This window comes from Balaenoptera ricei, chromosome 9 (assembly GCF_028023285.1).
Source record: "Balaenoptera ricei isolate mBalRic1 chromosome 9, mBalRic1.hap2, whole genome shotgun sequence".
Classification (NCBI taxonomy): domain Eukaryota; kingdom Metazoa; phylum Chordata; class Mammalia; order Artiodactyla; family Balaenopteridae; genus Balaenoptera; species Balaenoptera ricei.
The window spans coordinates 14218195-14461780 of record NC_082647.1 but is presented as its reverse complement, the minus strand read 5'-3'; the positions used below and the strand labels follow the sequence as shown (position 1 = coordinate 14461780).

Below are 243586 nucleotides of genomic sequence, written 5' to 3'. Positions count from 1 at the left end.
TTCCTGTGGGAATCAGGTTTCCGCCCGGTCCTCACGCCTACGGTGTCCTGAGGGTACCCCCCCCCCGACCCCCATAATCTGGACGCGTGGTTCCCTCTACCTGCCTCAACGCTCTCTCCGAACGGGTCTTCAACTAAACACGCTCCAGACTCTCCCCAGCCCGAAGCCTCGCCAGTTCACTGCTGCAGCTTCTTCTTGGATTCTGTGATGGGATGCCCTGCCATCGCCCCCAACTTAAGAAGACGGGAGCCTCCTCTTAGTCAGTGACACATAGATTGATCATAAAAGATATTCAGTGGATGGCAAGCAGCTTTTTAAAAAAAATGAAGTGTACTAGAATAGAAAAGACTAGACCCATTGCCCTTAGTAAGAGTAACTGTTTATTTCATAAACCTTTTTTTTCGGTTATATATACGGGACAACTGTGCTGGACCACGATACAAGTTGTATTTCCTGCTGTGGGTCATAGGTCAGAGTTTAAAATCTGTATTTGGGGAATATAAAATAATGAACAAACCCATTATTTTCCCACTACCTCTTATCCTTTCCAACCTCCATACCCTGTCACCCACCTCCCCCCCCAAAAAACCCCCAAAGACCAGCCCTTTCACACTCTTACCTAGTTTTGTTAGTAGCACATCATTCCCCCTTTGTCTCAGGATGACCTTTGACTCTGCCGGCTTCCTTGCCCCCATATTCAGTGCTACACTTTGCACTGCTTCTCTTAGCCTAATGTCACTCACATTTGCAGAAGCCTAGATTACCATTGCTAAAGGGGGTCTCAGAGATCATGTGGGCCAGCCATGCCCTTTTAGAATTGAAAAGATGAGGCCGAGGGAAATGAAGTATATTGCCCAGTGTTAACACAGTATTAAATCTTAGAGTTCAGTATGGAGATTCCTTAAAAAACTAAAAATAGAACTACCATATGATCCAGCAATCCCACTCCTGGGCATATATCTGGAGAAAACCGTAGTCCGAAAAGATATATGCACCCCAGTGTTCATTGCAGCGCTATTTACGATAGCCAAGACACAGAAGCAGCCTAAATGTCCATTGACAGAGGAATGGATAAAGAAGATGTGGTACATATATACAATGGAATATTACTCAGCCATAAAAAGGAATGAAATTGGGTCATTTGTAGAGATGTGGATGGACTTAGAGACTGTCATACAGAGTGAAGTAAGTAAGAAATAGGAAAAACAAGTATCGTATATTAATGCATATATGTGGAATCTGAAAAAATTGGTATAGACAATCTTATTTACAAAGCAGAAATAGAGACACAGACGTAGAGAACAAACATATGGATACCAAGGGGGAAGGGGTGGGGTGGGATGAATTGGGAGATTGGGATTGACATATATACACTATTGATACTATGTATAAAATAGAAAATGAATGAGAACCTACTGTATAGCACAGGGAACTCTACTCAATGCTCTACGGTGACCTAAATGGCAAGAAAATGAAAAAAGAGGAGATATATGTATACGTATAGCTGATTCACTTTGCTGTACAGTAGAAACTAACACAACGTTGTAAAGCAACTATACTCCAATAAAAATTTTTTTAAAAAAGGGAGAAAACAAAAATCAATCAATCAGTCAATCTTAGGGTTAAGCTCTTGGCTCCCACTCTGGTGTTCTTTGCTTCATACCATTCATTCATTCCCTTTCTTCTATCCCCCTGCCATCCTTTACTGGTCCTCAACCCAGTTCACCCTGAGCACTTCCACCTTCAAAACATACAGTTTGGACCATGCCATGCTCCTGCTAACAACCTTCAAGGAGTCAACCTGTGCACGTAGGGCTGAGTTTCCTAGCTCCTTGGCTCTGAGTCAAGGCAGGCAGGCTCCGACTTACCTATCTAAGCACATGAGTTCAGCAAGTCCCTGCCTCTCCAGCCAGACTGGTTTACTCGTGGTCCTCTCTCAACCTTGCCCAGCTGTGCCTTTGTGCCTTTGTCCAAGCTGCTGCTTTCCCACCGAGGATGCCTTCTCCATCTTCTCTCTTTAACCAGATTCCACCTGTGCCTGACTCATTTCCTCCACAAAATGGCCTGAGGTAGCATGAGATTAAGACAGACCTGGTTCCGATCCCAGCTCTTCCACTTAGTAGCTGTGTGAACTTGATCAAATTATTTAACCTCTCTGACCTTCAGTTTCTGCATCTTGATTATAATGAGAATAGTAATAATAATAATATTCTTCCCTTGTACCTATAAGTCTCTATCATGACCTTTACCATACAGGTATCATCCCTCGTCCCCTTTCCAGCACTATCTAATAGAATTTTATGCAGTGCTGGGAAGGTAACCATTTGTGACTCTGGAGTGCATTAAATGTGGCGGGTGTGACTGAGGAACTGAATTTTTCATTTTAATTGATTTTGATAGCCAACATATGGCTAGTGGCTACCATATTGGATAATGCATCTCTAAACTGTAAGCTCAATGGGGGCAGAGACCATCTTGGTTGACATTATATCTCCAGCAGTGAGCACACTGCCTGACACATGGTAGGTACTGCAAAAATATTTGTTCGATGAATAATAGCCACCATTTATAGCATGCTCCCTTGTGTCAAGCACAACACCAAGAACTTGGTGTAACTTATTTCGTACAGTCCTCCCTACAGCCCCTGGGGTGGGATTAGATTAGAGACAGAGTTTGTATAGAGGGCTGGCAGATGGTAGAGTTCCATAAAAGGTGGTTTTTATTAGCATGAAAACCTCCCTGTGACCCATCCAACTGATTTTTTATCTCTTCTTTCTCCTGCCTGTCACACACACTCTGTTGGACTCGGGATACTCCAGTCTAGATGGCTGAGTCTCCTTTTCGGTATTGGCACCCTGTCCCCACAACTGGGTTGGCTGCATCTTGGGGCAGGGTCCGTGGCATACTTGTTTGGATGTCCCTCGGCTCAGGTCTTGCACTGATTCATGTTTAGTCGTTGCCTCTAACTTCGTCCCCGCTGCTGTCTAGCCATGAGTGATTCTAGGCAGTCTCACTCTCTGCAATACCTCCTCTGTCCTCCCAAAATTCATATGTTGAAACCCTAACCGCCGGTACCTCAGAATGTGACTGTATTTGGAGATGGGGCTCTTTAAAGAGGTAATTAAGTTAAAAGGAGGTCATTCGGGTGGGCGTTAATCCAATATAGCTGGGGTCCTTATAAAAAGAGAATTAAGACAGAGACACCAGAGGAAAGACCACATGAAGACACAGGGAGAAGGAGGCCCTCTGCAAGCCAAGCAAAGAGGACTTAGAAGAAACCAACCCTGTCTACCCTTTGATCTCAGAGACTCCAGAACTGTGAGAAAATTAATTTTGGTTGTTAAAGCCACACAGTTTGTGGTACTTTAGTATGGCAGCCCAAGCAAACTAATATACCCCACTAGAAGGCAAATTAAAATGAAGAAAGAACACTTGTGTCAACTGAAAACATCTTGAGGGTGGCCTCCTTCCCACCGGAAGGGAACCGTCTTGGGTGTGGAAATGGAGTCCCATGAAAGAAGAAGAAGATGGAGCCAAATAGACAAGCCCCCCCACACCTGCTCTTCAGATCACCATGACCAAAGCTGACCCATGTGATGCACATCTTCAGTAGAAAACATTCAGCTGCGCTAGCATACTTGGCATCGTATAGATGGGAAATGTTATTTAAATGAATTCAGATACGTTTTCATGATTTGGCAGATTGAATCTGCTTGCCTGTCTCCCTTCTCTCCAGTGACAGCAGTCAGGTGAGAGGGGGATATAAACCCAACAGCGAAACTCCACTGAGGGAGAGCGGGAGAGCAGGAAGGGAGAGAATGTGAGGCGGAGCCCCAGGGGGCACCAGTATTTGAAAGATGGGCAGAGGGAAAAGAACAGGAGAGAGCAGGGAAGGAGGAGGACAACCTGGATGGATGGTCCCTTGACATCCTGGGGCAGAGACCATTGCAAAGGGAGGTGAGGTCAGCAGTGCTGCGTGCTAATCAGGGGTCACACAAGACGCGCGTGGGGAGCATCCAAAGGACTGAGCAACAAGCGTTACATTAGTGCCTTTAGTGAGGCTAATTATGGGGCATACGTAGGGTCCTTAAATTCAGCCTCCAAAGAATGCATAGTGTTTGATAGAGGGAGATGGGAGGAAGGGAGGAGGGTCAGGGAGGCACCAGAAGAGGGCACTAGAGAGCATTCCAGACCCAGAGCACAACCAAAGTCCCGGGGTGAGACGTGAGGTGGGCCCAGGAGCTAGCACATTTGGCTTAGAGATAGTATGCATTGTATTTTATTTGTTTAATAAACACATTAGCACCTAGGCAGTGTTCTAAGATGTTTACAAATATTAGCTCATTTAACAAATCCAGTATTTTACACTACATAGAACTCTAGGTTGCCGAAAGACCATTTAACTTCGGTATGCTCTGAGAAACATAATAAAGGCAAGAGAACCGGAAAGGATTTAGTAACCACCTACAGCAGTTACCTCTTCTGAATCTGCCTTTCTACAAAATGGCACGAGTAATATCTTTCTCAGGGATCAGTAGAGTAAACATGGGGGAGCTTGGACCTCATTTCAAGTTCATTTTGCTCACAGGACAAGTGACAAAGGGTCTTTTCTTCATTTATGCCTGCAGTTGTGAAAATGCACAGCATCACAATATCCTCAAGGCCACAAGATGGAGATATTTTTCTTTGTGGTGTATACATTCAGGTGTGCAAGTCTTATTCTCACTCTCAGGGTTCTCACCGTCTGATGCCCCTGCGGGTTGCACCTCATTCAGACTTGGTGTGTGTTGCCCTCATTTGCCTTCCTGGGCCTTATTTCTGGGTCGGAGGCTGTGGCTTTGTCTTTGAGGATGTGGCCAGCGGGAGGCAGTTCACTTTTCAGGATTCATCTTTCCAGATTTCACTTCTCTTTTGGCGTTCTGCTCTTTTGTGTGTTTTCCTCTCTCTCTTTGACAATGTATCTGTCTCATCTTCTTTTCCTCTGTATCTTTCTACCTCTTCCACACATTATTTCTTCTCTCTCTCCTTTCCCCTTTATTATGATTCTGTTTCTTAACAAGTCACAATGCAGGCCTATATTTGTTTTAGTTATTCTTAAGAAATTACTTCCTATTTCTGCTTTAAACCTTCGATCGTCTGAAATGATACATTTTGCATGGAACTGGTGTTTAATAACTACAGGACTCCTTAAACAAAAGCTTCAGGGGCAGGGCATTATACCACGGAGGATGTGAAAGCCTGGACACTGCATTCAAATCAGGAAAAACAGGAGCTATGGCTTTAAGGGCAAAGGGTAGAGTGAGGCTTGGCAGGGTGAAGGGAATCTGATTGTGGAAATGGCAGCCTTGGAGGAATTACACCAGCAAAATCAGGGGAATAGGGAAACCATTCATTTTCTGCTTCCGCTCCTAGAAGAAAAATGATCAGACACCTGAATGGGGATACGGGAAAGGCAAAGAGAGGCGGGAATGGCATTCAGCAGAAAAGAGTTATAGAAAAAAACCAAACAAAAACATACAAAAAACCCCAAACCACAATCAGCCTGTGAATGCAAAACAAGCTGTGATGTAGACACACAGAAGACAGGGTGATTTTGTTGGAGGTTTCAGGAATGGCAGATTAGGGTGGATATGCAGGAGAAAAAGAAGCAATCCAGCCCTGCAGGGAAATTTCTGTGATGAGGGAAGATGGGTAATAGCTTGGTTTGCCTGACATGCAGTCCAGGCTGAACTTGGATAAACTAGGCAGACATGGCACAGAGAGAAGCCTCTAGTACAAGAGTGGATGCAGAAAGGAGGGCAGACACAGGAAGAGCTCTTTTAAAAGCCCGAGGGTCCTGTTAAGCCAAGTTAAACCTAGCTCAGTGATTAATCAGCGGGATTGAGCATTTCTGTGCGGTGCACAGTTTGTATCATAAAGTCTCCTCCCCCGGCATGAAAGAGCCTGCGCCTATGTGGCAACCCCCAGAGGGAGATTGACTGGAATGGCAGAGGGCTGTCAGGGCTGACTCTGCTCTGATGTTGCCGTGAACTCTTCGATGCCAAATCCAGTGCCCTTTTCCAGCTCCTCCCCTGGTTGATCTCTAGACGAACATCAGTTAGATGCTGTTAATCCCTTCATTGTTCTTGAATCAATCCCCTCCCTTTTCATAACAATGCACTTCTAAAATTTCCCTTCAACTTTCCTGGTCATTCCTTCTCTCTCCCTTTCTTCCTTCCTTTCATTCTTCCTTCCTTCCTTCCTTTCTTTCTTCCTTCCTTCCTTCGTTTCTCTCTCTCTCTCTTTCTTTTCACCAAGAAATTCCGTTCATCAAATGTTCAGTGATTGCTTACTATGTGTTAGAGTCTATAGCACGAGCTGGGAGTAAAAAGGGAATAAGCCACAGAACCCCTTTTCAAGGAGCTCAAGTTCAAAACTACCAGGTAAAGTGTACAATACAGTATGGTGACTACAACAATTAAAAGATGCACATGGTCTAAAGCTGGCACAGAGGAACAAATGGCAAGGAGTGTGTTTATAGGACGGGGGGAGATGGGCGTCTGTGCCCAGCAGCAAGAATTCTGGCTTGGGGACAGTATGTAGAAAGGCATGTGTGTCCAGGATCTGTAAGAAGTCAGAATACTGCTAAACACAAAGAGCAGTGGTCAGGGAGGGATGCCAAGTCAAGGAATTTGGGTACATATTCTATTATGTGCCAAGTGTGGGGAGAAAATGAGTTCAATTTTGAACTGTTGAGTTTAAGGTTCCTATGAGATATTCATATAGGAATGCTCAGTTGCCAAGTGGGTGTAGGGGGCTGGGGGATAAAAAATTTTTGAGTCATCAGTATATCATGGGTGGCTAATCCCATGGGAGCAGGGAGATCACACAGGGAGAGGTTATATATACATGGTGGTGTTTCTCAAAGTGTGGTCCTTGGGGCACCTGCATCAAAACCACACAGGGGCTTTCTAAAGATGCAGATTCCTCAGGGGGAATCCCAAACCTGACTCAGGAATCTCTGGGGGTAGTGCCCGGGAATCTGCATTTTAAATTCACTCCCTAGAGAATACAGTTATAACAGGGAAGTTCAACAGCCACTGGTCTGGGGCAGCCACTGGTCTGGGGCAGCCACTGGTATGAGAAGCTAAGAATTTAAAGGATGGAACTCAGAAGGGGAAGACCTAATCCTTCACGAGGAGGCTGTGTGATTTTCTCTAGGATTAGCTGCTACCCCAGAGTCCTGACATCTTGGAGATGAACTGACTTGGAACCACTAATTTCTAAGCATCTTGTTAAGTGGGAGGAGTGAGGTCTTTATTAAGCCACCTTCAGCTGGGGGGTCCCGTAACTTACAGCTAACAGCATCTTAATTTGTATAAGGAAGAATTTAATTTTGTGATTTCCAGATAGTTTTTTAATCATAGACCATGTATAGATTTTGAAAAACTATTTCAGCAGCCTCAAAGTGTAGTTGTTTTTTTTTTTAAAAAAACAAAGTTTCTTTTGTCACAGAATTCTGGGGACTTTCACTGTATGTGTGAGATAAATTTGAATTTTTAAAGAATTTCTTTTGAAATATGGCAGTATCTTCAGCTCACGTTCTGTTTGCTGTGGGTGATACACTTAATCAACATTCAGAAACTGCTGATTTGCTTATCTTTTCTTGAGGAGACATATACTGCCTGGCTGATTTGAGCTAGTTTGTATGATTGAGTTGGATGTTTCAATAGAAGGCAGAACAACAACAAAAAGTAAGATTTCTTTTTAATATTCTTAAATTTCCTTGTGTTCTTTCAACACTGTTTTGCTGATTCTAACTCCTGAACGTTAAATCCTGTGTTAAATAACCACTGAGAGGGGAAGGTGGTGAGCAGCAGGGAGGGGTCAGAGTTCTTTCTTCAGGAAAATAGGCTGGTGAATAACAAGAATACATCACTGGGGCTTCCCTGGTGGCGCAGTGGTTGAGAATCTGCCTGCTAATGCAGGGGACACGGGTTCGAGCCCTGGTCTGGGAAGATCCCACATGCCGCAGAGCAACTAGGCCCGTGGGCCACAACTACTGAGCCTGCACGTCTGGAACCTGTGCTCCACAACAGGAGAGGCCGCGATAGTGAGAGGCCCGCGCACCGCGATGAAGAGTGGCCCCCACTTGCCGCAACTAGAGAAAGCCCTCGCACAGAAACGAAGACCCAACACAGCCAAATAAATAAATAAATAAATAAATAAATAAATAATAATTAAAGGTGCTAATAATTAAAAAAAAATAGATGAAACTTACAACCTTTAAAAAAAAAAAAAAAAAAGAATACATCACTGGGCACCTGAGTCTGAACTTTGGGCAAAGCCAGGGCCATGCCTGGAGAGCATGTGCTAGAAACGGGCTCAACAGGGCATTAGGTATGAGATCAACCCTGCCCACCTTGTCCCCCAACCCCCGCTGTCCTTCACTGCACCCCATTTCCCTTACCCAGTGTTCTTAAACTTTTTTGTTGCATGAACTCCCTGGAAGTCTGGTGGAGCCTAGGTACCCCTTCTTAGAGAAATGCTTTTAGATGTATTAAAAAAATACATAAGGTTACAAAAGAATCTAATTACATTGAGATACAGTTACTAAATATATGTTTCTTTATTGATACATTAAATAACAAGATCTAACTGAAGGCCCAATAGTTACAAAGTAGTGATGAATATGAACAATAGTTCAAGATACCCATAACAACTGTCAATATGATATAAAAATACCTGTGGCTTCCATTGGTAACAAAATCACAGGTACTGCAAGTACTCCTGTGCTTGGCTGCCTACAGTCAGATTTGAAGATTTAAGGTCCATGAAAATAAAGAAGTTATTTTTTTTCCCCATCTAAGTTCACAGATCCTCTGAATTCTATCCACGAACCCCTTGTGGGTATGGAACTCCAGGATAAGAATCCCTGCCCTTATCCTATTCTGCTATCTTTCTTCAGAGTATTTTTATTATTTTCTAACATGTATTATTTACTTATTTTTAAGTTCATTTTTTTACTGTCTGATTCTCCTTATTAAAATGTAAACTCCAGGAATTCCCTGGCGGTCCAGTGGTTAAGACTCAGCGCTTTCACTGCAGTGGCCCAGGTTCAATCCCTGGTTGGGGAACTAAGATCCCACAAGCGGCATGGAGCAGCCAAAAAAATAAGTAAGTAAATAAATTAAATAAAATGTAAGTTCCAAAAAGTCAGGAGTCTTTGTCTGTTTTGTTTGCTGATGTGTCCCAAAAATCTAGAACAGTATCTGGCACTTACTAGAGGCTCTGTAAATACTGGTGGCGTGAATGAGGCCAGAAGGTAACAGCTCTGAGTCCAGGCAGGTGGCAGGGAGTTCCCTTGTTTTCTCTCTTATTTCCCTTCCTCCTCTCCTCATTCTGTTTCCTATCCTCGTTCTTTACCTTTACAATCTCTCTCTCATTTCCTTTCTCTTTTATTAGCCTCTTTTCATTTCTCTCTCATTCAACAAGTATGTACAGCTGCCCTCTATATCCACGGGTTCTTCATCCTCGTATTCAAACAACCACGGTTAGCAACTTCTATTTCTAAGGGACTTGAGCCTCCCCAGATTTTGGTATCCGTGGGGGGCCCTGAAACCAATCCCCCGCGGAGACCGGAGACCGGAGACCCAGGGATGATCGTACCGACAATACAACTGTGACAAGGCAGACCCAGGCCTGGGGCTCCTAGAGCTCATCACCCTCTGGGCAGTGGCTAAGGACCTTTAGGCCAACCCATGTTCAGTGCCTGCCTTTACATCCTACTTGTGGTCTGACCTTGGGCAAATCTCTTAACCTTTCTGTGACTTAGTTTCTTTTACATCGTTTATTCATTCACTAGTCAATCATTAGAGGGCTCACCATATGCCTGGTGCTGTGATAGGTATTCGTGGTCTAGTGGGGAGAGAGGCAAGTAAACACACAACAGTATGGTGTGATTAATGCTCTGATGGACAAAGGGCAAGAGCTGTAGCAGGGTAACTCATGAGATCCTGAGGCCCATGAAATTCAGTCTTAGAGCCATAGTCAAGGACAGTCCATTGGCTCCAAGTACTTTCAATTTTTTTTTTTTTTTTGCATTTCTGGAACAGCACAAAGGTGGGTTCAAACTCATAGTGCATGACAAGAATAATTAAATCTCCTTTTATTTTACCCCCAGATTTTATTTTCTTCTCCCAGGCACTCTAGGATTTTGTTGTACAGATTGACAAACTTTTGCCTTCCTTTTGGGGTTGAAGGAAGAAGGCAGGGCAGAAATTCCATGGCTGGCAATTTCAGGGTTCTCTTTGGTAGATAATGAAAAAGAGAGGGCTGTGGATGCCCCCTTACTGCTAATTTTGCCCAGACATCCCAGGGAAGTGATTTGTAAGCCAAACGCTGAAGGATGAAGAGGGCAGGGGAGTGTCCTGACAGCATGGGGTCTGGAGATTGAGAGATCATGGCCCTTAACTGGGGGAATTCAGTCTGCCTGGAACATAAGGGATGAGTAGGAAGCTGGCAAGAGGAAGAGTGATGAGGAAGGTGGAATGGAGGGAGATCAGAGGGGCAGCGGAGCCAAGTCACACAATGCCTTATAAACCACATCAAAGCATTGGGATGTGTCCAGAGATCATGCGAAGTTAGGGAGTGACAAGATCAGAGTTTTTAAAGCACTTATTGGGTGCAAAGTGGGAATAGATCAGAGGCCATAAGATTAGGAGGCAGAGAATGAGGCAGACCTGGGCCATGGTGATGGCAACAGTTAGGAGAAATGACTGGTTTTAAGAGACATTCCAGAGCTGGAATCTATAGGCCTTAATGACTAGTCATATGGGGAGGAAGGGGGAGTGTTACGGGTTAAATTGTGTCCCCACCAAAAAAAAAAAAAAAAAAAAAAGACATATTGAAGTCCTAACCGTCAATACCTCAGAATGTGACCTTATTTGGAAATTGGGCCATTGTGGATGTAATTAGTTCAATTAAGATAAGGTCGTAGTGCAGTAGTGTGGGCTCTACTCCAATATAACTGGTGTCCTTATAAGAAGATGGCCGTGTGAAGGCAGAGACACAGGGAGAAGGCCATGTGAAGACAGCGAATTGGAGGGGTGCATCCATGAGCCAAGGAATGCCGAAGATTGCCAGAGAACCACCAGAAGCTAGGAAAAGGCAAGGAAGTATTCCCTTCCAGGTTTCAGAGGGAACACGGCCTGTAGACACCTTGATGTCAGACTTCTTGCTTCTAGAACTATGAGACAATACATTTCTGGTGTTTAAGCCACTGTGTCTGTGGTACTTTGTTACAGCAGCTAAAGGAAACTCGTACAGGAGGCAGTTAAGCCACACCAGAGCGGTGAACATGCAGGCTACTCTGAACTTTTATTATTACAACCATTACAGAGCAAGAGGAGCTGGAAAATATGAACATAAAGAAAAAAGAAAACCCCAAAATGCTTCAAATCAATTCAGAAATGCCTAAAGACCCACAGCTGCTGCTGGAACTCAGCCTCCTCACTCCCTGGGTTTGCCTGGTGGTTTAGATGAGGCGATGCGTGTAAAATTGTTTTGTACACATAAAGCGCTCTGGGTGTGTGAAAGCTCTGTCTTCACTCTAATTAAATAAAAACACAAGGTCATGTGTTGGAGTTGTCCACACAAATAGTTGCCACCCACAGGCCTGGTGACATAATTTGTGGAGCCCAGGGCAAGCTGAAAATGTGAGCCCCTGGTTCAGAAATTATTGAGAATTTCAGGACAGTGTCAGCAGAGCATCAAGCCAAGCACATGGTCCTGTGCACCTGCCCTTGGAAAAGGGGCAGCCAGACCTATGGTGGGGGGGGGTTAGAATGCTGAGCTGTGCCCAGAGCACCATAGGGTTGGACTGGGGGAAGAGGAGAAGCGGGGAGAAAAGGCTCAGGGTTGAGAATGGAGGGATGAACGTAGTGCACTGAGTGGAGAGTGCCCTGCCCAACAGGGGACAGAGGTTAGGCAAGAGTGAATACAACATACATGTAGACGGTTAGATTGGGCCTGCATTGGGGACAGCCTTTAGTGCCAAGCACAGATGTTCGACTCTATTTCTAGAAGCCATGGAGAAGCACTGAATATTTTCGAGCAGGAGTCCAAGTTGGTAGAGAGTGAAAAACGGAAAGGAAGGGTTGGGAAACAAAAGCTATAAGGTTTCGAGTCCAGGTCAATCCTACCTTGTAAACTATTATCAGAAGAAGACTTAACCCCTCTCCCCAGCTCTCTATGCATGACACCTGCCTATATGCTGAATGATGGTCCTGGGGGTGATGGTGTGTCATTCTGACCGGGTTTAGCACACCCACACCCCAGACATACAGACTCACCTTTTGGTCTGCTTTGTAATAATTTGAGAAATTACAGAAAATGCCTATACTTTTAGTATCTCTTTATTAATGAAATGGCCAACCCAGTGACTAGGATTTGATGATCTTTTTACTATGGTCTCAGCTCACTGTACCCTGTAAGAGTATTTTTTTCTAGAGTATTTTTAGGTCTGTATGTGTAGTTCTAGGTCAATTCCTCCTTCGACTGACACTGAGCTTTAACTGCTGCTTCGTAATCTGAACAGTATGGTTAGTTAGGCCCATGGGTGAAGTGCCAAGGCATCTGTTTATATGTTCCATCATTTCCTCCTCATCATCAAGTGTACATATCTCTCTACAATAACTTCCCCTTTATCCCACATACCTGTGACCACGTGGCAATCATTCTATCCCAAACAGCTGCATCAAGATCTTAGGCTTACTAAATAATTTGTCTTAGCTACAGAGTCAGTGGAGTTTTAATTTAAAATGCAAGTAGGGACAGGAAGATCCTTTGGGTTTCATGGTTGAATGAAGTATTCAAACGTCCCCTACTTCTGCTACTACTACTAACAGCATGCTGATGATTTTTGACAACTGGAACAATTCAAGTCCTGCTAATTTCCTTTCATCCTCCTTTCTTTTTCCTCCCCAACTGTTTTCTATTCATCTTTTATCCTACTTTTAAAGCAAGAAAAACTGAAATAATTATTTAGAAAACCTCCCCTCCTGTCAAGAGCAATTGACAAAAAGTGCTCCAAAAGAGAAATGATTCCTTAAACTTCTGGAGAAAAGAAATCAACTTTGCACTGTGATCAAATTAAACTAAGTTACATGGTAGTAAGGAACATTTTTAATGTCAGACCATTTTTCCCCTTGCTCCTGTGCATTCATTCTCATGGATAAGGTGGGAGGTTTAGGTCTCTATATGAAGTTTGTATGAGTTAGTGGATGTTAAGAGAATGGGTAACAATGATGGCGCTATTGATTGATACAGGTTCTGGATTTCATATCTGGTTATTCATTTTAAAAAACCCAAACAAACAACAAACCGAAACCCTAATACATACAGTGGAAGCCATGGCCTCGGTTACATCACACACCTGCTGTAACAGATCAAAGCTAACAATGGCCTAACACAATGGAAGCTGATTTCTCCTAACAGTCCAGAGTGGTTGTTCAGCAGGTGACCTTTCGTGCAGTGATGCAGGGACCGAGGCTTCCCCCACTGGTGTGTGGGACCTCAGAGCCCTTTGCTTCCAGCTGGCAGACAGGAGAGAATGGAGGGTCCCAACGGGAGGTTTTCGTGGGCCAGGCCTAGGGGTGGTGTCCCTGTCTTCCATCCTCACTCCAAGGGCTACAACTCAGTCACGTGGCTCTACCTAACAAGAGTGGGCTGGGAAACAGATCTTCTCCAAGAGAAGGAGAGCAAGTTACAGGAACACCATACAGTCCCTGAACCGCCAAGGGCCCAGTTCTGCACTGGGTCATGTTCAAAGAAACATAGGTTCAGCCTCAAGAAATCATCACAGTAAGAAAGGTAAATTTAAACCCTGGCTGCTGTCGCTCAAGAAAACTTCAAAGAAGGATTATGTTCTAAACGCACAAACTCTGTAAGTCTTCTTGCGTCTCGACCTTTGCATGTGTGTATCCCGTACACATGGCAGTCACCTCCCAAAGTCCTCTCCTCCCTACTCCAAGCTCCTGAATCTCTTTGCAACTTAGATCGCTCGGACTTTTCCCTCCCTTTCACCTTAACTGTGCCTCACTTACTCCTCTAGGCTTCGATTGCCCCATCTGTGAAATGAGAAACTTGAACCAGATGACCTTCATGTATTCAACACTCAGTGAATATTTATTAAGTGCCCACTGGGCTAGGCCAGCTCAGACATTCTCAGATGCTATGAAAAGGGCAAAATGCTTAAATCAGGGACTTTCTCTCAAAGTGGCAGAAGTCTTATGAGAATCCATACCCCACCGGGTTGTTTAACAGCCCCTTCATATAATGAGGAAATAGATTTTTCTGATAAAAATAAGGTCCTTATCTTTGTGTCATTAAGAAATGGTCAATGAAATTCACTGCAATTCATGAAAAACAGCTTCTAGAACTGGAACTACCATTTCTTTAAAAAAGGCATTCCCAATTTGGGGAATCCAGTTTATAGAAGCAAAAATATCAATATCTAACAATATAGGCACAGAAGTATTTAACAATTTATTATTTAATACTTTATTGTGATTGTAGTGGCCAAAGACTAGACTTGACTGAAGCAGGACACTGGGCATATCTCCCCAAACCAGAGGATATGATGCAGCTATTAAAAGATAACGTGTTTGAGTTATATTCATCAACATATCAAGTGAGAAGAGTAAGTTTCAGAGTAAGGTGCCTCATATAAGCCCACATGTATAGAAATAATTTGGAAATCCCTAACTGTGCTGTGTGTCTTAGTATGATCCTGGTGAAAGGTGTAGAAGGCTGCTAACCCCAGTCTTTCCACATCTAGTATGACAAGGGTCAGGAATGGAGATGTGAGATTACTAACTTTTTCTTTACTCATTTTTGGAGTGGGTTTTTTTTTTTTTTCCATACCTTGCAATGATTGCATACTTTGGAATTAAAACAATTTAAAGTATGATTTAAAGATGCTAAACAAAGATGCATTTTATAATGACATATGTAAATGGGTGGTAGTTCTCATGAAATTTAGAAAAAAGAAGTGAAGAGGAAGAGTGTGTCTGTGTGTCTCCACATTATAATATTCTTTTCCCTGGGAAGGCAGTTTCCAAAGCCAAGAAGGGCTGGTGTGTGTATCAGGCGATGCTATTCTCCACAGCAAGTGCAGCCCAAGACTCTGATTCCATGCTTAGCAAGCTATCTCTTCTTTAGAAATGTCATTTACCAGTTTTGTGTATATCAGAAGGTAAGTGCCCTGGACCTAAATATTTGGACTGTAGATCTCTCACTCTAATACACTCGTGCTGTGATTTGGGGGAAAAAACCAAGCTAGTCTGTGGTTTGGTTAGAAAGCATCAACTCATCAGATCCTGATGACTGTTTGGTAAACTGAAAAAATAGAGTTACCAAAACCACAAGGCTGAGACCTGGACCATGGCTCCACAAGATTCTGCAGAGATACAATCCCTATAAGGCCAAAGAGCCAACCAGCCTCACCCATGATCTGTTTGGTGGTTGGTTTCTGGCCTGTGTTATCACCCACTCTCGTCTTTATTCTCTCTGCAGTTCCCAGAGGTTGAAGACGCTCTCTTTTAGGTCAATTTACTAGAGAACTTAGCCCAGCATCTACATATAGTTTATTGACAAAACAAACAAATTAAAACAGTGATAGCCACGTAGGTGGTTATCCTTCAGGAACTCCATGAAACAAAGTTGGATGAATGGTTAGCTGGTCCTCTTCAGCCATCAGGGATGTGGGGCAGTGAGGGGGGTCAGGCACCTCACCTACTTACGCAGTCATAGGAGCCGAGTTTGCTCTGAGCCAGGGCTTTGGCTACTAGGTCAAGTCTGCTGCAAAGCATGAATGAGGGAAGAGAGAAAGGATTACTGTCACTCCTCTCCTCCAAAAGAGATGTCTTGGAAAATGCACTTTTTAATTTGTAAGCATCATTTGGTATTATTTGAGGCTCAGATGAGAGACCATAAATAAGAAATAAGGCAAAACAGTAAAGGAAAAGAGGACCGATGTGAATGTTTGATACGACGTTATCTGACTTACACCAAGAAGGGTCATGTGGGCTGTTTGCCTGCAGCCTGCCTAATTCATGGCTAACTATGGCAAGATGTTCAGATCAGATCACCAGTTTCTACACATGTAATCGAATGGTTATCTACCAGGTGGATGGCATAAGTTAAAACTTCTTGAGGAAGAAAAATATCATAAAACATTCCTGCAGGTACCCTATTAGTCATTGGTACATTTTGAAAGTATTTATTGAACACCTACTATGTGCCGGACACTGTTTTAGTGCGTGGCATACATCAGTGAACACCTCTGTCTCACAAGCTTGTAGTGCAAGACAAAACAGAAACCCAGAAGAAATGAACAAACAAATAATATCCAGGCGGTATGTGATACTGGCTGAATGAAAGATTCATATTATAAATTCTATTGACTTTTAAGGGATGGAAAGATCACAGTCTGCTGAAATAGTCAAGAAAAGCTTAAATTTTGAGCCAAACATTTAGGGATAGATTTGATTTAGAAAAGCAGAGAAGAAAAGGAAACATATTTCACATGAGATGGGACAGCATTAAGAGCGGGAACATTTAAAAGTGCTTTACAGTTTGCAGAGCATTTTCTCATCCATGCTGTAGAGGTGAAAATGAGCAAAATTTTTCAGAGTCAAGTGCTGAGATGAAGCTGACTTATCAGAAGGGAACCATCCCTCCTTTCCCCTCTACCCTTCCTTCCTGATCAGGGCTCATGGTTTCATATGGACTTGCTATCTAAAGCCCTTCTACAGGGGAATTTCTCCCCACAGATGTGGCAAAGGGAGCCAGGAAGCTGTATTCTTCCGGATATCTCGCGTGTGTGTTGTGTGCCAACTAACAGTTGGCATGGGACACTTTCTATTTAGGGTGAACACGACATTTTACAGCTTATAATCTCAAATTAAGTAACTCCTGGACTTTGAAGGACTTCTCTTTCTTAGCCAATCTTACTTCTCATCCCTTCCCAGTTCAAAGTAGATCTATTCTTCCTCCCTATTTCACAGCCCCATCTGGCTTTTCTACTTCTACTCTTGCTATATGTTGCTCGCTCCACCAAACCAGGTCCTACCATCACCCTTCAGTTTTTAGATCAAGCCCTACCAACTTCACTAGCTCCTCTCCATCTGTAAGTGCCAGTGGTGATTATTTGCACCCTCCTCATCTCTGCAATGCTTCTTACTATTGGGAGGAGGTGTAACGTATCCCTTTGAGAATCTGATGAACGCATATACACATATACACAAAAAATGTACCTAATTTCAAGAGACTCATGTTTCTCTGAAAACATCACTTTATAGAACACATTTGTTTGGTGCAAACCATATACTTCAATGCTTTCAAATATACTTTTATATTATTTTGTCTAACGTATGTCTTATTGGCATAATTAGACTAAACTTGAAAATAAAGCTATTTTAGAAATTATTGGTAACCCTCTTAGAACTAGGTAGAATATAGAGCACATGGGAGGTATATAATAATACAAAACAGAATGGATAAACAAACTGTGGTACATCCATACAGTGGAATATCATTCAGTGATTAAACCAAATGAGACATCAAGCCACAGAAAGACATGCAAGACCTTAAATGCACATTGCTAAATGAAAGAAGCCAGTCTGAAAAGGCCACATGCTATATAATTCCAACAATATGACATTCTCGAGTAGGCAAGCCTATGGAGACATTAAATAGATCAGTGGTTTCCAGGGATACAGGGGGAGGGAGGGATGAAAAAGTAGAGCACAGGGGATTTTTAGGGCAGTGAATCTATTCTCTCTGATACTATAATGGTGGATACATGTCACTACACATTTGTCAAAACCCACAGAATGTACAAACACAAAGGGTGAACCCTAGTATAAACTGTGGACTTTAGTTTATAATAATGTATCAATATTGGCTTGTCAATTGTACAACGTACTACACTAAGGTAAGATGTTAATAATAGAGGAAACTGGGGAGAGGGTAATAATGGGAACTCTCTGTATTTTCTGCTTATTTATCTGTAAAATTTCTAAACTTCTAAAACTGTCCTAAAAATAAAGTCTATTAATTTTTTTAAGAAAGAGTTTCAGATTTTGACTGTAGCCTCTAATGACTATTAGGATAAAGAATAGGCAACTCCTAATGCAATGCGTGTATTTTAGGTTTTCAAAGGTTGTATCTATTGATGTTAAACTCGGTTAAACTTGTTGCTTGACATCATGTCGACACAATATCCAGGACTTTTAAATGAACTAACCGAATTAGTAAGATATGTTCTCATGATATAGACTCAGCCCAATCCTAATGTCAATGAAAAATTCAACATTTAACACACAAATTTCAACGTGAAAAATACTATTAGCATATAACTAGTGAGTCTTAGACATAAGCAGAAAGAAACCCCACCAAGACATGGTAGTTATTTAAAAGAGTTCTTTTTTCTTGGTCTGTCTCTCTATTCCTAACAGAAGCTTTGAGGAAAAGCCATATCTATCTGGAACAAAATGAGTATTTGGAGCCACAGAACATCAGTTTAGTAAGTAAAGGGCCGAATTCAGTGTCTTGTTCTCAACTTTGAAGGAACATAGTTAGGGGTGACTGACCCGGGAAACTTCTCCCCCGAGGTTGTTTATGCCTGAATTGATTGTTCTGAGGTCAGCCAAGGAGGTTGGCCACAGTATTAGCCATTTACCCCACATTGATTCTTACATAATATCATCTTGTTTAGTTTTTAAAAAGCTCGAATTGATGGAATGAACCATTCCAAAGTCCTAGTATTCTGTCCATCTTAACAAATAAAGTTAAGCATGTAGTGATTCAGCTGGTTGGGTAGAAAGTAACCCATTATGAAAGTTTTTTCCCTCTCCTTGGCCATCCTTTTCTATTCCAAACAAATCTCCCAGCTCTTGACCTTCTTGTTTGCTGTTTGGCCTTGTGGGGAATGGAGGGAAAGAGAGAAGAGTTAAGGCAAGGGTCAGCAAATGAAGGCTCCCACATGGTCAGTGGGTCGCTCTGCAGTCCCCTGGGGCCACTCACAACAGAGGATACAGTGGACACAGTAGTCAAGCTTTCCAAGAAGGGCCACGCTGCCCTCCCAGTGACTCTTTTGACCTCAACCACGGCTCTGGCCGTGCGAAGCATTAATTTGATTCTGCTTATTATCTTCTTCAATAATTATAAAAATAATGTTTTCCAGATAAAACAAAGAGACTACTTGCTTCAACTCTTCTCAATCATTTGTGATGTGCATTCAAAGTGCGTAGCCTGGGGGTCGCCATTGTGTACACACAATAAATCTTAGTTTATCTGGAATCCAGGCAGTCATGAAGCTTGGATGATGAGGATTTTTTTTTTTTTTTTTTAACAGACAGAAGTCAGGGGGAGCAGTCATTGCTCAGACAATGCGATTCCAGCAAGTGCTGTTCTGAATCTCTGAGCTCTGTAGGGGAGAAGACAGATGAGCAGACAAATTGAGAAGACAAGTGAGCCAGAGGGAAAGGAAGAAGTTGCTGAAGCAGGAAGAGAAAAAAGGCATTAAAGGGGAGGAAGATAAGAAATGGAAGCTAGGGGCTTCCCTGGTGGCGCAGTGGTTGAGAGTCTGCCTGCCAGTGCAGGGGACACGGGTTCGAGCCCTGGTCTGGGAAGATCCCACATGCCGCGGAGCAACTGGGCCCGTGAGCCACAACTACTGAGCCTGCACGTCTGGAGCCTGTGCTCTGCAGCAAGAGAGGCCGCGACAGTGAGAGGCCCGCGCACCGCGATGAAGAGTGGCCCCCGCTTGCCACAACTAGAGAAAGCCCTCGCACAGAAACGAAGACCCAACACAGCCATAAATAAACAAAAAAAATTAAACTTAAAAAAAGAAATGGAAGCTAGCAGAGGGGGAGAAGTGAATTGTCAGCAGGGGAGGAAAACCAGGGAGAGACCAGGGAGACTGAGTGGGTGGAGCCAAGTTTTCCGTGTGCTGTGAACAGGGGCAGCCAGGTATATTGTTCTGCAAACCACATTATTAGCTGCCTACCATATGGCTTCTGAGATATGTGGGGAAAGCAAAGGCAGAAAATAAAATGTTAGTTGTTCTAACACTGAAAAAGAATCTGTAAATTTTGAGAGGTGTGAGAATAGGAACCCTCAAAGTGGGAGATCAGTGTCTTTGTACATTTCATATATCGGGGTTCAAAGAGGACATTTCCCAACACCATGGTAGTTCTCTTTCAAATAAAGTTGTTTCAAACCAACCATAATTAATGTTCCTAATGGTAACCCTGAAGCATGTCAAGAACCTAAAGGAAACTTCTGAATTTTCAAGGATTGGTTATGTTGAGTGCAGTTTGACTAGTGAATGCCAATTGAATGTTAAGTGTATGTTGCTATATTCTAGTTTTTGGAAGATTGTGAATCGCATGTGAAAGATAGAATCACCCTCAATTACCTAGCATGCAGCTCATTTGGCAACCAGTCTGGACCTTAGATCCTAGTTCCAATTCTGTAACTATGTCTATTGTCTAGTGGACATTTCTGTCTGAGAGCCCTGTCGTCATTCAAAAACATTATCAGGAACAGCCTTGGACTTCCCTGGTGGCGCAGTGGTTAAGAATCCTCCTGCCAATGCAGGGCACGCGGGTTCAATCCCTGGTCCAGGAAGATCCCACATGCCACGGAGCAACTAAGCCCGTGCGCCACAACTACTGAGCCTGCATGCCACGACTACTGAAGCCCGCATGCCTAGAGCCCGTGCTCCGCAGCAAAAGAAGCCACCGTAATGAGAAGCCTATGCACCGCAACGAAGAGTAGCCCCTGCTCACTGCATCTAGAGAAAGCCCTCACACAGCAATAAAGACCCAAAGCAGCCAAAAATAAATATAAAATAAATAAATGTATTAAAAAAAAAAAAAAAGAAGTAGCCTCATCTCTCCACCTGTCCTTTTCTGGAACACTGGCACCATTCATCTCTCATTGCACCTTTTGATTCTCTCTTCTTTATCTCCATGGGCTGCCAAATATTTCTTCAAAATCTCTCAGTGCCTCCTCACCATTCTCACTGCCCTGAATTAAGCCCAGGTCCTTATTTACTGGCCTCCCTCTCCACTCCTTTTATTCACAGCACACACGTCCTAGAACAACTTTCTCAACACTGCTTTCATCTGGATCCGATCTCAGAGCCCAGGAGGTTTCCCAGTTGCCCTGGCCGCAAGCCTAGCCTGTCCCACCAACTCATTATACGTCTTATCTGCTCATTTCTGGGCACCCTCCAACCGCATCTTCTCCAGCGGGGAGCGAGGTTTCATGCCAGAAACTTGTGGATCAGCCTGTACCTCCCTCTCCCTTAAACCATCCATCACCAAGCCCTGCAGATTTCCCCCCAGTGCGTTCACCCATCTCCCCCTTTGCATCTCCACAGTCACCACACCTGAGTTCAGGCAATCATAATCATTGATAGCTCCAACTATATACCAGGACTTGTTCTGGACATTCACCTGTATTTCCTTATTTAATCCTCACAATAACTCCATGAGGTGTATTTCATCATTATCCCCCTTTTATAGATGAGGAAACTGAGGCTCAGTGAAGTAAATTACCCAAGCAAGTAATTAGTAGAACTAGGATTCAAACCCAAAGAGTTTGGTTCAGGAATCCATGTGCTTAACTTCCATTTTATATTGCCTCACTTCTGTATATTTTCTTCATTTATGCCTGTTTCTTTTCTGTGTCTGTTGTTTCTGGTACATGGAGGGCAAAGAGAGACTGAAGAAAGAAGCAGATTGGTAGGTAGCAGGGTGAATAAACGAAGGAACTTACCCGCAAGGCTTGTCTTGGGCTCTGCAGGACCAGTATGTCTCCACACCAGCCCACCAGAAACTCAAGTTTATAGAGAAGCCTTAACGGGGCTCATTTACATATTCAGTCCAGATGGTTTCAACAACACCTTACTGTCTCAAGGCTGCATCCTTGAAAGAGCTCTTAGTGTGGGAACAGTGGACAAAACATTCCAAGGACAGAGGAGGTGGTAAGGAGCCTCCCATTGCCCTGGTCCAGCTTATGGGTCAACCTGTGGTCACATCCTCCAGCAGTGTTGGTTGAAATCACCAGGTCCACTTTCTCAGATGGATTTAGGGAGGGTCCCTGCCACATCTGGGAGGAGCCCAGCTGCCCAAGGCCTTCCCTTTTGGGGTGGCCAAGCCTCATTCCTGGGCCTGGGACACAAATGCTGCTGGTCATGGGGTAGAAGGATGAGTCCTTCTCCAGCGGCTTCTCCCTGACACCATAACTCAGCTCCAGCACCAGGAGGGTCTGTCCCCTGCCATCTGCTGACACACATCACTTTCTGGTGAGTCTAATTTTAGGTCTTCCTTCTCATTTTGGTTCCCCTTTGCCTTAATATGTAGAACAAATCCCTAGTTTTTTTTGACAATTACATAGAAGATTTTAGTGCTTCTCTGGCAGGAAGCAGGATTTCCTTCTTTTTATTTAAAAGAATCTGGGGGTCCTCTCAGTGGTTTCTGGGGGCTGGGGGTTGACTGCCTGTGCTCTGCTCCCCTCTTTCCAGGTCTCCCCCTCCTTCTTCCTTTTCTCCCTCTCTCCTGCTTTTTTATTTTTCATGTTAATCGAATCTTTATTTTTTATTTATTTATTTATTTTTTTGGCTGTGTTGGGTCTTCGTTGCTGCGCACAGGCTTTCTGTAGTTGCAGCGAGCAGAGGCTACTCTTCACTGTGGTGCGTGGGCTTCTCATCGCAGTGGTTTCTCTTGTTGCGGAGCACAGGCTCTAGGTGCGTGGGCTTCAGGAGTTGCGGCACGCGGGCTTCAGTAGCTGTGGCTCACGGGCTTAGTTGCTCCGTGGCATGTGGGATCTTCCCAGACCAGGGATTTAACCCGTGTCCCCTGCATTGGCAGGCAGATTCATAACTACTGTGCCGCCAGGGAAGTCCCTCTCCTACTTATTGAGACACTCTTCTCCTTTGCCTTCCATCATGCTTGGTTCTCAAAAGAGATTCTCTGGATGAGCCTCTCCCTACACTCCTTTTCCATCTGCACCTTGCTTCTCCCCTTTGCTGCATCCTCTGCCTGTTGATCTTTCCACCCTAGACACTCTCCTTGGTGAGCTCACACGCCCTAAAGGTTTCACTATTATCCCCACGTCGATGGTGTCCAGCCAAGGGCCCCAGCCCGGATGCCTCTGAAGCTTCCTTTAAACAGCCAGTTGTCTACTGGATATTCTCCCCCGGTTCTCATAGACCAGACATCGCAAACTCAGCATGTCGGAAGCTGCACTAGTCACCTTTTCTCACAGAATGTGCCTCCTGCACGGTAAGCGAGTCCATCTAGCGCAGCAGACTCTAGTTCGGCTGGGCTCCAGCCAGACAACACTCCCCACTTCTGCGAGGATGATCACCCCTCCTAAAGCCCTTTGACGCCTCCATCCCCAGCTCCTCAAGGTGGCCTGCAAGGTCACGGGGGATTTGGCTTCCTCGATCCCTGCTCCCTGCTGCGTTCTGTTCCCAGATCTCTGCACAGCTTGGAGGTCCCTGCCTTTATCTTCTGTGGCCTTGTCCTTGCCTGCTGGTAAATGGCCTTCTGGGGAGGAAATCATCCCTGATCTATAGCATTTGTGACTCTTCTGGTGTAAATAATACCACCACGGCCGATTTCAGACTAACATGACGTGGGACTTTCCTGGTGGTCCAGTGGTTAAGAATCCGTCTTCCAATGCAGGGGACAAGGGTTCGAGCCCTGGTCGGGGAACTAAGATCCCACATGCCGCAGGGCAACTAAGCCCTCGCGCCGCAACTAGAGAGAAGCCCACGTGCTGCAACGAAAAGATCCCACGTGCTGCAACGAAAAGTTCCCACATGCTGCAACTAAGACCCAATGCAGCCAAAAATAAATAAATCAGTAAATATTAAAAAAAAAAAAAAAAACTAACATGACGTGAAGTTGGGAAAAGTAGCAATCATTAGACAGTATTTCCACCATATATGTACAATAGCCCTAAAAAAACCTCAAGGCATAGATAATAGTAAAATGTAGGAAAATAATTAGGAAGTAATATATTTTTAGTATTTGTTACCTTTGCTTTTAATGTGATTTATTTAATTGTAAAAGAATATAATTTAAATGTTACTAATGATCACGTTTCATAACTAGCTTGCAAGATTGAACATTTAACGATTGGTCCTCGTGAGCTGGTTTGAACCAGCTCCAGGGCACCACTGACCCCTTTCCCAGAGATCCCTCCGCCTCACTGACATCTGGTCAAGGGTTATTAGGAGTCAGCTCTGCTCACGCTGGGAACGTGCCTCTTTTTTGTCTCCATCATTGTTCTTACCACACTGAGTCTATTTATACACCTGTCTCCCCTCCTAGTCCACGAGCGTCTCAAGGGCAGAGGCTGTGCCTTTGTAATCCCAGTACAGTGCCTGATACGTACTAGACACTCAGTAAACTATCATTTAAATAATTGATGATGCCTTTCCTATTGGTACCATCCTATACTCATCCATATCCCTTCCCACCTACTATGGGAAGGGCCTTTGGCTGCAGATGGAACAGTGTTCCACGTCTCAATGAAAACAATGCTTGTTGATTGGATTAGCTGACCGAGTAGATCAGAACATTTACTGGTAAGAATAGTTTACCCACACACATTAGAGGTAGGAAAGGGTGTGCTCTCCCAACAAGTCCCCAGACACGGGGTCCCCATGCCCTTGTCCATCACAGCTCATGTCTATAGGGTGCAAATTCATCACTTGTGGGAAAGTGGTCGTTCAAAGCACTTGTACACGTTTGATGTTCTGCAGACTTCAAAGCTCAGATTTAGTCTTTTTTTTTACTGAATGAAAATTAACATTCTAAATCATCATTCTGACAGAAAATCAGACCAGTCCACCAGGAAGACAGAATGAAACAGGGCCTGAGCATTTTTACATTAACAGGTAGTGTATTAGCCACGGGGATGGATCAATGGAAGAGGAATCTGTAAATGTCCCGATGGTATTGATGATATTTTTTCAGTTTTTCAACCGAATGCTTGTCATTTTAATGAGATAGACTCTAATTTCTCAGCATTTTTAGAGTCATGCATATTTTTTGTAGCCGATTAAACACATAGACTGTAATGTAGAGTGACACATCTGTAGAACGTAGCTCCAGCCTGAGAAGGGTTAGCAGTGCATTTTCTAGAATTGTGATTTTATACTTCACTAGAATGACTTGTCTATACAAAGGAATCTTTCTGTTTTCCAAGAAGATTCAACAGTTCCATTAAGCAGCAGCAAAAGCAGTAGTCACTTCTCCCTAACAGATTTCAATCTTAGCAAGATTTATATTCCACAAATAAATATTTAAAAGCAAATCAAAACAGAGTGAAAACCAACACTACCACACATACCCAAACTACACCAGTTAGTCTGGGTCCACTTCTAGGAATTAGGTGTTTCTGAAACCTATGTCGATTTCACTGTCTCCCTAAAGAAAAGTTTGGTGTCTTTATGATTCTATCTATACACACACACACATCAGTCTGAAAAGCAAAATCAAAAGACTGAGCTCACTCAGATTTAACTCTAATGCAAGTAAGTAGAATTTGAAAAAACAAGCTTTTCGACTGGATTCAGCCTAAAGAATATTGAGATTTCTTAATATCTCCTTTTACAGGTGAAACATTATTTCTTGCCTATGAGGGGCACAAATCTATATATACTCTGCACATACGTCACTCTTTGTCACCTTGGATAATGAGTCCCATCTGTGGTGGACGGATGTTTCCAAAGAGTCTAAGATTCACGAGCAAAAGGTATTTTGCAGGTGACAGTGGTGCCTGTTCTGAGTATATGTGTCAAAAGAGAGCTGTGCCCCACAGCTTGTCTGGCAGCCAAATGAGCCCCATCAGAGGAGGACAGAATGGCATGGGCAGGCTCTTTTCGCCAGTCTTTGAAAAGACCAGCATCTTAGGAGATTGAATCTCTCTGTTCTTGATGATTCTGGACTAGACATGATTCCCTGGCATGATTGAGGCTCTTGGAACTATGGAACTCACTTCCAGAAGAAAAATCTAGGCGTGGTCTATAGACTCGAGAACTAATTGTTAAAAGAAAAAAATAAGGGAAAGAAGAAAAAAGGAAAAGGACTTTTTCACTCTGACAAGAACCACAGGAATAGTTAGTCCTGAAGATGGAAACAGCAAATGACCTCTGGTGAGGGACATTTTCTGAGCATTTCAAGCAGGATTGACTGCTTTATAATACTTCAGATGGCATGGAAAGTTCTCTATCATGAATGAGAAATATCCCCTTTAAAATGAGCAAAGCCTTAAATTAGTCCACACAACAGTGTCTGACCAGGTGGAACATTTCAATCCTGCACTTCCTGGCCTGTACCCTTTAGAGCAATTGCATTTCGTAAATTACAGGAACGTGCCAAGAACAGGTGGTTGAGACATGGGAATGGTCATAAGTCTGGGGCTCAGTGGCTTCCAGCCCCCAAAGTCAAGGTTCTCAAGTGCTGGCCTTGACACAACTGGAATTCCTGCCATAGGATTGTCTTCTACAGGTGGAAATTCAGTGTCTTATGTGTATTTCTAATCACCATCCTTGAAAAGCCGCAGCGTATAGGAATGTTAAAAGAGCTCTCTTTTTCCATCACACCATAAAAGGCTAGATGGAAGCTCTTTCTGAAGCAAAGATAATTAGGTTGAAATGCTCTACACTTTGTGGCCCAGGCTGAATTCCTACTGAGCAAATATGCACGAGCACAGGGAGGTGATATGGACCCCACTCTGGCGGGGTGAGCTTCTCGGAAAGACTCAGAGGGAATAAACACCTTCCATGAAGTCATCCTCCCATCAGATGCTTGCAGCCCAAATCAAAATTTGTTCTAGAAGATTTTTTTTTCCATTTCAAAAGTAATACATATTCAAGCTAGATTTTTAAGAACTTCAGACAAAACATAAGGCAGAAAATTTCCTTTGTGTTCTCCATAAGTACATGCAAAAACATGTCTTTTTGCCCTGTGTTGCATTCTGTGGATTAGGTCTCAGTAAAGACAGCACTGTTCTTAGAGACAGGTTTCAAAATGAGTAGGAGGGTCACAAAAGGAGTGGAAGTAGAATATAACATTTCTCCACATTCCCACTCCCTTTCTGGGGGGAAAGGATGGAGATCCTCAATGCTCCTGCGTGAGTAACATGGCACCTGATCAGCTTGCCATGAAAAATGGACATTCTACTTTAGCCAAAGTGCTTTGAATGTCTGCAAAGAACGTGATGGGTCACTTGGTTAATCTTCTGAGGAGGTGCCATTTTGTTGGAGGACAAGGCATGGATTTTTCATACCCAGTCCTTCCAACATGTGGTATTCTGGACACCTTCCAGCATTGGGCCAATGATGTCTTTTTGGGATATGTTTGACCACCCACCTTGGAGGCATCTTATCGTTCCCCTCTTGTGTAAGTCATTCCACACCACCACAGGGCTGGTCGCCAAGAAAAAATGCTTCTGCTGAAGGGGCTGAGGAAAATTTACTGCCCACTGGACTGCTTAGAGCTTCTGGAAAAGTTTTCAAGATGGAGGAATAAGTCGGGGTTCCTTAGGTTTGTCCAAATGTTTAGCTATTTTACATCCTTCTTCTTTCGAATAATAACACCCATTACAGATTTATGAACTATGTCCCCAGACCCTGGATTGGGTCCCCAAATCCCACCATAATTGCTTTTCTCTAATTATGTAATTGAAGCCATCTTATCTGTGTCAGGAACCCTAGAACTCAAGCTCTGTGGATTTTCCAGATCTTCCTTATAACTGTGTTAAATGTTAGCAAATACTAGGTTCAATGATGACAGACATAGAACGTATATCTTTTTCTGCCAAAAGCAGGTGTAAATGGGAGTTATGACATTTGGGACCCAGTCTCGAAGGTAGCTGGGATGCATGAGGCGAGGGCAAAATGGGAGCCTCCAGGTCCTATGCTCTCTCTCTCTCTCTTCTCCAGGAGCAAAGTCTTCGCCCCCGGTCTGTTGGTGTGGTCCAGCTTTCATCTCTCTGTCCAGCCCCCTGTGGATAGTGTTTCTACTGGATTGTTCGTGTGGCTTGAATGCCTCCCTCCCCCCACGCCACCTCCCCTCCCTGTCTGTCCTGGATGAAGCACTGCAACGTCACGATGTGTCATCCCTTCACTACAGACAAATCATCTAAGAGGAAAGCAGCCTCTGAGTCCATCTCTTTCCGTAGCATTGTGAAGAGCAGGCTTCCTTCTGACCCTCAGCTCACTTCTCCATCCACTCAGGCCATGGCCTGGGCAATCGGTCTGTTCTCCGTGAAGGGGAAAGCCTGGAGCACAGGCTTCCAGCTCTCACATTCTCACTCAGGTTTGTTGGGAAGGTTGGATGGTGGGTTCACATCAGATTCAGGAAGCTGGACTCCAGCTGCTCTCAACATGATGTTGGAACCGTGTGATGAAAGGACTGTCGGGCCAGAGGGCGCGTGGCCCGATTTCTAGTCTTGTCTTTGCCAAAGTTCACTGAACCTGACCAAGCTGGAAAGTAACTGCTTGGTCAAGCGGGCACTCCCTGGCCCTGCCTAAACCCCAGGATGGTTGTCACTATCTGATAAAAGAACAGATGTGGGAGTCCTAGTATAGGTGGGGAAATTAGACGCAGGTTCTGAAGCTGTGTAACAAGAGAAAGGTGGCTTTGCCGGAACTGAGCTCCCCAGAATTGGGGGAATTCAAGCAGAGACCAACAGCTTCCAGGGATGCTATGACGGTGGAAGGTTAGACTAGGTGCCTAGAGTTTCCGTTCGGTTTTCCAAAGATTGTGATTTTCCAGACTTTTCCAAAGATGGTGATTCATGCCCAAAAGAGAGCTGACCTGGAGTCCTCACACAGACACTGCCTCCTGTGGTCTTGACTGGGGTCTGACGTCCTGGGTCACCGAGTGGCGAGCTCCCCAGGCACTTTCCTCATCCATCCTCCTCTCCCAGCCCCTGTTCCTGAGCCTCTCACCTCATGGGTGTTCCAGAGTGTTTCCTAATGGACGATGCCATGCTTGGCTCCTCTGACCTCAGCTTGGAGCCCAAGTCCTGTCTCAAATTCAAACTGGCTTGGCCAATTTACAAAACTTGTTGGGAGAAGGAGAGGTGTCTGCATGATACTGACAATTAGTGTGACTTGAATCGCAGTGTTGCCATCCAGGTGTTCTATGTAATGGGCTGTGAATTTTAGGCAGACATTAGGATTGTGGGTTTGAGATGAAAACCTGGCCTTGCTCTTCCACGGCTGTGAAAGTAGCAGAGGGAGCAGGACAGATGGGAGGACAGGACATGCATGAAAAAGAGACAGACAGATGGGAAGATGTTCAGCAAAGAAGCCCGTGGGCAGAGAGGTTCCCATGCAGCTCCCAGGCAATTCTCCTAGCTTCTAGGTAGCCTGACCAAGCAGGCAGAATAATTCGGTCACTTCCACGAAGAGGGTGCCTCTTTTGATGTGCATTCTGCTAATTCGTGGCTCATTCGACAAAGCAAAAGCAGAGACTAACACACCCCAAACTGGTTTTGTTGGTAAACATCATCCAACTGTTTTCTTATTAATTTACCTTGGCAATACCTCTCTATTATGTAATTATGTGGAATTTCAGACCCATATTTACTTCTATCCCACACACACCTTCTGTTCCTTCATCTTCCCACTACCATATTGAGAGAAAGGACACAGATCTTCTCTTAGCTCCCGCAGAGCCTCAAATAGTCCTACTGGGAGAGAAGACAGAGGCCGTCCAAAGAGTGGGGTGAAACCAGGGCTGTGGCAGGAGGAGGTCACGTAGGAGCAGGGAGGACGGGGAGGGGTAGCACCTGCTAAGCAGGTGAGCAGGCCTGCCGTGAGCAGGCATGACCCACCCACAGGAAATGCAGAATAGATATTTCTGGAATAAGAGCTAGAAAAAGCAAAGTGACAAGTGTTTATTGTGAAAGAACCTAGTTTGAAATAGTTCACGTTGATCCTTAGGGAGGATTGGGCAATTCTGGCCAGTTTAGTACACCTGTCAGGGAAAGAGGGAAAGCTGAGGCCTTTCCTGAGGGAAAAAGGAGGGCATTAGAGACAAAATGGGGGAAATTCATAAACGAAAACCAAAGAATTGCTAATACGCTGCCGCTCAAATACAGCAGCACTTCAGACCTGCGGTGTCCCCAGAGGTGCTGTCTGACTCTACTGTGTAGGTGGAGGGAAAACCCTCTGGGAGAGTTCTTTCAGCTGGATCGGATTCCAGTGGTTTGGGTAGGGCTCTGACTTTAGCATTAAAGAAAATCTCCCGCGGTGCTTTTAACGCAGAGCTAGGGGCCAAAAGCTCTGTTCTCAAAGAGCTGGTCCCAGACCAGCAGCTGCAGAGTCACCTGGGAATTTGATAGAAATGCAAATTCTCAGACCCCAGCCCAGCCCTACAGAATCAGAAACTGATGGGGGGAGGGGAGGCCCAGTCGTCTGTGTTTTAAAAGCCCTCCCACGTGTGTCTGACGTCCACTCAAGTATGAGAACCGCTGCACTAGAGACATAGGAAACTCGGGATGCTCCTTCCCTTAAAAACGGCTCTCCCTCCATCTTCCCCATTTCTCTCAGAAACACCACCCATGTCTCCTTCATCCAGGCTGGGAACCTTGGAGTGTGCCTCGCAGGGCGGCTGTGGAGTGGGGCGGGCGCGGAATAACTGAGTCCGGGGATGCTGGTCACCCGGGAGCTTGCTAGACAAGACAATTGTCCAGCAGGCGGAAGTAAAGTGTCCCGGGGAAGCCATGCCTTTTTCTAATTTGCACCAAGTCAAGCTTTAATCAAAGGTGGGGCTCTTGCCCAGGCTCTCTTCTCTCGCTCTCCTTCCCAATCCGTCGTCAAATCCTCCAGGTGTTCTACCTATGGAGTATCTCCTGAACCCACCCAGGTGTCCACCACCCCTGTTCTCCACTTGTCTCCTGCCTCAGCCCTACTCACCAGGTCACCGCAGCAATCTCCCAGTGGTCTCCCTTGCTTCAGGATCCCCCTAGGCGCCCCCGTCCATCCTTCTCAACACCATCTGGTACATGTCCCTCCCTCCCTCCCCATTCCACCACCCTTTCACTCACACACACACACACACACACACGTGTGCACGCACGCCTGCACATGCACGCACACATGTGCACGCCACAAGAATCTCTGCCAGTTACTCTGTTGCGTGCAGGGTAAAGTTCACACTCATCCCGGTACCCAGAGGCCTCCTCCCGCTGGCCCCTCCCTACTGCTCCAACCTTATCTCCTAGTCTTCTTCGTGAACCCTCTGCTCCAGCCAAACTGGTCTACTGGTAAAACCCTGATAAGATAAGCAAGTCAAATTAGAGCCAGTGAACCCGGAACAGGTACAGGCAGCCACAAGGGTGTCCGGCTGGCTGCAGAAACTTCAAATGCTTAGGAGTCCAAATGGATACTCTTGGGTCTTTGATAAATAGTCCCATACTTAGATCAAGTGGAGAATGGTACGAAGGACTCAAGGACTCAACGGTGCTTTCTCTGTTTCTCTTCCTTTCCTTTTTTATATCTTTATTATAAAGTCTAGCTTTAGAAATGATTTTGTGGGTTTTTTCCAATAAACTGATATATTTTATAGAAAATTAACCAAGTGCTTGGATTATGGGAACAAATCTCAGTTGATTTTCAGGTGTTCTTGCAGAAAGAGCATGACCACGTACCTTCATGACCCAAAGAACACTACTGCCATCTGGTGGTTGCTACCTGAAACACAGGCAGAAGTGCATTTATTCATTCAGCAAACATTCCGTGAATACCTGTTGAGTGACAGACAGGCTTTCTCCTGGCCGCTGAAAATACATTGTTGAATCAGAAAAGGCCTCTGTTCTCAAAACATTTACATCTAGAGGGTAGACATGCAATTAGTCAGGCAACCTCAGTGGAGAAAGCTTGGGGTGCTATAGCAGGACACGGAACTCATCATCATGGGTGGTCCTGGAGGACTTCCTTGAGGAGGTGACATCTAGCCTGGGTCCTGAAAATGCACAGGAAGGAGTCTGGCCTGTTATACGAGGGTGAGGATATAAGATGACACAGGGCTTGTCATGGGCTTGTCATAACTCAGGCGGGCGCAGGTACAAGGCGAGCTGGGACTTCAGTACACAGACCAGTGCAGACAGGGAGGGAGCTGGGACCAGCAGAAGTAGAGGCTTGACAAAATGTTCAAGGTACAAGGTTGCCTTCTTCAGACAGAGCAAATGTTTTTGATTCACATTGTCCATTGGCGTGTGGAGACTTGAGGCTTGATTCAAGCAGCCCTACAGTCTAAGAGGGTCTAGTTGGGTGGACTAGTCTTGTCTAGTTGGGTCTAGATGAGCATCACACGTGAGTGGATGGCACCAATTGTCTCATGGAACTGCAGGCAGGCTCTGGCAGTGAATTTAGAGCAGAACCCCAGCTAGCAGCTGGGGCTCGGGAGGTAGGCTCAGCCTCCTGGAAAGAGTTGGGAAAACTTGGTCAGATGTCAGCACTCCATCACTGTGGAGGCTAGACCCACTTTCTCCCTGATCCCTGAACTGAGTGCAGTCTGCTGTCAAGACCCTGCGGATGCTGGATTCTTCTTTCTGGGCATGTCATCTGTCTCCACCATGCCTGCCCCACCCCCTGTGGCTAAGAGGTGAAAAATGGCTGTTCCAGACACTAGCTCGCCTTAAGGCAGCTCCAAGCCTTGCCTTAAGGCAGTCAAGCCATCTGCTGACTCTCCACTTCACGAGCAGAAGGACGCCTGATTGTCCACATGTAGCGACACTCTGCCACGAGGAGTGCCTGGAGACATTCGATGACAATTTAGAAAGTGCGAATATCTGACAAGCTGAGATCATGGCTGACATATATTGACAGGCTGAGATGTGAAGGAAATGGGATGGGCCATGTCTGATTAGCAATATCAAGATAAGCCTGTAGTCGACAAGTCCGGATCCTGCCTTCCAATGACGCCCACAGCCAAGGTCTGGATGGTGGCACTGCCTCAACGTCCCCACTGTGTGACTGGGGACCTGGGCGATGTTGACATGTGGAGGTTAGACTATTATCTGATGAGCTCCATACTCATTTTAATAATGAAACCAGTTGAGATATACAGTTGGCGTAAATAGCATCACGTCACTCTCCTGCTTAAAGCCCTTCCTTCAATGGCTCCCCCTTCCTTTGGGAAGGAAGTAGTACATTTTGCACATAGCCCACCAGGTCTTAGGTGTTCTGACCCCCACCTCTCCTCCTCCACCACCCAGTCTCACATTTCCCTTGCCCAGTGCCTCCCAAGCACGCTGGTCTCCTCTGCATTTGTCAGGCACCCCCAGCACAGTGCCAGGCACCGAGCACAAACTCAGCAAATAAATGTTGATGAATGAACGAGAGGCAGGGAGGCTGATAAGAGACAGTTGCAATCTAGTGAGAGATCATAGTGCTGCGATTTGGGTGGATCTCTCTCTAGATACAAGCTCTCTGAGATCAGAAACCTAGCTTGTTTGCTGCCCCTCTGCCTAGAACAGTAGCTAACACCGAGTAGATGCCGGTATATTTACTGAGCGAGTGAAATGAAGTGGAATGAATGAAAGAATGAATGGATAAAGAGAGTAGTGGTGAGAAATGGGAGAGACTCAGTAGGCAGGACCAATAGGGTTTGGTGATTAATGAATGTGAAGGTGGTGGGGGGGCGCTGGGAGAGAAGGAAGAGGCAAGGATGAGCCCAAATTCCTGACTTGGGAGCTGAGGGGAAGGAGGCATGATTCACTAAGATGAGGAACACGGGACAAGGACGAGGTTAATGGAGGAAGGAGGCTGTGCTGGTGAGTCCAGTTTTAGACATTGCGAGTCTGTAGCATCTGTAGGACATCTGTGAGAAGAGGTCCAGTGGGCGGCTGGATATATTAGTCTGAAACTCAGGAATGAGAACGGGGCTGGAGAGAATAGATTGGAGAAGGATCAGCCTATGGGTGTTAATTAAAGCCAAGTCAGTGTATAAGATTGCAATGTGACAGGCAGTGTGGCTGTATAATGATATAGAAAATGTGGTCCCTGCTCTCATAACCAATATAAAATCAAAATTTGATGTAGACCTTTAAACTGTTTACAAACCCATCCATGTCTCCATAGCAACCTTGAAGAGAAGAGATAGTTCTGTCCTTATCTCGGGAGGGAGACACACACAGATGGCGGCCGTGCCCTAATGCAGGAGATGTTCTGGTTCCACGTGGGTCACACAAAGAACGGCACCTGGAAATTCTACGCTAGCTGGTCCAAACCTGTGTCTTCCCCCACGTCTCAGCCATAGGGCCACAGAGATGGACAGAGAAGTTTGAATCAGTCCTTTTCAAATTTCCTTTTCTCTAGTTCTGTCTCTCTACACCCACCACTCCACCAAAGCCATTCTGGGAGGGGTGGTCATGATCAAATTGCTGAATCCGAAGGTGCTTCGGTAAGCACCTCACCTGGTTTTTCTGTAACATTCATGCCTGTGGCCATTTCCTACTTCTTTCAACAGTCCCCCCGTGGCTTTGGTAGAAACAATCGCAGACCATGTGTACAAGTGCTTCCCATGTGTCAGGGCTCCACTAAGCATGCTCCACAGGTACCTCGTTTTCCTCACAACAGCCCTGGGAAGTAGGTACAGTTATCCCCACTTTACAAATGAGAAACAGGCTCCAAGAGGTCAAGTAGCCTCCCAAGAGCATCCAAGCTAGAGAGCTGAAGTGGTTGGATTTGAATCCAGGACTTTTGAAAACAAAAGCCTGTATCTTTAAGCACTAAAATAGGGTCACTCTGCTGGTTCTGCTGCCCTCTCCCAGATCATCCTTCCTCCACCTCTTTTCAGGCCCCTCTTTGCCCCTCCCCTGCAAGGCTGCTCTTGTTCGCGTTCTTTCTGTGACCCACTACGAAAATAAAACTCCTTCTCTAATTCAGGTTTCTCTCCTGACCTCTCCAGGGTCTGGAGTCCTCTGGAGCACCCTTAGCTGGGTGGCCACCAGGGCCCTCGGGCTCAGCTTGCTCACCGCTGAAGTCACAATAACTTCCCTCCACTCATTCCTTCCCCCAAGTCCTTATTGTGTTATATGGCACCACATGGGCTCCATCAAAGGAGCCAGAAATCAGGGAGTTATCTTCAGCAATCCTTTACCACCACACTCAATGACCAAATATTGTTGATTCTGCGCTCCCAGGAATCTCAAAACTCAGTCCTCTCTTCCCCATTTCCACATCGACTATTTCACTCATACCAGCCTCTCTTATCGAGATGACCAGTGCCTCTTCACTGGTCTCCCATCTCAGCTGTAACCCATCCAATCTGCCTTCTAAGGAGTATTCCTAAAAATCCAATCATGTTTTGCACTCAATTTTTGGTCCTACCCTGGCTTCCTAGGATAAAGTGTAAACTTCTCGGTGTGGCCCACACTGCCTTGCCTGACCCGGCCTCTGAGTGTCTGTCCCCTCCCCTCACCCCCAGCATCCGATGCCCTCAGGCAAGCCCTAGACGTGCGCCCTCTCCCAAGCGCATCTGTCCTCCTCACATCTGCGTGGTCGTCGGTCCAGTCTAAGCTCAGCTGTCACCTGTTCAAAGCCTTTACCAGTCTCCTTCCTCCTATTTTTGCCCCCTCTGTGCCCTGTCTGTATTTATGTCACAGTTCCTGTAACCCTGACAGCATGTAGGTGTTTACCTGTCTGCTCCCCTATCCTGGAAGCTGAGTTCCTTGGAGGCAACACCTGGAACGTGGGGCCTTATACGTTGGGATTCCACTCCTGGTGCCGAGTGCCTACTGACGGTCCAATGCGTGTGTGCTGGTTGATGGAATGAAGAGTGGAGGGGCCTCTGAATCAGACCCCTGTTCTCAGAAACTGGACAGGGAGCCCCTAAGATACTGGACGACGTTGAGGAGACGGGGCTGCACTGGGGCTAGCTGAGGTTTCCCACCTTCCAAAGGGGCCCCAGTACCTTCTCCATGGAGACGAAGCAGCCGGCAGGCCTGCGCCATCACTTTGTCTTCCTTAACTGCAGCAGCTCTGCACCCCAGGAGCAGAGACAAGCTATATCACAACTGTGGGCTGCTGAACTATGAATATTTAAACCAAGATGTGGCTTTAGATTTAGTGGATAAAACATTGGGTTTAAAGCCAGAAGATGAGGCTTTGAGTTCGTCGGCCTCTAGGATTTATGAAATGTATGATTTCCGACAGTCTTGTAACATCTCTGAACTCTTTTTTCCCACTTGGAACCCAGGACTGAAAAGTCCTGCTCACTTACTGCCCAGGGTTGCTATGAGGCTGAAACGAGGTTATAGGTCAACGTTCCTTGACCGTCTACGGTGCTGAGGAAACCCTGTTGTCCTTTCCCTCGGGAAATGAGGCCTCAAACCTCGTCAGAGACATGGGGCTTTGTGCAGGCCAGGTGGGAAGCTTCCGCAGAGGAAGAAAGCGTCCGCACAGGCAGTTTTTAAACACAAGGAACATGGAGGAAATACCACAGAATTTATGGAGTGAAAGCTTTAAAAAGAAACACAAGACTTAAGTCAAAACAGTTGACTCAGCTCTGGGGGAGGCATCTGCCTGGAAGTAGGAGAAAAAAGAGCTAGACTTGGAGTGGGTTGACACAGAAGGGTAAGCTCTGTGGAGTGTCCCATGGAGCGGGGAAAACCTCAGTACACAGCTCGGGGGAGGGAAGCTGACTGTCTCTGCAGAGGGTAGCACCTACTTGCATTTTTGAAATTCCACTTCTGAGAATGTTGCTTGGGCTATACTCAAGCAAGGCCACAGTGATATGCATAAGGATGTTCGCTGAAGCCTCATTTGTAGTTGGGAAAACTTGCCAACAGCTTGAATGCCAATCAACAGAGTATGGGCTACATGAATTACAACACATCCAACCAGGGGAATCCGGAGAAGCAAATGATGTATATCTCTGGGTATGAACGTGGAAAGATATTCGCCATATGGAGAATGAAAAGGCCAGTTGTAGATGGCATGGATATGATGATCTTGTTTTCATAAAAACTAAAAATACACCTGTGCTTGCATATGCATAGAAAAAGATAGGGGAGGGCATAGGCTAATTGCATGCTAAGACTTTATCTCTGGGAGTTGGGATTATAGGTTATTTTCTATACAGTTCTGTAGAGTTGGTTTTTTAAATAGATACATATTGAAAAGAAAATATCCCAAGAGGGCTTCCCTGGCGGAGCAGTGGTTGAGAATACGCCTGCCAATGCAGGGGACACGGGTTCAAGCCCTGGTCCGGGAAGATCCCACATGCCGCGGAGCAACTAAGCCCATGTGCCACAACTACTGAGCCTGTGCTCTAGAGCCCACGAGCCACAACTACTGAGCCCACGTGCCGCAGCTACTGAAGCCCACGTGTCTAGAGCCTGTGCTCCACAACAAGAGAAGCTCACTGCAACTAGAGAAAGCCCGTGCACAGCAACAAAGACCCAACGCAGCCAAAAATTTAAATAAATAAATAAATAAATTTATATTAAAAAAAAAAATCCAGAGAATAAAGGCCTAATATTTAATTAGGGTAAATATCATGGCAACAGCCTGCTCTCATCCTGGAAATATCCCAACCGGCATGTCCCCTGCATTGTGTCATAGATACCAAAATTGTAATACATCCTTAATCATGTTACTCCCCTGATAAAAAGCCTAAAACCTCTCATGTTTGACCCTTCCACTCCATCCCGGTTCACTTACTGTCCACAATTCACTGAGTATTATCTCTGCTCTGATGCGAGTGTAGAATGGGGGTGATTATCTCTCCACAGCATTTACAGCTTCCACAAATCACAAATCACACAAAAAGGGCTCCAACAATATTAGTTGAAGGAGTGAATGTGCAAAATCGATGTCACTAGGGGAGGTGGTCACCCCTCAGGACCTCTCTGAGCTGGTGGCCAGCATCAACGCCATCTCCGTGAAGCAGGCAGGGCCTGTGCTAGGCCCACAGGTCCACAGCGGGACGGGAGGAGTACATTCTAGATGCAGATCCTGAAAAGGAAGATGAGGGCCCTGGGCTCTATCACCAGGCAGCTGTGGGACTTTGTACCATCACTTTCCCTTTCTGGGTTTTCATTTCCTCCTCTGTAAATAAGAGGTCACCATAGGCTTGGTCAACACTCTTTCCAAGCACTTTCCTAAGAGCACAACATCCGGGCTGTTCATAAATGTCCCTTAAGAGGGATCCTGTGGTCGAATGCACTTGGGGAATGCTGTTCTCTGCACCCCCCTCTCGGAGAGTTCCCATGCACATCGGCAGGTTCAAGTTTCTGAGAGGTCTTGAGCAAATAAACTTATGTATCGATGCTCACACCAGCATTTCTTTCATTTCACCTTGGAACCTTAATTTCTTTTCCTGAGCATCCTTCTGATACAGACATTGGTCTAAGTAATATCTGAGGTTCTTCCAACTCTCTGAATCCGTGGCCATGATGAACCACGCCAGCTCTCGATCCTCCCACATCCCACACAGTGGTTCCTGTGGCTGAAAGCACCATATTTCTGATGGCCCTTGTGGAAGCACAACTTGGTTTTGTGAGGATACACAGATCTGTTAACATCTCAGTATGGTACTGATCACATGGGACAAAAGAGACATGGAATACGGAGAGAGGACAGGAAGTCCTAAAGGGCTGGGCTGGAGCATGGGGCACTGGTCCAGATGTGATGCAGCTGTTGGGGGACATCTAAGTAGAGGTGCAAAATAGGGAGTCAGGGCAAATGGCTAGAGAAAGGGGAAGGTGCTTGGAAGGTACTTGGTACTTGTGTGGTTCACTCTCTTATTTGTGGCTCATCTATGCCTCTGGATTTAACTACCATTTGCGTATTGGTGCCTTCCACGTTTGAATATAATCTTTTGATTAAGAGTATGGGCTTTAGAGTCATACATCCCATGCCTCAGTTTCTACTTCTCTAAAACAGGGTTAATAATAAGCGTTACTTCATAGAGTGGTTTATGAGGATTAAATGAGCTAACATATCTAGATGTTCTTAGAATAGTAACTGGCACATAGTAAGTACTTCATAAATGGTATTGTCATTATTCATTATTATTACTTACATTTCCAGCTGAGATTCCTCTATGACTTGACAGCTCCACTCTGATGTATCCCAGGCATCTCAAACTTAACAGAACCAGAACTCAACTTTTATGCACATAGCATTTTTTTCTATTTTTTTATTTGTGATTATAATTTGAGTGGTTTATGCTGCCATTGGCCTTTGGTATCATAGCCCTTGAAGTAGATGCATCGTAATTAATATCACTGTGTCCCTACTGTTGAACATTTTTCACTCTTCCCAATTTTTTTTTCTTCTTTTGATTTTTTTCTTTTTTTTTAATTGAAGTGTAGTTGATTTACAATGTTGTACCAATTTCTGCTGTACAACAAAGTGACTCAGCTATACACATACACACATTCTTTTTTTGTATTCTTTTCCATTATGATTTATCACAGGATATTGAATAGAGTTCCCTGTGCTATATATTAGGACCTTGTTGTTTATCTGTTCTAAATGTAATAGTTTGCATCTACCAACTTCAAACTCCCAGTCTATCCCTCTCCCTCCCCCCTCCCCCCTGGCAACCACAAGTCTGTTCTCTATGTCTGTGAGTCTGTTTCTGCAAAACCCAGCTTTTGATCTTCCCAACAATACCCCATCTTTTCCCAGCCTTCCTCGTCTCAGTGAATGGTGCTCCCTCAAGTCAGGAACCTGGGGGGTCAGACGTGCCGCCTCCTTCCCCTCCCTTCTGCAGCCAATCCACCAGGAAATTCTGCAGAGTCAATCCCCAGAATAGACTTCAAATTCCTCTACTTCTTTCCGCCTCCCATCCCTATTCTAGTGTGAGCAACCTCATCTCGAGATGAAAGAAATAGTCTTCCAAGTGCCCCCCTACTTTTCCTTCCATGAATTCTTCATGTGGAGCCAGAACAACTCTAACAAACAGAAATACGACCACACTGAACTTCCCTGGGGGCGCAGTGGTTAAGAATCCGTCTGCCAGTGCAGGGGACATGGGATCAAGCCCTGGTCCGGGAAGATCCCACATGCCGCGGAGCAACTAAGCCCATACGCCACAACTACTGAGCCTGAGCTCTAGAGCTCGCGAGCCTTAACTACTGAGCCCAAGTGCCACAACTACTGAGCCCAAGTGCCACAACTACTGAAGCCTGTGCGCCTAGAGCCCGTGCTCCACAACAAGAGAAGCCACTGCAATGAGAAGCCCATGCACTGCAACGAAGAGTAGCCCCCGCTCGCCGCGGCTAGAGAAAGCCCGCGTGCAGCAACGAAGACCCAACACAGCCACAAATAAATAAATAAATAAATTTATTAAAAAAAAAAGAAGAAATACGACCACACTAAACTGCTAAGTTGCACATCAAATGAAGCCCAGGCTTCTCACCGTGGCTCTGAGCCGTCTGGTCTCTGTCGATGTCTCCACCTCCCCCAGCTGCTCCCCCAGCAGGCCCCCTGGCCTCTCTCAAGTTCCCACAACACAGGGACTTCTTCCCCACCTTAGAGCCTTTATCTTGTCACCCTTTTTGGCCCGAAGGCTTTGCCCACGGCTCTTTACCAGATGGTCTCCTCCTCACCTGAGACTCTCAGCTTCAAGCTTTCCTCCTCAGACAGATTTCCTCCCACACTCTCTTAATGGGTTACCCCAGTTATCCCCAGTCACAGCCCCATGTTCACAACCTTCACAGCACCGTTCTCAACTTGCAATTACTTATTTCTTTGTCTACCTGTTTACTGTCTGTCTCTCCCCAGAAAAAATTCCCCAGAGTCCAGTACTTCTATTTTCCAAACACTGTAAACTCAGCACAGAGCCTGGCCCCCATACGTGGTGAATAAACAAATGAGTGTCATGGTGAGTGAATGATTTCCTCTCTGAAACACCCTTCCAGTTACTAAAGGTATCATACACTGACTAATAAGCAAAAAATAATTCTGTCTACCTTAGTCAGATAAGCTCAGAGCTAGAACAAAGGACCCATACATGAGCCAATGGATATGCTATTAGACATTTAAGAAATCCTCCAACTCACGATGAGAGGGCTGACCCGAGGCAAGATCTTCAGTCTGTCCCAACAGGCAGTCACCAGGGACCCCACTGAACCGACAGGTGTCAGTGGACCCCAGGAACGAATGAACTTAATGGGATGGATGTCCTCAGTGCAGCCAGCATTCTTCATCAGGCTGATGTCTGGCCTCAAATTTTTCTGGGACATTCAGTCTCCTCACCCATATCATCATTTAATTACAAATTAATTTTTTAAAAGAGGAGTCTTTCTTTAAGGACTACTTGTCACCGTAGAAATCTATGGTTGCAACCATTTTCTTTCCCAGCAAACAGGGAGCCAGTTCTGCTGCTGCTTCCCCGGGGAAGTTAATGTAAATGTTTATTGACTGTACAGTCATCAAGAAAATAAAGTTGCTGATTCATTGCCTTACACTGAAACCCTTTGTTTTTCCCTCCTCTTCCTTCCTCTTTATAAGGAGACACTTCTGAGAAAGAGCACATTTCAGGGACACACTTGATGTGATGTTTTCTTGGTTGCCTATGTCTTTCATCTGCAGATCGTGGTTCCTGTAACTGCAGGGGAACCAGCCCCACTCTTTCCTCTGGAGGACCATCCCTCTAGGGTCTCTGAGGAACAATGGAAGTCCTGGGGTTCCTCAGACTGGAAGCCAGTGGCCCCATGGTGATGGTGGCCCTGTCAGTGGTCCTCTTGGTTCTCCTGAAGTGGTAAGTGCAGCCAGCATGTTCCGATGACCGTGACATTGTCAGGAATAGCAGCCGTGGAGCGGTGCTGGAGCCGGGGTGGGGTATGTGGGAGTGTATTTTTCTTCCCCTCTAATCTAGAGGGAGTTGAGTATTAACACAGCTTCAGAATTGAAAGCAAACAGCTAGGTTAATCTTTTGCTCAAATGCAGGAGACGGAGGTGTCAGGAAAGACCGGTGATTCAGTGGCTGAGAACGCTACACATAATTAAGTTTGAAAGAAAATGGAAAAAGCAACAAATTGGAAAGGTTTGGGGAGAAGTATCTCCTTGCACCCCCATCCTATCTTCTCACCTCATTTTTCTAAGATCCTCTCCCCAGGTTGGATTTACAGCAGATTCAGCCTCTTGGGTTTGATGACATTAAAAACAAAAAAAGATATAGGAGCTGTCTGGCAACGTGGGCCACTTCGTAGAATGTCATTGACAGGGATTTCTGTAGGTTTAAGGGCAAAGTGGTGGAACTAATTTCCTCATTTTGTAATATTTGATGGAAGGGAATGGATTCCAACGAACGTAGTGTGTGCAGTGCCGCAAAGTCTGAGACCCTGGGAGAATCTCAAATTTAAACTGGGAGTAACCCCCCATGATTTAGTTAATTCAACAGGAGGTTTTCTGAAGTCTGGCTTGATAGAAGGCTGGATGGAAGGCCCCACAATATGTTCTGTTTGTGCATATTCACCCTGCCGGTAAAACTTATTAAAGTTACCCACTCCATCAAAAGCACCTGGATTTAGGCGGCGCTGGTTTTTGAGGGGAAAGTGGAAAAAATAATGGAGAACTTCAGTTTGAACAGAATTTCAATTTATGTTTCCGGTAGTAATAAAGCCTCCTCTAGATTAATAACTGGGAAAACACTTTGAAAAGCATCAAGCATTATGCAAATGTGAGGTATTATTCTTTTGGAATTTGCATAGCTGAAAATGGAATTCACGTTTGATGTTCTAGGATGATGAAATTACCTCTTGCAAATTGGCTCTGAAGCCCAGCTTCAGTCCCAGTGCTGTTTTGCTTTCTAACTGGTTTAATTATCTTTTGAACTTTCCTCAGTGTGGCTTATCTTGCCTTGAAACCAGCCACATGCAAACCCAGGAGCAAGCGGTACCCCCTCTCCCACCCCACTCGGTTCATCCACCTCAGTTTCTGCTCAGAGATGAGACGCACTTAGCACAGTGCCTGACACGTAGCGGGTGCTCAGTAGATGTCAGCCACTATCATTAACTATCATTTATATAACCTAAACGCAGAGGAAAATAAGTCTTCAGTGCTTCAGGTATATTTAAAATTTCTCATTAATATGCTTATTAATATTAATTTCTCATCGACAGCTGTGCTCTGATTGTGATTCTCAAAGTGTGTCCAACCTGAGGCCTCCAGGTGGTCTCGCAGCATCATTGTTTCTATTGCACACTTCGCTGCACTTCTGTTTCTGTCTTTATTGGGTCTTTTTAATTTCCGTAGTCTTGATTTCCAGCTCAGTGCCTGATATACAGTACGACCTCGATAAATGTCTGATGAATAGATGAGTGAATTGCATACATTAATGTTGCTCTGGTCACGGAAAGGGGCATGTGTCCTGACTGATAAGTTGGCTGTAACTGGGTGTTTCTAATCAGCGTAGATCAGAGTCACGGCCAATAACACCATACCATTCAGCAAGGCAGTTGTGCATTTGCAATCTGTTCTGGGGCCATGCTAATAACCTGGGTCAAAGACACAGAGATAAGACAGATGCATGAAGCAGAGACAGTGAATAGGAAGTGAGGGCCGACTTCTATTTGTTCTTGCAAAAATATTTATTGATTTCTTCATGTGTGCCAGGCATGGCGTGAGGCCCTGGTACAAGGTCAGAAAACAGGAGGTCTGGATCAGATGCCCAAGGCTGGGGAGACGTGGAGGTTCTGGGTGAGCTCAGTGTCTGTTGAGGATAACGCCGAAGAGAAGGAGGAAGCAGGAGGGAGCAGCCATGGCCGTGGCCATGGCTCTGGTGCTCCTGGGTCTATCCCTTGATCAGTTCAAGGTCACCATCCTTGGGCTCTCAACCCTCGTCTTCCAGGCAAGACTCCAGGTAGCCCCTGAGCAACAGACATCAGCTTGAATGCGGCAGGGCCTCCCTCCAGCTTCATTTTCTCGACAGGGTGCATGTGGGAGACAGAGGGGCGCTCCGGGAGAGCTGGGGGTGGAGAGACCCTCACAGCCATGTGGTCCCCGAGGAGATCTCGTGGAGGGTGCTGTCCTGAACGTTTAAACTCCTTAGTCTTTCCTTTAAGAGTTCCCCCTGCCATTGGACCAGGCAAGCGTGCAATGAGAGCCTTGACTCTTGGAAGATAACATGAGGAGGACCACTTCTTGCCTGCTCAACCAGCCTAGGAGTTCTTTCAAGGCAGGACTGAGGTCCTGTATCTCATTGCAGTTCTGGAAACTTCTGTCCATGACTCAGATGTTCTTCTAGCATCTGGTTTAATGCGGGTAAAGTGAAGAAGTACACATTCATCAGCCCAGCACCCGGGACGTAGGGTTTGGTCCCTGACTCTTTCAGCAGCTTCATCCACCAGGCTCTGACCCCAGCCTGTGGGCCTGGCAGTTCTGTGAACAGTCACGTTGCTGCAGGTGTCTGTGCCTCTGCCCTCGCTGGTCTCCATGCTTGGAATCCCCTTCCTCCTCTCTTTCCTTCAAGGAGCTCAGGGGCACCTCCTCAGGGAAGCTTCTCCTGTTTGCCCAAGACACTGAGAAGTCCCACTCACTGTTGATTTCCTCATCACTCTCATCTCCACCACCCCCCCCTTGCATGCAGTTGGTGCCTAATAAATGTTGGCTCGAATCTCCCCTGGCATTTTTCTTTCTTTTTTTTTTTTGGCCGCACCATGCAGCTTGCGGGATCTTAGTTCCCCGACCAGGGATTGAACTCGGGCCAATCCTGGGCAGTGAACCACTGGACTGCCAGGGAATTCCCATCCGCTGATATTTTCTTGCTGGTTCTTCTCTTAGGCGTCACAGCTCAATACAAATCTAATTCTTCTGCCCACGTGCATCACCCTTTTCCTGAAAGCCTATTGTGTCTTCAGTTTGGACCAACTTGGTGTCCACATTTCTAATTGTTACAAGTACACTGTTTTTGAATCTCCACTCACCTTGTACAGCAAGACCATGGCATGTACTTAATAAACACTTCTTAATTGTTAAGTGTTGTGTGAATTTAGAAAGAAGACAAAAGAGTCAATTTCATCTAAAAAGAGACTAATATAACATAGGCATAGTATATTTTGATAGTTTTCCCCAAACTGCATTTGACACAATTTTTTGATGACAGTCACTTAAATTGACAGTTATGAGGCTGAGCCGTGTGCACTGGGGTCTGAGGAGATCAGGGCTGTTCCACTGGGGCTGGAGATGAGCTGGAATGTAGAATACATTAGCTAGAAGTGCATGAAGCACATGCGAAGGTGATCTAAACCCGTGATAAAACATTTTTAAAACTCATTTTTTCTGTATAAAATTGTTGGAAATGCTGACTTCCGGAAGAGATTTGATGTACAAGAAATAAGTTGTGTGAGTTGAATAGTGGTAGAGGCAATCTTAAGTATAGTGTATTTAAACTTTCAAGCATACCTACAAACTGGCAGCTTTTGGTAAGATGAGGGTTTCTTTATTAAGAAAGAGTGTAAGGACTCCCTATATAATTATGTACAAATTCATCTGCCCCATCCATACAGACAGAAAGTAGATTAGTGGTTGTCAGGGGCTGGAGGAGGGGAGAAGGGAGAGCCTGCTGATAGGTATGGAGTTTCTTTTCGGGCTGATGAAAATGTTCTGAAAGTAGACGATGTTGATGGTTGCACAACACTGTGAATGTACTAAAACCACTGAATCACATACTTTAATAAAAGGATGAATTTTATGACATGTGAATTATATTGCAATAAAAAAATTCATGTACCCAGAAAAAAAAAAAAAAGAAAGAGAGAAAGAATATAAAGAAATAGCCCCGATATTAATAGTGGTTTTCTTCCAATGGTGGGATTATGGGTGGTATTTTTTCTTCCTTTAGTCTTTCTGTATCTTCCATATTCTTTTTGTAAATGAATATCAATTATTGAGCAAAAAAAGAGACATTTTACTAAAAAAGAGCAGGGAATTGCTCCTCTCTAGTGCTGAAGAGGAAAGCAGTTTTATGCTTTGGGCATGGAGGTCTTGAGACTGTAAGCTAACTATTTCTACATCAGAGTGGAATGTACAAGGGAGTTTGGAGTAATCAGGGAGCTTCTTGGCTGATGAAGCAGTGAGAAAAGTAAACCGTCGTTGTTGCATTAAGTAACTAAACAGTCAAAGCAGTTAAATATATAAATATGGTGGAAATTGAGAAGAGTTGTCTTGGGAAGGTGGAAGGGCTTTCAACGCCAAGCTGCATTTAAATCTCAGGAGCCCAAGACCCAGAGGTATAAATCAAATGGACATTAAAATAGGAATCAGGGTAAGTTAGTGTTCTGATCTAGTCTCATTCTAAGACCAGGTTAAATTAAATTGTGAATGGTGATTATTAAGACTTAAGACTACCAGAGCCTCCCATCAAGCCTCTTAGATAGCCTCAACCACCAGAGGACAGACAGCAGAAGCAAGAAAAACTACAATCCTGCAGCCTGTGGACCAAAAACCACAGTTACAGAAAGATAGAGAAGATGAAAAGGCAGAGGGCTATATATCAGATGAAGGAACAAGAAAAAACCCCAGAAAAACAACTAAATGAAGTGGAGATAGGCAACCTTCCAGAAAAAGAATTCAGAATAATGATAGTGAAGATGATCCAGGACCTCGGAATAAGAATGGAGGCAAAGATTGAGAAGATGCAAGAAATGATTAACAAAGACCTAGAAGAATTAAAGAACAAACAAACAGAGATGACCAATACAATAACTAAAATGAAAACTACACTAGAAGGAATCAATAGCAGACTAACTGAGGCAGAAGAACGGATAAGTGACCTGGAAGACAGAATGGTGGAATTCACTGCTGCGGAACAGACTAAAGAAAAAAGAATGAGAAGAAATGAAGAGAGCCTAAGAGACCTCTGGGACAACATTAAATGCAACAACGTTCGCATTATAGGAGTCCCAGAAGGAGAAGAGAGAGAGAAAGGACCAGAGAAAATATTTGAAGAGATTATAGTCGAAAACTTCCCTAACATGGCAAAGGAAATAGCCACCCAAGTCCAGGAAGCGCAGAGAGTCCCATACAGAATAAACCCAAGGAGAAACATGCCGAGACACATAGTAATCAAAGTGGCAAAAATTAAAGACAAAGAAAAATTATTGAAAGCAGCAAGGGAAAAACGACAAATAACATACAAGGGAACTCCCATAAGGTTAACAGCTGATTTCTCAGCAGAAACTCTACAAGCCAGAAGGGAGTGGCATGATATACTTAAAGTGATGAAAGGGAAGAACCTACAACCAAGATTACTCTACCCGGCAAGGATCTCATTTAGATTTGATGGAGAAATCAAAAGCTTTACAGACAAGCAAAAGCTAAGAGAATTCAGCACCACCAAACCAGCTCTACAACAAATGCTAAAGGAACTTCTCTAGGTGGGAAACACAAGAGAAGAAAAGGACCTACAAAGACTTAAGACTACAATGAAAAAGTCCATCCCTGTACTTGGAAGTTTCTTTCTCAGAGAGCTTGCTTTACATGTGGAAAAACTGGATTCTAATTCTAGACCTACATCTAATCACAGACCATATTTAAAAGAAACCACTGCTCTCTGGGATGCAAGATGGTTCAACATATACAAATCAATAAACACGATACACCACATTAACAGAATGAAGGATAAAAAAATCCTATAATTATCTCAATACATGCAGAAAAAGCATTTGACAAAATTCAACTTCCTTTCATGATAAACACTCTCAACAAACTAGGTATAGAAGGAATGTACCTCAACATGAAAAAGGCCATAGTATATGACAAACTCACAGCTAACACCATAATCAACAGTGAGAAGATGAAAGTTTCCTCTCTAAGATCAGTAACAAGCCAAGAATGCTCACTCTTGTCGCTTTTATTCAGCATAATGCCAGAAGTCCTAGCCAGAGCAATTAGACAAGAAAAGGAAATAATAGGCATCCAAATGGGAAAGGAAGAAGTAAAACTACCTCTGTTTGCAGAGCATATGATCTTATATATGCAAAATCCTAAAGACTCACAAAAATCTGTTAGAACTGATTAATGAATTCATTAAAGTTGCAGGATACAAAGTCAACATAAAAAAATCAGTTGTATTCCTACGTACTAACAACAAACTATCTGAAAAAGAAATCAATCCCATTTACAATAGCATCAAAGAGAATAAACTACTTAAGGATAAATTTAACTAAGGAGATAAAAGATCTACGCACTGAAAATTATATGACACTGATGAAAAAAACAGAAAAGGTTGCAAAATACATGGAAAGATATCCCGTGTTTATGCATGGGAAGAATTAATATTGTTAAAATGTTCACACTACCCAAAGTGATCTACAGAGTCAATGCAATCCCTATCAAAATTCCAATGGCATTTTCCACAGAAATAGAAAAAAATCCTAAAATTTGTATGGATCCACAAAAGACTCTGAATAGTCAAAGCAATCTTGAGAAAGAAGAACAAATTTGGAGGCATCACAATTCCTTTTTTTTTTTTTTTTTTTGGGCCGCGTAGCTTGTGGGATATTAGTTCCTGACCAGGGATCAAACCTGTGCCCCCCTGCAGTGGAAGCACAGAGTCCTAACCACTGGACAGCCAGGAAATTCCCCATCACAATTCCTGATTTCAAACTATATTACAAAGCTATAGTAGTCAAAACAGTACGGTTCTGGAATAAAAACAGACACATGGATCAATGGAACAGAATAAAACATCCAGACACAAATGGTCAATTAATTTTTGACAAAGGGTTCAAAATACACAATGGGGAAAGGATAGTCTCTTCAATAAATGATGTTGGGAAAACTAGATAATCATATGCAAAATAATGAAATTGGACCCTTATCTTATACCATAAACAAACAAACAGACTCAAATTGGATTAACAACTTAAATATAAGACCTGAAACTGTAAAACTCCTAGAAGAAAACATAGAGAAAAAGCCCCACAACATTGGTCTTGGCAATGAGGTTTTGGATTCGACACTAAAAGCACAGGCAACAAAAGCACAAATAAGTCAGTGGGACTGCATCAAACTAAAATTTTCTGCACAGCAAAGGAAACACTGAACAAAATGAAAGGCCACCCAGTACCTTCTAGATTTACTCCATGACTGCTTCATCTGTTGATGGTCTTGCTTGGGCTGGTCTGTGCTGAATGCAGCTGCTGCTGCTGCTGGTGGTGAAAAAGAAGTCAGATAAGACCCAATGGGTCCACTAGTGACCGCTCCCTCTCCTGCCTGGGCCCCCTACTCTTCCTCAGTGGCAGTTCCTATGGTGCTGATTGTCCCAGGAGCCTGGAAATACTCTCCAGAAGTGGCTTTTGGGGGCCTTTTAGCTTCGTGCATGATTCTTGCTTCTCGCCTTCCAGCCCCAATCCTTCAGCCTTTCTGGGTCTCCAGCCAGTCACAGGTGGCTTTGGAAAGCAGAAAGGTCTTGGTCTAGGTCTTGAAATGCAGGGAAGGATTAGCAGAGAAGAGGAGGGTGGACATTTTAGGTGGGCAAGTATCACAGGTGAAGGCAACATGGGGGTTTGTAACATTTGGTGGAACAGACCATTCAGAGTGTGACTAATAGATGCATTTTAGAAATACATTTTAAAGGCTGTGGATAATTTCCACTGTCCCAGAGCATGTAGAGAAGGATGAATGCTATTTGCCTTTTTTATTTTTTGTGCTTTTGTCTAGGATATGATGGGTACTTCAGTTTAATAATTCAGTGATGAGCTTGGAGATAAAATTGAGCCCGCTTATGAAAACTAGGTCTGTGTTTCCTTGAGGACCATTTTCACAGAATATTATTTTTTGTTTTCTCTCTTTTAAATAGCTATACACAATAGCCCCAGCCTTCTCACTTTATTGATTTTCCAGAACGAGAGTACGAGTTGTGATTATAAAGTAAGGTGACTGATTATTTTAGCATACACATCAGAACTTATACAGCCAAATGAATTTTATGACCTTCAAAGGCAGTTTCCTGATAGGCTATACCCTTACTGCAGATATGCCATATCAGAAAACACATTCTTAGCACTTTTCTTTGGGAACGGTCCTTAGTGTGTGAATGCGGTTTTTTGACCGCCCTCAAGGCAACAAATCATCGTCTTTGTTGAGAACGGATTGATTTTTTAAAAACAGCCCAAATTTTGGCAGCTAGGTGATTAAACAGGGTAATATTATTTTTAATCCAAAACAAAATATGATTATAAAACAATAAGACTTGTTGTTCTTTATTGAGAAGTTTATGAGGCATTTCTGGAAGCCGGGGGATTCTGTCAGGCCACACTCATTGGGCCTATGAGTTGCTCTTAGTTTAGTTTAGCTTTGTTTTAAAGAAAACAACAGCAATAATCTTAACCCTTATGGTTATACCTCTTCCTATCTTGTAAGGAATTCAGGCTTTTGGAATTGGTAGCATCGACTCTTTGGTCAGAGATGAAAGAAGAATCTCATTCATTCTATAAACAAAGCAGACCATCGGATTTACGTTGGTGCCTTACAGAGCTGCTTGAGTCAATGCTTGGTGCTACTCTCCTGGGAGGACAGTGGTTCTTCCAGAAATAAAGTCACTGAATGGACCCTCCCCTCCACCCCTGAATACCATGATAACAACCTACCAAATAGACTGTCATCTGCCACTGAGGGCAAGGGCCTTATCTTTGGGAACCTGAACAGCATGGCAAGGACTTGTTTCTGTTTGTAAAAATGACGTACGTCTCAACAAGGGGGTGGGACTTTGGGGAGAGCAGGGACAGGGGGCAGGTCTCACGCTGCTGTGGATTGGAGCTTCAAATATTAAGCGCCACTTTGTCCCTGGTTTGCCAGAAATCTGTGATGCTGCACAATGTCCTGGGGGTGGGGGAGGGGAGGAGGATCAGCTGAGTGGGGAGACCCCCGGACCCCCGCTGTCTCAGGTGTCTTTGGGCCCCCAGGCAGAGCCTGGCACTGGGCTACCCTGCGGGGCCATCCTAAACCTCTGGGTGGCCTTGTGAAGGTGTGTTTCTTAGGTTTCGCCTCAGCAGATGGAAATTCCTGAACATGGTCCCAGAAACAGATGGCTTTTTTTGCCCAAAGTTTTCTGGGAAAATGGTGTCAGAGAATGACAGCAAGGCCAACCTCTACCAAAAGTGGCTTCAACCAAAACCCCATTTCCCAAGCCCTGCCCAGAACACCCCGGAGAGAGCCAGCTCCGGGCACCAAACCCAGCAGCTGCCTCTGCCCTCTGAGCTGGAAGGTGCCCTGAAATCCTCCCCGAGCCTCCTTCCTCCGTCCCTTCTCTCCACACTCTACCTGCACATCACGGTCCCTGCTGCCCGAACGCCCTCCCCTCTCTGTTTAAATGAAATCCCACCCACCCCTCAAAACCTTGTCCAAACGTTGCTCTTCCTGAACGTCTCCTTAGCCAGGCCAGCCCTCAAGAGCCTGGCCTCCTTTGAACTCCAACAGTGCCTGCTGTCTCTTGGCACTCACTGTATTAGTCTATTGTTCATGCCTGTGTCCTATTTCCTAGCCTGATGATAAGGCCCTGAGGGCAGGGGCTGAATCTTAAGCCAGTGAGTGCCTTGTGCAAAGTAGCTGCTCAGTAAACGTTAATGATCACAATCATGGCGCTGCTGCCAAACGACTGCCGTCACGTGCGCGTGCAAGCCAGTCTCCCTCTGACTGGCACACTAGTGCCACCACGTTCTCAACATCTGGCAGAATGCTTTGCATGCGGGTCATTGAAAGAGTAAATAAATTCCTTCTTAGTTCATACCCTCATTGAATGCTGAAGGCTTTCTAGGCTATGTGCTGGTTCTACCTCACTGATGGGCTATGGATCACATGCCCATGAACTCAGATACATAAAGTAACTGTCACGTTAGAAATCAAAGAGCAAGGCTCTGATGCAAAAGGAAGGGATGGGATAGAAAGCAGGACACAGCCATTTAGAAGATGAGGTATGTGGGGAGCACAGAACACTTGGTGTGTCGGCGGGGTGTCCTGACCACAGTGTAGGGAAGGGGAGACATCCAGCCCCCAGCAGACACATCAAAGGACAAATACTTCCTTCTTCACTGTTTTATTAACCGCTAATCCCCACAGTTCAAAGCACCGCTATCTAAACTCTTCACCAACATCTACTGTTTATATTATTTACCCATAGGTCCTGTGTTCTATTGTCCAAACAATGATGTATATTTAAGTAATGAATGATTTATTTTCCCATTTTAATTATTCAAAGACAAGCCAATGGAAGCTCTGCCAATGAGAACAGTGATCAATGAGAGAGCCAGCATTAGTGTACCAAGTTATAATTCTACTGCGAAGCAAAGAAACTTGACATTTTAGTTAACCTGCACAATCTTATTGTCAATAAAGGCACAATTTACATTTAGGCTCTTTGCAATGTTGAAAATATCTCACGTACCCCCTTCCTATCTTCGCCAATCAATAGGCATCCAGGAAGCCCAGGCTGTAAGCATTGTAAAGCTTAGTCAGTTATACATTTAATGGTTTCAACCCTGTCTGTACACAGAGAGTGACCAAAATTGGTAACATCGTCTCATGATATAAGGGAGGATAGAAGGAGATAATTGGGAAGTTCTTAGGAGAAATATGGCACTGTGGAAATCAGCAAGACCTTTCCAGTTGAGGGCAGATACACTTTTTCCACTGGAGGACCTTGGGCAAGTCACTCCATCCTTGCCAGTTTCCTCACTGATAAGAGAGGGCTGACAGTCCCTGGCTCTCAGCGTACGGCATCTTTTCCACCCGGCCCCCCAGGCCAGCTCTCCCTCACCCCTCACAGTTAACCCAGTCTTGTTTCCTAAGTGGTGCCTGAATCCTTCTTTCCCCTCTTTCTGCTCTTCTACTCCTGTAGTTCGGGATTTCAAGAGCATCCCTTGGCTGGAAATAGACACCCAACTGGTTTCCCTACCTCGTGTCTTGTGCCCCTCAAATTTGTCCTCCAACTCTGCAGCCGGAAGAACACACCAGAATCTCATTGCTGCTTCAGAAAACCCTCCCGTGGCCCTCCCCGCCTGGGGAACTGGTCTCCCTGGCTGGCGCGGGAGGCCCTCTCTGACCTGGTCCCATCCACTTCCGCCTGGTCACCTCCTCACCCGGCATCTGGCTCTCCAGCGCTCACAGTTCCTTCCCCACGCCATGCTGTTCGCCCTCAATTTCCTTCCCTCTCCTGGGGTGCTCCTCGCCCCTTCATTCCGGTGAGAGCCACGCATCTCCTGTGGTCTTGGCCCTACCACACCCGGTACCGTCTCTCTCTCCCCCGTACCACTTCCCTGGCTCCCCCATTAGAAGGTGAGCAGGACTGGGTCTTACTCAGCTTTCCCCTAAGTGCCTAGCACTGTGCCTGTACATTTCTTCTGGGTAATAGGCATTCGATTATTTGTTGACCAAAGCTGAATTAAGGGGGACAGTGTATAGGATTTCGTGTGGCACACGCTTGGCATATGAAGACACAAATTCATGTTAGCTGTTCTTCGCTGCTATGAATATCCTCATAGAGAATTTCCATTTATTTCTGATGCATATCACTACAGCCAGCTGCCACCCCTACATGTTATAAAACAAAATTTCACTGAATGGAACTCTGGATCTCAATAAAAGATTTCATCTTTAGAATTCAGGCAAGGCTGGGCTGTGGGTTGAAGTTCATCTCTGCACGGTTTATGAGGGAAGGCTTGCTAAACAAAATCTCAGTGCAAAGGTGACTGTGGAACCCATTGAAGAAAATAAACTATTCCCAAGCACGTTAGCCGACGTTCATTCATCAACACGGCCTTTAAAAAACACACTAAAACCACTTCACTCTTGGCTGCCTTTCCCCACGTGGTTAATGGTCCAGCGCTTGGGCTTTGGAACCTGATTGCCTGGGTTCAAGTCCTGGCTAGCTTCGTGAACTTAAGGAAGTTTGTAAGGTCGCTGTGCCTCAGTTCCCCCAGTTTTAAGTAGTGATAATAACAGTACTCACCTCACAGCGTGCTGGAAGGATTAAATGAACGGACACAGAGCAGTGCTGGGCACAGTTAATGCTCAGTAAGTGTTAGCTATCGTCACCCCATTATTAACTGCAGGCTTGTACTCCACAATAATCGCATAGGTGCTAGGTAAGTAGATCGTGGTTTTTATTTTATTGTTTTAAAATACCATTTGGAATTCTCACATGATCTCCAGGACTGCATTGAAGGGAACAGTGAAGAGAGCCATATGTCAAACACGTGGCCTCATTTTGAATGATCTTGGGCTTATACCATTAGGTAGCTTTTGGTCTTGAACAAGTAAGATGGGGTTTAAAAAATACCTATTGGATTTAGCAACTAAGAAGTTTTAGGTGATGTTGGAGGTGGTAAGAATAGACGCCAGAATGCAGCAGGTTTAGAAGTGACTGGGAAAGAAGAGTATCCTTTGTTTCACTGGTTCACACTTGCCTTGCCCTTGGGTTTGAGAACTTGAAGTGTAAATGATACATAGCAAATCAGTAAATAAACCCTGGTAAGTTCTCACTCTATTCTCTCTCACAGACCAGACCTCTGGTTTCCTGCACACTCTTGTCCAAGCCCCTGCCTTCATTATCCCTTTATTATGCCACTGTAAACGTTTCTTGGCAGGTTCAGTTCTCTCCCATCTTAAAACATACAAGTGAGCCAGCCAACCAACAGCCACCTCTTCTTTGACTATGTGTTCCACCTCTGTCACCACTCCATCTCATCCTTCCCTTCCCAGTCAAGACCCCACGCTTGCTCGCTTTCTCACTTCCCATTTACCCTCAGCCCTACAATGGGGCTTCTGCTCCATTGCCCACCGAAACGACTCTCTCCAAGGCCACCAGTAAGTCCCTGGTTCCTAAACAGAATTCACATTTCCCAATCCTTCTCTTTCTTTAGTGCTTTGCAGTATTTGACTCTGATATGCTTAGTCTCTTACTGTTGGGTTTACGGCAGGACCCTCAGTTGTGTAGTGGTAGAGAAAAGGCTGAGCACCTCGAATATAGTCCAATGGCCTCATTTTACAGATAAGGAAATGAAGGTCTAGAGAAGAGAATTGCCCTGTATCAGTCAGCTATTGCTGAAATAACACTGTGTAATAAACCACCCCAAACTCACTGGCAAACGACAACATTTATTTTTCTCATGGTCTGTGTGTTGGCTGGGGTAGTTCTGTTCCAGGCTTGGGTGGGGTTCAGATCTGCTCCACATGGGTTTTTGACGGGGTGCAGGCTGAAGAGGATACTTCAGGAAAGTTCTGCTCATGATAGATCACAGGGATGCAAGAAATGCAACAGGAAATAAGTGATGTCTCTTGAGGGCTCAGCCTTAAAGTGGCTTGATGTCACTTTTGCCCATATTCCTTTGGTTAAAGCAAGTCGCATGCCCAAGCCTAACATTAATGAGTTGGGGAAGAAGACTCCACTGTAGTGGGAGGTACTTCAAAGTCATAGAACAAAGGCTGATGATGTAGAATTTTGATAAAGGGAGGGCATGAAGAGTTGGGAGGAATGATTCAATCTACCACATACTTGAAGATCGTACTTGTGGGTTGTGATCTCTGACAAAAGAGAAAGAGGCTATGAGTGACTAGACAAAACAAAAGAGGAAACAAAGATAAAAACAAAGAGCAAACAAAACAAAACAAACAAAACAAAAACATAAAGCTAATGGAAGTTTGGATTTTTATCATAAATGACAACAAGGATCTCTGAAAAAAGAACAGACATTGATGGGAAGTTTGCCAGCTGAGACACCAAGATGGTGAGTCACAGTGGGTCTTGGCTGTGAAGTGAGGAACTAGCACCAAGAGGGCTAAAGCAGGGTTGTGAGCTCAGTGTAGGGGCTCAGCTTGGACCTGGGCTGAGCCTGGGGATGAACCCAAGAATATCTAGCTGAATAAGCGGTAGAGATCAGGAACTGACCAATGATGGAGCTACAACATACCCTGAGAAGAGTAAATATTGATTCAGGGATGGGGTAGGGAAGAGAGCAGCTGCCACATAAAGGACCCAATTCTAGTCTGGAAAAGCAGGATTGAGGGAAAACATTTCTGAAGTCCAGAAAGACCAGAGGAAGTCTGAAAGCAGAGAGCCTAGTGTGTTCACCATACCCTGAAATACAACAAGCAGGGGATACCCTTATAGACTGTGAGCTGTATCATTTGAGACAAATTCATTGTTCTATACTTGGCAATACATTTATGTATGCTGTTATACCAAGACATGGCTATGGCTGAAAACATAAATTGCTCCAGAATTACTATAAATATTCGCATGGGCGCTGGGGCCCTACTGAGTTATTAAAGAAAAAATATGTTTTAGGATTGTTGCTTGCCCTTCCAGAAACTACCCCTTGGTGCTGGCTAGTGGCTGAAAGGAGAAAGAGTGAGTCCCAGCATCACAAGGCCTGTTAGACACAGTGAACTGAACTTGAGCTCTGAAAGATAAAAAGAGATTTTTATCTCACTTCCATGCCCCTCCCTGTCATACGCTTTTGTACATTCTCCTCTAGGAAGTTGCTGGTGAATGTCAGCAGTGACATGCTCTTGCAATCCAAAATCAGCCATAAGCTTTCATTTCCTTTTTTGCTATAAGAAGGATATGCTGACTGAAACAACTAAAATATAGATTAGTTAGCATACTAATAATAAATACCAAAAAATACACACCCCAATATACAAAAATCCCCACAAACAAACAAACAAACCCAAAGCCCAACATTCAAAGTGAGCCAAGGAAAAATGTATTTGAATTAGCATTTTCTTTCATTAGAGTCAGTTTCTTTCCATGTTGCCTCCTCTGACCACAGGGCAGACAGGAAGACCTGTCCCCATCCACATACCCAAGTGTTGGCCTTTCCCATGGCTGGTGACAGCTCTGATGGTCTTTGTACTGGGTTAAGTAGTGTCCTCCCACCCCCAAATTCATGGTCACTTGGTACCTCCGAATGTGGCCTTAATTGGAAATAGTGTGTTTTTAGGGGCAACCAAGTTAAGTTCATGCTGAATTAGAGTGGGTCCTAATCCAGGACTGATGTCCTTATAAGAGGGAATTTGGACACAGAGACACACAGAGTGAAGATGTTGTGAAGACACAGACACACAAGGAGAACAACATGTGAGGATGGAGGCCGAGATTGGAATGATGTATCTGCACAGGAACTCCAAGGATTGCTGGCAAACGCCAGAAGCTAGGAAGAGCAAGGGAGGGTCTTCCCTTGGAGCCTCAGAGTGACCTTGGCCTGGTCGACATCTTGATATCAGACTTCCGGCCTCCAGAATTGTGAGAGAGTAAATTTCTGTTGTTGTAAGCCCCCAGTTTGTGGTACTGTTACAGCAGTCCTAGAAGATGACTGCAGTCTCCTTCCCCTCATCAGCCTTGCTGAGCCAGAACAGACCAGTCGGAGGCCTGGCTAGAGGCTCAGGCTGTTCAGTCAGAGAGACCAGGCCTGGGCTGCGGGCTGGCCACTGACCAGTGTGTCAGACACTGGGGCTGATCTCTATATCTCAGTTTCCCCATCTGTATAATGGACATAACAAGGATGTTGGTGGAGATTAAAGGCCACCATGTTTATAAAGTGTTTGGTACAATGCCTGGCCCATAGCACATGCTTAATAAATGTTAGCTGCTATTATCAGCCATATGGTTTCCACCTCAGTTTGAAGTTTCCCTGATTTTACTTTTCCAGTAAAAGTCAAGTAGATATCTATTCCCTTGGGGATGTACCATGGCATCTGGCACAGAGTAGGCACTAAAAACAACTTTATGGAATGAAGAATGGAACAACTACATCTCTTCATAGGAGGAAACAGCTTATAGACTTCATAAGTTTTAGTAACCATCTGGAAAAACCCAAGGTGGAACTTTGGAAGAAGGATGTACTTTAATCAACTTTGTTCATGCTGGGGCATAGGTGATGTGGTAGCCAGCCTCCAAGATGGTCCCTAATGATCCTTGTCCCCTAGTATTCACACCTTTGCTTAGTCCCCTCCTGCACTGTTCCAGAGTCAGTCAGGTGACCAACAGAATACAGCAGAGGTGATGGTATATCACTTTTTTTTAAAATTAATTAATTAATTTATTTATTTATTTTTAGCTGTGTTGGGTCTTCGTTTCTGTACGAGGGCTTTCTCTAGTTGTGGCGAGCGGGGGCCACTCTTCATCGCGGTGCGCAGGCCTCTCACTATCGCGGCCTCTCTTTGTTGCGGAGCACAGGCTCCAGACGCGCAGGCTCAGTAGTTGTGGCTCACGGGCCTAGTTGCTCCACGGCATGTGGGATCCTCCCAGACCAGGGCTCGAACCCGTGTGCCCTGCATTGGCAGGCAGACTCTCAACCGCTGCACCACCAGGGAAGGCCTGGTATATCACTTTTAAGATTAGGTTATGAAAGTCTGAGGCTTCCATCTTGGGCCCTCTCTCCGCCTTGGGTTGCTTGTTTAGGGGGAAGCCAGCTGCCATGTTGAGCAGCCCTACGGAGGGCCCACATGGTGAAGCCTGCCAACAGCTACATAAGTGGGCATGAATGTGATTCTCTAAGCCCAGGAAAGCTTTAGATCACTGCAGCCTCAGTTGACAGCTTGACAGTATCCTCATGAGAAACCCTAACCCCCAAACCTCCCAGGAAACACCCTCCCAGATTCCTGACCCTTGAAAACCATGTGAGATGACAAATGTTTGCTGTTTAAAGCCACTTAGGCATTGGGGGTAATTTGTTACACAGCACTAGATAACCAATACAGGCGATGAGATAGGAATGGCCAGGATGAGCCAGGACTGGGACCAGGGACTGTAACGGGAGACATTATAAAACACAGGAGGCAGGCAAGAGGCCAAACATAGATGGGTCAGACATGCAGATGGTCAGGCAGGTTCTGTGGGTCTGCACATCTGGTCCAGAGCCCAGGGGGGTGAGAGCCACAACCAACCACATCACTGAGCAAAAGGCACTGAGATCTTGGTGACCTTAGACTGGAGTATCACCTTTTGACCTTGTTTTACACAATTTCCAGTTGGACCTTCAGTTGATCGCTGTAGCTATGAGGTCATCAAAGGCCAACGAGTGAATTTGCCAAGAATTAGGTCAACACAAAGGTATGGGGATTACAGTAACAAACAAAATGTGATGGGACTATAATTTTTGAAACACTCACAATATTCTTTTGTTATTTTGATTGCCTAAGTTCTTTAAGTCATCCGCCAAGCTGGGAGGCAAAATGGGATATCCTAGGCCTGTTCCAGGCTATTGGGCAGGTCACAGTGCAATAGAAAGTTGGAAATATTGGCTGGGTTTATGAAGATGTACGTCAAATCCAACTGGCAAATATTTTCTGAATGCTTACTAGGCTAGTTATAAAAGAACTTAGAGTCATTCGGTGCACCTAGTACAAGTACCTAATGCTCCTTATCCTACCCGTGACTACTCAGGGATATTGAAACTCAACAGGGGAAAAAACAGTTCCTTTATTCTTTGCACAGGCCAGGTCTCCCCTTTAAATTGACCTGTCCTTGTTTCAAGTCTTGGGACCCTGCTGACTCAGTGGCAAATCTGATCAGTTATTTGATCCCAAGGGATAATAGAGTCCCGTGAATGGCATCTGTCTTTTCACAGGGGCATCAGAGTCCTTACTCCACAGAAGTGAGCAAAGCTTCCCACACCCCCTGTCTTGTAGCCTGGTCGAGTTCTAGGCAATTTGCTGCTCTGCAAATGTAAAACGAGAGACACAGAGGCTACTAGCTAAGGGCACAGACTCAGAGCCAGACAGCCTGGGTTTGAATGTCAGCTCCTCTACTTACTAGCTGTGCAGCCTTGGGCGAATACCTTAATCTCTCTGAGCCTCAGTTTTCCCATCTGCAAAACGAAGATGATCATAATAGCACCTCCCACACAGAGTGTGGAGAGGAATAAATGAGTTAATGTGTGAAGCACTTAGAACAGCTCCTGGCCCCTGGGAAATAGTCTGTAACTGTTCGCTATTATTATGCAGGATATAGAGGCAAAAGTAGCCCCCTCTGCCCTCTCTGGGCTCAAATGTAATTGTCTTTTGGGGTTCACTCAAGGCAGATGTCTCTCTTTCACAACATCTAAAGGGTTCTTTAAGGACTTCATAAAAACAAAAGGATTAACTACAGATGACTAAGCCCACATGATGGACACAGAACCAGGTACAGTAAATAATGAGCTTAGGCAGGATTATATTCCTACAAACAATACACCAAGTTCTCCTGTTCTTTGTCTGCAATCCCCCTACCATGAGGGAGCCGGTGGCCAAGGAGAATGTCTCTGTGTGTCCAGGATAATCTTGGGTGGGCTCCTGGAGGAGGCATTCCTCAAGCAGAGGCTTGAATTCAGGACTTGCCAGGTAGAGAAAAAGGCTGGGTACACCAGGCAGAGAAGAGCGCGCTGGGAGCAGGGTGAGGTAAGCAGGCACCTGGGACGCAAGATTTAAGGAGGCACTCACTCTCAGGGTCGTGTAGGAGCAGGGTCAGCACCTGCACATCCCTGGGAGCGAGTGCCTCCTTAAATTTTGCATCCTAGATGCCTCTCTTGTGTCACCTTAATCCTGGCCCTGGAGAAGAGCACGGGTAAGAGCCTGGAAGGGTGAAACAAGTCGGTATAACTAGCAATGTCCAAGTCATGAAAGACTGCTTGAGGACAGAGATCACTTGGAGCGAGGCTGAGGAGTTGGGCTGGGGCCAGATTATCAAAGGTCTTATGCGCCAAATAAAGGAGTTTAGCGTTGGTCTAAAAGTGACAGGTAGCCAATGAAGAATTCTGAACCGGTCCACAACATGATCAGATGTGCATGTTAGCAAGATTCTTCTGGCACTAGCATGGATGGCAGATTGGTGGATGAGGGAAGAAACTGGAGATTGGGAGGCCAATTCAGGACTCTATTGAGTCCATGCCCAAGGGACAGACAATGATGGCCTGAAATAGGGCAGTGCCAGTCAGAAGTAAGGAGAACTCACTAGAGAAGTGGTTTGAAGGTAGAATTGACAGTACATGGTGATTGATTGCGGATGAGGTTTGATGGGAAGAGTCAAAAATGGCACAGTTTAGAAGCCATGGGGAGTTATTAGGTAAGATAAGAAGTACATGGAAGGCAGTTATCAGGGCTTCCCCAAGTCCAAGGGAAACCTCCCCACGGCCCATTTGTTTTCCATAGGATGCAGTCTCTGGGGGTCAGATGTGTCTTACCCTTTGTACGGTACCCACACTCTCTAAGTATCGCTGACCTGAGATGAGCCACTTCCAGACCCCATCCCCCCATCTACTCATTGGCTTTCCAAGAGGCCTTAAGGTTGTCCAAGTGCTTTTAAAGACTGTGCAGCTGGGCTCAGACCGACACACCACCAAGTCCAGCCTTCCATTCTGGACACGCAGGCCCCAGGGCTCTGACCTGCCTGCGTGATCTGGCCTGGGGCTCTGGGAGGCGGGGGAGGAGGACGCCAGGGGGTGAGGACCTGTCGGGAGGCTGGAGAAGCTTCAGCCGCCTGGGAAGAGCCTTACGAGAGACGACTGGGATCAGAAAGGCATCTGGAGGGCAGCTGGGCTCTGAGGTGCTGTCCAGAAGGGCTGAGGCAGCGACGCGGGGGAAGGAGGGCCGTGTTCGGGGACCAAGCCCGGAGCAGGGGGCGGTACTAGGGCTCACGCGGGGGCACACACCGGGATGAACTTCCTCGGAGCTGGGTACAGCCACGCACACTGACCTCGTGCTCCACTAAAGCCCTCAGATCCCTTCCCATGAACTTCAGGGAAGCTGTCCCGCCCTTCCTGCACTTGAGAGGTTTGGAAGATACCAGCTCTGCACACATTTCCCGACATTCTCATAAAAATAAAGGGAGTGAAAAAGCGAGTCAGAGCTCTTTAAAACCTTAATTAAAGACACCATCATTTCCTTATTTAACTGAGGGTTGCTACCTCATTTGGGATTATTAGCAAAGCGAGACAGCCTTTGTTGTGTTTGACAAAGTGATTAACTCAGACTCTAGGTGAGTTTTGGCTTTCTCAACATCTTTTGATGTGCTAAGATTCCCCGGTGAGAACAAACTTCATCAATTACTTAAACAAGCCATTACCCTGAGAGCGCGATTACCAGTGAGGCCCAGTCTACTAATTGGCAGAAGAAGAGATAGAAACGAACTCAGGCTCTGGCCTGGACCCTTACCTGTCAGGGAGGAGTGAGCGTCTTTTAAATTGTCTCGCGGCGATGTTCCTGCTGATCTGGGACGACCTGGTTATTTTTCCATCTCCGCAAAAATGCATCGTGGGTGACTTGAGTCTCTAGAACCCAGAAGCTGCCCGTGGTTCTCGGATGAGAACCTCATTCTCGTGGGCAGGGCTACAGGACTCGGCATTGGGGGAACACAGAAGCGTTCACAGAAGCAAAATTCTTGCTTGAAGAGAGTTGGTAAGAAATTCTTTGGCTTGCTTTTTCCCTCACAAGAGCCAAATCCTCCAGCTCCTGGGACGAGTGGGATGAGGCAGGGGCTTCTGTAGGGTGCTACGTCTGAGCTGACAGTCCCCTGACACAGAAGGAATTCAAGGCCTAAATAAAAGAGGCAGGTTTTCATTTTAAAATATATAAACATATAAAATTAAATTTATAAATTTAAATATATTATAATAAATTAAAATATATTTTATTTAAAAAATATTTACTATAAATATTTTTTTTCTCATTTAATTTTTATGGGAGTATAGTTGCTTTACAATGTTGTGTTAATTTCTACTGTACAGCAAAGTGAATCAGCTCTACGTATACATATATCCCCTCCTTTTTGGATTTCCTTCCCATTCAGGTCACCACAGAGCACTGAGTAGAGTTCCCTGTGCTATACTGTAGGTTCTCATTAGTTATCTATTTTATACGTAGTATCAATAGTGTATATATGTCAATCCCAATATAAATATATTTTTTAATGCACTAAGCCATGACTCTCTTTTTTTTCCTCTCCCCACCTAGAAGAGAGGTTTTGGGGAAGATTTTTTGCTGCATTTATATATGTCATTGGTTTTTCCGGTGGGGGGAAAGGGGAACTCAGTCTAGTTAAATTCAGTCGAATAACCAATACTTAAAAAAAAAAAACATCCAGAAGTGTTTCATAAATATCAGACACCTAACTATGAATTTATATTCATAAATATCAGACACCTAATCAGACACCTGGCCTTGTCACATAATTCAACTGCTCTATTTTTAAAACAGAAAGATGAGTCGCGTGGGTATTTGTATTGTGAAACTACTTTCTGTGCTATCTCCATCATTCTTCTCCTTTAATTCTCACTGGCACGAAAGGGCAAGGCGGCTTCCAGAACCCTTCCGTGACAAGTGGCAGAGAAATGGGGAACTAAGGCAGAGGCGGGGCTGAAGTCCCCTCCCTTTTTCTTTTTTAACATCTTTATTGAAGTATAGTTGCTTTCCAATGGTGTGTTAGTTTCTGCTGTATAACAAAGTGAATCAGCTATACGTATACACGTGTCCCCATATCCCCTCCCTCTTGCATCTCCTGCACCACTTGCTGCCTTCGGTCCTAGAAGGTGTCAGCTGGTCTTCTTGGGTCGGGCTGGGCTCCGGAAGGCACACCTTAGAAAGCAGAGCTCACTCAGTGTTAAGGCAGGTGCCCAGCGCTTCCTCCACAGGAACCCCCAGAGCTTGCTCTTCTCAGGGGCCTCCCGGGACACCACCCCCTCAAAGCAGCAGCCTCTTCCAGCACCTTCACCGGCTATGGGTGACACAGTTCTTCTTTACTGTGTCAGCTTTCACATCTCTATCCTCAGTTTAATGGACTTTTGGAAATTGGCTTGCTTTGGAAGGCCCTGTTTTTTGAAAACTAGCCTTGGGGGAAAATAATAAGCATGAGGACCATTTGCCATTTTTTTCCAGTTCAACAAATATGTACCATCCAATAGTTGGACAGAAGTGCTCTTAAGTGATCAAAACACATTTCAGCTGGCACATCCTCTGACACATGATGCTTCTTTGCTGCAAGGATCATAATGTAAATGCTTAATTGACTGCTTGGCATTAGCCATTGAATGTGTGTCAGGTCTACTAGGCTGTAAGTGCCATGTTCCTGAAGCTTCCCTGGCACCCAGCACATGCCTGGCTTGTAGGAGACATGCGTGTCCACCCAATGATTCTTGTAACGTGTCACTTGTAACATGTCAGTTACCCTTAGCCCTAACAGTGATGAAGGATGTCATTCCCAGGACTATTCCCCTTTGTGAGGGTAAACTGCTATCGTAGTTTGGAATAAATCCAATGTCAAATGCAGACCAGCTCTCTTAGGTTCTGAGAAATGAAATACAGGACAACAAGGTTCATTAGAACTAATTCTCCACGTGTACTCTGAAAAAGGACTGAGCTTCCTTCATCGTTCTCTGGCCGTGGTGTTAGACTACGAGCTGAGCCAGGGCAACCTAGACAGAGCACATTTTTAAATGTGGCCTATTTGGACCAGCCTCGAGAGCCCCATCTTCCTGGAAGTGCCCTTCTGGACCATCCGTGTGTGGCCAGTGAGATCATTCTAGGGATTTCCCGGGCTTTAAAATTTCCCATTGTAAAGTGTTTATTTTTACTGTTAGTTTTTCTTTATGGAAGTGGTAATGGTTTTCATTTATGGTCATGACATAAAATTTCCTCTTATTTAAGTTTATTTAAAGGAAAGTGGGAAGCAAGTGCTAGCCTAGGTGATTTGCAAATATGGCAAAAATTGTAAAGATGTTGTACAAATGACTGAATTTAGAAGATTAACCTCTTAACACCAATTGAGATTTATTGACTCAACTGACTGAAAAGTTGGGATAAAAATGGAAAAGTTAGTTAACTCTACGCACTATAATAACCAACAATGGGGTGACATTATTGTTTTTAAAGTGTAGGCTTTTCTGTAAAATACTTATCTGTCTGCTGTTTAGGCGGTAGGGCCCCCGAAGCCTGGTTCGGTGGTGCCTGAGGCAGAGGCTGAGTGCCTTGCGAGCTCTGGGCGGGCCTGCTCCCCACTCCTCAGCAGCTGGGTCATCAGTTCTCTCTAAACAGGAAGCCCTGATAACCTCATGGTCTCCACCCCAGACACTTCTTTTCAAGCACACTCCAAAATACAGTCAGCATCTATATACAGTACAAGCTGGTGTGGTAGCTGAATAATGGCCTCCAAACATCGTAATCTTCAGGACCTGTGAATGCCACTTTATATGGCAAAAGGGACTCTGAAGATGTGGTTAAGGGTCTTGAGATCGGGAGAGTAGCCTGAATTACCTGGGTGGACCCTAAGTGTAATCACAAGTGTCCTTAGAAGAGGGAGACAGTAGGAGTCAGAGTCAGAGGAGTTGATGTGATCCCTGGAAGCAGAGATTGGAGTGATGTGGCCATAAGCTAAGAATGCAAAAAATGGGTTCTCTCCTGGAGCCTCCAGAAAGACCCAGCCCTGCTGACACCTCAACTTCAGACTAGTGAAACTGATTTCGGACTTTTGGCCCCCAGAGCTGTAAGATAATACATTGTGTTATTTTAAACCACCAAGTGTGGGGTTATTTGTTAGAGCAACAATAGGAAACGAATGCAGTTGGGAAAGATTAATTTACTGAAACAATTCCTTAACTTTCTGATAGGATTCACCATATTGATCTTTTATGTAATGTACCACTAATACATTTAAAATAATTCTAATTACAAAGGATTCAATTCACAAGTTTCAAAATCTGTTAAAGGTTTTGAATAGGCATCCACATGGCTGAAATCTCAAACATGATATCATGAAGTATCACCAAGAAATACAGTGGAAAATCTTCTTCCTGTTATGGTCCCTAGATATCATTTTCCACTAAAAGGAAACAGAGTTTCTCGGGATAATGGCTGATTCAGGTCTGGGGCAAGAAACGTACAAGATGTACCTGGAACAACTTGTCATTTCAGAGAGTGGGGAAGCTGTTCTCCCAAAAAGTACTCGGGAGCAAACTTACACGAGCTCCCACTATCCAAAGTCTGATGAAAAAAATAACTATTGCAATGGATCAAAACACATCAAGTATATTTAAATTCATGAGTTCATAATGATACAAAAATAGCATGTGTACCCAATGTAAGAGGTTATGGAATCAACTCATTATTTTGAAAACTAACAATAAAAGGAAAGAATCAAGCATTGATCCTACTTTTCTTATGTGAACTGTCCTTAGCAGAGGAGGGTAAATTCAGAATTATTCTAGCTAATAAATGAAGAACTATCACCACTTTGCAGTCCCTGGTGAATGAATAGATTTAGGTGGTAATCCTCACAGCTGCTAAGTTCATAATAAAAGAGACAAGTAGATTGTGAACCTCCTGTGGAGAAGTCTTGCAGAAAAAGCCTCTGGATCAGTGGTTTTCAAACTTGGCTGAACATTGGAAACACCTGAGGATCTTTTTAAGATGCCAAAGCCCAAGTCACACCTTAGGCAGTTAAGTCACCACCTGGGGGTGGGGCGTGAGGGGGGCGTGGGGTGGATGGGACACAGGCATCAGAAGTTTTTGAAGCTCCTCCAGGTTCAGACAAATTCGGGAACCAATGGTTTAGATTCAGCTACTAGGACTGAAGAACAGGTTAATCTACACCATGGGAAGCAACCAGCAGAATTCAGACTGTGGGAAACCCTACGAGACACCACCATTGGTTTTGTTGTGTAAAAATGCATAGGGAAAAATGGGGGTGGGGTGGGATTGGAAGGAGAATTTAGAGACTTAAAAATACTTCAGAGGCGTCTGACCCAATTATGAACATGTGGCCCTTATTTAGATCCTCACTCAACAAACATACTGTAAAGAAAAGTTGTGAGACAATTGGGGAAATTTAAACACTGACTAGATATTTGACGTTACTAAGGAACTATTTTTATTTTGAATTGTGATAATGATACTGTGGTTATTTTTTGAAATAGTCCTTATATTTTAGTAAAGGGTATGGAAATATTTACAGTTGGAATGGTTTGATGTCATGGATTTGCTTCAAAAAAATCTGGGCATGAGGTGGTGGGGGAGTAAAGCTGAGACGAGATTGGTTACAAGTTGATAATTGTTAAAGAGATTGGTAGGTACCTGGGAATTCATTTTACTATTTTGCCTACTTTTGCATTTCCATACTAAAACATCAAACTAAACATCTCCTTCCTGCCCATTCCTCATCCCCACAGTTCCATCTGTACAATTGGTAACCTCTCCAATTAACTTCTTATTTTGACTTGTAGAGATATTTTTAATAAACATACAAGCTTATACAAATAATGTTATTTTTCTCTCCCCATTTTTTAAAAATAAATGGAAACATACTAAACTCAATTTTCTGCATCTTACTATTTTCATGTAATATTGTATCTTGATGGCTTTCCACCTTCGTTGCATAGTATACTATTGAATGGATGCATCATAATTTATTTAAACAGTCCCAAACAGAAGGGTATGTAGGTTGTTTCCAATCTTTTGCTGTTATAAACACGCTAAAATAAATACCCCTGTACATATTTATGTTCACGTATATGTGTAGAACAAATTCCCAGAAGCAAATTTGATGGATCAGTGGATAAATGCATATGCAAGATACTAGAAAATAACCCTCCGTATGGGCTTGTACCAGGATAGAAGTAGAAGAGATGGAGAGAAGTGGGTAGATATGGAGACGGAGCTAATTTGAAGATGGAGCTAAAAGTATTTGCTGATAGATCGTATGTAAAGTATGAAAAATAAAAGAGAAGAATTAAGCATGTCTAATATCAGTCAGCTTCAAGTAAGTTCTTCCTGGGTAATAACTGACTCCCTTCATGCCCTCAACAAATCTCAGTGATTTACATCAACAAATATTTATTTGTTAGTCATGCTAAATGTCTATCATGGACCACTTCCTTCTTTGCTCCTCCTCATCTTCATTGCAGAACCCAGGCTTTGGGAACAGCTCTCATCTGGGAGACTACTGGCCTCATGGCAGAGGGAAAAGGACAAATGGCTCATCATGTGTTGCTCTCAAAGCTTCTGCTTGGACATAGCACACATGGTGTCTTTTCAGGCTCAGTTGGCCAAAGAAAGTCACGTGATCAGCCTTATGTAAACAGGGTAGAGATGTATAATCCTCCAACTGGGAGGGATTGTCATATTTTAAATAATTACACACTCTACCATGTCTCAAAGGTTTCTGGCTTGAGCAATTGGTGGGTTGTGGTTGTAACAGTGATACAGAGATGAAAGAGGAGAAAGAGCTTTAGGGGGAAAATTGGGTTCAGATTTAGGTATGTTAAGTTTAAAATGCCTAATACACATCAAAAGGGTGCAGCCGAGGTGGTGTCTGGATAAAGACGAGCTCAGTGGAGAGAATGGAGCTAGAGATAGAAATGTGGAAGTGACTGACATATAGATGGTGTTGAAAGTGATGGGACTAATAGAAGGAAAGGAGCCAGAAAAGACTCTGAGAATCAGCCCCTGACTCTGAGGATCAGCCCCTGAGGAGTGATGTCATGAAACCAAGAAAAGAGAATGTTTCAGGAAGAAGGAAATGTTCATCTGTGTTGAATGCTGCTGAGAGGCTAGTAAAAAAGAAAAAAAACTGGCAAGAAATTACTGGATTGACAAGATCAAAACCATGGCTGACTTTGACAAGGGCAGTTCTGGTGAAGTGGTAGGTGCAGAAGCTTACCTGGGAAGACGAAGAGACTATGGCTATAGAAGGGAAGAGAACATGTCTAGATAATGCTTTTAAGGGATTTTACTGGGAAGAAAAAAGAAAACTAAGGCAGTGGCTGGAATCAAAGTAGTTTGCTTTTTTCCTTTAAGATGGAAGACACTAGAATATGTTTGTATGCTGATAGCGGTGATCCAGTAGAGAGGGAGAAATTGATGCAACAGAAAGAAGAAACAGTTGAGAATTCTGAGTAAAAGCAGAAGTGAAGCCATTGGCTTTAGAAAGACAAAGACTCTCTTTCTCTCTCATCATGGTCATCAGTTAATTAGTATCTGTTATTATTATACCTTTGGTTTCTAAGAAACCTGCCTTTGTTCTCAGTATATTCTCTGCCATGTTCTCATGTAGTGGTTTATCAACAACATCTTAGCTTAGAGGACAGGAAGAAACAGGTTAGTGGAGTTCACACAGCACATATTTGAAATGTGACAACTCTGACTCAATCACTTAGCAGCGCTGCCACCTTGGGCACACTAATTAATCTCCTTAAGTATTAATTTCCTAATCAGTAATATGAGAAGAATATTTATTTCTACCTCTATATAATTGTTGGCAGGCTCATACAAGACAGTGCATAAAAAAGTTCTTGGCACCGTCCCTCGTACATAAGAAAGATTAAAAATTATTATAAATAATAATAATAACCATATACCTCTCTTTGTCTATATAAATGTATTTTTCTTGTGCTGTGACAAAGTTGTTGTCAGACTACTAACTACAATGACTGTTTTTGTGGTTCTTACTGGGGAAAGAACTGCATATCAGTCAGATAATTATGTATTTGTTCAGTAGTCCTCCTTTTCTTCCCCAGAGGAGTGAAGATTATAAGAAGTCTCCTTTTCTGGGTCTTTGGGAACAAATTATAAATGACTGTTACTTAATTTCATGGATAGAGATGGACAGGATTCAAAAGCAATGGGAAAGTCTTTCAACTCCAAAATATCCGTCCCACTGAATTTTGTTTGTGTGCATCTTACAGCACATTTTATATTCAGAAGTGTCCTATTAGAATGCAACTATCAGACAATGAAAGTACTACATTTCAAAATGTGTGGGATGCAGCTAAAGAAGTAATAAGAGGGAGATTTATATCCTTAAAGGCATTTATTAAAAATAAAATAATATTGAAAATAAGTGAGCCAAAATGTTAAGAAGCTAAAGGAGGGACTTCCCTGGTGGCACAGTGGTTAAGAATCCACCTGCCAATGCAGGGGACATGGGTTCAAGCCCTGGTCCGGGAAGATCCTACATGCTGCGGAGCAACTAAGCCCGTGCGCCACAACTACTGAGCCTGCACTCTAGAGCCTGCGAGCTACAACTACTGAGCCCGTGTGCCACAACTACTGAAGCCCGCACACCTAGAGTCCATGCTCCACAACAAGAGAAACCACTGTAATGAGAAGCCCACACACCGCCATGAAGAGTAGCCCCCACTCACCACAACTAGAGAAAGCCCACGCCCAGCAAAAATAAATAAATAAATTTATTTTTTTTTAAAAAAGCTAAAAGAAAACACATACACACACACACACACACACACACACACACACACAACAAAGAGTAAACCCAAAGAAAATAGTAGGAAGATCATAATAAAAAATGAGCATAAAATAATGAACTAGACAATAGCAAAAGAGAGAAAACTAGAAACGATCAACAAAAGTAAAAACTTGGTGCTTTGAAAAGATTAAATAGACAAACCTATAGCAAGACTAATCAAGGAAAACTTTTCCAAGAAAACTAGGAATGGAAGAAATGTCCTTAACCTAATAAAGGATATCTGTTAAAAATCTACAGTAAAATCTTATACTTAATTTTAAAACATTAGATACATCCCCATAGAGTCAGAAATAAGAAAAAGATGTTCTCTCTTACTGTATCTTTTAAACATTGTACTAAAGGTCGCAGCCAATGTGATAAGAAAAGAAAATGAAAAGTGAGACAAAAGGATTAGGAAAAAGAAGAGAACAAACTGATATTATTTGCATAAAATAGAATTGTCAGCATAAGATATCAAAGAGAATCCACATGTAAACCAGAAGAAATAATAAGAAAGTTTAGCAGGATCATGATTACAAGATTGGCATAAAAAACAAATGGTGTTCCTACATATAAGCAATAAAAATAACCAATATATGTAAACAGCAAAAAGATACTCTCTGTGCATAAAATTACAAAATTTTACTAAGACAGAGAATGAATCAATGGAGAGATATAACATATACACAGATGAGAAGACTCAGTGTTGTAATAACATTGGTACTAATTTATAAATTTAATGCAATTCCAATAAAAATTCCAACAGGATTTTTCATCAAACTAATTCTAAAATTAATATGAGAAAGTAAGATATACTTTCTCTATACTATATACTCTCTACATAAAAAGGTGTAATAGAGTTATAATAGTGAGGCATTGGCATAAGTCAGACAAATGGATCAGAATAGACTCAAGCACCTATCTTACGGAGGTGTATGATGGAGGCAGCATTATAAATCAGTGGGCAGAGAGGGGTGGTGCAGCAAGCACACTGTCTCTTTGCCAACCCTTTATAGAGATGCGCTCAGCTGTGGGGCAGGATTATTTTTCCCAGGGTCCCAATGACTTATCTGTTCTGATAGGCCACCTCTTACTGTAGAACCTGGCTTAACACATCATCCTCTGATGGTTGATTTGGCTTCTCAAGTACCTGAAAAGGAGGTGCTCTGAGTAGATACATCAGTTTCTTGTTCCTGGAAAAGGACACCTACTCTTATAAATTAGTTAATGAACATTCTGGTTTGCAGGTTATATCTTAGGAGCTAACCTAACTGCTACTAACTGACACACGAATGAATGTACACCAAATGGTTTCCAGCCCTGAGAGCAAGGTCAAGAGAGGGCACTGAACATGAAGATGAGGATGTGAAAAGAAAAATGAGGTGCTAAAAGGGGAACTGAGAAGACCTCATATGGAAACTCTATTTCCAAGAACTCCTGTCTTGAGGCATGACTGAAGCAATTTCTATATAGTTTCTTTAATTGTTGTTGTAGGGGAAGAATGGGGCAAGGAAGAAGGAAACAGAACTTAAGTAAACTAACAAGGGGAGCTTGTTAGTAGCTAGTTATTTTCTAAACAAAGTCTGTTCAGAATTCATCTGCTAATCCTCCTCTCCCTGCCCAAATGTGTGCTTGGAGTCAACTCACAGTCACCTATTGATGACTGCTCATTTCCCAACTAGTTCTTTAACCAATTGGTGTAGCACAATTCTGCCTGCCACCTAGATAAACTGTGGTGGGAATAAACGGGAAAAAGAAAGAGTAATTTCAAAGTTGGGAAATATTTTTTAAGTTGGAGGACAAGGCATGGCAAAAAATGTTCTCTCTCTCTCTCGGAATGAAAAAAAAAATGCAGACATCGAGATATACTGATGTGTCTACAAAATTTGGAAAAACTTTATGAGAGTGTTTGGTGAAATGGATACACTGACACTGAGACTAACTGGGACAAACTCTCTGGAAAGCCATTTGGCATTGCATGCCAGTGTTTAAAACCAGTGACTCAGGGATTTCAGATCTGGATAAGCTTCATGTGTAAAGTGCCAGAAAAGCTTGACGCATAGAGATGTTCATTGTTGTGGCATAACTTAAATTAACTAAAAAATTGAAAACACCCTAAATATGTAACAATAAAAATAGTTTAGTAAATTATGATATGTCCACAAGAGGAATATACAGCCATAAAAATAATATTCATAAAGGATTCATAACATGGAGATTTTTTTCCTTATGGTAAATGGAAAAAGTGGAAATATAGAGAAACAGAAAAAAATTATAGAGAATAGGATCTCATATATATAAAAAATATACTCAGAAAAAAACTACAATTATAATAAAATGAGGGTAGGCTTTGTCCCTAATATTTCTAGATTTTTTTGCTCAATTTTCTGTCAAGCATTTCAAGATTCATTTTCTGGAAAGCTAGCAAACCTCATCTTCAGCTCCCATGTCTTAAAATCTTTTGAACAGGCAAAAATTTAAGCCCTTGTCTAATAAAGTTTCTGATGTGGTCACAACCTTTTATGGAATTGCTGGCAAAGCCTTTAATGGTCGTGCATGTCACCAAGCGTAGAGTAACCATGACAAAGGGCTTCTCTTCTTCAAAGTTGGAACAGGTGGGTTACCTCGCACCCCCAGGCTTTACCTCTTCCTGGAACACCGTGATTTTTATCCCAGGAAAATTGATATTTGCCAAAAGAATCTTTCACCATTTCAAAAATATCAATAGCCGCTGAAATTTCCAAAAACAGCTCACTAAGTAGAGATTCTTTTATATATATATATATATATATATATATATATATATATATATTTATTTATTTATTTATTTATTTATTTATTTATTTTTGGCCCCATCGGGTCTTCGTTGCTGCGTGGGCTTTCTCTAGTTGCGGTGAGCGGGGGCTACTCTTCATTGTGGTGCAGGGGCTTCTCATTGCGGTGGCTTCTCTTGTTGTGGAGCACGGGCTCTAGGTGCACATGGGCTTCAGTAGTTGTGGCACACGGGCTCAGTAGTTGTGGCTTGCAGGCTCTAGAGCACAGGTTCAGTAGTTGTGGCGCACGGGCTTAGTTGCTCTGAGGCATGTGGGATCTTCCCAGACCAGGGCTCGAACCCGTGTCCCCTGCATTGGCAGGCGGATTCTTAACCACTGCACCACCAGGGAAGTCCCAGTAGACATTCTCTGATAGGGATTGTGAAGACATAAGGAATGAGCCTAGGAGCTGGCCGTTCCCAGAAGAACACAAGAGAGAAGCCAACTCCTCTATGGCCGCTGCTTAAGATACACAATGAGGGACTCTTGGAGGACAAGCCATCGTTTAACTCTTTTCTACTTTGGCTCCAACCTCAATCAGCGCTCATCTCTTTAATAGACAATTTATCAAAATGTCCCCCAATTTATCATGAGTGGCTGCTTGGGCTAAGCGATGGGCTGACCACTCTTGTTGAATGCATCAAGAAAGGGCTTTGTCTTGGGGAAGACAAAGTACTGGGGAATTTCTTATGTTGAAAATGATCCCATGTGGTTCCATTTATTTTGAGAATGGACAATAGAAGGAGCACCACTGGTACGGCAGGATTTGTATCCTACAGGGATAATTGACTACTTTGGTTGTAGAAGTAAAACCAAAGGATTCTATCTGAAGCTACTACATATCCTTTCCGTTGTCGTTTTCCAACTTAAGTATCCTTAATGTAAACAATGACAGATGTTCATGTTCATAATTGTGGAATACACTTGCATTAGTTCCCATCAAAGAGAAGCTATTCTAAAAATCGCAACATGGTGGTTGCACGATGTCTGCATGTCACCTGATTTACTAGCATCCTGGCCACCACCACTTTTTTGATGGCTCAGGACTTAATGGCCCAATTTGACATAAAAAATAAAATTTTCACAATGACAATTTAAAAAAATAATAAATTTATTTTTGGCTGTGTTCGGTCTTCGTTGCTGCGCGCGGGCTTTCTCCAGTTGCGGCGAGCAGGGGCTGTTCTTCATTGTGGTGTGCGGGCTTCTCATTGAGGTGGCTTCTCTTGTTGTGGAGCATGGGCTCTAGGCACGCGGGCTTCAGTAGTTGTGGCACACGGGCTCAGTAGCTGTGGCTCGTGGGCTCTAGAGAATAGGCTCAGCAGTTGCAGCGCACGGGCTCAGCTGTTCCGCGGCATGTGGGATCCTCCCAGCCCAGGACTCAAACCCTTGTCCCCTGCATTGGCAGGCAGATTCTCAACCACTGCGCCACCAGGGAAGCCCCCCACAATGACAATTTTTAAGGTAACAGGAGACATTAAAAAAAATTTTTTTTTCATTGACTCTCTAAAACTCATTCATTCCTGGTGTACCAGTTTCCTAGAGGTGCCATAACAAAACAACACAAACTGGGCTGAAAACACCAGTTTGTTGTCTCACAGTTCTGGAAGCCAGAAGTCTGAAATCAAGGTTTTTGCAGGACCATGTTCCCTCTGAAATCTGTAGGGAACAATCCTTCCTTGTCTCTTCCTAGCTTCCAATGGTTTACTGACAATCTTTGGCGTTTCCTGGCTTGCAGCCATGTAACTCCAATCTCTGCCTTTGTCATCACATGGCATTCTCCCTGTGTCTCCATGTTTCACATGGCGTCCTCTTATGAGGACACCAGCCATAATGGATTAGGGGTCCACTCTACTTCAGTATGACCTCATCTTTAATTACATTTGCAGCCACCCTATCTCCAAATAAGATCATATTCTGAGATACTGGGGGTTAGGACTTCAACTTATTTTATGGGGGTGTGGCGGGGGGGTTGACACAATTCAACCCCTAACTCCTGAAGTCCATGGATTCTGGTTTAGGAGCCTGTTGAGACAGAGCGGAGCCTGGGACCAGAGAATATGAAACATGGATGCAGAGGAGGAAGTGGGAGCAAAGGAACCCACTTTGCAATTTTGCTCAGAAGTCTGGAGACAGTGATCTCTCCCTGCAGATTTTAGTGCAAGGCCTCTAGTTACTGATGGCAACATTTGGCCAATTCCTCGCTGAAGACGCTTAAGTTCTATACTTGACTCCAGGCTGCAAACTGAAGTTTATGGTTGTGTCCAGAACATTCTCTGCTGATGCCATATGCTTGGAAATGTCTGAATTTTGTGCAGAGACACACAGTGGTATTTTTGTAAGTGGAGTTACATAATTAGGGCATGGGCTTGCATGATAATTAGCATGTGTAATTAGGCACAGACTTCTTGTCCTTTAATTAGACAATCAAGACATCTAATTACAAAATTAAGAGGTAATTACGTGGCCCAAGATCGACATATTTCTTTCTACCCATTAGAGATTACATTTAGAAAATAATTCACAAAAACTGATGAAAAAATGAACTAGAAACCAGATTTGAGGATGTTGAAGGGAGTGTTAAGTGGACTGGTAAGTCTCCTCTGGTCTTTCCTCTTACGTGTGAAGGGGGTTATTTAAAACATCATAGTCTACTTGAATAACTTTTACACACTCTGCTGTCAACCTTTGGCATACACACTAATGAAGAGGAATGTTGGCATGACTAATCCACGTAATTCACACATGGCTCTTGAGTGTGGTTTGTAATTACACTTGAACGTGAACTTAAATGTGATGTCCTGGGGATTCATTCAAACCCAATAATGCAGCTATATGGTGGAAACCTTGGTCGGGAGAACTGGAGGAGAGCCCACCTTCCCTTTCTGCCCTGGCTTGGCTCTCCCTGTGGCCACTTTAAAGGTAGATGCTTTGCTCAGAATAACACAAATCAACAGTTAACCTGTTGTCCTTTCCCTGAATATTTGAGTATTCATTGAAATGTTCTTATTTTAAGTGCTCCTTATTGGACAGCAGGCAGCAAAGGGGAAGGTCCGAGTCTACAGCAAACATTCCATGTTTCTAATGATAAGTGAGTCTTAGAGCAGTGGGTTTTTTTAAGTTCCAGTACTCCTATGAAGTCTGGCTGTATGAATATTCTCTATATTTTTCCTTGCTCTTAAATTGAGATTTGGCTGATCTTTGCATGATGCTAAACACCCAGTTTGACTCATTAATTTTTCTGAACTAACTGAACTTTTGACCTAATTGGCTGGCTGATTAGGGATTACAGCCATATGTCCAGGTTTTTCTAAGCCAATTCTGACTTTCACTGTGTTATCCCTCTGTTCCCATAAACTGTTGAAATATCCTAGTAATTCCAATGTTTTGACAGCCACACTGCACTTCTCAGACTGCCGCTTTCTCCTGGAAAGTGGCACAGAAATCTGTCGGGCCACGTTTCCTGATTTTGGGTAAGGAAAATATGCTTCCCATATGGTTTCAGGCCATGAAAACAGACATAAAGAGTTTGTAAGTGGTTGGTGATGAGGTCTTGTCTCCATGGTGTGTCCCTTCCATCCCTATTTTTTATTTTTCTCTATTAGGCCATCGATTGTGATGAGGGAAAAATTATATCCAGGGATCACTTTTGACCAAGGAAAACCACATATTTGCACAGGGAACTGATTTTTGCCATTGTTACTTTTTTTGCTTTGCCTTGTAAGACAATTGTTCATGGTAGATTTAAAGGCCGAGGAGCTGAAGTGGGGAGAGGTGCAGTTTGGTTGGGTTTTTTTTGGGGGGGGGAGGTGCCCACGCTACACAGCTTGTGGGATCTTAATTCCCCAACCAGGGATCGAACCTGGACCCTAGGCAGTAAAATTGCAGAGTCCTAACCACTGGACTGCCAGGGAATTCCCAAGGTGCAGTTTTAAAAAAAATTTACTGGGACTTCCCTGGTGGTCCAGTGGGTAAGACTCCGCGCTCCCAATGCAGGGGGCCTGGGTTCGATCCCTGGTGGGGGAACTAGATCCCGCACACATGCCGCAACTAAGAGTTCGCATGCCGCAAGGAAGATCCCGCGCACCTCAACTAAGACTCGGCGCAGCCTAAATAAATTAATTAATTAATTAAATTTTTAAAAAATTTACTGATGGAAATTGTAGGTGGGGAAGGGGCATTTGGGCTACGTCATCTCTAAGCGGACTTCCAGCTAAGAGATCTGAGGATGACTTGATCTCAAGCCTGTTAATCAGGAGGAGTTTACTGAGCTCTATTCATGCCACTCCCTCACCTCTAGGCCTCCACCTCTTCAGTCCTTAGATGCTGTCAATTGGAAACTTCCTCCACCCTTACTTCTGGTGAACTCAATAATTCTGATTTCTAACAGGGCCAGAAGTGTGAATGCAAACTTGTGTCTTGGTTTTTAAAATGTGCTTTTCCCCTCAGGTACTCCACATCAGCATTTTCAAGACTAGAGAAGCTGGGCATCAGACATCCCAAGCCTTCTCCTTTTATTGGAAACTTGACATTTTTCCGCCAGGTAAGGGCTACCTTCCACTGTCTTTTGGCATACGATGCTCTGAGCCCAGTGCAGCTTTACCCACAAAGCATTGCTCTCGTCTAGGTCGCCCACACCCAGGGAGGTCTATGTGTGAAGGTGCCACGGGATGAGCCTTCCTCTGCTTGCATCAATTCTTATGTGATGAGAATGATCCCTCACTGATCACTCATCAATACATACTGAGTCCTGGCATCCATTCATTCATCCAAAAACCCAATTAATGAGTGTCTAAGGTGTGCCAGGCCCTGGAATGTGGAAGAAGTAGAAGTTGCCCATGCCCTAGTGCTAGCGTGGGTGGTAGAGATGGTAGCTGAGGTTGTCCTTCAGAGGAGAGGGAGTTTCATCAGGGCTAGAGTCATCCTGGAGGACTTCCTGGAGGAGGGAGTCTACAGGAGCGATAGACACAAAGACAAGGACACACACACCAGGTGGGGAGCAATGACGTGTATGATTGCACCATGTGAGAAATAGGGCACAGCTTGGGAAGCAGCCTGCACTAGAAAGAGGAGATTGGGGAGTGCCAGGGAACACCGCTGTGTGTGTGTGTGAGAGAGAGAGAGAGAGAGAGACAGGCTAGATCACTGACAGTCCAGAAAGGCAAGTGAAGAACTGTGCGTGTCCCATTACTGCTGCATAGAAGTGGGGAGGGGGACACCAAAGAGGAAGATTTCTCTGCAAGGGGGAAGATTTAGGTCAGGTCTGTAGAATCCAACTGCTGTTGAGGTCTGGATGTGAAGTGGTGAGGGCTTGGCCCCGGGTGGAGATGAGAGTGAAAGAGAAGAACAGCGGGGGCAAAATTAGTAACTCTTGTGGCGAATCAGGTGTGGAGGATTCAAGGGAGAATGGCTGGGAGTTGACAAAAATCAAAGGTCAGGAGGTTGGCTGGTTTAAGGAGGTGCCTTTGATTTTCCAAAGTAACATGGAAGTGGAAATGCCAGAGGGCATTTGGAGATAGGGGCCCAGGACTCTATCTTCGAAGGTTATTTTTTTCCTCACGTTGGGTTTTCTCAGAAGCCGGATGATTTATTCTGCTAACTCCTGGGGGTGCTGCCACCAGACCCAACATCAGGAGCCTACAGATCCTGCATGTGAAGAGCCACTAAGCCAAACAAAGGCAGGAAGGACGAAATTGGGGCCAATCCTGATAACATCCCCTTAAGATCTCTTTAGGATTTCCCCACACCTGCCCCCGGAAAGGCTGGCCCTTGGCGTTAGATAGAAAATAACATAGGCTATTTCTGTCCTTTTTCCTTCCCATCTCAGTTTCTCTTCTGTTCCTTTCTGTCCCTTTCTCAGTCCAACACCCCTTTCCACTCTTTAGTGCTGTTTCTCTCTTCCCAGCGTTTTTTTAAACACCTCCTTCTCTCCTATCTAGCTCAGGGGTGGGCAGGCCACAACTTTCAGCTCACCAACAGCGTCTCATCAAGGCTCCCCATGAGCTCCTTGGAGCAAGTGTGAAGACATTTCTAAGTACCAAAACAGAACAACAAACCAGATAGGAAATTGAAGCAAATAAATGTCACATATTTCTGGGGGGACATGATCAGTTGCCTTCAGTCGAGTAATTAACTTAGTCTCAACATTTTGAGGAAAGCTGTATCCCCGTCGATGTGACAAGAGCACTGTGCCCTGCCTCTGGATAATTTCCACATAGGCTCCTTTTCTGTTCGTCATCCTTGTAGCTGCAAACCCTGCCAAGTTCTTGCTAGAACATAGTTATTTCATCGACCGTTTCTACAGTCACATGAGCTTTCCTTGATAGACGGCAAGCTTAGACAGCGTAGCTAGATTTAATGAGCCTGGGACGGATTTCCATTAAGAGCATCCACCTGTTCTACCCCCCAACTCTCTACTCTCACCCACACGTTGTATATCTGCCTGACCACTCCATTCCCACAGCACAACTCTAGAGCGTTTTCCTCTCCTCTGCCTCCATCCCAACCCGAGAATATTTTCATGTTTACTTCTTTCCCACAACACGATGGATCCAGCCATCTCCAAGCCTTCACCCATACCATCCCCCTGTGTACATCTGCACACATACTCTGCCCCTGCAGCACAGTGGGTCTAGCATTTTCTGACCCTCTACCCCTACTCCACCCCATGTATATCTCCAGGAATCCTCCTTTCCCACCCCAAAGTGTGTCTAATATATAAAGTCGCTCTAAGGTTCTTATGCTTTGAATATGTTGATTTTAGTTAAAATTTAACTTGGATCATAATTCAGAATTTGTGATAATTTGGGTACACTCAGCAGACATTTACACATATAGTGGCTGTGAAAAGAGGTTTTGCCCCAAATAATAATAATATAAACCAAATTGCAGAGGAGAATGTGAACATGGTTGAGAAAGCAAACAATTTTCAAATATTTTAGCAGCAATTATACAAAAACAGGATAAGTACAGATGATCTCTTCTGTCCATTAAAGCAGAGCTGACTGAGACTTTCTCTTGGCGATATTGTTTTTTCACACAACTAGTTTATTCTATTACTCCAAAGTACTTGAAAACAATATAACTTCAATTATTTTTTATTGTTTATGTAATTGTGTTCTCACTATTCCAGACTTTCTTTCTGAATAAGTTTGAATATTTGAAATGTTGTTTCATCTGATTCTTACTACAGTGCTCTGTTTTCTGCAGGGTTTCTGGGAAAGCCAGATGGAGCTCAGAAAGCAATATGGACCTCTGAGTGGGTAAGAGGGAAACTCCATTCTTCTACCATATATTTTGATTTGTGTGTGTTGAATTGATATGGAAGGAATGACAAGAATGGGAATGTTGCATGTGTTTATAACTTTTGAGGATCCACAAAGCGAGTGCCCAGCAGTATAGACAGGGCTCCTAGAGAAGACCCCAGGGGTCCCCAGTGTGCACGGTGCTAGCCTGAAGAGCACCACTTCCCAGCCTCTAAACCCTGACCATCTGAGTCAGGCCCTGGGTGCCTTGACCATCTCTCACCACTGTGCCAAAGGTGTGCTGCAAAGGACACAATGGCCACACCTCAGTCTAATTTGCCTTGACAACCCATGGCAAGTCTTTCCCCATGAACTTATCTAAACCTTACTTGGACCTGTTTTGTTCAACCCCATGGGTAAAATATGCTGTCAGCTATATGGCCATATAATCTACTATCCGAGACGGTACACATTTGAAAGTTAAAGGGGGTGCTATTCCTAATTACCCCAGAACAACAGCAGAAACTAAGACTGACCAGGATATACTGGGTCACATGGTCACCCTAATTCTCAGCCACGTGAAGTAATATAAGCCTTCCCCATATTTTTCCTGTATTTTCCCTCTTTATGGTTCAGAGTATGCTTCTTTAAAAAAAAAAAATCGAGAATCTGACAAACAAACCCATGATCAGACCATTTACCCTATTCAAGACTTAACAGACTTGAATCATCTTGATTCTCAGCACACATCCTTCCACACTGGAGTCCTAGACATTTTAGTCTTTTCTCACGCAGCTTCCCTCAGCTACTGGATGGATGATTTTTGGTAGCTCTTTTGCAGATTTTCAGGTCTCTGATAACTTTTTTAGGTGCAGCAAAGTTCTGTGGTGTCCCTACTGTATATCCTAACGGGGTCCAGTGGTTTGTGAGCCCTTCTATCCATACGACATGATGCTTGTTCCCCCAGCGTTGATTTTCAAAAGGGATTCACTTGTATTCTTTGTGGAAATGCCAGGAGATCCACGGTTTTGGCCAAGTTCTCCTTAGTTTGCTATCACTCTTTAGTTTACTATGTAACACTGCAAAGGTAGTACCTGAAGATATTCTACTAGATGGTCTCTGATTAGCTTGTTACTCCTGGATAACAAACTACTCCAAAATGCAGTGATTTAAACACAATAAGTTATTATTGATCATGTGCCTAAGGGTTGGCTGGAATTGGCTGATCTAAGCTCGCCCGGCTGGGAAGCTCAGCTGGGCTTCCTGGTGCTTCTTTCTGCAGGTGCAGCTGGGGAAGTGGCTCATCTAGGCCAGGCCCAGCTGGGGCAGCTGCGCTCCGCACTTGTCTCATCCTCCTTGGAATGGCAGGCAAGCCAGGGCAGGCTCTTCTCACGGTGAAGGCAAAGGCTCAAGAGAGCAAGCCCCAAAATGCAAGAACATTTTAAGTTTCTGCTAACATTCTATTGGCCAAACCAAGTTGTATGGCCAAACTCAAAGGCAAGGCAGAAAGCGCACTCTGTGTGCAGTGAGGCCAAAGCAAGTTACTCGGCCAAACCTGACACTGATGGATCAGGGAGATGTATTCCTCTGAAGGAAGAGTGGGGAGATGGTGCATATTTTTAGTAATAGGGAACTCCACCTCACTCTCTAAGATTCCTTTTAGCTTGGTCTTTACTTACTTTTTTTCTTTTTTTTTTTTTTAGTTCATAGCTTCCTGCTTTAAGCATAGTAGGTACTCAAGAACTTATCTTTCCAACAGTCTCATTCTGCAGTTGACTTGACATTGACCTTGGAGACTGTCTCATACATTTCTGAGACATAGCACCGACTCAGAAGGATGGTGGCTTCCCCAGAATTAGAAAAAGGCCTTCCTGAGTTTGAGTTCTAGGAATTACCTCCCTGGAGTACTTCTGTACAGATTTTCAGAGTACAGCCCTTGGGTATTTTAAAATAATTTTTAAATGTCAGATGAAGAGTTTAAATGGCACTGTATTAACTGGTGGATTGTGTGGTGGTGGTGGTGGTGGTGGTGGTGTGTGTGTGTGTGTGTGTGTGTGAGTGAGAGAGAGAGAGAGAAACAACTGATTTCCTTGACAACAGGATGTCCAATCAACTTTCACCCCCAACTTTAACACAAGGTACCCTTTTTGTTTCAAGAAAACTTAAATCATAGAGATTTCAGGTGAGGTTGCAGAGAGAGAAAATGCAGTATCAACTCTGGTAAAAAGGGAAAAAAATGAAAGGTGATGGCATAATTTCTTCATACAAAGCTATCAACTTTTTCTGCTTTAGAAAAAATGATGAGCCTTAAAATGCTGACTTCTTTTTCAATGTGTCCACTGCTGGATTGGGAGGCACTGCAGTGGCGGGGTAAAGTCCTGTTTGAGCTCTGTAACCTGGGTGAGACTCAGTATGCTTACCTTTTCAGATGAAAGGGTTTAACTAGTCTATATTTAAGGTCCGTTCTAGCCCTAAAAATTATTTTGTTACTGCTTAAATTTGAACAAAATGGTTTCACTGATTGGGAATGGCAAGGATGGGTCATGATCAATGAAAGATCCTTCTTTCAGGAAATGATTTGGTTTGAATTGTCTTAACTTTTAGACTCCTTCTGTCATTAGGAAACATTATTGATCCCATGTTGGTCCCCTTAAAATTGAAATAGATTGATTGATCATTTGACAAGTGAAACCCCATGCAGTTAAGGCCATACAGAGATGCATGTGTCCTTGGATGACGGGGCAGTACTATATGTTGGGAGAAAATGTGGGCAGAGAGGGTCTTCTCTTTACTCTGTACCTGAAAACCAAACCTGATGATTATTTATGCTTATTATCTGTTGTCACCATAGCAACTCAGTCAGAGTTTGGGTCCCAAAACTGGAAACCTGCTTCTTCTCCTTGTCCCTTTCCTGCTTTGAGGAAGGTAGTGCTGGAGAAGCCTTCCGCTGAGAGAGGCTGACAGCACCAATGTTTATTACCATCACCACGACCACCACTGAGAATCCAGTGTCTTCACCAAGTGTCTAATTATGCCGCCTGCTTTGCTAGGCCCTGTGCAAATAAAACTATGCACATTGTCTCTGGCTCCTTTGAACTTGACTGTAAAGCCGGAGGGCTGGCATGCACACCTATACAACTTTTCTTCACAATCCATGATTAGAACGCCCTTGAACTGCACATTAGTTCAGTAGCCCCCTCCCTTACCCTCGAGGGGTATGTCCCAAGACCCCCAGTAGATGCCTGAAACCACAGATAGTATTGAACCCTATGTAAATCATGCTTTTCCTGTACATACATACCAATGATAAAGTTTAATTTATAAATTAAGCGCAGTAAAGATTAACAACAACAGTAATAGAACAATTATAACAATATATTGTAATAAAAGTTATGTGAATGTGGTCTCTCTCTCTCAGAATACCTTACTGTACAAGTTTAATGCCTTTTCCATCTTAACTAAGCACTTGTCAGGCACTGTGGCCATAACTTTTACGGTTTGTGGTGTGGCAGCAAAACTAGCAGAAATTTCTTTTTCCTTCTTCACAATTTCATGGACGGAAGATTCGTTCTTACTGTAGATCTTGGCAACCTCCGCGTATGATTTTTTTCTTTCCTTATTAAGTGGAGAACTTCCACCTTTTCACTGAAAGGAAGCACTTTATAGCTTCTCTTTGGCGTATCCAAATTGTCAGCATCATTACTCTTGTACTGTAGGGCTGTTATTAAGTAAAATAAGGGCTACTTGAACACAAGCACTGAGATACCATGACAGTCGATCTGAAAACTGATTTGGCTACTAAGTGACCAATGGGTGGGCAGGATATGCTGGACAAAGGGATGATTCACGTCCTGGGTGAGTTTTATGGCAGGAGATTTTATCACACTGCTGAGAACATTTTAACACTTAACCATTGAACACTTATGAAGTGTTTATTTCCGGAATTTTCCACTTAACATTTTTGGACCACAGTTGACCACAGGTAACTGAAACCAGGGAAAGCAAAACTGCAGGTAAGGGGGGACTAATGTACCCCTGGCAACATAATATGAAGAAAGAAAGGCTTTACTGCTTTAGATAACCTTCAATTAATGATTACTTGTTAACTCCTTCAGTCTGAGATTGAGCCCCAAACTGGATTTATATTCCTTCCCAAAGCCTAAAAGAAGAGTATCAACATAATCATCATACATTTGTGATTGAGTGTAAACAGGATAGAGATTATGTTCCCTCCAATTCGTGACTGACTTTGTAAGCCAGTGGGTGACAAGCATTTATTGTGCTGTTACTGTGAATTAACTTAGAAATACATACACAGCCGCCTAAGTTCAGCTCACGTGCAACTCCTAAAGGCTCCTATCCAAAGCCCCTTTTCCCCTTACCTCATCTCTGTTGTAAGTGGTAGCTCTGCAGTTATTCTTTTAGTTAGCCTCATCCCCATTTCTTTTTGCCCCCCCGCATCGCTTTCATCTTGATTTCTAGTAGACACTTAGTTCCGTCTTGTTGAATTTGACTTCCACACTTCCTGGTATCCATCACCCATGCCCCTCCATTTGATTCCTGTATCCACCCCTTCATCAAGCCAGATTTGTTGAATAATCTTATAAACTCCCATTAGAACATTAGGTTGTGAGTAGATAAACATACACATTGCACATCATTCATAAAGTACAAAGACACAGCAAAAAAGTAAAACGGACTCCCACCTCGAACCCTCAGCCAGTCCTCCTCAGAAGCAAACTGTTATCAATTTCTGAATACTCAGATGAATAATATATGATAGATGTAGTTCTTCACCTTGCTTTGCTCATTAATGATATTTGGGAAATTGTCCCGTTTCAACACACTCATTCTTATTAAATGCTGTTCTATTTTTTTAAAGATTCCACTGTATGGATGTATGCTCATTTTAAAAACAAGTTCTCAGTTGATGAACGCCTTTTGCTTTTATAAACAATGCAGCAGTGAATATTCTTGTGTATACATCATTACTATCTTGTGTAAGTATGTCTGTAGGATAAATTCCTCGAAATGGAATTATTAGGTCAAAGATTATCTACATTTTTATTTTGGTAAATATAGCTAAATTGCTCTCACTAGGGAGCAATTTACACTCCCATAAATAAGCAGATGAAGGCACCTGGTTCCCTCACACATTAAAAATGTGTGGTCACAGTTTTAAATCTTTACCATTTGATGGTAGTTTTAACTTGCATTTCTCTAATTATGAGCAAGTTTGAGCATCTTTTCATAGGTTTAAAATTTCTGAAAAATCCTTTGCCACTTTTCTACTGGGTTATTGATCTTTTCCCGATTTATTTGTAGAAGCTCTTTATTTATTAAAGAAAATAGCCCTTCACGAGGGGTCTGGGTCACTGGAAATCTTCTGCTTCTTCCTTTAGCTGCCAATGAGAGTATTCAGTTTGCGAAAATTCATGATCAGTACACTTTTCAATAATGTATATGATGCTTTTCTGTATGTAAGGGTATTATACTTTAATAAAATGGGTTTTTAAAAGACTTGCAATATTACCAAGCTGCTTCAGTCAATATACAGTAATAATTCACCATTAAAAAAAAGAAAATAGCCCTTTATGTTTAATATATGTTGCAAACATTCTCTCCTTTTTATCACGTCTTTGACTTTGTTTATTGTGTATCTCTTCCAATCAGAAAACATTTGTTTTTGTATTGTTGAATTTAATCTATTTTAATGGTGTCTACATTTTGTATCTTACCCAGTAAGGCTTTCTCCACTAAGGATATATATTTTTAAACTTCCATTTTTTTCTAGTGTTTTTTATTTCATTTGAAAATTTAGATATTTGATCCACCAGGAATTTATTTGAAGGTAAGGATGGAAGTAGGGATCCACCCTCATTGTTTCCAGATGGTGACGTTCCTTCTGTTAATGCATCCTTTCCCAATTGATTTAAAATGTCATTTTTATCATTTATTGGTTCCTATATGTATTCCTGACTTCTCTGCTCCATTCTTCTGCTCGATCATAGGCTAGTGCCACGCTGAATACTCCCGTTTGGTACGTATAGCACCTTCTTATACCTAGCAGCAATAGAGTATTCTAAGAACATCTTTGTGAGTATCAGAATCTAAAGCAGTCTATCTCCCAGGGGACCTTAGGTCTCTGCACCTTAAAAAAAAAAAAAAAGAATCAGGGCTTCCCTGGTGGCGCAGTGGTTAAGAATCCGCCTGCCAATGCGGGGAACACGGGTTCGAGCCCTGGTCCGGGAAGATCCCACATGTCGCGGAGCAGCTGGGCCCGTGTGCCACAACTACTGAGCCTGTGCTCTAGAGCCCGCATGCCACAACTAGTGAGCCCGCATGCCACAACTACTGAAGCCCGTGCGCCTAGAGCCCGTGCTCCGGCACAAGAGAAGCCACCGCAATGAGAAGCCCGTGCACTGCAGTGAAGAGTAGCCCCCACTCGCGCAAATAGAGAAAGCCCGCGCACAGCAACGAAGACCTAACACAGCCAAAAATAACATAAATAAATAAATTTATTTTAAAAAATCAATTTAGCAAATATAAAGAAGACTTTAGCATAAAGGACACGGCACTTAGACCCAAAGTTCACGCCCACAGGAGGTAGAGGTGTCTCATATGCCTCCAACTTGGAGGTTCTTAGCACCATGTTCTATTTAACTACCTAGCACGTATGAACTAATAACACCTTGTCACCAGGCAGTGAGGAAGCTGAGAACTTTGGGATACATGTGGAAAAACATGTGGCATCAGCAAAGATAACAATAGGGTCGTTCAGACACTTTTTTTTAAGCTCATTTAAGATTCCATTCCAGGAGGAAAGCGTGTGTTCCGGAACTGACTAAGGTGTGAAAACTTCTTCACCATCGTGCTTGTGTACTATTTAGATGAGGCTGAAGAGCTGCATAGAGATGGTTTACTTTAATGCAGTCAGATGGCTCTGTCATCAACATGTGGGAGGTTTGCTGGCCTATTTCCATAGATCCAGAACTCTGGGAACTAAAAGGATCCTAAGGACTCCGCCTGTTGCACCCTGTGTCACGTGATTGCTCTTTGCTTTAGAAGACACTGAGGCATCTGAATATGCTGGACTTGAAAATGAGGGAGAGGATGGGTGGGGTGGAAACTATTGCCGATTTGTTGAAAAAAATACAAGTATTCAGACTCACACTGGGCAGCTGATATGGGGAGGTTGTTCTCATTTTTAAACTGGACTGAGCTCCATAGAATCATAGATGTTGAAGAAAGGCAGAAATCTTAGGTTGAAGTGAAGCCACAGTTGCAAAATTGCCTCCCAGACAATGCGCAGGAGTCAAACTTTTAAGTTTCTGCTGCTAATAGGGAGTGCACGCCTCAGAATGAGACCCATTTACTAAGTGACCTAAAAATGTGACTCCGTTTTCAGAGGAAATGATGAAAATGAAAACACACCATGATCACTGAGAAAACACAGTACCCTTGAAACTGTGGAATTAGGTACAGAAATCTTAAATTATCCTCACATTTCTGGCCATAAGGATAGACTGGGGGCAATATTTGGGTCCCCTAGCTTGGTAAAAGCTGAGTCTTTTATGAAAGTGTTGGAAGCAAAGCTTAGAATCACTAGTTTCAAGTAATTTGAGTCTGAAACCAAAATGAATATGAGACCTGATGGTCCCTATGTCATAATTATTGAGAATCATTTCAGTGAGTTAAATATCAATAGTCTCACTGCTCAATATAGATCAATCACTAACACTCGGCCTTTTAGGATACATTTTTAAGTGAGTGTTTATTAAAGTGTTACTGTACTTTAGGGGGCACATTATTTTATAAGAGCAAATACCCTGACAAAATGGGTTGATTTTTTTTTTAGGAGACCGTTGAGAATAGGATGAAAGTTGTCTGCAGGAATATATTTGATAGTTATCACTGATCCAAATGCATAGCCCAACAGGTAGAATTATCGAAAGAACAATTGTCCTCAGACAACTAGGCGATTTAGACCAAAAAGAGAAAGAAGAATTCTATTAGAGCCCCACTTTTCTCCAATGAAACTTTAATAGACTCTTCACCCTATCTGCCCTTCTCATGGTCTCTTGTTATCCCAAATGGTGAATTACTACAAAGCTTCCTTCTTCCTTATGGTTTAAGACTTCTTCCTAGTCTTCATCCAAAGACCCTTCTGAAGAGTACCCATTTTTCTGGACTTCTGACCTCCTCTTTTATCCCTTAGTTCACACCACTTTCTTGCCCCCCATCTTCACTCTATGACAACCTGTAGGTGATGGTTGCTGCATATTTTAGTGACTTCTGCTGTCCAAGTTTTTGTGACCCACTCTCCTAAAGATCAAGAGCCTATATTTATTTATTTATTTATTTTTTTTTTTTTTTTAAGATTTTTAGTAATTTCATGTAATGTCTGAAACATTTATATTAACATATTTCCATACATATTTCCATACAAATACAAATATGATTTTTACAAATTTCATGTAATGTCTGAAACATTTATATTAACATATTTCCATACATATTTCCATACAAATACAAATATAAGATTTTTAGAAATTTCATGTAATGTCTGAAACATTTATATTAACATATTTCCATACAAAGGAGCCTATATTTAATTCCTCTTGTTTGGGTAGAAAAACGTCAAATAGAGCATGCCAACTTACAATAGAAAATTGGGGTTTAAACTTCAGCTCTGACTCTCTTTCTATCTACCACCTGTTAGCTTAATGGATTTGGGCCATTCGCTTCCCCTCTTGGAACCTCAGTTTTCTCAGATATAAAATGAGGGGATTTGAACTAGATCAGTGACTTTGTTTAATTATAAGCCTCAGTAAATAATATATTTTACATTATGATCCCGTACACACACACCTGAAATAAAAGTTTTACTAAATATCTTTTACTATATCAGATCCACTTTGATCTATTCTATTCTCCTACTCTGTTCTATTCTACTTTATTTCATGAAAAAACAAAACAAATACAAGCTGGTCACGACCCACAAAATTGGTTTCATAACCACTAGTGAGTCAAGATGAGCAATTTGAAAAGCAAAGGTCTGGATGATATCTGACGTCCTTTCCAGTTCAAAACTAGGTGACTCAACTCCAAAAGTCTACATTAGAAAAATTCTATAAGCCCCTGGTTTTGCTCCAGTGTGGTTTAAGATTCTGAGAAATTTCTGACAAAAGAGATTTTGTCAGCTGAAGTAGAATCTAAGATGAAACACTATTCCTCCAGGGATGGGGCCCTTGCACTATGTGGACCTGGGCAGAGACCTTGCTGCTCGATAGTCTTTCCTTCTTCTTCTTTAAAATCATAAGTTGAAGCATTACCAGAATCTTTCAAGCTAAAAACCTTACCAAAACATATTAGTTGACAATGTAAAACATCTCTCCATAAGATTTCTGCATTGATTGTAAATGTGTAAGTAAGTAATTATGTAGATGCCCTATCTTAGCTAGGTGTGCCCAGTGGATGGCTTACTTCCAAGAGGTGGGGCAGCAGGAGGGAATGGCTTAGAGACCGGAAGTCGCCCCATTCCCTGGGGTGTCTGGGCATGGAAACCCGACCAGGCTGTGTGTGCTGACAGAGCAGGTTCCCGCTGATGGGCAAAGCACAGCATTGAAAGGGGAAGAAATTGACAACTCCCCATTCTAGTAATCACTGGACGGTCCAGGAGAAAACTGCCCACAGAGAAGGTGTTGGCTGGATAGTAGTCAGGAGTCCAGTAAAGCAGGAATCAAGAAGGCCTGTCAGTGGACGTTAGGGCCCAACTAGGGGGTGTTCTGGGCCCTGAGAAGAGAGTCTGGCAAGAGCACAAGCAGGGCCTCAGTGGGAGGAGCCTGGGGAAAAAATCATGTGCAGATACGCAGTCCTAAGACTGAGAGCGTGATGTGAGGCCCAGGACTCAGACACCAGCCCCAACCCCTGTTACCAGCTGGGGACAAAAGGTCCACCCTGGCTGGGACAGAATGAGGCTGAGGATGCTGGAGATTGTTCCACCTCTGGGGGCAGCTGGACTGGGGGTGGGCGATGAGCGCCCAGCTGGGAAGTCAGCCACAGATCTTCAGTTTTGCATTCCTTGACCTGCGTTTCCAAAATCCACCAGTATATCAGGTTCAAAGTGGAAGGGGGCTCATGCTCTATCAGGGACAATCAAATTTGGTATCAACTACTTCTTTATCCCCCCAAATGACAGCCCTGCACAGACGTGTTCCCAAACAATAGAACATCTCAAATTACAATTGCATAAAAGCTGTTTCTAGTTAATATTTTCGAATAATGAATTTCATATTTAATTGTATTGTACCTGCAACAAATCCAAGTTGTTCAACCCAGAATGCAAAATAGAGTTATGTAACATAGTCATGAATCACTGTGGCATTTGCCAAGGCATTCTCCCATCTGGAAGTAGGTCCAGAGAACACATGGCATTACGCATATATCTTCTGTCAAGAACTCTTTTGTAGAGATAATCTCAAAAATTGCACACATTTACCCAATTCTTATGGCTCTTAACCCTAATTAACTGAGAATGCAAATAGTTTTCCCATTCTATTCAAAAAGACAAATGACGAACCATCTTTGATTTCGTAATTTAAAAAAAAATCTTTGCTAAATTCAAAGAAGCAACAAATTCCCAATTCCCATGCAGCTTAAAGTTCCTCTTTAATCACTATTTTGTGAGCAGAAAAACTTTTCCCAAACAAGTTCTCAGAACCCTTGAATGATTAAAAAACAGTTTTAAATTGTGTTCCTCACATAGGGCAAAAGGCGACAGCAATACACGTCTAAACTAAATTCACTTTAGATACACAGTGTAAACTTTCAAACAAAAAAAAGTCATACACCATCACACAAACATTTGAAATTCTACTAAAGTGTGAGTAATCAAAGTTTATCTTTAAAATGGAACATGTTCTCCGTTCTTTCTCAGGACCCTTAAATCTTTCAGAGTTTGGGTTGTTTACTATGCTTTCCAATTCTTCCTGGTCAGTCTTATGTGTAACATTTCTGCAGCTGTGCACATGCAGTAATTCCCAGCAAGGCACTGCCAAGTTTTATGATGCCTACATACCTGGGGCAGATCACAGAAACTTAACTACTCAAATAAGTTCCTTGATTATTTTTCGCATCTCAAGACCATGCGCCTAACAACTTCTCCCCCATCTCGCTCACAAGCTGCAAGAATTTTGCAACCCGCTATATCAACTTTTCCATTCTGGGTGAGGCTCTCAGTTTATTGGCCTGTTTTAAAAAGCTTGACTCTCTGACATGTTCCCCAGACTCCCCACATTAACCACTAAGGAGACTGTTAGCAGATGATTCTATTTTTGCCTCTGCTTAAAGCAGAACTTACTAACCTTTGCCCTGAGTGCACGGCTGGTGGATGGCCTGTCACCGCATGGTAGGTGGACGTGGGAAGTGTGGTCTGTCGTGTTACAACACCCACTGGCACCTACTGATACTACTCAGACTACGGGGGAAGTGGGCATCCAGGTATTAATCGAAACTACTGCCCTTCACAACTGGACCCCCAGGGGAAGGGAATCCAAGCCCTCCCTAGTTTGTCCCCCTCTATCTTCTCCATTGCTAATGTAGTACCTGGGGCATATGACCCACCGGAGAGGCAGTTCTTCAGTGGACTTTCCATTTGCCTTTGAAAGTTGTCTGTAACTCTTCAGGTTCTCCTCTCCATCTCACTGCCAGACCACAGGTTGTTTCTTATGATGGGCATGGCCCCGGGATCCTTCCGAAAGACTCCAGCCCAAAGATTCTTAACTGATTTCCCCCAAATCTTAGACTTCTCTGCTAGAGTTTGGGTTCTCCAGACCATCCCATGAGCAAGAAGCCTCAGTTCTTTGTCCTCCTTAGGCTGGGGGCCCCCTGTAATGCTGTATCTCCAACCCTGATTGGACGCTTAGAATCCTGAGTTCCTCCCTCCTCCAGTACATACTTGTTCATGAGTACCAGGCTTCAGGGCCTGAGCACTCACAACTGACGCCCACAGAATAAAGATTTCATCTCAGTACTTGGAATGGGGCTTCGCACTTCTACAACATGGTCAGCAAGAGGAACTCTATGACCCATGGCTGTGGGATGGATGGGTCCCCTGCTTCCCAGTCACCTCCAGATGTGGAGGATGGCATGAAGAACTTTTGGCTGGAGGACTTTGTTTTCTTGTGTTAGAGTACAAACAACATAACATTGATCATCCTAGCCCTTTTTCAACGTATAGTTCAGTGGCATGAAGTACATTCAGATTGTTGTGCAACCATGACCAACATTCAGCTCCAGAACTCTTTTCATCTTGAAAAATGGAAACTCTATACGCATTAAACAATAACTCCCCATTCCCCCCTTCCCCTAGCCCCGGGCAACCACCATTCTACTCTCTGTCTCTATGAATTTGACTAGTCTAGGTACCTCATATTAGTGGAGTCATACAGTATTGATCCATTTGTGACTGGCTTATTTCACTCGGCATAATGTCCTCAGGGCTCATCCATGGAGCATGAATCAGAATTTTCTTCCTCTCTAGAGTTGTGTAATATTCTATTGTACGTATATACCACATTTTGTTTGTCCATTCATCTGTCGATGGACACTTGGGTTGCTTCCACCTTTTGGCTATTGTGAACAATGCTGCTATGAACACCAGTGTACAAATCTCTCTTCAATACATCCCTTTACGTTTTTTTTTTTCTAGATCTGTTGAATATATCCAGAAGTGGAATTGCTGGATCATATGTTACTTCAATGTTTAATTTTTTGAGGAACTGCCATACTGTTTTCTGTAGCAACTGCATTTGGAGTTGCAATGCTTTATTGTTCCTTTTGACCGTGACTGGGTGGCCATTACTTCTTGCCTTCAAACCTCACAAGTGAACTCTAGAAGAAATATAAACTTCTCCCTGTGCTCCGGAACCTAACTGGTCAGTGTGAGTGACACATTTCTGATCAGAATGCACGGCCCCCGTGATCTTGCCCCAGCTTCCTGTTGACTACAAGCCAGTGAGCGCATTCTTTACCAGACTAGCCTGTTATCAACAGATGCTTGTACTGCACCATAAATTCAGTTCGTTTTAATAAATTCCCAGTAGTCCTTACCCAGAGCCCTTTCTCGCCTTATCTCACTCCTCTCTGCCAAACCCTTTACAATTTATGTGTTTGCTTTTCGATTCTGCTTTCAGCCCACTCCAAGTTTCCTCTTTCCCACCAGGTCACTGTGGCCTTTGTGTCTCATATAAATATAGCCTTCTCTGTCTGGGATTCTTTCTTGTTCACTGGGCCTACGCTTCTCTCCCTGGCACCAGCCCTTCAATCTCTGGGCTTCCTACCTAAAGTAATTTGTCAAGATCATGTCCTTGTCATTTGTGGCTTATGAGTTTTCCCTCTCTGTGTTTCTTTCACTCAGTCTTTTCGCTGTTTTCAAGGCCTGTGTTCCAGCTTTGTGGCCCTTTGCTGGAGGAGACACGCTGAATCCCCCCTGGTCCCCCCAGGACACAGCGTGCGCTCTCACTGAGAGGCTAGCTAATTCCATGCTATCCAGGTAAAGGAGAGCTGGCAGGTGGCCCGTGGACCCAGGCACACAGGCTTGGGAAAAAGTTTAGAAGTTTTGGCTGAGATGCTGAAAGGGAGACTATAGAGGCCGAAGATATGCTAGGAAAGTGTGAGGACACCCTCTAGACAACCTCTCTGCAGTGGCAGGAGAGGAGATGGACCTAAGGAACGGTGCTAAGGAAGTGGGTTATTGTGCAGATGCACAGAACAGAGAAGGGCAAGGCGAGGGATGAAGGGGGAGGATGGAATCTATAAAAGACGAACAAACAACCATTCTAACAGCCCAGGTGAGTGATGACAGTGATTTGGATCATCAGAAACATAAGGAAAAGAGAGGGAGACTTTTATAAAGGAGATGTGCTGTACAGCAGAACTGAACTACTCACTGATTATAAGGAATAAAGACTAGTCAACGTTAATCACTGAGGTTGGCTTTGAATTCTAGAGACAAAATGCTCAGTCCCACCATCATGAGGAGATGGAACATGGCAGAGGGAGAGACAGCTCCATCTCTGCCACCATAAGTTGTAGCTACGACTGCGACACTGGGTCCAAGTTGGCTTGGGAACAAAGCGCTCGAAGGATTACCTGGCCACACTGGGAAGGAGTGGGGAGCGGGTGAGTCCCAGCCCACGCTTGGAATCTGGAATCTTCCGCCTCTCATCCTTCAGTGGCATTTCCCACAGTGTGTTCTTTGGACCATTTCCATTGACAATAATAATTGTTACATGGAAATAAAGTGAGCAGTTCCCCTTGGCCAAATGCTGGAAACACTGGGCTAGTCAAAGGAACACAGGTCTCTATTGTAGGACTTCTCAGAACTGTTCACGTAATAATGTGCATGGAAAATCTCCAAGTGAGAAATTTAGCATGTAGTGTGTTTATTTGACCACAGACATTTTTTTTTTTTTTTTTTTTTTTGCTTGCTGGAATATCTCTTGGGACTAGAATATGGAGAACGGGCATTGAGAGAAAACACTGATCTAATAAGCAGTAGCATTTTACTCCTAAAGAATTCCACATAAAAAACAGGCATCGATAAGAAGAGTTTACTTCACCATTGTAAATTATCAGTGTTGCCACCAGTAATTATTAATCACCTCCCTTTCAAGGTTGTGTGGGTGTATATGTGTTTATTCTGTGGCGCTATGGAGAACTGGGGACACACTGCCACATGTCTTGCGTGTTTATTGATTTCCTTTTAGCCCCATACCTTTTCCTCTCCCCTTCCTATCCCCAGCAGACAACCATTCCATTGTTCCATTGTGCTTAATGTGTATTTCTTTGGTGCAAATTCTTGCAAACTGGGTAATACGGTCTCATGTATGTTTTCTTTAGCTTACACCAATGGTAGTGTCATATAGCTCGTTCTATCCTTTAGTTTTTTTCACTTAGTACTATGCTTTGAATCTCCATCACTATGCTGTGCTTCCAAGGAGTCTGTTGCCTCTGGCTACCGCCTATCACTCTGCAGCATGCCTCCACCCGGCTTACCCATCCAGTTTCCCAGAGGGGGACACCCAGTGGCACCCAGCAAACAATGCTGCAGTGGACATCCTTTTCTGGGCCCTTTCTGGACCTGTGCATGCTATATGTCCTGCTTTTATGACAGTAAGAGAGATATATCTTTGTTCCCTGGGGCCACTTACGTAGTAAATTATTACTCCATAGCAGTTTTCCAGTGCTCTGTCTGGGTCTTGTCCTTTCAATACCATTCCAACAGCCCTTCGAGTTTACCTGGGCTGACTGCATTAGCTTCAGTTTAAATAGAAACATCAGTGTCTTTAAGACGAGAATGACACGTGATCAGTAAGAGGCAAGCACAGGGCCATGTGGGTTCTCCTTGTTAATCCAAAGCCTTTTTCTGTCCCACTGTCCCTTATTGTTGTTCCCTGGACGCTCCCCGAACTCCTGCCTTTGGACTTCAGCCCTAACAACACGTCACGTACTGTCTACTGTCCTGCTGTCCTGCTAGAGCACAAACTCCATGAGGACAGGAACTGTCTCTTATTTGCTGGGATATTCCCAGGACCTAGAACAGAGCCTGACACACAAAAAGTGCTCAGGAACTATTTGCTGAATAACCAAAGGAATCTCCTCTGAGCACAAACCTTTCAGAACAAATTCATCCCCAAGAAAACCTCAAACAGGAAGGTCTTGTTATGTTGCTGATTTTGGTAATTTGTATTATTTCTCTGGGACATAGCGAAAGGACTTAGGGGAAGTCTCTTGTCCTAAAATCAAGGCTTTGGGTAGAAGGGTCTGTAATCTTTCCCCATCAGTGACCTACGCTCCATCAATCCAGGAGTTAGCCCATAAAAGTACAAAATTGACTTACTACCATGTCAGGCCATCTTGGATATACAGGGTAAGGTGAAGGGCAGGCTCTTATGACGCACTGGCTGGGCCACACTCACTCAGACCACCGGTTTCCCTCCCCAGGGGCCACCCTCTCCTCTAGCCTAACTCTTAGGGGTCTGCCTAGGGCGCCGGAAAGAGCACTGGATTGGGAGGCAGAGCTGGGTCTGGTCTGAGCTCAGCTCTTCCCAGCTGTGGGACTAGAACGAGTGACGTAACCACCATCTTCACCTTTAAAAATACCTGAGCGCCTGCCTACCTCCCAGGTCTCACGTGAGAGAACTAAAGGAACTATCAGCGTTCTCGGTGAGCACAGCCCGCCCAAGGAGCAGGGATCCTGGCCATGATGCCTCAGCCCACCAGGGCGGGCTCCGAAAGGGCCTCTTGCAGCCGCCTGCCATCCCGGGGAAGTGCTCCCAGCAGGAGTCCGTCCCTAGCCAGCTCCGGGGTGAACTTCCCCAGTTCCTGTACGTGGGTACTCAGAAAAATTGGGGAGGCATTTCTCTGGCCTTTCACGCCTCCTCCTGGCTACAGGGCTGCTCTAGGCAGATGGCCTGTGTCCAGGCACTGCCCACCCAGGCATCTCACCTCTTTGGATCTCTATTTTCCTAGCTATGAAATGGGGGCATTGGGCTAGAATGATCATCCTGAAGCTTCCTTCTATTTCTAAAATACTATGATCTGTGCTTTAATTATCCCCACTGCCTCTTGTTTCTCTCCAACTGAGTCTAGAATTCTTTGGCCATTAAATTCTCCTTTCCTGAGAGTTCCACATCTGGGCTTTCTAATTATACCTAGCCCAGGACAGCACATTCCTCTGATGGCCTGGGGTTCCTCGTCACAGTGTCTTTTCAGAAGTGATTCTAGCTTTTGCCAAGCCCCTAAGTTCATATTCTGAGTCCACATATCATTGGGGGAGGGGAGATTTTGCTACATACTCTCGCACAAATATATGTCCTGCACATATTCTATGTAACAGGACACACACACACACGCACACACACACACAGAGCTCTCTCTGATGCCTGAGAATCTACACGCCTGGGCGTAGCCGTGTGGGCACAAATATTCTGGGACAGCCAAATGACTATTTTAATGTTTCTTTGTCCCTGCGGTGCCATCTAACTATTTATTTAGTAGCTTGATGCTGTTTGCATCAACAACTTTGCCTTATAGGCAAAGTTCTTCATGTTTATGATTCTTATTGTGAAAAAAATTGCTTGCCTAACATCTGTTCTCAATTTGTTTTTTCTTTCTTTTTATTTATCTGTTCCCTATTGAATTACATTTGCGCCAAGAACAGTAACTTGAATTGGAATCTTCAGTGTCCTTCAGGATTTCTATACACTTCAATACATCTCTTAATTACTCTTTTTTTATTGTTATGAGATATACATATATATCCATGCTCATGCAGGCAGATTGGTTTGTAGCTTACCTCTGCCTGTCCCCCTCTGGGGAATAAGTTTTATTAACTGAATAAATTAAATGGGTGGGTATATCCAATAGAGTAGAGAGGTTTACCATTATAGGTTTGTCTCAGATAATTTTCCCCCTTGCTGCCCAATTCCCTCGTTTAGCCATAGCTCTGTTTGGGAGAAAGCTTGACTGGAGCTTGAGGTGGCCACAGTTCAGCAGGGCTAGAAGGGCCCTTCGTCTTAAGGATGAAGAAGCTCCTCCAGGCCTGCTCATGTGAACTCAGACCCAAGTCTTCATTAACCCCCTGTTCTCACTACTTAGAAACCCACCCAGGGACCAAGCAAGCATATCCCCAGCAGTAGCCTAGAAGGTCCTTAAAGAAGAGTGGTGAGACCTGTTTCCTACCCAATACCTCGGAAGTCCACCAGGTGTAGAGACTGTGACCCCAAGACTCAAGGGACTTGCCCCAAATCACCCAGTTCTAACTCCAAATGCAAAGCTCGTTCTACCATCAGGTCCCCACTCCTCCTGGGAGGGCTGTGCACTCCTCCCCTCTTTATGACCTTTCCCACACTCACGTCAGTCTGTGTCTATGTCTTCCAATGGCACAAAGACAGACGAGACGGTTCCCCCACATCTGGAAGAACTCGCTGCGGGCCTCACACCAGACATCGTCCACTCAACGGCTATTTCGGCCTCTGCTGTGCGTATAACACTGAGCTGATGGTGGCAGGAGATACCGCCCCTCCCTTTCCCAAAAGTATCACTCATGTCTCTTTTCCTGAAGAAATCTGGCATCTAATCTAGAAGAAAAACACAGACCTGGTCCAAGTTGCACAAGAATGCCAGGTAATGAGTGACTGGGTACGCCATGTCGAACAGACAACCTGAAGCCACAAATTGGGTAGAATCATGGGTCAGTGAAGGCAGAGAAGCCTTCCAGGAGGAGGAAGTAGTCGAGCACAGACTAGAATAACAGGGAGATGAAGAGGACGAGAGAAGAACAGTCTACCCAGTAAGAACAGTTGGAGAAGGACCTTGGGGTGGGAATGGTGGGAAGCGGGGAAGTTGACAGCTGGAGATGGAGACACAGATGGATTGACCGGTTGCCATTAGGTGACCCTGGAGGGAAGCTGGAGGCTCTCTGCTGACCACATTCTCTGCGGGAGCGGGATCTGAGCAGCACGACTCGGTCCACCACGTCATGGAGACTTTGATTCAAACGAGATCTTTGGCAGAGCCCTTGGGTTGCAATGGGGGCCCAGCTGCCAACGGTGACTCCATGCATAGGCAGACCTAAGACGGCCACCAAGGTAGGCGCCCAGGTGAAGAAGCCAGTGGGGCAGACGTGCAGGTGATGCCCCTGTCAGTTGGTAGAAGAGAAGGAGAAAAAGTGGGCCACACGTTTTAGAAGGGACAGAGACCAGTGACTTTGGGAATGCAAGATAAAGATGAGTAAAGAGAAACAAGGTTCAAGTCTGGCTTCAGATCAGCCAGTGGCAGGAATTGGGAAACCAGGAGGACAAGAAGTGATTTCTCAGAACTAGAAAGGCAGTCACAGAATCATCTTCCCATTTACTCATTGGTACGAGGCACTCTGCCAGCTTCTTGGGGATGAAAGGAAAAATAAGACAGGGCTTTGTCCTCAAAGAACTCACAGAGTAGTAAGGAGCCTGTTAAGAAATAAAACACTGAGATGCAAATCAGTAGAGGAATGGACAAGGTACTATGGGAACTGTGGGAAGCAAAGGGTCCGAGAAGAGTCCACAGAAGAAGGGACAGGTGACCCGACTGTCAGAAAGGTTTTCCAGACAAGATGGAGACCAGGACTTCAAATGGAACCATAGAGAAACAGTGCACGTGTGGGGAACCACAAATAACTGTTTCACAGCAACAGTGCATGGCTGTAGTTCCCAAATGGTGCGCTAAGGCCCCCAAAGGTGCCATAGAGAATTCACAGGGGCTTCCTGGGATATTTTCCATATTCACGGGGAACACAGCGACATCTGTTGGTCATGGTGAGAACTACTTTCAATGTATGCACATTCTTTTTTCAAATGTCTACTAAGTTGTTACAACATGAATACTTATTAAGTTGTTTGGGCCTAACTGCTTAAAAATGAGACTGTTGGGTACTTCTTTTGGCCTTGCGGGGGCATGAAAAGTTATTGAGTCACTAAGGGTACCATGAATTGAGAAGGTTTGGAAACCTTGGTGGAAGAGGAGTGGGACAGGGAGACAGGTCCTGCAGGGCTCCTTGTTGCAGTCAAGAAGTTGGACTTTTTGCTTCAAACAGTGGAAAGTCATTAGAGGTTTACTGGTAGTGGGACAGCACGGTCAGCTTCCGTTTCACAAAGGTAGACTTGGCCTCGATGTGGCTGTTGGTCTGGAAGCAGAGACCTCTATAGGGAGCTACTGCAGTAGTCCTAGTGAGAGAGATGGGGCCTGGGCCCAGGGGCGTTAGAGGTTGGGACTGGAATACAGCACGCTCCACTAACTCCTACTGCATGGCCAACACCATAGCAAATGTTACACATCAAAGTTATAAAAAGACCAGATCCCTGCGTTTAAAGCACACACAACCAAGTAAAAAGGCAGCCAAGAAAACAATTACAATTAGTAGAGAACTGCTAGGAGTTAACCCGGCAAGATAAAAAGAAGGAGGGCTGTTCCAGGGAGGCAGGGGAACAGCATGTGCAAAGGCCCCCATGGATGGGAGGGGTGATGGAGAGTTTCAGTAAATCAGGTTGATCATCAGTTCTGGCTTTTGGGTGGTGGAAAATAGGGAGGGATGAGGCCAAAAAGCAAGGCAGGGCCTGGGTTGTGAAGGATGTTGCAGTGATACAATGTGCTAAAGACTCCCAAAGGCCTTGATGGAGACAAACCACTGAAGGGTGTTAAGTAAGGAGTGATGCAATCAGACTCGCATTTTACAAAGCCCTCTGTAACTGAACCAGGGCCCACGTGTAGACAAGCAGCAGGTCAGGAAGACAAGCCAGAGTGATGGAGGCATAAATCTGAGAAAGCCCATCCAGGAAGTGAAGGACCAGAGACTCCACCAGTATCTGAGGGCAGGAAAAGGGAGCCGACTGGGCCCCGGGTACCGCAGAGAGGGAAAGGGCTGACTCAGTCCATCAGGCTCTGTAGGGCTCTGTGAGGTCAGGGTCAGCCCCCAGGCATGAGTGCCCCGAGGCTTCCCTGGGCAGGAAATGCACACCTTGATCCGAGTGACAGGTGGGAGTTGGAAGAAAGCAGCTCCCGACTCCAGGGACCTGTGACTGTCACTGGCTCCTCAAGAAAAGTGTCCCTGGCAGCTTGAATGGGCTGCGCCTCTTGGCTAACTCAAGACTGCCTTGGTCCAATGACAGATCAGATGGCTAATGAGAAAGGGCAGGATGCGCCACCGAGCCGAGCAGGGACAGATCCGCAGGACTGCGGGGGCCGTGCTCTCTCGGCAGCACTGAGTGCCGCCCAGCCAAGGGCCCGCTCCGCTGAAAGCTCCCAGCACTGGACGCCTGCTTAGCTCCCTCTGAATGTTTTGGAGGTTGGGAGTCTCCGACACTCACCACGTGATCTCCAGCAGTCAACGCCCACCCTTCCCCACTGAGCTGCCCACCACTTCCGTGTCTACAGTCCAAGCCAGAGGTCAGGCTTAAGGGCAGGACAGCAGTTACCCTATTAGCATCTTCTGCCTGCTGGGACAGAGCCCTGTCACCGAGGCAAGGGTTCATCAGTTGCTCGCTGTGTAGCAGCTGTCAGAGTTGCTAGAGACCCTCATCAATCCTTCAGCCCCTACCTGGAAACCAGAAGTCTCTGGAAGCACAATCAGATTGTTTCTGCTAAAACAAGGGAAAGGAGCGGCATGTCACCCGATCTCCCGGGGGCACTTCTCACCCAGCTCCTTCATTCCCTACAAAGCGGCATCAGTCGGGTGTAGCCCCCCACCCCGGGAACAGGGACCTTCACTCCTGACGGGGAGGTTATCATGACCTCATGACCGGCATTTGCCTAAAATTCTACTGTGGACAGTGCATTCTCATGTTTCTCATCTGACCCTCATAACAGCCTCTTTCATCAAGGCAATTGGCTCAGGAAGGTTGTGGTTCGCTCAAGGTGACACAGCTGTTAAATCACAGGGCAGGGCCTTGAACCCAAGTCCTGGAAGCTGCACCACGGCCAACACCCACCTCGACTCCTGAAAGACTCAGTGGGGCCGATCCAATGACAAAAGTCTTTTTTCTTTCCTTTTCTTATCACAAAAGCACTCATTGTAAACCACTGGAACATTAAAGAGATGCACAACGTGAAAAGCGGAAGTCCCCCACGATTTCCTGATCCAGATATACACACTGTTAGCTAATGTATCTTACTCCAGGGTTTTTCCATAGATATCGTTAACACGCCTGAGCCTAGCGCCTGACACAGAGTATGTGCTCAATAAACGCTTGTTGAATGAACTGTCAGATAGGCTATTATTTGTTTCCACAACTGTAGGGTACTGTTTCACAATGTGCTTTTCCATTCAGCTGTGTGACTTGGACACCCTTTCGTGCTGGTGCCTATAGGTGCCTCCCGATCAACAGCCTTTAGAGGTCAGCCACCCCTGATGGGGGCAGGCCTTCCGGAACAGGGCCAGGCACCCACCTCGATTCCCAGAAGGCAGCTGTGAACTAGTTTCTTCAAACTGACGGGCCAGTTTTAAAAAAAAGAGAACGGCTAATTAAACAAGTCAAACAAGTGTTGTTTTTGTCTGCACAATACTTCACTGATTTGCCTAAATCTTCTCTTGCACCAGGTGCTTCAGAGTTGAGTAAGAACATTCTTATGTACCTACATAAGTATAAATGCATAACTGGCTAAGAACCTTTTGCCCCCCAAAGTGACTATACATACATTTAAATTAGCGGGAAGCAAGAAGTTACCTTCATAATTGGGCTGGGGTTATTTAAACAAGAAGCTGCTCTGAATTTCCACCTTTAAAAGACACAGTCTGCGCAGCTGGAAGCCTGGTTGCCCGCACGCCCCCTCAGCGCTGGAGCTGCTCCGCCAAGGCTGGCCTGGGGCAGCGTGTCGCCAGGGCAGATGGGCGGCAAGGTCGCGGCCAGGGGCCCAAGCTTTGGCAGCCGTCAGACTGGGATCAGGTCCCTGTCTTGGGCAACTTCTTAATGTCTCTAATTCTCAGCTTCCTATTCTGATAAGTGGGTATGATAACTACCCCGTCCATTTTCTATGAGGATTAAATGAGATCCTACAGGCCAGTACACTTAAGGACAAGGCCTGGTAGGTAGTGAGCACTCAATAAACACTAACGATTGTGGTTTCCCCAAAGGTTCTGAGAAGGGTCCTCAAGCCATTCAAATACTTCACTGATACAGGATGTTCTTTCACGCCCTAGAGAGAGTAGACTTAAAATTCAAAGACCATAATTCAATTTCCTTTTTAATTCATAAGAATTAGAGGATTTAGAGATAGAGCAAACTGCGGAGATTGCCTAGGTTTACTCCCATATTTCAGAGGCGAGGAAGCTGAAACGCAGGGCATTTCCAGGGTCTGCCTACGATGGTTGTCTGAGTGAGTAGCAGAGCTGGATGGTCCTGGGTCCTGACTCCCAGGCCCCAGCCCATGTGCCTTTGCAGTATACCACCCCATCTCAGGAGGCAGTAAGACGCGGCCATACGTTCACACCAGTGTATGAAACTGAGATCAGACCCTCGTGGGGAAGTACGTTTTGTGAGGCAGAATGGCATAGGTATTCCAGAAGGTTGAGAAGGAAAAGGGGTACTGTATTAGTTAGGACTTCTGGATTACAAATGATAGAAACTCAACTCAAACGAACTTAAAAGCACAAGCTAACTTAAGCTTGGAGGATGCAAGGAAGACTACAGGAAGCGGACCTTGACCTGGAATTTGTACATCCTTGACATTCTCCATGTTTGTCTTAAATTCTTGCTTGTCCCTGTTAGAGCTTTCTGCAGGCAGCTCTCACCATGTGGTAAAAGATGGCCACCAACAGCTCTGGATTCATATATTCCCAGTTTAGCATCTCCAGGAGAAAAACAGAGCTTTCCTCATGCAGTTTCCATGTATATACATCCAGTGAAGGATTCTGACTGGCCCTGACTCAGTCATGTGTGTCCACCCTGTGGACCAGTCACTGTTGCCAAGGAGATGAGATACCATGATCGGCCATGCCTGGATGGTGAGTCCATCCCCGTGACCAGAGGGACAGGGTGCTATCGTCGACAGCTCCTTCAGCACTGCATGGGATGGGAGAGGGTGCTTCTTCAAGGAGGGCTGGGCAGACAAAAACAGTGGAGCCATCTAGGCACCCAAAAGGAAAAACAAACTTCATTTACAGGTTTCTCTGTTCAAGATCTTTCCAGGAGCTCCTCAAACTGCAGAAGAGTATTTGTGTAAATATAAATTCACAAGATTACACAATTTACATGTAAAATGGGGCCAGTTTTCTCACGAGGTTCATAAACCAGCTCTGAAGCAATTCTAAAGAAATTGTGACAAAATTGTTTTTAGCATTAGCAATATTACTAGAGAAAAGCACAAAGACTCCCCAGGTGCCTACTTGGAAGGACAACTTTCATTTGAATGTAGAAGTATTATTTTGTTTCTTTTTGAAAAACAAAAAAAATTATCTTGGTAATAACTAAATCAATACAAATATATTACCAAAGTATGTGTGCATCCCAATGTAAATGTTTCCTTTTAGCTCTAAGAATTTAAGGAAATGAGGATGGGTGTGAATTTTAGTTAAATATAAAGCAGGGTTTTTAACATGGGGTTTGGGGGTCCCCCAAGCTGGTTACTGTCAATCAATCAGAATCTCCTGCAGAACTTATTAAATTTAGAGGGGACTGGGTCCCACCCCAGAGATTCTGGTCAGGTAGGTCTGGCTAGGTCCAGACATCATTATTTTCTGAACGCTTGGCAGGTGGTTTTGATCAGTCGTTGAGGCTGAAAACAACTGCCCTAGGACAGTGTTTCTTGAAATGTGGGAGTAGTCATCTTGCATCAGAATCTGGAGAGCCTGTTAAAATGCAGATTCCTAGGCCCCTCCCAGGCCTACTATACCTGCTCCAGTGAGGAGCAGAGCTGTGACTCTATAGTTTAGTAAGCTCCCAAGTGACTTTTATACATTTTAAATTTGGGGGGCTTCCCTGGTGGTCCAGTGGTAAAGAATCTGCTTTATAATTCAGGGGACGCAGGTTCGATCCCTGGTCAGGGAACTAAGATCCCACATGCTTCAGGGCAACTAAGCCTGCGTGCCACAACTACTGAGCCCGCGCACCTCAATGAGAGAGCCCGCGTGCCACAAACTACAGAGCCCCCGCGCCCTGGAGCCTGTGCGCCACAACTAGAGAAGACCCACACGCCACAACTAGAGAGAAGCCCGTGCGCCGCAATGAAAGATACTGTGTGCCGCAACTAAGACCCGACGCAGCCAAAAATAAATTAAATAAATAAATAAATAATAAATCAATCTTAAAAAAATAACCATTTAAAATTTTTGAGATAATTATAGATTTACAGGAAGTTGCAAAGAATGTACAAAGAGATCCTGTGCACCATTTACCCAGTTTCCCCCAATGGTAACCTCTTGCATAACTATAGTACATTATCAAAACTAGGAAATTGACATTGGTACAAACCATAATACCTATTCAGATTTTATCAGATTTACATGCACTTGTGTATGTGTGTGTCTGTGTGTGTGTGTAGAGTTCTATGCAGTTTTATCACGTGTAGGTTTGTGTAACCACTACCACACAGCTAAGATACAAAACTGTTCCATCACCACAAGGCTCTCTAGTTTTACCTTTTATAGCCATACCACCCCATCACACACACACACACACACACACACACACACACACACACACACACATCCCTATCCTTTGGAACCTACTAATCTCTTCCCAATCTCTATAATTTTGTTATTTCAAAAATGTTATATAAATGAAATCATATAATATGCAACCTTTCTAGGTTGGCTTTTTTCACACACATAATTCCCTTGAGATCTATCCAAATCATTGCATGCTTCAATAGCTTGAGTTTTTTTTTTATTGCTACATAGTATTCCATTGTATGGATGTATCACAGTTTGTTTTACCATCACCAGCTGAAGAACATTTGAGCTGTTTTCAGTTTTTGTTTATTACTAATAAAGGTGTTATGAATATTCATGTGCATGTTTTATGAGAACATAAGTTTTCATTTCTCTAGGACAAATGCCCAAGAGTACGATTGCTGGGTCATATGGTAAATACATGTTTAGTTTTATAAGCAACTGCCAAACTATTTTCCAAAGTGACTGTAATGTTTTATGTTCATGTCAGCAATGTATGAATGATTCAGTTTCTCCACATGCTCATTAGCATTTAATGCTATTTTTTAAAAATTTTAGCCATTTTGAGAGATGTATAGTGAGATCTCATTGTGGTTTTAATTTGCATTTCTTTAATGGCCTAATGATGTTGAACATCTTTTCACGTGCTTACTTGGCATACCTGTATCCTTTTCAATGAAATGTTTGTTCATGTCTTTTGCCCATTTTTTAACTGGATTTTTTGATTTTTAACTGTTGAGTTTTGAAAGTTCTTCATATATTCTAGATGTGAGTCCTCTGTCAGATGTATGGTTTGCAAATATTTTATTCCAGTCTGTTGACTGTCTTTTCATCTTCTTAGCAGGTCTTTCAAAGAGCAATTTTTTATGACATCCAATTTATTGATTTATGTCTCTTATGGATTGTACTTTTGGTGTCAAGTCTAAAAACTGTTTGCCTAGTCCTAGATCCCAAAGATTTTCTCCTAATTTTTCTAAAAGTTTTGTTTTACATTTAAGCTCATGATCCATTTTGAGTTGATTTTTTATATAAGGTGTGAGGTTCATTTTTTGGCCAACATATTGGCCAAATTTTTAAAAAATTCTATCATGACTTATTCCAAAAAATGTTTTTGTATATCACTTTTTACAGCATAATTTTCTTAGTGGTTACATAAATGTACGTGCTTAATTTATCACTATCTACTGGTATCAATGCTTTACCACTCTGAGTAACGTGAGGAAAACTTATTTTCATTTTGATCCCTTTATCCTCTTTAGTTTTAAAATATAATTATCTTAAGTATTTTCTCTAAATATATTGAACACCATATCAGATGGTGTTATAATTTTTGCTTCAATCATCAAATTTAAGAAACATAATTGTTTACCCACTCCATTGTTCTTCTTTCCTTTCCTTTCTGAAGTTCCAAGATTTCTTCTGTTATCATTTTCCTTCTGTTTGGAGAACTTCCTTTAGCCATTCTTTTTGGTTTTGGGGGGGCGGTTTTTTGTTTGTTATTTTTGTTGTTGTTGTTTTCTTTTTGGCTGCATTGGGTCTTTGTTGCTGCGCGCGGGCTTTCTCTAGTTGTGGCGAGCGGGGGCTACTCTCCGATGCGGTGTGCGGGCTTCTCATTGCGGTGGCTTCTCTTGTTGCGGAGCATGGGCTCTAAGTGCGCAGGCTTCAGTAGTTGCGGCGCGTGGGCTCAATAGTTGCGGTGGGCAGGCTTAGTTGCTCTGCAGCATGTGGGATCTTCCCGGACCGGGGAGCAAACCTGTGTCCCCTGCATTGGCAGGCAGATTCTTAACCACTGCACCATCAGAGAAGTCCCCTTTAGCCACTCTCGAAGGGTAAGTCTGTTTGTGACAAATTATCTTAGTTTTCCTTCATCTGAAAATATTGTTATTTTCTCACCTTTCCTGAAGGATATTTTCACCAGATGTAGAACTTGTGGTGGACAGTTTTCTTCTTTCAGCATTTGAAAAATGTGTCACTTCCTTCTGGCCTCCATGGTTTCTGAGAAGAAATCTGCTCTCCTTTAATTGGTGTTCCCTATAAATAATATGTTATTTTTTCTCTGGCTGCTTTCAAGATTTTTTCTATTTTTTAGTTTTCAGAAGTTTAGTTATGATGTGTCTTGGCATGAATTTCTCTGGGTTCCTCCTACCTGGGGTTCACTCAGCTTCTTGAATCTGTAAGTTTTTGCCTTTTGCCAAATTGGAGACATTTTCAGCCATTGTTTCTTCAAACCCAGGTGACATTTTAAGTTTGAGAAGCATTGCTCTAGAGTGGGCTTCAAGAACACCTCAAATTTTATCTTAAAATGCTGTGAATGTCCATTTTTCTTAGGAGAATGTCCACAGCTTTCACTAGATTCTCAAAAAATTCCATGACACACCCCATAAAGTTTACAAAAGCATTGGTTTATGGTCTTACTGGGTTATTTTTGGTCTTCTTGGCTAAAACCAATTTTTAAAAACTAGTTAGTATTCTTTCTTCTACCACATCTGTTGAATTCCTGTGTCCCAAAGGTTTCTCTAACCGTTTTGGGAAATATGATCACTCAGATGAATATTTCTGAGTGCCTGACATGTGCCAGACAAATATTTTTTTTCCCCTAGTTAGTGAGAAGGGGAAGAGTTAAAACATTAAAGACACTTTTAGCTCATGAAAAGTTTTAAGTAACTAAGAAATCAAAGTAAACTTTGCTGCTTTCATGTCGTGTGACTTTGTTCCTTACTGCTCTGAGCTGGATATGCCAGCGATCACATTACATCCTGAAAATATAATTCCATATACAGTACTAAAAACATGGCATTATGCAGTGGGCCCACTTGTCATCACTCTAGTTTGCTTTATACAGTTGATAGCCAAGCACACATAGTTCCTCCAAGCAGTCTTGTCCCTGGACAATTGCACAACTGATTCGTCTGCCTGGTACACCCTCATTCCCCTTTGCCACCCACCTTCCTGGAGTAACTCTTGCTCATCTTTCAGAACTCACTTTAGGAAGCACCACATCCAGGAAGACTTCATTCTCTCTTCTCCAGGGCTTGAGTTGGGTGTGTTTCCAATGTCACCCATGCTTGCCAGATGTCACAGTGTATGGTGATTACCTAATTGTCACTGCCACCAGACTGTGAGACCCTTGGAGGCTGTGACTGGTTCTGCATGCTTTTGTGCCCCCAGCACTTTAATAAACATAACATGGCCTTAAGCGCAGCTTCCTGTGGAAATTCACCACCACCACTGACTGGCTAAGCCTTTCCTCCATTTCTTCATTAGTGTCATAAGTATCTCTTGAGCTCCTTCACATGTAGGTGTAGCAACCATATGTTCAACCCTTTCCCAGCAGGCTTAATCGTTCCTGAATTCTCACAGGTGTTTATTAATTCACTTTAGACTCTTTCCAACAACCAGTATACAAGTTACTGGTCTTCTCTTGCTAGAATGCCTATCTCCCTCGTTTTGGGAAACATGGACAACACTGACCTCTGCCATTTTCCTCCTTGGTCTTACTACTGGATCTTATGAATTCCTTATTATTGTGTTTAAATTTATAGATCTGTCTTTCCTATCAAGGTATGAGCTCCTTGGGGGTAAAGACTGCATCTTATCCACCCCAGAGTCTCCAGGGACTGGTACAAGGCAGGATTCCATAAATGTCTGTGGAATGAAGTTTGGTGTTAGATCATCACAGCTCTGCTCTTCCTCAAGCTTAGCACATGCATTTCCTCATATTCTCCACACCTTTACCTCCTATTTATCTTTTACCCTTCGTTCTAAGCCACTGTGAATTCTTTATGGAAAGGAGAAGAGGGCAGATAAATACACCACATTTTAAAGTAATTTTCTTATTCCTCCCAGGTACTATCTTGGTCGTCGGATGTTTATTGTTGTCTCTGACCCAGACATGATCAAGCAGGTGTTGGTTGAGAAGTTCAGTAACTTCACCAACAGAATGGTATGTAATTTTCTTTCTTCATATGGATGGATGGGGAATCATTCTAAGATGCAAGGACAGCACATCACATCTAACAGGGATGTGACTGGGCCTTTTGTAGGGTTTAGATCAGTTCAACTCAAAACTGTGCTCCCCAGTGAATTCGAGTTTTCAAAAGAGATATATAGTACTGCTACAAAAGAATGGCATTTACATTTAAGAAACACTTCAAGAAAGCTAAAGCTCAAGAGGAGTTGGGGCTAATAAAATTCTAAAACCGGGAGGGTTTTTAAAGCTGTGTTCAAAGCTAGAGGAATCCAGAGGGTCAAGTGACCTCAGTCAAGTGACCGAGGAAGACCGAGCAAGGTTAATAAATATCAGAGGGAATGCAAGATATCAAGCTTCCCGTGCTTACATCCTTCCCAGAGAGTATAAACATCTTAAGGCTAGAAAAAGAAGACAAGTAACATTACGAGGGAAATTCATCCCCAAGTAACAAGTCTCTAACCCACTAAAGGATGTACATACTCCATCTTTGTTTGAAAGCACATACCCTGCTTTTTATCTTTGATGAGAAATCACAAAGCATGGAAGAGGTGACAGAAAATGGCAAAGCTCAGTGCTGTCCATATTTTCCAAAAATGAGGAGATGAGAATTCTAGTAGAGATGATCAATAACTTTCATTTTGATTTTTGGAAAAAGTCTAAAGTGAGTTAATAAATAGTTGCTTGTGAGAATTCAGAGAATCACTATGCGCCAACCATTTTTTGTTTTTTTTTTTTGGCAAATTAAACTCATCTTCCATTCTTATTGGAGTAGTAAGCAACGTATGCACTCTTTTGTTGGTTATTTGACAAACTTCTGCACACTTGCCATATATACCAGGCACTGTCTAGGTAATGATTAGAAAGAGATAGAAAACTCAGTCTCGTCCTTAAGGAGCTTATAGTCTAGTGACAGAGGCAGAGAGGAAAGAAATCAGTACAATATGGTACGGTGAGCATGGAAAACACTGCACCATCCAGGATGGGAACCAGGAAAGGCTTATTAGACGTAAGGTGCCTGGGACTGAGTCTTAAAGAAATTAGTAGTAGCCCCCTAGCTTTCTGTACTGGTTGAGCTGTCCAGAGTGGTTTTTTTTTCTCATTCAATTTCACAGGAACTTATGAGACTGGTACAATTATCATCTGTATTTACTGACAAAGATACTAAGGCTCAGGTTAAGTGACAACCCTGGTCATATGACTAACAGGAGGAAGACTAATGGGATTTATGTGCCATCTCCCAACTCAAGTCCAGGGCTCTCTTTACTGTCACTATTGTAACACTGCCTAGGTGACATCTCTGGATTATCAGGGTTTCATTGAGTAAGTGTTACTCGCCCAAAACACACTTATCTTCCGGCCCCAGAGCACCATGCACACTTCCAGGCGCCACATGGCCACTAGAAGGCGATGATCTGGGAGGGGGTGATCTCCTGGCCTGCTAACTCCTCCATCACCTCAGAATGGCTGAAGGAAACGCAGAAGCTTAGCCACTTCTCTGCCTCTGTTTGCCTCTCTCCCCAAATACTCTGTTGTTACTCCCCCGTTCAAAGTCCCCTGAAGGTTTTTGTGGCCTTGGGATTTTAGAAACTGAGTCTGATGGTTAAAGGCAGTCATAGATTGCTGCTCCCCCAGACTCAGCAAGGAAGGTTGATTAGAGAAACAGAGGAAGCCAGTGAAACAGAGGAAGCCAGTGAGTCAAGGGCCCTGACCGCCGAGCCGCGTGCTGGCAGGCATGGAAATCACTCCAAGGGCTGCCACGGCTCTTGGCCACGGCTGAGCCTCTGAGCGGTGAGATGGGACATGTCAGCCATGTGTCTCCATTATTGTCACGTTCACATGACATCCAAGATGTAACCAAGGTGTAAGACCCCTCGAGCTGACCTGGAATAGGGCTGCTCTCTGACTGATGTCCTGGGGGCAGACACATACTCAAAATACACGTTCAAGCAGAGGGGACCAAGTCCAGCTGCCCAGTTTCAGTCCGTTTCTCCTCCAAACCATGTGTCTACCCTCCCTATTTTTCCCCATCCCCTGACTAAGATCTCTAGGCCCCAACCTCCAGAATGTGGTTCTAATTTCCTTCTTTCACTCAACACAGTGTCCTCAAGACAAAGTTCAAGTTTCTCAGGTGAGATTTAAGGGCCCCTACAATTTAGATCCATTACATGTGCTCCCACCTCAGCTCTCACTGCTCCCCAGTACAAGCAGTCACCCCAGCTGGAGCGGCCTCTCCATTCTCTCTGCAACCTCTCCGGAAAGCCCTGCCCCAGTGCCTTTGCTCATGCTGACACCTCCACTAGAATTGGAGACAGCACAGCAGCGGGTCTTATATTCACTAGCAATGTGAACTTGAGCAAATTACTTCTTTAAGCCTCTCCTTCTTCCTTTGCAAAACAGGGATATGCTCTGCCTTACTGGGCTGTTGTAAGGCTAAATGAGATTATGTGTATAAGTCCTGCTTTACACGCAGGCGAGACAAGTTTTCACCGTGCATTAGCTGCGATTAACAAGAAGATCCTCCACCTCTCCTACACCCATCCAAACCCTTGGTATTCTTCCAGGTTCTCCTCAAATTCTGCTCCCCCCATGAAGCTTTCCCTACCTCAACCCTCATTTACTTTTCCCCTTCTCTGAATGCTAACAGCATTGATCATCTGCATCACTCATTTTCACAATCGCTCCCATTGTGCCTTCTACTATTTACCATGAATCAATGCATGGCTTTCACCCTAACTTGATTAACTTTAAGCCTTGTCCTTCTTTTTTTATACTCCAGGGCCCAAACACATAACGACTACTCAGTATCCGATATATTCTTGTTCAAGCTGAATTGACTCTCCATCAACTTGACATTCTCCCCAGATGAACAAGGTAGTACCTGGAGATTCAATATGTACACCCTCTTGTAGGTCATTCACAGACATGTAAAAAGATCCATCAAAGATTAGATCTCTAGGAAACCCCAATGTTTATAATTTTCCATCTGAGAATGTAGCCACTTATCTTTAGCTTTGTTTATGGTCTTTAAGCCAATCCCATATTCATGATGAAACAACGCTTAGTGACTCAATCTTCAAAAAACCAACTCTAGAGTGGGATTTTCTCACAGGTTTTGAAAGTCAAATTAAATTGGGTTCTGTGGTTCCCTCTTACCCATATGCTTATTTATCTGCTCAAAGAACTCAAGGAGATTAGCGAGGCATGATTTTTTTCTTCCTGACACCATGCCACCTTCCCTCTAATAAGCCATGTTTACTTAAGTGTTCAGCGATTCAGCTTTATTATACATTCATTCAGTAAACATTAAACGCTTACTCCATGCAAGCTTCTACCAAATGGTCCCTTGTGATGCAGAAAATACCTCAGCATATTAGTTTGATACATGAAGTGAAAAGGAACTTAAATAACGCATGATTTCATTTTCCAGCTGTAAGAACCCATCTCTGCTCACAAATCCAGGCTTGACTTATGTGTGCCCCTGACAGCCTACGAAGAGCGGCCGGGATGGGGAAGCTGGGTTCAGCTCTGAAATTTGGTGTGACCTGTAGGCATCCCATGAGGACTGATAGAGTACATTGGCTGGAGTTGGGATGGCACCACAGGGAACTCCCTGACATAAGTCAGTATTGAGCAAATACTTGAATTCAAAAATTGGTGAATGATATATTTTTTTCCAATTCAAGAACACCGGGCTGAACAGACTCTACGGCTTGGACCCAGGGTGGCAGTTCCTATATCATGCTTTCCCATTCGCATTTTTGAGGCTCTCAGTTCCATGGAACGTGACTGCTCTCTCTTGCCCATTTTCCGAATGGACCCCTTGGGCCTCTATCACTGCCCTCAACACTTCCTCAAGTTGCTTCCAGTGGTGCAACCACAGTTTATCTTTAAACCCCCATCAGTCTCCTTAGCATGGATAGAACCTCAGTTGCCCCGGCACCTCTGGACGTGGCTATTTTTATGCAAGTATTTTTAATTAGCTCCTTCTCGCTATCGGGTACTCAATGAAGCCACGCGGGCAGCTCTTTATTTATTATCTGCGGAAACTGGAGCTGGGTCCGCTTGATTCAGCAGAAATGGTCCTAACCAGCAGTAGAACGCTATACTCCTGGCCTGTCCTTAAGGCCCAGAGTTGGGGAAGCCGTGGGAAGGGTGCTAAGAGGTAGGGACGCCTTTGGCCCATGTTGGGTTGGTCTAGTTGGATACGGGAATGGAGAGGGTGTGTTTGATCACTAAACCTGCTGCCAGGAGCTCTGAGACCTGGTCTGAGATGAGCACGGCGAGCAGGTCAGGCAGCAGGCATGCCCACTGCCAGGTTCCATCACATGTTTGTGGAGTGCAGTGGAAGGTGGTGGTGGTCACCCGTGTGTGGGGTGAGGTGCCAGCCCTCAGGGCCTCACAGGCAACATGGGGGTCAACTCTCCAGGCTCAGGTTCACACCATCGACTCACATCTAAAACCACGGGATAGATTTGGGGAGTGGTTTTATTCAGGACCCCCAGGGCCTGGCTCGCCAGGTACAGCCTCTCCAAGGCTACTTTCACCCTCTCACCACACGGATGTCGGAATCATAGGACGAGTTCCTGTGAAACCACGCCGCGCTCGGCACGTGGCAAAGATTGCTAAAGCTCTGAGGCAAATAGGGCACTGGAAACCTTATTACCCACTGTGTCCGCAGCAGTGCCCCATCCCGGGAGCAGGATCACGCGGCTGGTCACAGAGCTCGGGAACCAGGCAAACTCCACCCGGGGCTCCAGATGGACCGGACCACCCGCGCTGGGCCCCCAGGGACCTGCACGCTGCTACCCACAAGGGACAGAGGGGCCTCAGGAAGTTAGCCACGAATGTGCCTCGCCCACACCTGCAACAAGCCCCTCTCCACCAACAGCTTTTGAAAACTAGCTCATCTAGAGTTTCCCGTCCCCTTTCTCTTAAATAAAACATCAAGTAAAAGAAAACATTCTGGTTTTCAAATGTGTGCAGGGAGATTTAAGTTTAAGTGAGAATGGTTTGGCCCATGACTTAGGGAAGCTCTCGTCACTGCAGTCAAAACCTGACTACTTTTTTCAGCTTTGCATTTCTTTTTTTTAAAATAAATTTACTTATTTATTTATGTTTGGCCGCGTTGGGTTTTCGTTGCTGCGCGCGGGCATTCTCTAGTTGCGGCGAGCGGGGGCTACTCTTCGTTGCGGTGCGCGGGCTTCTCATTGCGGTGGTTTCTCTTGTTGCGGAACACGGGCTCCAGGCGCGTGGGCTTCAGTAGTTGTGGCTTGCGGGCTCTAGAGGACAGGTTCAGTAGTTGTGGCGCACAGGCTTAGCTGCTCCACGGCATGTGGGATCTTCCCGGACCAGGGCTCGAACCTGTGTCCCCTGCATTGTCAGGCGGATTCATAACCACTGCGCCACCAGGGAAGTCCCTCCTTTTTTTTTTAACATCTTTATCGGAGAAGGGTCAACTCACATGATGGGTCCACAGCTCCGAGAGACAGAAGTTCTTACTTAAAGACCAAAGAGACTGCAGAGAATCAGAAACCCAGGTTGGCAACCTCATTTGCCTGACCCCTGTCTATTTTGAGACAGGTCTCGTTGTTTTATGTGAAACATTGTGCTGTGCCCTGGAAATCCTGCAGCCTGAGCCGGGAGCTTCTCATCCGGGGATGGGCTGCCCACAGATCACTCAAACCTCCTGTTCAGAATTTCCAAGAAGTGGGGTACAGCCTCTAGTGATAGGGGCTCATCACTCAAGGCAGGTTATTTTTATTAGTTATTTAGACTACTGGGAAGTTCTCCTTTAGAGGAGCTGGAATTTTCCCCATAGCTCCCACTATTGAACCTAATTCTACAACCCAGGGTCAAAAAAAAGAGCCAAATCTTCTCTTCCATGTAATACGCATTCAATAGATATTTTTTAAGTACAGACTAAGGATCACAATCTGATCTTCCAAGCCTTCTCTTTCCAGCTACGCATTCTAAAATCTGTCAGACTGTCCCCTCACCATCCGACTGCTCTTCTGAAATGACCAATTTGCCACTTTCCCTCTTCCAGTATCATATCTAGAAATGAAAATAGATCGGTTACTCTAACCAATGCCTCTGAAATCTTCCATCAGAGAATGAAGAATTCTAATGGAAGTTGTAGGCTGAAGGGAGAGTATTGTCATGGCAAGCTGGTGAGGGAGACAATGCTGTCATATTGCACAAGGGCTGGATTTGTCCTCCAAGTGCAAGATAAAAACTATCATGGAGCCAATCCTTAGGTCTAAAGGACAGACACAAAATCCAGTCAACCTTGACTCTTATCTCCAATTTCTTCTGCTTCATCAGAACCCCATAAACCACCACCCAGCTTTCCTTGGAGTGAAATGCTTTACGACAGGTAGTGTGGCACAGGACTGGTGTTTGCCAGTATACAAATATACATAATGTACCATTTCCTCCTTTGATTCTGGAACCTAAACAAATGGGTTATGTTCTAAAAATTCCATGAAACCACAATTCTGTATAGTGACCATGGCACTCCTAAAGAATTTTATTCTAAATATAGAGAGGTATTCCTCTGCAGAAAAAATATCCCAGCAACTTGGTTCTAATACACAATTAAGTCCCCCCAGATACTTTGCAGTTATGTATTATAGCTTATTTTGAGTGTTCATATTTTATCAGAAAATTATCATTTTCCTCTGAACAGGAGTTTTTACAAGGCTTTTGAGTTATGGTGGCTGGCTTCATGTTTCAACTATAATTAAAACAGTGAAAAGAAATAGCAAAACCGTATATCACACGCAGTTCTGAAGAATGCTTTGTCCTCCCGTCTCCCTACTTCCCCTCACCCTGCAGCCCCGGGGCTCAGGGCTCTGAACAGCTGTGAGGGCCCCCAGTTTTGACCGTTTGGTGGGAGTAGCTGGTCTTAGGAAAGAAGAGAATGGCCTGGGAAGAAGGGATGAGGAGACCTCATTTTCTGTGTGCTTCCAGACTCAGCTGGACTATCTCCTCCTCAGAGAAGGCTTCCTGGCCATTTAATCCCCTATCATTTTCTCACCTCGCTGCCCTCTCTACCCTTTCATAACACTCACTTTCCCATGAAATGTAATGAAATGTAATGACAGCTATTTGTTAGTTTAGGAGGTAACTGTCTGCTTCCCCACTAGACTATCAAACTCATTGAGGGCCAATGCAATGTCTTCTTTATTCAGCACCATATAGCCAACATCTCGTATATATTAGACATTCAACAAACATTCTCTGAATGAGAAGAACGAATGAATGAATGAGTGAAAGAACACAGAAACATCATGACATGAAGGAGTTCTCTTGGAACAGCTCTGTTGGGGCATGCTTCTGGAGGACTCTCTTCTTCCCCTTTCCCTCTCCTTCCCCCACCCCCAGGCATATTCCAAAGACCCAGACGCGAGTCTGTCAACTCCTGGCCCAACCTAACGAATCCAGCCACACAAAACCCGTTGCCAAATAGTTCAGACATGAAACTCAATCCCAGGAAAGATGAGCCCACCTCCAAGAAGCCTGCTGTTGGGTCCTCCGGGAACCCTCACTCTGCGGGGGGTGGGGGTGGGGGCTGCAGAACACACAGAAGCCGCTGAGTTATTTACAGTGATGACCACAGAGTAACAAGATAGAATTGGGCCAGCGGCGCTCCCCCACCTGCTCCGGGTGGGTCCTCAGCCATGGATCTAGAGATCATTGTGCATGAGCCCTTTTATTCTTTACACCCTTGCAAGAGAAGTCTCTTCATTATTGGTCACGGGTGACTTGAACCAGGGTGTTTATCGAGGACTGTATTGCCACCGAGGTGGCTTGGGCTCCCTTGTGTCCTGACTCTCTGCTTATCGCTTTCCACCAGGCGTCAGGTTTGGAGCCCAAACCGGTAGCCAACAGTGTCCTGTTTTTACGTGACAAAAGATGGGAAGAGGTCAGAAGTGTCCTGACTTCTGCTTTCAGTCCTGAAAAGCTGAATGAGGTAAGACCTGGGAAATGCAATCTCTCTTCCATAGAGAGCAGGTTTCCTCTCTCCAGATTCTGATGGGAGCTGGGTCACTTTGCCGTCACCTGTCCGTTGCCCCACCCACTACGCCCTTCGAACCTCCCTATTATCCCCAAAGCACAGGAAACTGTACTGGAGTGTCTGCCCTTTCTCCAGCCTTCCGCAGCCCCGGTTGCCATGAATCTGTAGTGAGTCAGCAAGCGCTCAGGGAACTTCTGCTAAATCCCAAGGCTCTGCCCCGGGCCTTTTGGGGGCACCCAGGGGAAAACTGGAGGGGTTCTCCTCAGACTTTCATGTGTAACGGATCACCTGAGAACCTTGTTAAAATGCAGATTCTGATGCAGTAGGTCTGGGGCGGGGCCTGAGACTCTGCATCTCAAACAAGCTCCCAGGGGACGTGGATGCTTCTGAACAATGAACCACACTGTACATAGCAAGGAACTAGAGAACATCTTGAGATGAGGGTGAGCTTTGAATCAAGTCTGAAATAGGGGAGAGATGGCCATGGATTGCTGGGGGTACAAGGATGTCCTTGGGCAGAACCCTTGGGGGGGGCGGTGGTTATGCCCAAGTTAATCTCTGTGGCCAAGTCAGAGGGCAAAGTCTCATTTACAAGATGCTCTTAAACCCGGGGCTTTCTCCTTCCCCCACCCAGGGACCCACCCTTCCCTACCAGCTGTATAAATAAAACTTACTGTTTGTCCTGCTTCCTGACCAAGTTCTCTCACCCCGGAGCCTCACTGATGGCCCCTCAATTGCCGATCTGGCTTTGACGTCTGTTCTGAATTCCGCAACAGCAATAGCTCATGACCGAGCCCTTGAGCCCTTCTGATGTGACGTGGCTGAAGGGTTGCCTCAGTGTGAGTCCCAGGTACATGGGCAACTCCAGAGCAAGTGCCCTTCCAGAGCCAGCCACCAGGTCTAGCTGTTCCAGAATGCCTGGCCTTGGAGTGGCCTGTCTTCAGTTCAATACATGAGAGCTACTCTGAGCTTCAGCTCAAGATGCTCACCCGTATGGCCCTGCTGAATTCCTATAAGTCTTCTGAAGTCCCCCAGAAGACGAGAGGGTTCCAGACTTCATAATCAATCCCATCCAAATAAACTCAGAAACCAGAGATCCTGCCCATCCTCAGTGAGGTTTTTCTGTTGTTTTTTTTCCTCAATGCGGTTTTGATTTGTATTTCCATATGTAGCCTTTACATAGCCAGCTAACACTCACACGGCTCTTACCATGTGCCAGACACCACTGTAAGGCTTCCTGTTCGTATTAGCACACTTAATCTTCACCACATCTCCGTGAGGTAAATACTATTATCAATCCCATTTTACAGATGAGGAAACTGAGGCCCATAGAGATTATGCGCTTCATGTCACATAGCTGGTAAGTGTGGCAAAGCCAAGATTAGAACCCAGTTCCAGAATGCTCTTAACCTCTCTGCTTGACTGCTTCTCCTGTCTTGTTCTGAAGCTCCCTAGGACTGTCCCAGGGACTGTCTGGAGGGTGGAGGAAGGGAGATAAAGCAAATGGGACCTCTTTGGAAACCTAGGGGTATCAGAAGCAACACTCCTCCATTTGCTGCCTAAGTTTGGAACCAACTGAGGTATGGAAACAGGTTTCAGACAGAAACCTCCTTTCTCACTGGTAAAGCTGTTTGAGAAATGTAGCCTGCCTTCTGGTGGTGTGGGCTTGCTAATGCTTCACCCGGAGTGGGCAACTGCAGCCTCCCCCTGCAGGAGGGCGGCCAAGAGCGCACACTAACGTGGCCCCCCTGATCCCCCCAGGGCTGGACCACGCACGCTCAGTTCCTTCTTCGCACGCCTTGGCCTGATAAGGGAGGGCAGGACCCAGCCTTCCTCAGCCTCAGGTACACACTGGAGTCACCTGGGGAGCTTTGCAAACCATTGCTGTCTGGGTCCCACATCTAGATTAAATTGGTTTGGTTTGGAATGCAGCCTGGGTCTGAGGGGATTTTACAGCTCCCCAGGAGATTCTGATGTAAAGCCAGAGTTGGGAACCACCACTGGTAGAAATTACCCACAAGGAAACCTGAGGAGGGGGGTGTCCTGCTACAGCTGGAACCAGGAGCCCTGCTCCACAGTTAGCCCTGTTATATACCAAGGTTTCATGGGAGAATTTGTTTGAAGGACGGGCCTGCTTCTTTAAAAAGTTGTAAAGCATTATTTGGGTCACCTTTATTACACCTAGTCACTAAAATGTTGAGTTAACCAAAAGGGGAGGGAGCGGGGAGGAGAGGTAGGTAAACCATGGGTTGACATCAGGAGTTCAAACATGTTGCATCACATTTCCTCATTTGTGAGTAAACAATGCCTTGACAATGCTATAGATGCAGAAAGAATCTTATCATTTGTTAAAAAATAAATTGATGAAGGGTATCTGATTTTTTTTTTTTTAAGTAAGAAAGAAAGTTTTTTTGACAGTGAAGAGGAAAAAAAAAATCTTATTGGGGTCTAGATTTCTTTAACACTCTACAGGATACACTCCAGAAACTGATACAGCATCATTGCCCAAACAAATTCAGTGCTCCTGAAACCCAAAGCATTTTCTCCTTTTGGTTCAGAAATCAAATTCTTAGTGCCTGAATTAGCTGCAGAAAATAGAGTTCCTCCAAGTGGTTCATAGCACTGAGATACCTAGTAGTCATAAATAAGAGGGAGGGGGAAGGGAGGGGGAGATAAATTTTCATAGACAGATTCCCTGGGTTTTGCTTCAGATCTAGCTCATTGTTTAACATATTCTACAAGTGAACTTAAAGCTCCATTGGAAATCATCTTTCTACTCAATATAGTTCAATTTAGGTTCTTGGGTTTCAGTTGAAAGGATGCCATTCCGGGCGCAGAGTTGGTCACCCTCGTCCCCGCCTGTGGAGAGTTTAGACCTGGTGAACTTAAGGTGTCTGGGAGGCATCTGAGTAGATGCATCAGGCAGAAGTTGGCTGCAGATATGGAGCTCAGGAGAGAAGGGTAGGAAAGATGGTCATCAAAAACACAGACAGGGGCCACGGGGATGTAATATACAGCATAAGGAATATGCTCAATAAAACTGTAATAACTTTGGGGACAGATGGTTACTAGACTTATTGTGGTGATTGTTTCATAATGAATGCAAATGTCACACCAGTACATAGTACACCTGAAACTAAGGTAATAGTGTACATCAACTATATTTCAATCTAAAAAAAAGAAAATTTTTACAAAAGAGAGAAAACACAGACATGGGTGAGGTCACCCCAGGAGTGTATACAGCATGAGAAGAGGGCTGGGGAGAACCATATATAAGTGAGGGGCAGAGGAGAGACCTACAAAGATGACTTGGGAAGAACAGCTTGAAACTGAAGTCCAGGAGAATGTGGAAGGGAAACGCTTTTCAAGGAGGAAGGAGCAGCCAAAGGTGTTAAATGCTGGTTAAATAGAAAAGAACATGAGGACTAAAAAGTTCATGACAAAGATAATAATTTTCAAATGTTAAGCCAATGTCTGTGTGTTTCATGCTCCGTAAATCATGTCCTGGATTTTCTCTCCCCCACTGAATCATTGCTTCAGAAGGAGGTGGCAGCGGGCAACGTCCAGAACAGGAGGTCTTGGCTCAGTTTTGCACATGAGGCTTTCCTGAGCCCTACTGAGACAATGGTCTTGGAGTTGGGAGCTTTGTTGGGAGTGAAAAGTTTTCCTAATTCCGAAAGCAGCTCTCTTTGCATATGAAGAGCAGGGTTTGAGGCTTTGAGCAAGGAGCGCTACTCTACACCAAAGTGTAGATGGGATGGAGGATCTTCCTATCCTACAGAAGATGGGTGGAGGGAGAAAGATGGGAGGGCTGCTTGCCAGATGTCAGTGTCCTGACTGCCTCCTTCCCCAGCGTCCGTGACCCTCCAAGTTTCTGGATGCTTCCCTGGACTTTAACCTCACATTGGCCTTCGCTTTCTAGTCACTGGTTCTCAAACCCTGTGTTCTCAAACCCTAACTCTGCGCCAGAATGGCATCCTTTCAACTGAAATGGCATCCTTTCAACTGATTTGGGCTGTGCCCAAATCACCTAGTACACTTGTTTAACACACATAATTCCAGCCACCCCAGGACCCACAGAATGAGAATTTCTAGGGCAACTGAGAATCTGTATGCTTTACCAGTGCCCTAGCACGATTCTGGTTAGAGCCCTGTTGCAAAGCACTGGGGTGCGAGTCTTCCTCTTGGTCCCTCATCTGACCTTCTCAGACCCACAGACTCCCCCAGGCTTGTAAGAGCTGGGCCCCAGAACCCCACCCTCCTCCCCTGCTTTATTTTTCTCTGTGGCCCTATCACCAGCTAACATTCCATTTATTTTACTTAATTTTTCTTTATTGTTAACTGTATAGCATGACGCATATAATGGGCACTCAACAGTGATTTGCTGGATGGATGGATGGATGGACGGATGGATGGGGAATCACAGAACCAAGAAGCTTTCTACCTAAGGATATATGTTTTTTGTTGTTGTTGTTTTGTTTTTTAAATCAGTCATCAATTTTATACACACACAGTGTATACATGTCAATCCCAATCGCCCAATTCAGCACACCACCATCCCCACCCCACCGTGGTTTTCCCCCCTTGATGTCCGTACATTTGTTCTCTACATCTGTGTCTCAACTTCTGCCCTGCAAACCAGTTCATCTGTACCATTTTTCTAGGTTCCACATACATGCGTTAATATATGATATTTTTTTTCTTTCTGACTTGCTTCACTCTGTATGACAGTCTCTAGATCTATCCACGTCTCAACAAATGACTCAATTTCATTCCTTTTTATGGCTGAGTAATATTCCATTGTATATATGTACCACAACTTCTTTATCCATTCGTCTGTCGATGGGCATTTAGGTTGCTTCCATGACCTGGCTATTGTAAATAGTGCTGCAATGAACATTGGGGTGCATGTGTCTTTTTGAATTATGGTTTTCTCTGGGTATATGCCCAGTAGTGGGATTGCTGGATCATATGGTAATTCTAAGGATATATGTTACAACTGAGATAAAAGGGAAACAAAAGGGAAATAATTTCATCAAAGAAAAATTACGTAAGAGGATGTGACCATTTGTTGGCTTTCTCTTTAGAGGGTCTCAAGTCTATGCCTATGTAGAAATAGAGAAAGCAGGTCACAGAGACGCAAAGAGGAGAAGAAGGCTCTCCGAGGGCCTGGGGCAGAGGAGTCGGAAGAGAGAAGCTCGGGGAACCCATGCGAGCCCGCACTCCACTTGGACATGGGAACCTGACTCAGTTTTCCCACAAATAGCTCTGGAATGTCAATAACCTCCAGTCCTTTCTGAATTAGTAAGTTGCTTTTGGACTTTTATTATCAAACTTCAGAGTTTATTCTTGAAATACAGATGTGTTTTCCCTTGGAATTCTGAGGCTTTTTCCTTCAGCCCCTGGCAGCCTAAGTACTTTACTCCCTGTGTCTGTAGGTGTCATTAATATTCATAAAGTTCTGGATGGCACTGTCTTTATTTGTGTGGATATTAGGCTGTCTTGGCCAACAATGCCTGAAAGTTACTTTAAAATTAGTATTCTATCATGAATCCATGGTTTTATTTAAAATAAAATTGGTTTTTGGTTTATGTCTTACCAGGGATAATATAGAGAGATAGAGAACCAGTGCAAATTTGATTGACGCATCCCTGATCCCGGAAGAGACCGTCAAAACCATAGTCCAGTGACAGACGAGTTATTGGGATTTATATTAAAGGATGGCTGAGCATTGCTGGGAAAACAACTGATTTTTTTATTAGGGAAAATTCTGTCTGATTAGCCTATCAGAATTTTCACCCCATCTCCTAAGAGATTAATTTTTTTTAAAGGGGCAACCAGTAGACTTACTTGGATTTTTACAGACTCTTTTGCTAGATTCTTTACCGAAGACTATTAATAAGTAACGCTGGGATTGTGTAAAAATTTATTATGGGTCAGGAAGTAAATAGATTTAGTTTCAAGAAACAAAACTGGGGCTGAATTAATCCTTCTCTGAGGAAATACATAAATAATGGGATTCCCTGGGGACCCGGGTTAGCACTAATTTTATTTTTAAATTTTATAATTCATCTGAGAGAGGGAGAACACCATGAAATTTATGCATTTGTATATTTCTCTAAGTTCTTCTGGTTTGAAAAATATTAAATCAGTTGGAGTAAGTTTCTAAGACTCTTCTAAGATTGTGTAAGTCAGCACAAAAGTGGCAGATAACCTTCAGTGTAAGCAAGAATAAAATAATACATTTAGGAGAAAAGCATGTAAACCGTACTTATATGATGATGAACTTTAAGCTATGAATAACTACCAGGGAAAAGGATTTGAAATTGAGGATTGGAAAGGCCCCATGGTCATCTAATTCAGTAAAATATTATAAACTGGCTTCCTCTACACATAGGGATTCACTGTGTATATTAAAAGCTTGGGGGGAGGGCTTCCCTGGTGGCGCAGTGGTTGAGAATCTGCCTGCCAATGCAGGGGACACAGGTTCGAGCCCTGGTCTGGGAAGATCCCACATGCCGCGGAGCAACTGGGCCCGTGAGCCACAACTACTGAGCCTGAGCATCTGGAGCCTGTGCTCCGCAACAAGAGAGGCCGCAATAGTGAGAGGCCCGCGCACCGCGATGAAGAGTGGCTCCCACTCGCCGCAACTGGAGAAAGCCCTCACACAGAAACGAAGACCCAACACAGCCAAAAATAAACATAATAAATAAAAATTAAAAAAAAAAAAAACAGGAATAAATCATCCCACAGAAAGAGCCTAATATATATTAAAAAAAAAAAAAGCTTGGGGGGAAAACTGCAGTGAATAAATCTGTTTAATTTTGTTTATTCTGGGTTCAAATAAGTTTTCAATAAGTGAAAACATGGGGAGTTAATATCATAGTTGGCTACTGAGAGAAATGAGGCTATCGACCACTATGCCTTTGGAGGTAGATTTCATGGGGAACTCCATTACCAAGTACTTCTAGCAGAGACCAAGCTCCACATTGGATGGACCACGGATCCAACCCAATATGGCAGCTCAAATCTTCTCAGTCCTCAAAGCCCAATAAAAGTGATGGACATTTGCTCATTTGTCCAGATAACTAAGCTGATGGTGACCCACTGAGTGGATAGAAGAGACCTGGCAGCTCCAAACAGGAGAGCCTGAAGCTGGCTGTGTGTCTCACCCAAGAGTAAGAGCCAATCATATCTCTGCACATGGGGACTCAGCTAAAGAAAAGTCAGACTGGGCTTCCCTGGTGGCGCAGTGGTTAAGAACCCATCTGCCAATGCAGGGGACACGGGTTCGAGCCCTGATCTGGGAAGATCCCACATGCTGCGGAGCAGCTAAGCCCGTGCGCCACAACTACTGAGCCTGCGCTCTAGAGCCTGCAAGCCACCACCACTGAGTCCACGCGCCACAACTACTGAAGCCCAAGCGCCTAGAGCCTGTGCTCCAGAACAAGAGAAGCCACCGCAATGAGAAGCCCGCGCGCCGCAACTAGAGAAAGCCCGCACGCAGCATCGAAGACCCAACGCAGCCAGAAAAAAAAAATAAAAGAATAAGCTTCAGGATTTTTAATGACCTTTAAATCGCACATAATAAAATCTTGATTGACCAGACTATTTAAAAAAAAAAGAAAGAAAGAAAAGTCAGACAATCAGACCTACAGGGAAGGCTGGTATCCCTCCCAGTCACCGCTGATCCAGCTCAATGCCTAATTTTTCACTTTCATCCAGATGTTTCCTGTCAGGAAGACACAGTCAATAATGTACGAATCTTAAAGGCGGAGACAGATGTGGTTATTATTCCCTCTAGGCCTTTCCTGCCTTGGAGAAGACATATTGCTCAGGAATGACTACAATTTTTAAAAATTTAAGTTGATCTGGCCAGCTTATGAGTAAATGCCTAGCCATGACCATTTCGGAGCAAAAGTCTGTGCAGAATTACAGTCATCATCACAGTTTAGTTTGGCCTTTAAATTTTCACTGTAAACGCTTCAGACAATCACGCACGAGGGCTTCTGTAACAGAACATGGTCTTCCTGCAGTGTTGGAGCAAGCAGATTTCTCTGGGCTGCATCAGCCTCCGGAAGCCTATTTTTAATATTTGCTTTTATTTCTTAATCCTTCCAGACAATAAAAATGAAAGTCATTATAACCAAGTACGGCTGTGGTGATAAATACTTCAGAGTCCAAAAATACATTGTCCCTGCCTGACCAGTTGCCCAGTTTCCAGAATGTCTAGGTATTTATCTAGCAGCAAGAGACCATTATCCTGCAACACAGCTGTATTCCACTGACACCTAGTCTCCTAATTAAAATTGGTATAATGATGGCCTGTTTAAATTCTGGTTAAACATGTTCCTTTTCCATTTGCATTCAAAAGAAAACATAACTCCTCATCATGGGCACCCCATCCTGGGTTATAGTTTGGTTCCCCTTGGCCAGCACCATAATGTCACTCCGACTTGCCGCTGCTTAAATCTAAAAGAGCATCTAAACGTGCCTCCCAGCTCGCCTGTTGCTTGGCAACACCAGTGGCCACCACCTCGTCAGGGTGAGTTCTCATTGGTCACAACTCTTGACAGGAGCCACTGACTTATTAGAAATGACACTTGATTATTCACCTAGACGGCTAGAGCTGATACTTACCAGCAGGAGATTTTGCATAAAATAAGTCATGGATGTTTTTAATATCTGGGTGGCAGAAGGAGGCTGTAAGTTTCGTTAACCGGTATTAATTTTACATTTATTAGTCACCAGTGTAGAGCACTCTAACATATTACTTTTCTATTTTCTAATCCAACAATATGTTTAAATACCATCTCCCATCTCCATTAGCTGACCCTTATTTATTCAGAAAATCCCCCCTCTGATATGAGTTCCCAAACAGGATTATAAACAGGTCTAAGAATGCCAAACAGAATGAAACATTAAATTCATAAAATTCAACCAATATTTATCAGCTCCTGTGTTTAAGGGGTTTATAATGTAGAAGGTGCAGAAACTGCTACATTATTACCAGGACGGTGACAGAGCTCACATCTTCTCTTGAGCATCAGAAAACACTTTAGGGGGCAGGGCGGGAAGCAGCACTGGAACTGAGCCCTGAAGATCTTGCTGAGTTTTGACGGAGGGAGAAGGTGCGTTGCAGGTGGAATGAGCGGCAAGAACAAAGGCATCTAGACAGAAAGTACAGGGTGTGTTCGGGGACTGGAGGAGTACAAATTGGCTGGAACACGGAGTACGTGAAAGGGATTAGTGAGGAGAAGCTGGAAGAAGAGGTGGAGGCATGGAGTCGGCTGTTCTGTGCCAGGGGAAGGCTCGGTACAAACTTCACTGGAGAGTGAGGAGCTATTAAATCCTTGAAAGCGGGGGAGTAAGGAAGAGGGCTTCCACTTCAGCTGTTGAGCCTCCAAGATGCCAGATGTCCCCGGGACCCCGGGGCGGAGCAGGGAAACCGCAAGTGGTCCCTCTGGAGTCTCTGCTCTGCCGTGGCCCCCAGCCGGGTGGCTCCCAGGGGCCGTGTTTGATCTCAGAGTGGCAGCTTCTGCTCGGGCTCTTCTCTGAACCCCTCTTCGTGTACGGACAGGTGTGTCACCCAGCCTACACACCATCCATGTGTTGGGGGGGGGGGGGTGGAAGCCGGGGCGGGCATCTCAGTTGAGAAGTCTGAGTTGACACAGGAGAGACCCTCTCCTTCCCTCTCCCTGCTCAGGAAACGTGTCTCCCCCAGCACTCAGGCTGACTCCATTCTCCAAACTTCCAGGAGCTCCAGAGGCTTAACTGTGTGTGTTTGTTTGCTTTTCAAGTTCATGGCATCAGAGCTGCATTGAGCGAAGTTATAACCTAGAAGTTAATTAACTGAGGAGCAAAAGGAATGTGGATGCTGATTTTGGAGAAAAAAGCAACAAGCCAGGAGTCAGTGGATCTGGAGTCTCACTTTTATTAAATTATGTGAGCATAAATATAATCAGATTCTGCCTTTTAGATCTTTGTGTAATTCTGAAGTCAATGCGTCAAAGAGATGCCAGAAGGCCTTCTTAGGGATGGCATTGCTGGAGGCTTTACTGCCCCCAACTAGGAAGCTGCCTGCTCTTTCCATGGTCCCCAAGCAACTGTCTCAGCTGCTGCTTAGTGACCTCGGAATCCTAGAGTGTCCATGGAAAGGGACACCGCAGCCATTGTAAATAGCCCCTCAGTTGGGAGTGAGTGAGGACTCAAGTTCAGAGAGATTCAAATGACTTGTCCAAAGTAAGAGGTAGAACCAGCATGGGTCTCAGGTCTTTCATTCAGGGCCAGCTCCCAGCAAACTGCAGTGCACTCGTGCTACAATGGAAAGAGCACCTCACTCTATTAACGTTTCTTACATACCTTCTATGTCAAGGCCCTCAAGGAATATTCAGTCATCATGTTCTAGAGAATCAACTGAATGTGTTGCACTGTGCTCATTTCTAACAGAGCAAATACCAAAAACTTCAATAATACATGACAACATACAACAGTTGCCAGAAGAGGGTGACATTGAAAGTGTATTAGTTATCTCTTGCTGTGTGACAAATTACCCCAAAACTTAGCTTAAAACAACAACCCTTTATTAGCTCATTGCTTCTGTGGGTCAGGAATCTGTGCATGGCTTAGCTGGGTGCCTCTGCATCAAGGTCAAGTAGTCAAGCTGTTGGCCTGGGCAGTGATCTCATCTGAAGTCTTGACTGGGAGGAGATCTGTTTCTAAGCTTACTCACATGGTTATTGGCAGGATTCAGTTCTTAGTGGGCTTTGGAGGGTAGGATAAGAAGCTTGTTCTATGTCCTAACAGCAGGCAGCTTGTTCTACGTTCTAAGAAGCTTGTTCTATGCTCTAAGAGCAGGCAGCTTCCTAGTTGGGGGCAGTAAAGGCTCCCTAAGTCGGTGGGAATCTCCAAAGAATTTTAACAAAACATTGCTCAGATGACAAGTATTTTCAGAAGACCAATCTGGTGACTGAGTACAGGATGGATTAGAAAGTGAAAAGACAGGAGGCACTTTCAAAAATTGTTTTCTTGGTACACCTATGTGCCAGGCACTATACAAGGTACTAAGACTGTAAAGATGCTTAAGATATGGTCCTTGTTCTCAAGAAGCAGATGATAGCTATGTTCCAGGTTACAGGCAGCAAAGCCTGAATTAGAGTGGTCCCTAGGGAGAAAAAGATGAAGGGACAGATGCAAGAAAGGAAGTGATGTTAACATGGTAAGGCAAGAACAGGTGGATCCAACAGGACACTGTCTGTGTGGAATAAGAGAAGAGAGAATGATGCCAGGCACCCAAACCAGTCTGGGTTCATGGGACTCTTCCAGAGGACAGCCTCCAGGCTCGGAATACGCACTGCCTTCTAAAACTTTCACACATTTTGTTTCTAATCCTTGACACAACTCTTCAACAGAGGTATTATTATTCCCATTTTGCAGATGAATAAATAGACTTACTGAGGTTAAGCTATTTGCCCATCACACAACTAGAAAGTGCCAAGGAGAGGAAACCTAATTATTGGCTTCGAGTGTTTTCTCTCCCCAGGCCAAGTGTATTTAACAACTTCAGAGTCTTAGCCTCGAGAAGACCTCTCTACCTCCTGGAATTAACTCTACTGTCCTCTGTCTACACCTTGATTCACAATTCCTCAGACTCAGTCAGTAAAGATTCCATTTTTTTTTTTTTTAAACTAAGCAATTATACAGTAAACTCCAGGTGAGCAAGGACCTCTTTCCTTGGGGAATTTCCTTCCCAGGCTGAGGATGGTGCTTTTCCCCTGATGGTTACTGCTAGTTACCAAAAAGCTGACCATCTGTACACTCAGCATCATCTATAATAAAGGTAACCAACGTGAGAGGTGAGAGAAGCAAAGTGGGAAACTTCTTCCCCAGGCTTGGCTGCTGGACTATAGCCCTTCCCCCAAATCATTCTTTTTAATCATTAATTTAAAAATTAATAACACTAATATTTTTTCTGATTATGAATATAACATATGTGCATTATGAAAAAAATGTGGAAAAAAACAAAAATAGAACTCACTCATTATCCTACAAAGAAGATGAAACAGAACAACCAAATGAGAGTCTTTTGTTAAGATCTGTGTGATGATAGCCTTGTGCATTCATCTGTGCATGTGTGTTTGCACAAGCCACCTATGCCTGCTTGTCTGCAAATCTAGGGGAATAACTGTGGGGTTTGTGGATCGTATAAAGATGATTGCAAGCCCATCAAAGAGAGCTTTTGTTTGTATGCAACTCGTGTAAGAGTAAATATTCCATAACTGCTTGGGTATAACGCAAGGAAGAAAACCTGAAGTGATGGCTATTGTCCAACATACAGATCATGCTCCACTGTCTTACAATATTTTCTCTGCATTGCTTTTTAAAACATTTTTCATATTACATGCCCCATCTCATATCACATTAACCTAAATAAAGATGTCATTATCCATTCAGTTCAACAGACAGCAGGCAGAGTGTGGTAGAAATTATAATCAGGCCAGCCGACAACAAAGCATCCTAATCACAAGCCCACAGAAGAACTGACGGTGGGCAGCTGGTCCAGCCTCCATTTTGCACTGTCCAGGCATACGATTGGATTCAATATGGAGAGACCCCTCTTTATACACAGGGCATGCTTCTGAAGAGTTGCGTGTAAATTAAATTTTATGTTGCATCCCAGTTTTGTTGCATGAAAGAAGCTTCAAGCTTGATATCTAAAGAGACTTCCTTTCAAACAGTATTCTTCGTTTTACCATGTTACACTCCCTCTGAAATAAATCTAAAAGATATTTTGGTATATGAGATTGCATTAAAGTACAGTTCACTTGTACCGCTAATTTTATTAAAATAATGGAAGGAATGTAGTCAGTGAGCTAGTCATAGAAATGTGACTTAGATAGTACTGACTTCTCCAGCATTAAGTTAGTCAGAGATTTACTGAGAGTAAAAGCCTAGAGGCTATTAGAAGTGACCCATTTGCCCACACTTTTGTACTGATGGATTATTAAATTGATGGCTTGTGAGAATTTAGAAAAGAATGCAGCAGTCATAAGTGTCCACTCAGAATTACCAAGAGAGTAATTCAGGATACTCATCCTCATTTTTGCTTTTTTTTTTTGAGTGGACTTCAGGATAGGTAGATGAGGTAAATTATACTTCTGTTTTGGCAAATCACTTGACAAGTCCTCCGCCACTGAAATTGATAAGACGCTGCCTGGCGGGATATTTATTTAGGTTCATGCACAGCTGGCCAAAGAGCTGGAAACAGTGATACTGACCAATTCCGTGGCTGCCTAAAGTCTAGTGGAGGGCCACAGCTCTGTGTCCGATCCTATGTACATAGCGACAAACCAAAGGCTTAGAAGGCACACTGACCAAATTTCAAATGGAACTAAGAAGGAATAGCCAAGGACACAGGAGATGAGATTTGAATGTGTGAGCACACCCTTGGTCCACCCGCACTGAGTACAATCACCCCAGTGCTCTGAGCCTTTATGGCTTGATGAGCAGAAAGTTCTTTTTCCCCAGATTTCCTCTCCAGATACTCCCTCTAAGAGTCCCGGCAACAAAATACAAGGGGAGGGTCTCAGACGCTCTGCCATCCCTCCACTGGGTGTGTAGGTGTGTTCTGCTTTGCGCATCTGCTCCTTGACCTGCTGCCCAGCTGCCCACAGGTGCCACCCAGGTTACTGTCCCCGCCCCGGGCCATGGAGCCCTGAACTCAGACTAGCTCACTCACTCTCACTCAGCAGGGGCGCCCTTCTGCTTCTCAGGACCAACTCCCACAGCCAGCAGTGGGGTCCCTGGGGACACAGTACTTTCCTTACATCTCAGAGCACATGGGGCTGGCTTAGAGGGGGCCATAGGAGGGAGGGGTCCAATGAGACCGTGTGACCCTCCAGCCTCGGGCAGCAGCAGCCCAGGCTGGCCCCCCTGCTGGGCCTCTCCAATCACCTGACTGTCTCAGGGCAGGTAAGAGATGGCTCTGCTCAGAACAGATGGCAGGACAACTTTCTACAGCAATACGTGTTAGGTCAGTGTAAAGCCTTTCCAACGAATGGACCCTCAAGGGTCAAAAAATCAACTGCACGTGATGATGACTCATGGAAAAAAACCTTGTGGTTTTCGTTGACCTGAACGTCAATATTTGTCTGTGTTATGTGTCTTCTCAAAAAGTCAACATGTACCCCTGGCTTTGCGACTGACTTGCAGGGAAGGGATCCATTTACGATTTACGGCATTGCACCTGAAATGCTGTTTCCATTTTTACTATATACCAAGTGCTGTTCTAAGTACTGGGGATACAAAAATGAACAAACAGACAAAAATCTCTCCTGATCTCAGGAATTGATATTTTGGTGTCAAAAAAGTAAACTCTAAACATAAGTAACATGTCAAAGTATGTTTTCCATAAGAAATGCTCAGAACAATGTATCACAGCATGTTGATTTAGCTACAATGTTTGTCCATAATGTACACTGGTTAAAAGGATTCCTCAGCCATAAAAAGAAACGAAATTGAGTTATTTGTAGTGAGGTGGATGGACCTAGAGTCTGTTATATAGAGTGGAGTAAGTCAGAAAGAGAAAAACAAATACCATATGCTAACACATATATATGGAATCAAAAAAAACACAAAAAACTGGTTCTGATGAACCTAGGGGCAGGACAGGAATAAATATGCAGACTTAGAGAATGGACTTGAGGACATGGGGAGGGGGAAGGGTAAGCTGGGACAAAGTGAGAGAGTGGCATGGACTTATATATACTACCAAACGTAAAAATAGATAGCTAGTGGGAAGCAGCTGCATAGCACAGGGAGATCGGCTCGGTGTTTTGTGATCACCTAGTGGGGTGGGATAGGGAGGGTGGGAGGGAGACTTAAGAGGGAGGGGATATGGGGATATATGTATACATATAGCTGACTCACTTTGTTATACAGCAGAAACTAACACAACATTGTAAAGCAATTATACTCCAATAAAGATGTTTAAAATAAATAGATGTTAAAAAAAAAAAGATTCCCCTCATCGTTTCCGACTTGGCTTTTCAAACATACAGGAGAGAGTAAAAGGTCACGTGGGTGCCCATCAGGCTCCACCCACTCAAGCCGGACTTTTGGGGTCAATGTGGTGGGTAGCCAAAATGAGACCTAAATTTGTTGAAGGTGGATCACAGCTACATGAGTGTTCATAATACCATTCTTTCTTTCTGTGTGTATGTTAGGTGTTTTCCATAATAAAGATATTTTAGTATTAAAAAAAGAAATTCAGTAGTTGTCCTGCATGGGCACTGAAGGCCTCTTAAAGTCAAGGGTTCCCTATATTTGAAGGTTTAAACAGCTTAAGCAGAAGTGAATAGCCATCCATCCACATGCTGTAAAAATGACTTTTGTACTGAATAAAAAGTTGAAATGGATGACCTTAGGTTCCTTTCAATACTGAGATTCTATATTCTAGTGGAGGATCTAAAGTATAATTGGAACCAAGCAAACAGGGATTTGGGCTAATTCCAGAGTTAGTACATATGGATTGTGGTCTATTTACTCTCTAATGCTAACCAAATGTCATGAAACTGAGTACTGATTCTCATTTCTAAGCATTTAATGATCATTTTCATAATTATTTCACAGTATTTACTCTAAATCCTTCCTTCTTTTTGCTTTCAAAAAAAAAACAGATTGCTTAAGCTAAAATAGACGTTTACAGCGATCGTATTTTACAATATTTGTGAATTTTAGATCTTCCTCTTGAATCTTAGGTGCATGAAAGGTACATTCGAAACGATGACCATTTTTCCAGGAAGCACCACACATAACCTCTTCATCTGCAGCTAATTTAGGTGTGCTCCCTGCATGGTGTCCTAATTACACCTTTGTTATCTGCTATCAGATGACTCCTCTAATCAGCCAAGCCTGCAACCTGCTCCTGGCCCATTTAAAGCAGTATGCAGAATCCAGGGAAGCTTTCGACATCCAGAGGTAAGGGCGCTGCATAGCTACATTACAGATGAGAAATCACATGTTTGAATTGCTGCTTCTTGTAACTGTACGTAATTGCCAGACAATTACCTTGGGACCAGCAAACTATGGAAATGCTAGAAGCTCCTAAAAGTATGGGTGGACTAAGAAGAAGAAATGAAACCCACGGAAAATGTGAAGCAAAAGCAAACGAAGCCCAGGGGGCTGTGGCTTGTGGAGGGAACCCTGAGTGGGCAGTGTTTTGTGGGTGGACTTACCCTCCGACGTCTACAGACCCAGGAGTGGGCAAGATATGTCTGGGCAGAAAGGACAGGGTCCTGGGGGGCGGGGGGCGGGGAGGAGGAGTCCATGCATTTTTAATTTAAGAAAAACTGTGGCTCCCCTCAGGCTAGAAGCCATGACTTAGTGGTGGACCCTCAGTTTAAACGACTGACTGGCTTTTTGCCTAATTGTCCTGTGCTAAATTATGGTTTATACCAGATGAAGAGTCCCACAGCAGATTAGCCAGAAGCCAACTCGCTCTTATTATCATTGTTAATAAAATAATAACATAATCATCACCAGCATTTACATTCTACCGTATTGTTTACAAAATTCTCTCCTCTACATTCTCTCTGGTCCTGAGGTGCCGTGAGTTGGGTAAAGATAAGATGGGCCCAGCAGCCATAAAGGCAAAGTAAATAACTCTTGAAACCTTTACATCGTCAACAATTAGGGTCAGATGAAATCACATTCAGTAGTCGAATTATTGTTTTTGCTGTCAAAGGGAAATGTGTCATCAATTATAGAAATGTTTTCAGTAAAAGCAGTCAAAATAAAAGATGTCACCTGGAGGAGATGTCGTGTAGTCCTTAATGATGAGTGATTGGTTATAGAATTTATGAAGAAGAGGAACTAAGCGTGCGCCTACCTCAAGCCACAAAAATAGACCTTTTCATTATAAAAGGATATGAACACCCAGTTGTGAGACTTTTTAGAAGCAACCTGACTACTCCTGTGACATAACAAAAAAGAATTTTTCTAGCTTAAAATGGCCATTTGGGGGGCAGGTTTCCTAGAGCCTAAGGGGTTAATTTTTCTGAAGCTACTGCCAGACACTTTTCCTTGTGTTTGTTTCTAAAGTGCAATGTGTGTTTCCTATAATAATATACATATGTTCATGAAACTGGTACCAAAGTTTGCCTTGTATTTATTTGAGTCTAAAAGGGCCCTGGTTTTTTTGTTTATTGCTCTTATGAAAACTGTAAAATCATTAGGAGGAAGAGGGAGACAGAGCTAATAAAACTAAATAATCAGGTGGTTAATTTCATCAATCACAATTTGCTATACATCAATCAATCGTTAGACCCTGGCCTTGGATGGGCTCTGCAAAGCCTCTGTAAAGCTCATAGCCTTTGGGTCACGCGTTTTCCCTCCTTCATGGGGAGGAAAATGTAAAGTGTACTTCTTGGTTTTGACTGAGTCTGGTTTGAAGCTACCGGAAAGCTGAAAGTTGAATACCTGAGGCTCTCCTCCCCTCCCCCATCTTTGTCTAGATCGGCTGTTATGTGTTTATGTTTCCCGCTCAAATTCTGCGGTCATGCCCCCAGGATCTAATCCTGGGGGCTCCTCTCCCACTACCTCACTTCGGATCTGCCAGAAGCTCCCCTTTCAAACAGGCAGACGATAGAGTCGTGCCCCTCCAGGAGTGCGTGTGATGGGGAGGCCAGTGGCTGAGTCCTTTCCAAACACAAACTGTTCTCTCTCCTGTAGGTGCTACTGCTGCTACACCACAGATACGGTTGCCAGCGTCGCCTTTGGCACCCAGGTGAACTCCTGGAAGGCTCCCGGACACCCCTTTGTGAAGCACTGCCGGCGCTTCTTTGAATCCTCAATCCCCAGACCTATCCTGGTTTTAATCTGTAAGTACAGCTCCTGCGGAGGGCGGGTAAATTGGGCAAGTTGGGCTGACCCCGTGACACCCCGGTGGCCCCAGGCAGCTTCGGGGCTCAGCCCCTGCCACCTGGAAAGGGTACTCAGGGTGTCTCTGAGAGTCGCCCTGTGGAGTTTGCCCTGCAAGAGCCCCTGTTTTCCTGGAGCCGCCCAGGCTCCTCTGTACCAGTCTGGCGCCACTTATTACCAGCACAGGTGGCCCTGGCCTGGCTCATCACTGCCTTAGTGAGCACGGCCGCCGTGCACGGGGCTGAGTGCTTCGCCTGCATCGCCTCTGTTAGTGCTGGTTTTCACCCCATCAGGAAGGCATTCTCCTCCCCACTTTACAGATGAGAAAACTGAGGCTTAGAAAGGCAGAGCCGGGCTTCCCTGGTGGCGCAGTGGTTGAGAATCTGCCTGCTAATGCAGGGGACACGGGTTCGAGCCCTGGTCTGGGAAGATCCCACATGCCGCGGAGCAACTAGGCCTGTGAGCCACAACTACTGAGCCTGCGCGTCAGGAGCCTGTGCTCCGCAACAAGAGAGGCCACGATAGTGAGAGGCCCGCGCACTGCGATGAGGAGTGGCCCCCGCTTGCCGCAACTAGAGAAAGCCCTCGCACAGAAACGAAGACCCAACATAGCAATCAATCAATCAATCAATAAATCTTTAAAAAGAAAAAGAAAGGCAGAGCCAAGACTGGAACCCAAACCTTTCATTTTCTAGGGCATGTTTCTCACCCCCAGCAAATTCCTCCTTAGAACACTTCTCTGCTTGAAGCCAACGCATAGTGAATTAGAAATCACATGTGACGGGCGACAGCAGATTACCGAATGCCATGGAGACCAGTCCATTCATCTTATTTCTGTTTTAGAAGTGAGTTTTTACCCTCTGGCCAATTCCGGTATCTTCTTGCTTTTATGGAAGCAATGAAGTGTTGTTATTATGGTTATTGATTATTGCCATAATTCCTAACCATTCTGCTGGGCTGGTAAATTCTATTCATTCCTTGGTTAGTTTCATTGCCATTTCTGAGTCAATTTCTGTGGAAGCCCCTGTCACCTCCATCGGCTCTGCACTGACGTTGTAGGAGTCGTCGCCCTGGGGGTCAAAGCAGCCTCGTCCTTCGCCCCTCACCCTCTGCACTCCAGGGAAATGCCCTTGCCATCAACCATGGAGCGCCCTGCAGGGCAGGTGGGTCCGCTGTCCCACGGCTGCTGCCCCGCCGAGCCCTCCCTCCCCGCTGTGTCATTTTGGTTCAGGCTCCCGCTGTTGAAAAGGGGCAGAGCATCCTGAGACCTGCGTGGATCCTTTAGGACCCTCTCCCCCGGGCTCCCACACATGCCTGTGCACAGTAGGCCCACCGTGAATGCTGAGGAGCTGAACTGAGCTGAGCTCCCCAGAGACGGGCTTGGCCCACGGCCAGGCTACCATCCAGGAGGGGACAAGTGTCCCTGACCCAGGGAGCCTCGTCATGGAGGCTTGTCATGCCCAGGGCATGGTGGCAAGGGCACAGGGTGCTCATGGCACGGTAAGGGACGTGCCCACAGGGGACGAGGCCAGCATTCTTGTCAGCAGCTGCAGTGGCAGCTCTTAGAAACAATTCAGGTGGCAGCTCTGGGGAAAATGATCCAGAGGAAAAAAAAAAATGCAAATGACCAGAAAGTTAAGAAAGTAGATCAGCTTCTACCACTTGCTAAGACTTGAAACATGGCCTACAAGCTGTTCTTTCCTGATGAAATACAAAGACCTTGGACCCTCATCTCTAGGACCTGGGAAATTAACTTATAAGCATGAGACTTGAGGGGCAGATGGAAGTGGGGATTCAACGGTACAGACGTTTATCAAGTGCTTACTATGTGCAAGGAAGGGTGAGGAGTCCCGAGGTAGAATAAGATAGGACCCTGCTCTGAGCAGCGGCTGTTCAGAGGGGAAGACAGGCCTTCAAAAGACTAATTCAAGGCCAGGGTTTGCTTCCCGGCAACAGGCATCTAATAGCCCTGGTTTATTCTCACCCCCTTTTCAATGCCACTTTTGTTTTTCTCTTTCAAGTATCATTTCCATCCATAATGGTCCCACTGGCCCGGATTTTGCCCAATAAGAACCGAGATGAACTGAATGGCTTTTTTAACAAACTCATTAGGAATGTGATTGCCTTGCGGGACCAGCAAGCAGCAGAAGAGGTAACGTATTTTAATAGGACGCAGCATTGAAATGGAATAGAAGCTAAGTTGGCATCGCTGTCTGTTTTCTCTCCCTCCCGTCCCAACCCCACACACCCACGCCATGCTGTCCTTCAGTGGCCTACCACTTAGAGCTTGCCGGGGCAGCCGAGGCGGGGCGGTGAGGAGGGGTAAATAAGGAGAGAAAGGTGAAAGCAAGCAGGAAGGGCGGTGGGGAGAAGCCCAGAGCGATTTGTCCACACTCTGACCCAGGGGAGTAGAATCAAAGCCGTCCTCCCCCAAGCTCACGGGCCCCCCTATTTCAAGCATCCCTCCCAGCACAGGTTACGGGCAGCCTCAGAGAATTTTCTAGGTAAATTTGCCCACGTGCTTTTCATCAGTGTATTCTTTATATTGAAAAACAGCAAGATGGAGCTTTACAGCACAAACAGCACGGTCATTAGAGGGGAGTTCAGGCAGCTGTCACCAGCCCCACATTCCCTTTCTGCGTGGAGGGCATTGCTGCAAAATGCGTGGTTGAGGGCCTTCGCTGAGACCTAGAAATTTCTTTCCTCCTTGAAGACTTGCCCTATGCTTGGCTCACAGTAGGAATCGAGTAAATATTTGTTGACTGAACTTGGCTGAGAACAGAAATAGGAATTTTCAGTGTTAAGGAAAATAATTTCAATATTGCATATGCTCATGCATGTATAATGCTATTCTTTATGGGCCTTACTGCAGTCAAGGAAATTGCTTAAAAGGAAAAAACAAGGCTGAAATGTCTCTTCCTGAACTGACTTGTGTCAGATGTAGCTTTAGCGTGTTTTCTCAAAGACTGGGCAGCTCAGGGGGGATCACCAAGCGGGGGACGGAGGTCCAGTGTTGCAGCACTGGCCGAGCATGAGATCAGGGGTCAGTCAGTGGCCGGATGCATGCAGCAGCCTCAGGCACAGCCTCGTCCTGCCCGGCTTCACTCTCTGGATATTGTGCAGCAAAGGCGTCCTAGGCCAGGAGGTGAGGGACGCTCACAGGTGCAGACAAGCTCACAGCCCTTTGGCCCAAACCACTGAGAACTCAACCTGCCGCCCTTAGAGGTGTGAGAAGAATCAGCTCCCTGGTGTCCCTGGCCCAGCTCTGCCGTCTGAAAGCACAGACCGTTCTCATCCAGGTTCATGCCTCTCCAGGGTGAGGATGGAGCCTGGGGAAGGAGTGGCGAGGCAAGTCCCATTTTCAAACCTTAGTATTGCGGTGAAGGTCCTCCCTCACGCATGTGGGGTTTGTCACACACCCCGCCCCCAGCCTGAAACCCACTGGTTGTAGAATCAGGCTGAAAATTCTAACACTGTTGCACCAAATAGCTTACTAAGAGGTGAGGGGTTATTAAAGATCCAATTACTGGGATTGCCTCAAGCTTTTCCTTTTATAAACTCGAGAGCTATTTGTTTCAAACAATGAGTTGATCTGAGAAAAACCTCCCAACCACAAATCCAGGACTGCCCGTGTCAAGACAGAGCTATATGGTTACTAAGAAAACTTGCTTTAAACCCATCTAAACTCTGTAGACATTCCATCAAGCAGATGTGTGTTTGCTCAGTGGAAAATGCAGCACAGATGTTAAAAGGTAAATATTTTTCTAAGCTCTGGCCGATGGGTGGATTAGACACCTACATCTATCAGGGTGCATATTTTTCTTGGATATAACCATAAACCAGCACTGTTGCAGCCCTAAATGGGCAGTGTTCAAATAGCCTCCGTGATGCAGTGCAAATAAAAGAAACCCATCTACACTAATGCTCCTCTCCAGCGCACAGGCCCCAGAGAGCAGCCCTTTCCTCTGGCCTCTGGAGCTGGAGGTTAAGACAGATTTCTATAAGGCTCCATAGCCCTGAAGCAGCCTGGCTGAGCTGGGATGAGAGGAAAGGTTGCCAGCTGCAGCTCTGCCACGGGGAAAATCCAACAGTGTGGATGTGCCTGTGCCCTCCCTCCCATCACTGCCCCCACATGACTCCAGCAAAGCCACAAGCAAGCCTCGGGGACCACAGCTGTACCGTACCCGAGGAGTTTCAAACGTGCCAGCCAAGAGAGAGCCCGGGGATGCTCTGGGGTCCCCAGCTAGCAGCCAGGAGCCGAGAGAGCAGAGGACGCTCGCCTCCCACGCGTGCCGTCGTGTCCTGCCCTGGGACCAGGGGTAGAGTCCCAGATGTTGACCAGGCAACAGGAAGGCAGCTGGTGGAAAGCCAGCCCTTGGGGATGCCATTTGGGAAGCAGAATGAGTAGGGCTAGGGTGGAAAGGGCCATTCTCTCAGCCATTCCCACCCGAGCAGGCTGGCAGGACGCTGAGGCCTTGCCTCCTAAGTCTCAAGGTTCTTGCCACCCACAGGCTTAGCTGGGAGCCCTGCTGGAAGCTCAGCAGACACCTTCCAAGGTCACAAAGCTGGGAAGCAGTAGAGCTGCAAATGTCTCATGTCTCCAAGGTTCCTGCTCCAAGTAGCATGCAGTTGCGAGCAAATCCAACACAGCCTTCCTCAAAATGCACTTAGGGCGTTGCAAGTTTATGTGTGGAGTTATTTATTGCATACCTAACATGTGCTCGGCACAGTACAGGCGTGGTGTGCGAGTGGGGTGGTGCAGGATCCTGCCCTGGAGACGCAAGCAACCCCACGTGACATAACAACCACCTTAACAGATGCTAATGTGTGTGACATAGATTATTAACACAATAGGAATTCAGAAGCCAACGGGTTGAGAAAACGATACAACAAGTAAAGTACTCTGAAATTATCATTTTTTCTGTTGGTGGTTCTAATGTTCTCCCTTATGCTGTTGAGTCCCATAAACTTCAGAAAAGAGTAACATATTGGTTGTCACTCATCACATCAAAGAGCTGTTCAAAGATGGGATGTGCCAGGTACACACTTTGTCAACCCTAAAGCAATACGTAAACACTTCCATTGTTACAATTAGCGGTAGTGAAAATATAAAGAATATGCAGATTGCTGATAAGGAAGGTAGGGGAAAATGGTAAGAAACCTCTAACCACTTAAATGGGGTAGGAGATGACTGAGGATAAAAAGGACCCACAGGAGGAGGCTAGGTTAAAAGATGCAAAACACAGACTGGAGACTTTGAAGACAGGCTTCACCAAAGCTAGTTCCCTCCCCCGCCCCCAGGTCCTGTTAACTCCCTGCTGTGAGAAAAACATGGCGCAGAAGTAAGCCCTGGATGGTGGGGAAGGGAACAGTGGAGCACGTGCTTTGATTTAAATCCAGATGATGCTTCAGTTGCTTTTTTGCTGGAAAAACCAACTCAGCCAACAATACAAACACGGATAAAGTAAAAAAAAATAAAAGCCCCCATGGTTTTCCCAGCTCCTTCAGCTCACTGTGAACTGTGGGGTACGGATGTTGCTAAACATTTCCTATGCATGGACAAACATAATGAAAGATATTGTCCAGGTGCTGTTCTAACAGAAGTGAGATCCCACTATGCGTACTGTTCTGCGACTTGCTCTTCTTACTAACCGAGGTGGCTTAACATCTTCCTGACTCGGCCCAGATAGAGCAGAGCCTCGTCCTCTGCAATGGCAGCGTCACAGCCTGCCGCTGGCTGCGCTAGTCTCTGAACCAGTGCCGCGGTGAGGGATGGGCAGGGGGGCTCCAGGTTCTCTGCAGCTCAGACAACCCTGCAATGAACATCCTCGCTCCTATCGAGCTCTTTAAAAGCTGCATGTGGACTTCCCTGGCGGTCCAGTGGTTAAGATTCCGTGCTTCCACTGCAGGGGGTGTGGGTTCGATCCCTGGTTGGGGAACTAAGATCCCACATGCTGCGCAGCCAAAAAAAAAAAAGAAAAGAAAAGAAGTGCAAATATAGTGTCCTACACATGAAACCTATATAATGTTATAAACCAATGTTACCTCCATAAAAATAATAAATTTTAAAGAAATATCTAATAAATAAATAAATAAAAGCCGCGTGTGCACATCTTCTTTGGTGCTCCGAGAAGCCTCTCTTATGTGACTCCAAGGCCAAAATATGCACTTTCTTCTTTTGTTCCTTAGAGGCAGAGAGATTTCCTCCAAATGGTCCTGGATGTCCGACATTCCACCACCTCCGTGGGCGTGGAGAACTTTGACATGGTCAGACAAGTCTTCTCTGCCACTGAATGCACAGTGAACCCTTCCCAGCAACACCAGCCCAGACTCCTGTCCAAGCCTTTGACTGTGGATGAGGTCGTGGGCCAGGCCTTCATCTTCCTCATCGCTGGCTACGAGATCATCACCAACACTCTCTCGTTCGCCACCTACCTCCTGGCCACCAACCCTGACTGCCAAAAGAAGCTTCTGAGAGAGGTGGACCATTTCAGCGAGAAACATGTGAGTACAGTTGTCTATGTGATTGTACGCTCATAGAAGTGACACTTATTTTTGATAACCGTCTTGCTAAAATCACATTCTAAGTTTATAAGGGTGCCATGGCCCACCTTCTCCATCTCTCTGGGTTAACAAGTAAAATGGAGCGCTCAGAACAACAGGGAAAAAGAAAAAAAGAAAAGAAAAATTGTCCCATGCCTTCATGGTCTGGGGTGGTCCATGAAACCAAGCCTGGCTCAGAGAAGCTGCAGAGTCCCAGGCAGTCAGGGTCAAAGGTCAGGGATGGGGAAGGAGGCCTGGTTTCCCAGTGCTCTGTCGATGGAGTCTCCATGCTCAGGGAGGTGGATGTGAGCCAGAAAATGGAGCCAAGTGGAAGGCAGAAGCAGGCCTAAGGATGGGCCAAGTCAAAGCCGGAATGGAGATGGGGTGAGTGCGGAGGAATAGGTCTGTGAATGGAGTGATGTGAAACGGGGCCGAGTCCAGATTCTGGATATTCCTTCTAGATGGGGCTGCTCTTTGCTGGGCTGGAAGCAAGCTTCCAAAGGTGCTGAGCTCGGCTACTTCTTTTTCTGGGTGCTTATGTGTGTACTGCTTTGACTTATGAGTTGTTAAAGAAAGTCATTTTAAAACTCTGTGCTTTAAAAGGAAGACCACCGGGGCTTCCCTGGTGGCGCAGTGCTTGGGAGTCCGCCTGCTAATGCAGGGGACACGGGTTCGAGCCCTGGTCTGGGAGGATCCCACATGCCGCGGAGCAACTAAGCCCGTGCGCCACAACTACTGAGCCCATGCGCCTAGAGCCCGTGGTCCACAACAAGAGAGGCCACCGCAGTGAGAAGCCCGCGCACCGCAATGAAGAGTAGCCCCCGCTCGCCACAACTAGAGAAGGCCGGTGCACAGCAATGAAGACCCAACGCAACCAAAAATAAAAAAATAATAAATTTAAAAGGAAGACCACCATAATAGAAATCTTTCTAGTACATTCTGATGTAATGACGATTACATTCACAATGTTGGGAGGAGGCCTGTTCCGTTATTGGAACCGTCAGAAATTTTTTTCATATACTGAGCTGAAAACTGCTTCCCAGGAAATTCCACTTCTTTATCCCACTGGGGAAAGTAGATGTAAGGTGAGCCTTTCTTTTGAAAACTGCACTACCTATGTTACTAATTGCCTCAACTTCTGGCTCACCACGAGTTTATGGTCCACTTAAAGTTCTGTGACGTTATGACATCCGCCAAGCCAGGTGTCCCCAGTCCACTGCTTGGACCATTGATTTTCAGAGCGTAGGTGCAAGAGTTTAGATTTATCCTTATTATTGCTCAAGTCAGCCAAAATAATTTTGAATCTTGATTCTTCCACCTGTCATATTAGCAATTCCTCCAGCTCTGTGTCATCTGAGACTTGCTAAGCATGTCTCCTATTTCATCCAAGTCATTGATTAAAAAATGTTGAGCAGGACAGGTCTTCCCTCCAGGTTGACATTGATCTATTAATCAATATTCTTTGGGTATGGAGTCTCAACAAGCCATGAATCCATTAACCCTACTACCTACTTCCACCACCCATCTCATCCTATTTCATAGGTAGTTGTGGGTTTTTTTCAGTTGAGGAGGTAAAAGAGGAAGGACCAAAGATGATTGGGGTACATTACTGCAACAGGAATAAGGGGAGCTGAAGGTATATTACGATGCAGTTAGGGCAGGAAAAAAAACCCCAACCCCAAATGATTTAAATACACACATACAAAGGAGGGAGGTACTTATTAATACAGATCATTGAGCAGCTTAGGGGTAGATGTGGCTTCAAGCAAATCTTTATCGAGGCTCAAAGATAGGCTCAGGTCCTAGTCTCTCCCCACTTCTTGGTTGTGCTTCCTTCATACTGGTCCCATTCTCAGGTGTGCCCTCCTCTTGAAGCCCCAAGCAGCCTGCTAAGAACGCTTGGGACTACAGGTTTCCTTGCTCATAACCAATGGAGAAGAGAGCCTGTGACCCCAAATTCTCAGCAAGAGTCATCAGGTTCACTCTGGTCAGAATGCTTAAGTCACTGCCCATTCCTGAACGGACTATTGTGGCCAGGGGAATGGGGGCGTGGATGGGCTTCTGTCAATCAATCCCACCTCCAGAGTCAACTGTACCCAAGTCAGATGTCTGCAGAACTTGGGAGAGCGACCTCCCAGAGGAAGCTCCGACAGCTATCCCAGGAAGGCGGTCAAGGCAGGAGAGGGAATTTAGCCCCCTGGTCTCATATAAGCCAGAAGGCAGGTCAAACTGAAGACTTTTAAAGCATCTAGAGAGTGGTCAGCCATGTAGTGGACATGGTAGTGGGTTGGAGAGGAGACAACAGCTCTGAGAGGTAGAAGTCATGGTCTTCACCTTCAGGGAATTTAATTGCCAAATAAAACAATAAGTTATGTCTATGACAACAATCCCTCCTTCCAAATGAAATTCTCCAGGGCAACAGAAGGCAGCACTTAATCAAGTCTAGAATGTGTGGTGTCATTCACGGAGCTTGGGGCTCCAGGAGTCTGTCCCACCAGCTACACTGTAATTCCATCTGCTTACGTTCACCTACACAGGGAGGGTTTCCATAGGCCTTCGTTCAGAGGCCCTCATGCACACAACCCCTTACCTCTGACATGGTCTAAACTGACCTTGACCTCAAGGAGGGGTGATACGATCTCACTAAAGCCTGGCCTCCTTCAAATCCCCCCCAGCCTAGGATGGGGGCTTCTTTCCCCAGAGAACGAGCTCCCATGGGGCTGTGCAGAATGCTGCCAGGCACTGAGACCCCATGAGCAAATAAACAGATTTCAGGAGGTAAAGTTCTTCAAACTTTAGTGTGCATAAAATCATCTGGGAAGATTGTTAAGATGCAGAGTCCTGGGCCCTTCCCGCAGAGATTCTCATTCCATAAGTCTGGGCCAGGGCCCAGGAACCTGTATTTTAAATACACATCCCAGGTGATTTCTGACGCAGGTGGTCCCTGATTCCACCTTGAGAATACAGCCTTGGACTCTCCGGGTCCAAAGTCCTGCCCCAGCCATGAAAGCCCCTGGGTCATTTTCTTTCTCTAGGTAACAGGTGAGACTGTCTCTGAGAAATGGGAATATATAGAGATGGTCTTTTTAAAAAATAAATTTGGTAGTCACAATAGTGTTAAAAGTTGTATAGCCTTGCACGTGGTACACACACAATAAATATTTTCAGGTTCTCTTTTTTCTTTTCTTTTTTTTACTGTAATCAGAGTTCTGTTAATATGGGCCATCTGTCAGAACATGGAAATGCAGATTAGATGTTCACACATTAGATATTTTCCTGAAAATATTCCTGAAAATTTGCATGTAAAGTATGACTTGTGATAATTTTCCTGCTGGTTTCCATTCAACAAATATTTTCTGAGTGCCAGTTAATACCAGAGTCAGGCTCCAGACCCTACACCCAAGGATGTTCTGACCTAGTTCTTCCATGATATCCCTGTAGAGCCCCGCACATCTCATTAGATGGTCTTCCCTTGTATTTGTCAATGAGGTCACTGGATTTGAGCTCTAGAGTTTCTCTTCCCCGAGCCATACCCTTTTTTTTAGCAATGCCCTAAGAGAATCCAACAAAAGCTATGCTTTCTCCCCAAGAAAAAGTATGTATATGTGCACTGTATCAGGACTCTTTCTGCTGACAGTAATAGAAAACTCAACCGAGGCTGGCTCAGAGAGTTTATTGACCCACATAACTGAAAACTCCAGAGTAAGGCTGCCTTCAGGTATGGCTTGAGGCAGGGGTTCAAACTCCGTCACTGAGACCCAGGTTGCTGTCTCTCCCCCTCTCTCAGCTCCAGTCATGCTGGGCACACTCCGTTCTTAGACAGGATCTCCCCTAGTGGTCTCAAGACAGCTGTGTAACCAGTTATGTTGAACAGCCTGAACTAAGTGAACATGGAATCCTGAACATGGAATCCTTTTGTGTTTTTTCCAATTATTTCTTTTAAATATGCTCAGACAAATTTCATCCCCTTTCCTTGATGATACTTTGGATGGACAGATCGCAAAGGTTTCTGTTCCTTTGGCATTAAATAGTTCAGCAGTCTGGTCCAGGTTAAAACTTCAGTCTCAGATCCAGTTCAATGCCCTTCCATCCCCTTAGCTCAGGCTGACCTATGGCCTGCGGAAGCTGTCTGGGGGAGGGGGTGTGGTCTGTTCTTTCACCCACCTTCCTCTCCTTCCCCGGTGTCTCCTGTACCCCCATCTCCTCCCAGGGGTGGGGCTTCTAACAGATCCCTAAATCCTGCCTAAAGGGGGCTTCTCTTAGCCCCTCCCCTGCGGTATGAAGGTATGTGGCCTCTGTTCTGAAGCGGACGGATGCAGGCGTTATTCAGAGGGCTGACTCCTGCGACCACCCCATCCCCACAGTTCCCTGATGGGGGAGGGGCTTCTGCCTCACAGCTTCTGGGCGCTGGGGTCTCCTGGTGGCAGCCAACCCTCTTAAGCAGGGTACTGGCAAGATGGCTGGAGCTGACCAATGTTGCCTTGCAGTATCTGAGTGGCACACAGGAGTCACACATCTTGGCCACACCAACAGGGGCTACTCCCGCTGCTGTCCCCTCTCTGTGCCCTGACATCTCTCTCCAGTTACTTTTCCTTTGCTCAAATAGGTAGAGGGGGCAAATGAACAATTGTGCTGCATCAGCAGGCGGCCGCCACGCTCAGGGGGCCGCCTCGTCTGTCTAGGAACGGTTCTTTTGGAGCCCCCACCCCGACCTCCTTGACTCAGGACAGGAGAACTCTGCTCCAGGCTGAAGACCCCTTGCTCTGATACGTCTTCCTTAAGTCCCTCTCATCTTTTCATAGGCTGAGGACAGGGGCAGTGGAGAGCTGGTTCAGGTCCAGCATGAAGGAAGAGTCTCTGTCCTGGGGGTTCTCAGTGAAAGTCTCGCAGCATCTCACTGATAGAGACTGGGTCGTGCGCCTGCCTCTCAGCCCATCACCGGGGCTGAGGGGAATATGACGCTCTGACTGGCTTAGACCTGGGTCACTCCCCATCCCTGGAGTTGGTGCCCAGAAGGGGCCTCGCCGGAGCCACTCAGAACTCAAATGGAGGAGGAGTGGGTCCCCAAACTCCTGTTACTAGAAGTGGGGTGAGTGGCTGCTGGGTGGCCAGAAAACAGTGTGTCCACCCATGTACACAGAATCCATGGTCTCCAGATTAGAAGCTCCCACTTTCAAATTCTGTGTTATGCAATCACACTCACCTTTCCTCTGAACTTGTAAAAACCAGCTTTCCAAAGTTGAAGGTATAAATCCAACAGTGACTGGCACTGCCTGCTCTTTTGCACTTCTAAATGACGTGTACTTCTTGTAAATGATGTGGCCACTTCACACCAAGTGTCTGGTGATGTGCACAGAGCCAGCCAATGCCTCTTTGTTGGTTAGAGTGATGCCCGGGTTGGCGGTTGGCCTTATAGCATCCTTTACCAGTGAAGACGGGAAATTGTCGGTGGTGAGGTCACTAATTCAGGGGCTCTCCTTGAACAGAACTAAACTTCTGGCACATATAGGGACACTCCAAGGCCATCCTTCACTATGGGGGATTATCTTGATACATGCTTTACAACCCACGCATTCAGTGTGGTTAATACCCCATCTCTCACCACCCTTTTTGACTCAAGTGGCCTTGATTGCTTTTCTCCTTTCAGGGCAGAGATCTCTGTTCCAGTATAAAATAGAGCTATAATACAGTCTACAATGCATGCCTCAGGGCTGCTTCTTTCTAGAACATGTATGTTTTCTCCCAAATCATCTGGCTTTGGAATTGTGTCTGGCCTCCCCTCCTTTCACGAAACTTTCTTTCTCAAGTCACCAATCTCATGGAGAACTCTCTTTTTTCCCCGTGTGTTTCCTTAGTCATCTTAAAGGGGAGGTACCTTCAATAGTGGAGGAGTGGGGAAAGATTTGTACCAATTAGACCACTTGTAAAATTGAGAAAACACACAAATTATTTAATAAGACCTCTGTAGCATGGATGCTTCATTGTGTTCTCCAATATCTAATTTTGAAAAGGATGAGAAGGAAAAAAAAATAAAAAACTTCTTTCCATATAAATTGTTTTTGCTATAGCTTTAGCACTTTATGTTGAAATTATTGACTTTTGAACTGGCTAAACCATTCTCTTTCCTTCTCTTTGGTGCCGGACTGTGGCAGCCAAAATTTATGACCCATTTTCCTTCTGCTTAATTGTTGTTATAAATCTGCTGTGCAGAACCCAGTTGTAAATTTATCACAAATTGGACTAGATTGATATACAGCGTCTCTTTAGGATAATTTGAGCACAGTTATGCCTTAGAAGGAAGGCCAGATTCTTAAACCTTCTCTTGAAGAGCTGCTTTGTAACCATTATAAATACCTAATTAAAATACAACTTTTTCTCTTAAGGATAAAAGAGCATTCTATGCTGGGTATTTCAGCTGATTAGCTCATGCTGCTAATGTGAGCTAGGTTGAGGATTTGTTCCTTGAAGTAGCCAGAGGGTCTCAAAGGAAAAAAGCATATTCTGTGGCTACACACACACACACACACACACACACACACACACACACACAGAGTCATTTTTGCCCCATCCAGCTGTTTCATAAATACACGTCCTTTTTCACAGGGGTAGGGTTGGGTGGAAAAACTGTGAATATCTTAACACAAATTCATCCTCACTATGGAAAAAAAAAAGTCTCCCAGTTTGGATTCCACTCAGGGTCATTTTCACAGGGAGTAGGCCAATATTAAATTTGATTTTAAGATTCAAGTGAAAAACTGGAAATGGGTTTTTCCCCATTGAGAAGGTTTCCTGCCCTATGTCCAGGTCTGCTGGGGCCCTGCTGTCTGACAGTTTAGGAGGGGTACGCTCACCTGCCCCCCTGATTCAATCTCCCAGCCACACAGGGCTTAGTGGTTCTTCTGGAAGCTTCCCTTTCCTACAGATCCCATAATAGTACAACAGAACACAAAGCAATGAGGTACAAAGCAAGAGATAGGAACAAAGAACAACTTATAGCTCTGAAGTCAAACCGTGAAACAAAGACAAGAACTGGGACTGTGGCACGGTGAGGTTAGGGTCAATAGACGGCAGTACCAGCCTCAGAGCGGAACGCCTCCAAATATAAAGTACATATGAATCCCCTGGGGACCTTGCTCAACCGCAGGTTCTGACGCAGTAGGTCCGGGGTGGGGCCTGAGACTCTGCATTTCCAACAAGGTCCCAGGGGACGCCGATGCTGCCACTCCACAGCCCACACTGAGCAGCCAGGTTCTAAACCCTAAAGACTGCATCTCCCTTCGTTGTGACATACGTAGCGAGTATTTATTTCTAATGATAGCTAAAGTACTGATGTTCTGCCAATGATTTACCATTTGTTAATAAAGTAAAACAGTTTCAAAATTATTCCAACAATAATGGTGTCACTCTCACTTGACTGCGTGAGAGAGAAAGTGATGCAGGAGTTAATCCTGGATGTGTCTTCAGAAGTGTATTGCCTATAACCCTAAAATCATCTTGCTTCCTTAAATACAGTTGCCCCTTGAACAACACGGGGGTTAGGGGTGCCTACCTGCTGCACAGTCAAAAATCTGTGTATAACTTTTGACTCCCTGAAAACTTAACTACTTAGCCTAAGTAACAGTAGGCTAACAAACTCAGCCTACTAATGACTGGAAGCCTTACGGATAACATAAACAGTCAATTAACATATGTTTTGTATGTTACGTTATACACTGTATTCTTACAATAAAGTAAGCTAAAGAAAATGTTAAGAAAATCATAAGGAAGAGAAAATACATTTACAATACTGTCCTGTATTTATCAATACCGTAAGCTTACTTCGTCTGTTTACAAGACGGATCACCTGTCAGTACCTGCATCAATATTGTCTTATATGATACAAAACACTGTAGATGTTACAGGTGCTACTAACACTAGACATCAAAAAGGAAAAGATAATGTTAAAAAGAAATCCATATTTATTTACAGGTATAATGATTCATGCATTGATAATGAAGAAGCAGCAATATGCTTGCTTTATGGTAGCCTAGCCTATATACTAATCATTATAAAATTTTGTATGGCATACAGTATTATAGTCACATTCATAATACAGTATTAGAAACATAGTTACATTTTTAAAAAAACCACTGACCCATGATGACAGGCTGATACAGTTTCTCCAATTATGAGAGAAGTATACTGTATGTAATATAATTATTTGAAAGCAAAGTTATAAAACAGTAAGAAAACTAACACATTATAAAATGTTATATTAAATATCACCTTTATGCCTATGTAAGGATAGACTAGTATCTACATATATTTCATGCATGTGTGACATACCTTTTTCTCAATTTTTTTGATATTTCTAGGCTACATGGTTTGTAAGTTTTTTCAAATTGTCACAAATCGCCAACAATTTTTCCAAAATATTTATTGGAAAAAAACTGCTTATAAGTGGACCTGTGTAGTTCAAAGCCGTGTTGTTCAAGGGAAAACTGTAATGTCCTCCGGAGTCGGGGGTGGGGATCTGGGGGGGAGCTTGTGAGTTGATTTAAAGTTGTTTTCAAGGCAGATGAAAGTGGCAACCAAAGCCTTCTCTCCAGATTCACATGTAGACTGGGGATCTATCACATTCGACAGGCACCCACCTGGCTGGACCTTTCAGGCAGGGAGCTCCATCTAGACCATATGCACCCCTAATGAGCCCTTGGTGTATACGACAGCTCTGGGTGTCAATTGAGAGGCCATGTCAAAGCACCATGGCCAAAGAGAACTTCCCTGATGCTCTTTCCCCGGGGGCCCAGAGCAAAACCTGTACTGCAGGAGCTGCAGTGGGGGGACACTGGAATGTGTCCAACTTGCTCACTTCCTGTCCTTCTTTCTGGAAGTGTCTGACCCAGAGAAGCAGACTCTCTCACCCTTCCCTGGCATCCCAACAACGGATACCAGAGCAGAGAAGTCTTGACAGCCTACAAGAGGGGCCTCTCTGGTGTGTACCTGGACCTCCATCTTGGAAGTTAAGATTTGTGGCTACTGCTTCCAAAGCACCAATTCTGGGAAGGAAGAAGGAAGACAGGATGGGAGGCATCTCTGTGCCTCATCATTAGACAATGCAAGAGTCTCCTAAACAAGGTGAACAGCCAACCTGGACCAGGGACAGAGGCCCCGGTTTTAAAGTTCTCAGATACACACACCACCCAGGGCTCAAACTCTTCCACATCGGCTGGAGACATTCAAAGCCCATGGCCACAGTGACCCCTGGGGAAACTGACCTGCCTTGACTTTGAACTGCCCCCAGGGCCTTCAGCGATGGCAGCCACATCCCCAGGGCTTGTGCCGTCCAGAACTCAGAGATCCGGGCAGCTCCCTGGCCTCTTGCTGTCTTTCCTCTCCCTCCTCGTCCACCCCATTTCTCTGTTTTCTCTCTTTTCTTCAGTGTTCGCAGCACCATTTAGCCTTCTTGCTCTCTCTCTTTCCCTGATTCTTATTCTGGCTCTAGGATCCAGAGAGACACAGAAGCTTCCCCACTCCACCCCGTGACCCACTGCCAACTTGGGAGCCCCTGGCCATCCCAGGAGCCTGTAACTGCATGGTGATGTTCCACTATGGGTGCACTGTGGGTGGTCAAGTGGGAGGCTGGCTGGAAGCAGGAGGGACTTGCAAGTGTGCCTTCTGGGCCACCCGGCTTAACCAAGTGTGGCACTTCAGCACTGTGAAGTGCTGTGAAATTTTAGCAATTAATGCTCCAACTCCCGCCCTCCCTTGAGTCCCTGCAGAGCAGTTCCGTCTCGGTAGAGGAGAGGTGACCTGCAAAGAGATGTTCCCCCTGGAAATGGGGCACACCAATCAGCATATATTTGGTATCTTTCATGTGACGACTCAGAGTATTTTATATTCAATATCTGGGCCTCTAGAGGGGCCAGGCTTTGCAAAGCAAATAAGCTGGTGGAGTTGGTTCACATCAATCCAGAAAAGCAAGAACTGAAAATAAACTTGGGAAAGTGAACTCCACAGGTGAAGCTTGGTGTTCTGTGGGTCCACTTGGCATTGAGCTAGATTCTCAACTGAATGGCTCATTTATTTAACTACTGCTCACATTATGGGCTCTTAAGACATCAAAAGTATGCATTTTATTCCCAACAATTGGCTTTTGGAATAAACAAATAAACACATACTTTTAAAAAAACTTCACTGGACTCTGTTGACCAGTGGTGGAGTAGGAACCTCAGAATGGTGACATCCCGGGCAAATGTAAAGACTTTTTAGATCTACCCATCACTAGGCATCAAATTTCGCCATTAGGAGGTTCTTCCTTTGTTTCAACACACATCCATTATTAAAGGCCACTGCTCTTGGGAGGGATGATGTACTCAAGTCCCCACTAGGACCTTAGCCCCATGAGAGCAGAGACTCTGCTTGTCACACTGGTGTATCCCAGGGCCCCCAACAGTGCCTGGCACACAGGAGGCTTGCGACAAATAGGTGACGAATGAATGAACGTTCACTCCTTTTCTAACTGGAGACTAACTCAAAGCAAATTTGAGGGAGGGAGTCGTAGGGAGGTTACTGCAAGCTGGAAGGAAGGAAGCAGACCAGAGTCAGCGAGACAAGGCACTGCCGAGGGAGATGCGGGCAGGTGAGAGGGCACTCGAGGCCCCTACAGACCTAGTCGTGCTCCCACAGGGCTCCCGTGGGGCTCAGAACCTGTCATGCCAAGGAAAGGAGGGAACCTGGGCCCTCAGGGTCCAAGGAGACTTTAGAGGCCATGTAGGGCAGCCTTGGACCACTATCTGAGAGAAGGGCATGCCACTCTGCTTGAATGCTCCCAGGAGCAAAGAACTCACTACCTATCGTCCTCCCATTGTCCTTGATGAAGCTCTTCCTTACTGAGGGTTGAAATCTGCCTCTGCTCATTGCCCACCCACTTGCCTTTGTCCTACTTCTCTCTCAGTTCATGGTATTTGGCCACTAGCAATCAGCAAATTAATAGTTTCTGTCTAGGGGGCCACTTCCACGCTCACTAATAGTCTGTCATCAGGCATCTCAGAGGCAGAGAGAGGAAGGAAACGTGGGAAATCAGCAGAGGATAAAGAGACCTTTCTAAAATGCTTGCCTGTGGCCCAGACAATCCCTTTACTCTCAGTTTTCTGGTAAGTCTGTTTTGCCCCAGGACTGTGGACAGCATTACGTTTTGTTTTGTTGTGTGCCGTGTTTCCCCCCCCCCCCCAGCATTATGGTTTATAGCTGAATATGGTACATGTGACAATATCAACCACGTGAGCCTATTACTCCAGGCATAGGAATATTCCAGATCAGAGAGAATGTCTGACTCCCCTATGAATTGCAATGTGTAAGGTTTATAAAGTTAAGCACTTAGAATTCTGTCTTTAAAATTTAAATATTTAGATTGGGTCTCTAGGGCACAAAAGGCAACACCTGTTTCTCACTCACTTAATTTGATTTTTTTTTTCCTTCTTTTTGGTAGCACAAGTTGTTTTTCAAAGCCTCATTCCTTGAATGTTCCCTATAGGAGGAATGTAATTAAACTCCACTGGCCTCCCCCTGCTGGGACCAAACTGGGGAAAACATAAGACAGATACCCTGCGCAAAGAATCCTTATTAGAAGGATGAGAAGAGAATCAACCTCCCTCTAGTTATGAACAAGAAGCTTTAGAAAGCCACCCAGGCTCTTTCTGCAATGGGCTTAGTCTCCAAGACATTTTAATTAGTAATTTAAGATTGGAAGGAAGAGGATCAACTCCTCACCTCCTCAGGGATAGGCAAGGACTTCAGCTCCATGAGAAACCGGTGCAAGTGTTGAGAAGGAGGGAGGCCCGGCGGGAGGGTGGTTCTCGACAAACTTTTTCATGTAAATGGCACAGCTAGGTATCCTGCCCCGTCATTCACTGTGTTTGGGGTCCCACTCGTTGAAGGTGGTTCTCAGCCCTTACCGGGGACAGGCATCGCCTCTTGCTGAGATACCTGGCAGGTGGCGAGCCAAGAAGCACTCACTTAGGGAGGGGCTCTCAATCACACTTGGACAAACCTCGACTTCTCTCTGACCGAGGCGCACTGCCCCCCAAAGTGCCAGGCCCAGCCCTGCCGAGGGCCCACACGGGGGCATAGAGCTGCTACTCACTGGCAGTGTGACTGGCATAATCTCTTTGTTCCTCAGTTTTCCTATCTGTAAAATGGGAATAGCAACAGTGTGTGGCTCATAAGGCTGTCGTGAGGCCTAAGTGAGTGAATCCATGTACGATTCTGGGCACAGTGCCTGGGTGTTTATATATATAGCTCCCTCTACTCTCAGCCCCTCTCTGTGCCTTATCTGTGAAAGGACTAGACCTCTTCCCTGCTGGCAGTGATGATGATGATGATGATGATGATGATGATGATGATGATGTTGACTGAATGTTTACACGCCAGGCCCTAAGCCGAATATTTTACATACAAAAGTTAACTTGATTCTCACGATAACTTTATGAAGTAGCAACTGTCACCATCCCCATTTAAATGATGGGAAAAGACAGGCTGTATATAAGTCAGGGATCTCCAGAGGACCAGAACCAATAGGAGAGAGAAAGGGGGTAAGGGAGAGAGATTTTAAGGAGTTGACTCCTTCCATTGTGAGGGCTATATCTGCAGGGCCCAACATCTGCAGGGCCGGCCAGCAGGCTGCAAACTCGGGCAAAATTCAATCACGCAACCTTGAGGCAGAATTTCTTCTCCAGGAAACCTCCGTTTTTGCCTTCAGCTGATTGGATGAGGCTCATTTCCATCATCAAAGGTAATCTACTTAAAGTCAATGGATTGATCAGTGTTAGGTTAAATAAGAGGGCACTACGGCCTAACCAAATAGGCACAAGAGACTAACCATCACACAAGCATTCAGAAAATAAGCAACTTGTCAAAGGTCAGACACTAGGAAGGGCCTAGTCTAGCTCACATCTCCGGCCAGTTAATCTCTGTTCTTCTCAGCACTGTCTCTAGCATTCATGAGTCTGCAGTTATTCCTCAATGCCGTGTGCCCCACCTCGGCGCCAGCATTTCGCTAAAGAGGGGCTACCGGTCTGCCTTCTGAGATGAGTGGCTTGCAGTTGTGTTTGCACCACACATTCATGGCATTGAGAACATGCCAAGTGCCCAGGGCACACAGTGTCACTGCCCAACTTTGCCAGCGCCATCTTTGCCCTGTCATCCTGGCTCTCGGCCTTGAGGATAATACGTTTTCCTGGAAGATCCTGGGTTTGTCGTGGCTTTTTCAGGGTCCGTTCTCTGAGTTTATGAATTCTTTCTTCATGGCCCAGAGAGTCGAGACGAGGAGCACGGGGACAGCTTCTTCCCTGATGCTCATACATCCCTGGACGCCTACCCTACGAGGCAGGAACATTCCTGAAGCAGGAACATCGTACCCCCAGGCAGCTTTCTACCTCTGCAGACACCCTTCTTGGTGCTTTTCTCACTTTTCCATGAAGCTGATCTTGTCTCGTTCATTGTAGAAAGTTCTCCTCCTGCCATCCCAGACTTTCTCTTTGGGCCCCATGACCCTGGAATTTCTCGCTCGCTGCATTTCCTTGTAGTTCATTGTCACTGTATTCTTTGGTAAAGAGCATGAAATGTGCATCTGAGACGTTTGTCTGGCAGCCTCATTGCCAGCCTGCTCCCCACCCCACCCCGACCCAGTCTGTCCATCCCTAGTGTCACGGTGGGGAGATGCACTGTCCTTCCTCTGCCTGGGTCTCTACTGGACTCCAGATTTGATGCTCTCCCGGCTGGAACCACCTGTTAACTGCTGCTGAAGCCATTTGCATCTTGATTTAGGAAAGTCCTTGGGAAATGGTCAAGAGCCAGGGAACAGCCCTGCATCCTGAGACTGCAGAGGTGCTGCCTGCCCTCCGCCCAGAAGTAGGCTCTTCCTGCCTGACCCCCCTCCCTGACATCACTGCCGCATGCCGCTGCTACCCTCGGACGCCACGCAGAGCAGGACCTCCCCAGGTTCCCAGAGTCTCTGACTGAAGTGGGCTGAGGCCTGGGGTTAGAGAGCAGACCCCAGCCCACCTCGGTGCAGAATCTGACTTCAGGCAACTAGAGACCTCCTCACAGTTCCTTCTTTCATCCACGCGGCAGCTCAGACCAAGGGCCCACATGCAAATCAAGGCCCAAGAGCCGCCAGGGGTATCCCCACGTCCTTGAGAACTTACCAAAATCCCACTTGCTGGGATCCGCCCCAGAGGTTCTGACGTAGGTGGCCTGCCATGAATCCCAGGTATCCCTTCTTTAAAAGCCCCCAGGTGATTCTAAGATGCAGCCAGGTGAAGAGCCATTGCCCTACTCCCATGAGGTAGATACGCAAACTTAACTTTAATAGTGACCTCGGCTTGCATCATTAAGGACAAGACTAAGTTTATAAATACGCTGCATAATGACTGCAGCTGCTTTTTGCTTTTTAGAAGGTCACTCACTCATCAGGTCACCAGAAAGCAATGGGTTTTCTGTGACTGTTCTGTCATTCAGATCCAGCCCATCCAGAGGCCCTGCCCGGCGAGACCCACGAGACCCACGAGACCCACGAGACCCACGAGACCCACGAGACCCACGACGTGGTTGCTCTGGAACACTCAGCAGACCAGCTTGTTTGAAAGAACCTCTTAGAATTAGGGTCCTTCAGTCTGAAGAATACCAAACCCAAGAGGTCATCTGGTCTGTGCCCCACCACCAGGAGTGGTAGGGGCTATTTCTCCATCTTACAGATTAGAGGACTGAGCCCCAGGGAGGTTCCCTCAGGCCACATGTTATCTCTGAATGAAGGAGGTGTGTTTCTGGCTGCCCTGGGCCTTCCCCTCCTCCATCCTCTCACCTTTCCCTGAAAAGCTCCTTTAATGATTCCCCAGCCTGCCCGCAAATTAATGATTTGTAGACCTAAAAGATACTAATGATGGTGGTCACCACCATCATCATCGAAACAGTAAACATTTATGAAGCACCATAATCATTCATCATAAATTTTATGTGGTAAATAAATCTGACCTAACTCTGTAAAGAAATAGGCCCTTGCAAACCAAGAATGTTACATTAATTAGAAATCTTCCAGAAGCGTCTAATGGAAATGTCTCAGGTTCCATGACACACGTACCTACCATTTGGCGGTTTTGTTTCTGGGCTTGAATCTCTGTGAATTCCTTGTACAGTGTCAGGGCTATCATCCCTCTTTCCCGCTCTCAGTCTGTGACCTGTGGCCAGTTGTAACCCTCTGCTGTTCATGTGAGCTATGTTAAGGTCGGGTACAGAAACACCCCACGTCCAGCTTGGTTTTATCCAGGAGTGCTCCTTAGGGATCAAGTGTTCACTATAGATTAATACGGATAATAATTATGATGGAAAGAAGAAGAAGAAGAATTACTATTCATTGAACACATGCTCTGTGCCTGGTGCTGGGCCAAGCAACTCTAACAGCCAATTCGATATTTTCTAAATATAGAAAATATTTCCCACTTTAGAGATGAGGAAAGTGAAACTTGGAGATTAAGTGATTGGCTCAAGGTGGAAGCAGAGCCCGGATGTGAACTCAGATCCATGGGCTCAGAGTTCCTTGGCACTGTTTTGGGAATGACCACCTGGTCTGCAGGAGATTGTTCTATGAGAGCAAATGGTTGGCCACAGCACACCTTTGGGACACATTTATGACCATTTTGCTAGTACTGTGACGGCCGGGTCTCTGTCAGGGTGTTGGGGAATCTCCAAAGTCCCCCTCTCTAGGGTGTCCCCTCCCTGTCCTCTGCCACCAAGTACCTAAGGACATTATCAGAATAATGGCTTTTTTTACTTGGATCTTTGGCTCTGAGAAACTAAGAAATCCTAGTAAGTCAAGATGTGTCTGTCTTTACCATAAAAACAACAAACAGATTAATTTATTTCAACAACCAATAAACAGATCAAACAAAATAAAAATCCATAGCAAAAGAAAGGGAAAAAACCCTAAGCCAAGAAGTACGGTTTCTTTTTACTTAACATTTGACAAATTTATATTCTCCTCATCTGCCCTTGGGTGTCTTAAAATTCTATTGATATTTCCATGTAAAAAAATTTGTTTCCATGTAAAATCTACCATATCAGGAATTCCTCTATTCATTCTGTCCCTTGGGTTTCAGAGAGACAGTTTCTTCCTTTGGGAATAAGTCATATGTCAAACCTGTCATTTATCACCATGTCTAGTAGAATATTTCTTCCTGTCCCTCAAATTTTAGCTTCAAGCCCACTTAATAAAGTCTGTGAATATCCTGACAAACATCCTCCTTAGGCGCCATGAGATTTCTGGTGAGATAGGAAATCGAGCAAAACAAATCCTGTCCATTGCTGGCATCTAAACAATATCCTGTTAAATGTCCATACTTGCTTTCCTTTTCTACAACTGGAATAAGGATGAAAACATCAACCATGCCTCCAAATCTTATTTCCTACAATGAATTAAAAAGCCTTGGAGATGCAATGCGGGTTTCTTCTGGTTAGTCCATTCACGTCCACGCAAATCAGCTGAAGTGAGAATTGGCCCGTGGGTTTAATCCACCTCTGCTGGTGCTCCCTCTTGGACAGAAGTTTCTAGAAACCAGCACTTCCTAGTTGACTATGTTAGGTCACTAGAGGCCTCTCCCTCTTCAGCTGGGAAAGCCAGTGACCAGAAAAACAACAGATTTCCCCCTTAGAATTTGTTTTCCTTAGTCACTTTCAGAAAGTCAGGAGTCAGCAACCTTGGAAGTAATTTCACATCCTATCCCCTCCTCCTCCTCCCCCTCTTCTTCCTCCTTCTCCTCTTAGGCAGAAGGACATGCTTCTGCTTGTTGACTCCTAGACAGGCTCAGCTGTTGACACCCTGAGTGCAGGGTCCTCTTGGTCCTCACATCTGGGCATATAATAGGTGCTCAACGTTAGTTGAATGAATGAATGAAAGCTAACATCGAAATAAACTTAGAGATCATTCAACCTAATCCCTTTATTTTGCAGATGAGGAAACTGAGGCAAAGGACATTAGGAGACCACCCAAGACCACGCTGTTTGGGTGTGGTTTCCTGACTCCCAGGCCCATCCTCGTGTCTCCATGTGTTCTAATAGCCTGTCCTCCTCTCCTAGGACAGAGGGTAGATGGTGTGCCCTTGTCCCTACCCGCCGCTGCTGGGGAAGGGAGAGTTCGAATTTGCAATGTGGGAGCAAGCAGAGTACATCCCCAGCACGCCACTTTTGAGTCCTTCCTCAGGGCCTGTATTTTCTCTTCTGGATCAACAAAGAGTCCTTTTTAAATTGTAGAGGCCTCACCTGCCTTCCTCCTGTAATTTCTGCTGCAAACAGCCTGCCTTCCAAGCCTGGCCTGGCAATCTTCAAAGATTCCTTAAGGCCATCTGGCTCCCTTTCCTCCTCTAAGCTTCTGCTGTCGGGACCCCTTTGGGGATGTAATGTGTCCTTAGCAAGATTTTACCCCTACTTTCCAGAAGAGACACGGGCATTTCATCCACAAATAGTATTCCACATTTCAAAAAAAAAATTATAAATGCTTAAAACAAAAACCAAAAACTGGTGGTATACCAGGAGCTTTCAAGAGGATGACGGTCATCAGTTAAAAAATTAAGCAAATCAGCCTGAAGATAAGACATATCTATGATGCTTTGAATATGAAATTAGCCAACTGGTGGCCACTTCTACAGTGATGCTGTAGAAAGGAAACAGCAGAAATTGCTTTTTTTCCCTTCACCAAGAAACGTGAAGGCAGAGATCAAAAATCAAATTTTTTCCCTTCTCGCTTGTCCAGTCAAGCTAACCTTCACAATGCACAGTGTTTACCGGTGGGAAACTGCCAACTTCTAGATGAAAGACAGGGGTGTACTCTCCTGTTTTTCACCACCAAACTGTGTTTCTTCTGAAAGGCATTAAAATGGAGGGAAAACAACAACTGACAACTGGTCACTCACTGGGGTTGTTTTTAAGGATTCAAGACAGACTATAAGTAATTCAGTGAGTCACTCACAAAGACCCTGGCTCTGTGTGTTTGTGGCCGCGGCATTTGGGCAAGCCAAAGGTAATCAGCGCCACCAGAATGCAGAGCAAAACTCTTATCAGAAGATGTCATTTTTCTCTAAATGCAATTTTTTTAATCACTCATCTGTTTGTTTGTTTTTTTAAACATCTTTATTGGAGTATAATTGCTTTACAATGGTGTGTTAGTTTCTGCTTTATAACAAAGTGAATAAGTTATACCTATACATATGTCCCCATATCTCCTCCCTCTTGCGTCTCCCTCCCACCCTCCCTATCCCACCCCTCTAGGTGGTCACAAAGCACTGAGCTGATCTCCCTGTGCTATGAGGCTGCTTCCCACTAGCTATCTATTTTACGTTTGGTAGTGCATATATACAATTTTTATTGGAGCGTGATGACATAGTGAATAACTTAACATAAATTTGCATAATACAATACAGCTGTTAATTTATGAGCATATTAAAGCACAAAGTTTTGTAGTTTGGGGCACTTAAAAATCTTACACTTTTGAAACTTTCCCTCCTGTTTGCTCTTTATTTATTACTTACTTAGGGTTGCCGGATAAAATACAGGTGTCTGGTTAAATTTAAATTTCTGATAAACAACTAATCATTTTTTAGTATGAGTATGTTTCGTGCAGTGTTTGGGACATACTTCTATTAAAATATGATTCATCGTAGATCTGAAATTCACATCTAATTGGATGCTTGTTTTTTTATTTGATAAATCTGGCACCTCGATTCTTGCTTCATGAGCACCTGAGCCTCTATTGGCTCCTTGCTGGTGGGGCAAGAGGGACTGTGTGCAGGGAAGGGCCTGATCTCTGGCCCTTGGTATCTCCATGCAGAGTCAAAAGGGATCAGGTTACAGAAGAGACAGTGCAAAGGGGGAAACTGAGGCAGGCAGACAGCTGTGCTTTCCTGGCAGCACTGGGGGTGTTTGAGCTATGTTTTTCAAACTTGTTTGACCACAACCCATCATAAGAAACATAATGTATAATTCACCCCAGTATACACATACCTATGTCACTGAAACAAAATTTTATGAAGCAATAAGTAGTCTTCTACTTGTGACAGAAGACTCTGTCTTCTATTCTGTTCTATTTCATTTTTTAAAATTCTTGTCTTAATCTCCTAAATTGAATTCATAATTCCCTAAAGGACCACAGCCCACACTTTGAAAAAACCCTGGGTTAGACGGTTACAGGTCAGGAAAGTGAATGAGGAGATTAAAAATAACTCCACTTTACGAATGAGGAAACGTGTCAGATCAGTTAAGAGACTTTCCAAGTCCATTTCACTGATTTGTGGCCAAACTCGGAATGAAACTTAGGTCTCCCAACTCCCAAGCCTGTGTTTTTGGTTTCATTCTACCACACTTTCTAGCATCTGTTTTCCTGTTCTCCAAGTTATAATCCACATTCTGAGCGGCGCATTTTTTTGGCTTTATTTTATCTAATTATATTACATCTATACCATTTTGTTATCACTTCATATTTTTCTAAAATTTCCAAGATTTATATAAATTTCTGATCTAAACTGACTATGTCATTGCTTATGACATCCATCTGACTCATACCAACATTTAAACTAATTCATCTTGGTACTTACCCTTTGATCTTGAGCATCTTACTGCCCCCCTGACCCCAGTCTTGTCTAGCAAGACAAGTGCCTCAGGAGAGGCACAGTGCCTCTTCCCTGTGCCCACCCCTGCGCTGGCACTGTCGGAGATATAAGAGAAACATAAGAACAGTAACTATTACTTGTTAGCATTTGTTCTCCCTAATCTATGAGGTTGATAGAGTATCTATTATGAATATTGCCTTTTATAGAGTTGAGAAAACATTGGCTCAGAGAGGTTAAGTGTCTTCCTCAGAGTCACACAGCAAATACAGAACTCAAGTGTTCTTGCTCTCTTACACTCTGGCGTCAGGACATGGAGGTCTGCTAAGCTGAGATGCCTGCAAACTGGCAGGAAAAAGACCTCAAGCCAAGAGATATCCATGTATATTGTCTATGTTTCTCACACGCTAAGTCTAGATTTTCAGAGCACATACTGAAGTTTCTGGAATCTTATCATTCAGCTTACTATCCTCTCCATGGCCACCCACCCCACACCTTTTTTTTTTCTTGTTGTAATAGACAAATCCAGAGAAATGCATGGTCTCTGAAGCACCGCTCCCATTCCACCTCTCGCGTGTCTACAAGAGTACATCTTGGCTTGCAGAATCCATATTCAGGGACTCCCTCCAAAATTTTTGTTAGCTCAGTAGTCAGTCAATTTACACAGGACAGCGGTCTGGCGCTCTCCCCCAACCCCGTGGAATGAGCTTGCCATTCGGCTCCTCTTGGTCCCAGCGGCACCTGCTTGAGCTGCCAGTGGAGAAGGTGGTTCTTGGCAGCCCCACAGGGCTTGGCGCAGGGGAGTTGCAGCCACCCCTCCAGGGAGGTGCGAAGCAACGATGCCCACAGCAGGACCCACAGACAGAATTCCGCAGGTCCATGGCCCTTGTACCAACTGATCTTCACCCATCCTGGATGGAGCCACGCTGATGGCTAAGAGCACGGGCTCCGGGTCAGTCTCCCCCCCTCAAAGCCAGGCTGAGCCCCCAAAGCAGCCCTATGACCCTAAGCCTCAGTTTCCTCAACTGTAAGAGGGGATAATAATCGTATCTGATTAAGTGAGATAACATGTAAGTACTCAGCACAGAGCCTGGCACCTAGTGGCCCTCTAGAAACATTTGTTTCAATTTTGGTTGTTTCAAATCTTCCCATTATCCACATCTTACGGATCATTCCAGAAACCCTAAGTAGCCACATGTCCCCTCCGAGTGTTCCTCCTCGCCTTGCCGCCAAGCCTCTACTCCACCCAGGGTCTCAGCATCTGCTCCCCTCGGAAAAGAGGGCCCCTCCCCTGCCACCCCTGGGTCCCTCACCACATGGTTCCTCCGAGTGCCCCCCCATTTTCAGCTCAGAACTTTTCTGCCCTCCTTTCCTTCCAGCAAAACTCACTCTTTCAACATCCTACTTGCCAAGACACTATTTTCTGCTAGGGACCAACAAAATGATAAAATTACCAAATCCGAGGACTTGGAAGGATTTCCAAGGATCGTTGGTTGATCCCAGCAACCAAGGCTGGAATGCCCTTTCCCAGGCCCTGCCGGAGAATGACCCTCCAGCTCACTCCAGGAATGCGGGCTCACCTCTTCCATCTCACATGGCTGGACCAGACTGCTAATCCATTGATCCGCTTCCCTATACCTTCCACCCATGGCTTCAAACTCTGGGACCACATAGAATAACCCTTTTCTTTTTTTTTTTTTTTTTTTTAATTGGAGTATAGTTGTTTTACAATGTTGTGTTAGTTTCTGGCGTGAGACCCAAGTGGGCATTCTAGGAGCATCTTCAGGGAGAAACCAAGCCAAAGAGCTGGTCAGGCCGACCGGAGAAGCGGTCAGTCCAAACTGGCTGGCTGAGGGGCGGAACCCAGGGCACCAGCCTGGATGGACCCGGGGAGGCCATACGAGGCTACAGCTGCAGCAGCGACAAGCACTCCCCGAGGCCTGTGCGGCTCAGGCAGCGTTAAGTGCTGTCCACGAACCAGGATCTCTGCCAACTACCCCTCGATGGAGGAGGATTAGTACTGTACCCATTTTACCGGGTGAGAAACTGAGGCTGACGGTTAAGTTGGCCACGGTCACACAGCCAGTACATGGTGAGACACCAATTCAAACGTGGGCAGTATGACTCCTGTGTGCTTTTAAGCTCTGTGTCTCCTTGGCTTCCAGGGTGGAAGTTTGAAGTGGGAAGCAGGGGGCAGACCCTGGAAAAATTCCCCAGGCTCTCTGCACAGAGCTAGACTTTCTACAGTGTTCCAGAAGCTGTGGGCTTGGGCAGTGCCCTGGGAGGTTAAATGAACAGCCCCGAGCCCATACTCAGCCTTTATCTTGCAAGGCTTCCCTCGGGTACAGCGCAGGGTCCCCGGTGATCCCAGGGTGAACCACTGCGAATCAGAATGCAAGAGGAAGATGCTCTTCCCCTGCACTTTCCATGGCAGAGCTCAGAGGCCTGCGGGAGCCCAGAACCCGGGTCTCACTTCCACCCGCCAACAGAGACTAGAGTTTCAACTCCACACATACTGAGTGAGAGGCCAGAGTGCTCGGCCCAGAAGGCTGACCGACAGTTCTGATGACCCGGGCCACAGACTGCGTGCATTTTCTTTTGACTGCATTTCCCTTTTTTCAACTCGTCTGGCCATTATTCTTACAGGAACCCTCAGCACCAAAGGCTCCTTCCCTGGCTACGTACATCTAAAGCCTCACCCTGTGCTTCCCAGCTTCACTCGCCATAAATCAGTTTTCAGGGCCTCTGAGCCTAAAACAGTCACCTAATTATAAAACACATGTTTGATTATGACACGATCCTTCCACTAAGATTACTCATCAGAAAGGTAACCCACAGGGATATTAAGAGCTTTCTGAAATGCGTTCCAGACGTTTTTACTTGAAATCCGTATCATTGTTGCCATATTTTTAATTTATCTTTTATAAAAGCCACTGGGAAAATAAGTAATCTGAGGGGTCCCCAAAGATCGGAGCAAGCTGACCAGGCCACCCTTGCCTTGACCTGAAAGATTCTGTGGGTCACAGGCCCTCTTGGAGCTCAGAGGGCAGCGGCACTCATAAAGGAATGGGGTTTTTTCATCAGGCGGTTTTTCTCAATTTTACAAAATTCAACTCCCAAACCAGAAACCCAACCCTACCTAGCATTAGTCTAAGTTTTCGGAAAGGACTCTCTTGTCTTCACTGGGGCAGCCCTCACGGCATCCTGTGGGCTGGGCCAAGCAAACAGGTATCAGCACGACTTCTGTGGAAGGCGACGGCCCCACGTGGGGTTAACAGGCCTTGAGAAGATCCCGAGGGTGCCCCTCCTTTTGCTGGAGTTTAAGTCCATTTCCTCCTGCCAAGCCCTTAGCAGAAATTAAGAGCAGCTTGGCACCATGCTATTTTCAGTAAACTTTGCAAATATACTCACTGGTCTGACCAGGACCCTCAGGGCTGGCCCACTTTGGCCCGTTGTTCTTTGAGAAGAATCCAGAGCCAGCTGGGGGCAGCGAGAGAAGGCGGGTCAGCAGCCTGGGCCGGAGAGCCACCACCCCAAATTCACCTCCAAAGACTACAGGGCAGAGCAGTGGCTGCCTGTGGGCCCAGCGCCTCCCCAGATGCTTAGGGACATTAAAGGTCAAGGCCAAGGAAAACAATAGGGCAGAGATTCCCCATATCTAACACATGAGAGCAGGTGCCACAGAATTCTCCACTGCTTCCTCTCCCTTCCTGGGAGCCTCGGGGTGAGACTGGGCCTGGCCAGCTGGAGCAGCCGGCTGGCACCCGGGGGCACCGTGAGGTCTCTGCGTGGCCCCCTGCCCATCTCTCTGGCCTGGGTTTAGGGACACTCAGGACACGCCCAGGTCCTCCCCCTTGCTGGATTCTCCCGGCCGGCCCCTCACGTGCTTCAGCCTGGGTTTCTGTCCCGCCTTACGAAGCATCCGCCCCTGTTCCCCTGCCGCTCCTACACGTCCCCGAGTGTCCTGCTGAGTGAGGAAGGGAAAAGCTTTCCTTTCCTGTTTGTCCTGCTGAGTGAGGAAGGGAAAAGCCCTCCTTTCCTGTTTGTCTTTACTTGGCCTTGTCATGGCCTCTGGAATTGAGCAGACGGGTCCTTCGATGGGCCCTACGAGCCCCTATTTCTGCCAGGCTCCACCCTCTCTCTGCCAACTGACCTTACACACAAACCCTTCCGAGCCTCAGTTTTCTCATCTGTAAAATGAAAACTCAGGGAGATGATCCGGTGAAACTCACGCCGGGCCCGCCCCACAGAACTGGGTCAGTAGTACTCAGCGTAGCTGCGGAACTTCACCCGCCTAGAAAGACGGTGCTGGTCTGCTCTCTGCCCCTCCCCCCATGCCGGCCTCGCCCTCCCTCCCCGACCTTGTCCCCACTTCCCCACCCCTCACTCAGGGCCTTGGCTCCGGGGGAGACAGTGACCAGCTGCAAGGGCAGCAGCTGGCGTCTGGGGACGCGGGGTGTGCTCTGTCCTGGCACGCCTCCCCTCGTTCATAAACGCACGCATGGGTCCGGCATTTACGGGCAGATACACCAGCTCCAGCACGAGAGCCGCCAGCAGCCTGGCCTCCTGGGGGAAGTGGCAGCCGGCCTCCCAGACCCGTCTCCTCTGCGGCGGCCCGTGGCCCTCGCGTCCTCCGGGAAGCCCACCTCCTCTGTCTGCTGGGAGGTCATCCCACCACCCCTGGTCCTGACCCCTGGGGTGCAGGGCTCTGAGGCTCTCAGCCCTTGAGCTCCTGGGGGCCCGACATCACCCCATCATGGTCAGGAAATAGGGCCCCCCAGACAGACCTTGCCCAGCTCAGCTGTGCCCACCCTCTCAGGGCTGCTTCTCTGTCCCCCGGGTGCTGCCACAAGTCCCCCCAACCTGGGCCATGGCTGTGGACTTGGCCCCAGGCTCTCTGCACCTGCGATCCTGCAAAAATCCCTCCAGCCAGCTGGTCCCGCCCCCCTCAGGGTCTCCTTGCACGACACTGTCACCTCTGGTACCTGGAGGGACCCCAGTCTGTCCCCACCTTAAGGTTAAGACCTTTTGAGAAGCCTCACTCCTGTGCAGGAGGAAATGCAGTCAGGCTGGGAGGCTGATGGAGGCCGTCTGACACAAGCAGCAGACACAGAAGGCAAAAGAAACAAATGATTCCTTAAGATCCACGGCCAAAACAAACTGCCGTAATTAACACGTGCCACTGCAACCATCTATGGGCTGAGATGTGGTTGGCGTGAGGCAGAGGCATAAACCGCAGAGAGCGCGCACTCCAATAAAACGGCAGTAAATGGTGCGGCTGTGAGGGAACTCTTTTCAGTTTTGTTCCAAAACCTTGTTTAAGTGCTTTTATTGTTTCTGTGTGAAAGAACACAAATGCTTTTTGAAAACTGCTTCAGCATAAGCCTCACCTTCCCTGGGAAGTCTTTCCGATCCCCCCAACCCCACCCCGGGCAGATGGGGTCCCACAATGGCCCCTCCAAGCTCCCAGGGTACCCACACTTCCCTCCATCACAGCCTCAGCACGGGGGTGGCCCCTGGGCTTCTCTGCCTCTGGGGACCGAGAACTGCCCATCTCCACCCCACCCCTAGGACCATGTCGGGCACACAGCAGGCATTAGGTGACGGCCAGCCCAGCAGAATGATTGTCAAGGCATGGAAGGGGTAGTTTGTAAACATCAAGGGGACCCCAGAGGTTGCTTAGGGGACCCTTGTAGGACAGGGGAAATTCTTGAATGGAAGGGATCTTATTAGCAAGCTCCCGAAAATAAATAAATACTAAAAATAAAAGCATAAAGTTAGGAACACATTAAACAGAATCTTTTTTCATGGGAGGGCGGGTGGGGAGTAGTGACTTGCCCTCATGTGGCCACAGTCACCCTTTTGGGATTTGTTCCACATTCAAAGAACAGCCCAATGGCAGAGGTAAGAAAACCAAGAACGGATAACGAACGTTAGGCCCAGGGTGGGGACTGAGTGGAAGCCCCCCCGGGGCTGGGCAGCTCTGTCCAGATGAGCAGCTGCCTGCCGAAGGGGGCGCTCCTAACTGAAGCCTTTTGTTGGATGCTTGGAGGGAAGGAGAGGGGCTTGGGCTGGGAGGACTCATTCCATTCCAGTTCATTCCATGAGACCCTCCCCATTCCATGAGGGATGAAGCGTGCAGGTCTCATTTCAGGGAGGCCTCCCGGTGACCTTCTCTCCCTCCCTGCAGGCTTGATGGGGCACACGAGGGAAGGAGAATGGCATGCAGTAGACGTTATCTCTCCCCACGCCCACCCCACAGAGCTGAGCCTTCCACATCCGAAATCCGATAAGAGGGGCAGGATGTGCCAGGCCCCTGCTGAGAGGCCCGGTGGGGACCACCTGCAGGCCAGCTGGCAGGAGCCCGGCCGTCTGTCCCTGGCAGCCCCCTTCACCTGCAGCCTGCACCCCGGCAGACCAGAGGCTGAGGCTTGAATGCCGCATCTCAGCTACTCTGAACGGCAATCAGCCCGCAAGGCCCTGAGGCACATGCCAGCTGTGATTTAGTAAGTCTCCTCCCACCCCCAATTTAATTTAAAGGAAAAAAAAAATTTCCTTCCCAAGAACCTCATTCTTATTTACCCAAACCTACTCCTCCAGCTCCCAGAGAAAGGGAGGGATGCTGTGTACCCAGGCCCACAACAGTGGGGAAACTCATGTTAGCTATTACTCTGGGGCCCATTTGTATTCGCTTTGCCACTGTCGAGGTCGTTCTTGGCAAGGAAGCCTTTTCACCAAAAGCCACCAGCTACAGAAAAGGGGACAGGGCTAAAAGCGCCTCGGGTAGAAGAGGTGAGGAAGAGGTAGGAGGTGGCCCTCGGACAAACCCCAGCTCTCCCAGGGCCTGGTCGTGTGGCCTTGGGCAAGCCACCTGAGCTCCAGAAACCCCATCTCCTCCTGTGCAAAGTGGGATCTTGTGAGGACAGGACAAGATGATGGGGAGGTGCTCAGCTCGGTTCTTGGCAGAGGGAAGAGTTGAGGTGGGTCTCCAAGGACCAGCTGCAGCTCAGCTGTAGCCCCTGCTGCATCTTCTAGGGCTTATCTTCCAGTTTCTGCCTCCTCTGATGACAGGAGTGGGGACTTCTCACCAGCATCTCCCCCAAGGCGGCCCCCACTAAATTCTTAATTCTCATCGGCACAACTGTTTCCATCTCTCCTGGGATGACTCCAGGCTTGCAGCTTCTGCTCACAGGGTCACGCGTGTCCCAAAGCAGAAGAGTTACAAACCGAACTTCCTAAGAAAACCCCCTATATGGCACTTACGGGGAATCCTCACTACAGCCCTCAAGGTGTGGTTTCTCCCCATTTTACAGATGAGCAAACTGAATGTCGGCATGGCTTTAATAACTTGCTCACTGTCTTCCAGCTACATCTGATGAATTCCACATCTCCACTCTTCCCTGTTTACAATTCAAAATCTCAGGAGTTCATTATTTAAAAAAGAGTAAATTGCTCTTTAGACTTTTTTTATAACTTCAAAACGTATTCTTCACTAGAGTTGGGTTTATTTTAAAGCTGAGCTGGTTTAATGGATTTTTTAAAGAGTAATAAGTGAGGGAGGACTTCCCTGGCAGTCCAGTGGTTAGAACTTGGCGCTTTCACTGCCGAAGGCCCAGGTTCAATCCCTTGTCAGGGAACGAAGATCTCGCAAGCCGTGTGGCATGGCCAAAAAAAAAAAAACACAATTAAGTGAGAATTTCTGTGTGGGCAAAAGTGAGGGCAGGTCACCTCACCTCCCTGGGCTGTGGCTGTTGAACGGAACAATGGGAAGGTTCAACTCATGTCACTTCCAAGTCTCTGCTCTTTTCTCCCAGTCACGGGTCAGCTCAGAGCACTGGGTGACTCTCCTTTCCCCGAAACTGGCCAACAGATACACCTCACTTCCTGCATTTGTTACAATCCGGTACCAAACGCTACTTAAAGCCTCTGGATATCGTTCTTGGGAAAGGAGATTTTTTTTCTTTTTCTATTTCTTTATTTATTTTGGCTCAGGCCTAGCCCTCCCCGCTTACATCCTGAGCTGTAAAAATGGACTGAGCAGGCAACAGAGAATTTAAAATGAGCTGGGGGAAAAAAAAAAAATCCTGCTACAATAAATCGCATCACAGTGGCGATCTCTATCTAACCAGAAAATTCTCAGCCCAGACAATGCCTCATTTATTTCCAACAATATTCAATACAACAGAATTCCAGGCCAACAAAAGGATTTCTACAGGTTCTTGGAGTTGGTTGTAGAGGGGTATAACCTACATAGAAAAGAGAGCTGTTCAATTATAGATTCCCAGGCGTGAGGGAGACCTTTGTAAAAAAAAAATTGTAAGGTGGTCTGCTGAAAATGTGGCGTCTTCCCCGGGGAGCACCTCACCTCCTGGCAGTGCGAGGCAGAAGCACCAGGTCCTGCCTGGGGAGGGCGCTCGGGTGACCATCTGGGTGGACATGGCTGCTGGTGGGATGTTGAGAAGAGCCCACTACCCGAGGCCCTCAGAGGACACATTTTATAAATATCCAGGCAGGCAGCCTCGCAAGACTCCTGGGCTTTACAAATGCATTTAGATTCCATGGTCGGCGAGACTGTATTCTGAGCATAGGCGGGAAAAAGGCGGCAGGAAACGGGAGGGCAGGGAGGGGTCTGGAAGCAGCCTTCTAAATTTAACATGCAGTTGCTTTTAGGCCGAGTGGATGAAAAATAAATTCCAGTGCTTAAAGCTCTTATCTTTGTTTACCATTTCCCCAAACAGTAAGTGACCTGGACTCTGGCTTTTAGACTGAATTATCAACCAAGATGCACACAGGAATGAGGGATGGGATGCTGAGGGCTGTGCCAGGGGGATAAAGAGAGCCAGCTGACCGCTCGCTCTCCACCTTCACGTGACATTTCCCCGGCCTGGCAGGGTGGCGGGGATCTGATGTCACAGGCTGTCCCTGGGTGGGCCAGGGCGCAGGCATGATGCATCCGACCATCCCAGACATGGAGGGCACAATGGTGTCATCCACCTCCTGTTGATGAGGGATCCATAAATATCCTACAGCGACCTTTGCCGATGCTCAATAACAGCTTTTGAAAATCTCCGGTGGGCATGGGGCTTGCCTGCTTTATTGTCACGTGCTGGTCATTTGAAAATTCTTCTGTATGTCCAGTCAAAATCTTTCTCTCTGGGACGTACCGTTGGGCCTGATTCCATCCTCAGCACCTACATCCTTTTCCTTTGTCACGTGCCTGCCACTCAGACAGGTGACAATGCCCTCATTTCTCCCCTTGGTTGGCTCTGTTCTCCTGAATTCGCTCAGTGTGACTCACAGAAGCATGTCAGTCCCGCCTCGCTCCCTCTGGCTCCATCCCTCTCTCCCTGCCCATCCCTTGACGCGATGGATGCTGGCTTTGGCCTCACCTCCCTCCTCCAGTTGACCGACGCAATGGCCTTTCCTGTCCCTCTGCCACCTTCCCCCAGGCAGCCCTCACGGTTCGGTGCTCAGCTCCGTGCTTTCCTCTCCTACCTCCATCCCAGAGCACTCGCGCATCTCTGTGGGCTGAACTGGACACCAGTCCCCGCTGGGGCCCCCAGCACCGGCCTGCCAAAGCCGAGCGCCTCCTGCAGGAGGGCAGCCTTACCCAGGTCGGTCCTGTCTCCGTCTTTCTTCCAGCCCCCCAGGGATGAAACCTGGGAATCGCTTTTAGGTCTTCATTCCCTGACCCCTTATATCCAGAGATTCACCTCGCCGGTGAGTCATCCTTTCTACCAATGACTCTGGATATTACTCAGAGAATTACCTTGGGAGCTTTTACAACCACACTAATTCCTGTGCCCCGTCCAGACCAATTAAAACGGAATATTTCTAAGTGGGGCCCAAGCATCAGCAGGGAACAGCCGAGAAGGAGACCCACGGCTTGCATTGCTCCCCTCTTTCAACCCCTTTTCCCGTTCTGACAGCTGACAGGTCATCAGACCTCATCACTTTTGCCTGGACTCCTGCTGTCATCTCCTGCTTTATTGCCCTATTCCCCCAACTCTTCCAAATATCCCTCCATGTCAATATCAGATCACAAAATACCATTTTCAGTATGTTACCTCTACTTATCAAAAACCTTCAGTGGCTCCCTCTTACCAAAATAACAAATCTTTGAACAAGTAGATGGTTTCCCGAACACATAATAAGTTGTAGGTATGGGACTGTATCTTATCGCCCCTTTCCCTTTTTTCCTCTCCCCCAACACTCGGCTAAGTGCCTGTCAGGTACTTGACGTCTATCTGAGGAGTGAACAAAAAATATTTATCTGCAAATTAATGCCATACACTCTCTCTCCAGTGCAGAAAACGGGCTGGGTGCTTTAACTATCGTTTACTTAGGGGCTTATTTCTTTAAACATCACATATAATCAACTGTGGACGATCCATGTTAGTGGAGAGAACCGAATCCTAAATATTACAAGACAGCAGATAATTCAAAAACTCGAATCTAGTTGATTTGGGAACGTGTTTTATGCTTATGAGGGCTTATGTCTGGTAACTGAGACAATTTTAAAAGTAGGTAATTAGATGTGTCTTATTTGTTCCTATCACCAACACCCCCCCCCACCCCACCATACACACTATAGGAATACATAACGCAGCTCCCAAAATAACACACTATTTTTTCTCTCAACCTTTTCCTGAAATAGAGATGGTGGTTACATTCCAGCACACTGGAGGCGGCGGGCAGAGGGAAGAAGGGAGGAACCCACAATGACAGTAAATAGAGGGGACAGGGGTGTCAACGAGCTGCCTTTCAACTAATTCACCGTTAAAATTTAGGCAGTACACACACCAGTTTGTAAACTGTTCACAGTATCTACTAAAGCTGACCACACACATCCCCTGTGACCCAGCAATTCCACTCCTAGGTACATACCCAACAGAAATGTGACTTACATTCACTGAAAGCCATATACAAGAATATCCCGCTTTATTCATAATGGCCCCCAAACTGGGGACAAAGCAAATGTCCATCCACAGCTGGAAGTACGAACAGATGTGGAATGGACACACTGCAACTCACACCACACCACCGATGAGTCTCAAAGACACAGCAGTGAACACAAGAAAGCAGGTGCAAAAGCCATCGTACTGGATGTTCCATTTACGTAAAGCTTTTTAAAAGGCAAGATAACCTCTTGTGTTAGAAGTCAGGATAATGGTTACTTTTGGGGGGCTATGACCGGAAGGGGTCATGGGGGCACTTCTGAGGGCTGGAAATATTTTGCGTCTTGATCTGGATGCTGGTGACACAGGTGTGCTTTGTGAAAATTCACTGAGCGCTACACTTTTGTTTGTGTTCTATTTTTCTGTGTGCATGTTATTCTTCCAGAAAATGTACAGAGGAAAGTAAGGGAGGAATGAAGGGAGGGTAGAGGGGGGATAAAAGGAGAGAGGGAGGGCGGTTTAGGCAGCAACGCATGATGGAAAATCCTTGGAATCTGAAGATCTGGGTTTGGTTCTGACTCTGCCATGTACTAGCTGTGTGACCTTGGACGAGCCACTAACCTCTCTGAGTCTGTTTTCTTCATCTATAAAATAGGCAACAAAAATGCCCTACCTGCTTCACAGTGCAGTTATGAGGACCAAATGGTATAAGGGATGTAAAAATCCTTCAGAAGGCAGTACAGTACTGCAGGAGGGGAAGTCCCATTGTTATCATAGATCTCTGCAGACAGGAATTCCTGCATCAACAAAGCTGAACCCAGGGCCGTTGGCGGGGAGGGCTGACACCGTGGTGTGTGTGTGTGTGTTTCATGTTCTTTCATTACATCTCCTCGCCTAATCCCTTAATGGCCTGGGCCTCAGAGTACAAGAGCACCTGGAATAATCCCTGTGTTTATGTGATGTGGGTTCTGTCTCATTCCTTTGAAAGTGGATATAAATAGATGCCATACACACTCTCCTAATTACCTTTTCTAAGGTAGGGATGCCCGTCTACATCTAAATCTGCCACATTCTTTAGACCAGCACACAGGACTGTCTGGGCATTGGCTAGGCAAGCCAGCCATGCTGAGAGAAAGGAACCCGCTGCATGCCATCCTTCTTGGGACGCCCCACCCCACCCCCTTCCCCCACTGCTTCTTGCTCCAGGCCTGAAACAACTCACTCAGAACATCTATGGATGTCAAAGCTGAAGAGTCAGAGCTGGAAGGACCCCAGCACCCCAGTTTAAGAAATGGTCTGTGAAGAGCCCAGGCCCGGGGACTGCAGGCTTTTCTCCCGGGTCAGTGGGCAAAAGGGCAAAGCGAGAGTTGCCAGGTTTTCCACGGTAGGGTTTCATCTTATAGTCTATGTTCTCCAGAGAAGGAGTGCAAGTGGAAACCTCCATTTTTCCCGCGGCTGTCTTGCCACCGCTGTCCCTCGGCTGGAACCCCAAGTCTCATGGGGCTGCAAGTTCCCAGCTTCTAGTGGGCAGTTGAGGGCAGACATGACCCCGCCCACTGCATGCAACACCAAGTCCAGCACGTGCAGGTGAGCACTTAGCAATACTATCTGATACTGCTACTTCTTGGGAGGAACAAAACTGAGCCCCCCCCACCCACTTCTATTTTCTTTAGGAAAATAAGAAAATATTAATTTTTCTATTAGGTCCCTGAACCTCCAGGAAAAATCTTTTTGAAAGCAATGACATTTTAATTTTCTTTTTCTCATTTAGACTCCATACCAGCACACACCCAGTGTGAGGTGTACGTGTAGGTGTGAGTGACTCAGTGTGTGTGTGTGTCTGTGTGTAACTTGCAGAGAAAATGGTACACAAAAATCCAAATGTAGCAAAGTGAGATTAATAGGCAAGGGCAGTATTTCCTACTTAAAAGTATTTATCAGTAGATTTTTCCATAGAGTTCCCTTAACCATCAGGTTTAGCTGCTGCATTTAAATATTGGTTTATAGAGCCTAAACTAAATGATAGAAAGACTAAGAGACCAAGGAACTTAGAAACAAAATTAGCAGTGACTGCCCACTGAAAAATCAAATATAGATGAAAAAGTCTCCCTGAAAATTAAAGAACTCTGGATTGAGAACATAAACCACAAGGCAAAGATTCCGTTTGCTTTTTTTGCTTCTATTTTCCCCAATATTTAAGAGTTAGTCAGTATTTCCCAATATTAAATATTATTTTCAACCTTCTAAGAGTACAGTTACTTGTTTTACAGAATTGGTCCCAGCTGAAGTGAATTCTATAGGATTGTATAATTGCTTTCCTCCTTGACACATCCTTACAGGATAGTTTAAAATGTAGAAACAGAGGGCCTCATGATGAAATGTGCTCCCTGCCTCCAAATATGTCGGCTTCTATTTAAACATCTGGGGTGAGCTCACCAGCCTTTTCTTCCAAGGAAAAGCACTTTCTTGACTAAACTTCCCTTTCTTTCCCTTTTTCACTTCAAATAAATTCCACTCCCACCCCCATTTTTAAGTGTTAGTTTTGCTAGACGGCAAAGAAAAATATGCAGCACGCATACAGCACACCTACCTTTTCCATTTCATTTCTTGACGGCCACATCCCCCATCAGGTACCACGCGCCCTGCATTCACTCGCGTCTGCCCCGGCCCAGGTCGCCCTGCACAGAGGCCTTTCTCTCTCCTGCGCCTGGAGCGCTGCTCTCCATCCTCCAAGATGCCCCAGAACAGCAGCTCTCCCAGTCAGCCACCCTGACACAACCATTTTTAATTCTTTAACACATCTCATAGTCTTTACATGGGCTCTTCCACACACTATTGCTATTTCAATTTCTTTTTAACACCTTACATGTTTTTAAATTTGTATTTTCAAATTTTATTTTTTCAGAATAGCAATTAATAGTTATTCCAGTTAAACTGATTTTTCTAAAAGCATGAGGAAAATAATTTATATTTCTTCCACCAAGGAGAAAGTAACCACTAATACAGATTTAGTTCTACTATATAGGTATCTTTCTTTTTCTTTCTCAGATTACAAGATTACATCATTTTCTTTTTTAGCCTGCCGATGTAGTGGATTACGTTGATTGATTTTTGAAATAGCCTATCATAGCTAGAAGAAATCTCACTTGGCTATAGCACCTTAACTTTTCATGAAGGAAAACTTTAACCTGTACAAATTGTCAGAATAGCTGAGAACCTGTGTACCCATCACTCAGCTTCAACAAATGGCAGCTATGGCCCCTCCGGTTTCCCCACCCTCCCCCACTGCCATTGTTTAAAAAATCCCAGACATAGTATACATGTCATCTGCAAACATTTCAGTATATATCTCTAAAAGAAAAGGGCTCTTTTCTAAAACTTGACAACCAGGGGCTTCCCTGGTGGCGCAGTGGTTAAGAATCCGCCTGCCAATGCAGGGGACAGGGGCTCGAGCCCTGGTCCGGGAAGATCCCACATGCCGCGGAGCAACTAAGCCCGTACGCCACAGCTACTGAGCCTGCGCTCTAGAGCCCACGAGCCACAACTACTGAGCCCGCGTGCCACAACTACTGAAGCCTGCGCGCCTAGAGCCCGTGCTCCACAACAGGAGAAGCCACTGCAATGAGAAGCCCGCGCACCGCAACGAAGAGTAGCCCCCGCTCGCTGCAACTAGAGAAAGCCTGTGAGCTGCAACAAAGACCCAAAGCAGCCAAAAATAAATTTTAAAAATGTTTTAATGCTTTAAAAAAAGCAAAACAAAACAAAACAAAACATGACCACCATACTATCCTCACAGTAAAAACCGAATGAACCATAATTTCCTAAGTGCACCAAATATCCACTCAGGGTCCAAGGTCCCATGATTGAGTCATAATTCTGTTTTTAGATTGGGTTTGTTTGAACCAGCACCCAAACAAGCCCACCTACTTTTCACTGGCCTTTCTTATTCATCATAAATATCCCCGTTTAGACATCACTTCCTCCTGGCAGCTTCCCCGATCCCAAACGCCGGGATGTGTGTCCCTCGTCTGCTCCCCCACAGCACCTGTGCTCACCACTCTGTAACCTGCAGCCCTGGTTTGCATCCTGAGACAGACTGTAACCTATCCGAGAACACGTCGGTGCTAGCACAGCGCCTGGTCAACAGTAGGCACCAACTCTGCAATTGAATGAATAAGTAACAAATGAGCTCCCACACAGGACAGCTTCTCCCGCTCCCCCCAGAAGCCCCTTCTGTAACATGACCCACATTCAGTACAATGACTTGCTCAGAAGTCTGTTTCCCCACAGAGCAGAGGCTTACTCATTCTGGGATCCCAAACACCCAGCCCAGCACCTGACACCAGTGGGTGTTCACAGAGGGGTTGGCTTTTCTACTCCACATTCTATCTGTGTGACTTTGAGCTCACAGCCTCTCCTCTCTGGGTCTCACGTTGCTCATCTCTATAATGAAGAATCTGGATTCAAGATTTCCAAGGTCCTTTTGGGTTCAGTTTGTGATTCTGAGCAGGAGCCCAGCCTCGCAGGGAGTCTCCATTTGCCATACGCTTGCTGCCCTCTGCTGGCGGGATCGGTGCAGGACCCCCCCCCCCATCCCGCATTTTCCTGAAAGAACTATAGGTGGGCAAAAACAGGTCCCCAGGGGTGAACTGGTGTGTGAGTGAGTGGGGACTTGAATTGCATTGCCTCACCTGGATCTGGTTAAAACGTAGAGACCTGAGCCTTCCCCGACCCCATCCATCCACGCCTCCAGCAGAGAGGATCACTGGGGCAGGTCAGACAGACAGACTTATGCAGTGGTCTCACGCCCTTGGCTGCACAGAACTAGTACCCAGGCCCCCACCTTAGACCAACAATCAAACCCCCGGGGGGCAGGGCTCAAGCATCCTTATATATTAAAAGCCACCTGGTCACTTCTAATATTCGACCACATCAAGAACTGCTGGACCAGCACGCTGATGTTGACATGTGTATCTTGAGCCCAAAGCTAAGAAGTGGTGAAAAGCTCATCCGGGGAAAATAAATGAAGACTTGACTTTATAGTACATATTTCCCTTGGCCTAGCTTTAAAAGTTCTCTTTCAAGTACTGACAGCTTCCCAGCCAATTTTGTTTGAGGAACCAATACCATTGACTCATTAGGGATGCTACTCCCAGATCTGGTTTCTTTTTCTTTTTGAGATATATTGATAGTTCTATATTTTGGTGCACAGTACCACTGTTTTGTTTTGGTTTGTTTTTTTTACATTTCTGCATTTGTTAAGACTCCTTTGGTTGCAGGTAACAGAATTCAGCTGTCACTAAGTTAGGTCAAAAATGGGAACTTAGGGCTTCCCTGGTGGCGTGGTGGTTGAGAATCTGCCTGCCAATGCAGGGGACACGGGTTCGAGCCCTGGTTTGGGAAGATCCCACATGCTGCGGAGCAACTAGGCCCGTGCACCACAACTACTGAGCCTGCACGTCTGGAGCCTGTGCTCCCCAACAAGAGAGGCCACGACAGTGAGAGGCCTGCGCACCGCGATGAAGAGTGGCCCCCGCTCGCCGCAACTAGAGAAAGCCCTCACACAGAAACGAAGACCCAACACACCCAAAAATAAATAAATTTTATAAAAAATAAAAAAGGGAACTTACTGGAAGGGTACTGAGATGCCACCCACAGGGCTACTTGCCAGGAGTAGATGGCAATCAGGACACCAGGAAACGGTCTCTGTCTTTTGCCTCTGCTTCTCCACACATCTAACTCATTGCTTCTTTCTCATGGCAAACGTGCTTTCTGCTCATTAATCCACAAGGCAGAACATGGCCACCAACAGATCATAACTCACCCGTGTTCAGCTTCCACCTGCTGGAGAAAAACTCCTTTTTCCTCTGTCTCAGGTCCAAATGCCCAGGCTGGTGCCCTCACATCAGAGGCCCACTCTTGGTCCAATCAACCGTGGCCTGCAGGGCTGACTATATAATTTGTCGGACCTGAGGCAAAATGAAAAAAGCAGGGGAAAGTGCCATTAACAGTACATATAAAAGTTCTTCCTATCTTCTTTCATCTCTCAAATTATCACAGTGGTTTTTTTAATATTCTATTTAATACCAGTCTAAGTAAAGAAAACTCTAAATTTTACATTATTAGCATGAATTTTACCACTCATCTCTGGATCATGCAACGCCACAGTTTTAAATGTTACCATCAGAGCATTTAACGCACATGCAGAATCACTGAATTACATAATTTGTATTTCGTGACTCACAGGCCAGAAGAGACGAAGACAAACCAAACTATTGATGACTGGGGGGATGAGAGGGTGCACCAGGCTTCCCCAGGGGGGCTCGCCCTGGGGGGTGGGGACACGGGATGGGCTGGGAGAGTCAGGCCCTCACCGGTACCCAGGAGCCCTGCCCTCTCCTGCCAGCCACCAGGCCCATGAACCCTGGGGCAGGGTCTAGGAAAGTGGAGCCAGGCGTCCTCCCTCCCCACAGGCCCAGCCCCCAACCCACAGTAGGCTGTGACCCTCAGAGATCTTTAAACCTCTGTGCCAGGACACGTGTTGTACCTGGACCAGGGGTGGGCAGAGGCTTGCCCGGGCCGACACAGCCATGGTGCTTCCAGCCCGGGGCAGGGACGGTTGACATGTGCCCACCCCGAGATGCTTCAGGGTGAATGCACCCCATTCCTACCCTCTCTGTGCCTGAGCCCAGGCCTCTGCCGGGGCTGGAGGGCAACAGTGGTCAAAGGGCAAAGCGGAGACGGGCGGCCGGGCTGGGCCCCAGGCACCGGGGCAAGACAGCAGGCAGCTGAGAACCCACCCTGGGGAGGCGGCCAAGGTGGGACCACTCGTGGGCGAGGCTCAAGCCCCCAGCGCATGCTCCATGGTCCCCTCAGACTCTCCTCCCAAAACACAAATTCAAAGATAATGACGATTAAGAATCTCCAGATGGCAACCCACAGAGCATTAAACCCCAAAGCACAGGGCCCCTCTCCTTGGCCACGTGTTTATCGGGCCCGCCCTCGTGGCCTGGGATGGAGGTGGAAGTGTAGGGTCGAGAGATAACCTTCTAAAGAAACAGTTCCCAGAAGTGAAGACGGAGAATGTTGGAAAAGCCAGCTGTTTTCGTTTATGCCCTTCAAATTCATAAACATTAGACTGCACATGTTCTCTGCAACTGGACTTTTTTTACTCGGTATTTTATGCACATCATTAATGGCCACACTTCATTGATGGCTAGACTCTAATAGATTAGCTAAGATATTTACCAGGGACATCAAGCCTCCACGTGTCCTGGCCCCATCACTCTCCCCTCTGCCCCTCCTGTCCCCGCATAAAACACTGTGTATTTTATGCACATCACTAATGGCCACTGGAATAGAGCCTACGCAGGGCAGCCCTGTGGCAGCTACTGCAGGGCCCGCAGGATGGACTTGCCCCCAAGTGCTGCCCCCTGCTGTCCTGAGAGGGGAGGACAGAAGCAAGCCGACCTCCCAAACTGAAGACTCCTCTTTGATTAGCATCAACTGATTTAGAAAGCTGAGGCTGTCACCTATGAGGCAGGTAACTTCACTCAAGCTCTGCTGGGAGTGGGGAGAGAGGACAGGAGGATCTGGGGGAAATCCTTCCTTGGGGAAACTAGCAGAGCAGCTAATAAACTTCTATGACCCCACCCTAACTCATCCCACTCACATGGGAGCCCACATCCAGCTTCTCAGCCTCTCGCCAATTCACCGTCACCTGCTCCTCGGGCCACGGGCTGAGGGCCAGAGAGTGACAGGGTCACCCCAGTGAAAGTCGTCGAGGGGATGCTAGGGTTCCCCGACACGGGGTGCTGCAGCTGTGCTTCTCCACACCTTCCTCCCTAGCATGGAATCAACATTTACCAGCTGTTTACAATCTGATGAGTGAAAACCAAATCTCATGGTTTTAATTTGTATTTTTCATCATATTTGTTCTGTCTTTTGCCTCCTTATTTCCTTTGACCACTTTTCTGATGAGTTTCTTTTCTTACTGATTTATTGTAGCTCTTTGGGTTTTTGTTACCATCGATCCTTTCTAGATGTGGCGATTTTTGTTGTTGTTGTTGTTGCTATTTTACTATTGGTCTTTTAACTTTATGATGTGCCCATTACTACCATGTGACAACCTCTCTGAGCCTCAGTTTCATCATCTAAGAGATGGGAGAACAGCTGTTCCATTGGTTTGCTGGAGCATTAAATTAAGTGTCAACAAAAATAATCAATAAACAGGGCCATTCCTGGTGGTCCAGTGGTTAAGACTCCACGCTTCCACTACAGGGGGTGCGGGTTTGATCCCTGGTCAGGGAACTAAGATCCCGCATGCCATGTGGCACAGCCAAAAAATGTAAATTAAAAAAAAAGAAAATAATCAATAAACAATCAATAATGAGAACAGAAAAGAGTTTTATTTGAGCCAAACTGAGAACTAGCCTGGAAGCCCACTTCCCAGATTACTCTGAGAAACTGTTCTGGAGAAGTAGGATTTTCAGCCCAGTTTTATATCTTGTCAGAACAAGGAACATTAAACGGGTCAGGGTTACATTTCTTCAAGGATAAAAAAAACCCAAAAAACAGACCAGCAGGTACACAGCAAATCAACATGGCCTTGGCACCTGGGAAGGGAGACTTATCATTGAAGAAGTACAAGCATTGGCGTCCCAGGAAGAGAGGCATTTAATCTCTATTTTTAACATGGACATTCTTTACTTCTGGTCAATGTGCCCTTTCCTTTAATAATTAAAGCAGATGTACAATGTATGTTTGGTAAGCCACAAACAGGCTATTTTAGTTAGCATAAAATTCAAGTTAACTCACGTATAAGCCAGATTGGCTTTCCTATATCTCAATATGTAAAAATTTCTTTCCTCATAAGGGAGTGTGTACAATATGTAGCCTGCCAGATCTTCAGCTCTCAATAAATGCTAGCAGTGCAGCTGCTGCCATTGCTTTATTACAAACTTCTCTGACACTCAAAGGCCCCGCAGTCCCAGGCCTGGCCTGCTCATCTTCAGTGATGGACAGCACTGTGAAACAAGCACAACAGAACATGCAGAATATTCTGTAGAGTGCTAATCTAATGCAATTTGCGTAGTATCACTTTTCATCTTGTGGGTTTCCATTTAAGTCTTTGCAAACATTGGAGCTGGGACTCTAAAGTTAGCGGAAAAGACAGAACACTGTGTGACTCGGTCTAACTCAACATTCTTTGTCACCACCCTTCCATCAGCCGGCCCCTGAGTACTGCAGCCTCCAGAAAGGCCTGCCCTACCTGGACATGGTGATTGCAGAGACCTTGAGGATGTACCCACCGGCTTTCAGGTAAGCCTCTACCCTAAGGCCCCTGCACCCCAGGACCCCTTCAGCATCACTGTTTGGAGTCCTTGTTAGTCCTCAGTCTGTCACCACCTGGGTTATGAAGAATGTTGGACCCAAGCTCCTGGAGGTCGAGGTCTGAAACTTGGGTTTTTTAATCCCCTGGGGCACTGGACGCCAAGCCTAACATAGGGTCACCATAGCAGTAAATGTCCAGCCTATATTCCTATATGTTAACCATGTTTTCAAAGTGTCATTGGGGGGCTTCCCTGGTGGCGCAGTGGTTAAGAATCTGCCTGCTAATGCAGGGGACACGGGTTCGAGCCCTGGTCTGGGAAGATCCCACATGCCGCAGAGCAACTAGGCCCGTGAGCCACAACTACTGAGCCTGCGCATCTGGAGCCTGTGCTCCGCAACAAGAGAGGTCGCGATAGTGAGAGGCCCGCGCATCGCGATGAAGAGTGGCCCCCGCTTGCCACAACTAGAGAAAGCCCTCGCACAGAAATGAAGACCCAACGCAGCCAAAAATAAATTAATTAATTAATTTAAAAAAAATTGTGTTAGCATACAGTATTTGTTTAAAAAAAAAAAAAGGGTCATTGGTCTTTTCTTAACATGACCTTCCTCCCCAACCCAAGCCAATCTCTTTGACCTCCTAGCCCTTAGATGGCTTTTGCTGTTCCCCTGGTCTGTTCATTCATTCATTCATTCACCAACTATTTACTGAGCATCTGCTCTGTGCCCTGCACTGGGAAATCAGCCAAAACAGATAAAATGCCAGCCCTTGGAGCTGATGTTCCAGGGGGAACTTCCAAGGCCTGGGACGCTCCTTCTTATTCTCCAGCACTCCACACCCGTCCCATCCTCAGAGCTCCGATCCAAGACTCACCACTCCAGGAAACCTGGCCAGCCTCACCCGTTCCCTGCTTCTCCTCCACCAGCACTTTGCACGCTAACTCTACTTCATATTATATTTTTGGATAATTCTCAGCTGCTCTGCAACATTTCACCAGTGTGCAGTCATCCAGTCACACCAACCTGTAAGTGCCTTGAGAGCAGGAACCAGGTCTTCTGCTTCTTTCAAATTCCCCCAAAACAAGATGTTACCGAACCAGGCTCGTTCGCCCCATGCACAGCAAGCCAAGTGCTGAGATGCTGAGGTTGTCAGCAGAGAAGAGATACATTCACAAGGCAGCCAAGCGTGGGGACAGGAGAACAAATCTCAAATCTACCTCCCCAATGGCAAGGAGCTCGGGGTATTTATGGGATAAAGCTGCGGCGTGGTGGGCCCTGGGAGCATGGGAAAAGGTAATGATTGGAGATAAGAAAAAGGTGAGGCAATCATAGTTCTGCGCAGGTGCAGCTAAGCTACAGGCTTCTCCACGGGACCCAAGTTCAGAAAACGTCTGCGTTATCGTGTTCCGAGGATGGAGTTTTGGGCGCTCTGACGTCAAGAGGTCACCAAGTGAACACTCGCGCATGCCCAGTTGGAGGGTCGGGGGTCTTAATCAGTCTTGACTGGCTCAAGCTCCAACTAGACACAGCTGACTCCAAGCTCCTGAAAAACAACTTGGGCAAACATCTTCTTGTTTAAGCTACGTGACGCTTGCTGGACATGCAGCTTTTTCTGTAGCAACAATTAAAGCGAGCTTGATCAATGAAGGCAAGTTTAATGGGTCTAACTGATGATTACCCTTGGTTTCAGAGGCATCCCATGGAGCACAGGGTCTTCACTTAGGTCCCCAGGCCCTTAGAGAGTGAAACATTGCCAGATTTCAGGTTCTAGAAACAGAAGCGACACGAAGCATTTAACTGTATATCATAAATTCCACTCTGCATCTCTATGAAGTAATGTACCACATAAACCATATGGAGATAACTTTTGCCATTTTAAAAAGAGAAAATGTGGATGATTTGTAGGTATCTCAAAATTATATTCCAAACTGAAAATATCATAGAGAGTGTGGTTGTAGATATTGTCCAAAATGTTCAGACCCAGAGCCAATATAGAGAATTCCTGGGGTGTGAGTCAAATCACATCATCCTCAAGCACACATGGTTTCAGTCTCCTGGTCTGGGAGCAGACAAGAAACGCCAGGGCTCGCCTCATTGCTCTCCTGACGCCAGCATTAAGACCTGATTCCACAGGCCTTCCCCGACTTCTTTAGGAGCCTCAGAGCAAACTGTCATCCAATCCTTGTTTTTGAATGATTTATATACAGCTTCCTTCCAAGGGAACCGTGGGCAGCTGCTATACACGTGAAATTCAAAATAAGACATTCAGTGATAAAACAGAACAAAGGCTGTTTAAAGGAAAGAATCCTTTACAGGACCCCAGAGATAGCAATAACTGGGGTCAGGCTTGGTGGCTGAGACTCCTGGCAGAGAGGGAAACCAGCTGAGTTGAACAGTCATATTCTCTAGTAGGAGGAAAGTGTATAAATTGATCAAAGACACATCATTTCCTGGATCTAAACTCAATCAAGAATTCATCACATGAGACCTTGTATAGATGACACGTTGAGAGACAAAGTCAGCAGTCTCTTCAACACCAAAATTCTGCAGTCAATTCTCCTTCTGACCCTTTATAAACAGCAAAGTGTAAAAGGAAGTCAGTGAAGGCATTGCTCTGGGGAACCAGGATGCTCGTGATCTGAGAGTATCTGGAGGGCAGGACAGGACGGAACAGGACAGAAACCAGAGTATCTGGATGAGTTCGTTAAAATTCCCAATAAAAATATAGAGCCAGTGCTCCATAATGACAGAGCGAGTCTAGACAGAAAGTCAAGACAGTCTCGGTCCTGCCCTTAGTTTACTGTGTGATGTTGGGTTAAGTTCCAGACTGTTCTAGGCTTCTGTTTCCTGTGTGTTCAGAGGGCACACAACACCTGCTCTGCCTACCCCAGAAGTGTTGGGAGAATCAGTGGGACAGTAGATGTAGAAACGCGGTACCCCTGCAGGCAGTGTGCCGGGTAAGGTATGAAGTAAGGAGCAAGAAGCACAGAGTTTAGAGTTGAATGGCCTGACCCCATCTGGCTCCAATCTCGGGCAAGCCATGCTCTCCCTTCCCCATACCTACTCCACTGGTGTTTTTAATCATATCACTCTGTTGACTTCTGTTATCGAACAACAGAAGTGAGAGAGGCAAGTCATCATTATTCTCACCCAGACAAGAGGCCAATTCGCTTTGGCCCTGGGCATAGGATTTGGGGGTGAACAGAGGGACAGTGAGAATTTTATTTTTTATTTTATTTTACTTTATTTTTTTAAAGATTTTTTTTTGATGTGGACCATTTTTAAAGTCTTTAGTGAATTTGTTATAATACTGCTTCCGTTTTATGTTTTGGTTTTTTGGCCACGAGGCATGTGTGATCTTAGCTCCCCGACCAGGGATCGAACCCGCACCCCCTGCACTGGAAGGCAAAGTCTTAACCATAGACCACCAGGGAAGTCCCATTACTTTATTAATTTTTAAAATTATTTATTTATTTATTTATTTGGTTGCACCGGGTCTTAGTTGCAGCAGGCGGGCTCCTTAGCTGTGGCATGCGAACTCTTGGTTGTGGCATGCATGTGGGATCTAGTTCCCTGACCAGGGTTCGAACCTGGGTCCCCTGCATTGGGAGCACGGAGTCTTAACCACTGTGCCACCAGGGAAGTCCCCACTTTATTATTTTAACCTTAGAAAAATGCTTGGCTTTTCCCAAACACTGACAAACTTGACTGACACCTTTATCCATAAAAAACTCAACATGGCCTTTTGTGGAAAACATAACAATTCTCACTGAAGTGTTATTAATGTCAATCCAGGAATCCATGCAGTATAATTCAGCAGATTTTTCTGGCTTTGTATGCAGTCTAGCCAGATAGGAGGCCCAACCACTTACAGAAGGGAAGCCCCCATTTTCCGGCTTTTAGGGGGTCTTGCATCCAAGTCCAAGCTATTTCTGGTAAAGATGAAAAAGAAGGAAGTCAGAGTATATCCTTATTTGATTGCTCAGAGCTGAGGATGCACACATCAGAGCCCCCTGCCCGCTCTGATTTGAGCAAGAGTGTTTTGTGACTAGCCCCAAGCACATAATAATTGCATTAGTAGCTTCGGATCTGAATGGGGGTCTCACAGCCCTGGCCTTTCATGTTGCTGATATACTAAAGGCTCATAATAGAGTGATGAACGCTGCAAGGAGCTGCTGGTCCTCTTAATTTCTTTTATAAGCAGGAACAGGGTATAACAGTAATTAGTGTAATAACTGTACCTCCTCTGAGATATCTAGGGAAGCCGAGTCCTGCAACCTGAAGTAAAAGCCATCCTAGATTGTTTTTGATTTTTAAAATAATGATTTATATTACCAAAATGATATGCTTCTACTTTAAAAAAAAAAAAAAAAACCTAAGAAATACAGAAGGATCCAAAGAAAAAACTGGCACCCCTGGTACCCTGCCATCCTCCACCCCAGCCCCATCCCTTAGAGGAGGTGATGGTAGAAGTTTAGGTATTCTTCCATAAACTTCATATGCAAACATATGTAGTCTAGCCTTTTAATATAAAACATAAATGGGATTAAAACATTGCCAGTTGGTAAAATAAACAATCTGACCAAGATGTTTTCCTGTCTAGTAGAAGTTCTCCATAGTGACACAGACAATGAAGGGGAACAGATTTTCAAACCCAAATCTCCTGTAGGTAAAGCGAGGGGGTGTGTGTGGGGAAAGAGGTCCCAGTGGGAATGGGAAGAAGAAGGAGAGGTGGCCGGGGGAATAACCCTGCAAAGCCTCCACTTCCAAGGCACCTGTGCACAACACCAAGCATAAAATGGGCTCTTCAGTCTTGATGGGTGGCTGAAGGAAGGGATGGAGGAACCTAGAGACCGCAGGTTCCAGAGCAGCATAGGGTTGATGGCCCAAGAAGGGGTGGGATGGGGGGTGGGTCACTATCCCGGTCGCCCCGGGAAGACGGCGGGACCTCCTGTCCCCCAGCCTCATCCCACACTGCAGACCTTTGCCCCAGCATGGGCGCCCTGGAGCTCCCCCATCTCTGCTCTGCCTCAAGGCGGGGGTGACCCATGTGTCCCCGCAGGTTCACACGGGAGGCAGCACAGGACTGTGAAGTGCTGGGGCAGCGCATCCCCGCGGGCGCCGTGCTGGAGATGGCCGTGGGCGCCCTGCACCATGACCCTGAGCACTGGCCGCGCCCTGAGACCTTCGACCCTGAGAGGTGAGTACTGTGCCCTTCAAACAGGCCCTGGGGGACGTGAGTGTGGGGGGATTGGAGGCGCCTGCCAGGAGACACAGATTTAGTAAAGTCCCCCAAAAGTCAAAAGTCATGGCAGTCAGAGAGATGTTTTTTAGGCATAATTTCTAAAGGAAATAATTGTACCATTTTTAAAAGCCCAAAACATAATCCAGAGATTTAGCATTTCCACAGCACTGCATACAAGTAACAAGACAATTTCTTTTTTTTTAATAAATTTATTTTATTTATATTTATTTTTGGCTGCATTGGGTCTTCGTTGCTGTGCGCAGGCTTTCTCTAGTTGTGGCGAGCAGGGGCTACTCTTCGGGGCGGTGCAAAGGCTTTCTCATTGCGGTGGCTTCTCTTGTTGCGGAGCACGGGCTCCAGGCGCGCGGGCTTCAGTAGTTGTGGCTCGCGGGCTCTAGAGCGCAGGCTCAGTAGTTGTGGCGCACGGGCTTTGTTGCTCTGCGGCATGTGGGATCTTCCCGGACCAGGGCTCGAACCCGTGTCCCCTGCATTGGCAGGCGGATTCTTAACCACCGCGCCACCAGGAAAGCCCAACAAGGCAATTTCAAATGGGTGTCCACTGTTTGTTCCAAGAAACAAGGACACATTTCAGGAGTGCATTAAGAAGTAGCAGAATGTTGTTTCCTTTTTTGAAACTTAATGCCTGTTCCAATACAAGAGCATCAACAATTTCTCCAGGAATTCATGAGATCCAGCTACCCTAACATGGTAGACCTGGATCCTCCCTCCTGTCCCCTGCATGGATTTGGTCCATTGTCTAGATTTCACTTCTAGACTCCCAATTTAAAGTGTCTGAGCAGGCATCTACACCCCCTCCTGGCAAATGGGGGGAATAGACAGCCTGCAGCTCTGTTCCCACTGTTCGTGGCTCCAGCTTCCTGTTAATGCGGCCCCAACTCTACAACCTGGTCCCTGGGAAACCAGGGGCAGTGGGACCCAGATAAATAACATTCTGCTGCCCAGCAGCTCCTGGAATTATGGTAGATATCAAGAAACATAAACAGCAGCTGCAAGGCTTACAGCATCACCTTTGAAAACAAAAAGTGCATTAATATGATGTTGAAAAGGTGGGTCAAGGGCTTCTTGGGCCCATAAAGTCCAGAGGTAGTAATAAGTGAGCAGGCTATTACAAAATAGTGGTTGTCACGTAGCGTTGTCACAGAACACACGTGGCAAATGCTGTCATTTGGTAGCAGATACGGCAATTCATTCTGAAGAAGAGCTTCCAGTGGGTCAAATACTGCCACCCCCAGTGGTTCAAGTTTCAGTGCTTAAACCAGAAAGGCGAGTGTGGGCAGGGAGACAGCTGCCCGGCAGGGCATCAAGAGACAAACTGGCAGGACATGGCCTCCAGAGGGGTCTGGTGCCCAGGGACTCTGCTCAGGAAGTGGATGCCGGCCGGCCAGTGTCACCCTCTGGCCACTGGGGAAGTTGGAGCCATGGGTGAAGCGAGAGCTGTGGTTTCTTTGAGACTTTTATCCTGGATGCTAGTGAGCCTGCAAGCTCATTAACAACACAGTGAATTCATCAGGAGAGGCAGTGAGGGCAATGCTCACATTCCAGGTGATTCTATTAATTCAGCGGTGCCTTTAGGGCTTTGCAGGACAGGAGGAGGGGAGCCGGACTGAAGCACATGGATGAGTGGCCTCCAGCTCCAAAGCCTTAGGGACTGACCGGTCCAGGAAAAAAACAGGATCCTGTAGACCGAGGTGGGGTTTAGGCCTCACGTGGCAGGAGCGTGGCCTCAATGACGGGGTCCCTCGGTCAGAGCCAGTGGCTGAAGCCCCAGGAAGGGAGGTGGTGATCCGGGCCAACCCTGACCGTGCTGCCCCGTAGGTTCACGGCCGAGGCCCGGCGGCGCCAGCGGCCCTTCACGTACCTGCCATTCGGGGCAGGTCCCCGGAGCTGCCTCGGGGTGAGACTGGGGCTCTTGGAGGTCAAGCTGACGCTGCTCCATGTCCTGCGCAAGTTCCGGTTCGAAGCCTGTCCCGAGACTCAGGTGAGCTCTGCTGCTCCGGGCGCGAGGGGTGCCCGCCCCAGGTCCCTGCTGCCTGCGGTGGCTTCCCGGCCCTGCCTGAGCTGGGGCGAGTTCCTTACGCTCTCTGGGTCTCAGTTCCTTAATCTGTAAAAGGGGGACCATAACAGTCACACCTCCTCCCTCTTCTTGATTGAGTCAATCGTAAGTGCTCAGATAAGTAAGCTCCCGGCACATAACCCGAGTCTGTGTTATTATCATTCTCGTCCTCTGTACAGCAAGGCTGGGCCTCACCATGCTGTAGTTCTTCCGTCTTCAGCAAAGAGAACCCAGTAACCCTGCAAAGTAAATTATATGATTCCCATTCTTCAGATGAGGAGCTAAAATAAAGCTCAGAGAGGTTAGGTAACTTGCCTGACGTCACATAGTTGGACTGCAGACTCCTGGAGATCAGGGACCAAAAGACTGTCCTATTCATTGGTGGAGGCTCCAGCACCCAGCTTCAGGCCAGGCATGTGGCAGGTGCCCACTCAGTCATTCAACAAACACTGATGAACAAAGGAATGAATCACCGGAGAGTGAAGAAACTGAGGTTCAATCCAGATCTCGCTCACTCTCAAGCCCTCCCTCTTTCCTCTGCACGGAGCAGCCTCTCTGCACTGAATCAGCTGCTCCCCACACAACCCGAACAGTGCTCTCCTCCGTGCCTATTCACGACCCTCAGCACGGCCGCAGACCTGGAGAGGAGGGCGTACGGAGACAGATAATAAGGACACGATGACAGATGGTAACAACTTCTAGATTCAGAGAGTGGCATTGCCGCTGACGAACAGGGAGACTGGGGGAGCTGCTGGCTGGGGAGGAATAATGAGCTGGGTTGAAATACAAAAGGCTGAGGAACTGGATGTGACGATGTCCATAAAGGTCTGACGGTTAAGGCTGGAGGGAGGGAGGGGCAGATTGGGAGCAGAGAGCCAAATCAAGATGAAGGACCAGAGGAGAGCAGGCCCCTGCCTGCCTTAGGCATTCCATGGGTACAGGACTTTCTCTGGGGGTTTGTCTCACTTACCCTTGATCTTGACATACAATACAGCAGCCAGACCAATGTCGCAGAACACTGCTTATGCCTGGCACCCGCCAGCTCAAGAACCAGCCCTGAGTCCCAAGCCTGCTGGGTCCAGGGAGAACTCTGAGCTCACTTCGCCTTCCCCACCCCAACTTCCCACTCCAAGAGCCTCCCACCCCCTCCGCCCTGCCTGCTCAGTCTGTTGCTCCTTCTGGAATGCCATCCCTCCCCCTTCCCCACCCCCAGTCTAATCCCATCCTCCAAGTCCTTTGGTGTTCCCTCAAATCCCCAAGTGGCCCCTGAGAAGCCCTGCTCACAGGGCGTCTCCTATTCCTAGCCCCACCCCAGGTGCCAGTTCCTCCAGGAAGCCCTCCCTGACTTTGCCAGCCACAACAGACCTCTGCTTTTTTTTGAAGTCCAATGGTGTTTCAAGTGTGCCTATAACTGTCTGATACTGTAGCCACTAGCCAAGTGCGGCTACTTATATGTTAATAATAAATCAAATCAAATAAAAAATTCTGCCCCTCATTTGCATTAACCCCACTTCAAGCATCCAGCAGCCACATGTACTAGTGGTTACCATACGAGATAGGGCAGGTCTAGATCATCTTGTTTTTTGAGCATATAACTGGTCTCCCATCTGAACTCTCAAAGACATCTGAAAGCCCACCCGGCCCCAGCACTAGGGCCTCGTGACCCTTCTTTCCTTTAAAGGTTTCATGGTAGCCACTGAACAGTCCTTTTACACGCAGCTCAAGAGGACGCCCTGCTTCTTGAGTAATTCTGTGGCTTCTCTTCCAAGTCTCCAGGCCTCCATCGATCTGCCTAAGCTGGACATAAGGAAAGCCTTCTGAATGGCAGCAGGCCTTCAGCAGGGAGCTGCCCCCAAGCCCCTGGGGAGTGGAGGTCTACTCAGTTACTGGCTGGGCCCCAGGGTGACAGATGAGGGGAGATGAGGAAGGTCTGAGGCTTTGCTCACCACTTTCCAGTCATGTGCCCTTGGGCAGGTCGCTTGAACCTCTCTGCACCTCCATTTCTTCATTTGCAAAGTGAGCTGCTCCCACCTTAGGCAGGCTTATTAGAAGGATAAACGTGGGACGCCTCCCCTGCGGTATTTTATTAACACGGGAAAGGCGGTGAGCCCCCGTCCAACACCCGGCCCGAGACACAGCTCTGCTGCTTCTCAAGGTCCCCCTGGGGAAGCTGCTTTGCTAACTCCCAGCCTGCCGGCCCACAGCCCTCAGCCGAATTCCCACAACCCTGCTTCAGGCCCCGTTCTGAGGAAGTTTTCCTGTCGATAGGATTAACTCTGACAAATATCTTAATTTCCTCTATTTTAGATACCGCTGCAGCTAGAATCCAAATCTGCCCTAGGTCCAAAGAATGGCATCTACATCAGGATTGTCTCCCGCTGACAAAGTCATGACCAGCCCCTAATTCAAAGAAAACCCTCATTTGGAAATTCAGATTTTTGGAAAAACATCACCGAAGCAACTGAAAGTGCGCCTGGCATATGAGTATAAAAGAGGCCATTTACGTAACATTTCCTAAATGCTTAATAAATGTTTGTTGCACTTAGTTTTGACTTTGCCAATCATGTTTGAGCAACGGATCCACCTCTCTCAATCAAGGATTGCTGATAAATGAGTGAAAATGTAGTTTTGACAAAATGATTGAGAACTTGGGGTTTTTAAAGAAGTTCTGGCCTCAGGATGGAAGGAATCGATAGGGCAGGGGACACATGGATGCTCAGGTGAGGGGTCCTGACGGCCCCAGCTCGGGGGCCTTTTCAGCATCTGGTTCATTTAACTTAGAGAATAACATTCATCAGAAGCTCAACTTCAAAGGTGGTTCGAATGCTTTATTATGCCTCGATTTTCCTAGGTAGGGTACTACTAACTTTATAAGTTTAATGCGCAGAAAAGTGACAGAGGCTGAAGTGTACTTTTTCTTTTAAAGAACATCCTATCTTAATTTTGATCAAATAATCAAAATACAGAGGTGAATTTTAGTAAAAATAATTATTGTGTCGCTGAGAAGTTCAAATGCAACAAAGAACTTGCAAACTGAATCCCAGCTCTGCCACCAGCAGCCTGTGATCACGGCTGCTGCTCTTTCCACCTCTGTGCCTCTGTTTCCTCACCTGTAAGACAAGGCTGCTGACCCAGGTCTCAGCGCCTTCCTCTACTTAACATCCGAACAGCGTGACGGGGCTGATGTCGTATAAATAACAGAGCAGGAACCTGCGAGCAAGGCTGGGGTACCCAGGCTGAGCACCTGTACAAAGTGCAGGCTGTTGCAGGAGAGCTGGGAGAAGAGGCCTCCCGTACCCACTGCTGCGAGCGCTGCTTCTGCTGTCTGTTCTCCCTGCGTGCAGCACGCCATGCTTCCCCAGAGCGCTCCCCTGGAGACCCCCCTCTCAGAATGTAAGAGAGGCCAGCCTCATGACTCTGCTGTCAATCACACACACACACACGTTTGCTCTGGATCCTACTACCTCTTTGCATGAACATTCTGAGAGGTCTTTTTGACTTCTTCCCATCAGAATGCCCACCCCCTCCGGTGCCCACAGGAACTGTTGCCCCATGCTCCCACCCACAACTGAGCTACATGCACTCCATCCCTTTCTCGAATGTCCAGTCCAGGTATTTGCCAATGTGCTTTCTCAAAAGTCAGCAAAGTGCAGAGCCCTCGGCAGTCTTCACAGGTCACCCGACTTCTCTGGAGCATTTGATCATCTCCTGCCCAGGTTCCCCTTGCCACTCTCCTCACCCACACTCCCAGATGGACCACTCCTGCTGCTTCCCACTACTCAGCTCCCAGCAGCCTTGGATCTGAGAACTACAGGCAGAGGCATCATGTGGAGACTGGACACACCGTAGCAGGAGGCTGGGGAATGGGAAGGAAGGGTACAGGTGAGGAGAGGACACCTTGCTGAGGACCGAACCTTAGGCCAATGGGACCAGCCATCCAGGAGGAGGCAGATGGCCTTATGAGGTGGAGCCATCCTGCCGGCCCCTCCACCGCCCAGCAGAGACCCCTACCAACCACTGTGTGTGGAGGACACAAGAACACACCACCTGCTCCGTGTCCACAACACAGTGCACAATAGTGGATCTGGGTTTTGTGGGGCTTGAAAACCGAGGGAAAGAAAAAAAACAAATATGTAACTTGCAAATTTAACCAAAATGTATGATCACGAAGCCATATAGCAGGGGTCCCTCCTCGGGCTGTGGAAGGGGTCCCAGCAAATGAGGAGCCGTGAACCTTCAGCTTCATTGGCTGCATGATAAATCCACACACAGCCTCCTCGAGGCCAGTAACGGGGGCTCTGTTATATACCGACCCCCAGAAAAGTGCCTGTACACAGCAGGCGCTCAATAAACAGACACTGAAGAATGAGCTGCAGCCATCACCCACGTCAGATAAATATTCTTTTATTCCCAGACTCTGCTGTGACACTGCAGCACAGGTATTCAGATCTCATGGGGACATAAAACCCTTATTCACAGGGTGCTCGGTGCAGAGGCACCTGCCAGGGTGAGTGCACTTCCTGGGTGACGGTGACTGCTGCCAGGACTAAGGGAGACCGGCAGGGACTCAGTGACACCACACAGTAGCCATGGTCCTAACAACGTGATGTATGGGCCAATTTCAAGGCTGGAAGCCCAGCAGAAGAGCCGCCTAGATTAGAGACACAGCAATGGACACGATGACTGTGCCTCAGCAGGCCCACGACCCAGGATTTCCGGCACCAATGGCTGCTGTGTCATTCGGACAAAAACAAAACCAGGTGCCACCAAGACCCTGAAAAAACAAACCACTGAAGAGACAGAAACTCTTGAAAATTAAAACCAATTGATAAAATAGTGTCTGGAAACTCTGTGCCTGGTGCCAATCTGCAGCAAAGTCAACAAAGAGTAAAACATAAAACTTTAACACCTGAGTAAAAAGCAATAATGGTTTCACCTACAATCACTACTGGCTAGTCCAAAAGTGACTTAAAAGTGAAAATATTATCAGCCAGAGATTAAGAATGTAACTTCATCAAGAAGTCAATGTTAAATGAACAGTTCATTAAAAGTTTTTTGTTCAAAAAACCCCCAACTTTCCCTAATAGCTATTTCAAGTAAGATCAGCCAGAAAGGCATAAAACCATCGGGGTGCTCACGGCCGAACACTGAAGAAGGACGCCAAGGAGAGCAGGCTGGTGGCGGCGGCAGTGGGCCTGGGGGAGTCGGTGTACTGGATGACGTACTCCGGGTAGGCCTGGTGCTTCTCGAAGACCACGAAGATGGAGGGGTCAGACACGTGGTTCACGCAGCTGTCGTACAAGACGTTGCCCTGGCCCTCCTTGGCCGGGGGGCGGACGAAGTTGGCGTTGCCTCGGACGAATTCGCCCACCAGAACCCGAGCCAGGAACATTGTGCAGGACTTGGTGTCAGTTTTGCTGTAGTGGTGGGAATACGCGGCGTCCCGGGCAAAGTAGCTCCCTGCAAGGACACCAGGGCTGGGCTGGGCACCAGGGGACAGCCCGCGGCCGGAAGAGGCACGCCGGCATCCTGCAACACGGGCGAGGCCAGTGGCCTCTGCCCTCCCTCTGCTCCCGTCTTTCCAGCTTTTCCCTTGTAAGGAGCATCAGAGGAGTCACCAAACTCTGAGACAGAGAACTCCTTTCAAGTTAGGATCTGTCACTCAAATCCTAAAGGTCTCTGGACACCTCATTACTGAGCCCCCATCCCCTGCCCAGAACCTCCGTTTCCTGAGCCATAAAACGGGGCTGTCGGGCCCGACCTCCCAGGGCTGGCATGGAACGTGGCTAAGACCCCACACACAGAACACGGCGCAGACACCGGCAGCCCAATGTACGGATTCATGAGCCCTGTCGAATGGGGGCCTGAGCTGGAAGCTGCGCCTACACATTCAGGTTCACAGCCCACCACTGGCTCTTGTGCACCTCGACCCCGCAGCCGTCAGCACGCGGGACGGAAGCTAACGGATGGACTCGGCAGAGGGGCTGCTGACTGCAGATCACACCGCTACGAGATGCTCTCCACCTAGTAACCGTGTCGTGGTTACAGAAGAGAATGTTCTTGTTCTTAGGAGGTGTTAACGGGGTGAAGGGGTATGACGTATGCCGCCTACTCCCCAATGGTTCAGAAATAAGGGAAGGGGTGATAAAGCCAATGTGAAAAGTGTTAAAGCTGATGAACTAGGTAAAATTTACGTGGGAGGGTTTTTTTTTTAGTATTATTCTTGCACCTTTCCTGTGAGTTTGAAATTATTTTCAAACAAAGTTAAAAAATAAGAGACAGGAAAACGGGGAACTCACATTACAGTAAGAATGACATATTTACACGAGCGTATCTGAGCGTTCAGATTTCTACTCTATGGAAACAGCGCAGGTGGGGACCTGACTCGGGGCTGGAAAGGGTCCCACAGGGATGCAGCCCCATTTCCCAGTGAAGCCAAACCACAGCCTAAGCAGGGCCACCCCTGCTCCAACCCTGGGTCGGGCCCAGGGCTGCACACAGGGGAGTGAGAGTAAGGTGCCACCAGCTGGGTGTCCCACATCCCGGCCAGCGCTCACTGAGTCTGAACCGCTGGTTCAGCGCATGCTGGTTCCCCCCACGCTCTCCATCAATTTGCTTTAAAGTGGTTTCCGAGCCCTGGACAGCGAGGCAAAGAGGGTTCTGCAGCAGAGGCCGCCGTGCACTTACCCCTGCCATAGGAAGTGCCATGAAGACCACTGACCCGCCAGTCAAAGTTCTGCTGGCAGATGGCGTCAACGAAACCGGTGCTGGTGCCGTGGAACAGCTGCCTCTCATCCACTGTCTTCCCGCCGTTTCTCTTCTGCATCTGCTCCTTCTGCCTAGAATCACAGGAGTGAACGTGTGCTGGCGGCAGAGGACGCCTGCCACCAAACACAGGCCACCCGGCCCAAGAAACACATTTTATTAGATGTGCCATGAGACCAGGAGCCACAGGTCCATGAGACTCCAGCCATGGGCCAGGGGCCAGAAAAGGCGACAGCAGGGCCTGGGTGAGAGCAGAGGGAAGCCGTCCCTCCAGGGCTCCAGGCCTGCATTGCTCCATGAACCCCCAAAGCAGACAGACCAGCCCTTGGAAGGCAAGTGTACTTCTTCCCACCACCTTGCTTCCGCCTGGAGCTTAGCCAGGGGCGCTGGAAGATGCTGGCTGGGGGTGGGGGGGGGGGCCTCCTTCTCCCTCTCCTGTAGTTATCTTGATCTCATCACCGGAACCAGAGTTCAGATTACACTGCTCCAACCTCTTGTGGGGAAGGTGAGCAGGAGCCCAGGCCCACTGCGGTGACCTGCTGTGGGCTCCTCCCCACACAAACAAGTGCCTGAGAACATGCCAGTCCTCAGGCACAAGGAGGAGGCCCCTGCCCTCTGGCTGCCAGGACAGCAGCTTTACACTCCCCAGGGTGTGGGTGGCTTATTCGGACCCGTCCCCTGTTGGTCTTCAGGGAGGCCGAGGGCACTAGTGCAGGAGCCAGCTCTGTCTCTAGGGAAGCCGCAGCCTCCCATCTCCCTGGAGGAACATGCCAGCACTGAGCTTGTACGGATGAGGAGGCGGACAGGAGAGGGACACAGCTCCTGATCCCAGCAGCACTGGACAAACAGTGGCTGCTTTCTCGGATTGTCCCTGCAGCCCGGGGCATGTCTGGTAAGCAGCTGGCTGAGGGGACAGAGGCACCAGCCCACCAAGAGCGAGCCCCCAACGCACCACTGGTAGACTTCCCAGAGGGCCACGTTCTGGACCCGCTCAATCTTCTGAACGTGGCAGAGAGGCATCGTATTGGTGAAGAGGTTCCAGACCTTTTGAAACTCCTCTGAGGACGAAGGGAGGGCGATCCTCTGTAAGGGGCAAATATTTTTACTCTGTTATCATCAAAGTGTAGAATACACATCTCTTCCCAAGGCTGCTCATGAAAGGCCAGAACCACAGGCAAACCCAGACGGCGTCTACCACGCTCCCCTTTACTTCAAGGGGCAGTCTCTCCAGGCTCCGGATGTGTGCTATTTGTGGTCATTTCTCTCCTCTCCACTGTGAAGCCAGCCTAAAGGACAGGCAGGCGATGCTATGTGAGCACCACCCTGGCTGCCCGCAGCACACCCCTGCTCTTCTTCTGACCCCACACAGGGCTGACTACAGAGTCGACAAGACCACGGAGCTGGTGCCAACGGATGTGGAACACACACATCTGGCAGAGAGGGGGCAAACCCTGCCACAGGCAGCAATGCTGCGTGAGCCACACGCACGGTGAGCGCCGAGCAAGAGGCCAGGCCGGCAGACGGCACACAGCAGCCCAGGAGCTCAGCAAGACCCGCGGGCACCCCTCCCTCCCAGCTGAGCCCGCCCTTCCCTTGGCGTCTGGCTCTGGGAAGCAACACTCCTGATGAGCCCAGAGAGGCCCCTGACTCGCAGCCCCCAACTGTCTCACAGAGTGACAACCCACAAATCCCTGCCCTTGCAGCCTGGACCCCAACCAGCCTCCCTGTTCCCGGCTCCACGAGGCTTGGCCCAATGACAGCCTGACCTGGGATCACCATCCTTCCTTTCCCCCACCGAGTGCAGCCGTATAATAACCACCTCACTCCCCAAAGACCCTAAATGATAGGACTCCGTGTAAACATCCATGGGTCTCTGCAACCCAAAATCTGACTTTGGTTTCCTTGCTCCCATCTCACTAGACGCCACCAAACCCTCTCCCCTCAAGCCCTGCCCTCCCAGCCTGGAGCCTGGCAAGGACTCCCGCACCTATCATGGCCCGCAGCTCGGCCCCCTGACCAGGGCACTCTACAGCTCAGCCCTGACCTCCCTCTCCTGTCCCCCAGCCCCCGCCTATGCACGCACTCCACCTGAGACCCTCCATGTCCTGACTTGGGTTCCTTCCCCAGCCAGTTCCCGTCAACTGGCGTGTCCTTCCCCACCCTCTGCCTGTGTAAGCGCCAGCCATCATTAGGTGTGGACCCAGTGACACCTTCCTTGATCCCTGAAATACAGTCGCCTGGTCCCCTGAGGGCCGAGTACTGTGTCTGCAAGTTGCCCAGCCCTCCACACGTCCTGCCAGGGCTGCTGGTGTCTGTGTGTGCTTTGTGCGGCTCCCAGGCACATGCTGGAAAAACCAGTCTGCACAGTGCTTGCCAGGTCAGAGGCCAGTCAGAGCGCTCCACGGACATGGGGCGTCATCGGACACCGGCCTGAGCTCTCTACTCAGCTCAGCGTGGCGCCCACTGCAGCTCGCTGAATAGACTGTTCCTTCTCTCATCTTCTAGTAAGTTCCTAGCACCTCCCAACAGCAACTCCCCTTCTAGATGGTCCTCATCACACCAAACCTTCTGCTGGCTTCTTTCCCTTTTCTCGCTTAGTAAAACTTTTATTAGCTAAGCAGCTCTTAAGCTCCTTATTTATGCCCTTCCTAGAAAATTTCCAGTTCGTCATCCTCCCTCCACCATACATCCTCTCCCCTCAAGCCATGGCCACCTCCTGGGTAGTCATCTAGCCGTAAAATCCCCAAGACCTGAAGGAAACCAAACCTTGCACGCACCTCTCAGCGGCGGAGGACACAGCGCGGTCCACTCCCACTCACTGATGTCTAAGGGCACCCTCCTCCCCAGCCTGGGGCAGTACCAGTCTCATACCTTAAAGCCGGTGTCCAGCAGGGCCAAGTGGTCCCAGTGCTCAGGGATGCTCTTTAGGCCTTGGGAATTGACGCTGTTACAAAACGTAAAGAGAAACACTTAGTTTGTTCTTAGACATAAGTAGGTTTCCCAGAGGTGCCTCCAGCAGCCGAGGCCATCAGTCTTGAGCGTCAGCATATCGTTCTGTAAAAGCAAGGAGGAGGCGAGGAAGCACATAACCACACTCTCACCACGTGACAGCACTTCCATCTTTGCCGATGTGGTCAAAACCAAAACCAAAACCAAAACCAATCAGGCACGAGGGATCCACGTCTCACCTGCATCCCAACTCCAACACATAAGGGACAGAGCATATGACTAAAGCAGCACACCCAAACCCTCATCCATGATTCTGAAATTCAAAGAGCCCTGAAACTTTCATTAAGAACAGCCTCAATGGGACTTCCCTGGTGACACAGTGGTTAAGAATCCACCTGCCAATGCAGGGGACACGGGTTCAAGCCCTGGTCCGGGAAGATCCCACATGCCGCAGAGCAAATAAGCCCGTGCGCCACAACTACTGAGCCTGCGCTCTAGAGCCCACGAGCCACAACTACTGAAGCCCGTGCGCCACAACTACTGAGCCCACATGCCACAACTACTGAAGCCCGTGTGCCTAGAGCCCATGCTCCACGACAAGAGAAGCCACCACAATGAGAAGCCTGTGCACCTCAACAAAGAGTAGCCCTGCTCGCCGCAACTAGAGAAAGCCCGCACACAGCAAAGACCCAATGCAGCCAAAAATAAATAAAATAAAAGATAAATTAAAAATGCTGTGAATTCAGAACACAATGATAAAAAAATTTTAAAAAAACCAACAGCCTCAATGAAACTAACACAACCTTGTAAATCAACTATACTCCAATAAAAAACTAATTAATTAAAAAAAACAGCCTCAATGACATATAACTGGCATATAAAACATTTTTTAAGACATAAAATTGATGTCAAAATTCATTTGGCAGTAGAGATTTGACTTGAACTGCTAAGAGACTACTTGTGGTCTATATATATTTCCTTAAGTGACTATGCATATTTTTACTGCAAAAAATATTAGCATGTTTAATTGCATGTGTCACATAATACAAAGCAGCACATGCTCTTTCTAAAAATGAAATAAAAACTTATTTCTAAAAAACACATGGCCCAAAGGATTTAGAGATAAGGACTGTGAAACTCTTAAGTCCAAATCATTCCTATTCAGTTTCAGAATGCTATTCTTCCTACAATAGATCTACCTTCTGTTTCTGCTGGCATGAGACGTGTACCTTCATTCTAAGCCTCAAAGAACTCCCACAAATAACTTTCCTAGGAAAATGGCACAGTTTAAAAATAACTAAAACAAAGGTCCCACAAGCAAGAATCAACCAGAAACAGACCCATGAAGACTTAAGATGCTGAAATTACCAGGCAGATTATAAAACAACTATTCTATGTTTAAAGAAATAAAAGACAAACTTTAAAAACATATGCAAGGTGAACTAAGTCAGAAAAAGAAAAACAAATACCGCATGTTAACACATATATATGGAATCTAAAAAAAAAAAAAGAATGGTGCTGATGAATCTAGTGGCAGGGCAGGAATAAAGACGCAGACATAAAGAATGGAGTTGAGGACACGGGGGAGGAGGGGGAAGCTGGGGACAAGTGAGAGTAGCATCAATATATGTACACTACCGAATGTAAAATAATTAGCTAGTGGGAAGCAGCAGCATAGCACAGGGAGATCAGCTCGGTGCTTTGCGATGACCTAGAGACATGGGATAGGGAGGGTGGGAGGGAGCCTCAATAGGGAGGGGATATGGGGACATATGTATGCATTATGACTGATTCACTTCGTTGTACAACAGAAACTAACACAGTACTGTGAAGCAATTATATTCCAATAAGGATCTATTAAAAAAAAATCATATGCAAGGAACAGAAAACTGTAAAAAGACCTGGAGGATTTGAAAAGAAAAAAAACGAACAGAACTTGTAGAAATGAAAATACAATCCCTGAAGAAGAAGTTCAATGGACAGGCTTACTAGCAGATGAGATGGCCTAAAGAGAGGGTGAGCGAGCGGAAAGGTAGGGGCAGTGAAATTATTCAGAATGTGGCGCAGAGCAGGAAGGAGATAAACAAGGCGGGGAAGAAGCCAAGACATGGAGAACAGAGTGAGAAGGCCTGAATCTGGTCAGAGCCAAACTGAATCTCCAAAAAGAGAGTAGATAGAACAGCATGGAGGCAATTTTCAAATAGGACTAATGAGACATACCAACCTACAGACTTAAGAAGCAGAAAGAATCTCAAACAGGACAAATAAAAACACATACCCAGACACACCACAGTGAGAGTGCATACTACAAACAGAAAATCTTAAAAGCAGCCAGAAGGGGAAAAAAAGTCATTCTGAAAGAAAGCATCAGTTAGACCAACAGCTGGTTTCTCAAAAGCAGCAATGGAAACCAAAGGACAGTGGAGTGATATCTTCAATGTTTCAAGAGAAAATAACTACAAGTAAAATGTCTACACCAGTGAAAATATCCCTAAGATTGAGGGCAAAATAAAGACGTATTCAGGCAAAGAAAAACAGATTTTTTTCCCAACAGATCTTCATCTAAGGAAATTTTAAAAGACAAAGAAAATGGTATAAGTGGGAGTAAATTTAAAGAAACAGTCATAGTGTAAAAAAGCAGTGTCTCATGAAGTTAAAAATTAGCAAGTCCAGAGGAAGGTAAATGGAATAAAGTATATGAAGGATCTTGTGTTAGCTGGTAGAACAGCAAAGATATTGACTGACTTATACCTAAGTGAAAAACTCATGTTGTAATTTCTAGAGTGGCCTTAAAAGAAAAAAACAGTAATAGAGTGTATAACTTCCAAACTAGTAGAGAGGAATAAATTAAATGACAAAATATATCAAAAAGAAAGTAAGAAAAAAATAAGACAATCATATGAAAAAACCTTCATGGAGGATGAAAGGACAGTAATGAACTAATAAACCAGTTACCTGATGTGTAAATGCCATTTCAATCCTTAAACTTCTGAATATGGAGATCATATTCTATGACCCCATTAATTATGTAAATAGACGATTTGTTTCTAAAAGTGACCCACACAAGGTCCCAGGTGGCCACAAAGGCCCAAGCAGACTTGCTTGCTGGAGTCATGACCACCAGCTACCGTCACACAAGTTAGAGGGAAGCACGACGCACTTCACTGCACCAACGTGTGTGACAGAGCAGGGAGATCCTGAATCCCTCATATCTTACTCTGAATTTAACCAAAATAACCACTCTTATTTCTGACATGTGGTGTCTGCCGTGGTCCCCTGAAAACTAAGTAGCGTGACAACAAAAGGGATCCAGTCTCAGAAAGGAGACAGATAAGTTTTTCTAAACTGCATCTAGGGTAGGCTCTGGATAGGGAGAGACTAAAAAATGACATCCAGAAGTAGGATCACTCATAGTTAACCAAAACTAAATCCAGAAGCAATCCACAGGAGAGACTGAAACATTTAACTAAATAAATAATAAATATTTCTGCATGGTAAAATACTTCATAGACAAAGCCACAAGGCAAACAACAAACGAAGAAAACACATTGCAATTTATATAACAAACTGAGGGCTGATATCCCCATTAGATAGAAGACTCCTAACGTTTAAGAAAAATACCAAAATGTTGAGAGAAGAATGGACAAAAAGACAAACAGTCCACTGAAAAAGAAAGGCAAATGGCCCTTACATGTAGGAAAAAATATTAAACCTCACTCATAAGAGAAAGTACATTAAATACACTGAAACACCCTTTCCCACCTATGAGAATAGCAAAAATCCAAGAGCTTGTTGACTCCCTCTGTTGGCAAGGGGGAGGGAAGCAGGCACCTCACACATTCTGGGGTGAGTGCATAACAGTTCCACCCCACAAAGAGGAACTTGCATTTACCTTCTAGGACTCTAACCTGAGGACCCACCTCCACAAATATGAAATAGCACATACACCAGACATCCTTTGTGGTATCATACTTGTAACAGCAAAAGATTGAAAAAAGGCAAAACATCCCTCGAAAGGGGACAGATTAAACTATGGTACATGCAAATGATGGAGAACTGTGAAGACAGAAACAGAATTTAGAAGACTTCAATGAACTGAAAGGGAGTAATTTTCTTTTTCAAGATCTGTATATACTGTGAAATGATCACAATAAATCTAGTAATGATCTATTTTTAAGTGAAAAACAAAAGGTACAGAATAGTATATATAGAATGTTACCTTTTATGCAAGAAAAGGAAAATAATAAGATACTTTTATGTATATGCATTTGCTCATTTTTGCAAAAAGAAACACAGAAAGATAAACCAGAAACTGATGAAAATGGTTGCCCATCATAGAAACAGTGTGGAGCTAACAGTGAGAATACTGACTACTGAGTATATCTTTTCATATAGTTTTGACTCTTAAATCATGTTTTACACATAGCCAAAAATAAATTTTAATAAGAAAGGGAGGAAGGAAGGCACACTTGGCTTCAAAGGAAACAGGGAGCGGAAACCCCAGGAGGTTACTTTGTTGGACTCACAGGTACTCTATTTGCTTGGATTGATAATACCTTTTCCCTCTAGCTTCTTTAAATGACCCTGCCATGCTCCACAAACACAACCACTGAAGTCCATCTGTGAAATCTTAAAAGAAGAAACAGAAACACCGTAAGTTCTCTGTGAAACAGAAATGAGCCAGATTTCTCCGGCTGATGGAAGGTGCAGTCCGCTAACAGCAGCGCTGGCTACAGCTCTGGCCACAGTCCCGGCTTGGGCTGTCACACATCCAAACTAATGGGCACCATGGTACCTCTCACCATCCAGGCCACCCTCCCCCAGTAAGTGGCCGTGGGGATTGGAGAGAACTGACCCCTCACCCAGCTCCAATCCTAGCACACTTGCCTCAAGCCTAAAACTACTGATTCAGAGGGGTCTGATCAGTTTGCAAAGCTCACAGATTTGCCCCTGGCAGCTGCAGGAGGGCCCTGCCTGCTCCTAAATGCATAGAAGGCCAGGCACTACCCTCGTGGCTTCTGGCAGCCCGTGACATAAGGGATCCCACCCTGGGGGTGAAGTTGGCCCATTAGTGCCTGCAGCACCTGTTTTTGGTATTCCATGATATCCAAGTACTAAAATAATGGGGTTTTGTTGGTGTAATTTTTGCTGTATTTCAACATTTACAAAAATTCAGGCCTGTGACTCAATTATTCACTTGAAAAGACAAGCTGATGAGCTGGCTTCCAGTCTAGACTGGCTTGCAGATCACAACAAGCAGCCCTATAGTTACATATCACAAAGCCTCTACCCACAAGGATAATTCTTTCTCTGTTTCAAAGCCTATCCAACTAGTGGAATATGCATGTCAGTAGTCAAAACTGCTACAGGTGACTCTACACTGGAATTGCCATTCATACATGACACAACTGGAGGAAAAAGAGGAACTTAAAATCCTTTTTAGAAACAAAAACCACAGTTTGCTACCAGTGGAAAAAACGTGACTAACAAACATACACACAAATGAACAGAAAAACCCAAAGAGCTGTTCAAAGAGATTTCCTGCAAGTTATAAAACAAAAGATATAATCACTTGAAGATGGAAACAGAAAATATTAGGAGTTAGATTATTACTATTTCCTCACCATTCTCTAAGTTAGTCTAAACTAAGAAAGAACTTTTTGGCTTCTGGAAAAATCTGCACAAGAATACCTGATGTCTCAGTAACATCACTGGCAAACTTAAAGATAAAACATCTAATTAAGTGATTTTTCTGGTGTCTTCTTCCTTTATTTTATGTTGTGTTTGGCTTATCATTTAATGCTTTATTAACTGCATCTGCATCATCATTAAAATGATTATACACCAAACATTTACTTTTTATAAATTTATGTTGTATTTTATAGCTTTATAATACATGCTACTATGTTTTCATTTGAATGTGGTAAATATACACTGATTTTTCTGTTTCATGAAGCCTCAACCTTCTTATAGATCACTCAAATGAACAGCAGCACTTTGGTATTAAGTGAAGGAAAGTACAAATACACTCAGAGGAGGGCCAGGCACAGGAAACAGAGACAGAGAGTGCCAGGGCATAAGTCTGCAAGCCAGCTAACCCTCTTAATGCTGTAGCTAGTCTGAGTAGGTTCTGTACCTGCAGCAGAGCACACAACAACTGATACACAAGTTCCCCAAATGCCACCTACCAGCTCTGCTTCATCTTCACATCCTGGGGAGATACGTATTTGGGTCTCCGGCAAACCTTTCTAACTGTGCCATAGACCAGGTTTTTCTGAACGAAGGCTGGGAGAAAAAACAAACAAACAAACACATATACACATATGGGATAGCAATGTTTTATAAACACAAATTAAATGGGTTGGAAAGCTAATCCAAATGTAAAGCTCACAATCAGTCTGTTAAAAAAATAAGGCAATTTTACACATTTCAAATATTCAAAAAGAAAATAGGTATCTGTAGGAGACTGGGTTTAATGAATAGATGAATGATTAGTAATTGACATATCAATTATACATGAGTGCTTTTAAATTGTTCCTTCCAATCTTGTTTAAACTATTAATTTTGCTCAGCAATTTTTCCCAGCTTGGATATAAAAAAGCTTCAGCCCAGCCTGAGACCGATTTACCACATCTTGAGCCAGTGGGATTTAGAGTTAATATAATAATTTTACTCTTATGAGTTTTTTTTCTTACTTTGACTAAACTTACCCTACAGAAATACTTCTCAACTTTTTTAAACCTGGACTGTCTTTAATAAATGATATCCTTGCCCCACGCCCAAGATTCTCAGATTCCTCCTGAGGGCAGCAGTGGGGGCACGGGGGAACTATCTTTCATGTTGAAAAATCACAATACCTCTAAGTTAGACTACATGTCCCGACCCACCAGGAGAACTCTGTCAAGTCTTATTTTCTGCAGTAGAGTACAAACAATTTTCTTTCACTTGAAAAACTAACTCACCCTACTGCATTTCAGCATACACCCGGTGATCACCTAGGCGTGTGTCCCTCACGCCACAGCCCATGTGGTCATCACAAATGGGCACTCCTGGGGGGTCCGCACATTCTAATCGGGAGCCCATAATCCAGAGATGGCTACCACAACTCCTTCAGTTACCCGTCACTCAACCTCCCACCAATACTCTGCTAATTAGCTTAAACGGGCTTTTTATTGGTCTGTTGACTAACACTGCAATGAACCTCAAATGAGCTTTTACTGGTGAAATTAAAAGGTATTCAAGATAAGTGAACTGGATAAATATATGCAAGACCCATTCCCCACCATCCCCCGGACAGGGTAAACATGAGGCCTTCTCCCTAATTTGCCCTTAAAGAGGATACACTAGGCGAAGTCCCTAAACAAGCCCTGATCTTGGGGATTCTGCCCAACTGATACCAGCTAACAGACATCAGAATTCTGCCTCTGGAGTCTTGGCATTTGCCTTGAGTGACTGTTTCACGACAGGAGTCTAAAAGGCAGAGCCAAGTCTTTCCTGATCCTACAGAACAAGTCAGTTGTGCATGTTTCTTAAATGTCCCTGCTTCCTCATAAATACTTAGTTAATAAATGTGAGTGGCAGGTTGCGGTCTGAGACTTGCTTTCACTCTACCTAGTAGTCAGGTTATGAAGGGAGAAGTTAACTCCCCTCAAAGTACTTCTGTGGCTACTGTTATGTACCAACAAACAAACAAAAGAATTGTGCCCACCCAAGAGAGCTTGAGTCAGTCTGCAGTAAACATGCTTTTTTCTTGCAGTCTGCAGTGAACCCAATGTGTGTGCTCTTCCCCACCCTCATCTTGACTGTTCTGTCCCCTGGGGGTGCTGCCTATGTTGAGAATGATAAAGGCTGCATCTGACATTTCTGGTTGATCTGTTTTGATACTGTCCAGATACTTTAAAGAAATATTTCAAACTATGGTCAGCAGGAGTCAGATGGGTGCTAGGTGTATAGACTTGTTCTTCAGGCCTGTCCTGACTTATTATTTCATATATTTCTCACCATCCCCTTTAACGCACTTGTGTTTATCAGACTGTGGATTGCAAACCACCTCACATATGACTTGTGTTCTCCAGCTGACACTGAAGACTGTAAGCAGTTCTCACTGTAGAGCAGAAGAAACTTTTAGGCTCTCTGTAGAGGCACATCGAGAGGGCAGCAATTCTACTTTAAGTAAAACCACAAGTGCTACAAACCACAAGCAAAACCAACTGGCTAAAAGCAGGCAGATAAAGTGGATTTAGGATAATTCACCAAAAACACTCTGCTGCCCTCCAAACAGAAGGTCCACAAAAATAAAGAAAATAATAAACTCTGCTTAAAGGAAGGCCCACTTAATTTCCTTGAAAAATGCTGAAAACTCAGAGGGATTCAGAGTTTAAAATGTGAATTTAAAGGCAAAACTGAACTGAATAGGGATGGACTGATAAATCTCTGTGAAAATGACTTGAGAAAAGCCACAAAAAACCTGAAACTTAAAAAAAAAAAAAAAAAAGTCACAAATAAGGCACTGGAAGGCCTGACCAAAGGGTATTTGGTCTGTTTCTGTCTATCTGCCTGTCTGTCAAGGCAACCAGAACAAGCCAAGGTCCAGACTCAGGATACCATGAGCAGAGCATCTGAAAATCTGCTTCCCAACAATTTTTAGTTGAAGTGTGTGCCTACCACGTGTTTAGCCGGCCGGCCGTCTGTGCTGAAGGTGTCTACAGAAAGCAGAGCTGCACAGCAGAACCACTATGGCACGTGTCAGCGACCTGGACGCAGGAACGCCCATGGCCCACAGGCTGATGCTGCCTGTCCTCCACAAGGAGGGCTCCTGTCCCCTCCCATCTCCCCACAAGGCAGCTCCCCATCCATCCCGCTGGCTGGCCTCATCTGTTAACAGCTCTATCCCCCCTTCCAGTCTGGCAGCGCTTCAGGAGCAGGAACAACCCCATCCTTCTCCTTCCCAACTCTCAATGTGTGTGCGGAGTTTCTCCAGGGTTAAAATGGAAAAGACAAAGCCAGCAGATGACCAGGCCCTGCTGGGTGAGTGCAGCGGGTCAGGACGTACCTTTTTTCTTCTGGCCAGATCAAGCGGCTTGCGGGATCTCAGTTCCCCAACCAGGGATTGAACCCAGGCCACAGCAGTGAAAGCCTGCAATCCTAACCACTAGGCCACCAGGGAACTCCAGGAAGTACCTTTGAAGTCTAATTCGTATGTGTGCTTTCCTGCCTGGAACCTCAGAGCGGCAGCCTTGGGGTCAGACCCTGCGGCACAGTACGCCAGGTAGGCCTTCTCCAAATCGCTGCTGCTGACGCTGGTCACGGGGTGCTCCATGCCCTGTGAAGGCAAAGCCAGATACGAGGTGAAGGCAAGAAGAAGACAGATGCTGGGGGCCGTCCGCACCACCCGCAGATGTGCCCACGGTGGTTGTTTGTGTCCTGGGGGAGGCGGAGGAGAGGAGCCAGGCATGGGGCGGTGGCAGGAGAGGGAGGCACAGAAAAGGAGAGGACGCAACTGCCTCCTGAAAGCTGCTCGGGAAACAGAAGCCCGTACACGTGGACCCCACTAACCCGGACAATGCATGGGAGCGATGAGAGAGAGGGCATTCAATTACTCGTGACGGATGATACAACCCTTCAAAGGAAGGTGAAACGTCAATGGTGAATTCTCAAATGTTGCTTCACTGAGGGCCTGAGCGACGCTACCTCCTCTGTCCCTTGTTCCCACCACCCTTTAATCAGAGTTCAGTTCTCCTTGCTGTTGTCTTTTTCTGGTCTCTTGGAGAGCTCTGTTTTTTCAAGTATCCATTTTGATCCCTCATCCTCTTTCCCATTACCTACATGATATCGAAGATTTTGGAATGGCCTGAGTTTGAATTCTGGCTCTCGAATCTGTTTCCTCTATAACCTCAGCACGTTATTGGAACCTCTCTGAACCTCAATGATCTCAACTCTATGACAGGAATAACAACAGAATTTAAATCATACTCATGTCATTATACAATAGGACCATCCCATCCTCAAAGAACTGGAAAAATGATTAAAATAAGGCACAGAGAGCCCTTAGCACAGTGCCTGGAACAAAAAGCAAAGGTGCCGCAGAAATAGAGGCAGATACCTGGGCATACAAGTCTGAAGTTTGGAGAGGAATCTGGTCTAGAGACAGAGATACAGACATCACTCAAGGTGGCCACCAATGTCAGAAGAGCGGGGGTTCAGGCTAGACCCCGAGAAATGCCAACATTCACAAAGGAAAGTAGAAAAAAGAAGCCCATGAAGGAGACAGAGGAGGAGCAAAAAAGGAGTGAGGCTCAAATGTGACATACAGAACATTTTTTCAATAAAATAAATAAGAACTTTTAAAATCTTAAATAAACAAACAAAACAAAAGCAAGCACATAGATACAGAGGACAAACCGGTGTTACCAAAGGGGAAACAAAGGGGAGGTGAGGAGAGGGTGAAATGGGTAAAGGAGGCCAACCGGTGACAGATGGAAAATAAACCTTTGGTGGTGATCACGCTGCGGTGTATGTAGAAGTCAAGATACAATGCTGCACACATGAAACTCATGTAATATTAGAAAACAATAAGTAACTGAATAATTAATTTAATCTAATTAAAGAAAGAAAGGAAAGGAAGGAGGGAGTGGGCAACAAGCTGGGTGGAGACTGGCAATGCCACGGGATTTGGCACCTGGGCCCTTTGCCATTGGCTACGGCTGGTGAGGGCTGTGCCGAGCTGGGTCCCACCTCCTGCAGGCATTCCATGAATGGTGACCAGATGAACAGAAGTCAGATTCTGGCAAGTGGAGGAATAAATGGAAGTCTTCCCTTTCAAGCAGAGATAGATGGGTTGTTTGGGTACAAAAGGGTGAGGGCAATTGTGGAGCTTTTAGATCAAACCAAAGGAGATCACAGGAGAGGGGAAAAGGCAAAAGGTAAATCGACACAAGAAGCCTGTTGAGAATAATCCAGTCTGGATACAGGTTGGGGTAATGCGTCGTGGAGCCCACCACCTGAGGGACGGCAGGTTCAACGTGGGAAAACTCAGTGGGCCAAGAAGAGTAAGACATTTATACACAAGTTTAGGTTATGGATTAAACTGTAACCCCCAAAAAGACATGTTGAAGTCTTAACCCCCAGTACCACGGAACGTGACCTTATTTGGAAATAGGGTCATTGTAGACGTAATTAGTTAAGATGAGATCATACGGGAGTAGGTGAGCCCTTAACCAACATGACCAATGTCCTTATAAGAGGACGGCCACGTGAAGAATGCTACTGATGAGCAGGTAGAGATTAGAGTGATGCAAATACAACTGAGGTACGCCAAAGATCACCAGCAAACCACCAGAACTGAGGAAAAGACAAGCAAGAATTCCCTACAGGTTTCAGAGAAAACATGGCCCTGCTGCCACCTGGATTTCAGTTTCCAGCCTCCAGAGCTGTGAGACAACAAACCCCTGCTGTTCTAAGCCACCCAGTTTGTGGTACTTTGCTATGATGACCTAGGAAATTAATACAGGGTGGAGGCAACCTGGACCTGAAATTTGGGCGTATATCCTGAGCTCAGGCAGAAAAGAACCCAGCTTTTCTGATAATCAAGAGAAAACTGTCTTGAACTGGCAATTAGCAGAAAACTAAGAAAGAAATCCAATTATGGGGTGACATCAGAAGTGTGTGGAAAAGGAAGAGCTAGAATGGACAGGTCACCCTATGAGGGGCCCAGCCGTTGGTACAGAATAAGACCATACAGCCGAAAGTCACCGAGTCCACATGTGCACATCTGAATGCACCAGCGTGTGGTATGTTGGTAAAACCCACAGACAGGTTATTCCCAGAGATTCTCGCTATTCTAAATCCTCAATGTTCTAAATTATGCACTCCAGCTATACCGCAATAAAGGAGTAGCAGCCTAGAAAAGAAAAAGGGAAAACCCTAAGTTGGGTTGTTTGGAGGAGAAAGACCCCTGTCCCCAAAGTTGGGACAACGCAGTTTCTGAAGTCACCCAGGGTCCCGTGTCATCGCACTCAGCTCCCAGAAGGGGGACGAATCACCAAACAAAACGTGAGCGGCTGTCACATTTGCCAGTTGCTTCTTGTCTGCTGTGTGTTCCTCCATGACGTCTCCGGGTGAGCTCCATTCATCATCATCTCTCCCGCTCAATGCCAGGCTTGGCCTCTGCCCTCCCCTCCTGACCAAACCCAGAGCAATGCTGGAGAGCCTCCCTGGACAAACCCAGGGAAGACAGAAGGAACCCCAGGATGCTCAGAGAGGGAGACGGGTGGGGAAGAGGATGGACAGAGCAGTGAAGTGGGAAGGCTGGCACTGGAAGAAGTGGAGGGGAAGAATGAGGGCGCAAGCCATCTCCTAAGAGTGACCATGTCCAACTGGCCAGCGGGCACGGGCAGCAACACCTCTGTCCTTCAACTGGCCAGTCTCTCTCCTGAGGATCTGCCAGGTGCAGGCATCATCCTCAGCAGGGGGGCACACCAGTGGCAAAAGCTCCCATGAAGCTCACATTACCGAGTCCCAGACAAAAAGATATCCCAAGTGCAGCAGAAACTAAAGCTTTACTATAGCATCTTACAACCCAGAAGAATACAAATGTCTATTAGACCACATATCCCAATTTTCATTTGGGAGAAGGTGTCACTATAGAAATGGTGACCTCCCTATACTTATACCTCTACAGGTAACCGGGGGGTTCCCTTTAATCTGATTCATCCACAAACATCTTTGAATAATTGACAGCAGCAATTATTTGACACAGATACCAAATCAATAGCTGAAATCAGTCAATTTTCGTATACCTGCCCACCTTCTGTAAAGTTGCTGCTACAGATAAGGCAGAAAGCTAGCTTTGAAAAGCCTTCCACTTTATTCCACAGCTACACAAACACTCTAGCACACACATGCACTTGCTCTGGAGTTACCTGCTCAACAGTAAGAGAGGCATCTTTCTACCCCATTTAACGAAATGTCATCTCACTACAACTAAAGTAATTCAGTCCTAATGAACGAACAGATAGCTAATTGTTCAAAGATGGAACCTCATACAAATGAACTCTAAATTATCCCATTTTGCCATAATTCCCGCAAAGCAAGTGCGTCATACGGGGACCTGGGGATCTTTGGCTCTGTCAAGGACTCCCCAGAGCAATCCTTGTGCCCGTGTTTGGAAAGGCTCCCCCATCATGGACCCTCAGGAAGGAACACTCACCCTCTTTCCGTGACACTTACTTGTCTTCCGTACTCCTGCCAAAAGCCAAATTCATCGTTCCAGTACCAAACCCAGTCAGTGGTGAGGATGAAGTGTGGAGGTTTGGTGACCGAGGAGGCCGTGGAGAGGCGGCGAGCACAGGCGGCACCGAACATCATGGAGTTAAAGTTCAGAAAACCAACGAGAAAGCTATTGGCTGACTCGGTGCACGTGACCCTACAAAAGAACATGAGAAGTAAACTGAAAACCCACCAGCCACATGGACTCAGATACTCAGCTCCCCCATGGTCTTCTAGATACTCAGCTGGAACATGTGAACATACATGTGACCTGCACATTTACAAAAATGTGTTGGGGTGGGATGCAGGACTTGCTTTTTAAGATCCATTTTGCTGTGTGAAAATAATAAAATCACAGTAATATGGAAAACCTGTTATCATGACATTCCTTTCACTACACAGAAAACGCTGGTTAAAATATTCTTTTTTAAAATGCATTGCTGAGGGCTTCCCTGGTGGCGCAGTGGTTGAGAATCTGCCTGCCAATGCAGGGGACACGGGTTCGAGCCCTGGTCTGGGAAGATCCCACATGCCGCGGAGCAACTAGGCCCGTGAGCCACAACTACTGAGCCTGCGCGTCTGGAGCCTGTGCTCCACAACAGGAGAGGCCGCGATAGTGAGAGGCCCGCGCACCGCGATGAAGAGTGGCCCCCGCTTGCCACAACTAGAGAAAGCCCTCGCACAGAAACAAAGACCCAACACAGCCAAAAATAAATAATAAATAAATAATAAATACGTTTAAAAAAAAAAATTTTTTTTTTTAAATGCATTGCTGAGATGGCAAGAAACAGAAATCCTCAGAAGCCAAAATTAGTTAACATACATGGAACGCGTGTGGGGTGGGCCAGCCCCTGTACGAAGTGCTTTGTACATATTAAGGGATTAAGTCTTCGTAACACTGAAGTTGCAACTTATCCCCATTTCACAGATATGAAAACAGAAGCCCAGGAAGGTTCAGAAACCTGTCCAAGGTCAAACAGCTAATAGATGGCAGAGCTGGGGTTTAAGTCAAGCAGTTTGGCAGAACAGCCTGTACTCTGAGCCACCAGGATCTACTCCCTTTCCAAATGCTGAAGTGCCCCAAGAGCAAAGAGAAGGTCTGGAACCAGATAGGTGAATAAGGACTAAAGCCAGTGGCTGTCCAAGGGCAGTGTCAGTGAGTAAAGACAAAAAGACCTATTTTTAGCAGCAATGAGGAAATAGAAAACAAATGTAGGATCTGAATATGGCCAGGGGTGAAATATCCGAAGAGATTCTTCTGCATAAAACCATGATCCTAAAAGACTACATATCCTTAGTGAAGGGAGGCCAGGAAAGGAATCTGCTTTGCAAAGAAAGTCAGCAAGGAAATTTGCCTGCGTCAGTTTTGGCTTTGGATGGAAAGGAAGAAAACTTCCACTGAGAACTCATAAACAACTCAAACCTCACAGAAGTTAATTCACACTTCCTGCGTGAGAATTAACTTGAAAGTCCCACCGTGGCAGTTCCCAGAGAAGCAAACACAAATTCCAGAATTGATTAAACATAGAGCCTCCCACTCAGAAAGCACAACAAATTATCAGTAGATTAAATAAAAATAAATCCACACATAGACAGATCTTAGTGAAACTGTAGCACCAAAGAATGACGAGATATTTAAAGTAGTCAGAGAGAAAAAAGAGATTACCTACCATGATGGGTTGAACTGTGTCCTTACAAAGATATATTCGAGTGCTAACTGTTGGTACCTGTAAATTTGGAAATACGGTCTTCACAGATGTAATCAAGTTATGATGAGGTCATACTCAATTAGCTGGAGCCCTAATTCAATGACTGGTGTCCTTATAAGAAGGAAATTTGGGCACAGACAGAGACATATGGGAGAAAGCCATGAGACAACAAAGGTAGAGATTACAGTAATGCAGCTATAAACCAAGGAATGCCAAGGAACACCAAGGACTGCTAACAACCACCAGGAGCTAGGGAAGAAGCAAGGAAGGATCTTCCCCTGGAGTCTTCAGACAGAGCATGGCCCTGCTGACACCTTGACTTTGGACTTCCAGCCTCCAGAACTATGACAATAAATTCTTGTTGTCTTAAGTCACCAAGTTTGTGGCAATCTGTTATGGTAGCCCCAAAAAACTAACACATTTATAAGGACAGCTAACTTCTAAATAGAAGCAATGGAAGCAGAAAACAATGGAATAATCTTTGAAGAACTGAGAGAAAATACCCAATAAAACTATCTTTCAAAAATGAAGATGAAATAAAAACATTTTCAGACAAACAAAAAATACATCTGCCCCTAGACTCTCACTAAACTAACTTCTAGAAGATGAACTCAAAGGAAAATGATCCTCATGGAAACATATGAACAAAGGAATTGTGTGCAAAAACAAAATGGTAAACCTAATTCATCCGCAGATGAATGGATAAAAAAGATGTGGTACATATATACAATGGAATATTACTCAGCCATAAAAAAGAACAAAATAATGTCATTTGCAGCAACGTGGATGCAACTAGAATTATCATACTAAGTGAAGTAAGTCAGAAAGAGAAAGACAAATACCATATAATGTCACTTATATATGGAATCTAAAACATGACACAAATGAACCTATCTATGAAACAGAAACAGAAACACGGACATAGAGACAGACTGGTGGTTGCCAAGGGGGAGGGGGCTGAGGGAGGGATGGAGTGGGAGGTTGGGTTTGGCAGATGTAAGCTTTTATATATAGAATGGATAAACAACAAAGTCCTACTGTATAGCACAGAAAACTATATTCAATATCCTATGATAAACCATAATGGAAAAGAATATTTAAAAACATGTATATACATGTATAACTGAATCACTATGCTGTACAGCAGACATTAGCACAACATTGTAAATCAACTATACTTCGGGGAGTTCCCTGGTGGCCTAGTGGTTAGGATTCCGGGTTTTCACTGCTGTGGCCCACATTTAATCCCTGGTCAGGGAACTGAGATCCCGCAAGCTGTGTGGCGAGGCCAAAAAAAGAAAAAAAAAAAAAAACTATACTTCAATATGAAATAAATATTGATTAAAAAAAAAACATTAAAAAAACCAAAATGGTAAACATTTAAATTTAAACAAATATTGACTGTATAAAACAATGCTAATTTCTAACTTCTGGGATTAAGAAAATAATAGAAGCAATATTTACATAGCACATCTTACATGCCTGGCATTGTTCTGAGTGTTTTACACACATTAATTCTTTTAATTCTCAAAATAACACTTTGATATAGGAACTATTATTTTTATCTACTTGACATATGCAGAAACTGAGGCACAGGACGGCTAAGTACTTTCCCCAAATTCACACAAGTAGTATGTAAGTTTGAATGGAACTAGTCAGAATTCAAGTGTTCAAGATTCTTCTATTGTTCAGGAGAATGATAAAAGGTATTGATTAGCTTAAGTTGTTAAACTAAGGTATATTAAGTTACAGGGTCTGTTTTCCAGGGTAACCACTAAAAGAACAGAAATTCACTATGTAACTTCCAAATTAGTAGATGAGGGGGAAAAAAAAATCAAATGTGGAAACATCTAAGAGAAGATCAAAGAGAGAAAAGAAAAGTAGAAAAAGCAGGTCAAATAGCAAAAACCAAAACAGACAGTAGAATAAATAAATTCAAATGTATAGGTAATCACAACAAATGGATAAACCACAATAAATAACTTTTGATTAAAAGAGAAAGATTGTCATACTGAAAAAATAACAAGTTCTACGATGTTTACAGGAAATATAACTAAAATGTAAACAAAAGAGCTTGAAAGTAAAATAGTGAACAGAGGCTAAAAAAAGCTGGTATAGTTATATTAATAACAAGCGAAACAGACTTAAGGCATAAAAGCATTACTAGAAATAAAAAGCATCCACTTTCTATTACTAACAGGCTCAATTTAACAAGAAGATAAAAGTTTTAAACTTCTATATACTTCATAGTAGTTTTTAAATATATAAAATAAAAATTGATGGAATTACAAGGAGAACCGACAAATTCATAGTGAATGTTAACATACCTTTCTGAGTAACTGATACAAGAAGCAGACAAAGAAATCAATAAGGATAAAGAAGATTAGAACCACACAATTAACACACTTCATCTAACACCACATCCAAAAGACTTTGCATACACAGAATTTTACCAAAACTAACCATGTACTACACCCATAAAGCAAGCCTCAACAAAATTCGAAGAATCTATTATATAGCCTGACCACAATGCAATCCATTTGAATTTAAATTTAAAAACTAATTTTAAAATACACTTAGAAATAAATCATGGGTCATCTAATCTATGAGATCAAAAAAGGAAAAAAGTTTGTTCCTCCAGAAAAGAAAAATATTAGTAAAATCAATAAATCTCTCCAAGATTGATCAAGAAAAACGGGAGGGACAGAAAAAAGATTAGAACTGTAAAAGGGGACAAAATTAAAGATGGTATAGACACTAAAAGGGATATTACAAGTAACTTTATGACAGTAAGTTTGAAAATAAATAAAAACAACAAACTCCTAGAAAAAATATCAACTTACCAAGTTGACTCAAGGAAAAACAGAAAACCTGACTGGTCCTAAAACAATTATAAGAAATTGGGTCAGTAGTTTAAAATCTTCTCAGGAATTAAACATCAGGCCCAGAAATTTTTAGACACATGATCATTCAGGAAAAAAATAATTCTAATTTCACAGGATTTTTTCAGGATAGGAAAAGAATCCATCCCAGTCTCATTTTTATGAGGCTAGGAATTTCATAATATAAAAACCAAGCATCATTTATACTGTACACCTGTAACTTACATAATATTGTACATCAACTATACTTCAATTAAAAAAAACAGGCAAAGACAATATGAAACAATTATAGACCAATCTTATTCAAACGAAAATGCAAAAATCTTAGACCAAATACTGGCAATACAAAGTTCACCATCGTGTGCATATGTGCATGTGTACACAGGCTACGTATGACTTAGGTCTGGGAATGCAATGGACTTAACATTAGAAAATTAATGTAAATCACTGCGTTAACAAGTAAAGGAGAACAAAACATTGGTTCTTCATTAACATAGAAATAGCACTCAATAAAATTCAATTTCCATACACAATTAAAAAAAAAACAACTCCTGGCATACTAGGAATAAAACTAGAATTGATTAGCAATGCCAAAGGTTCCAAACATTCACACATGCTTTAAGGAAAAACATTTTAAAATTACTCCTTTTAAAATTAGGAAAAAAAGAAGAATAATCTTCCAGCTATCACCACTTCTATTCAGCATGGTACAGATCTTAGCCACTATTATAATAAGACAATAAAAAGAAATAAAATGTGTAAGAATTGAAAAGGAAAAACAAACTGCTATTCACAGATATTAATTTCTATACAGATATCTAGAACATATAGATAACTATACAGATAATTCAAATAAATTATCAGTAGATTCTGAATTAAGATATTTTAGTAAAGTTGCAGGATATAAGATAGAAAAGTCAACTGCATTTCTACACATCAGCAGGGAGAAAATACAACAACAAAAACATGTAACTAGGGATGTAACGCACAACATGATTAACTATAGTTAATGATGCTGTATGGTAATTTGAAAGTTGCTAAGAGAATAAATATTAAAAGTTCTCATCACGAGAAAATAAATGGGTAGGGGTAACTATATGAGGTGATGGATGTTAACTAAACCTACTGCAGTAATCACTTGGCAATATATACTTGTGTCAAGTCATCGTGCTCTACACCTTAAACTTCTACAGTGTTGTATGTCAATTATCTCTCAAAAAAACTGGAGAAATTTTTTTTGAAAAAGGAAATGAAGAAGCTAATAAATCCCTAAAGAAAAAAAAAATCTAACAAAAGATACACAAGACCTTAATGGAGAAAATTAGAGAACTACTGAAAAATATTAAAGAACGTTTAAATGAGATGCTATCACGTATATGAATAAAAAGTCTTGGCATCATTATGATGTCAGTTCTCCCCAAACTGATAATAGACAATGCAATTTCAAGTTAAAAAAAACCACAACAGAGTTTTTTGTGAAAACCAACAGGCAGATTTTAAAATTTCTGAAGAGGAGCAAAAGACCAAGAGGCAAGACAATTTGAGGAAAAATAAGGTGGGGATTTGCCTTACCACATGCCTAAACGTACTGTAAAGCTCTTCTACATGAGACAGTGTGATGCTGACACAGAGACACACAGACCAATGAAACAGAAGAGGCCAGAAACAGACGGGTGTGTATTTGCTAACTCAACACCTGACACAGACAGCATTGAAAACAGGTGCAAAAAAGATGGCCTACTTACAAAAGTAGTACTTAGCATCTAAGTCTGAAATTAAGCTATAAAATGTATTCACATTTTGCCAAATCTGGCTCAGTTTTGGTGGGTTTAAAAATTGACTGACTTCTGGAAATGAATGGTAGAGATGGCTGCACAACAATGTGAATGTATTTAATGCCACTGAACCTTACACTTAAAAATGGTTAAGATGGTAAATTTTAAGTTATGTCTATTTTATCACAATTTTTAAATTTTATTTTTTTGCTGAGCAGAGTTTAAGACTTTTTTTTTGGCTGTTCTTTCGTCCGTAAGAACATATCTTCCTAAAGATGTAGAGTCGAATTACAACGTATTAAACAAATCACTTGGAATATTTCTTCTCTATGCAGTTTATCCTTTATCCCATACATATTTTGGTTCATTTGTCTCAATTTGATTTACTTTTTGAATACTTCTTTTTTACTTTTTTTATCCTAACATTTTATTTTTTTAATGTCTTACTTCTTTTTTTAAAATTTTTTATTTTTTATTGGAGTATAGTTGATTAACAATGTTGTCTTAGTTTCAGGTGTACAGCAAAGTGATTCAATTATACATATACATGTATCTATTCTTTTTCAAATTCTTTTCCCCTTTAGGTTATTACAGAATATTAAGCAGAGTTCCCTGTGCTATACAAAAGGTCCTTGTTGGTTAACTATCTTAAATATAACAGTGTATACATGTCAATCCCAAACTCTAAATGTTTTAATTAAATATATTTTTAAAAAGTGGTCTTTGGAAAAACTGGCAGTTCATCTGCATAAGAATGAAACTGGACCTACACTTCACCACACGCAAGGAGAGATTAATACAGTTCTTAAAAACGTTAAAAATTTTTAAAGAAAATTCAGGACAAATATTTTACGGTCTCAGGATAAGGAAGGATTTCTTACGACACAAAAGGTATAAAACCTCCAAAAAAAAAAAAGAAAAGAAAAGAAAAAAGTATAAAACTATAAAGGAAAGGACAGATAAATACTTCTCTTCATTAACAGATATCATAAGCTGACTGGAGTTCATTTATTTTCAACACACATTTAATACCCAGAAACTTGAAGAGTTCCAAAACTCTTGAAGTTTGAGAACTAATGAAGAACACAACCTTTCCCCTCAACAAAACGGGCAAACTACAAGCACAGACATTTCACAGCAGAAGAAGCATAAATGGCCATTGAACATGTGAAAAGACACTTGCCCTCACCAGGACTCAGGGATATGAAAATGGAGACCTTATTTTACACCGAAGACTAGAAAAGCGCAGACGTCAGACTACACCAAATGTGAGGGAGACGTGTCACCACAGACCGCTAAGTGGGGGTGGGAAGCAGTACAATCACTGTGGAAAAGAATCTGGCATCCCCTGGCAGAACTGAGGAGGGACCAGCCTACCTCCCAGCAGGCGCACCCCCGAACACCTACCCGAAAGAAGCCTGAGCACACATGGACCGGGAGAAGCGTCAAGAACAGAGCCCTGAGAGAAGCCTCCAGGCAACAGTCCAGAGTAGCTCCATTCAGATGAGGTTCAAGGACAGGAGAGACTATCTGTGCTGACAGACGTTGGAACAGCGGTGGTTTACAGGGTGGGCACTGACTGGAAGGGGGCAGGAGGGGACCTTCTGGGTGATGAAAATGATCTACAGCTGGATCAGAGCGTTGGCTACACAAGCGTACATACCTTCCTCAAAACTCACTGAACTATATACTTAATATCTGTGCATGTCAACGAGCATAAATTTTAACTTAAAAAGCCTCCCAAAAAAAAGGAAGAGAAAGAGAAGGGGGGACGTAGATAAGAGCTGGTTATGTGAGCCACTTAATCTTCTGAAGGGGGATAATTTGTTTCACATGCTTTACCAGTAGCAATTTGCACATAATTGCACCCTAAGCACAAATTTATTTTATCCACTCAAAAAACGGGCTCAAATTCTCTTCTTGGCAACACATTTTAGCAAGTTTAATCCAAGATATGATAGGCATTTGAAAATAAGGCTACCCAGGACTTCCCCATTTACTCTCAACTGACTAAGTGAAAATACTAGGACATACTTAGAAAAATTAAAAAGGCTGAACAATAAACAGTAGTTCAGCTGTATGACTTTACAGGCAAAGGCTAAAAATTTCACAAATGATTGCCTCTTGCTTTTCTGGACTAATCAATGAGGATATATTTATATGATCAATCCCAGCATCAAATAATTCAGAACTTACTTGGTACCCACCCCTTCTCTCCCCATAGCTCCTCCCTGAAAAAAGAGGAAGATGGGGCAACAAGGGCACCAACCACCAGCATGACCATCAACTTCCAATTTCGCGCACGGAGCTTCCCGCCTCCTTACTCTGTGTGTGTGCGTCTGTGTATGAAGCCCATCAAAACTAAACCCTACTGTGTCTAAACTTCCCGTACCACACACAAAAGCCCAGGCACAAAGCAGACACAAGTGACATATCTCATACCCGTCTCTTGCAGGATTGCTATATGCCTCTTCAACAAGCTCCATTTTGCGCAAATCCTTCCACTTGCCTCCATCTAAGACTTGCCATCGATATGGCAAATGGAAATGAACTCTACTGCACTTATCTGAAATAAAAATATAAAGAAGTGAGCACACTGGCAATACACAGCCTGGCCCAGACCCACAGTTCTCAAGGGGTGTGGTGCTGCCTGCTGACCTGGGAACATTCTGGAAATCTATGAGGGAGCCTTTTTTAATGCAGTCATACCTGAGCATTTAGATATCAAATACTATGCATTTTAGGATATACACTTTCCTTTTATGTCTCCCTTGTTAACAGGACATTAAACACACTAAACTGATTTTTTAAAAACTGTGTGTTGGCGGGTTACATTATGTATGAATTTCACCTCATGAGAGTAAAGAAGCTGATCATGAGATGGTCGAAGGCTGCATGTCTGCAGGGGCCGTCTGTCCGTGCATTACTGCTATACACGTGACACTTGGATGGGGCGTGGTCACACTAGAAACAGGAGCAGGTTCATCTCTACCAGAACCATCCCAACCCCAGCAGGTCCTACAGCAGGTGGGTCAGCAGTGTGGTTTCAGCCCACCTTGATCTTTCTGGCTGCTAACTTACTCACCCCTCCTCAACACACCCCACCCCCCCGAAGGCATTATACACACAGCCCGGGTCTACGGTTTCCATCCAACTACTCCCCCATGCCTTCTGTGTGCTCCTGGGGCCTGTACCTCCTAGCACCTCCTGCCCGCCTTGCCTTGGCTCATGTCGGCCGCTCACCTGGAACGCTGCCCACACCCTCCCTCTACCTTTCAATAGACTGTGAGGTTCTGGTACATCCTGACGGAGGAATGTTGTGAGAGGAAAGAGAGACAGGAAAGAAGAGCAATGGGAATCTTCACACTGACACCTGCAGGATTTACACTATTAGGTAGAAAGATACACAGGTGTGGAATGCCTCTATTTGGGTAAAAGAATAGAAAAAATAAGATTAGCGATACTCGGACTGAATACACATACACGCACACAGTATTCCTTGCTGCCGGAGGACTGGGTGGCGCAGCACAAAGTCATGAGGAGAGATTTGTTTTGAATTTTGAACCACAAAAATATATAGTCCAAAAAATTAAACATCTAGTTAAGTGAAAAAAGATACAAAACAGCGTTCATAAAGTGCACCTGTGTAAAAAGAAAAGACTAAACATACACACTTGTGCTTGTATAAAATCTTGATGGAAAAATATTCAAGGAACTAGTAATAATGACTTTCTGAAGGGAATCTGGGTGCTGGGGAAAAGGGTTGTGACGAAGACATTTCTTACTGACTGTCTTTTGTACATTTTTAATTCATCTTTCAAAATAATAACAATGAAGCATGGCTAACTTGACACCTGAAAAAAATTAAAATTTTCTCACATCGTACGCAGTCTTTCAGGCAAGTCTTAATGCCACTTCTTTCCCAGAGACTCTGCAAGGGAGCAGTGGGGTGGCAGGGACCGGGGAGGAAGTGAGGAGACAGCCTGGGCTCGTCGAAGACCAGGCCTGGGGCCAGGCCGACAGGGCTTAGAGAACAGGAGGAGGGACCCCAACCAAGGAAATCTCTGCCAAGTTCAACCAGGCTGGAAAGAGCCCCACTGGGGAGTCAGGATGTCCTGGCCTGTCCAGAGTTAGGGCAGGGATGGCTCACACCAGGCCAAACGGAGCCTTCTTAGACTCCTGACCAGGGGTGTGGACAATAAAGTGATAACCAGGGGCTCGACCTGAATAGATAAGGCCACAGCTGTGGTCCGGAGGTCACGACCAAATAAGATTTCCTGTTTCTTCCTGAAGGGCACTAAGGGAAATGATGAGGAATGAGAGTTCAGCCGCTCATCTATACAGCCCAGCACAGGTGAGTCCTGGACAGCCTGAAGAAAGGCTCTCCCCTTAAGAAGGCACCTGTCAGGGTAGGAGCACCACCCACCCCTCTCGAGGCTGACACTTCCTTGGGAAGGACATAGGGGCCAGGGGAAGGCACTGTGAGGCCTGAGGCTTCTAGCTCTTAATCCAACCTGAGCATGGAGCCCATGCTGCTCACAAGCCGGAAGGTGCCCTGAGGAGGACGATGCCACGCAGGCCACTGCAGCCCTGAAGATGGCAAGAGCGGAGTCCTCGCTCAGCGCTGAGCGTGCAAAGCCCCTGCTCTGCTACATCTTTCCTGGTCCTTCTGTCCCCTCTCTGTTTCCCTCCCTTCTTCCAACGTTCCCCACCTCACTGTTGCATTCCCAAGTCTAGGTTTTCTAGGTTAGTCACAGAAACCAAATCAAATTGGCAAAGTACCCACATCCACATCCCCTTTCTCCCTACTTCCCTTGAAATGACAGACCACAGAGAAGAAGAAATCCAAAAGCACTGGAAAACAGAAGTACCATCAAAAGACCAGAATTACTAAAGAATTCCTAAAAATATGAAGCAGTAAGAACCAAACCAACAAAGAGAGAAAAATACATGTAGAATATGCAGAAGAGAGCCACCCCAGAAGTAGGAAGGAGCTGGGGGCTTCACAAACTCAGAGTCAGGTGTAACAAGGAGCAAGAAAGACACCCGGACAAGAGCACTGAGAGGAATCAGGACCCAGTGGAGCAAGTGCCCTATCAGTGCCTTGCTTGTGCCCAGCAACCTTGTTCTTTGTCCCATAGAACACGTGGGTGTGGATACAGGGGCTGGAGAGAGAAGCATGCGAGAAAGCCATCAAAGCCCCCGCCCTGACCTTCGAACATACGCTAGCAGCCCCCACAACCAACCAAGCAAGACTTACCGCCTCTTCCCCATTAAGCCTGGAATCAGAATCAGCATCCACCAGTAGGCACAGGGATTTGAGTACCAACATGGGCACACAACCAAGAGCCACCCAACACACGAGGAAAAATAACACAGACAGGCAGCTAACTCACACAGAAGAATCAACCCCTAAGGAAACAATTTTTGGAGAAAACAGATCAAGAGAAACAACCAGACCTAAACATAAAAGCTAAGCCTATAAACTTCTGGAAAAAAAAAAAACCATAGGAGAGACATTTTCCTGGGCCTGGAAGAGACAAAGATTTTTAGGGCACAAAAAACACAAACCATTAAAAAATATATTAAAATGGACATCAACGTAAAACATATTCTTCCAAAGATACTGTAAAAAAAAATGAACATGAAAGACAAAGACTGGGAGAATATATTTTCAATACCTATATCTGACAAAGACATGAATAAAGAATATTCAAAACTACTAGAAGTCAATAATGAGAGATCAAACAACCCAATAAAAAAATGGGCCAAACAGTCACAAAAGACCACACGTTGTATGATTCCATTTATATGAAATATCCAGGCAAACCCAGAGACATAATGTAAATGCCAGGAGCTAGGGGGAGGAAAGAATGGGTAGTGACTGCTAATGGTTATGGATTTCTTTGGAGGTGATGAAAATGTTCTAATATTGACCATGATGATGGTTGCACAACTCTGACTATATTAAAAACTATTAAATGGGTGAATTGTATACTATATGAAATATACTTAATATCTTAACAAAGCTGTTATCTGCCTGTAAAATAGGCAAAAGATTTAAACAGATACTTCACAGAAGATATACAAATGGCCAGAAGGCACATGAAAATAAATGTTAAATATCATTACTCATCAGGGAAATGCAAATGAAAGCCACAATGAGATATTACTCATTTGCTAGGATGGCTAAAATTCATAGGACTGACAATACCAAGTGCTGGCAAGGATGCAGAGCTAGCAACACGCTCACACGCTGCTGGTGGGAAGGCGAAATACAGCCGCTTTGGGAGACAGTCTGGCTGTATCTCGTAATGTTAAACACCCATTTACCATATGATCAGACATTCCACTTCTAGGTCTTTACCCAAGAGAGGAAGACATACAACCACATGAAAACTTGTACATGAATACTGATAGAGGCTTTATTTATAAAAGCCAAAAACTGGAAACCCAAATGTTCATCAACATATAAATGGATAAACAACTTGTAGTTAATCCATACAACAGGAGAATACATGCTGTATGATTACATTTATATAAAATTCTGGAAAACGCACATCTACTCTACATCAACAAAAAATAGATCAGGGATTGCCTTGGGCCAGGAAACCGGGGGGTGAGGATCGACTGTATAGGGGCATAAGGGGACTTTCTGGAATGAGAGAACTGTTCCGTATCTAGATTATAGTGATAGTTACATGGGCAAACATACTTACCAAAACTCAAAAGGTATACTTAAAATGGGTGCATTTTATTGTATGTAAATTATATCTAATAATGCTGATTTTTAAGACTATATATATATATATATATACACATACATGTATATATATATATATACACACACACATACACACACACACACACACACACATATATATATATATATATATATATATATATATATATGTATGTATGTATATATAGCACATATTCCTTGACCTAGTATTCCATTTCCAGGAATCTATCTATGGAAATACACATGTGTACTCAGACGCTCAAGGGAAAAAAAATCACTCTAATCAAATACTACACAGTTGTTTTTAAAATCCCGGTAGACATACACATACATACTAATGTAGAAAAAAATCTCAAGGACACACCATTAAATAAAAGAAGCAGGTTAAATAATGTGCATGCTCCCATCTGTTGAAAAATATGTGAAACAAATATGACCACACATCACGTGTTTACCTTCAGAGAAGGCTGAAGGAAGACTTCAGGCTTTACTCTGTATCATTTCACTCTTCTACAAAGTGAAAATATTCATGAATTGCTTGGGTAGTTTTTAAAGACTGAAAACAAAACAGGAAGTTTTGGTGGTTTTTTTTTTTTTTTTTAAGCGGAGTCACAAAATTTGAGAAGGAATCTTTCTTCAATCAAAGCCCAAGACAGCAGCAAGAACAAAGGTTTAGTGAAAATACAGTCTCACACCCACACCCACACACAAGATTTGCTACTTCTGATAAAAGAGAGAATGTGGAGAGAAACCCCAAACTTAAATAAATACTGATCCCCCAAGAGTGAACACAGGTGTTTCCTCCTGAGGGAAGGCGTTCCCAGGTTCTAAGTTATCTCTGAGACTACAACCTCCCTCCATAAGGGACACTAGACTGGGCATCCGAGTGTCTCTGCAGGTCTGTGACCTCATGCTAAGTTGACCAAGGGGCAACACTTGACACTCATTTGCTGCATGAACCAAATGGTCATGCTCTCCATCCACAGTTTGATTTTTAGAAACTCAAGTAATTCCTACCACCCTCAACTCCCCAACAAAATCACTGAAGTGCCACCAGCTCACAATTAAGATGGCCTGACCCTCTCTGGACGGCGGTGGGGAGAGGACCTCGAGGGGTGGTGTCAGAGCAGAGCTCTGGGAACCAGAAGCAGTTATCCCGCCCACAAATGGATGAAGGGGTTTCCCCTGACTCACCTTGAAAGCTACAACTCTTCCAGATATGGAACAAGCAAATCTGATCACTCTCCTCTTGGCTGGCAGTGTTTGGGGACACAGAACCTGCACCTCTTCTTTCTACAAAGAAACACTGCAAAGATGTATCACCGATGCTTCTGACATGGGGTTGGGGTAGTTCAAGGTACAAAGGAGAGAAAAAAGGATTCATTCATCCCTCTGCATGAGGCAAAAGTGGGCAAGGCAACCTCACAAAATCTTATAAAGTTCTGGATGAAAGCACCCTCAGACATACAGGTGGGTCCTCTGCTTTTTAGGGAGGAATCAGGGAGCCCAAGGTCACAGGGCTGCTTGCCAAATCCAGGACGTCATGGTTGGGGGCTAGGGGTGAGTCTTTTCTCAACTCTGGCTGTGCACCCAATTCACTAGGAGATCTGTTTAAAAACAGAAGTGCCCGGCTCTACCTCAGACTGACACAATCAGAAGCCTTCAACAGTGGAACCTGGGATACTTTTTTAATAGGGGGGAACCACTAACCAACATTTTCCTTCTGTATCTACGGATGTGATGAGCCCAGAGAGCAAGTGAAGGCTGCATTTTATAAACTAGATTTGATTGCAAAAGCAAATACTTGTCAATGAACTATTAGAATCGGGTGCCAATACCAAGAAAAAAATAACAATAAACAGAAAGCCCACAATTCAAAATGAAACCTAATTTAGGTTAATTATAAAAATTGTAGGGACTTCCCTGGTGGCGCAGTGGTTAAGAATCCGCCTGCCAATGCGGGGGACACGGGTTCGAGCTCTGGTCCAGGAAGATCCCACATGTCGCGGAGCAACAAAGCCCGTGCGCCACAACTACAGAGCCTGCGCTCTAGGGCCCGCAAGCCACAACTACTGAAGCCCGCGTGCCTAGAGCCCGGTGCTCCGCAACAAGAGAAGCCACCATAATGAGAAGCTCGCACACCGCAATGAAGACCCAACACAGCCAAAAATAAATAAAAATAAATAATTTTCAAAAAATACTGTAATATAACAAACAAGAGCGTGCAAGTGCTCTCAAAGTTTACCTTTACTAGAAGTGCTTCTATGAGCCATTACCTAATAATTACATTTCGGTGGGCCCCAACTGCCACCGTATAAGCATATAAAACTCATTAGCAAACCCTCCCTATTTTGTTATTCATCTTCCCTTGTTGTTTTATAGGCCCCTCAGACAGCCACAGGCTGCACCTTAAAACCCACACCTGTGGAGCCTTAGAGAAGGCCTCCCTCTCCCCCCAGGCGCAGGTACCCTCCCCTCCCTTTCTAACAAGGCCATAATCCAAATGACACTTTTAACAAACTATTTAAAGCAAAACCTGTTTGCTTCTAGGCTTCTTACTGTTGAAAGAAACTAACCAAAAATAATTGAAGAAAATGTAAAGAAAAAAACATATGACGAGGACAACTTTCAAATATAAAAATCAGGTAAGATTAGAGTGATAAGTTTGTTTGCTGATCATCCTGGCACTGGTATTTTAGGAAGTGTTCTATTAAAAATCCAGGATTATCACTACAGCAAACAAGTGGGGGGGGGGAGCCACGGCTCACAGTCACCAAGGTATAACCAGGGCCCAGGACAGTGGCCAGCACGTGGCCAGCACGTGGCCAGGACTCAAATTTGTTGAATGAGAAAATGGATCATCAGAATGGCCAGCCAACAGCAGATACTGTGAAAATCCAAAGGACACCAAGGCATCACAGCCTCCCTGAGGGACCGTGGTATTCACGTCCCAACCAACAGGTACTCAAGAAATGCTTATTAAATAAACAATCTCTGCTCAAAATTCCCCCATTTGCCTGTCACTAAGCCTGATATTTCTCAAAAAAAATTTTTTAACAAGTCTCCTGACAGATTCATCCATTCAACAAATGTCTCAGTGCCTACTGTGGTCGGCACCGTCTAGAGATGAGCGGTGAACAAAGTCAATCTGCAATGACGAAAAAAATCCATTCATGTCAAGAAGAGAGCTGAAATTAAAATATGCCTCATTCAAAAATAAGTAAATAAATATGCTTCATTCACTCATTCAAAAAAAAAAAAACCTAAACAGAATGCAATGCAAAGGATGGCCCCAGAGTTGTACAGCATGGCATTAACTCTGGGGTCCCTCACTGGAAAACAAGCTCTCCAGGGGGGCAGAGAGAAGACTGGATAGGGAGAAGCAGCATCTCCCATCTCTGTGCAGATGAGGCCCAGAGAGAATTCACCCACCCTCGACACCAGTCGGCATTTGTTTAGAATGTCTTGCTCGTTCACAGCTCTGATTTCAATTCATCTTCACAATCCCCACCGGCTAGGAGGGGATGGCCAACTGCATTTTACTAGAAGCAGCACAGACTTGCCCAAAGTCACACATGCCATTTAGCGGTCAGCTGGCATCCAGGAGCCCCAGCCCAGAGCCTTACCGGAAGTCCCCTGTGACCAAGAGGGAGGAGGCGGCACTCTGATGGAGGGAGAGCTCTTATTCTTGATGTCATGAGCATTTCTGTAAATGGAAGGCAGCCTGCTCACCAGCTCTGACCTCATGCCCAACTTCTCCAGTTTTACCAGGTTCTCAGAATTAGAGAAATCATGGGATCTCTTACAGCCAGTGCCAAACTTGCATTCACCCTGTGAAAAATACTGGCAGATGTGGAGTTTGACACATTGCTTTCTAAAGGAACAAGAGCCATAGGGTCCATGTCCTTTGTTGTAATGAAGGCAGATCTGTTAACAGAGAAGGAAAAACGACAGCAGCTTAGAAAGGCCTCACACAACACCACCTCCTTACTGAGCCACCTACTAGAGAAAGAGGTTCCTCCAGAGACCTAGCCAAGGCTGCGATCCCGTCGTGACACTGGTCGCACAGCTCTGAGAACATCCCTCACTCTAGATGGATGCCGCTAGCACATGCCCTTGGTAAATGGGACCGGGGAGGACAGCAGACTGCTCAGAACAAGCCCCTCCGCCGGGAAAATCCAAAGAACATCCAGCTGATCAGAGCTGCTCCCTTCACATGAGAAAACATTTTAATGTAACTCGCACAGCAAACCTTACACTACTAACAAACCTTACACGCTACCTAGCCCCTGCCCCCACTGATTCACCAACTCTCTCTAACCCAGGACCCAGTTTCTCCCAGCACTTTTTTTCTCCAATTCTAGGTCAAAGAGGCTCTGAGGCTTTAAAGTTTCTTCAAGAAAGCCAAATACAGCCCTTTCATTTCCCAAGTGCAAAATGAGACTCAGAGAAGTTAACAGGCTTGCCCTGGGTCACACAGCTGTCTAACACACCTGGCACATACAGTACCTGCTGGACTGGGTTGTTGGTAAGGTGGGGCTTGAATTTGAATCAACTGTTCCTTTTCCTCTACATTCCACGTTCTTGGAGATGGGAACTAAACCAGAGACCACCAAGGGCCCACCCACTCAACTCACAGGCATTACACTGAACAGAGGTCTACAGAACCCAGGCCCAGATCAGCAGGGGGTCCCTTCTGGAAATGGAAGCCCCGAGGGAAAAGATCAGAGGGAGCTGGGCCCTAACCTTGATCCTGCCACTTACAAGCTGTCTGACCTTGGGCAGGCCACTCACCAGCTCTGAGATTCCGTTTTTTAATCCCCCAAATGGGAATAATGCCACCTACATTGCTGGGCTATTGTGAGAATTTAATAAGAAATATACCAAGTGACTAATACAATGCCTGGAACACAGTGGGTGCTCAACTCATGGTGGCGGCCCCCAAATGGTCAACTGATAAGGGGGCCAGCCTGAGAGCAGCGGACGTGGCATGAAAGCCGCCCTGGATCCGAGCTTTTGGTCACAGCCCCCGTGTGCTGGCACTGTGTCCTGAAGCACCCCACACACCCCAGGAGACAGAGGCTGCGCATTCCAGGCCGGTCACCTGCTGATTCAGTTCTCATACCACTACCGAGGTGATCACTCCAAAATGTTAATGCCTACCCTCCCAACACAACCTCGCCCCAACTCCTGCCTGTGACGCAGGAGGCTGTATGGCTGAGCCTCCACCTTCGCATTTCTCTCTCCCCTCCCCCTAAGTCCAGGTCGTGCCGACCTACACACTGTGCCCTGACCAGGTAGGCTTCCCGATCTCTGCCTCCCTCTTCCCAGACCTTCATCCTTCACTCACCCTCCAGCACCCAGAGCAGGCACCATCTGATCCAGGGCACCTTCCCCGGTGCCCAAACTGTGCCCCCGGGACCAGAGCACCGACTCCTGCTAAAGCACCTACAACAGCACCTTGCTATCATCCGATGATATCATCCGCTACTGTCCCACCCAGTAGCTGTGCCCCCCAGAAGAGCAGAAAGGGTCTTTCACCTCCTTACCACCAGTGCCTCGTCTGTAATGGATTGTCAATATAGGTGAATTAAATCTATACTAGTTTTCAAAAGGCAAAGGAAAACACTTAACACCTGTTATGTGCCAGTCATTTGCTATGTAGCATCTTTCTCAAATGGGAGGTTTCAACTGAGTAAGAAGGAAGCACTGTCATTAAAATATATCCATCTAATCCCTGTCGCCTCATCCAAGAAGCAGTGCCAGGGCATCCCACAGAACCTGTGCTGGCCACAGAACGACCGCTCGGACCTGCCACAGAGCACAGGCAACTCGCGGCCCAGCTGCTGCCCTCTGCAGCCGCCCTCTTTACACACAGGGCGCTCCCAAGGGCTGCTCTCAGCCAGCGACCGGGCAGGTGGTTCTGGGGAGACACAGGGTGCCACCAACAGGGGCTTTGGCTCCGAACTTCTCGCTGGCTGGGCGGAAGCTTTCTGAGCACTGCACTGCAGGCGGGGTCTCTTCCTACCGGGTCCCTTTCCTGCCCCTCCTCCGGCCACAGATGTCAGAGCACCATCACCACCTGAAGGCTTCCCCACCTTCTTTGCTCCCTCCCCAGTAAATCTCTCACACTTCCAATCCCACCTTGGGGTCCGCTTCTCTTAGGACTCGAGCTAGTCCATGACCATTGCAGTGAGCTTCAAAACAAGTGGGTGGTTACTGTCTGAAATGCAGTATGAGAGTTCACATCAACCCAAGTTAGAAAACTTCCCCACAGACCTCCGGGGTCTGGCAGTACCTGCATTTTTCTAAGTCCTGCTAGACAGGGAGGGGCCAGCTGGAATCTCTCACTCGCTCCGCTCTGTGTAACAACTGGCTGCAGCCACTGGCCAAACGGGCTCCCCCAACCTCACAGAAGCCCTGCAAAGGAGGTACCAGCCCAACTGACATAGAGGGAAAGGAGGCTTCAAGAGGGAGCAAGGTTGGCACAAGATCACAGGGCTAAAATTCAGCAGAGCCGGGAACTCAGGCCAGGTCTCCCTCCAGGCAGACCCCAGCGATCACAGTGGGGCCCTTGGCCTCTCTTCCGCCATGTCTCCCTGTCTTCCCACCTCCTGGTCCCTCCCTCATCACTTACACTCAGGCCCACCCTCTCCCGGCACTCACCTCCGGCAAGAGCAAGGGGTCATTCTGTAACAAGAGCACGCAGAGCTCACTGTAGCTGAGGTGGTCCACGCCGTGAGTTTTCAGCACGCTCACGTTGTGATCGGACGTCAAGTTGTGACCGTTCCTACAGTCCTTCCTGCAAAGAAGCAGGGCTGGGGTCACAGTTGAAACGTCTCCCCAAAACCCTTATGTTGAAGTCCTAACTCCCAGTACCTCAGAAGTGACTGTACTTGCAGTCTTTCAAAAAGGTGATTAAGTTAAAATAAGGTCACTGGGGGGCCTAATCCAATCTGACCGGTGTCCTTATAAGAAAAGGGGATCAGGACACAGAGGGAAGACCATGTAAAGACACAGGGAGAAGAAGGCATCTACAAGCCAAGGTTGGTGTCAGGAGACAACAACGTGCTGCCACCTTGACCTCTGACTTCCTAGCCTCGAGAACTGTGAGAAAATAAGTTTCTGTTGTTTAAGCCACCCAGTCTGTGGTACCTTGTTACGGCAGCCCAAGCAAACTAATACAGCTGGTAAAAACAATCTTTAAGAAAATTTTTCAGGAATAGTTCCTGACATTGTTTAGAAACACCAGAGAAAACCAGCATGTCTATGCAATGAAAAATCATAGTGCTTATTTACAAAGGAAGAGATGGTGCCTTGCAAGTTCTAGGCCCAGGGCAGCACCTCTCAGCAGGTTTTTGATGAGAATGATGGGGCCATTCCCCCAGAGTCACAGCGTGCCAGTCTCTGGGCACTTACTGGCATTTAACATTGGCTGAATAAATGAGTGTGGACAGCTTATGGTTACAGGCATGTACACACACACACACACACACGCACGCACGCACGCACCACTACTGAGGCCCAGCCCTTTTTCTGCTCCCCTCCTGCATTCTTTTGATCAACAAGCCCCTCTTGAACACTCTCTGTGAGCCAGGGACTGGCACCACGCCCCAATGATCCAAAGATAAGCCTTCAAATGATCACCTGCGTCAACAGGACCCAGAAGAGTCAGGTAAATAGCATTTGCCTGACTCAAGACACTGCCATACCTATGATAAGCATCTCAAAAGAAAACTGAACCCCTGGATCTACTCCCCCAAACCTGCACCTCCCACGGGCTCCCCCATCTTAGTAAAGGGCAACTTCCCTCTTCCACTGCACAGGCTGAAAACCTTGGAGTCATCCAACCCCTCTCCTTCTCTCTAGTGGAGACACAGACATTGAGATGACTCTAAAATGCTGTGGGAAGTGCAAGGTCAGCTGTGCTCAGGATGCATCAGCGCAGAGAGGGGCACCTGAGCCTGACAGAAGTGGGGAAGCAATCAAGGGATGGTGCCTGGAAGGTATAAAACCTGAGCCAAATACTTAGGGTTGAGGAACCAGGCACGGAGAGCAGGGAAGAACATTCTAGGCAGAGGGGCTTGGTAATTACAATGATGATGATGGCTACTAAAACTCATTGGGCATTTACCACAAACCAGGGTTTGCCTAAATGTCTTGTGAGTTAACTCATACTGTCCTCAACAAGCCTATAAGGTGGGTAATACTATCCCATTCTGCAGATGAGGGAACTGAGGCTCAGATAAAAAGTAATTTGCCCAAGATCACTCAGCGGGCAAGGAGCAGAGCCAGGGTAGAGACAAGGCAGGCTTGCCTTGGAGCTGGGCTCTTAACCACTGTGCTCACTGCCCCCTAAGCACAGGATGGAATCGGGGACCTAGGACCCTCCCCAGCTGTCACCAATGAACAAAAGCAGCAGTGATGATCTACTTCTGAGACAGGTGACCCTGTGGTTGAGGAAAACAAGTAACTTCCCAGGGAAAGTATAGAATGTGCAGCTGACCACACCCACTCTCCCTTATGCAACCCAGAAACAGCCAGAGAAGGAAGGTTCAACAAACTGTCCTGTGTAAACCACAAGGAAGAGGGAAAAAAGAAGAAAACTCAGGATCTTGCAGGCCAGTAAATACCAGATTTCCAAGACAAATAAAATCTGACCCCAAATTTTGGGGATTAGCCTAATAGGGCTGCCATCTTTATTTTACCAACTACGGACATTAACAAGACCCACCAGTGATCCCCGTCATTAGGTCCCTCCATCCGCCATTTATTGTGTCTGCCTTCCTCTCCAGGTGTGCTCCTCCTTCCACCCGGAGGTGCCGCCTCTCCACCAGCCCCTGCAGCCCCAGGGCTCCACTCTCAGCCTCCACCCCGGATCCAACCCACTCCCGGTGCCGCAGCCACGGCATACACTGCCCAGCAAGTCCCAGAACTAGCATCTCAGGGCCCTGGCGATCCTCCCAAGCTTCAGACCTGGATAGCTACCCCCTGGGCACGCTTCAAAACAAAACCCTCTCCCGCTGTCTGTCAACAGTAAGAAAGGGAAGTCAGCTCTGAGTCAACATTAATAAAGAAAAATGAGTCATCGCCTCTCGGATCCTGTCACCACCCTCTCACCAACTCTCCCGAATTTCTCACACATATGTCCCTTCCTCTTAAGGGTATTTCTGGGCAGCTGCTTCCCAGGGACCACATCTCCCAGCTCCTCCTGCACCCAGGCAGAGTCACGAGACATCCTGTGGTGCAGGTGACACGGACAGAAAGATAGCTACCATTCCAGACCTGGCCCATAAAAACCTCCCACCAGCTCTCTACCTTCCATCTCCTCCACCTGCTCCTTGGAACCTGATACCCAGATGGCCTTAAGACCATGGGTTGAGGGGGGCAGAGTCTAGGTCTGCCAGCCTGGGTCCCTAAATGACTGCGTGCATCAAGGTCCATACCCCATGCTGACTATTAAACCTTACCCTTAGACCTGACGTGAGCAACAAATAATGTCTACCATGTTACGGCAGAAAGAAGAAAAGAAACTAATTTCTTCTAAATAACTGGACTAGCTTCCTAACAGGTCTGCATCACATCCTCCTCTAAATAAGCCCCCGCACCACTAAGATCTCTTCCTCAAACGCACACCTGATGGCGACTCGCCTGCCATTTGACGGGCCCCACCACCTTCAGGGTGAGGTCCAAATTCTCTAGCAGTCACCTCATTAATCCACTCCACAAATCTCACTGAGCACCTGCCGGGCGCAGAGCACAGAGCTGAGGGCCGGGAAAAGCCAGCCAGGGCCAAGACAGAGGGGCCTCTGCTCTCCGAGTTTTCAGTTCTACTGAAGGAACGCGCGGCCATGACGGGCGCTATGAGAAAAGTAAACAGAACAACGTGATGGAGAGGAAGAAAAGTGATGCCTGAGTCGAGTCCTGAACGATACACCAAGCAAACCAGGAATGGCGGTCCAGGAGAGCGGAGATCACCGGATAAGCAAAGACTGGGAGTGTCCCAGGACCAGAAGGGCATCAAGGGAGGGGACCAGGAAGGAGGGCCGGCAGGGACCAGTTCCCTGAGGGACACGGGGGGCGACGGTAAGGAGCTTGCGTTTTATTCTAAACGCAGCAGAAGCCGCTGCCGGCTTGTAAGCAAGTGAGAAAGGTTTCAGAAGAGTCCCGCGGCTGCTGGGCGGAGAGCCCGCCTCCGCGTGGGCCCTCACGGCCAGCTCTGGAGCCCGGGGCGCCCTGGAGCTCCGAGCAGAAGTCAGCCGCAGCCCCTTTCCTTCTGGAGATGCCTCCCTCTTCCCTCGGCCAGCGCTCCCCGGCCCCACCCCGGTACTGCCACCCGCAGGGCGTCCCACCCCCTGCTGGGCTCTAAGTCACTCTCCGAGAGCGCAGGGGCCCAGAGGACACCGCTCGACGCGGAGTCCGGCGCACAGTTCCGGGTATTCAGTAAACGCTCGATAAATGTTCGCTGAAGGGAATTCCGGGGAGAGGCCAGGGAACGGCCACCTCACTGTCGCCCCCGAATGTACGAAGGGCCACGAGCGGGCTGGGAGCGAAGAGGCCCTCTCCCCGCCGTCGGGCTCCGGGGCGCGGCGCCTTACCCGTCCTTCAGGAACTTGCACTTGCCGTAGAACACGAACTTGCAGAGGTGCAGCTGAGCGCAGAGCCCCACGCAGCCCGGCTTCGGGCCCTGGTACGCGCCGCACACGCGCAGCGGCGACACGGCCAGCACCACACGCTCGACGGCCGCCGCGCCGGCCCCGGCCGCCCGCTGCGCCACAGCCAAGAGCCCGCGCTCCCGCAACAGCCGCTCCAGCAGATCTTTGCTGACTCTCGGCCGCAAGCGGCGCCGCAGCTCCTCCAGCTCCAAGGCGCCCCCGGCCGCGCACAGCACCTGCGTCACCTCACGGAGGAGTGCGGTTGGCGCCATGGCCGTCGGGCCTGAGACTGAAGGGGCGCGGGCGGTTCCCGGGAGGTGGAGACGCCGGCCGGAAACGAAACCGAAAGTTCCTCAGGGCCGGGGGGGAAACAGAATCCGGCCTCGCCACGCCCCCGGCCCGCAGCTGAGGGGGGCTCGGCGCCTTCCGGCCCCAGCGCCCACAGCGGCGCTAGGCCTCACGCCCGCCCCGTCGGGACTCCGCAGCCGCTTCTTCGGCGTCCCGGGGATTCGTCGCCGGGTCCCTCAAAGTGGTGAAAGAATAAGAGTCACCACAGCCTTGGGCGCCGCGCTCGGCGTTCTCGAAGCGCCTTCGCCCGGACGAGGAGGGGTGGGGCCGCCCGGGAGCGCGCGCCGCCCCCTCAGAGTCCGGGCGTCGGGAAGTAGCTCGGCCAGCGGACCCCGCACCTTTGCCCCCGGCGCTAGGCGGAGCGGCAGGGGACGCCCCCCTGCAAACGGCCGGGCGGCGTCGCGGAAGCCAAACCCTAGACGACGCTCAGGGAAACTGGGAAGAGGAACAGGGGCCCCGCCAGGGGAAAGCAATCACGCCGAATTGGAAAACGGGCTTCAGTGTTAGCCTTCTTTTCAGTGCAGGCAGTGAATCCCTTATTTTAAACTTGAAAGGGTATATCCTTTTAAAAAGAAAAGCCGTTTCTCCCCACCCCTGCTGAGTGAAGATGGAATATTAAAGGCCATCGGGGGCACAGGGACCCTCACAAGCGTTGCTGATGGAAATGTGAAGTGTTAGAGAGAGCCCTTTGGGATAGTAATCCCGGAATAGTTATTAAAATGTTTAATGTGCGTGACCTTTGACCCAGCAGTCTCTCTTGTGAGAATCTTCTAGAAGTAAAAGGAACGATAAAGAAGTTATGTATAAAAGCTTTTGTGTGGAGGGGGAAGGGTTCTGGGAGCAACGCGGTTGATCGTTGTCCAGACTCTTAACACAGCTCGAACCAGCGTGCATTGAATCTCTGCCTATTGACCTAGAGAGACATCCACGATGTGTTGTTAAGTGAAACAAGAAAGCTGTATAAAAATGTTTAAATCGATAACAAGAAGAGAATCCCATTTGTGTGTGAATGTGGCGGGATATTTTTGAATGGGCGTCGAGAAAGCTGAGGAAGGACCCAGTGCTGTTGGCACTGACACTGGTTGGAGAGAGTATGCAGTAGGAGGTACAGGAAAAGTGGGAAAGGAAAGTTGAGGGGCGCAAGGATTGTGCGGGAAAGATACTTATAGTATTACATTAACTTAAAATGAACATAAAATTCTATTTATAGTATTCCTACGAAAGTGCAAAAATCTATTAAGTGTATGGATCAAGAGTAGATAGTAACACAGACAAATAAAAATGAATTAATTAGGGGATGGGATGAGGGACAATTTTTCTCTTGGATTTTAATTGTTCTTTTATTTTTTTAAAAAAAAATTATTTATTTTTATACAGCAGGTTCTTATTAGTTATCTATTTTATACATATTAGTGTGTATATGTCAATCCCTATCTCCCAGTTCAGTTCATTCCCCACCCCACCCCCCGCCGCCTTGGTGTCAGTACGTTTGTTCTCTACATCTGTGTCTCTATTTCTGCCCTGCAAACCAGTTCATCTGTACCAGTTTTCTAGATTCCACATATATGTGTTAATATACAATATTTGTTTTTCTCTTTCTTACTTCACTCTGTATGACAGTCTCTAGGTCCATCCACGCCTATACAAATGACCCAATTTCGTTCCTTTTTATGGCTGAATAATATTCCATTGTGTATATGTGCCACATCTTCTTTATCCATTCATCTGTTGCTGGACACTTAGGTTGCTTCCATGACCTGGCTATTGTAAATAGTGCTGCAATGAACATTGGGATGCATGTGTCTTTTTGAATTATGTTTATCTCTGGGTATATACCCAGTGGTGGGATTGCTGGGTAAATTTTTTTAACTGTGTAAAAAATTAATTATTAATAAAATTTTATTTTTAATTTAACTTTTATTTATTTATTTTTGGCCACACCACGAGGCTTGTGGGATCTTAGTTCCTGGAACAGGGATTTAACGTGGGCCCCGCCCTCCATGAAAGCACTGAGTCCTAACCACTGGACCGCCAGGGAATTCCCTTAACTTTTAAATTTTAATTCTGGTTTTAGTATTGTTTTGTAATAATAACATTCTTTAAAAAAGAAAGGAAGGATGATGCTATTATCCGAAAACTGGGTTCGTTTCTTGGTTGGGTGTTGAGCCAAAAGATACAACCAAGCCAAAGATCGACTGGGAGAAGGAAGGATTTATTACCTGCAGCAAGTAAGGAGAACACCGGAGAGCTTTCGCAAAGCAGTGTCTCCCCAAACAGCAAAATTGGGGAAGTTTTAAGCTAAGGGTAAGTGCATATTCATGAAAGGGCTTGAGCAGAAGTCAGCATAGAATTGGGGCAAAGTTGACAGAGCCCAAGCTTTAGTTGAAGTCATGAGGTTCAGAAAAGGACAACAGTATCATCCCTTAGGTTCCAGTTTATCTGGTGGTTGAGCACCTGAGGGGGGTTTAAATTCTGCAAAACAGCTCAAGTAAGTGCTTCAGACTAGTCTTTACCATTGAAACAGAACTGGGAGTCTTTACAACTGATTTGTTATCTTTGCTGTTGTTACTTCTCTTGTCTAGTGACAGTTTGTTCTTGTGTTCCCTTAAGACCATAATTACTGAGACCTGTTCAAGGGCAAGCATTGTGTCCAGGCCTAGATCTCAAAATGGCTTAGGCCTAAAATGGTTTCTCTCGTGTCAAGAAAGCCATGCCATGGGACTTCCCTGGCGGTCCAGTGGTTAAGACTCCACACTCCCGGTGCAGCAGGCATGGGTTCGATCCCTGATCGGGGAACTAAGATCCCATATGCCACACGGTGCGGCCAAAAAAAAAAAGAAAGCCATGCCTGGTTTTCTTTCTCCAGGGATCCCCTACCTTATCTGCTTACAATATAGCAATGGAAGCATAGACTGTAATGATGCCTACAAATCCAGGAAAGCTAAGGATTGCCATCAGTCACTAGAAGCTAGGAAGAGGCAAGGAAGGATTCTTCGGAGCCTTCAGAGGAAGCACAGCCCAGCCAACATCTTGATTTCGGATTCTAGCCTCCAGAACTGTGAGAGAATAGATTTCTGTTGTGTTAAGCCCAGTTTGTGGTAATTTGTTATCGCAGCCTGGGAAACTAATTCAGGCTTCTATTTTCCCAGAGAGATGTGAAGAAGGATTATCAGCTGCAAGTGGGGCTAGAGTGGAGACCAGGGAAGGAGAAGATGTAACCCCAGGATCGTAGCTTATTTCAGAGAATGGAAGAGCAAGTTTCCCACAAAAACACAGGCGTGCTAGACAATATTAAGTCCCATGTAAGTTTGAGGATCATAAATTTAAACTCAAACCAGTCAACCTGGTTATGTGATTGGTATTTTTTTCCAGCAGAGATTAGTTGCTTCTGAGTTGCAGGGAAGTTGGGTTCAACTTGGATTGGGGTTTTTACCTTTTGAGAACAACTTGGAGGGAGATCAGGACAAGTTTTAGAGGGCCTTTGCAAAGCGGAAATTGTCTTAATAGATCATGGAAACCAATCTGGGTTGGAAGGAGAGCGAAGGTGAAGGGAGTGTAAGAGATAGTGGGAAAGATCAGGGGTTGGACATCCAAGTTAGACCAAAAAAACCATTGCAGGAATGAAAACCTGGGGGAATACATGACACGTGATAAAGACAATAAATAAATAAAGACAGTAATACAAATTATACAAATAACAGTGAAGACATAGAAGGTAAAAGAGTTGGGAGGATAGAAGATGGTGAGCAGAAAGTGGTGACTTGAAACATAGTAGAGACTTGCTTATGAGGCAGTTAAATCCTTTTATAGGGAGTGAACCTGTTTTGAAAGGTCCTTCTGCTGTTTATGGGAAGTAGCAGTCACCATGGGCAAACCTCAGTTCTGGGAACAATCACTGCGTGACCGCTCTTTAGTGTGTATCATGGGGAAGCGGGAGTCTCATTGTCTGAGCAACCATATAACAAGACTTTGTTGCTTTGTGGCTTGACCACACTGCCCTCCCAATACCCTGACTTACACAGAGCCGGTCTCTGGGTAGGAGGGGAGTGCACAGCGATCCCTTCCCTGATCATCACCCTGCCCAGGAATTAAAGCAGAGCAAGCAGCACCCATGAAGGGTCCTGCCTCAAAGCTCTGAAAATACTGCTCTGTGGAATCCAGTAACTCCTTCAGGAAGCACGTTTTCCTTTCCTTTTGGTAGGAAAAAAAAAAAAAAAAAAGTTTCTTAATCCAATGAATCTGTTTTGTAGTTTTATACAATAACCATTAGTATAATCTGTATTTTCAAATCAAGTCACACCTATATACAGTAAAGTTTGCAAAGAATTACCATAAAGTTTTAAGTTTCAGGTTCTAAGGGAGGGAGGGATGGGGGAGGGAATCATGAAAATGAGGACTATCCGTGTTTGTTCATGTGTTTATTCAATGTATTTTTAGTGAGCTTTGTGCCAAACCCTGGGGAGGTGCTGATGACAGGAGAGTAATACATGTAGTCCTAGGCCTAAACTCAGGCTGGTTGTTCAGACAAAACAAGGGGCACTGCTGAGTGAGAAGCACAGCGATGGGAGCACGGACTAGGCTGAGAGCTGGGGAGGAGGGAGTGTTTTCCCCCGGGTGACCTGCTCTGTGTCCCATTCAGCATCCTGACCCAGCCCAGCCCTGCTCGGTCACCAGTGCAGAACCCCAGGGAGCAGCAGGGCCTGATTTCTGATGGGTGTGAATGCGTACCATGGTATAATTAGCCTCCTTGGGGCAGCTAAATCCATACCCTGTGGTAGAACACATTTGTCTTTTTTAATTACAGATTTGATACGTTATTTGAATTAGAAAACAAAAATCATTAAACCAAAGTGTGTGCAAGTTCCCAGCCTCAGTGATCTCCCCATCCCTATTCCTAGTCCCCAGAGGTCACCGGCCACCACTAACTTGGTGTGCGTTATTCCAGAACCTGAAATGTATGTCAAGTTCCCTAGGTATGGAAGCTTCTAGAATAAAGGCATAGGGGAAGGTCAAATACTATTTCTTAACTATTCTTGTGAATCTTTTGTCCCAGGTTATATTTGCCTTAGAAAAACTTAGGAAATTTACACGTATTACTGTCTATTTTTAGGCCCTTTATTGTTCTCCAACTCTGGCATAGAAGGAATGTGAATCTACGAAACTTCAGAACTAGCCCTTTAAAAAGCCTAAAGAGTATTTCTGGGACCGAGAGTGGGAAGAGCCCGGCAAGGAAGGGGAGAAGGGGGAGCCCGAAAGCGAATGAAGATGAGGAGACGTGGATGGGCGTGGGGGTGAGAGAGGAGCCAGGCTCCGGAAGGCGTTCGCGCAGGCAGAACCGTTCTTCTCTTTCTCCTTCCTCACCTGGGCCGACCCACTCACCAGGGCCAAGGGGGCAGCGCGGGAGGCATCAGCGCATCCCCGCATCCCCGCATCCCGCAGGGGCAGCGCAGGCCCGCGGAGGGTGCACAGGCACGGCCTCTGGGCCTCTGGGCAACCGTGGGAATTCATGCTCGGTTCGTGTGTCACGTGTCCCTTGTGTACAGCCCGAACTTCACTAGAAGGTGAGGTCCTAGAAGAGAAACCGCACTCTTTCATGTGTGCCCAGCTCCTGGGGAAGTAGAGACTCAAAACTTTAGTTGAGTGACAGGAAACGTCTGTAGGAAAATACATTTTTGATTCAAAATGGGTGCCTACAAAGACAATTTTAGAACAAAACCATTCCTAAAGACCATCTATTCCTTTTCAATAATTGAAAGTATACAATAATTAAAAATAATCAGAGAAATAACATGGCCTTTAGAGTTGGGCTTTGATTACAGTCTCAGTTCTACTCATTAGAAGTGTGAACCCGGACACGTTATTTACCCTCTGGCCTCGGTTCCATCTGCAGGATGGGAAGGACAGCACCTGGCTCTTTGGGCTGCTGTGAGGAAGAAATGAAAATATGCCTTGTCCACAGTGAGTACTCAAGCAAAGATAACGAGGGCTCCTCTTCCAAACCCTGCCTGCCTGCACCGGACTTAAGACGCCACCCCTCCTGCACTCTCCGACGCCCTGCGTCCCTACTGGTGTATCTCACCTTCTCACTGCTTGGCAGAAACACGAAAATCCGGCTAAAGTGTAAGGACAGCATGTCCTGATCGTCAATTCTAACAGACGAGCTTAATGAAGGGTCAACACCCCCAAAGGCTTACAGACAGTATGCGGATTTTTACGAAAGAACAGATTTGTTCAGATCTGGGTTTCCATCAGCTGGACGAAAGCAGGCCAGGAAGTAGAAAGGGGAGGTGTAAACGTGCCCTGGGTAGCACCCCTGTGAGGCTGCTGAGGCGTGTGCCCTCCGCACCTCCTACGCTCTTGCAGGTATTGGGCAGGGAAAGAGCTGAGGCCTCAGGCCTTTCGGTTGCCTTGCCTTCCAGGAACCAGCGCGGCTCGGGCTGCTCCTCCCCGCCCCCTTCCCAGGCCCCTCTTCCGCGCTGAAGCGCTGCCCGCACCGGTCCTGCTTCCTGGGTCTTCTGTACCGGCACACTCAGATCCCCCCAGCCCGGAGCTGGGAGCCCTCAGAGCACCGTGTCCAGAAGGCGCCTGGTCCTCCTCGGTAAACTTGCGCTTCCGCTCTCACCTGCACGAGGCAGCCAGGCCCAGGGCGCCTCGCTCTCCCTCGCCTTTCACAGCCACAGAAGCTCCCCGAAAACTGGGGCTGTTTGTTCACCCTGTAGCCCTGGCACTAAGCAGGGCCCGGGACTCTGCAGGTGCTCAGGAAACGTCTGCGGGGGACCCAGGCTGGGGACAACGAGGTCTCTTAAGTGACCGTCGGGAAGCACCCACACCCGTGGCCACAGAGCAGCAGCCTTTTCTCCCCAGTCACCCCTCTGTGTTCCTGTTTCAGCAACTGCTTCCCCAGCAACGCATCCCATAAAGCAATAAGACACATTACTTTTTACACTGACACCTTCAGAACTAGTAAGGAGCATAAGTTTGACACAGTTTTTCACATTCTCAAGTAATTCTCCCAAGACTCAATAAGCAGAAAAAGGGAACAGAAAGTCAGAACTGGATATAGAATTCAGATTTTTTTCTTTCAAAGACACATTTTATACAACTTTCAACATTTATGCTTTCAAACAAAATGAGCAAAAAATACACCGAGTGCTAAAAAAAAAAATCAAAACAGAATTAATACCAATTTTAATTTCAATATTTTAAGGTACAGAAATTGGAAAGTAGGAATACCAAATACAACTTTAAACAAGTCACTTGTCCTCCCCTATAATAACCAATGTAAGCTACTTAAAAACTTACAAATTTAAAACAGAAACAAAATAAATACTGTACACTTTCCCTGCCTGCA

The 243586-nt window shown here is 45.5% G+C and overlaps 2 protein-coding genes and 1 long non-coding RNA gene across 4 annotated transcripts; 1 reads left to right on the top strand and 2 right to left on the bottom strand.

Annotated features, from left to right (window-relative positions):
• The first annotated feature begins 41596 nt into the window (after positions 1–41596).
• On the top strand, positions 41597–191636 carry TBXAS1 (thromboxane A synthase 1). 2 transcript variants are annotated; one of them, XM_059933232.1, is made up of 16 exons: positions 41597–41804; positions 77513–77606; positions 80273–80325; positions 109361–109457; positions 117343–117459; positions 119583–119603; positions 132564–132631; positions 132681–132717; positions 133394–133482; positions 135235–135383; positions 137445–137575; positions 141613–141927; positions 181725–181816; positions 186888–187025; positions 188907–189069; positions 191452–191636. In XM_059933232.1, the coding sequence occupies exons 1-16, from the start codon at positions 41716–41718 to the stop codon at positions 191524–191526; spliced, it is 1728 nt and encodes a 575-aa protein (XP_059789215.1). In that variant the 5' UTR covers positions 41597–41715; the 3' UTR covers positions 191527–191636. The 2 variants fall into 2 exon arrangements, with proteins under 2 accessions (XP_059789215.1, XP_059789216.1); XM_059933233.1 differs by lacking the exons at positions 119583–119603; positions 132564–132631; positions 132681–132717.
• Positions 49127–178368, bottom strand: LOC132371749 (uncharacterized). Its single transcript, XR_009504942.1, has 3 exons — positions 178320–178368; positions 62177–62557; positions 49127–49197 (listed from the first exon to the last, which is right to left on the bottom strand). It is a non-coding gene; the product is annotated as an uncharacterized LOC132371749 (long non-coding RNA).
• Positions 191637–193532: 1896 nt separating the features above from the next.
• Positions 193533–236571, bottom strand: PARP12 (poly(ADP-ribose) polymerase family member 12). Its single transcript, XM_059933230.1, has 12 exons — positions 235831–236571; positions 231899–232034; positions 228859–229159; positions 226427–226525; positions 220933–221056; positions 212086–212281; positions 208039–208180; positions 205047–205143; positions 198781–198853; positions 196862–196992; positions 195832–195983; positions 193533–194604 (listed from the first exon to the last, which is right to left on the bottom strand). The coding sequence occupies exons 1-12, from the start codon at positions 236157–236159 to the stop codon at positions 194279–194281; spliced, it is 2106 nt and encodes a 701-aa protein (XP_059789213.1). The 5' UTR covers positions 236160–236571; the 3' UTR covers positions 193533–194278.
• Positions 236572–243586: the final 7015 nt, after the last annotated feature.

What these genes read in the sequence shown, in the direction of transcription:
- PARP12 (XM_059933230.1), bottom strand. Translation starts at nt 236,159, where the DNA reads ATGGCGCCAACCGCACTCCTCCGTGAGGTGACGCAGGTGCTGTGCGCG. An exon ending in ACCCCTTGCTCTTGCCGGAG is followed by an intron (nt 229,160 to 231,898) that starts GTGAGTGCCGGG and finishes CTCTGTTAACAG; the next exon opens with ATCTGCCTTCATTACAACAA. An exon ending in TGCTGGACACCGGCTTTAAG is followed by an intron (nt 196,993 to 198,780) that starts GTATGAGACTGG and finishes TGCCCCTTACAG; the next exon opens with AGGATCGCCCTCCCTTCGTC.
- TBXAS1 (XM_059933232.1), top strand. Translation starts at nt 41,716, where the DNA reads ATGGAAGTCCTGGGGTTCCTCAGACTGGAAGCCAGTGGCCCCATGGTG. An exon ending in ACCTATCCTGGTTTTAATCT is followed by an intron (nt 135,384 to 137,444) that starts GTAAGTACAGCT and finishes TTCTCTTTCAAG; the next exon opens with TATCATTTCCATCCATAATG. An exon ending in GAGACCTTCGACCCTGAGAG is followed by an intron (nt 187,026 to 188,906) that starts GTGAGTACTGTG and finishes GCTGCCCCGTAG; the next exon opens with GTTCACGGCCGAGGCCCGGC.